General features: G+C 40.8%; 1 protein-coding gene across 6 annotated transcripts; it reads right to left on the bottom strand.

Moving 5' to 3' along the window:
• Positions 1–2,634: 2,634 nt before the first annotated feature.
• Positions 2,635–168,962, bottom strand: ALCAM (activated leukocyte cell adhesion molecule). 6 transcript variants are annotated; one of them, XM_074972991.1, is made up of 17 exons: positions 168,690–168,962; positions 52,862–52,962; positions 49,797–50,016; positions 40,944–41,008; positions 40,392–40,479; positions 39,667–39,849; positions 29,415–29,542; positions 26,849–26,978; positions 20,068–20,180; positions 18,178–18,313; positions 17,955–18,085; positions 16,609–16,741; positions 15,610–15,648; positions 15,186–15,303; positions 13,006–13,137; positions 7,645–7,755; positions 2,635–4,823 (listed from the first exon to the last, which is right to left on the bottom strand). In XM_074972991.1, exons 1-16 carry the CDS (start codon positions 168,775–168,777, stop codon positions 7,668–7,670), a joined length of 1,893 nt encoding a protein of 630 aa, XP_074829092.1. In that variant the 5' UTR covers positions 168,778–168,962; the 3' UTR covers positions 2,635–4,823; positions 7,645–7,667. The 6 variants fall into 6 exon arrangements, with proteins under 6 accessions (XP_074829092.1, XP_074829136.1, XP_074829129.1 ...); XM_074973035.1 differs by lacking the exon at positions 168,690–168,962 and adding an exon at positions 167,993–168,011; XM_074973028.1 differs by lacking the exon at positions 168,690–168,962 and adding an exon at positions 58,238–58,260.
• Between the last annotated feature and the right edge of the window lie 119,396 nt (positions 168,963–288,358).

A 288,358-nucleotide genomic window follows, 5' to 3' on the forward strand; every position in this document is an offset into this window, starting at 1 on the left:
CTTTTTAGTTAATAAACTTGTTTTACTGTTTTATCTCATCCAGTGTGTTCAAGTTGAATTGTCCAGGTAACCCTATTTGGGATAGCAAGTTTTGTGCATAGTATTCCCTTAAAGGAATAACAGACTCAATAGATCTGTGCTGTCCAGGAGAGGGCTGGGCAGTACAGGACATAGTTTCTGGTGGGAAATCTGGGAGTGTATTGGGGTCACCCTGTGGTAATTTTTAAGGCTAGTAAGAGCCAAGGTGCTGGCTGGCTGGCTGCAGCACACACAGACATAGCTGGGAGTGACTTGCTTCTGTAGCCTCCAGCATGTAAGGCAACACAAAGGGCATCCCCAGGTCACAAGGCAGAGGTGACACAGCTACTCAAAGGTCTGGATTGTACCCTGGTATGTCACACTAAGTGGGTTGTGTGCTGGGACTTTTCTTTCGTTCAGGCTGTGAAGCATCCTGCATCTTCTTTGCAGTGCTCTGCACCCTTCTGTATATCCCTTTTCTGGGTAGTAAATCACCAGTGGAACTGTATCTTCTTTTCCTACCTGTCCCCTGCCTCCTAACAAGCTCCTGAGTACTGCTTTGCAGGAAACCTGGGCAGTACTGTCCTGTGATCTGCACTGAGTATACACCAGCGGAATGAGCTTCCTCTCTCTCTACTCCCCATATCGCAGTGGGTGGACTGCATGTCTGTGGCTATAATCTAGGGGATGGCTACTCTAAGTCAGCACAGTTCCACACTGGTGCTGTGTTGATTTACACCAGCTGAGGATCTGGGTCTTAATCTTTTGCTGTTATAAAAGAGCATGGGAGTCCTCAAGGCTACGCAACAGAATAATAAAAGCACATATTTAGACTGAAAAGGTGAGTTTATATTCTGCTTTTAGCTGCCCGTCATGTACCTTAGCAAGCTGGAACAAGTTATGCATCAGCAGCCTTTACATCCGTGTGCAAGGGTGTGTCTGGCTTTCTTGTAACATCGCAGTTTCCTGGATCTGCAAATCAGCTGAAGTCCCAGGTTTGATGTTGATGGTTTGCACCAAACTCCGAAAACCATTCTGTGACACTGGCTGAAACAAGGTATTCCATGTGTATCACTGATAACCTCAGCTAGAATAATTATAGACATGCAACCTCTTAAATGTTAGCTAATAGGAAGTTATCTGGCTGCATGTGGTGATGTTACACTTAAATCTCTTACATACTTGTATCAGCCAGGAACTGGGGATATTAAGTGGATTTGTGACACTTCCTGGAGGAATTTTGGGCTAAGACGAATGAATGAATGACACTCATTCATATAATTTCTTATCTATACTGCACACATTATAATGATTTTAATATTTCATAATGTTAAATTAACAATCACAATATCGTTTTAAACACTAATTGCCACTACAAACACACTATATTCATTTTATGTAATTGTTGCAAAACGCAGTAGAAGAGACATTTCCTGTCCAAGAAGACACAACACTATACTGGGTAAGTAAAGGGTAATATTGGGGCTGTGCTTTTGTCACTGTAGTATGTCAAGATACAGCACAACAAATGGGGAATAGATAGTTTTATTTGTATTTCCTACATGTGCATGTATTGGTTACCTGGGCCGCTGCTGTTTCAACTGAAAATTTATTCCTTATCTAATAGCAGCCTTGGTTGCTATAGAGAGTAGCTCTGTGTTGTGTCTGATAGATAAATGACTAGGAAGCTCACGTTGGATTATAAAGCCCAAACAAAGCCTGGGGGTTAGGACAGATACACAGAGGGTGAAATGAATACCCAGAGATGGGCACAAGCAAGCATTACACCATAGATATACTACACCCTTAGAGCCTTAAAAAAAAAAAAAACAAACCAAAGGGCAGAATCTAGTATAATTTTCTACTAAGGGTTTTTTTGTGTGTGAAATCCCCCCCTGTTCAAAAGGGCAGGTTTTTAACCACCACTCTGTAAATTTCTGCCTCGATCTTTTATTCGTGGTGATTGCAGAGTTGGTCCTACTGAACAATATGGCACTGTATTGTGATTCAGTTGAACTGGAGAACATAAGATTGATTTAGGAGCTCTGGGTTCATTTTGTGGTAAACCACTATTTCCTGTATGACCTTGGGCACAGAGTTTAATCTCTTGCTCTGCCTCAATTCCCCATCGTTGAAATGGGGATAACAGTTCCTTTCTCCCTCCCTTTCTCTGTTTTATCTTGAAATTCAGCACATAAGCAGGTGATCATTACCCACAGTATGAATCCAACAACTGAGATCAAATGAATTCATTTGGAGTGGTCCATCTGTGACTTTGGCCCATAACTGCAGTTCTTTCTGGAGGCCAAACCTGATTTCCTCACCCTGCCAAATGTAAACCATACATAGACTGGTAAGGTGCCCAGATGTCTCAATGATGGGTACTAAATACATGCACCCATGTTCTGCATAATGTGATAAGATTTGATTCTTGAGTCCTGATCTGCAATGTATGGCAGATCCCAGCACCTGTGTGGAACCCCACTGATTTCAGAGATTACACATGCATGTAACTTTACTATTAAGAACTCACAGGATCAGGGTTGTTCCTTTGAACTGAAATGTCAGACAGGCAGGTGAATTCATACTTCAGTTTTATTATCTTCTAGGCATGGATTGAAACATCTTTTTTTTTTTTTTTTTTTTTTGCACTGGTGGTTCCTGGAACATGCCTGAAGTGAAGGCTGAACAGGGAAAAATCTGTCTCCTGGGGCTGAAGAGTAAAACTGGATGGGAGATGCAGCAGAATTTCAAAAGGTGTGAGGTTTTTATTCCTTTTTCACAATTGTGGATGTAGAAATTGAGTGATTACTTCTTGTTTTTTTTGAAGACATTGGTAAATATTTTTGACCCATTCCCTCTACTTATCAGTCTTGAAGGTTTCTTCTCAAAATATAGAGAATTACAATAAACTTCTGTCATTTATCACATACTTAAAGCCATTACAACTTTTTTTTCCTAGTCACTCCCACTGCATTTCAGTTAGTAGTGGTGTTCAAAGCAAAATAAAAAAAAATGGTATATAAAGTACCTTTTTTGTGTGTTCACGTTTTATTTTGGAAAACAGGTGTTTAAAAATTTTAGAATTTTTTTAACAAAATTCTAAAAAAAAAAAAAAGAAAAAAAATCACAGTATTTACAGAGATAACAATGGCTTAGCCATGCAAAACAAACAACTTTGGTTTTTCCCCCCAACCCTTTTACTTTGGTTTAAATGTTGACCAAGATTTTTTTTTCCCCCTTTGCTAAATAAAACATTAACAAATCAAAGTTTGGAGGCAAATAACAGGATTTTCCCCTTAATATTTTATACAGCAGAGAGTTTATAGGACATTTTATGTATTTAATCCATGCCAATGCACTACAGGAAGCTTTTATTAAGACATCAGTCACTACCGCCCAGACATTTAACATTTTACAAATTTACAAGTAACAGTGTTTTTTCTAAATAATGTAGAAGTGGCAAAATGTTTCCTAATTTCCATTTCTTTAACTAATTTTTTTTGCCTACCAGTCTATAAAAACTTACTTCCCCCTGGATCATAGATTTAAAAATGGAAACCTGATGTTCTGCTTACTCTATGTACTTGTTTTCCTCCCATGATCAGAATTGTCTAATACATTCTCTCAGAAACTACACTTCTGTTCAAGAGTAAAAACTCAGAAGTGCCATCTACCCAAAAAATGTTTCCTTTTACATAATCATTCTAAAAATTTCCTCAAGCATAAAACACGTTTATAAAGTTAAACTTAAGATACATAGACATTTCATTGTTACAATTATATGCACTGTTTGATAAATTATGTACCAGGTAAAAACACTAAAATTATCTCAAGGTGCATTCAATATCTGTAGCGGAGTTAACAAAAACACACAAAAAATATATATATATATATTCTATTTTTGTGGAAAAATGCAGCTTTGATATGACCACTGTTTTAAAAAAAAAATCCAATTCTGAGTGTTATCTTGTTGAAACGAAGAAAAGGTACAGTACTTTAAGGCAGTGGATAACCAAAAGGACTTCAAACCAATTCAAAATTACAGTGTCACTCTCTTATCCACCATGAGATGGTGAGGACACTCAATAACTTTTTTCCAAACTGCTTTCAACAATACATTTGTGATTCACTCACAGAGAAAAGGTTTAGCAGCAGCAATCTGTACACAGGCTAACAAGAATTTTGTGGTGAAGTCTGTGCTAGACTCTCAGGCTTATTCTTGGAAACTGTCTATGCCCTTTTCTGGTCAGTTAGGTGGCTGTTTTTACTTTCATGAACCCTTTAGTGAACTTTCGTTATTCCTGGCTCCATCTCGCTCTACTGTGATTTCAATAATAGAAAAAGGAGCTTGCTCTATCCCCATAACACAACCTTACGTTTGAGATCTCTGCTCTACAAAAGCAGGGGTTTTACGGATAGCAATCAGAATTAGAAATGTACCTGCTCAAAGGGTGTCCTAAAAACAAACTGAAATAAAAACATTACACCATACATCAGATTAACAGCAACTCCCAGAACAAAGCTTTACAGTGTATAAAAATAGCTACGTAAAAAATTTACATAAAGGCAAACAAAAAGAAATCTTCAGTGCAGACAGTTACAAAAACAAACAGAACACAACATGGTGACCTATTATCTTGGCTGATGCCAAATTAGTTTTTTTTTTAAACTTGAGATAATTGCATCTAAAATCCTTTGAAAACTTGGTAGAATGATCTGTTCAATACTTGAACCATGAATAACTGTCACTTCTTTGTATATGTTTTGAATACAATCCACGTTCATGCTTCTATACGTATTCTCTGAAAATGTGAAAAACAGTCAGTTAAACTAGGTAACTGGCAAAATTATCATAATTAGACAGGAGTTTTAATAGCCTTTATTTAACTGCTAAATAAATGTCACCAGAAAATATTACAAACAAGTTATAAATTACATCACAAAAAGATATGTCCATTGCTGATGAATCAAATTCATTCTCCAAATCATGAATGTAATGATAAGCTCATGTTTATATAACACATCAGATTTGAAGGCACCCAAAACAATACACATATACTACCCAGGGCTAATTTCATTCATCACTAACATAGTCACCTCTGTGGATGTGGCAGCTACTACAATGTCCAACACCATTACACAAAACATTAGGGCAGGAAGTGAACCATGTCTTTCCCATGTGAAATTGCAGTGGAAATTTTAGGGATTCAAATTTCACCCTTTTACATAAGAATAACCATAATGGGTCAAATGGCCCATCTAGCCCACAATCCTATCTTCCAACAGTGGTCAATGTCAGGTGGTTCAGAGGGAATGAACAGAACAGGCAAACATTGAATGATCCACCCCTTGTCATCCACTCCCAGTTTCTGGCAAACAGAAGCTAGGGACACTGGGAGCATTTTCCCAGAAATTTGTAAATTAAGTTTAGGGACTAATTTTTTGACATTTTTACAAGGAATATGAAGAAACTTCCTTCTTGGACAAAATGAATTCAATTGTGCAAAATTCATTTCACCGGAGCCCTCTCCTCTCTCTTCCCACAAAGTCTAGGCCTGATGAACTTCTAACACTAGGGGTATGTCTACACTGCAATCAGGAGGTATGACTGATCTAGCTAGATGGAAGCTAGCTCAAGATCCTGAGCGGGGTTGTACTGGGGGAGGCCACCTGTACCACCGCTGTGGCTCCAGCCTGAGCTTGATTTGATCTAGCTCGGGTAGGCCTGCAGGAGCTGCAACCGTACCTTCTGACTGCAGTGTTAGACATTCTCTAAAGCTGAGGGAAACAGGACCACTCCACCACCTCTGAAGGCCCTAAATCCCTTACACTCAGGGAGAGAGCAGATTTTTTCAAGGAAGTTCCAGGGGGGGTTGGATGTGAAGGTGCTTGCCATTTGCAGGTGAAGGCAGGAGAGACCAGTAACTGGAAGTGGGAAGGAGAGAGTGACTGCTTGTAGTTTTCTCCCATCGCTCAACCTCCTGGTGTTGGACATTCCTTTCCTCCCACCAGTGTACTCTAGGACTGCAGAATTTCAAGGGTATTCACAATTAAAAGAGCAGAGCAAGAGTCTTCCACCACCCCCTCACCCCCAAAGTTGAAAGCAACCTCCCACCCCACATACTCCCTACCTGACTGATGAACTCTGGCACAGCAAACTCTATGGAGGACTTTTGCAACATAAACTTTAATTACAATATCAATGATTAGAACACTATTGCACAATAAATAGGGACATTCCTGTCCGTAGTAGTAGTAGAGGTTTATATGGACTGTCTGATCGCCCTTCCTTGGTGTCTCTCAGATCTTTGAATCGTTTGAGTATTTGTGGCAAGAAAAGTTGTCTGGTGGTTTATGCTAAATTTAGAGGCAAGACTGTATGAATAACTGAAACATTCAGACCCAGACTTTTTCAAGATCTTAGATTTTTCCCTTAAAGTACCCTTCTATCCCCATCTTACTGAAACAAGAAACCTGTTGTAATAAATTTACAATCTCTACACCAAATTTTCAAGTGACCAATGATTTTGTCCCCCTCCATTTTTGGCTTTGCAACTTGACACTTCAAAGAGGGCTGACAAAGGATAGGTGCACAGCACTTTCTGAACCTGGGCCTTTCTAAAGTTTCTCAAATTGAAGGCTCAAAAGTGGAGACACAAATTTAAAAAAACTAATTTAGAAACTGAGTAAATTTGATAATTTGATATGAAAGCTTATCTTTTGACTGTTTACTTCCATAATTTAAAGAACATTGGAAACTGATTTCTACCCCCTTTACCCTGGCCTTCCACAATATGTGTGTGCTAAATGACATCACTGTTCAGAAAGACGGTGTAAGACCCAGCCTGTGACATTAAAAGAAGACAGAGGCAGCAGTGGTGGCTGCATCTGACCACTGGATGATGCTGTTGGTTTGTTGTACCACCACTGTATTCATTGCTGTTTGGATTCTGTGGGTCCTCCTGCAGCTTCTGTTTTATAAAGAAGAGGGGAAATCTCCACTTCTCTTGCACAGTCATGGCACAATGACTACCTCCAGCATGAGGCTAGTAATAGTATGTGGTTTTACTGTAAGAACTTATCTCATCTCTTGAACGTACATTGTTTTGAGCTCACCAAAAACTTTAATTTTTACCTATAGTGAATAAAACTAAACGTTCTCCTTTGAGTATATATCATATAATTATTATTTGTAACTAAATTTCCCTGAGTGCATGAGCTCAAATGCATGCGATCATTTATTTCTGAATGTCAGAATCCTTTTGCATTTCTTTTAATGTGTGTACACTTGCTCTATTAAAAATCCATAGTTGCCATGGGTCTTGCTCCCCCAAAATCACAAGAATACAAATAATTCCTATTGTCTTTAGTAAGAGTATTTATAGTCTGAAAGGGGAGAACAAGGCGTCATAATTTCCCATAGTTCTCAACTCTGAAGTCCTAGGTTGACTAAAGATAAATATTGGATCATCTTACTCCAGTAGCACAGGCTCTCTAGCTCTTGAACTGAAAGAGAACCTCCCTTTGCCGTACAGGATATAGGATACACAGGTAAACGGTTCTGATTCTATTTTCCAAAGGGTGGACACCCTGGTACTACGTTTTTCAGTTCACACTGCTTACCTGGAATGACTGACATTTGTCTTTTAAGCTTCAGATTTGTGATTGTTTTCTTCTAGCTTTTTATTTTCCTCTGTATTGCCAAGGTCTTTGTCTACGTGTTTTGATGGTGTCCTACAAGAAAAAAATTATCAGTGTCTCATTTGCATGTCTGTAGCATTTTGTTCATATTACTATATAGTGTGTCTCTCTCTCTCTCCCTCCCTGCAAAGAAAAAAATTCTTAAGAGTTCAATTACCAACACTAGAAACATTTGCATAGGACTATGAATATACCAATAAGCATTGCAGTAGGACTACATATGCATACAGTGGTAACAATGGAACTTATACATTGCAAAAGAGCCCAGGAGAATTCTGTTTACTGAGGCTAAGCTGGCTGTGCACATGTATATTTTTTTTTTTTTTTTGGACAATTCCCTAGGTTTTCTGCATGTTTCATTAAGGGTTTTGTCCACAGGCACTTTAAATGCCGAAGTGTGGCTAAGACATCTTTATCAACACAACAATCTTTGTGTGTGTCCACATTAAAATAGTTTTTGGAGCTTGTGCTGAGCAGAAGTCGATCGCTTCTTAGATTGAAAACCATTTTGGGTACCACCTAGATTCTACTTGTTTCAGTGCCCAAAGCATTTTTTCTGGATCTCTGACCATTTTTGGATAGAGAAGAGACTGTAAATGATGTTGGGGAGAGTAGGGGGAGAGAAAGAGGTATAACTCATTTAAAATAGCAGGTCTGCTTTAATGTAAGTAGTGAAGATGAATTAGAGAGTTAAGTGCTTAGTTTAGTTTAGCAGAATAACCCCACAAGCCATACATTTAATGTGAGAAACCTCACCATCAGCCAAGGTGAAAGATTGCTGCAATAGTGTGATAACATTTTAAAAGCCGTGAGACATTAAATCTCATGTCAAAGCAGCTTATCATATACACTTTCTCTGTGATGATTTGTTTCCTTGATAGAAGTATCTGTTGTGACAGATTTATGCATATACTTACCACAGCTTCAGGGTAAAGGACTGAAGTGACATTGACTCGCAAAATACAATGATGGCACAAGTTAGCAGAACACTATGACATGGCACATGGGTGCTAGTCAGCATATAGCCCTCTAAAACCAATGGTTTTATTTTTGCTAGTGGGGTGTGCCTGTGCAAAGACATTAGCTTCATCTAGCAGCGTAGGCGAACACTGCCAACAGCTGTAGTTTAAGTGACCTCAAAGTATAAAGGGCTATGGTTTAGTCAAGTCCTGATCCAAATGAGTCAGGGGGAAACATTTCCCAGGGGCTTACAACTGTATCCCAAATCTCAGACATGGCTGAAGTGCTACTACTGGAAGTGCCAATTCCCCAGCACGGAAAGTGGGCAGCAGACCTGATGCATCAGGTCAAGCAAGAGTGACAAAGGATGATGGACTTGAGGTCTAAATAGATGATTGGACATTTGAAATTGCAATAGCTGCCTCTCTGTTTTAAGGTAGAATATTACATTGGCTAGTATATTTTTAATGCTTGAAGTTACTTCAGCCTTTTTACCACTTTCTTTCAACTATGTTGTTTAATGGTATTGCTATTGTGGTCTCTCTCTCTGCATGAATCGTTGTGTTAGTTCTAAGATCCAAGTCTCTGATCACTAGTTATGCTGAAACTGAACAGTTAACCAAGGTGATTAGCATCTGGATCTGAGCGTTCCCACAATAAAGCCCTACCCGTGTTACTGGGTCCTCACTGTTTCGGCACAAGCCTGTGTATATCTCAGGGCATATCCCATTGTTCTTTTTTCTCAGATGCTTTAGGGTTCTTTGCTGATCAAGTATGGAAGAACTTGTCAATCCTTGGGGGGGCACGGGAGGAAGAGCATTAGAAGAATATTGGAGGACTATCAGTACTTGAGTGATTTTGTCTGTCCTCCAAACCCAGATCAGAGGGTTTTCTTTGTGGATGATACTGATAGGTAGAAATTAAGGCTAAAATTTAAGATCCTGGGTTAACTATGCAGCACAGATGTACCTGTAGACAACTGTCATTTAAACGGTGGGATTATATCACAAAGTAACTTGTTACACCCATTGTAAGTCTCTGCTGGGAAGTTATTTTCATTCTCTCTTTGAATATCTCAAAGCCAGAGAAGACTGATCCGCACAGAGGAAAATGAGAGAGTGAACGAAACCAAACAAGAAGAAAAATCAATACTGACAGTGGTTGAATTTCTCATGTGATCCTAAAATTTTTTCGCAAATCTCTCTAAGCCACAGTAAGAGAAAAAAACCAATTTGCTCTCTTTAGATGGATCACATGGATTTTGCTTGTCATCTGAACAACTCCTCATGAGCAGGTCTCCTTTCTAAACATTGGGTTACAAAAATAGAGAGATTGAGAGTAGGGATGAGGGACAAAGAATTTGGAGTCTCGTGGGAGAAGAATGTGCTGAGCAGATAATTATAGGCGATAACCCCTGAGGGCCTTTTCAGTGATGAGACCAGGCTTTCTCAAAAGGGGTACCAACAAATGCAGAGAAGGACAAGTTGACAGGGGATGATAGTCACGTTCCCTGGCAGAAAGAGTAGTTTTCCTGACAGAGAGAGGCCTATTTTTTCATTGGATATTAAAATTTGAACAATTCAAGAGCTGTATTTCAAATGTGACATGTTAGACTTGAGAGAACGAACCACAGCAATGGAGAGAGAGAGATGCAGAATTACTATAAAACCCCAAAGCTGCTGTCCCTACTTTGGCTCTCCTGTGAGTTGCTACTTAAGGTTGAAGGGCTTTGTATCTGACATTATCTGCTTAGGTTAAAGTTGTTCTATTGTAAAAATCATAGAAGTTGCTGTAATGGTCCAACTGGTGTTAAGTTTTATTTTTAAACAAAATTATTCTGTGTTATATGTAAGGATTGAATATCACATACCTCTTCCTCAACCCTTCAGGCCTTCTAATTTGGGTGACTATGCCACCTGTACTAGTGGCCAGATTTTCAGAGGGGCTGAGTACCCATCCCCTTCACAGAAGTTAAAATATGGCCCACATCAATGCAATGAGAACTGCACGTGCTCAGCCTCTCTGAGAACCAGGCCACTTAGTTAGATGCTTACACATGGATTTAGAACACTTAAATTTGAAGACTTAACTATGTTGTTGTCATGTTGGTTCCAGGATATGGTAGTCCACAGAGGTCTGTGGTGCTTGAAAGCTTCTCTTTCACCAACAGAGGTTGGTCCAATAAAAGATATTACCTCACCCACTTTGTCAAGACTTAACTATGACAATGTTGGCAGAGGCTGACTTCTCAGTGGTCTCACTACAATATTTGCTGAACACTAGGGATTTTAGTATAAAATTTCCATCGGTAGCCCTAAAGCAGGCAATGCTTGTGTAACTGCCAGCATTTTTAACACTGTTTAAATGACCTTGTTAAAACACAGGAGCCTTGTTGCACGGAGACTCCCAGCAGTATGAGGAGGGTTGGACCTGCAGCCCTAGGAAACTTCTGCATGCTAAGCCCGCTAGCCTAGACACAGCATGATTTTATAACCGGTTCATGACACAGGGTACATCTACATGGCAAAAACCAACAACCCAGCAGCAGCCTGCCTGAGTCCAGGTCAACTGACTTAGGCTCATGCTTTGGCCCTGAAATTCATAGTGTAGCTGTTCCAGGTCAGCCTGGCCTCTGAAACCTGGAACAGCTACACTGCTATTTTCAGTCCTGTAGCACAAGGTAGAATCAGTTGACCCAGAATCTGAGACTCACTACCACAGGTTTTATTTTTACCCAGTGTAGTTGACATGAAACATAATTTATAATCTAGTCAATACTGTTAGTCACCATGGTAGCTAACTGCTTTGCCTTGGCTAGCTTCCTTGGAGAACACAAAATTGTCATTTTTGCAGTGTAGACTGAACCCCTTATAGTATGTATGTAGAAGACTCGCTAGTCCTCTAAAGCGGAGTTTCTGGGTCTCCATTACCCTAAGTGCCGCTGTCTCCCCCCTCTGGAGCAGTAGGGGACATAGATACGCACACTTTCCCAGAATTAATTCAGAACAACAACAGTTGGGCAGCATGGATGCACAAATAGAGATGGCACATTAATATATTGTGAAAAAACAACTGTGACTACTTGTCTGAACCAAACTTGTAACCAAGTCAAGAGTGTCAGAAATTGGTTATAAAAATACTGTTTTATAGATGGTGTGTCTGCCTCCTGTACTTCTCTCTTTCTCCACTCAGAATGTATGGATCCCTATATCCTCTTAATAAAGTTTAATTCCTCATTTGACATTTCAAGCTTTCCCTTCAGAAGTCCTGCCTTCAAGAAAATGATTACCATAGGGGTTCCTGACTCAAAGGCTCTCTAAAAGGTAGGTAAAATGGTGCTAAAGGGTTTACAGGTTCACTTGTTTTTTGCTGGGGGAAGATCGCTTTCAAACATTTTTTTAATTTCCAGATCACTGTGGAATAAGTAGTATCAATTAGTGAAAAAATGATTTTCCAGTGTTATTCTCTGAATTAGACTATACTCATTAAATATAGAGCACAACCAGCTCACTCCCAGTTTGTCTCCCCCATTTACAATAATGTGACCTTTGTAGTTGTAAGTATATGAGACACTGCACTTGTGAGGGTTCTGTAACACACTGTGCAACTTTTGGTCTTAACATACTAACCATCTACAAAATAGCAAAAAAGTAAAATTTATTATTCAATGACAAATTTCAGTCTGGGAAGAGGTTAGCAATTAGCTCAGAATGACTGAGGATGCTGACTGGTTCCAACAATTCTGTGTGCATCTGATCATAGTAAAAACTGCTGCAGTTTAATGTTCAGCCAAATTTCAGGTTTTTTTCTTCATTTTAAGTCTGCAATAAATCAGTGGAAACTCGTTCATAACATTACCTGGAATTTGTGTATTCCCAATCCCAGATAATGAAAGTAGGACAAAAGATTTAATTAATTTATTTAGAAATGCAAATTCTCCATCGGGATTTCTGTTTCAGAGTGAAGGGAAACAAAGGCTCTACGTGGATTTCTTTTCTAAATGATATATGTATATAAAAACCATTCCCTAGAGAGTTAAAAATATATGAGATGAAGACAAGAATATTTAGACTTTGCCTAGCTGAGGGCTGCACTGGCAATTTACTCAGATTGCTAATTAATTTGCATTGAACTGGTGCAGAGGACATGGCAATAATCAGCTTTTGTATTAAGTGAAGCTGAGGTGATGAATAGCTACAGAAGCGAGTTACTGTGAATACACTCCAAGGCTGTGAGTACAATTCCTACTATCCTGTATCACAAGACAATAGAAAATTCTACAAACCACAACATACATTAATGAAAAAAAAACATTTTTCTTGCCTCACGAGGGTTTGAAAGTTCTGTGCTGCTGCCTTCTCAGACTTTCCATTGACGTCACTTTGGGGGCAGAGATTAGGTGAATAACTGTTCGAGGGTGGGTTCAAAAAGTGACTAACTGTTCGAGGGAGTGGCCTGTGTGGAAACGGAGGGTTGTGATTGGACACACACAGTGTCAATAAGTATTGCAATGGTGTTTTTGAGAGGACAGCATTTGAGATTTATGGGCTGTAATTTGTGCTGAAATCCTCTGTTTCATACATACTGATGCTCTGCTTGTTCTTTGGAAGTACTGCATGCAGAAAACAGGGAAACTGATTCCCAAGGGAGAGGAGACCAGGTTAATATAAATGTATACTGAAAGTGGGTGCTTCTCAGCAATATGATTTACTTAAACTAATGACTGGTTTCAGAGTAGCAGCCGTGTTATTCACAAAAAGAAAAGGAGTACTAGTGGCACCTTAGACTAACCAATTTATTTGAGCATAAGCTTTCGTGAGCTGCAGCTCACATAAATTGGTTAGTCTCTAAGGTGCCACTAGTACTCCTTTTCTTTTTAAGAAACTAGAGACTGTCAGACTGATTATGATTTAAACATAACTGTTTTAAAAAAATATTTGGTCCCCAATGAGCCTATCTACTCACTGCTAATTTAATTTTCTACTTTATGATATTCCCATTTCTCCTATGCCTTTGTTTTCTAAACTTGACCATTTTAGAAATTAAACATGAAACAAAAGTTTAACACCATAAAGCATAGAAACACATCACAAAGGACACACCACATTCTAAGAATCATCACATTTCCGCCCCACAAATGAGTCATTACCTCATGCTTTGGACTCCCCATTGAGAGAGAGAAGAAAAATTCTGGACATTTTGTTTAGTAATAACTGAAGGTGGTGGGGAAGTTTAATTTTTTTTTAATTTCCTGCAGCTTTATCAATAGCACATGCTTAATATTTCTGTGCTCAATCATATGTTTATAAAGCTTCCTTATTCAGGAAATTCCAAAAATCCCCTGCACAGTTATGTCTGTGGTATTGTACGGAAGTAAAATCTAAAGACTTCATAATGCCAGAAATAGATGAGGGAAGCCCTTGTAAGTATGGCCACTGAATGAGAAACAATTCTTCATATCAAAACTCAGAATATGTATATTGCAAATCAATGTGCAAAGTTTTAGGGAAATACAAGTAAACTTTAATACTGCATGTGTCTGTCTGTCTATATATATATGTACACAACATACATAACTGCCTTCACTTTCAGAACACTTTATAAATGATCTTGGTGCTGTGTAGGCCAGATCCTCAGCTGCTGTAAATCAGATAGCTTCTCTGAGAAGGCATGGGGGTAGGATAAGTCTGCACTTTCACACCTGACAGGGCCACAGTATGTATGGGGAAAAGAGTTTAAGACTACACTCAGCAGAACCAGCTGCAAGCTAGATATGGTTAGGGGACCTGATAACCATGAGGATGAGGGGGAAGATATTTCAAAGACTTCTTTCAGAGACTGTCCAGTGTATTCCAGATAGCTGTATTTCTGTACTAATGAAACTAACTGAAAATGAGCAGAGCTAATAGGCACAACATACATTCTACCGTCTGGATCTAGATTTTTAGTCAGCCCTGGCAATGTCTAGTTTTCAAGCAATACAGCTTCCTTCATTAGTATCTCAAACCACTATATGAACAATTTAATTGAGCTTCACATACTCCTGTGAAGTTGGCATCTGTTTACCCTTCTATAAAATTCAGGTAATTAGAGAGAGTGAGCTGGCCAACTTCTCCTACACTAAGAACTTACCTGACCATCCATGAGGTTGCACAGATGTGACAGCCCATCATTTGACTCAGAAATTGAAATACCACTTCCCACTTAAGTCAAATAGGAAAAGCATCACTAACTTAAATGGAAACACAATCTGGCACTAAGTGACCTGACTAAGGCCACACAGCTGAATCAGGGCAGATGTAAGGAGTCCTAGCTCCCAGGCCTGTGCTCTAACCCCTAGATGATACATTGCCTCCATTTTAATTTCAGATGCAAGATAAGTTTTATAAATGAGGATAACTTCTCGCCCCTAGATTTTCAGAATGCTGTAGGGAGCTAAACAGATAGGTACACATTATTTTAATTTTAAAAAGTTAAGAGCAAGTTTCTATATTAAGTCTTACTTTGATTTCTTCATATATACCCAGTAGATGATACCAGCAACTAGAGCTGCTAGCAGAAGACCAACCACAATTCCTACTATTAGCTTTGCCTGGTCATTAACCTTTTCTCTGTTGTCACCTAAAACAAAGAAGAAAAGTTGTTAAGGTGTCTAACAATAATACACAGCATTAAACATTTTCTATACAAGTAATCCCCCCAGCAAGAAAGGTGGTCAAAAAGTCAAAACTATTAGAGCATTGTGATAACATGCAAAATTTCATTGCTATTAAACAAAGTTTTTAACAGGGTCTAATTCTTCCTGCCTCTGAGACTTGGCAATTTAAACTGAACTCTGAAGGCAGAGAGGACTGTGGAAATTACTCATTCAATGACACTTCATAAAGCTAGAGCAGACAGAAAGAGGGTTCTGTAGCACTTACATACCATTTCTTTCATCTGGCTCATCATATTCTGGGATACTTACTGAAATAAAAAAAACATTAAAAACAAAAACTTGATACCTGAAAGTCACCTTCACCCTGACATTATGCTGTAATATTTAACAATATAATGAGCTATTTTACAGCTAGACCCGAAATGCTCATACTTAATGCTACATCAGCCACACAACAGAATAATTAATCTTATTTTTTTAGGCAGCAATCCTTGCTTTATATCCATAATGCATCATGTAAAAGTGTTTTATTCCAAAAAAGGACAAGTTTAATCTTATGAATACTTCTGACTAAGCATTTATTGTTAGCATTCATGATAGGGTAACTTTTTACCACTTTATCATTACTGTAGTCCACTAAACCCTAGCACCTATGAATGGATTCTGTTCTGAAATCACATAAAAAGTTAATAAAAAACCACAAAACTAGAGGCTAAGAAAAGAAGGTATCTCAATAATAAAGTAATTTTATAATGTGTATGAATGAGAAGGATAGCATATAGATAGTCTGAAGTACTATCCCCAAAGCAGATGCATCATGAGCCATGGCAGCACATGGCCTATTTCCCCTTGCCAATGTGCCATAACCCTAACTTGCAGGGTTCAAGTATGGGTGTTTGAGGGGAGGTTTCTGCTAAAAGAAGGGAGTTAGTTAGCACTGCTGTGATTTTTGTGATATGCACACTGGTCCACTTTGAACTGTACTGAAATCATACAACTCATTTTCACATACCGTAGGCCACCAAACAGCCATTCGCTAGTAACAAATTTCTTTCACTACCAACCTAGGCTGGGTTGGAGGACTAAAGTCGGTTGTTAATACAGGAGATGTGGAACTTAAGGGAAAAAAAACAACCCTCTAATAGTACTGCAGCACCGATCAGCATCTCACATTATTTAGAGAGAAAAGCTGGCAAAAGGCATTTGAAACTTTAAGGAAACCACTTCTATCGCTCATTTTTGAAATGCTTCTAACGGAAGACACTTACTGGCAGAGACATTCATCGAGGTGACAGTTCTTTCTAGTTGGTTTTCAGCAATACAAGTTAATGTAACATTCTCTTCAGGAGAAATTACAATTTTACTGGAAAATCTTCCATTAACATAGTTGGTCTCCTCTGTCTGGAAAGGAAAAGAAATCAGTCGAACAAAAAATGTATACTGTAATGTCATACTAGAATTGTTCATAAGGAAAGTTCTAGAAGTAAATACCTTTTAAAAATCTTACGGTTTTGAAAAAAGGAACCATTTAAAATAATAAACTAAAACGTATAATTAAAATAATTATTTTACTTTTAAACATGAAAAGCACTTCTCATTTATACTTCCGCCACTTAACAATCGCTTTCCCTCTTTAGTGTTTGCACTCTTCAGATACGTCTCTCTCCTGTCAACCACCATTTGACCAAGCTACATATATTTATTTTAATTTTGCCTTAAACATCCCAGTCTCATAAAAACTGGTGTAGCTGTACCCTGAATTTGCTGCCATTTATCATCTTTCTTCTGCTAAGAGCACCCAAAATTAATAGTCAGTTATTTATATAGCTCCAAGACATGATCCACACCCTGAAGCTGCAAGCTAAGGGCCAAATTCTGCCCTTATATACGTCTAATGCAACCTCCTTGACTTCAGTAAGACTGTGAAGGTATAACTGAAGGTAATATTTGACCATAAGAAATTAATGCAAACTGCTCGTGCGTGCTGTCCAAACTATGCTATGCAGAGGACTATCACTGCCAATCTCCGTGCATGCATATTTGTTTTCTTTAATCCCTCAAAGTCAGTAAGGTTTTCCAGACCTCAAACACTAATACTTAGATTCATAAATACGAAGGTCAGAAGGGACCATTATGATCATCTAGTCTGACCTCCTGCACAACGCAGGCCACAGAATTTCACCCACCCACTCCTGCGAAAAACCTCTCACCTATGTCTGAGCTACTGAAGTCCTCAAATCGTGGTTTAAAGACTTCAAAGGAGCAGAGGATCCTCCAGCAAGTGACCTGTGCCCCATGCTACAGAGGAAGGCAAAAAACCTCCAGGGCCTCTTCCAATCTGCTCTGGAGGAAAATTCCTTCCTGACTCCAATATGGCGATCAGCTAAACCCTGAGCATATGGGCAAGATTCACCAGCCAGATACCACAGAAAATTCTTTCCTGGGTAACTCAGATCCCACCTCATCTAACATCCCATCACAGGCCATTAGGCCTATTTACCATGAATATTTAAAGATCAATTAATTACCAAAATCATGTTATCCCATCATACCATCTCCTCCATAAACTTATCGAGTTTAATCTTGTGCATAAATGAATGAGAAAAATACTTGCTTTATTTATGATGCTTCCAGTACCAGTAATTGTCCATTGCACAGCCGGTTTGGGGAAACCCTCCACGTGGCAGACTATTGTTTTAGATTTATTTGACTCTGTTTTCTTTGTCATTCTGATCTGAGGTTTTCCTAAAAGAATATTATATTTAAACATTATGGTAAAATAATTGTGAATTGTACAATTTACAGTATTAACAAAGCATAACTAACTGCTCCATTACCTTGCACAATAAGTGTAAGTGTCTTACTTTTCTTTAACCCTTCAACCTCCCGTAGAGTAGTTTCACAGATGTAGTTTCCAGCATCCTGGTACTGTAGACTTGAAAATGATGGATCTGTCTGCATTCTGGTATTGTCCTGATAAAGTAAGAAGTTAGTCCACATAATTTCCAATTTAGGCCCCAATCCAAATAAGCATATGCTTAAAGTTAAGTGTGTGAGTCTCTCATCAACCTCATTATAAATAAGCACTGCAATAGATTTCAGTGGAACTCCTCACATGCTTTGTGGGATCAGGGCCTTAATCATAGAAACATAAGGCTGTAAGGGTCCTCAAGAGATCATCTAGTCTATCCTCTGCACCAAGGCAAGTAAACCTAGACTATCCATGACAGGTGTCTAACCTTTTCTTAAATCTCAAAGACCAGGGATTCCACAACCTCCTCCCTCGGGAACCTATTCCAGTACTCAACTATCCTTTATAGTTACAATTTTTTTTCCTAATATTGAACCTAAATCCCCCTTGCTGCAGATTAAGCAGATTCCTATCCTCAGTGGACATGAGAACAATCACTCAGAGTCTTCTTTACAATGGCCCTTAACATACTTGAAGACTTATCAGGTCCCGCCCCCTTCATAATTTTTTCTCAAGATTCAGGTTTTCTAAACCTTTTATTTTTGTTGCTCTCCTCTGGACTCTCTCCAAATTTGTCCACATCTTTCCCAAAGCATGGTGCCCAAAACTAGATACTCCAGCCAAGGCCTCACCATAGAGCGGAACAGAGGGGACAATTACTTCCCTTATCTTAAATACAACACTCCTATTAATACACCCCAGAATGTTGCTTGCCTTTTTCACAATTGCATCATATTATTGGCTTACATTCAATTTGTGATCTAGTGCAACCCTCAGATCCTTTTCTGCAGTATTACCACCTAGCCAAATAGTTATTCCCTATTTGGTATTTGTGCATTTGATTTTTTTCTTCCTAATGTTTAACTGTCCATCCAATAACTAAAACCCAGCATTTGACAATGTAATTAGCAACAGCTGTGCCAAATATGGAAAAAAGAGGTTTCCAATTTCTAAACAGTGCTGCATGGAGAGCTCAGCAGGCTTCAGTGATCTACTTATATACAAAACAGGGACAGCATGGCAAGTATGCTTGCAAGCTTACCTATGCCACCTCCCCTTGCCCACCACGATAGGTCCCAGCTTTGAAGGAGAGGATCAGAAGATAGTTTGGTGTCTATAGTCTATTCTGTCCTTGGCCTCCCTAGTAAGATGGCCTAGTAAGATGGCCAGAGGCTGCCAGTTTTGGTAACAGTGGTGATAAATGGACACTTTCTTTCAACACAAGCCACTGACCAGTCAAATTAGGTGGTGGTCTATCTATCAGGATCAGATCTGAACACTCTCTGACAAACTTTCTCACTTACCAATGCCCTGAAACATCCCATCAACCCCCCCACCTCCCCAACATATGCTGTCCTTTTAGTATGTTTATGGGAAACATGACAAAAACATCATTTCTGAAGATTTAGGCTGTGTTTAGTGTGTCTAGAGACCTCAATATTTTCAGTGCCGAAGTGGGGCACCTTAAATGGAATGATTTTCAGGCACCGGCTAAAGTTTTTAAAAGCACTTTATTTTTCTGAAAGTGTCAAGTAGCACACCAAAAAAGTGAGGCATCCAAAATCACTAGTCACCTTTGAAAACTTATGCTAATTGGTCCAAAAATGTACAGTATTAAATGTCCACGTTAATATTTTAGTTGGTCATTGCTTATAAAAGATCAATTTTAAAAAAGATTCTTCCCAGAACACTGAGGGAGAAATCTTAACAGGTAACCAAATAAAGTGAGTAGGCATTAACAAGAATTATTACTAACCTTTATCCAAAACACAGTTGCGTTTCTACTGGAAGAGATGGTGCATGATACTGGCAGAGCTTCTCCAATCTGCTTAGTAACTTCTCCACTAGGAATAAGTGACAAATCCAAATCTATGATAAAAGGAACATTGTTAAAAGATAAATACCAGAAGAGTGAACCATTCTGAGGGTTTACAGAAAAAAGAAATCAGTGGATTTATTGCACTGCTAAAACGTAGATTTTGTTTGCTCAAAAAAGGAATCTAAATCAGTTCTTTAAGTGAGACAGATAAAAAGAATGATCCTGAAAGAACACAATGCAGAATATTTGCATATCTACTATAATTATAGTCTAACAAAGTGAAACATGACAGATCAGCTAATAAACAGACGTTTTCCCATCTTGTGCAGCTGGAAAAATGATCCAGGAGGGTTCATGAAACTGGAGATGTTGTCCAGGTAGGGGGGAGAGGTTTTTGCAAAGAGAATAGAGTGGAATGAGGAGGATTTTTGTTAGGAGTGGGGTGGAAATCTGATTAGAGGACTTGTCTTGAGGGACAGAGAAGAATTTTAGAAGCTGCTTCTAGGGATATCGGACAGAGGAGGACAAGGGAGAGAATTGTTGAAATTGGTAGAAAGGACAGGTTGATTCTCTTAAGAGGTGTGGAAGAGCTGCCCCAGTTTGGGGAGGTAGGGTGAGAGGATGGTGCAGGAAGGTTTGGCAATCTAGTGGGAGGAGTGGGTTAGGGCCTTTGTCACAGAGATAGGGAGGCAGCATATGTTCTATTAGTTGATTCTTGTTTCTAAGAATTCTTCTTAACTTAAAACACACTCATTCATCAACTACTATGTAGCTTTCCAATGCACCATTTGCCTTTTTTACTTCTTATATGATTTCAAATGCTAGGCAACTCCAGATGCTACTGTTTGTTTTTTGCATACAGAATCCTATGTTGAGAGAATAGGGAAGTCGCCCAGTTAAACATCTGCTTTCATCCCCACCTCCTAGCATCTTACTATGCAAACCAAAAAGCCTAGTCATCCTAAATATTGCATGTATGGCACTCAGTGGCTGGTGAAGCTCTGAACCACAGTAGATTATTGTGGCACATCATGGCACAGCATTTTCTGGAAAAGCATTACAACATATCCTACCACCTTAACAACAGCTGGGGAAAAAAAAAAGCCAGGCTAGACACAAGAGGCTGAACCTCAAAAGAAGGGTTTTTTAAATGTTTGTTTTCCTAGGGCCAGTCTCACTTTGTTCTTTCTAGGGCAGGACACTCACAAGACGAGAAATATTTTTGCCCAGCTCTGTAGTACTATATAATTATTCTCATGAAAATGGTGGTATTGAATTTACTGGATTTTGTTGTTGTTGTGTTAAAGGGTTTAAAATACCACTACCACATTCAGGCAACTAACGGAGTTCTAATTAAATTGTCACCTACTTTTTCTTTATCCATTTCCCTATCATTACAGGCAATCAAGAAATCTATATAAGAGATGCCCCCTTCATTATCCACTTGTTTTGCCTTCCTGATTCTAAATCCTCAGACACTACAGCAACAGTCATCTTAGACATACCTGAGACACAGCTGATGATGCAGATAGAGAATTTCTATCTGTATATTCTCAAGTACTAAAGATCTTAGAATTGCTTAAACCAGTGAATTGTGGTTCATTGCAAATTCACTCAACAGAAGAGTCAACTTTTCTGCTGCTTTCATTCACCAATTTCACTAGAAAGGGCATTATACAATAATTAAGGGATGCAGGCATCAAAGAGAGGACTGGGCCCATCTCGCAATAATAATGAATATTGTCAAATGTTAATAATATCGGTGTTATTACTAATATAGGCCTAATTTCTACTATCAGTGGTTACATGAACTCTCTCTATTGGTTCACTTGCTACTTCAGACAGCAGGCACACGTACAAAGACCTAACCAAAGAGAGTCAACTGCCTGATCAGTATCATTTAGTTTCCCTCTTCCAGAGGGCATGTCCTCAAAAGCAAAACCATCAAGATTCAGTAAGATATATCAGGAGATCATCTGTTCTCCCCACAATGACTCAGACAAAGAGCAACTGCATAGATTGCTGCTTCACCTCGGTGAGGGAGGATTAGTTCTCACTCAACTTGTTTCCTCCTATTCTCTGAGCACATGCTTAATATAGGGTAGAGAGGCTATGGAATTTTCTTCCTCAGGGTGATTCCCCTTCAATGTCTACTCAAACCTTTATTTCTTTGAAGCAGGATATTGACTCAGACTCAAGAGATCATAGATCACCACTAAGGAAGGAATCTTGTCACAGGAAGCAAGAACTCATTACATTCTTGGCCTTCATCTCAGGCAAGACTGACACTCTGACCAGAGCAGTCTTTAAACACAGACCTCCTCATGTTAGGGCCTCTCCCTTTTCAGTGAAAGAACTGAGGCCACCACCCTTCTCACATACTGCTATGAATAATTCAAAGTTGGGGGAAAACTGCAGTGAATACGAGACTTAAGATCTTACTTCTGAACTGCAAAGCCCTGAGAGGTGTTTATAGAACGGGCTGGGAGACAAGCTCACGTTTGGCAGAGGATTCTCCCTCCGAAATCATTGTGGGCATCGGGGTAAACAATTTCTCTGCATACACCAGTTTTCCTTATGTACCATGACACTTACTTTTCATCTGTTGGCACAGATGTTACTGAGCAGGGCAGTATGAAAAAGGTTTGCATACACTTGCCTCTCTAGAGGGGAAAAAAATTACTAAAATACTCTACTTTTACACTGACTTGCTTCGGGTTTCTCTTTTCTGCCTTTAAAACTTCCTTCATTAATTTGTCATTAAAAACAAACTCCACAGTAGGTGCCATATTTAATACACACCAACTTTTAATTTAGTGTAACCTGGAAGACTTGGATCAATAGCAGTACTGGCTTTGCATAGGAAGTAGCATGGTAAAGATGTGAGTATTACATCCCACGTGTCATTACACCACCATACAGCACCTGAGGATGTAAGAGCCATTTAACTAATGTGGGAAATACTAGAGAGATGTTCCACCATCACAACAGAATGGGAGACTTCAAGTCAGAAAACTAGGAAGTGCAAGACTGGATTTGAACTCTGTGTTGTAATCAGGAGGGTTAAGTGCAGTACGTCATGTAATTCTGGCATCCTGAATATTTTAACTCTCCAATGTGAACTCCTTCTGGTCTACTGGGAGTTGAAGGTTGTCATATATCATTTGAAAGATAATTTCCCTTAGATTTTTAATAATGTTTGACTTGGCATCTCTTACAAAAAACTAATGATCTTCTTGCAGTCTAGAAGCCTAAAATTGATTATAGATTTCCTAGAATCATGTTGGTTTACAAGGATAAATTCTATTAGCAGAACTCCTTGATTTCTAAAGTTTCATTTAGCTTGAGCACACATTCCTCAGCAGAAAAGAGAATCCTTTAAGTCTGACATAAGAGGCTGGACAGAGGTAAGCAACCCCAGCAGGAGCGCAGGGATACATTGTGTTCCAAGTGGGAACAGTGTCTCCTGGAACTCCACAGAGCAGTGAGGACACCTGACTAGCCTGTGACAGGGTACAACATGCACTCTCCGCTGCCCCATTAAGCTGTGTTGGTCACTTGATGGGGACCATGGATCCACAAATGTCCCACCTTCCCTTGAGAAGGCAAATACCATTGTTGGTGCTAACTTCATGCAGTCCTTGTGGTCAGTGGGTGAGGAGGCTTCTTCTGGTGTTGTCCCCCACTTCCTGGCACACTTACTGTATGGACATAATATACCCCTAAATTTGGTGCATAACCAAAATTAAGGTGTTTTAATGTCAATATTCAGCTCTATATGGCTCTCACAATGTACCTTCCACTTAATGTTTTTGTGTTTTCCATAGAGCATCATGATTTCCTGCAAAGTGGTAATGTAATGTATTTTAGTGTCAGCAAGAAGTTTTCCAAAACCCAACACCTGTAAGAGACCAATACAGTCAAATTGCCAATAAAAAGTCTGTTTGGCACCCACTATTATGAATGAAATATAGATCTATTTAAAAAAACCCAAATAATCTGGTATATATCAATTCATGGATGGAAACAAAGTATTTTCTACTAATTGTTCCTTAATATTATAACGTCAAAAGTGAGTAAATAAATCCTTAACCTCAGCGGTAAGACTACTTAAGTATACCATAATTGAATCACTGAAAGGAATGCACACCCCTGCAATGACAGGAGAAGCAAAAAAAAGGGGGGGGGGGGAGTATAGTCAAATGGACAGGTTGAAGAATTTGAACCACACAAGCATTCTTTAAAAAACAAAACCTAACCCCCCCCCCACACACACACTGGCCCAAATAAGCTTACAGAAAGAAGCAAACTATGGTAGGTTAAAAAGTGAGATGGAAGTCAGGAGTGCACAGATAGAATCTGAAGATCAAATAGGTAAAGACATGAAAACATACAAGTATATTGGAAGCAGAAAGCAATGGTAGAAGCAGTAGCTCTGCTGAACTATCAAAGTAAAGCGAGCAATTATAGAGGAGAAAGCTGTGGAAGAGAAGCTACATGAATTCTCACCACAACACATGTTGTGGAGATTTCTACCTTAGGCCAATAATCTTTAAATCATAAAAGTGAAGCAACGTTAGAGATTGAGGTGTCAAAAGAATAGATACAGGAACAAACTGATTACATTAAATTAAAGAGGAACAACAGGACCTGATGCTATACATCCAAGAATTCTGCAGGAAGTGGCTCTTGACAACTATATGCACTCATTAACATCAGCTACTATATTGAAACTCAAAGGCAGTAAATGTTGCCCCTATCTTTAAAGATGATGCTCGGGTGATTCTGGGAGTTAGACAAGCAAGCCTCACTAAGTACCAGGAAATTGGATGAAATAATATCTGAACAGCAGCATTATAAAACACCAAGATGAACATTTAATGATAGTAACAAACCAAAATCAGCATGACTTCTCCCATCCATTAGAATTCTTTCAGCCTGTAAACAAAATAGCGGATAAAAAGAACTGGCTGATAAAAATTATTTGGATTTTTTTTAAAAAGCCTTTGGAAAAAAATCTCTCTTGTAAAAGACTATTGAGGAAATTAAGTAGTCACAGAATGAGAAATAATGTCATGAATCAGGAACTCACTAAAAGTCACAAAACAAACTGGTAGTTTTCACCATGGTAAAAGGCTGACAGTGGGTTATTCTAACACCAGCACTGATGTATGTTTAAATAATCTGGAAAAGGGTATGAATAGAGACATGGAAAAAACTGCTGGTGACAAGAAATTTTACAGGTTAGATGACCCTTTAATATTTTAGAACTTCCGAGGGACCTTGCAAAGCTCAGTGAATGGACAGCATAATGGCAGATGCTGGAAGTCCTCCTTAAATGTATGATAATGTTCATTAGAAGAATAATCTGAATTACTCATACAGATAAGTAATTTCTAAATTAACTGTAATCTCTCTGGAAAAAGAGCTAGGCATCCCTGGAGGTAATTAATGAAAACCTTTGCCCACTACGCATTAGCACTAAAAAGAAAAAAAGGCAAAACATATTAAGATACATAAATAATAGGATGGAGAAGAATAATGAAATTGTGGTGATGCCATTATATAAATGGATATTATACCATCTCCTGGAATACGGTGTTCAATTCCAGTTACATTATCTAAAAGAAGATGGAGCAGAAATGGAAGGGATGCAAAGTGTGTGTGTGGGGGGGGGGGGGGGTGGGGGAGGGGAGGAAGAGCACAGGGATACTTTAGCATGGAGACAGTTTAGAGAAAAGACAAATAAGAGTGGTATGGCAATGGTATATAAAATAATAAATGTTGTAAAGAATGCAAACTAGGTGCTCCTCTTTACCCTTACACATAATAAAAGAACAAGTGGATAGTAAATGAAATTGAAAAGCAACACATTTAAAACTAATAAATACTTAAAAAAAAAAAGCCTACTTTGCCGGTAGAATTTATTGCCACAAGAATTTGAGGTCAAGAGTTTACAGGATTCAAAAAAATGGTTACACTTTTTTTTTTTTTTTTTTTAATAGATAATGACAAAATCCACAGGGATATAAACTCTCCTATGCTTTAGGTAATAAGCCAAACACTAAATGACTGCTTTAAGGAGAAATGTCCACTATGGATATAGTTAATCCTTTATTGTCCATCTACAAGGTTCCTAGCACATTCCTCTCAAGTAAGTGGTACTTGCCCTTGTCTGAGATAGGATATTGGACTAGTATGATCTAGAATGGAAATTCCTGTGAATTGTGGTTTTGATTGACATAATAATGGACCACATGATGCTTCTGTAAATTTAAATAGATTTGGAGACAGTGCCTTCATACAATAATTTTTGTATTAAGATACATAAGTCATTACGGACAGCAAACATATTTCTGACAAGTTGCAGAGTGTCAGCACAGTTTGCAGGTCTGTTTTAATCCATTGAATTACAGTGGTATTAAAAGGTATCAAGTTAATAAAAATGCACTTAGGAAAAAAATAAGACAAAGGATCAAATAGTGTTTGCAATTATTCCATGCTCAGTTCTGCTGTAGGTGACAGAGTTCAATAAAAGATATTACTTCACCCATCTTGTTTCTTTCTAATATCTGGGGACTGACATGGTTACAACCACACTGCATACAGTTCTAATGCAGTCATTAGAACTAATCACATGAGTAAAGCAAGGAGGGATTAGCCCAGAGTTTGTAAGATGTTTGAATTGTTTCTGGAAATGAAAAATACAATGACTTACAGTGAACGGTGATGGTGGTTGAGTCCTCCATGCTTCTGTCAATCAGAGAGCATTTGTATTCTCCTGTTGCATTTCGTCTCACATCCGTCATTACATAAGTATCTGAGCTTCTTATACCTTCGGGTTCTCCCTGTGGGTGGAAGTATTACACTTATGGGTTATAGAGAGTTGCTAAAAACAGGAGAGTCACATGTTCTTTGAATAATATTTTATAAAGCAACTTTCATCCTGAAGTGCTTCACAATCTACATACATTCAGCACCAGTGAAATCCAACTACGTCAGAGTACAGTACAGATTTAATTTTGTTGCATGACTGCAGGCATTGCACAGTTGCAAAGTCACTAACAAAAAAGTTTTACTTTAAACATTCAACTTAAATGATGATTTTCAGAAATGTTAGAAAAATGCAAAATCTGAGACATTTAACAGCAAGATTGGAAGGGAAGATTACATTGAGACAGAACAAAATGTATAATAATCATAACATTGCAAAGAGAAACTATGATGGGGGAACAATGTCTTATCCGAAATGCTACAAGTTTCAGGAAACATTAACTACTGAAGTGTATCACAAACATTGTTAGATCCATAACACAGACCGCCTAAGCAAACAGCACTAATTTTAGCTCCCCTCAAACGAGAGAAGGCTGTAGATGTAATTAGGAGGCTGAAGTCCATGTCAGGTGGGGCCCTTAGCTCACCCATGTTCATCACAGAACAGGTGGAGTTCTGGTACACTTATGGCTCTTCCCCCCATCCCGGACCCCCTGCTACAATTGCTGCTTAGAGTGGCTTAAAAGGGGGTTGACTGGGCCATCAGTTCCACTCTCACTCAGCTTCACCTGCAGCTTGAGGTAGAGGAGTGGCTTCAGACCCTGCCTCCCCTCACAGTTCTGAAGCAATGCAAGCTGCAAAAGGAGAGGAGTACAAAGTAGCTGCGGGTTATTAAGCAAAGCAACTGGTGGTCTGGAGCTATTTGGAAGCACACAGTCTTCCTGTCCTGAAGGTAAATTGGTTCTCATGGTGTAGTGGGAGAAGAAAACACAGGAAAAGTGCAAGAAACAAAGAAAGGAGGAAACAAAGGTCAGCCTACAGATAATCACATTTCTGTCTGAAAATATTTCACCTATTATTGCAAGATTACTATAACTAATATATACTATAATATAAATGTTAACTTCATTTTTAATTTTTACTTTCTGCATTTGACAGCAGGTTGTTTATGATTTGTTCCACTGTTTCCCTTGTATTGTCAGTCAACCCTTGTTTGTGTTGTTATTTCACACAGCACAGAGTAAAGATCAAATAAATACAGGAAGATGTGACTGTGAAACCACGAAAAATGGCAGGTGTAATACCTGAAATTACTTTAAACTCATGTGAAAAGAATGTTTGGCCCTTTAACACGTAGTTAATTTTCATATTCTTTATAAATCTTGTTCCCCAATTTAAAAAAAACTCTATTAATAAATTGTCTCTCTATTTTTCACCATATAATTCTAATGTTCTTCTGAAGGCTGTCACTACAGGAATTAATTACTCAATATACTTTACAGAGAAAGGTCTAAATCTTAGATAGGATTTTGCCACCTTAACTGCTACATTTATTTGATTTTTCTCATGGGATTACTCTGTTCGTATTTGAGTAAATTAAACTGTTTTCCTCTGGTCCTTTTTCACCATTGCATTTCTATGACCACCACTGCATCATATATTTCTTGTAAAAAGATTGTTAATCTGTGAAGAGGGTAAAAAAAATCTTCACTAAATTTTGACAGATTCTCTGCAGGCTCCAGACTGGTATCCTCTCAGCAAATTTCCTGAGCTTGCCAAGATCAGCTTTTCACTTGGTTAATAGCATCAGATGCCTTCATTTGTTATATAAGCATTTATGAATTCCTTCCAGAGATAAACTAGTGTTGAACAGCAGCACCCACAGCCATATGCATTTTACGCATGGTGCCTACCATTGGCAGGGCTGGAATAAGGTATAGGCAACCTATGCAGATGCCTAGGGCATCATTTGTTGAGGGGAGGGGCAACCTGAGTTCTGGCTGGACTGATTTGGGTACTGGTGCAGGAGCCATCCCAACAGCATGGGCCAGGAGGAGCACCCTGTACTGATTCAAGTTTGGCTGCGGCATGCTCCTCCCCCATCACAACACAGGGGACATGGGCAGCGAGATGGATCTGCACAGCTTCTCCTGGCCATGTGCCATGGGTCCAGCTCCTGAATCCGGGCTCCCCACGAGGGCGAACCCAGCCTCGCTCCACTTCCAGCATCTCATGTCTCCTCTGCTCTGCTCACAGGACTTGCTCAGCAGCAGCTCATGACCTGCTAGAAGTATGGGGAGCTCCATGAGTGCCTGCAAGGGGGAGCTGACTAGGAGAGGGGCAGAGGGGAGGGACACGAGGGGGTTTTGCCTAGTGTAAAATAAAGTATGTTTTGGTGTCATGGTAAGGTAAAGTTAGACTGGTTCAGTGTGGGTGCCTCTGGTGTCAAATAATAGGAAGAAATAGTACAGACTATTATAGCTAAGTAACAACAGTAAGGTAATACTTACTGGAATATAAAACAGAAACTCCTGTGGAGGGGGGTTACCATTTCCTGAGCACTTTAGAGTGATGTTATCACCTTCTTTGATGGTATTTCTTTGTGACAGCACTTTAATTGTCACCTTCTCTGTAGGATCTGTGAAAATAATGGACACAAGTTAATAGTTTTTGTCAAGTACCAAGATAACTATGCATACAAGGTAAATGTCCAAAGTATACACAATTTTCTCCAGAAGCAGGTGAGGGTAATTGCATTTTTTTTTTTTTAAATAGAAGGAATGAAGTTTACAGGTACTCGTCCATACTGAGTACTAATCCTATTAGAATGAACTACACAGAAACCCTGTATAAAAATCAAGTTTTCCTTAGCAAAATGCCTATAACTGAAACAGGAGTGACCATAATTATTTCATGTAAAAAAAAGACCAGAAGGAACAATTTCACAGTATGATTTCATTACGAGAGACTTAACAGCACTATATGCAGCTTGCTGTTTGAAGGGACTACAGCAGCCACAAACATAACTAAAGCTATCAGCCCCCTGCACCAATTAGATAATAGTATCTTGTATTAAATAAAAAGAAATATTAGCTAAGCAACTATAGCAAGGTTCCTCTATATGCTGATCAGTGTAGTAGGTTGCAGAAAGAAGAATTTGGTAAACTTAAGACTCAACACAGTCAACAAAGCTGTAAATGTAATATTTCTGTCATGTTGAATAGGGTTGAGCGATAACATATTGTACTGTGGTAATTTTTAAAAATCTTATCTTTACTTTTTAAGAGTATTCTCTAATATAGGTTACTCCTCCTATGAAGAATATTAAATATAATTTTCAAAAGTGGAGTAAAATGGGACAGATTAATGAAAGAAAATAATGGATAGATAACTTTTTGTATTAATTTAAATAATATTTTGTATTCTAATCATGTGCCGCTCTTGCATTAGGATAGGCGGACCTCCACTGCCTTCATTAGGACTCCCTAGGGTCCATGCTGGTGGATCTCTGTTCAGCACTGGGAGTGTTGCACCTACCTTTTAGTTGACAAAAATGGTTAAGTTTGTTCTAAATGACAAATCGCACGGTAGAATTGTTAGTTATTTAAAATTTTATATATATATGAACAATCATTTGACAATGCTATTTATTCAGCAAAGGGGAAAACTGAATGGATCAGGAAGTACAAGGGTCGTGGGCTCTGACACAAGTGAGGGTGAAAGACTATATGTGATTGCTGCACTAGACAGTCCACCACACTGAGGGGAAGTCTCAAGACTTTTGTGGGGCTGTTCTCTTACTCGAATGCCAGGTTAAAAAAAAAAGGGAGGGGGGGAAGAGCCTGGGATAAACACTTCTGAGGCCTTGTCTGTAAGAGAAAATTAAACAAACTAGTTTAGAAATTGATTTAGATAAATGGGAGCAATTCCTTTGCAAGATCCCTCTTTAATTTAGGGGTACCTTGTATTGATTTAGCTAGTTATGCTGGCAGCAGACAAAAAGATTACTGCTAAGTCAAAATAAGTCCACAGAAGGGGATTGCACCAGTTTAACTAAATCTATTTCACTAACTGATTTAGTTAAATCATTGTGTAGACAAAGCTTAAGATAACATGCAAAGGTGATGTGTAGGTAAATGCTCCCCTCCTTAACAGTAAGGGTAGTTACCCAGCTTACCAAGGGGGCTGTATTGGATTCTCAGTCACTAATAATTTTTAAACCAAGAGTGTATGTTTTTACACAAGGAATGCTTTAGTTTAAATAGGAATTAATTCAGGCAAGTCCTATGTTATACAGGAGGTCAGACTAGATCAGTGGTTCTCAACCTATTCACCACTGTGGGCCGCATATGCGGCTTTCTTGGTGTTGTGTGGGCTACATCCATACAATATATGTGTTACCTATATGGCCTTGAGGATGCCATATGGGCCACAGCTGTGTGATGATTGTGCTGCAAGCGGACCGCAGACTGAGAACCAATGGATTAGATAATTGCCAGTGGACCCTTCTAAATTATGAATCCTTGGCCCTAACTTGCTGGCCACACATTATCCCTCTCACTAGGTCAGGATCCCCTTCTCCCGGTCATCCTTACCTTGTGCAAGTAACACTCTGCACCTGCATTTGGAAGGTCCAACGTCTGGAAATGGATACTGATAGCCAAACATTTCACACGGCCATTCAGTAACCTATCCTGATCATTCTATCACAAAACCACCCCCCCCACCCAACCTTGACACACTTTTTTGGTAGCTTTAGAAGAGGCCGAGTGAACAGACGCGGAGTCTGAACCACCCTGTCAAACCTAGAGATACAGTTCTTCCATAACAAGTCTGATGGATGCTGGTGAGGCAGTGTAGGAAAGTCTGTATGTCCAACTGGTGAGTCTTCCGTGACTCTCCACTTCTGAGTTCAAGTCAACGTCTATGAAGCCCTAAACTATTTAGTCATCTGAGCGATCACATCTCTACCACTGTTCTTTTGCAGGAGTTATCATTTAAGTCATTCTTCCTCTTGTTTTCTGGAACTTGCTCCCTACAGCACACTGGACACCAAATGTAAAGAACTTCAGAGTTCTGCATTAAATTTATCCATATGGTCAGGGCTTTGAAAGATTTTGGGTCTGATTTTAATGGAGGAGTTTTTGTTGGTGGTGGGTTTTTTGACAAAATTGGGTGTATTTTTGTTATGGAGTTGAGTTGGGAGTGGGATTCTTTTTCTGGCATATAGCTTCTGGCAGCAGGAAGAATGAATCGGATGTCTGGTACATGAGGTAACCACTCTATCACAGCATCAAGTGGAGATGTTGAGCACATCCATCCCACATCAAGATGGTAAAGAGGGCAGTCCATAGCCAGATGGCATGCTGCTTGTTCTTGAGGTCTACAGAGATGGGATGGTGAGATCAAGAAACCCCAACAGTAAAGATATAAGTTAAACTGCCCATGATCACAACGTATCTTGTTGTAACAAAGAAGAATCTTTCGTTTCATCTGGTTGTTCTAAGTATGCAAGAACTCCTCTAAAGAAATAAGTAGATACAGATCTGAGTTGTCTATCTGCCAAGATATCCAAAATAAAGTCCCGAACTGCCTGCTGCCCCAATTCCTTAGAAATGTAATTTCTGATGTATTGTCCGAGAGGCTCAACTATTTCGGAAAAGGGGCGTCTTGACTTCAGCCAGCATTCTTGGTGCAGCTTTGAGATGAAATTGTGAAGTAAGCTGTCCTGGTGGTTGGCTGCATGGCTCATTGCTGGGGGAGCAATGCCAGCCAGGACCAGAAAATTGGAGCCTCAAGTTGTCCAGGCTGCACCAGTGATGATATGAAGGGCAGAGCAGATCACTGAGTCCAACTTGCTGCAGTGACTACTAGAGCCCCATGCTGCTGCATGGTATTCAGCAGGTGCAATAATTAGGGCATCGGTAGATATCCAGCAGGTTACAGCACTAGAGGCCAATGATAAGCCTGCGGAGGAGTGGATTTTTGCATGTCTTCTCCCTGTGTTGTTGGAAGGACACAGCAGTCAAGCTTTATCACCAAATAAATAGGGTACAATTAAAAAACAACTGGCTGATTATTCAGGAGGCCCCTGCAGCTGTTGATGAGTGGGATTCATCACTGATTTTAAACTGAACAGCTGGTATTGTGTTATTTTCTGATTAGGTGTCTTTTAGAAATTTAAGGAATGATAGAGCTTGGTGATACAGCTGAATGCAAATGACTAGGTAAATAAATAGATTTCCATTTCTTGGAGCTGTAATCTGTCTTTTTTTTAACCTGCACTAAATTCAGCTAAAGAAATAATTAATAAGAAGGAGATAGAAACTAATTAAGATTACTGACACATTTGAAAAATACTTGTATCTCACCATCAACAACTTCACCTAACAGCAGTGGAGAAATCTGTTCAAAGCAGTTCTGGACACCTATTCCAATGAGATTATAAGGCTCTCAGTTTAGAGATGCATTTGTAAAGAACAAGGGACTGATGTTAAATGACTAAAGGTATTTTCAGAGGGAAACTAGTAATGCTTCATTTTGAGGGTGACGGAGCTTCATGCCACGTACTCCTCTTCACTAATCAAGGGTATGCCCAATTCCCACTGTTAGTTAATGAGCAGTGCAACTGAATGTCTCTAGAGGAAGCTAGAGATGGGTGCATGAAGTTACCTTAATTAAATTGTCTGCGGAGAGAACAGGATAGAATATGCTTGCTAGCCATGCTCTTAATCTTCAGTGTAGAGTACCCATGATTTCTTCAGTGCAGATGATGTTGCCGTTGGGAACAGCACTCTTCTTCACATTGGGCCATGACTGCAACAGGCTGGGGTACATACATTCCAGAAGTCTGGGCAAACCAGATCCACAGTGAGTAGGCTGGCCTGGGGTCTATAAGTGGTCATGGCGATGGGGACAGCATAACTGCTTAACTGGCAGTAGCTATGGAGCAATTTGAAGAGACAGGAGATTCATGCAAAATAGCTCACTACCAGACTTCCTTTCAATCAGAGCCCACTGTATCCTGGATCCTCCAGTGAGCCTGTGGAGGCAGTGAGAATTACTGCTATCTTGGGGTTGCAGCAATTCCTGTGTCTTGTAGGAGAGTGGGGCGAGAGAGAATGAGATTAGACGTCTGCTCTTTAGAGACCAAAAATTAAAGCAAACTGAATTTTATAGGTATGGAGTGGGTGCTTGTGGACATGGGATCTCTTAATGACTTCCAAGAGTAATGGCTGATATTCCCAATGACCTTCTTCCTTGTCATTTTCTCTGGCTGTTTTGGAAGAGTCAGTCTGTGGAACAGAGCTCTGAATCTCTTACTCAGGTGAGAATCAGGAATAACTCCATTAAAATGCATTGATGCATCGTGAATGGAAGGCAAGAATTGGGTCCCCTTTCTAAATCTCTCCACAGACTTTGTCCCAGAAGGGACTAGAAGCTAGGCAGCCATGTAAGCCATAGATGGTTGCCTCAGTCTGGGGCTTTCCCCTTCTCTGGATAATGGGTCATTGTCCCTGACAATGTCTCTGCCCCTTTGCTAACAGAATGTTAGGAATAATTTAGGAAAGGAATAGATAAAAAGACAGAAAATATCATAATGCCTCTATATAAATCCATGGTACCCCCACATCTTGAATACTGCATGCAGATCTGGTCACCCCATCTCAAAAAAGATATACTGGAATTGGAAACAGTACAGAAAAAGGCAACAGAAATTATTAGGGGTATGAAACAGCTTCCATATGAGGAGAGATTAATAGGACTGGGACTTTTCAGCTTAGAAAAAAGAGTGGATATGATAGAGATATATAAAATCTTGACTGGTGTGGAGAAAGTGAACAAGGAAGTGTTATTCACTCCTTCTCATAACACAAGAACTAGGGGGTCACCCAATGAAATTAACAGGCAGCAAGGAAGTATTTCTTCACATAATGCACAGTCAACCTGTGGAACTCTTTGCCAGAGAATGTTGTGAAGGCCAAGACCATAACAGGATTGAAAAAAGAACAAGGTAAGTTCATGGAGGATAGGTCCATCAATGGCTATTAGCATGTCCCTAGCCTCTGGTTGCCAGAAGCTGGGAGTGAACGACAGGGTATGGATCACTCAATAATTACCTGTTCTGTTCATTCCCTCTGAAGCATCTGGCATTGACCACTATTGGAAGACAGGATGCTGGACTAGATGGACCATTTCTCAGACCCAGTATGGCTGTTCTTATGACTGCAGAGAGCAGCTGTGCATTGCTGCTGCTCTAGGTTTCACATGGTGGAAGTTCTTGTGGCCAGGACTGGGCCCTCAGCGCATGGACAATGATTTGATGCTGGGAGGTGCTGAGCTTCAGCAACATTAAGAGCTTTTAGCATCTTGAATTTTTGGGCCCTAAAGTTGGTACAGAGTTTTAAGTTGCTATGTATATTTCACAAATTTAGAAAGATCTTAATGTGTTTCAGAAATGCCAGCTGCACAAGGCTGCTTTACCCAGTCTGAAATGGGAATCCTTATTTGTTGTAGGCCAACCAACTGAACTTAATCTGTTTTGTATTTCATCTTTTCTTTGTTGTAACATCCTCACTAGATGGATTTGAAGGAAAATTTAAGATTTTTATTTTTTCTAGTAGCAGCAAACAGTATCAATATCATACTAAATTACACAGCACCTGAAGAATTCTAGTCAATTTTTCTCTTTTTTTTTTTTGGTATTCATTTTACTGGTTTCAGTGATCACTCTCTCTCAGCGGCAGTCATTGTAACTCACGAAAATAATACAAATGCATTACTTCACATAAACTTATGTAGTTGAAGCCACATAAAAACAGACAGATGCCTGGACAGAAGAAGCATTCCCAAACCAGAAGGGTTTTATTTAGGACTTGAGCTTTCATTTAAGGTATACAGGAAAAGACAGTTTTGTCTGTAAATTTTCTTCAGTGTTCTTTTCTCCTCAATTCTCTACTAAGACCTGGTACCTTCTATGCTCATTGAGCAGTTTCTCTCTTCACTTCTTTGACATGGCCTGCCATGCGCTCGACAGTTGCTAACATCTTCCTCACTACTTCCTGGTCTATTGCCTGCTTTCTTTGCTCAATGAGGGTTCTATTGTACCGTAAGATGCAAGTAAATTTTGTATTTCGATGAGTTGGATATTATCATAGAATATCAGGGTTGGAAGGGACCTCAGGAGGTCATCTAGTCTAACCCCCTGCTCAAAGCAGGGCCAATCCCCAATTAAATCATCCCAGCCAGGGCTTTGTCAAGCCTGACCTTAAAAACTTCCAAGGAAGGAGATTCTACCACCTCCCTAGGTAACACATTCCAGTGTTTCACCACCCTCTTGGTGAAAAAGTTTCTCCCAATATCCAACCTAAACCTCCCCCACTGCAACTTGAGACCATTACTCCTTGTCCTGTCCTCTTCTACCACTGACAATAGTCTAGAACCATCCTCTCTGGAACCACCTCTCAGGTAGTTGAAAGTAGCTATCAAATCCCCCCTCATTCTTCTCTTCCGCAGACTAAACAATCCCAGTTCCCTCAGCCTCTCCTCATAAGTCATGTGTTCCAGACCCCTAATCATTTTTGTTGCCCTTCGCTGGACTCTCTCCAATTTATCCACATCCTTCTTGTAGTGTGGGGCCCAAAACTGGACACAGTACTCCAGATGAGGCCTCACCAATGTCGAATAGAGGCGAACGATCACGTCCCTCGATCTGCTCGCTATGCCCCTACTTATACATCCCAAAATGCCATTGGCCTTCTTGGCAACAAGGGCACACTGCTGACTCATATCCAGCTTCTCATCCACTGTAACCCCTAGGTCCTTTTCCGCAGAACTGCTGCCTAGCCATTCGGTCCCTAGTCTGTAGCGGTGCATGGGATTCTTTCGTCCTAAGTGCAGGACCCTGCACTTATCCTTATTGAACCTCATCAGATTTCTTTTGGCCCAATCCTCCAATTTGTCTAGGTCCCTCTGTATCCTATCCCTGCCCTCCAGCGTATCTACCACTCCTCCCAGTTTAGTATCATCCGCAAATTTGCTGAGGGTGCAATCCACACCATCCTCCAGATCATTTATGAAGATATTGAACAAAACCGGCCCCAGGACCGACCCCTGGGGCACTCCACTTGACACCGGCTGCCAACTAGACATGGAGCCATTAATCACTACCCGTTGAGCCCGACAATCTAGCCAACTTTCTACCCACCTTATAGTCCATTCATCCAGCCCATACTTCTTTAACTTGCTGACAAGAATACTGTGGGAGACCGTGTCAAAAGCTTTGCTAAAGTCAAGAAACAATACATCCACTGCTTTCCCTTCATCCACAGAATCAGTAATCTCATCATAGAAGGCGATTAGATTAGTCAGACATGACCTTCCCTTGGTGAATCCATGCTGACTGTTCCTGATCACTTTCCTCTCATGTAAGTGCTTCAGGATTGATTCTTTGAGGACCTGCTCCATGATTTTTCCGGGGACTGAGGTGAGGCTGACTGGCCTGTAGTTCCCAGGATCCTCCTTCTTCCCTTTTTTAAAGATTGGCACTACATTAGCCTTTTTCCAGTCATCCAGGACTTCCCCCGTTCGCCACGAGTTTTCAAAGATAATGGCCAGTGGCTCTGCAATCAGAACCGCCAATTCCTTTAGCACTCTCGGATGCAACTCGTCCGGCCCCATGGACTTGTGCACGTCCAGCTTTTCTAAATAGTCCCTAACCACCTCTTTCTCCACTGACGGCTGGCCATCTACTCCCCATGCTGTGACGCCCAGCGCAGCAGTCTGGGAGCTGACCTTGTTCGTGAAGACAGAGGCAAAAAAAGCATTGAGTACATTAGCTTTTTCCACATCCTCTGTCACTAGGTTGCCTCCCTCATTCAGTAAGGGGCCCACACTTTCCTTGGCTTTCTTCTTGTTGCCAACATACCTGAAGAAACCCTTCTTGTTACTCTTGACATCTCTTGCTAGCTGCAGCTCCAGGTGCGATTTGGCCCTCCTGATTTCATTCCTACATGCCCGAGCAATATTTTTATACTCATCCCTGGTCATATGTCCAACCTTCCACTTCTTGTAAGCTTCTTTTTTATGTTTTATGTTTCACCGTTAAGCCAAGCTGGTCGCCTGCCATATTTACTATTCTTTCGACTCATCGGGATGGTTTGTCCCTGTAACCTCAACAGGGATTCCTTGAAATACAGCCAGCTCTCCTGGACTCCTTTCCCCTTCATGTTAGTCCCCCAGGGGATCCTACCCATCTGCTCCCTGAAGGAGTCGAAGTCTGCTTTCCTGAAGTCCAGGGTCCGTATCCTGCTGCTTACTTTTCTTCCCTGCGTCAGGATCCTGAACTCGACCAACTCATGGTCACTGCCCCCCAGATTCCCATCCACTTTTGCTTCCCCCACTAATTCTTCCCGGTTTGTGAGCAGCAGGTCAAGAAAAGCTCCTCCCCTAGTTGGCTCCTCTAGCACTTGCACCAGGAAATTGTCCCCTACGCTTTCCAAAAACTTCCTGGATTGTCTATGCACCGCTGTATTGCTCTCCCAGCAGATATCAGGAAAATTAAAGTCACCCATGAGAACCAGGGCGTGCGATCTAGTAGCTTCTGCGAGTTGCCGGAAGAAAGCCTCATCCACCTCATCCCCCTGGTCCGGTGGTCTATAGCAGACTCCCACCACTACATCACTTTTGTTGCTCACACTTCTAAACTTAATCCAGAGACACTCAGGTTTTTCTGCAGTTTCGTACCGGAGCTCTGAGCAGTCATACTGCTCCCTTACATACAGTGCTACTCCCCCACCTTTTCTGCCCTGCCTGTCCTTCCTGAACAGTTTATAACCATCCATGATAGTACTCCAGTCATGTGAGTTATCCCACCAAGTCTCTGTTATTCCAATCACGTCATAATTCCTTGACATCACCAGGACCTCCAGTTCTCCCTGCTTGTTTCCAAGGCTTTGTGCATTCGTATATAAGCACTTGAGATAACCTGCTGATCGCCCCTCATTCTCAGTATGAGGCAGGAGCCCTCCCCTCACAGACGTTCCTGTTATTATTATTAGCTACATAACTTCTCCTTTATAAAAAAAGCATTAAAAATTCATTTGAAGTGTAAAACTCAATTCAGCATTAACTACAGAGCTGATTGGGCACTGTTGTATTAGAAAAGCAATGACATTGTACTGCTTGTTTAGATACATGATGTTTTTGTGCTCAAGAAGTACTCTAAACATTTGGGTACCTTAGTATACCAATCTTGAGGTGAGCTAGTCTATATTTACTGCATATTTCACTGGGCAGAGAGAGATGAGAAGACTATCTTTAATTCTCACACAATATTTTTGAACTCTAGTCAGCTACTATGAAAACTTCTAATTCAGCTTATTTAGTAGTAGTTTGTTATGAGGACTTGAAATTCCCATTTCATCATAAGATTCTTTTAGCTGCTACTCTTTTCCTCCTGAAACAGTAATCTTAATATTCAGAAATCTAATGTCACTGAAAAAAGAAAATAAAACTCGTAATCCTGAAATGGATACAGTGTATGCTTGACTTAAATCTTTTCACTGCAAATCAACTTTGAAAAAGTATTAATCCTATTATCAAAAAGAGCATCATTCTTCTGATTTATCTCACAGTTTTAGTAAGGGGTTTTGCTATCAATGGAAGTCTGTGACCCTGCAATTTTGCTGGTAGACTGATTTTTTTCCCCAGAAAGATCATATTTATGAACATAGTTCTGTGACACAGTTTTTAACAACTTACAGTGAACATCAAAGACCATTGGTTCAGATGATATTTTTTCCTGTCCAGATGGTCCGTAATATGTCATGCTACAGGCAAACTGGGCATTTGCATCTTTCTTTGTCGGCATGTACTGGAGAGAAGATGTCGTGGTGAAGAGTCCAGTTGATTGGTCCACGACCTTTTGTAAGCTCATGACAACAACTGAAAAGGAGACATTGTTTCAGTGTCATTCTTAGTATATACAACCTTTCCTAATTTTGGTTTTTTTTCTTATTTTGTATGTTAATGATTTTTATGCACCTATTGCTCAGCATCTAAGCAGAAGACATGAATTTTAAAGCAAGCAATACAATAAACAAAATTCACCCCAGACTGCATCCTCTGGTTCTGACACTTTGGCTCACAAAGAAAAAACACCCCAACAATGATTCCCGGTCAAATAATACTGTCCTAAAATCCCATAAGCATTTTAAAAAAAGACAAAAACAAACCAAACACTTTCTAACTAATTTTCTAGTTACTTTAAAAAAAATCCTTAACTCAGAAAGATACATCTAACATTTTGGCAATAATGAGACAATATTTAAACCCACAATTTTAAACCTCAATCCTGCAAACCTTCCCCCACGTGCACAGCTTGTGTCATGGAATAACCCTTTTAAATAGGATTACTCATATGAGTAAAGTTACTGACATGTGCAGGTTGTTATAGGATCGGTTCATTGTTCATTACTGAAACATACCTCCTTCAACGGGCTGCAAAATATTTCCATTTTTGTACCATGTAATGTTGCCATCTGGATAACTCTCTCTTGCAATACATTCCCCAAGCTGCAGAACACACAAAAATTATCAAACATTTTGTCCTCTGACATTTTGATAGAATTACTCCTTCATTTATGCTTATGGGGTTACTCTTGGTTACATGATTAGTTAAAGTCTCAGGAAAGTACAAACAATCCAAAACTTTTTGATTTTTTTTGAAGGATAAATGACAAAAATGATGCTTGGGTATTTCTTAGGGGCAGAATACAGCTGGACCCATTCTTCTGGATATGGGGAGGGCTAGTTGTAACTTTCTAGCATGTTGCTGTTATTCCTGATTCAGCTGAAAACTGGTTTTTCAAGAAATGGTTTCAGAAATTCTATAGTCTCAGACTAGGTCCTGAGCAATCCTCCCCATATCCCACTATTGCTAGCTCAGAAAACACACACAGAATATTCCATCTTGCTGACGGCACAGCTCCAAACTCACCTCCAGGTACATGCGTTTAAATTAAGAAAAATGCTCTCACCATTTTAAACTTTTCCGCTTCTAGGAAGTTTGCTGGATGTATAATTTCTGGTTGAGATGGTTGTTCTATAAACAAAAAATATGTATAAGAGAAAGGAGAGCAGGAATTTCAATTTGTTGTATAAAGGACTAACATTCTCCAACAACAAAGACAGAACATTCAGCAACATTGCATCAGCAACTACATTAGAACTATTTGGTGAGCTGCAGAGTTATCATGCTTTTCATTTGAAACCTTGTCTTTTGGGGGTTTACACCCTCCTTGGCTGTTAAAAAAATTGCTCCTAACAAAATATTGACAAATGGACTTTGGAGGGGGAAAAAAAAATCTCACGAGATTTAACAGGAGAGATAATCATGTTACTGGTTTCACTTTATACATGTCATTTTACATGATAATATACAACTAGTGTAAATTTATGCTACACATATTGACATGCTATATTTTGGCCAGGAATGCTACAACCTAGATTGAGAGAGAGCCTACTGATGAACATGATACATTTCCAGAAGAAGGAAACAGTGGTATAGAAAACAGAGTGGCACAAAAGAAGTTTTAACACAATATTAGTTTAGCTTTAATATTTCAAACTGAGAAACTCAACTTAATCTCACTTCTCATTTTCCCCCCATACTATTGTTACACTTAAGTAACACCTGGGATTAGTATAACAGAAGCAAAAGTAGTATCTGAAATTACTTTATTTTTCAAAACTCACTAGATTTTGAATCGATTGCATCTCTTTAAAAGCAAACTTTCTATTCAGTAGCAATATACATCATCCTATTTATGGTAGCTGCACCCTTCCCTGTTAGAGTTGAGGCTCCATCAGCGTTTCCATTATAAAACACGATTTTCTAGAGACTACATAACTAGTATGTTAAAATTCATTCTGGCCTAAAGCCTGGAATGCAAATTTTTATCTCCAAGAGACTGTTTTCCTATAAGTTTGAAGGAAACAGTCTGTATATTTACACAGTCAAAGAAAGTCTCTGCACTCCAGCTGTGCTTCTAAATAAGCAGACATTTATATACACATATACAAACTGAAACTTTCTCCAAATTTTCACATTTCAGTTTACAGAAACTTTTTCAAATCAAACCTATCAAACAATGCTAGTAATGCTAGGGAGCAGAAGGAGACTCCGCTGGTTGGAAGGCATGAGATGCACTGTCCTGAGATGGGGGGTTCCACGACCACCACTCCCAAGAGAAGGAGGCGGGTGGTGGTGGTCGGGGACTCTCTCCTCCGGGGGACTGAGTCATCTATCTGCCGCCCTGACCGGGAAAACCGAGAAGTCTGCTGCTTGCCAGGGGCTAAGATTCGCGATGTGACGGAGAGACTGCCGAGACTCATCAAGCCCTCGGATCGCTACCCCTTCCTGCTTCTCCACGTGGGCACCAATGATACTGCCAAGAATGGCCTTGAGCGGATCACTGTGGACTACGTGGCTCTGGGAAGAAGGATAAAGGAGTTTGAGGTGCAAGTGGTGTTCTCGTCCATCCTCCCCGTGGAAGGAAAAGGCCTGGGTAGGGACGGTCGAATCGTGGAAGTCAACGAATGGCTACGCAGGTGGTGTCGGAGAGAAGGCTTTGGATTCTTTGACCATGGGATGGTGTTCCATGAAGGAGGAGTGCTGGGCAGAGACGGGCTCCATCTTACGAAGAGAGGGAAGAGCATCTTAGCGAGCAGGCTGGCTAACCTAGTAAGGAGGGCTTTAAACTAGGTTCACCAGGGGAAGGAGACCAAAGCCCTGAGGTAAGTGGGAAAACGGGATACCGGGAGGAAGCACAGGCAGGAACGTCTGTGAGGGGAGGGCTCCTGCCTCATACTGAGAATGAGGGGCGATCAGCAGGTTATCTCAAGTGCTTATATACGAATGCACAAAGCCTTGGAAACAAGCAGGGAGAACTGGAGGTCCTGGTGATGTCAGGGAATTATGACGTGATTGGAATAACAGAGACTTGGTGGGATAACTCACATGACTGGAGTACTGTCATGGATGGTTATAAACTGTTCAGGAAGGACAGGCAGGGCAGAAAAGGTGGGGGAGTAGCACTGTATGTAAGGGAGCAGTATGACTGCTCAGAGCTCCGGTACGAAACTGCAGAAAAACCTGAGTGTCTCTGGATTAAGTTTAGAAGTGTGAGCAACAAAAGTGATGTAGTGGTGGGAGTCTGCTATAGACCACCGGACCAGGGGGATGAGGGGGATGAGGCTTTCTTCCGGCAACTCGCAGAAGCTACTAGATCGCACGCCCTGGTTCTCATGGGTGACTTTAATTTTCCTGATATCTGCTGGGAGAGCAATACAGCGGTGCATAGACAATCCAGGAAGTTTTTGGAAAGCGTAGGGGACAATTTCCTGGTGCAAGTGCTAGAGGAGCCAACTAGGGGGGGAGCTTTTCTTGACCTGCTGCTCACAAACAGGGAAGAATTAGTGGGGGAAGCAAAAGTGGATGGGAATCTGGGAGGCAGTGACCATGAGATGGTCAAGTTCAGGATCCTGACACAGGGAAGAAAGGTAAGCAGCAGGATACGGACCCTGGACTTCAGGAAAGAAGACTTCGACTCCCTCAGGGAGCAGATGGGTAGGATCCCCTGGGGGACTAACATGAAGGGGAAAGGAGTCCAGAAGAGCTGGCTGTATTTCAAGGAATCCCTGTTGAGGTTACAGGGACAAACCATCCCGATGAGTCGAAAGAATAGTAAATATGGCAGGCGACCAGCTTGGCTTAACGGTGAAACATAAAACATAAAAAAGAAGCTTACAAGAAGTGGAAGGTTGGACATATGACCAGGGATGAGTATAAAAATATTGCTCGGGCATGTAGGAATGAAATCAGGAGGGCCAAATCGCACCTGGAGCTGCAGCTAGCAAGAGATGTCAAGAGTAACAAGAAGGGTTTCTTCAGGTATGTTGGCAACAAGAAGAAAGCCAAGGAAAGTGTGGGCCCCTTACTGAATGAGGGAGGCAACCTAGTGACAGAGGATGTGGAAAAAGCTAATGTGCTCAATGCTTTTTTTGCCTCTGTCTTCACTAACAAGGACAGCTCCCAGACTGCTGCGCTGGGCATCGCAACATGGGGAGTAGATGGTCAGCCCTCTGTGGAGAAAGAGGTGGTTAGGGACTATTTAGAAAAGCTGGACGTGCACAAGTCCATGGGGCCGGACGAGTTGTATCCGAGAGTGCTAAAGGAATTGGCGGATGTGATTGCAGAGCCATTGGCCATTATCTTTGAAAACTCGTGGCGAACGGGGGAAGTCCCAGATTACTGGAAAAGGCTAATGTAGTGCCAATCTTTAAAAAAGGGAAGAAGGAGGATCCTGGGAACTACAGGCCAGTCAGCCTCACCTCAGTCCCCGGAAAAATCATGGAGCAGGTCCTCAAGGAATCAATCCTGAAGCACTTACACGAGAGGAAAGTGATCAGGAACAGGCAGCATGGATTCACCAAGGGAAGGTCATGCCTGACTAATCCAATTGCCTTCTATGATGAGATTACTGATTCTGTGGATGAAGGGAAAGCAGTGGATGTATTGTTTCTTGACTTTAGCAAAGCTTTTGACACGGTCTCCCACAGTATTCTTGTCAGCAAGTTAAAGAAGTATGGGCTGGATGAATGGACTATAAGGTGGGTAGAAAGTTGGCTAGATTGTCGGGCTCAACGGGTAGCGATCAATGGCTCCATGTCTAGTTGGCAGCCGGTGTCAAGTGGAGTGCCCCAGGGGTCGGTCCTGGGGCCGGTTTTGTTCAATATCTTCATAAATGATCTGGAGGATGGTGTGGATTGCACCCTCAGCAAATTTGCGGATGATACTAAACTGGGAGGAGTAGTAGATATGCTGGAGGGCAGAGATAGGATACAGAGGGACCTAGACAAATCGGAGGATTGGGCCAAAAGAAATCTGATGTGGTTCAGTAAGGATAAGTGCAGAGTCCTGCACTTAGGACGGAAGAACCCAATGCATAGCTACAGACTAGGGACCAAATGGCTAGGCAGCAGTTCTGTGGAAAAGGACCTAGGGGTTACAGTGGACGAGAAGCTGGATATGAGTCAACAGTGTGCCCTTGTTGCCAAGAAGGCCAATGGCATTTTGGGATGTATAAGTAGGGGCATAGCGAGCAGATCGAGGGACGTGATCGTTCGCCTCTATTCGACATTGGTGAGGCCTCATCTGGAGTACTGTGTCCAGTTTTGGGCCCCACACTACAAGAAGGATGTGGATAAATTGGAGAGAGTCCAGCGAAGGGCAACAAAAATGATTAGGGGTCTGGAACACATGACTTATGAGGAGAGGCTGAGGGAACTGGGATTGTTTAGTCTGCGGAAGAGAAGAATGAGGGGGGATTTGATAGCTGCTTTCAACTACCTGAGAGGTGGTTCCAGAGAGGATGGTTCTAGACTATTCTCAGTGGTAGAAGAGGACAGGACAAGGAGTAATGGTCTCAAGTTGCAGTGGGGGAGGTTTAGGTTGGATATTAGGAAAAACTTTTTCACTAGGAGGGTGGTGAAACACTGGAATGCGTTACCTAGGGAGGTGGTAGAATCTCCTTCCTTGGAAGTTTTTAAGGTCAGGCTTGACAAAGCCTTGGCTGGGATGATTTGATTGGGGATTGGTCCTGCTTTGAGCAGGGGGTTGGACTAGATGACCTCCTGAGGTCCCTTCCAACCCTGATATTCTATGATTCTATGATCTGGAAAGTTACCAAGTGCCCTGCTATCCTGTTCCAAGTTCTCTTCACACAATTTAAAAATATAAAATAAAGAAAAAACAGAATAAAAAGTTTATTCATTTACACTTATGCCTACTACAGCAGTAGCTAAGTTTGCACAAGTTTCCATTCTAAGTCTCTTTCTTCATATATTGAGAGACAATTTCCTGCATTTTAGAAGATTTGTCCAAGCAGACGATCAAAAAGAAAAAAAAGCAATAAAGTAAACTATTTATTTGGAATTCTCAAACAACTTGCCAGTGGCAAATAAAATACCAAAGCCATGCACCAAAAACCCTGGGCTCAGAAAGCCTCATGTTGTTCTCAAGCAGAAAAACAGAACAGAAGAAACTGTATTTTAGAAGCATAAACACTGTTTGTGTGTTGTTTTAAAACAAACAGATTAACCCATTTTCCAAACACACTTGCAGGGACAATAAGTTTTCATGCCCATCACCTGAACCACAATCAGCTCTCCTAAACTGCCCTCATCCCATGCAAACAGGTCCCATCAACAAAAAAGCCTGTTTTTATATCATTTTGCCAGCCATCTGATAAACTGAACAAATTTGAAGTTTGCTGTGTCTTTTTGTTTTTCCTTTCTTTCTATGTTTTTTCCCCCCATGACTGCACTTGGTTGTTCTTTAAGGAAGGCTATCCACCCTTTATTGAGCTCTCCCCTCTCTGAGTTCAGTAAGAGACAATGAACCATCTATCCTGCTCCCTTTGGGGTTACCTGGGGGTATTCACTACCTGGAATGGGAGCAGTGAGCCAGAGCAAGTGCTCTGTCCACCCACATGTGAGGAGGTGGGAGGCAGCGAAAGGAGGTGCTGCTGAGCAGATGCAGTGGAGAAGGCACAGAAGAGCTGCTTAGAGCTCTCCCTGCCCACTCAGGGTACAGCTACACCACAGTTAAAAACCTACAGCTGACCCATGCCAGCTGACTTGGGCTCAGACTAAAGGGCTGTTTAATTGCAGTGCAGACGTTGAGGCTCGGGCTGGAGCCTGGGTTCTAGGATCTTGTGAGGTGGGAGGATCCCAGAACTCAGGCTACAGCCTGAGCTGGAATGTCCACACTGCAATTAAACAGCCTCACAGCATGAGTGTGCCGGCACAGACCAGTTGCAGATGTCTAATTGCAGTGTAGACCGCGTTTAATTTGTGCCAGGGCTGAGTCCCGGCACCCCTAGGGTTAGCAGTTCATAGCCCCGGCACCTTTAGGCCTGACGCATCAGTTAAGTAAAAAAATTGCTTGAGTCCCAGCACCTCTCTCATTGCAAATTAAGCACTGACTGCACACAGAGGCTGTGGCAGATGAGGAGGAATAGCAACAGGCTTGAACCTGTGCAAACAGATTAATTTACTGTGCTTACACTTATTGGGTGCCAGACATCGAGAAGATCATCTGCTGAAGCAGAAGGAAATTTTAAGCTCAAGAGTTTAATAGCATCAGAGCATAGGTTGGTGGGGCTTGTAACTTCAGCAAACTGCTTATCTCTGGCTGCAGGGGCTTAGAATAGCAACTTTACAGCTCTGTAAGCACATTAACTCGGCTTGCTAGCTGTAGAGTCCAAATCGCTGTGCAAGGAGATAGGAGCTAATGTATGTGGAGCCAGTATGCTCTGGAAATTTTGGCTATCTACATCCTGATGAAGATGCTGAAAAGATCCACCAGGAAAGCTGGCAGAGGTTGTTACTTGAACAATCCAATGAGGGCTATTAGCAGGTGTTATCTGAGCAATGAGCCAATACACCTTGTTAGCTGCACCAGCTGATTAACTCAGGACTAAGGATGTAACAAGCTCCCCAGAAACTGAACTTCAGTCAAGCCTCAAGGGACAGATCTGAGTTTCAGATAACCAAGAATTTTGGTTACTTGGCATTCATACAGCTGCGGTTCAGCCGTTTGAAGAATTTAGAAACTTTACTGGCTGAACCTGTGCAACTTGCCAACAAATCTTAATTTTTCCTTAATATAAGCCAACCAGGGAAATTAAATGCTAAAACGTGTTAACAGAACTTTAAAATTGTAAAATCACTCAAAAAAAAAGTCTGAAGTAAAGGTTTTTCTGGAAATGTTAACTCAGCAACATTACCCATTCAGCATTTTCTATTCTTATTTTCCTTGCTAAATGTAAGCTTAATTAATTAATGCCATAAAACAGGGGAGGGCAAACTACAGCCTGTGGGTCGAATCCGTCCCATCAGGGCTTTCAATCCAGCCTGTGGGATTGCCAGCCCTGTGATGCAGCAGGGCTAAGGCCCCATGCTGCTCTCAGAAGCGGCTGGCACCACATCCTTGCGGCTCCAGCGGGGGGGGGGGTGGGCGTGGGGGATGGGGGAAAGAGGGTTCCATGCATGGGGAACCGTGGCCAATGGGAGCTTCAGGGGTGGTACCCGCAGGCGAGGACAGCACGCAGCAGAGCCGCCCGCCCCCCCAGGAGCCACTGCTGGACATGGTGGCCACTTCCAGGAGTGGCGTGGGGCCAGGAGCGGCGTGGGGCCAGGAGCAGGGAGGCTGCTTTAGCTCTGCTGTGTGCCACTGCCACCCCAGAGCCGCTCGAGGTAAGCGGCACCGGGCCAGAGGCCGCACCCTGCACCCCTACCCCCTGCCCTGAGCCCCAACCCCCTGCTGCACCCTGCACCCCAACCCTCTGCCCTGAGCCCCTTCTTGCACACCGCACCCCCTCCCACACCCTGCAGTTCCTCCTGCACCGCAACCCCCTGCCCCAGCCCTGCAATTTCCCCACCCAGATGTGGCCCTTGGGCCAAGAAGTTTGACCACCCCTGCCACAAAAGGTATAGGATGTGGCACATGGCTGAACTAACATCATGTAGTCCTTAGAAATAGAACTATATACAGTAATTCAACCACTTGGTATTCAAACACTTGGTAACCACTCTATAATACAGTCTTATCTACATATTTACTTCATGATAAATAACCAGGATAACTCTTTATCACTTCATTTCAAGCACTCTGCACACATATCCCTGCTGTCCTTGCAATCAAACAACAAAATAAAACAATGGAAGTGAATTACTGTTAACTCCCAATCTCCCTTCAAACTGACTGGGACACTGACACCATTGTGCTATGAGATACCAGGACAACAACATTGAAGAATCCCTCACACCCTTCTTCCTGCTTGAGTCATAAGATCATTATTAAATTTGGTGGATTATGTATTTTCTTTGAGCCAAAAAGTAATTTTTGATAACTTTTCAACTTTTCCTGACAACAGAGTTACTCTGTGTAAACTTTATTTAAACGTGCATCTTGAGTGCACAAAGGCAAGGAAGCAAAAGAAGATTTTGAGGTAGGGTATGGAGGAGAAACCCACTGTTTTCTGTGAGTCTATTCACAGTAGGAAATGCTAAGGACAAGATTTTCAGTAGTGATTAGTCATGCTGACTGTCAATTTTTACGTGTTTTATGTCAGAAATCCTAAAGGGGCCTTAATTTCAAAAATTACCAAGCAACTTGGCTGTGAAAATCCTGGACTCTGAAAACTTTAGCAACCCAGAATCACTAGTTACTTTTGAAAATCTTAGACAGATGTGTTCAATAGTAAGGTTTATGGCGTCAAGCCTTAAATCATAATGCTAATACACCTTTGTTGCTGACATTTCAAGAGAGGAGAAAAATATGACTTTTAGCTAATATCCTGTTTTTAAGCCTTTATTTTAAGTTTCGTTATCTGCATGCGCCAGGCTCTTTAGAACATTTAAATACATTTCTTTAAACTCATATACTACCATCAAACATTTCCAACATATCACTTAACACTTCCCCCACTCCCAGAAAAGTTCACTAACAGAGTAAGTGAAAATTTTCCCATTAGTCTTTTTTTACATTTTTCATTTTAGGGGCAAAATGATGTAGTTTATGCATACAATTGATTCATTAACAAGCCCTGAAATTCCTCTTTTTCAGAGCTGACATACTAAGACAACAGAGAATCCTGTTACATGAATGCTACGACAGATTAGGATTTTTTATTGCAGAAAACTGGCTAATGTTAGTCATTGATTCTGCTTAACATTTTTTTTTTAACACTCTTTTTGCTTTCATCTTTCAACAGCAATTCCCTAATTGGAGATCCATATTAGTAGCTATGTTAGCTGTTACTTACTGAACACCTTGACTACTGTAGGCTCTTCATACACATTGTCCACGGTCACTAGCATACACACAAATCTTTTTTCATCACTGATCCTTGCATTTTTGATGGATAAGGTATAATTTTCTGAGAGACTCAATCTGCCTTTGTATTCGGGTACGTCGTCATATTGTACACCTTTTTTTGTTGTTGACCTGAAGGCAATAAAGACTGGAGAGGTGTCTGCCATTTCCTAAAATGAAGTAAAATAAAAATAAATAAATAAATACATACACACACACATACATACATACATACATACATAAATAAATAAATGCTTCATCTTCCATAAACACAAAGACTTATTTAGAAGTGCTCCAAGATCTGCAATGGGTGCCTGCTATCCAGCCAATATGTAGTTTAAAATGATGCGAACAGACATAATTCGGAGGATTACGATGTTTGTTTTGATTGGGGGGGGGGGAAGAAGAGGATGGGGTGTTCTCCAGTTGCTGTGCAAGCAATTGATCCAGTGCTACAGAAGTACAAAGAGTGATGATAAGATCTGTCATTTGAAGGGCAGTCTGTTGTGCTACGTAGCATACTGGGTGCTGGACTGGCTGCTCTGGAATGGATTACCATGCTATGGGGTACAATACTGACATGGAATGAGGAAGGACCTTCTCTGACAAAGGCTGGTGGCTGTGGAATTAGCTGCATTTCCGCATACCAGAGGTATATGAAATATCAGAGGCATCCAAAGTTAGACTCAGGATTTCAGTTTCTTTTTTAGTCTCTTGTTTTTTTACGTATTTTGTATTGTTCGTCAGGGATGTTCAAATATAGTTCCCAACCTGGGATTTAATCAGGCAAAAATGGCCATTTTATTCTAAATTAGTTTTTAGTTTCTTTTTGTTAAAGCATCCAGAGGTCTCTAAGCATGGGAATATACCTACAATAAAAGATTATTTATGTGTTTCAGAATAACCTGCAAAATAGTTTCTAGACATCCTCCTCACTTTAATCAGTATGCAGTTGCTATCAAAAAATGGAAAATATCAAAGGAAAACTTTATATGGAGCTGCCATAGAGAAAGTTAATATTCATAAGAGGCAGAATTGCAAACTGTGTTTTGCAAGATTTGTTTTCCCCTCCCCTCCTTTACATAAAAGCAAAGGGAAAGACTATTCTTCATGTTATGTTCCAGGAAACTGAGATCTCCTTAAATCAAAGCACTAAGAATTGGTAGCATAGTGCTTGTGAGCTTTGTTGTTCCTGTCCGCAATGCATGAATATTCAGAGATCACAAATATTCTGCCCTAGCATGCACCAAAGTCAATGTAAAATCTCCAGTAGATTCTCTGGAGACAGACTCCTCTCTGAGTGTTTCGAAGTCTATACCAGGGACTTGGAAGGACCACCCCGAGAATATTATAGTAGAAACTGAAATCTCCTCTCAGTCTATAAAATAAGTCGTCTATGGCATGACCAGAAATTGACAAGGCTGTTCTTGCTTCCAAAGAAAGGAAATGTCTTACAAAAGATGAAAAACAAACAGAAAATCATTGGCATGCGAGGAGGCCAGGGAACAGGGGGTTACATGGAATATATTTTGGCTGTACTTAGCACGTTAAAAATCTTAGCTGGTTATGGTTGTACAAATTATTATACACAACGTATGTCACCTCCCCCTGGACCCTTGGTGGTGGCTGTTTAGGAAAGGTGTGACAGATCTACAGCAATCAGCAACTTCTAAATTTTTTCTGCACTGTTGATTAGTAACTATCCCTGGTGCAATGGGGTTGGGTGTTGGGGGAAGAGAGCCGGATTTCTCTCTCTCAAAATAGTTTTGCAAGTTCACCAAGTGCAGCAACTGCCTTTCTAGAAAAAGGCGCAGAAGGAAGGAAGGAGTTTTCAACAAAATTCTGGCAATCTTTTGTAGGCTTATTTGAAGTGTTTTAACCCTCTCCTCTAAGCAAACATGCTCCACAGGACTCTTCAATTTACATCCCAAAATGCAGAGGTGGGTTTGAAAATTCTGGAGCTCTTGAGATCCCTCGCTTCTTCCTGCAAGAATTGTTAACCTCACGGAAATGATGGGATCTTGTACGGAAGATGCAATTTCACAATATTGCAGTTCACTCCAAGTCCTTTTAAATATTAAAGTGGTAGATTTGTCGCACAAGAATGGCCCATTTGGCCACCACCAAAAGGAGAGAGAATTAGATTAATGAGGAGCAGGCAAAACTTGGAAGTAGAAATTGCCTGCCAGAGCAAGAGATCTGGGAACTACGTCAGCCCTCCACTCCTCAAAACAGGTAACGTTTTGGGGAGTGAGGGGACAGCTGTGGAAATGGAGATCATAAATCAGGGGAGATGCTTAAACAGGCTTTTCAGAAATATGGAAAATGTTAATTTTGACTTCAGTTAGAGAGAGGTGAAAGGGGATAATGCTTATCATAACTGGTTTGCCCATCCATATTCATTAATTACTGCATACGGTTCCACTGCTGCTATGTACTCTTGTGCTGTTTATTTTTTTAAGTTTACAGTGGTGTATGAACTACAAAGTGACATTTACTAGTAATACTGAAGTTCACTGTGTATTCTGCAGTGTTTCCAATACAAATCCATGGAGTGACTCAAGGCAGCATTTGTTTTTTTCTGCTGTGCCTCTGGCACATTTTTTGCACGCCATTAGCTGCACAGGGAAACAGAACCCGGGTCTCCAGTAAGGCTCACTTTGCCTTCTGCAGCATGCAAAAATACAGTGAAGCATGAAACAGCATGGAGTGGTTGTCAACTTGGGGATCCTTTTCATGAGGATAAAACACTTCCTGCTTTAAGAAGATGCAAATGTGTAAAGATGGGTTTTTATAACCAATAAGAGTTAGGCAATCTGGCATGTTTTTAATGTGGCTTGACAGAATGCCCTAATTAATAATTATTTCTCTTGCACATTTGAAACTAATTCTACCTACCTTCAACTGTACTTGACAGTAGAACAGTGGAATTATGTACATTTGAATCTGCACTTTTATTCACCAAAAAATCTACTTATACTGGCAATAATTAAGTTCAAGATAAGCCATACTCACATATTTCCATTTTCCAAACATCAGATCATTAGGTACTTCCTGAGGACAAGGCATAACAATGGTATCTCCATATACTGCATTTACTGTGTACAATCCAAGGCCTATGAGAGAGGAAGGAATGGTAAGTGTTTTATTGGAATTCTAAGGTGCCAGTTACTATTTGGTTTAAGGTTAAAAGAGTATCTTACTGCATTGTGCTATTTTCTAGCATAGGGATTCATCCTTGAATGTTTTAAACAAAATAGGATTCAGTACATTAAGTATGTTTACTCAGATTTCCTACTGCAGTTAATGGAAGCCATGTGAGAACAGAACTTCATCCTTTCAGCAAGAAGACGATATAAAAAAGGCTATGGACACTGGCTGCTACCTTGTATCAAGCCTTGCTGACTTAAAACTGAACAAACATGTTTATCTTTCCCATCTGAAAATTCAGCCAGTTCTGTCTGCAGGGCATATGTTGCAACACAATATCAAAATAAGCACAGCTTAGAATCAAACTAAACGTAATTCCTTTGGTATTAAGCAGTACAGTTGTAGCCACATGCAACCTAGGATATTACTTGTTCTTCACTACTTATGTTAAGCAATCTGTTCCACCTTGCATTTTGCTGTGACATTTTCCCAGGCCTGAAGAAGAGCTCTGTCTGGTCTCTGACACCAACATAAGTTGGTCCAATAAAAAATATTACCACACCCGCCTTGGCTCTCTAACAGATGGTTTAGACATAAAGTAACTCAAGCACAATAGTGCTAGTGCATGGGAATTTCTAAGTGAAATTGACCAGTGTAGTTTCATTGTCTAAAATAAGTGAAATGCAAAAAGAGATCCACATAGCACAAATGAAGAAAAACTAAAACTGAAATAATTTTAGAAGTGTAACAACCTAAAATGTGAAGAGCAGCACTGTTGTTACTAATACAGTTTTGCTTTGCTACTATTTTTATAAATCATTTTTACGAAAAACGATACAAGCCTTCGTCACCCCCACGCATGGAAAAACTCACAGTACAGAAGTCTAGGGGGAAAACGATCTTAGCAAGTTTTTCCTCAATATTCTTCTCAGATTGTTCCCCTGCACTGAATGAGGATCGGGTTTGCCCACTGTGACAGGCATGGCAATTTTGTGAACCTTACAGAATTAATTTAAACCTTAGTGAATTAAGTTTAAACTCCAGGCCTACACTACACACTTACTTTGGTATTTCTATGTCGCTCAGGGATGTGGATTTTTTGTTTACTGACTGTAAGCCCCGTGTAGACAGCATTATGTCAGTGGGAGGGCTTCTCTCACCAACATAGCTACTGCGCTCAGGCAGGTGGCGTTATTAAGCCGACGGAAGAGCTCTCTCCCTGAGAGAGAGAGAGAGACACAGAGACAGACTTTCCAGCTTACACAGAGCTCTTCTTCTGGTCTGGGAAGGGTATGCAGGAGATCACTGCTAAATACAAGGTGGAACAGATTGTTTAGCATAAATAGTTAACACATATTTCAAGGGACCATTCAAGGTAACACCATTCCAGTCACAGGGAGGAAAGGAGGGAGAAAGCAGCTGGGGCAGGGTTGTTATAGATTGTTGTAATAATCTGGACGGGTAATAATATTACTTCACCTACCCTAGAAATCTCTAGGAGGAGGGGTATGAAAGTTCACCTACTCCAGTTATGCAAGAACTAACCTTTTGAAGCTTTGCCCTGAGGGGGTCTGCTGATCACCTGTTATAAGAGGACAGATCTAACCCTCCCAAAAAATGTATATAGAAGGAACTCTCAGATTCATGACTGTTCTTGTTCTGAGCAAAACGAGTTATGAAATTGTAGCCTCAGGAAAACCCCTGGGTGGGTTTGATAAACTGTTTACTGGCCATAGTCCTTGTTTGCAGCAGGGAGTGTAGTTTTTTTTTTTATTGTTTAATTAGTTTTTCCCATAAGACTTTTACTTAAGAATAAATGTGATCAGTTAGAAAGAGCAGTTTGTGACTTAACTGTGGCAATTTCACTATTTAATGTCTCTGAGGAGAATACTAAAGCAGGCCTGCTTAGGTGAATTCCCCAGGAAGGGAATACACATTATAGGTAGGGAGCTGTGCAGCTGGAAAATATTTTGGTCAAGATGGAGGGAGACTACGACAACTGGGGAGGAGGAAGCCTGAGCGCGGTTACCCTTGCTGGACCTCAGAGGGGGTAATAGAGGTGCAGCTGCCCTGAAATGTGACATCCACCACACCTATGGATTTGGGGCTTCTGCCAGAGATCACAGCCATTGGAGCGTGGTCCTGTGCCTGCACACAGGCCTGGGGGACCCCTTGCTTCCCTTCTCCAATGTCAAGCCAGCATAGCTTCACAATACAGACTTCCCCCAACTTGCTGCTGAACCAGGAACCTTATTTAAGGAGCAAGAGAGAGCTGATGGTATATCCGGGGCTGTACAAGGAGGTCATAAGCCACCAGCTGCATTAATTTTTCAGTATATTTATCATGCCTCGCCAAGGCCAGATGATGCTCATGGTGTACTTGTCCCTTGACTTACCCTCTCCCGAATTACAGCTGTCTGGGCCAAAGGAGTACTCTCCAGGGGTCTGGAATGGTACTTGGAATTGGCGGACACTCCGCGTGCCATGTGTACATCTTGCTTAGGGATGTGCCCTCACCTCAGGAAGGTGGATAGTTAGATAAAATAAAATATATATATTCTCAAAGGGTCAAATACTGAAGTTCTTACTTAGTGTTTACTCAGGCAGACACTGACTGTTTTTATGAGGATTTTGCCTGAGTTTATTACTCCTACTGTTGCTAGTACTGAACATTTATTGTGGTAACTCCTAAAAGCCAGAGTCAGACTGAATCCCGGTTGTGACAGGGGCTTCTCACAGATGTGGCTGAGCTCTCCTTTAGGACACTCACCGGACTGCTCTGAGGGGACCCAAATGGTCAATATCCCAAATGCTTTAGCTTGCTGGGGCTGGGCAGAGTTTAGGCACTGTTCCTGGCTTTGGGCCTCTAGGCGCACACTTCAGGTTCACGCCTCATGTCTGACACCCCTCTTGGCAGCAGGGACATCCTCGATCCAATTGCCTCAGCCCTGAAACAAAATGTCTCTCCCAAGGCTCCTCAGCAGCACTTGCACATTTCACCAGAAACCCACCAGAAGTGTGCGCCTTCTGGTTTATAGTGAAAGCCAACAGACACAGACAAACTTTGCACAGGATTTTAGATACAATATTCTCTTTACTTATCGCACACATATGCATAGATCTAGATAAATCAACGCACACAGTGATATATGTTTTCCCTGCCTCTGTTTCCTCACCACTCTGAAAAGTTCTTCATGCACAGGCCAGAATACTCTGTGCAGTCCAATATCCCATCCTCTCCCCACTGTTCACCTGCAGTCTCATCCAGGACATGGAATCTCTGCTCTCTTCTTAACCTCTCTCTGTAAAATGATTGCTGAGGGATCCTCCCTTTTATAACTTGTAGCCCTCTTATCAGGTAATTCCCTTAACAGCCTCATCAGGTGATCAAAATCCCCTACTTGGTGACCAGTTACTGAGTTACCAGCCCACCTGGGATGACTGGTTCTTCTGCGCAAGGCTGAACCTATTGTCTAGGGGGTTCCATTTCAATGGGACAGCATTTACGTTAATGACCCTTTATTGTTATCCCTATGCTGCCCCCCCTTGGAATTTCTGTCCAAGATGGAGGTAAAATGGAGAAAGCAAACAACTCATTCAAAATGGAGTCTGCAATCTGACAAAGTGCACCCCTCACTATCCAACAGAATTTAAAAGCTATACATATATTCCCCAGCTCATCACAGTGCTATACAAAAATACTGTATGTGAAAATCCCTTCTCCAAAATGCTTACAATGTAAATGACAACAGGTAGAATAGAATAGGACTGAGAGCCGGGGGGGGGGGGGAGGGGGGAGGGGGGAGGGGTAGGAAAGAAAAAAGTTTAAGATAAATATAATAGGCTGTTATATTTTTTCGCATCCTAAGAGTTCTAGCTTAACAATATTCCTTTTTAAACAAGCTGTTGCTAATCATCTGTTTCTGTTATATAGTCACATACTCAATTTAAATACATTGGTCATATTTTAAAATAAAAACAGTCATCTTAGAGCGTGTTGTAATCTGCTATACAGTTTGATTACATTAAAGTGCTATTTTTTAAATTGAGAGACAGCATTTGATCCACTAGATGGTGCTAAAGAAATGTAAACTTAAAAGTTACAAAAAATATCAAACTCTGTTAATTTACAAACATGAAGACCAATATTTCATGCATTCAGAAATACTATTGGAAATAATAATCAAAAGTAGAAAGGGGGAACCTAAATTCCCTTTATCCTGCTCGAAAGAATTGGTTTGGGGTGGTGGAAGGATAGTGTACTTTTAATTTTATATTTACAATTCTAATCTTAGTTTCTGTTAAACAGCAAGAAAACTCCTCTTTAAGTTCTTTTCCTCATGAATAGAAAGGAACAAAAGAGCCTTGCTCTTATGTAAATAAGAAGCAAACTATATGGTATATAAACTAGTTCAAGCTCAAGTCAAACAGGCCTTTTAAATTATTAGACATGACAGCATTTTACACCAGATAGAAAAGAAGGAGATTTGCCTGTTCTGCTCATGTACACTTAGTGCCATCATGGGAAAAAAAAATCCCTTTGGGACCCGCATTGTTGTTCCTTTTTTGTTCACTCTCAGACAATTATATCAACTTCTTTAAGTTGCTACGGTAACAAGCATATACTACCAAAACACTCAACAAGCAGCTTCAGGGGTGTGACTGAAAATGGTTATGGAGACTATTTAGGTTTACAAAATTCAGAGTGTGTGATCAATGAGTGGTCTGCTAAAATGAAAGTTTGGACAATTTTGCCTGAAATCAGAAGCCACATACCAGTTTCCCTTGAGATGGCTAAAATAAGATCGTTTGAAGACTAAGGCAATCTCTTGTACAGCAAATTCAGACTAAACTCAAATTATCCAGTTTTGTAGACAATTGTGCATAACAAAAATACATTTGTGTTTAAACACAGAGAAACTGCAATTACACAAAATATAAGAGGACCTTCTGCAAAATTCTCAAACGCCTCCCCCACCCCCAAAAAAAATTGCAGCAAGGAATCCAGGATGCATAAAAGAAGTCTACAATGCAAACCAGCAAAATCACTACAAACACTCATAACAGGAATTAAAGAAATCCCTACAAAACTATTTTAGAAAACTACATATGAAAAAGACATTTTGAAGTTTCTCTTCTGTGTTATTGGATATACTTGTAAGATGCATGGGGGACCAAAAAAACCCCAAACCCTAATAAATATAATCAAATGACACTTTGCAGTATAAAAATCACCCTTACCATTTCTCCAGGGAACTTTCCAGTTTACTTAAGGAGGGAAAAAAAAAAATCTATCCAAATATGTAGCAAATTGCTCCACAGCCTGGAATGGTATGGGGCATGTCCAAGGCCCTGCCACCGGTTCAGCCTCGGGGCGGGGCGGGGGGGGGGAGGAAGCAAGAGCAAGCAGGAAGTACGATTGTAAGGAGCCTTTTTACAGCCACATAAGGCACTTCTTAAACAGCCCTCTGCAGTCATGCAAGGACTCTAAATGATAACTGGAACATGTTCTTTAAGTGAGGACTTATATAGTGGAACTAACATTTAAAAATAATGCAACTGGCATATTCTGATCTCATTTGTTGGTGCAACTCCACTGAACTCATGGAGTTATACCTGTACTGTATAACGAAGATCTAAATCTAGCTTAAAGTGCTTACTTAGCCTACTTTGACTGAATCATTACAAATAGGTTTAAGCAAACCTAGTTGTCTCCTAGGTCAGTTTTTTTCCTCTATGATATCGCAGTGAAGTCACCATGCTTTGGCTGGGACAATACAGTCAGGCTAGTTTGTGTCAGGCTAGTCAGCCTCTCTACACGGGCCTCAATAAGGGAGAAAAAGAGTAGCCTCAGGAAGCATTGTCAGAGGGGTGTCTCAAAGCACAATCTCTTCCCTTCTTCCTGCTTCATAAATAAAGATAACAATCGGCTGCCAACTTAACAAGTTATAACACCTTCTGTATCAGCTCGGCTGCACCTGCTAGCATGTGGGAATGGCAGAGCTTCTATTCCCTGTCTCTCACCAACTACCTGCTCTAGTGAAAAGCAAGTGGCAACGTGGCACCCATTTATTTCTCTGTGATAGGGGCTGGGAGGTTATTACTCCCCTAGTTCCTTGCGTGGACACTAGCTCTTGCATAGCTGTCAAATATAAAGGGAAAGGTAAACACCTTGAAAATCCCTCCTGGCCAGAGGGAACACCTGGTCAAAAGGGACCCTGGCGGCTCCGGTCGGCGGTGCTGCGGATCTAAGGCAGGCTAGTCCCTAGCTGTCCTGGCACTGCACTGCGCCCAGGAAACACAAGTCTGGCTCCTAGGCAGGGGACATGGGACTCCGCATGCTGCCCTCACCCTGAGTGCCGGCTCCACACTCCCATTGGCTGGGAGCTGTGGGGGAGGTGCCTGTGGGCAAGAAGAGCACACGGAGCCTCCTGCTCCCCCAGACCTGCTAGCTGCTTCTGGGTGCACGCAGTGTGGTGCCAGGACAGGCAGGCTACAGCTCAGAGCCCGCACCCCCCTTCTCCAAGCCTGAGCCCCCGCCAAACCTGGATGCCCCTCTGGCACCCCAAACCCCACATTCCCTGCCCCACCCCAGAGCCAGCACCCCATCCCACAACCAGCAGCCCCCTCCCGCACTCTGAATCCCTCGGCCTCACCTCCAGCCTGGAGCCCCCTCCTGTCCCCTAAACCCCTCATTCCCAGCCCAGAGTCCCCACCCCCTCCCACACCCCAAGCCTCTGCCAAGTGAAAGTGATGAGGGTGGGAGAGAGTCAGCCACCAAGGGAGGGGGAATGTAGTGAGCAGGGCTTGGGGCCTTGGGGAAGGGGTGGGGCTAGGGAGTTTGGTTTTGTGCAATTAGAAAGCTGGCAATCCTAACTGAAGCAATGGAAACTTTTGGCAGTGACAGCCTGCCTTAACAATACAAAGTTTAGAGATACATGCTACTACTCAGATTTGCTCTCAGAGATTTTTTTTTTTTTTTAAATACCGTGGTACTAAAATGAACAAGAAAACCCCATGTTCTGAGCCTGAAATAAAGAGAGCACAAGTAACTGGGGGTGCAAAAAAAGGAGGCCATTGCTGAAAATCTGCTCCCTTTGAGTTGTTTTTTTATTTTGTGTACACAAAGAAAACTGTTTTGTGTTTTCATGCATAATTTCTGGTTGGTGAGGTTTTGTTCCTGGGAATTTCGGTGCTGCTACTGCTGTTAATTTTCTATAACCTAAAGAATTAAGTCTCATTAATACAGAGCAGCAGGGTGGTTGTGTTTTTATTTTTTTATTTTTTGCATGACGTACTTTGTCCCTGCTACTCAGCAGAGGTAAATTAATCAGCATCTCCACATCCGAAGCATCCAGAACAAATAGCAGTTCAATATATTTTATACACACACACGCTCACACACACAGCATTTGGTTCCAAAATTTCTAACAGGTCTAAGAATCCCCATCTCTGCACAAGTTTTGACTGCATTTTGGGCAGTCCAGATTAATTTGTGTGTATGTGTAGTGGCAATGGTACAGGGGGAGAGGGGAAGGAGATGCTTGCTTACTGTAAATATTTTATTAAGCAGTTCAGTCTCAGCTGTGAAATAGCAACAGGTATCTTTTCATCTTTTTTTCCCCTTGCTGAGCCCTAGGGAGACTGCAGGCACATATGTAGGGACAAGTATGTAGGGAAAAAATTAGAAAGACCCAGGGGCAAAATGAGATTAAGCTAGCTAGAGAGACATAAAGGGTAACAACATTCTACAAATATATTAGAAGCAAGAGGAAGACCAAGGATAGGGTAGAAAATGAAAGGGGGAAAAACAATAACGGAAAATGTGGAAATGGCAGAAGTGCTAAATGACTTTGTTTCACTTTTCACCAAAATGTTTAGTAGCTATTGGACATCTAGCATAGTGAATGCCAGTGAAAATAAGTTAGGATCAGAGGCTAAACTGGGAAAGAACAAGTTAAAAATTACTTAGACTTAAATGTCTTCAAGTCACCAGGGCCTGATGAAATACATCCTAGAATACTCAAGGAGCTGACTGAGGAGATATTTTGGAGCCATTAGCAATTATCTCTGAAAAGTCATGAAGATGGGAGAGATTCCAGAGGACTGGAAAGGGCAATTATAGTGCCCATCTATATAAAGGGAAATTAGGACAACCCAGGGAATTACAGACCAGTCATCTTAACTTCAATACCTAGAAAGATAATGGAGCAGATAATTAAGCAATTTGCAAACACCTAGAAGATAACAAGGTGATAAGTGACAATCAGTATGGATTTGTCAAGAACAAATCAAGTCAAACCAACCTAATAACTTTCTTTGACAGGGTGACAAGCCTTGTGGATGGGAGGGGGGGGGGGGAAGTGGTAGGTGTGGTATACCTTGACTTTTGTAAAGCTTTTGATACTGTCTCAAAATGACCTTCTCAAACAAACTAGGGAAATACAACCTAGACGGAGCTACTATAAGGTAGGTGCAGAACTGGCTGGAAAGCCAGTCCCAGAGAGTAATCATCAGTGGTTCACAGTCAAGCTGGAAGGGCATAATGAGTGGGGGCCTGCAGGGATCAATTCTGAGTTTGGTTCCGTTCAATATCTTCATCAGTGATTTGGATAATGGCATACAGAGTACACTTAGAGTTTGCAGACAATACCAAGCTGGGAGGGGTTGCAAGTGCTTTGGAGGATAGGATTAAAATTAAAAATGATCTGGACAAACTGCATAAATGGTCGGAAGTAAATAGGATGAAATTCGATAAGGACAAATGCAAAGTACTCCACTTAGGAAGCAACAATCAGCTGCACACCCAGAAAATGGGAAATGACTGCCTAGGAAGGATACTGCAGAAAGGGATCTGGGAGTCATAGTGAACCACAAGCTAAATAGTGAACAGTTGCAAAAAAAGCAAACATCATTCTGGAATGTATTAGCAGGAGTTTTGTAAGCAAGACATGAGAAGTAATTCTTCCACTCTACTCCACTCCACTGGAGTATTGTGTCTAGTTCTGGGTGCCACATTTCAGGAAAGATGTGGACAAACTGGAGAAAGTCTGGAGAACAACAAAAATGATTAAAGATCTGGAAAACATGACCTATGAGGGAAGACTGAAAAAATTGGGTTTGTTTTGTCTAGAAAAGACAGAGGGGACATGATAACAGTTTTCAAGTACATAAAAGACAGTTACAAGGAGGAGGGAGGAAAATTGTTCTCCTTAACCTCTGAGGATAGGACAAGAAGCAATGGGCTTAAATTGAGCAAGGGCAGTTTAGTTTGGGCATTAGGAAAAACTTCCTGTCAGGGTGGTTAAGCACTGGAATAAATTGCCTAGGGAGGTTGTGGAATCTCCATCACTGGATATTTTTCAGAGCAGGTTAGACAAACACCCGTCAGGGATGGTCTTAGTCCTGCCATGAGTGCAGGGGGCTGAACTAAATGACCTCTCAAGGTCCCTTCCAGTCCTACAATTCTATGTATATACACACACATCCTCCTACACCTTCATTTGGTGCTCACTCTAGAAAATGTGAGTGTTTTAATAATGACAATAGCTACCTCCTGCTAAGATTGTGAACTCACTTTTTTGTATTAATAGTGTATTTTTAGGGCAAAGCAGCATGAGTGACAGCTGAGTCGGGATTTCCTGATATAATACAAAAGGCGTTGGCACAAATGTAAAAGCTTTCAGCCTATAATGCAGAGGCCACTAAACTTAAGGGACTGGAGTCTTTTGGGGGTCACATATTAGGGATTGAGATGTCTGAGGATGATCGGCTTTCTGGTAGCGTTACTACTGAAATGTGCTTATTTAACTGCAAACTATATTCTGAAGATACTTGAAGGGAAAAATCAGTCAGATAGAGAGAGGTGGATTCTTATCTGCAAAATCTCTCTATTATGACTTAATTACTTGACTTTCAATAAGGATGAAACACAGTACAATGTGTGTCAGAGGTCCTCACACATTTATCTAGCTCCCAATCTAAAGCTAATTGAAATCAATGGAAAGTCTCCCGTGTACTTCAGAGGGCTTTAAATCAGGCCCTGGTAGATCACCCTCATTTCCAAACCACACGCTTTGGGGACCCAAGCGTCAGCTTATGCTCCTTTATGCTCCTGGGTCTGCAGGCAGAGATGTGCACCCCCTGGACTCCCTACCTTACCCCCCCAGGTCAATCAGCAAGTCTGCCATAGCTACCCATCCCACCCTGCCAAAAGCAAGCATCTCCTCATTTGAGCCACAACAAGCTACTTTCCAAGCTTTTGGCTCTCAGACACTGTCTTATCTTCAGTGTTTGCTTTCCATAGGGTTGTTCCATTCTCTGCTTGCATTGATCTTAACCAATTCAAACAGCCAATCATCAGGCAAATCAAGGGCAATCTGATGTTTTGATGTTAATCTTCTGGCATGATACAGAAAATCCTAGATAGTTTTAAGTGTCCAAGGGACAGGCTACTATCTGCATAAAAAAAAGAAGTGGGGGGGAGCTCGCAATCAAAATCCATTGACAATCTTATTTTCAATACAGTGGGCATACCTAACTCCTCCTATAAAGAGTGTTTACCTGGTTAAAAAAAATCAAAGTTAGGAAGTGACAAAATTAAGGCTGAAAACACATCCTTAACTATTATCCTTTCTGTACATGCATTATAGTTAAAGGCCAAATTCTGCTCTTAGGGTATTTCTAAACAGAAAAGAAAAACCAGTGGCTGGCCTGTGCCAGCTGAATCAGGCTTGCAGGGCTGTTTCATTGCTGTGTAGTCTTCTAATCTTGGGCTGCAACCGGAGCCTGGGGACCCTCCAACCACGCAGGGTCCTAGAGCCTGAGCTTCTTCTCGAGCCCGGAAGTTTACACAGCAATGGAACAGCTCTGAAACCCGAGCCCCTTAAGGCCAAGTCAGCTGGCAAGTGCCAGCTGCGGGTTTTTCTTTGCTGTGTAGACATACCCTTTGTTACTCTGCATTTAAACAGAATGCAAAATTTAACCCACAGATTGTACTTAAAGGATCACAAGCTATTCCTCAATGCAATATGCTGACATATGTTTAATGTACTGTATAGACCTTTACGCATTTACAACAAAAAACAAACCTTAGTATGGCCTAATTCTGTACCACCCGGATAATCTAGTGTTCCGTGTTCATGTTCATTTACACTCAGAGGTTCTTAGTTTTAATCAAAAGCATTTTTTAAAAAGACTATTTTTAATATTTATGAAGATGGGATTCTATTAATATTTTGCATTCTATTTCACAGTTAAAATAATTTGCATATCTTCCTTATCTACTTAATATCAACTGACCTTTCAGTACAGTACTGTTTTTTTTTTTAAAAAAGTTAGACATCAAAATAGAAAAAAAATGTGGGAATATTTTAAAACTTGAAAGGTTAAACACTTACATCCATACTTAGGAATATGAAAGTGCCAGAAAACGACTTTCTGGACAAGTGATTTGATAGAGATAGGAGATAGAGATAGAGAGGCTATATCAAATAATTTATAGCTATACCTTGTTTAAAAAGAAAGAAAAACAGTAAATCTATAATTTGGTGATTAACTAGGGACTGATTGTTAAACGATATCTGGGTCATTGTGAATCTATGCAATCATGCACATTTTTTCCTGTTCAACTTAACAGACAAACCAAAAAGAAATGAACTTTGAAGTTGAGGCTGACACGCTGTACTTATCTTGTCCTGCTGTGCCAACACAGATGAATATATAGCATCATGCGCTGATCACAGACATTTGTAAGATGGTACAATAAGGCTATTTAAGGGGTGTCAACTCAACTTTTTTTTTTGCTCTTTGTCAGTTTGTCTGAAGCCAAACATTCCTTCAATTGCTTTTTTAAAAATGTTAATTTCCCTTGTGGTAATTTTTAATCGTAATTTTAAAAGGAATAAGAAAATACTCTTCGTACGTTTCTAAGAACTGATACAATGGACAATGATGATTCCTTTGGAATCTTTACTGATAATATGGTAACCTCTTTAAAAGGGCCAAAAGAACTGGTTCTATGTAGACAAAAGGGTCTTTTCATGTGGATTCCTTTGCAAGACCCAAACTCAAAATATAGGCTTGACCCTGCAAGGTACTACAGCAAATCCCTTAGGCAACTGCTTAACTTTTAAGCATGTAGGTAGTCTCTGTACTTGAAATTAAGTAGGTCCGTAAGTACTTAGCTCGAGTAGGAACATAGTACTCAGCACCTTCCAGGATCATGCCCCAAGTGAGTGTACTCTTTTCTAAACATTCAATAAAAATATGTAATGCAAAAAAGTTAGTTGAAAACAACAGGGCCAAAGAGAATGTGTTAAAACTCAGTAAGGGAAGAAGGCAAAGCTGTTATCTCACAAAGCAATAAGCACGAACAAATCATCAGACTTTCTTCTAAATAGAAAAAATGAACCAAACACATTAACAGCTCTGAGTATGGAAACAAGTAGAATGGTATTATTATGAAAAAGGAAGTGCTAACCAATACATTGCCGTAAAGATACTATACATGGCAGGTCCTGACCCTACAATGAAGCTGGCATCCTTTGCTATGCACCACAGAGTTATTCATACAATGAGGATGTTGTATTGGGAAATAAAAAACCAGCCCAGCATAACTTGTGTAGAAAAATGATGGGGGGGAGGGCAAATGTAAAAAACAAAGGAAATTCACTCTCCAGGACTCTCAACTACTGCTGTCTTGCTAAAGATTGGCAAAAACACATGGAAATTCCATTGTTACTATTATCTATTTACCACCACTGGAATCCCCTGTCCCACACAGCTTAGAAAATCCCCTCTTCTGTGAAATTTAGGAGCTGTGCAGTTCCTCCCATCTTCCAACTATACAATGTGGGCAGCAGTTTCCCCAATCCCTTTGGACCTTACAAAGTCCATGGGGATGGAGCCAAAAGCTCGTGTGGCACTCTTCATTCAGCTCCTGTGCACTTTACACAAGGTGTACCTCAGGCCCAGCCTAACCCCTTTATAGGTTATGAAGAAGGGCAGGACTGAGTCAAGGCCTCCACAGCTAGTGCACATGTCCACTAGGAATTTAATTCTATAGCTAAGCTATCCATGCAGACACATGCAGCACAGCCATCCCTAGCTGTACACTTTGGCCTAGATCCTACAAATAACTTTGCTCACCTACCTATATCCAAAGGGGAGTTCAGTGTGAGTACTTTTGGGTAAAGACACTCCTGTGCATAAATGTCTTCAGAATTGGGACCTTTATGAGTTTAGGGAGAGAATTCATACAAAACCTATTGCACATAGGCAACACAATTTCAATGTCTCATAACCTGATAAAATCAAAATTATGTTTTTTATGAGAGAACTCAAATTAAACTTCTCAGTGAGGGCTACCTCTAAGTTCAAAATTTTCAAATTTCAAAATTCTACTACTAGCCCGTTCAGCATCAAAGTCGTTAAAAGTTAGTTGCAAGAAAGCTTTCATAACAGCATCCTTCACACCCCCACACTCACAGTTTGTTCTTAAAACAGCTGAACCATTTTTGTGTGAGTCTTAGAAAAATTCCCTGTCCTGGAAAATTTCTGCACAAAAGATGAAAGTTTTTGAAAGTTAAGAGGCACTGAAAACAGATGGTTTAGAGTGGAAACCATTATTCAAAATTAACAGCCATGGATTCTTCAGCTATAATTCCATATACATGAAAAAATATATTTCTTCCATGTTAATATAGTCTTCAAATTTAGATTAAATGCTAAGAAAGTAACTCTGAGAACATATGAACAGCAAAATAGTCTTTCGGACTCTAAACTCAGTTTGAACTTTTCTAAAACTGTGAAGTTATTTCCAGACAATTATGTTTAAAGACTCATTTCAAAAGTTTTAATTGTGTGAAGTCCCAAAATGGTTATGTCCCTTGAAATTTTTGATAGAGTGCCAAAGAAGTGGAGTTTTCTTTTTTAAAATTTTGCATAGTATTACCCCTGAAGAATTCACATTTCCTCCATCAACTGAATGTAATAGTTCATTTGGAGTGCAGCAAATTCTGTGCTTTGAATCAAATCAAACTTTCAAGTTACAAAGAAGCTGCTTTGTGTGTTAGCTTCTGCACACTAAATGAGTAGCAAATACTGTCTTAACTCAGGAGTAAATTTTCCAGATGCAATGTGCTAATGCAAAAAGAAGAATTAATACCAACATAGGGTGGGGGGGAGGGAGAGTTTCTATCCCTTTTTCGTAGGGTACACCAACACAGCAGCGGGGAGCAAGCCTCCCAGCCTAGGCAGACAGACTCACACTAGCTGGGCTCAAGCTAGCATGCTAAAAATAGCAATGTGGGCATTCCGGTTTGGGTGGCAGCTCAGGTGCTCAAGCCCACCTGGGCCCCTTCGTTTGAGCTCAGGTGGCTAGCCCACATCTCTGCCACAGCCACCACATCCACACTGCTATTTTTTGCGTGTTAGCTCAAGCCCTGCTAGTGAGTCCATCTACCCAGGCTGGGAAGCTCACTCCCAGCTGCAGTTGCAGACATACCTTGAAGGCCCAACTAAAAAAAGAAAGGAAAATGCCAAGATCGGTAGTCCTGAAAACAGATCAGCAACGGATTTGTTTGTAGTTATGAGTGCATATTGGTCATTTAATCCACTCCATGTTGACCAGGAATGACAGTGAAACCTACAAAAGCACAGGTGCTGGAACTAGGGGTGCCGGGCGTGTTGCCGCACCCTCCGACTTGAAGTGGTTTCCATTAAATACAGGGTTTCCAGTTTGCTTCAGTGGCTCCCAGCACCCCCACTATATAAATGGTTCCAGCGCCCCTGTACAAAAGAGAAACCAGAAGGCAGTCATTGTGGCTATATCTACACTACGAACTAGGGGCGTGATTCCCAGCTCGTACACACACACACACACTTGCGCAAGCTGGATGACAGCTAGCGCAAGTGACGCCACAGCCACTTCTGTGCTACTGCAAGTATGTGTATGTGGGCAGGGAATCACAACAGTCGCTCGTAGTGTGGTGGTAGTTTGTGAAAGACTTGTGCTTTTGTGTCACATGGGCAGTGAGTTAACAACTTTCAAAGAAAAAAAAAACTAAGGGCCACAAGAAGTAAAAATGTTATTCTTAATGGGTTTTTTTCCAAAGAACATTGACATCAACGGACAGACTCTCCCATGGATTTCAATGAACTTTGGATCAGATCCTACAAACAGGAAACCTAGTTTATACCCAGACTCTAAAAACCAAGCTCCTGTTCTAGGTTTGGTGGGGACTGGTTACCCAGCTTCAAATTTCTGTATGGCAGCTTTTGTTTTGGAGTTAGCTTTCCTCCTCATCAGTGGGATATTTACATCTGAGGAGACAGAAGAAAGTTTTGCATTGGAATTTGATGGCGCCCCTTTAAGGAAAATTTTAATTACATTTGCATTTTATACAAAGTCTCCTGGCACTGTCATACAATCACACACAAAAAACAAAAACATTGCTACACAGTCTTGTTGCTGTTTGAGCATGTAGATTTGTCTTCATGGAATGAAGTTGAAATTTTAAATTTGAAAGCTCTTCAGGATAGGAACCTTCTTATCTTACGTGTTTTGCAAAGCCCCATATATTTATAGCATTATAGGTAGCAAAGTTTAGTGTAATTCCAAATTATCTGAACTAGTTTACTAAATCAAGGTCTTGAATTCCTGGAAGTCCTGCAAAAACAATGTTCCCAGAAGAACTGGGTGGAACCATTTGAAGTGATAGCATTGGAAATTCATGGTCAGTATCATAAAAAGTACTGCATATCTTATAAGAGGTGTGAAATGGAAAAGTTCTCTTTCCCACAATTGACTTTTGAAGATCATTATCAGTAAATGTTTTCCCATCATCCATTTCTTACTTATCTACTATAATGTTTCAGAGGAAAGACCAAATTTTTGTTTTTGTTAATGGTATACATTGATGAGTAATTTTTCAGAAGCCTTTTCCAAAGAGTGTGTCTATTACTGTTGAAACTATCACAAATATCAAAGATAGTAAAGCTCTGTTGGGTCTACTACTCTATCTGCCAAAGTACATATCCTTTGTCAGATGGTTGACGGAAGTAACTGTGCTTTACTTAAAAAAAAAAGAAAATAAACTGTACAGATATTGTATGATTTTACACGTGTTCCATTTGTAAAATAAGTGAATTTAAATGATCAAGCAAAAGTGATACAAGCAACAATGGAAAAAGAAAAGGTGTACTTATGGTACCTTAGAGACTAACCAATTTATTTGATGAAGTGAGCTATAGCTCACGAAAGCTTATGCTCAAATAAATTGGTTAGTCTCTAAGGTGCCACAAGTACTCCTTTTCTTTTTTGCGAATACAGACTAACACGGCTGTTACTCTGAAACCAAGCAATAAGGGAAGTCTCCTGCCATGTGGGAAGCAATGGGGAAATGGTGGACAAAGAAAGAGAGACTACTGAGACAATACTGCAACAGAGTTTCAGCTTCAAAATGTATCTAATCAGGCAAAATGAAAATTCGCTTTCAAGTCTAGTGTGAAGAATTCTGAGGACTAACCTTTTAGAGTTATGCTTCTGACCACTGTAACATCACTCTTTTGCTTTTACAGGGAAGCTGTAAAATCTATTTTTTCCATACACTAACAAACTGTTCCAATTACATTTTCATCTCCTTTTCTGCCTCCACGCACTCAGGCATCAGAGTGTGGTTGCTATTTCTGCTTTCTCCTCTTGGCTAAGATGACTCTGCAGTTCACCTCCCAGAATATATTTTATTTTTTAAGTGACTCAAAATCACTCCCAGAATGTACTTTATTGTTTAAAATGACAAACTATGAGTAACCAATATTTTAATGTTTTCAAAGGACTGAAGATTTTTTTATCAAGTTAAATAAAACTTTGTATCTCAGAAGTAGTAATTGAAAATCCCTGTAGATTCTTCACTAGATTAGTTTTTGAAAAAATATTCTGTATTACAATAAATAAGAAAAACAATCCTGTATTTGCTTTTTCATAATTTGATACTGAGATGATGGATCAATAGACCCACAATAGCATTTATGCATAAATGCTATGTAAATAGCATATGTTTTTCATATTGGACTTGTGAAATTTTATTTTGAAGCGATACGGCTAATTACCCTGTCATCATAGATTTGAAGTTAATATAGAGTTGGCCAGTTTCCAAGAAAATCTAATCTCTTGAAAGAGGTGGAGACCAGACTTCTTGACAGTTTTTCCACTTTCTGCACATGTACAGAGAGAAGCTTCAGAGATGTGGATGAACCATGATCTTGCTAATGTAGGGATGAGAGGACAGATGGCAGGAGTAGGTCAGGTTTGCTCAGTGCCAGCTGGACTTCTCTTCAGATCAGGCCATTGAATGCAGCTGGGAGAGAAAGATGTCACAGTTTTCCCCAAAGTGAACATCCCTGTTTTTCTCAGGGATGACGGAAGGCTGCAGGTTTCTTTTCTCCCAACTCTTGAGTTTTTGTCTTTACTTCACTCCTTGCTGCACTCAACTGTCAAGTCTTCAGAGCAGGTGTCCTGATTTTTGCTGCCCGTGGGGACCAAAACATTCAGAAGTGGAGCATAGGAGGAGGATTCAAGAGCGTTATGAGACAAGTCTTTCCACCCCCTAACCCTTAGAGAATGTATTACTCTTAAAGTAAAAACTCCAACCATCAAAAGAATGAGTGGAAAAAAAAAATCTTTGTTTCTTTCTTTAGTATGTACTGAAACATTTTCAGCACGTTATTAAAAGCTTTGTTTAGTTGATGATTAAAATAGACTTATGAAAATTAAATGTTGCTCCGTGAAATGCGCCATTTTGTTCCATGCAAAATAGCATAGCCTCATCATAAGTCCTAATAATTTATAATGCAGTACTGCTTAGGGGCCTCACTCATACTGGGGCCCTATTATGCTAAGCATTTCACAAAAAACCCCATACTAAATGAGAGTCCCTGCCTCAAAGAGCTGTAAGTGAAACAGGGAAACGTCCCCTTTCATATATGACAGTTCACACACATTTGTAACATATATAACATGTTGTCTATGTATAGGACATAGGTCCCTTCCATATGGGTCCTTTTGGATTTTGTTGATTTCTGGAGGTTTTGTGAAGGTCGTGGGGGGTGGGGGATGAGAGGTCAAAATACCACTCTGACCTAAAACATACTCTTCTCCTGGGAGCTATGCCATAATCTAGAGAATGCACATCCTGTTGGCTCCTAGGTTCCCCTCTTTCATTAAAACATACGAAAGAAAAATATACTAATTCAAAAGGGCTACAGCTTTTGAGATTGGCATCATTGTGTCTTCCAGGAAAGCAGTAAGGATAGTTGTGGGGGCTAGAATACATATGGAGCCAGCAATTTCTATGGATCCTGGATCCCTAAATCCACATATTCCCAGTCAAATACATGGAGGGGCTCCTTCTTCATGTTCTCCCAGCCAACAACAGAAACATAGCTATGTCCTATTTTCCCCCACTCTCTCTGCTTCTTCCATACACTACAACTGATGTGGAAGAAAAGCATGGGAATTGGATAGGTAAAAAAAGGTTAATATTTATATTCACTGACCTACGCGTAAGACATCTCAAATTCTTTCAATAAAGAGTGGCATATAGTAAAGGTTTCATAATCCCTTAACAAAAAAGCATTTTGAGTTTCAGTGACTGAGTGACCTATACCTTCAAAAGTGTAGATGCACAAATACTCTAGAAAGGTTAAAACATAAGTAATTGGCACCTCAAATGAGAAGAGAAGGAAAAGAGAAAAGAAGAGTATATTTTTATAATTCCTTTCCTGTAGTTTTATATCAACTGAAAATAAAATATATCAGAAAATAAGGGCAAAGGATTATTTTGCCAAACATCTGAAATCACAGAACATTCTTGTTAATGAACAAGCACCACAGTGGAGGCGAGTGAATTGTAGAAAACAAGATTAAAAAACAAAACAAAACCCAAAACGCCCAAAGAGGTGACAAAAGTCAATTTGTAAAGTCATACGCTGTTATAGTCTCTAATCAGAGAAGTCTCAACATAAGAATGGCCATATTGGGTCAGACCAATGGTCCATCTAGCCCAGCATCCTGTCTGGTAGCAGCTAGTGCCATATGCTTAAGAGGAAATGAACAGAACAGGGCAATTTGTTGAGTGATCCATCCTCTGCCATTCAATCCCAGCTTCTGGCAGTCAGAAGTTTAGGGACATCCAAAACATGGGGTTGTATCCCAGCCCATCTTGGCTAATAGCCATAGATGGAATCTATCCTCCATGAACTTATCTAATTCTTCTTTAAACCCAGTTATACTTTTGGCCTTCACAACAACATCCCCTAGCAATGAGTTCCACAGGTTGACTGTGCACTGTGTGAAGCGACACTTCCTTATGTTTGTTTTACACCTGCTGCCTATTAATTTCATTGGGTGACCCTCATTGTACTATGTGAAGGGGTAAATAACACTTCATTATACACCTTCCCTACACCATTCATGATTTCATAGATCTCTATCATATCTCCCCTTAGTCATCTCTTGTCTAAGCTGAACAGTCCCAGTCTTTTCAATCGCTCCTCATATGGAAGCTGTTTTATACTCCTAGTCACTTTTGTTGCCCTTCTATGTACTTTTTCCAGTTTTTATATATATTTTTGAGATGGTGTAACCAGAATTGCACACACTATTCAAGATGTGGGCATAGCATGGATTTATATAGTGGCATTATGATATTTTTTGTCTTATTACCTATCCTTTTCCTAATATTCTGCTAGCTTTTTTGATTGCTGCTGCACATTGAGCAGATGTTTTCAGACAACCATCCACGATGTCTCCAACATCTCTTTCTTGAGTGGTAACAGCTAACTTAAACCCCATCATTTTGTATGTATAGTTGGGGTTATGTTTTCCAATGTTTTCCATTACTTTGCACTTATCACCATTGAATTTTATCTACCATTTTGTTGACCAATCACCCAGCTTCATGAGATCCCTTTGTAACTCACTGTAGTAAGCTTTGGACTTAACTATCTTGAGTAATTTTGTATCAACTGTAAACTTTGCCACCTCACTGTTTGCCCCTTTTTCCAGATCATTTATGAATATGTTAAACAGCATTGTCCTAGTACAGATCCTTGGGGGACCTTGCTATTTTCCTCTCCCACTGTGAAAACTGACCATTAATTCCCATCCTTTGTTCCGTGTCTTTTAACCAGTTATTGATCCATAAGAGGACCTTCCTTCTTATCTCATGACTGAGTCCTTTGTTTAATAGCCTTTAGTGAGGGACTTCATCAAAGACTTTCTGAAAATCCAAGTACACTCTAAATCAACTGGATCGTCCTTGTCGACACCTAAAAGAATTTTAATAGATTGATGAGGTATGATTTCCCTTTACAAAAGCCGTGTGGTCTCTTCCCCAACATATTGTGCTTATATGTGTGTCTGTTAATTCTGTTCATTACTATAGTTTCAACCAATTTACCTGGATTTAAATTAGGCTAACTGGCCTGTAATTGCCAGAATCGCCTCTGGAGACTTCTCTCTAAAAAAAGATATCAATGTTATATTAGCTTCCCTGCAGTCATATGGTACAGATGAAACACCTGAAGTATTTTTCAACAACATTTTTAACATTTTATCACTCACTAAGCTGTGACATGATCAACGTTTTCTATGATTGACTGACTTGTTACCCCCATCAAAACACACAAATTTCTTCCATTAACCACCAATGCAGCCTTGAACCACTGAAAATTAAATGCGTGTCAAGATACAGAAGGTGTGCGATAATAAATGCCCTGTGAAAACAATATCCCCCAAGATAAAGACGAATCTGTCAAAGCTAAATAAAAATGCTCACTAAATTACAAGACAACTGGCCAGGTGAAAAGGATGTCACTTAACGGATGGTGATACCATTAACTTTTAGCATTTTAATCATTTCATTTAGCATTTTAAATATAATATTCAGCTCCATTCTAATCTGGCAGTGCACCTCCATTAGGCCTAATCTTACCAGGAGTTTCACACAGCTGGAACTCCACATCCATGTACAGTTTACTGTGAGATCAGAGCCTTAGTAGTTATAGAACTGAATCAGCTATAACTCTGTAGCTTATACCACTTCTCAATCTGACTCCTTTCCATCCTGTCAAACGTTGTTTAGGGCATAATCAAGGCTCCGTCATCCCTGTCTATCCCCTGAGGTGATCTCTGTATGTCCTTTATGTTAAGTCACTTAATGAATATTAATACTGTTCTGTTGTCCACCATGTCCCATTTTTTCTTAGCACTTCCCGCTCTCACCTTGATCCTAGGCCTTTCTTTTTCCAGCTCTTCTATTGTCTCTCCTTAAGTCCTCCCCAGCTCTCAGCCTTTTGGCTGTCTAGGATCCTTTTCCTCATCTTCCTCTTCTGGATGACTAGCACTGCTTTTCAATAGGATTATTTTATACCATGCTCATCAGACCTCAGCTACTTCAAATCAACTGACAGACCTGCAAGTTCCCAGAGATCTGTGAATCAGGTAGGACTTTTTTCCTTCTCCATGCAACGCCACCAAAAACAAAGATGCTGCAGGCCAAATTCGGCCCTCAGTAGAGTTCCACAGTTGTAAGTAATTGTCCTTAGCCAAAACAAATTGTCCTAGGAGGTATGCTCCCTTTGTGTGGCAGACATGAGTACAATATGCAGAAAGGACAGATAGTGCCATTTTTACATAGGCTCTTTTCAGAGAAGAACTTTGGAACCTAAAGTTTCAAAAGGGTTATTTTAATATACCATAAATGAAAAAGTCATCTTTGGTCAACAACCATCAAAAATACCACCTATGGGTAGTATATCTTCTATTCTTGACAAGTGTGCTACTTCCATTAACACTCCAATGAGATTTAATCACCTAAAAGCAAAAGAACACACTCATTCCTATCTACCCTGTCAGCAAAGTGAACAAAAAACTGCTAGGTAAGAGCAAAGTGTCCTGTCAAGTACATTTCTATCATACATTCCATTTGTTCTATTTATTTCTCACATACACTCCAGTCACACTTATTTCAACTCCCATCCTTAAAAAGGCCCTTAAAACCATAGAAAAAAATAGGAAACTTGCATCTGCTAAATAAGCAATGTGCAAAGAATATAGTCTTCCAGAAATAAATGCAATTGACTCAGTTAAAGTGAAAAACATGAAATACAGAATAAATTCAAAAAAGCCTTATAAAAAAATCAAAACACTAAACAGAATGCAGGAAGTGTAGATTGATCTTTCTATCATTCTAAGCAGGCTGAATCAGCTCTATATGCTTTAAATGGAAAATGTCTATCCTCTCTGTGTCCAAGCAAATGGAAATTTCACTTTTCTATGTCATGGGGTGGTTCTGCTAGCAATGGGGGCCCTGCTGATGCTGGCAGGCTTTTGGTTGTTATGACTGTTTTCCAACTACACTTTTTACCGATAAAGGGATATGACACAAAGATGTAGATTATATTAATATAGTCCAATCGGAATAATCAACAGTTCTTTGCTACCTGGAGACAAACCTCATCATTATACTGAGAATATAACACCACAGGTAAAGAGAACGCAAAAAAAAGCTCACTGAAAGTATAATGATGTGAGTCAGGCTGGAATCCGTATGCTTTATGTTAAATAAATGACAGACTGCTCCTTTGAGGGCCTCTTTAGATTTAAGGGGCCCTCACAGACAACGTTTTTCAAATTTCACAGATGCCTGGAGCTGGCCTGGTATTGGCAACCGTCTCCAACTGAATGATGATGAACTGAAACAGATGTGTTCCATCAGCGACGGGAGAAAAACACAATTTCACCTTTTATTGCTGAAATTTGCCTTTCTTTTTCAGATCTGAACTAACAAGATGAACAGAGAGGTGTGCTGTGGTTCAGGGCAACTGTATCCGCATTTCCACTCAGTGGTTCCGCCGGGGTACCCACTGTCAATTTCCAGCCTCCCAGCTGCTGCTCTTCTGGGTGGAGACCCGCATCTCGCTCTCATCTGGCCAGGGTATGTCCAGCCCGAACAGCTCCCTGCCTCAACTGTGTTATTCCCAGCAAAGGCAGACTGTCTAAACAGACCTGCTTGCTTTCTCTTCCGAGACTGATAACAGAGCGATTGCCACTGATCTAAGTTACCACCCAGTTCTTTCTAAGCAAACCTGTTTTTATCTTAAGATAAAAGCACTACAAACATGAAACACGAAAAACAATAAAAAGAACCTACATGCATGCTAATGAGCTTACCAGGCATGTCCCCAACCTTGGGGTTTCTTTGTGATTACAAGTTGCCAGAGCTTCTCTCAGAACCACCACAGTCTCAAGGCCTCAGTAGACCAAGACCTTTCAGTCACCCCCCTGAGGACTGGGGTTCTCCAGGGACCAGGGATCCTGTCTGTTTGCTGAATCAGGAAGAAAGCCCTGAGTCAGGTTAAAACCCAGGCTTTTATCCAAAAGCCTTTTCTTTTATCTATTGGTATCTGGAGAATCCAGTTTGAACTAGTATATGCATATCGCCCCAGGAAGATGGCTTCAAAGGCTGATAATGGTTGAAGTACATTAGCATCTCCCTGCCCTACTAGAGAAGGTACATAAAAAGCCACAACATTTACAATTGCATCTTTAATACAAGGTACCCCAAATGTATTAACCCTAATTCAATAATTTAATTTTATTTTAATATTTTAGTTTAATTTTATTCAATCAAGTTAATCTTAATTCCATATGGGTTTGTTCAGGATATTGTCAGTCTGTCAGCAGGTGCCAACAGCATATAACTATAGTACTATGATAAAATGGGTTAGGTAAATTATAAGAAGGCACACTTTTGATTGGCTGCTGACCTTTCCTGTGTGTGTGAATTCTTTATTATAAAAAAAAAGTTCATAGCAATGAAAAAGGCAAACAAACAATACCAATTATCAGCATAGCAGGAAAAAATAACCAAAGTTATAGATTATAGCTTCTTATTCATGGTTACTAATGTACTATTTATAGTCTGTAATTAAAACTAATTTTATATGCAATTATACTGCCAGTATCACATCGATAACTAGTATTTTCAAAGTAGATTATAACGGAGATACATCAGTATGAAAAAATTTGATTAAGCTGTTCTAAAAGCAGTACTATAAGTTATGGGATGGAGTACAGTGATACATAAAGGCATAACAGATAATTAAAAAAAATCCAATCCTGCAAATGTTTATGCACATGCTTAAACTTTCAGCCTGAGTGGTCACATTAACTTCAAGACGGGGGCATCAGTTTTACTAGCATATGCCATCACACCTTGAAATGGCATGCTTCACAATCTATTATTACTCTTATTTGTATGGCTGTAGCCCCTAGGGACTCCAGCCATAGTTCAGGACCCCATTGCATGCCTGGATTCTGTGGATAACTGGAGGGGGCAATTCTCCAGAGTTGTCATTCTGGTACCTTTCAGAAGCACTAAACCAGTATTTTTTTTTACAAAAGTACAAAATACTAGCTTTTAATCTATTTTCAAATATCAATAACACATTCAAGAATATGAATTATGCTGTAACAGCACTACAGGCCATGAGTCTTGAGGACATACATAGTTGTACTGCAATACACACCACTACCAATTTCTTATATTACTTAAGGTGATATGCACAAAATTTAATTTACTTGAGAAGCGATACACACGAGGATCTCATTAATCTGCCCCTTATAACTTACTACTACACTGCTGTCTCTCCCATCAATATCTCAGCTAAGATTTCATAGTAGAGCAGTTCTCATATATTACTAATATTTCAGTACTCTTGCTTTGTGGGACCCACATGTTGGCCTCCCTAAAACACCAAGGCTAAGGTATTATTCATATGGACTTTGACCATATTTGAACAGATCTGGAAATTCTGTATATTTTTATGCCTTGATACTGACAAGCCTTTTTACAGTAATTCAGTGGGAAACCAATGCCATGCAGCCAAGATAAAAATGACTTTCCAAAGTTATACTCCTCAGTTGTCATTTTAAGAGACCAGGATCCTTGTAAAAATTTCAGTACCAGATTGCTTGAAAGAAAAGAATAGAGGGATGGCATAAGGGGCACACGTGCTATTGAATCACGTATATATTCCACTTCTGGGGGAATTCTGCGCCACTGCGCATGCGCAGAGTTCATGTCCCCCGCAGATGTCTTTGCTTCCCCGCACAAAAATGACTTTCTGACAGGGAAGCAAAGGGACACTGCAAGATCAGTCACACACCACTCCTTAGCTGCGCAGGTACAGTGTTTCAGGCACACAGAGCATCCAGCAGAGAGGTAAATCACCACAGGGCTGGGGACACCCCAGCCAGTGGCTCCTACCCTGAGCCAGGATCAGCTGTTAGTTCTGGCGGGGCTGGAGGCAGGAGAGGACTGACTTCCTCTTCCCCTGCAAGGAGTGGCTGTGTCAGACCCACCCCAGAGACCTCCCCCAGCTGTAGGAAGCTCACCATCCTCCCCTGCTTCCTGCCCCCCTCACTCCTCAGCTGCAGGGGACAGGTCACTGTACAGGGAGCTGCTCCCCCATCCACCCAAACCCTGTGCATCTGGACCTGCCATATCCAGACACCCCGCCAAGCCTGATCCTCACTCAGAAGCCCCCTAGCCCGCCATACCCAAACCTCATCTCACTGAACCTCAACCCCTGCCCCCTTGCCTCCAGAACCCCATGCCTGCACCCAGATCACCCCCTCACTGAGATCCCTACACTCAAACCCCCACCCTGACAAGCCTGAGCCCCCCACATCCAGACCCCCATGCCACTGATCCCCAACTAACTGCACTCAGACCCCCACCCCACCATGTCCCACTCCCCCAGAACCCAGACTCCCCTGCTGAGACCCCCACACCCAGACCCCTTTGTTGAGCCCCAAGCACTTTCACCTGGAAGCCCCTGCAGAGCCCCATTGCCCCTGTACCTGGAACCTCCCCAACGAGCCTCTGTGCATCCAGATCCCCCAACACCTACACACACCCCACTGAGCTGCCTGCACCCAGACTGTCCCACACAGAATCCTCTCACCCCACACTGAGCCCCTCCACACTTGGATCCTGCCAGGTTGAGCCTGCCTGCCCTACACCCCTTGCGCCTGGGGCAGGGGGCAGGGCCCCGGGGTGTTTCAGGGGCAGACCCACGCCTTATGCTGTGCCAGGGTCAGGCACAGCCTCACCGAGTTCATGTCCCGGGGCTGGGGAAGCTGCAGGGTGATCTCCCACCTTCGTACAGCCAGTGGCCTGTGCTCCCCACTTCCATGCTGGAGCCTCTGCATTTATTTATTGACAAAAAAACTTGCAGAATTTTAAAATATTGTGCACAGAATTTTTAATTTTTTGGTGAAGAATGCACTCGGGAGTAATATTCCCAAACCTAAATATCATTTGGTACAAGACATCTACTTTTTGGTCTGCCTTTAATTGGGCCTCCTTTTTTAACCAATAATTTGGCTGACTCTTGTTATTTACAGCTGCAATTTAGGCCTTTTAGATATCTAAGTAGTTACAGGTTCAGTCAGGTACATAAATGTCATTGGTCTAAACTGCACCCATAAATATTTGCAGGCACTAAAAGGGAGGCCAGGTTTTGGAAATCTAGCCCCTTAAGTACCAATCTAGAAAATGTCCTGAGAAGCATCTGTGCTATGACAAGCACCCATGTTGCAGAGGTTCTTCGGTTATGCTTCACTGTTGGGTCACTAATTTGTAGGTAGAACATAAGAATGGCTATACTGGGTCAGACCAAAGGTCCATCCAGCCCAGTATCCTGTCTACCGACAGTGGCCAATGCTAGGTGCCCTAACAGGTAATGATCAAGTGATCTCTCTCCTGCCATCCATCTCCACCCTCTGACAGACAGAGGCTGGGGACACCATTCCTTACCCATCCTGGCTAATAGCCATTAATGGACTTAACCTCCATGAATTTATCCAGTTCTCTTTTAAACCCTGTTATAGTCCTAGCCTTCACAACCTCCTCAGGCAAGGAGTTCCACAGGTTGACTGTGCGCTGAGTGAAGAACTTTTTCCTTTTATTTGTTTTAAACCTGCTGCCCATTAATTTCATTTGGTGGCCCCTAGTTCTTATATTATGGGAACAAGTAAATAACTTTTCCTTATTCACTTTCTCCACACCACTCATGATTTTATATACCTTTATTATATCCCCCCTTAGTCTCCTCTTTTCCAAGGTATTAAAACGTATTTCATTCTCATGACTAAAATGTAATCAAGGCCCAACTAAATAATTCCCTAGCCTTGATCTCTTCAGGAGAACACCATATGGCTCACATGAATCCCTCAGCAAGAGATTTCCAGAATTTCAGGACTAATTTGATTTGGGGATTAATGTTTAGAAAAATTAAATTCCCATACATACTTTAAAATTGTATTCTGCCTAACAAATATTTTTCTAGTTATGAACACAAGTCAGGCTTTACATTTATTTAATGCGGATTTACAAATCTGTAAAATAAGCCCTTAAAGCTCTCAGAACTGATATTAGTATTACTTTGAAATAGGCACCTTTGCACATTATTTACTTGGATTGCAGCAGTCTTTGGAGGCCCCAGCTGAGATCATTGAGCCCACCATACGAGGTATTGTACAGAGTAAGAAGCAGTCCTTGTCTTGAAGAGTTTACAATGCACACAGGTAAGACAGGCAAAGGGTGGGAGAAGCAGTATTACTACTTCCATCTTACTGATGAGGACACTGATGCACAGTTTAAGTGACTTGCCTGATGTCAGACAGTCTATGACAAAATGGGGAATAGGGACTCAGGAGAGCAGAGTTCAAGCCCATCTCCACAAAGACCATATTTCCTCTCTAAAAACACATGACAGTCCTACCAGAGATAAAAACCAACAATTAAGCCTCTTCTGTGGAAAGCAAGCTGTGCATATTCCCATGAAATATGGCAAATACTCTATAGTTATTGAATTTCAATAGGGGATGAAATAATTTCATAACCTCTATAAGGCAGAGAGATATAAGATCTCTGACTGAAATTGCAATTTAGCTGTACTGTACTACAGAGGTGGTTTCTCTCTCGATGGCTAGCTGTATACCTAGTCAGGGACAATGTTTCTTAAAAACCTGGTGTGAGCAGAGGGGCTTTTTATTTATTTATTTTTTTTTTTAAAAACCTTACTGCGTCTCTATTTCCAGTAATTTCAACTGCAAAATACATTCTTCCACAGATAATGAGAATCTGGTGCACCACACCTCTCATATTGTGGAGGTAGGGCTAGAGAGCAATATCTGCACCTGGTAATGAAAAGGTCACAAAGCAGATATTACATTAATATTGGCTCGAAACTTCTGACAGTCTCCAAAGCTCATGCAAAACCCTAGAAAAATGTACCCAGGCTCCTCAGATCAATATAGGGTGACCAGATGTCCTGATAAAATTGGGACTGTCCTGATTTTTAGTTCTTTGTCCTGCGTCCCGACCAATGGATGGTCGGGACGCCATTTGTCCCGATATTTCGGCTTTGGGGTTTGTTTTTGGGGTTTTTTTTTTTTTTTGGTTTTGTTCTGCATGCTTTGGCAACTCGGCTTCAGCTGCTTTTTTTTTTTTTGGTGCTTCCCCCATGTGTCCCGATATTTTGTCCGTTTCATCTGGTCATCCTAGATCAATATGCCAAAATATCAAAGATTCATCACACAGCAGGAAGGCACTGAAAAGCAGCAGTAAAAGTACCTGGCAACTGAAATTGCACACTATTTAAGGGCTGAATTGGAAGAGTGGTTTGCTAACCATGCTGAGGCGCTAAATTGGAAAACTAGTCTGCTAACCACATAGTTCAACACCAGGTATGCAGGAGTCTCACATAATTACAGTGTACCAGCCCAAATGTTACAGACAGAGTGTACTTTTTCAAAATAATATATTTTATGCCATGGTACACATCTCTAACATCTTTTAAAAAAAAATCTGTGAAATTCTAGAGGAAAGATGGAACCACGAGCAACAAGCAGCATGGATTTAAGAAGAACAAACCATGCCAGAGGAGCTTGATTGATTTTTCAAAAGGATATTTTAAAATCAGTGGGTGAAGGGAATTTAGTAATTGTAATGAATTTGATATTCAGAACACTCATAATTTTTAAAAAGGAATTCAAATTGACCAGTAGATGACCAATGTTACAATGTCTCAAACTGACAAAGACATCACACAGAGAGTAGTGATAAATAGTACTGTAGTAACTTCATCGACAATCAGAATTTATTGAACTTCATCTATTGGTTTCTAGATGACCACTCCAGACCTACATTTCTATGGCTCTGTGTTGTGTGGAGATGTCTAGGGCCTGAGCTTTGGATCATGTCCCTTCTGTTCACTCCTTCTGGGCACCTGGCATTGGCCACTGTCAGAAGACAGGACAGTGGGCTAGATGGACCTTTGGTCTGACCCAGTAAGGCCATTCTTACGTTCTTATGAACAGCAAATTCCATTTTGTACCCTGGAACTTGCAATGTGGTACAGCATCCACATCACAAAATGAAGACAAATTAGCAGGAATTCAGGGAGAGACTCAAAATCATTAAGGAGTTGCTTAGTAGTATATATTACACACATATTCCATGAACTAATGAACATTATTACTGAGCCCCACCACTGTAGATAGACTCTTTTGTTCCATTTTGCTTACTCTTCTCTGACCTAGGGGAATGGTCAGAGATCAAAGCTGTCAGCATACCAGAGAATATCCCTTTTGTTCCTATTATACCAAATTTAAGTACCTGTACAGAATCATGCAAAGCTTTTCTGCTCTGAGGCTGCCCAAGTGAAAGAGATACAGGTGCATACAATTTGAAGTTTCTTGTTTAATTCTTACTGCATATACAAGTGAACATTTTGCTGGCCCATATTAAGTAAATATTCTTGGAAAATGTATTTCAAGAAAGAGTTACTGCTTGATTCCATCAGGATATTTTAAAGCGTGATTCTGCTAAAAATGCCTGTAAAAATAATAACACATTACTCACCAATCCTGCTCCCACTATGCATTTGGAGTCATAGCTGCTCACTTTAGTGACAATATTTTTAATCTTATTTCTTTACTTCTGTTAGCTCTGTAGAGCTATGAGAGAGAGAGAGTCGGATTCAAGAATCTGGCTCACACAAAAAAGAATTTTTAACAGTATTTGATTTGCTGGGCCAAAATCTGCCTTCTTTTATACATTTGAAATCTCTGAGCTGGAGAATCTTTCACTGATGATAATCATGGAGTAGAAAGAATCCAGCTTGATTCTCAGATCCCAGGCTAAGTTTGCAATACTAATAGTTTACAAGTAAAAAGGGAGGGGTTTTGTTAACAGAGCAAATTTGATCTGCAAGTCAAATGGTAAATAATCAGTTACCTGCACAAGACAAGTGTAATCTTTCTATTAAATAATTTTAAAAAGAGATGAAGAGAAAAACATTAAAAAAAAATCAATCTGAAAGCGTACAACTAATAAAATAGCAAAAGCATAAAAACATGTAGAAGAACCAATCGAGGCAGTGATACACAAGGAGGATATAATAAAAGCATTATGCTTCTGGCCTACAGCTTACATTTGTTAAATAGCAGCATGGTTTATGCATTAAGACTTAATTCCATCAATTCTGACAGAACTTCCGTTTGCTTGGCTTTGTATACTTGCTTGGAAGATAATTTCCTGGGGGCCAACTACTTAACAATCCACTCACTAGCAAAATTCTAGGCAATTAAAGATATCTACTCCCATCTCTAAAGAACTAATAAAAGATGGTTGCAATATTTATGCTTCCAGTAATGCTGAACTGGTAAGCTGGACATGGTAGAATAATGCAACAGAAAAGCTTTGCAACCCTGTGTACAGGTTCATGTGTTTTGTATAATAGGAATGCTCACTCTCTGAAATAATGAAAATCTTGATCTCAGACAATGCTCTAGGTAAGAGCAAAAAGGAAGCAATATAGAATATAACAGGGGTCGGCAACCTTTCAGAAGTAGTGTGCCAAGTCTTCATTTATTCACTCTAATTTAAAGTTTTGCGTGCAAGTAATACATTTTAACATTTTTAGAAGGTCTCTCTCTATGTCTATATTATATAACTAAACTATTGTTGTATGTAAAGTAAACAAGATTTTTAAAATGTTTAAGAAGCTTCATTTAAAATTAAATTAAAATGCAAATCTGATCAGTTTAGTGCAGTGGTTCTTAACGTGGGGTGCAGGCACCCTGCAGGGTGCGAGACGTGAGATTTTTTTAGAAGGTAAATCACCAAAAACACAAGCACAGGCACATAAGTACAACTACTTTGTTTCATCAAATCTATGTATTTATTAACTTTACATTTTTTTTTTTTAACAATTACTGTAATGTACAAAGTTTTTAAGTTTTCAAGTTTTTAAGCTAATTGTAGTGTAATTTTTGATCGGGCTGCAGAGCCCTGGGCTGGCTGCTGGTACCCCAGGCCAGCACAAGAGCTGAGCAGGGCCGGAGGCCCGGACCCCGGCTGGCAGGGGACGGGTGGCTGGAACTCCAGACCAGCAGCGAGGTGAGTGGGGCCGGCAGCTGGTATCCCAGGCCGGCAGCAGGCTGAGCAGGGCCGATGGCCGGGACCCCGGCTGGCCAGGGGCCAGCAGCTGGAACCCCAGACTGGCAGCAGCTCACCTGCTGCTGGTCTGGGGTTACACCGGCTCCTGTCAGCAGCTGGAACCCCAGACTGGCAGCAGCTCACCTGCTCCCGGTCTGGGGTTCCACCTGCTTCTGTCAGCCGGGGTCCCGGCCACCAGCCCCGCTCAGCCCGCTGCTGGCTGGGGGTTCTGTTCATTCAGGCCGGCAGTGGGCTGAGCGGGGCCAGCCGCTGGGACCCTGGCTGGCAAGGGGCCGGCGGCCAGAACCCCAGACCGGCAGCAGGCTGGGCGGCTCAGCCTGCTGCCGGTCTGGGATTCCGTCCGCCGGCTCCTGCCAGCTGGGGTTCCAGCTGCCAGCCCTGCTCAGCCTGCTGCCGGCCGAGGGTTCTATTCACCCAGGCTGGCAGCGGGCTGAGCGGGGCCGGCGGCTGGGACCCCTGGCTGGCAGCAGCGTGCCAGTAAAAATCCGCTTGCATGCTGCCTTTGGCACACATGCTGCAGGCGGCCAATCCCTGGTGTATAAGCACTTTCGAAAATCCCACCCGTCATTAGGAATCTTCACTTATTGTACTTTCAGAGGGAGATAATATTTACTATTACTGCCTGGTTCTCACGGTATTCCTCCACAACTTCTATAGAATACACTGATCCTTTTACAAAAAGAAAGCAAGCAAGCAAGGGGGAAAAAAAAAGTGTCCACTCCCTTGACAGATGTGTTTGCATACATCCTGTATGAATCTTAGTAAAGTATGTACAGATCTCCCAGCCAGAGAGATAGCAGAAGAATTATATAGTCTTAAACATCTCAAATGTACTTAATGTATTTGTTCATTGTAAAAACTACTGAGCTCTGAATCTGCAGACTATAATTTATCTGTTTCAAGCAAGCAGGGCCTTCTAGTAGCCAATATGAAAATGGGAAAGTCAAAAGATAAATAGCAGCAATTTAGTGAAGTAACAGCTATTCCAGACGTATTTTTGGCACACCTTACTCTTGGCACTTAGGTTAACTGAATGGATCATGTCAGACATGTGAAGACTATTGTATTAGGAGTTCTAAATAATATTTTCTGTTATCGATCATGGACAATTGTGCCATAAATTGTAACCTACCACAATGAGAACACATACCTAAGAATTCTGATTAAATAAAAAGCATATACTTTTACATTAATTAACCAAATATTACTTTGTGGATTATAATAAAGATGACATGCATATTTATATTAAACTATTGCTTAAACCAGCTTTCGTCAGTGAAGACGCCCCATCAATACAACAATATTCTTTTTGTCCCCATTATATTTCTTTTCTTTATATTTTATTCTGTCAAGGATCCCTGCCCGCTTGAAAAAGTGAGAGAAGAGGAATGAAGAGTTAAGATGGCAGAAGCCTTTCAATTCGGTCTCATATCCAAAGCAGCAGCATACCCAAAGCATTTAAATATGTTAACATTAAGTTCCTCTAGTTTTAATGAAACATTTTTGTTTTCTACCCAATAATCCTTTTGTAGTTTTACTGACTAACATGTTACAGAGGGTTCGACTGCCTGAGATTATTGAAGAGCAACAGTGCTTCCCGCTTTCCTCCCAAAAAAGAATCTGTAAATATTCCGCTGTCAAATCCAGTGTCCTGACCAAACTGCAGCTCAAAATTACATTTTTTCCCCTCACCAAGGTTTCTGCTTTAGGTTTCACTGAATGTAGAATTCTTTTCTTAACCTAATCCTGTAGTGAGGATACGTGAATATCTTAGACAGCTCCCATATTCCACTTCACCAGTGGTTGTATTTCACAGGTGGGCCGAACGATCCCTCTTTATACCTTGTTTCATGGGTAAAAAGCTTTGGGATTTTTCCAGTTGAAAGGACCTAGATAAAAGTAAGATATTATTATAACAATCATGCTTACTATATTTTGAGTGGAAACTGTTTTGCATCTTCAGCTACCTGTTTTCATACATTAACATTCGGTCTGAAATTTCCCATTATTTATTTTTGCCAAAAAGGTAAATCTTTTTGTTGCAAAAAGATTAAGCATTCAGTCATTTTAGAACCGAGAAGGTAAATTCTCTCCCGCCCCACATCTTGAAACAAATTCTAACCACTTCTTTTAATGGATAACTTTAAAAACAGCTGAACATTAAAATTTAAATCTGCTACACAAATGGCCTTAATGAGCCATTCATTCTTCATTAAGTTTGAATAAATTGCTTTTAAAATAAAAGTTAAAAAACATTAATGAGTGAAAATTCAAAATTGAGCATGCCCATTAGAAAATGATGCTAAGCGGTTTGCTGATGATTTAGAAATGGTGGTATTACACAGGCTATTCAAATATGCTCCTTCCTACTTGTTTACAGGAATTTACAAGCCCAGCTGCTGAAACAGGAAGGAACTGCAAGCTTGAAAGACTTAACAGTTATCAAGTAAAGGGTGGTGGATCTTGTAAGTGAAGTCACTTAGCTCCAAACTAAAAAACTTACAGCACTATTGTCTCCCCTTGAGCCCCTTAGTCACAGAAAAAGGAATTTACAAGCAGCACTGGTGATTAGCTCTGGATTTTTGTTACCCCTCACCCCACCCCCCCTTTTTTTAAAAAAAAAAAAAAAAAGACAAAACAGTTGGATTGGGCTCTTTGTTCCAAGAGCTCAAGTTTGACCATTTAAAATTCTGATTTATCCAGAACTCTGGTTCTTCATCCAGTACATACAACTACACTTGCTCAATGCCTACATTTTTGCAGTACTAGTTCTCTAGGCACGTATGTTTCCGCCTCTGAGCATGTGAACTGCAGCCCCATGCCAGGCAACTGGATGCCTAGGCCCCAGAATGATGCACAAACCAGGAAAAATAGGAGTTCCTCCACCTAATTGACCAGCAGGGTTGCTCTGGTAAGCTTCTTGCTAAAATGGCATCAGTGCCTAACTCCTGAGAAACCCCAGCAGAGGCAGGTGCCTCCCTGCAGCCTGGATTTAGCCACTTATCTTGGAGACAGGAATGGGGTTTAGCACACACCCCTTGGTTTGGCATCTCCTACTGGCTAATTTAGGCGAAGAGCCACCTAAAGAGCTGGCTTTTGTCAATCTCATTTATCTCTCCTCATTCATTGTATCGGGAATGTAGGTGCCCAACTCTGGCTTTGTGAATCCCAGTGATTTTCTAGGCACCTGAAAGTTAGGTGTGGCAATGCTCAGTGTCACAATGCCTAAGTTCTGTTGTGAACCTAGCCCCTTGATGGGAAGGAAATGTATAAGTATGCAGTAGTTATAAAATTACTTAAAAAGACAAATAGTGCTGTTATGTTCTGTCTAATTTTAAACTCTGCGATGCAGACAGCTGCAGTTGCATATTCAAAATCAAACTATTGACTAGCAAAGTTCATTCTATTCTAATGCTCAGTTTACTGCAAAAAAGATTTGCTCTTAATTAGTAATAAAATGCAGTTAACATTTTTAGTTTGATTGAAAGCTGCAATATAAAGGATAGTGAAAATATTAATAGTATTAAATCATTTAATGTGAGTAGTCCCATTGAAACCAACATGCAAAAAGAACCACACAAGTGTTTTAGAATAATTTAGTTACTGTGATTTGCAAGGAGAGAAACATTTCAGGCAGTTTTTTGCAACTACAAAATGACTATAGCATATTTACATGACATACTACATAGCTGATCACTTTTAGTTTAATTTCTTATTTTTTAAACTGCATGTTTTATATGAAAGGTTACAGGTAACTACACAGCTACAATTTTAGATGTAGTATTTGCATACATGGATAATTCCATAAGTACTCATCTGGTGAAGACAATGTTAGGCGTATGTACTGTGCCTTTAAGAGCAGAGCATAGGTTAGAGGGAACTGGATTGGGGGAAGTTTAGTGGCAGATTCACGAAAGACATACAAGCGTGGAGCTCATGGCTCACTTTTAGCTTTTGTAACTGTTTTAGTTCTAATAAAGCCTTACTTCTAAGAATCCAGACTGTTTCTCCTTTGTATGAATTCACAAGACAACAAGCATTTTCCTTTAAAACCTATGTACTATATCTACATAGTGTATGTTACCTGCATATATTTCTATGAAAGAACAGCTTAAAAATATTAAGCAATTTAACAGAAACTGAATAAATGTAGATCTTGAAGTATTTTTTTAAACCGAACCAAAAGCACCAATACCCAGCTACACTGAAAACAGTATTTGTAAAACTTAAGTGAGATTAAAAAAGACCTTTCTGTAAGACTCCATGCTATTTTATTGCCAATAATTATGTTTTCCTTTGAGATGTATATACACATTTCAGTTTTGCTCCCTATTGTTTTTGCCCTATAAAGCCCTAAGCCACTTGGAACTTGCCCTGCATGTAAGCTCTCCCATGCTGTATATCAAGGGCTCCCAACAGTAATGGAATCAGGTTTTGAGCAGTGGCAGAGCTTGGGGGGGGGGGGAGGGGGGAGAGTGCAATGGGTCATTGGTGGTGTCACCTCAGTAAGTACTTATTGCCTTGAAAAGGCACCACACATGTGCCTAACGGCCACAGAGGGGTGGGGTAGGAGGGATTTTGCCTGCCCTCCTGTTCTCTCCATCACTGGCACCCAGAGCTTTGGATGTGCACCCTTTGTTTTGGAGTTTGTATTAGCCTGAAATCTTAAACAAAGTGCCCTGGTAATACCTACAAGCTTCATCTATAAAAGGCTATGCAACTACAACTTCTTAGACCAATGTCCAAGACTAGAGCCTTATGCATTCTCCATAACCAACAGATTCTCATACTCCACTTACACATCCACTCAAATCTCTCCCCTGGCCTTTTTCTAAACAGAAAACCTGGAAGAGGAGATAAACTTTGCAGTGGTACTTGAAGGTAGTCATCAGATCTAGGAGTAGGCTGAACAATACAGGAAGTGACTTCAAAAGTTCAGGACCTCTACTGAAAAATTCCTACCTCCAAGTCCTTCACTATTAGACTATTGTACAGCTAAGCTGAGTGCCTGGCTGATCTGAATTGCCATTGCAGTAATGTACAAGGAAAGAGATGGTCTCCAATCTATTTAACCCAACTCATATAGATATTGTAAAATAATCTTTAAACACCTTCAGCTGTTGATGTAAAATTTAGTGATTTCTGAAGAAAAATATAAACTTCTGCTGCTAATACCCCATCGAAATCTTTTAAAACAAAAAGGATCTTCATTTAATTTATGGAGAAATACCAAAAACTGAATAAATGGAGAAATGTTTGAGGAAAAAATACTTTTTATAAGTCAACTACTACATACGTTAGTTGAAATATTAAATTATAATCTGCCAAGAAATGGTGACCTCTATCTTCATCACTATCAACAAAACAAATGGCTACAATTTGCTGTTCCATTGTGAAAGCAGAGAGCACATAACCTTTTTCAGTTCTGGAAAATTAAAACACTTCTTTCTTTCAGCCAATATTTTTCATAAAATAGAAAAAAAGCTTAAATCTGCAGGTTTACATTTGTCACTGAAAGCACAGCTACTTAGTAAATTAAACCCATTATACATTACATTATATATGCATGGTGCAAGTCTCCTAGGTATTAACCTCATGTTCTAAGGACAATTTAATCTGACTGGACAACCTGTCACGGAACTAAGAAAAGCAAATTCTCATAAAGTTTCCTATGTAACATATTGATCAGTTCTTCTAATGACCGTCTGGTATTCCATATACAAAGTGTTTTTTTGTGAATATTAGCAGTCCTGTTTGTGACTGATTACACTTTCAGCTCAAAATTATGCGAGGGCAAACAGCAGCCAGCTTCCAAGTGTAAAAAAATACACCTAATCTACTTGATTGTATAAGGACTCCAGCATTTTTTATCCATTACAATAAATGAGAGAACACTTGCAAATGATCTTACAACTCAATTAAATGAAAGCAGTACAAACACATACTGCATTTCAAACACTGTCAGTACCCTAGCTGCTGCTGTTTTTAGAACTAATATTACAGTAGTATGAAGAGACTCCAACCAAGATCATAGCTCCACTGTGCTAGCCACTATATCAAAACACACTATATCAAGTCCCTGCCCCAAGGAACTTACAAGGTAAACAGACAAACACAAAGGGTGGAGTAAAATATGTTCCCATTTTTATAGCCAAGGAACTGAAGCACAGCAAGAATGAATGTCTTTCTCAAGCTTACTCAGTAATTATATGGACCTGAAGAAGAATTCAGTGTACCCTGAAAGCTTGTCTTTCTCACCAACAGAAGTTGGTCCAACAAAAGATATTACCTTCCCCACTTTGATTCTACAATAATTCTGTGGCAGAATCAGAAACTGAACCCAGATCTACAGTCCCATAAGACCATCTTTCATCTCTAGGATCTAGGTCCACAGATGTGTTTTTCTGAATCATTTGTAACAATCATTTTATTTATTTAGCTTCTGCCCAATTAAAAATGTGCTTGAGTCTCCGTAATACAGAGCAAAAGTAAATACAACTTAAAATACCCTCTACGAAATTCAAGTGATGGGGTCCAAAGGGAAAAAAACTTATTGAAAATGAAGGTAAAAGGTCATGATCACTGTATAAGCAGGGAGTGGAATTTGGTTGTTTTTAAGCGAGGAGGGACAAAATGAGAGGGATTTCTGAGGGTAGGAAGGAACACATGGGAGGGACCACTACAGCAAATATACAATTATTCCTGCCTTCAGATGCAATGGTGGAAATCCCAAATACCAACTGGTGTGCAAGTGCAGGTGGCACATGTAGCTCAAAGGACAGGCCTCATATCCAAGGCCAACATGGTTAAAGGGTTTATAAAATCTGTAGTTCAAATATATGTCAACCTGACTTTTTAGGAAATCAGTGTAAAGAATGCATGAGAGGCATAAGAAGATTGTGTCTCCTCCTTTCCACATTCTCTCCCCTCCGAGTCCTTTTTGTTCCATGCCGCTCATTCTCTTCTCCCAGGCTGTACCCTTGCATGGAACAGCATCCTGAAATTCACCATTCCCTGTTAAAGTATCTCTTAGAAACTCACTTCTATCACATCAACTACAAGTAGCATATTTTAAAAAAAAAAAAAAAATACTGATTTAACAGAACTATTAAGATGGATACATGTGTTGAGATGCCACATTCTTATTACACTTTGTCTTTCCTCTGACATTCTCACCACTTATTCCAGCATACCATGTCTGAATTTAGATTTTCAAGCTCTTCAAGGTAGGAACCTTGGTTTATGTCAGGAGCTTTGCCTAATTTTGGGCACTCAAAAATTACTCTGTATAATTAAATGGTATGTCAAACAAGTGTGCCATCATGCTGCCACATCCTGAAAAACTTTTATTCTATGCTTTACAAACAAAGAATTGCAATAAAAGGGCCTTTTGGTCTCAAGGCTGTAAGTTGTTATTGTATGGTATTCATGGGACAAAGGTGAAACCATCACAGCACATGCAAAAAGAAAGAAAAACAAACACTTTCATGATACCTCCAACTCCACCCATGAGAGTTTCTATGAAAAGGTCATGGTTACAAGGGATGACAAGATCTTTTACAAGCTTAAGTGATAAGGACATGAAAGCAAGAAAAATACAGATGAACTCTAAAGTAGAGCCACATCTGTCTTCCCACAGCTGAGGGAAAGACCCTGTCTAATGCACACAGCTGGCAACATCAAATAAAGTATTGTTCCAGATAAGGGACTGAACTTCTAGGGTTCACAAGGCAAGAGATGACAAGGCTAATGACACACCGTTGTATATTGGTGACACTCCGTTTAGAAGTGAACACACCAAAAGGCCTTTAGACTCAATAAGTTCTGATGATTGACAAGGACATTAGAGAGACAAGTTTGTCTCTCTCACCAACAGAAGCTGGTCCAAAAACAGTTATTACCTCACCTGCCTTGTCTCTCTAATACCCTGGGACCGACAAAGCTATAACTACTCGGCATCTGACAAGGACATTCATCTCCATAATGGAACCTACCCCAGATATCACTGTTTAAGCATTCAGTCACCTAAAAGCAGGAGGTTTGAGACATGAAGATGGGACAGACATCTGCATGTTCATAGGTATTCAAAGGGAAGGAGACCAATACCATTTTTTTCCAATGGAGTTCATGCAATGGGTAGTTTCCCATCTGTGCCAAGAAACAGCAGTACCCCTTTACAGGGGGAAAGCCTCCTTAGAAAGGTGTCTTCGACTGAACTGTGGAAGAGGGAATACTCAAGCTATTCTTTATATCCAGTGACAGCATATTTCCTAGATCAGGGAGCTCTCCCCTGAGAACACACTGTCTGCAACCCCAGAGAGCTTTAACAAAGGAACCAGCAGCCACAGTGTGTCTGCAAATCAGACATTCTGTGGAATTGGGGATAGATTGGTTCTAACTCATTAAGGAGTTTGTGTCCTAGTTCTTATCTTTAAGATCAATCCAGAATCAGACAGGGAGTCAGCGTAAAGTGAACACATCATCACAGAGGCTTACATCAACTAGCCCTGCTTAGCCGACAGGCTTCAGCGTGTTGAGTCAGGTATCACTTTCGCGGTCAGCACGTTTCAATAATCTAGCCCGATAGCAGCATGAGTAGTGAGTACCCTGACTAGCTCCACACCGGAGCAGGGAAGCGGGTGGCAATCCCCTTGGCGAGCTGAAGTTGAAAGATGACATTCTGGCCATTATTGCTATTAGGCTGTCCAGAGGCAGCAATACAGCTAACAGGACCTAGCATTGTGCACTATCTTGACAATCTAGGAACTGATGCCCCCAACAGACCGTGAGAACATAGCTCGTACTAGTTCATCAACATGGTTTCCTTTTCCCACCATTTTCTGTCCTGTCTTACCCAGATGGAATTTGAGCCAATTTTCCAAGACATTAGGTATCCGAGAAACAGCACTGTCTGTGCTTACCAAGACTGTGTGCCGCATGTTAATGGGCACTGCAGCCCATAGAGTCACATGATTTCTCCAAGAGGTTCACCAAATTTTGAATATGGATTAGCAATAGGCGTGAGCCCTGGGGGACTCCACAAGTGAGCGCTTGTTGGGAGAAGCAGCAGCTTTCCATCATGACCATCTGGTATATATCGGAGAGGAATGAGCAAAGCAATTTTTGTGTAACTTAAGGTCTCATGTTAGCAGCACCTCATGGATGACTGTGTCAGAGGTTGTTGTAAGATCTATCATCATTAGCATGGATGCCAAGCCTCTGGAATGCATCCATCAGTGCAAAAAGATCAGCCATAAGTAGATTATCTATCAGAGCAACCTGTGTCATCTCTGTTTTACATCCAGGCATGTTGACTCATCCAAAGTATCTATGGTGTTATGAAGGTCAGGTGCAACTAGAGCTGACTCACCTACCTCTTCAATCAGGAAAGCTCAGAAACAGGTTAATGGTTAGTAAGGCTGGTAGCAGTCAGTGATTATTTTTAAAAAATAGTATATATTTTTTAAAAGATAGAAACATTATAAAAGCAGTTATCCGTGATTATCGTTAGAAATGCTTCATCACAATTTAAAAAAAAGAAAACTCTCAATCAAATGTCTCATGGAAAAAGTTTATGAAAGTATTAATCCAATTATCATCGTCTCATTTTCAAAAGATCTTGTCAGAACAGTCTCTGGCCTAACTTTTCAAAAGGTGACTAGTGATTTTGAGCTCCTCCAGTTTTGGATGGCTGAACTGAGATACGTTAGAGTGCTGACTTCCAGAAAGTGTTTAGTACCCCTCCCACCCTCTGAAAATTAGACCCATTTAAAGGTGTGCCAGATAGGGCATCCAAAAATTGAGACATCCCTATCACCAGTCACTTGTGACAATTTAGGCTTTTACATTTCACGTGCTCATAAAAATTAATTGGCAAAGGAAAGTAGAATTTTGCAAAACTACTCTAAACCATTTAATCCCACGGCAGCTCTTGCCTCTAAGTATACAGCAGTGGATTTACACACAGTGAAGAAGAAGAAGAAGAATGGCACCTGCTTGTATATTTGTCACAATTCAGAAAAGTTACATGTTTTCCAAGTGTATTTTTAAGCCATGATTTTGTTACAATTAACTTTTTATATAGTCACTGAGGACTTCTCATAGTGGAAAGGTTTCTCAATCTATAACACCAGCCTTTTAAGTCAAACATTTTAAACAAGGTATTCTTGTAAGTTATTTACAAAGTGGCTTAATCTTAGTTGTGGCAAGGTGAAGCTTTCTGCAGCTTGCTTAGAAGATTTTCTATCTTTAGGATTGTGATCTTAGCAAGAAAACAGAGAGAGCAGCAGAGTACGGGGCACTTTAGTGCACCTGTGCAACACAATGCACTGTAAATTAAGCACCTTCTCAATATTTGCAAGACTAATTCTTTTGCTATAGGTGCTACAGGACAATTGTTAATTTCAACAGTCTCTCACTTTTCCTTATTTCCTGCATTAAATTAACTGGTCAATTGCATAGAATTTTAAAACTATTTTCTCTCTTTTCCCTTATTGTTAATGGAGGCTCTAACAGACTGCATCACCAAAATCTGCCCCCTTTCAACAGAATGAGAAAATACTTTTAACACAAGTTTGGGCTCTGAATGGAAAACTTCAGAAGAGTCGTTTTAGACATTAGGAGAAATACATGAGACTTATAAGCCTCATCCATTTGAGTCCCAAGTCTCTGTTTTACATCGGTACTCATTTAAATCGAAGGACATAGAAGGAACACCATATAAACTTCTTTGTCCTGTAAACTACTCTGGCAGTGCTATCTAGCAACTGACACTGCTAAGGTCTGAGGAATGTCATGTAAACCTTAAAGGAGCAAATATGTATATTTATATATCCTACTACTCTGCTGTACTTGTTTTCTGTTGTCTACCTGTCTGCAGCATCATAATATTCCCAGTGCTCCTTTGATCTACAACTTGTTACCTTCTGGCCTCAGACAACAGTAATGCACCCTCAAAAAGCTAGTTCCTGTCAATTACAGAAGCAGCATTCAAGGTCTTCCTATGTGTACCCATAGAAGCATGCAAAATAAAATGCTTGGGAACTTTGTGGAAAAATAGGAGATCCAGATTCAGAGGCACTGAGAGATAGGAAAATTCTTTTATGAGAAAGTTATTATGAACAATAGGAATAAGAAGAGGCATGGACAATTGCTCCAAGTTGCTTCCTAAAATGAGCATTTTCTTTTAGAAATGGCTGATTTATAGCTAAATAAATTATGCTTATCCTCCTTGTTAGAGATTAAACCTAAGAAACACCTTTAAATAGCGTTCTCTGAAACACCAAATATACTGATACAAGTTGAAAATTTAGAGTAAAACAAAATTTACTAGCCTTTTTTATTGCTTAAAAATCTAGTTATTTCAAGACTTGTGTTAAAAATAGTCCCTCTGCCTTGTAGATTTACAATCTCATTTTCCCATTGGTTCAAACCCCACACTAAGATTTTGCCTATTACTTGAAGAGTAGCTGTTAATGGCATTTAGGGTATATCTATACTGCAATTGGAGGAGTGGCTGCAGCGCAGATAGGTTAAAGATTGCACTGGTACGGCTAACGAGCATGGCTAAAAATAGCTGGGAAGACAACAGCAAAGGTTTCAGTGTGAGCTGTACAAGTCTGTCCGGGACCCTCGTATATATTCGTGTTGCAAGTCTGCACCAGGGTCCATGCTCTCACATCTTCACTATTTTTAGCCATAATAGCTAGATTAAAGCTAGCCTGGGTATGTCTACGCAAGCCGCAATCATCCCTCCAATTGCAGTGTAGACATACCCTAAGAAGCAAGGAAGTGCTGTCCTATTTTAGAAGCACTGCAAGTTAGTGGAATAGATTCTGTATTACGGCTTTTTGCACCTGAGCGAAGGCCACAATAAAGCCCATTAAAATCACAGGAAGACTCCAATAGGTTTTGGACGAGGCCCCAATCTAAGTTTTAATTAAGGGTTTGCCAGTCTCCCATTGTTCACGTAGAAGTTACCCTTTTTGAAAATGGTTAGAATTTCCTTTTAAACTTGTAAACCTTTTTCCCTGAAGCACCAAAATAAACTGCTTGTCCTTAATTTCTGGGAAAGATTAAAATATGTTTTACCTTTTTCTAAAGGGCCAGTGTATACAGTGCACTGTTGTGTTCTAAGTATTGGTAATAAGGAAGGCAGAATATACATTTGATTAATTGAAGAGCAAAAGAACTTTTCAGCTGAATCCTGGGACACTAAAAAGGAAGACCTCAGGAAGAACCCCCCCCTCCCAAATATGAAAAGATCTGAAACTAACTCTCTGAAAATGAATAACTACAAGAAAGACACCTGGAAAAAGAGGAATCTCAACAAACCAAGAGTGGGAAGCTCAAAAAGGTGGTTCCATTAAAGAACTCAGCACCAGATTAAGACTCCAGGAAGGAAAGACTTTCTGAATGTCAGTCTTATTAAAAGAGGAACACTTTTCAAAAATTGTGATTTAAAAAGTGTTAATTTTTTTTCCCCCCTGAACTCTGCCCCCGACTGCTGACATAGCTGCTATTTGCACTAGAGTCAACTCTAGAGATTTATCAAGTCCATTTAGAAGGAATCTAGGATCACCAGCCACTTGTTAGGAGGAATTGTGCCAATGGGTACCAGAGACATGTAAACTGGTCATGTTCACATCATGTGAGCAATAGCTATGGGATCACTTCGTCTGCTGAGTTTGTGATTAACCACTCTGAAGCTAATGCTGGGGCATAAGCAGCTGAAGGATGAGGCCTTGTAGTCAGAGGAGTGGAACTCCAAAAATCTCTATGTACCTTAAAAAGAAAACTGTCCCCAATTCATTTGGCGTAGTGTTCCAAGAGCAGATAGAGATAAAGAAACCACAAAGATGATTCTGAAAACAAAGTTCTTAATTAAAATAGACGACATTTCTTACCCTAATGCTTGCAATGGTGACCATCTTGCTAAAAAGTGGCATCTCACCATGTTTGCCAGATCAATGAAAGTTCTAGAGTTTTAAAAAGAGTAAATCACAAATGAGAAGAATTGTACTGATTAAATAAAATGTTTAAATAGAACCATCAGTGAGACAGGAATGACATGTGTTACTTGGTGATGTCAGGCTCTTAAATATCACTGGAATGAGGGGAAATGTCATCAGTGGCAAGAAAAGACCGCTGTGTGAGATGAAGCAGCAGCAGCAATTACATAAGCTAAGTTAGACTGCTATAATTTCCTCATATGTAGTACATATGGCAGGATGTCAGATATTGACACACAGTGCAGACCCCATGAGAAGTGTTTCACATTATGAGAAGAATTTTTAGAATGCTGTGCTGAGCAAAATGGATTCTAGATTCTTTTGACTGTATTAAGTCAATATTTAGATTTCAAGCCTCATTCTGGAGAAAGAATGACTATTTGCATAAAAAGGAACTTGAGAACTTCCTCCAACAGTAGGCTTCTTTAACACACTCCAGTCTGGTTAGGTGTTGATACCATAACATTTGTTTTTGTGAATTCTGGTGCTTTCGGATTTGTTTTTGGGCAGTGATGGTGGTGGTTTTTTGTTTTAGACAGACCCTTTTTTTTTTCTTTTAACATGTAGATTTTGTTTCATTTATGTAATGACATTAATAGATCTGTTTCCCCATTCAACTGCACAAGTAACTTTTGCACGTACTAACATTTGGAGTGAATGGAAGTTGAGACTTAAAATGAAGCTGGATAAATGGTATCTAGTTATTCTACCTATACATTAACTCTGCCATTTAAACCATTCACTTTTCACTGAACATACACCTTCACTTTTTAAAATAACATATTCCATAATATTTGAAGAGCTTCACTGTGGGAGTGTCACAGAGTTAGTTTATCAATTAGAAAATTTGCTATGAAAATAGACAGCCACCAAACGAAAACATAAGATACTTACAGTACAGCCATTTTCCATCCCAGTGTAATGGGAATGTTCCCTTTCCTCACCCTACAGCCAACTTTTCACTACAGTTACCCCCATGACTCCTCTACTCAGAAACCCATACAAAAACAAAAAAACCCAAAATTCCCTGCCAGAGCAACAGGTCACTTTTCCTATTGTAAACTAATGACATATGTTCTAGGAAGCCAAACATATTCTATTCATGCAGGACTCCATTTGCCACAGTAGACAACGTAACAAATCTACATTATGGACTAAAAATTCTTTTGCATTTATAAAGCTATTTTTGATTTAAAGGAGTGTAAAAAGAGCATCTTAATCCTACTTTGTATGGACTTCTTTAAAAGCACAAACAGATTTTGTGTATTTATTCATTCATAAGAGATCACAAATACACAGATTCAGAACAGTCATTTTTTTATAGCTGAGTTATGAAAATGAGCTCTTGAAAGTAGAGTTTTCAAGTGAAAATGCTGATATAAACTTGCTGCAAGTGTCACCATTACCTTATAATACTGTACAACTGGAAAAAAATTCTTTGCCAGATCATTTAATAGATCAGCGTTGCTTGTACTACTTAGCACAGATAAGGTAACTGAAAAATCATCAGATATTTCACAGGCACTGAAAGGGACAGAAAAGGCTGCACATAGCCTTTGCAATGGTATAATTTGCTGTAGTGAAACCAAATCAATGCATTTTGTAAATTTAATATGAAAGATATATGTTCCGAAAACTGAAAATCATCTAAAATAAAAAAGTAAATAGAGCCAGTGAATAACAGCTTTTCCCACTAATTTAATAACTTTAACAGCACAATTTCTGCTTCAACACGACAAAAGATTCACTGAGAACATTTTTCTTTCTACGGCACTGAAGTCCTGGTGGTAATACTCAGTAAGTAAGCTTCATTGTATATTCAACCTGGAAAATGCAGAAAATAGGCAGGTTGCAGTCATTGAAGAAGACTCTATTCCCCCAGCCAGCTCCCTTCTTTCCACTTTCAAAGGAATATCCCCAGTCTTCTTCCTACCTTGCGAGGCAATGTATCTAAAAAAATATTGACTTTAGTAGTCTGAAGTACATAGCTCAATATTTCTTTGACGTTTTCACACATCCTCATTGCTTCCATTGCAGCCTGCAGACCTATTTGAGTTCAGCCATGGGTTAGGGATATTTCAAATTATTGCTGTCTTTCCTTTTCAGAGTTGTTCTAGATTCAAGCTGTTTGACCTCTTGGAAAAGCCCTCCCCATACTAGCAACTCAGTCCATTTGAAGGCTTCCAACTCCTCCTGGTGTTCTGCCAAGAATTAGTCTTCCTTCTTTACTTGACTAGGTTCTGTCAACGATAGGACCAATTTCAAAGTGGAAGTGATTGTTTCTTTACTACATCTAATGAGTCCTCCCAGCTCTTCCACACAGTGTGAATGCATTCTCTCTTCCCCTGGCAGACATGGGTCTGTGTGGAAAGTCACACTGGACTTCCATTATATCGGAGTAATATTCTCTCTCTAGTAAATAAAGGGATTACTTTATGGAATTCGTTCTTCTTTTTCAGTCCCCTCAAATGGTAGCACTCCTGTCTAATTGCCAATAAAGGATATCATAGCACACAAACATCTCTTCTCTTCCTAAAAAGCAGAACCAGTTTATCAAACAGCAGGAAATTTGGATGGAGATGCTGTCCACTACTGAACAAGATCAGCTGATATCCACTGATCTGAAGAATGTTTACAGTTACTTTATGGTCGCAAGTGTCTGTGCTGATCCATTTGGATATGTCGGCTGTCTCTGATACTTCTGAGCACAGTTTTGTTTACAGGTCGTGTAGTCCCTCAGGGGAGAAATGAACATATCTGCTCTTTTTCTTTAGAAAGGTCACAAAGGGAGATTTAGGATGATTACTCCTCTTCCCACAGGGAATTATTTGACCAACCACCATCTTCAATCATGGGGAGGATTAGTGAGGGGACATGAGTTTTGGTGTTCTCATTATCTGTGTCTCCATCATATCTGACCCTGTCAGTACAATGGAATGAACAACAAGGTCTTTGAGGATTAGGTTTCATCCACTTTGTGTGACCCAGTCCCCAGAATCAAACTCAAAATATTGGTAGGTTGGAGGAAGCAGTCAGACTTGATCAAGATGGTATCAACACACTATATTGAGGAAGTACGCTTGCTATGCACAACAGATTCAAAATCTAGGGGTCTTGTTCTCTTGTGCAGTCTTTTACACCAGTGCAGAGTGAGTGCAAACTGGCTGTAAACCACTCCCATTTTGATTTGGTAGTATTTTACGTCCATTTTGCACGTGTATAAAATGTCTATGCAAGGTGAAGAGCCATGGAGGATTATGCCCCGTGGGTTACACTAGATCCTAGGCTGCTGCTGGTTGTTCAGGTAGCAGCTGTGGCCACCACACACCGCGGCACCTCAAAATTAAAATATTTATTACAATAAGTTCTAGATGGGGCTGTTCATGGAAGCCATTTGGAATTTGAAGCTAGTGCAGAAAGTGTGGCCACCAGTTTATTAGACAGAGATTCACACAGATTACACCTTATACTTGTGCTCCATGACCTGTAGAGGCTAACAAATTTTGGAGTTCAAGCTATTCTATATATCCTTCAATAGTTTGGGTCCTAGTTATGAAGTGCCTTTCTCTCCGTGCAATATTTCCAGAGTTTAGACCAATGGAAGGGGGTTGAGAGCTAAGAAGGGAGGAGTTGCTACTCAGAAACTCATTTCTGTCCCTTGGCAGTCAGGGCCCAGATTGTTAACCTTCCAGCTGTGCTCAATACCAATGGATTGATAGGTCGATAGATACAATGAGGATTCGGGGCAGCTGTGGGGGAATTTTTCTTTGGTGGATTAATTGTTGTATGGCCGGTTCTACAAGGATATTGAAATTTAATAATTATACATATTTTAGATTAAGATATGTGCTACAGATTATGAAATAAATTACAACAACCTAGCACCTAAAAACTGCCCCTTCGATTATCCTCATCTGGAAAGTGCTCTGAAAAACCAGGAAAGTCTGAACACCAGTCATTCTATTCAGTCTTAAATGGCAGAGGCAAAGTTGGTATGTAACACTCTTTACTCCTTTTGGGGAAATTGTTTCCTCCTCCTATCCCCAGATCTCCTGGCTAATGACTCAATTTTACATTCTGATCTAAGCCCATTAAATATTTTTGGATGGTTCATGACAATCATTGCTGAGAGAACTAGGCATCTTTGACAGAGTAGCTAAGATCCCACCTCAAGCAAGAAAAAGATAGTGGTTCACTGGCTTACTTTCTGAACTGGTCCACATTAATTTTCTACTGTAAGGGGCCCATTTGGAGGCTGTTCTGTGAGATCTTCCCCTCTGGACGACTGCCTTGTACAAAGCTTATCCTGGACCTTTGTGGACTCTGGTTTCCGAAGAGCCTAGAGGTCAACAGGTGCTGGTGCACATGCTGATGTGTTTTAGCACACAGTGCTTTACAAATATTAAGTCATAATCCTTTGTGAAGTAGGCAAGTATTATCCTCCCTGTTTTACAGATGAGAGAAACTAAGGCAAAACACATGATATGTGCCCAACACCACAGAAGGGTGAGGAGTTGGGATTAGAATGCTTCAGTCCCCTAGACCATGTTGTTTCTCATACTACCCCTTTTGGCCAGAGGTTAACTGCAGACAAACGCCCCTTCAAAAGCACAGACTAATTTAGGGTGCTCCTAACTATCCAGTGGCCCGTGACTGTCATTTTCATGGACCTAAGTAGTCAGCTACCTGTGGCTATTAAGAGGAGACCATCAATAAACTGCAGTCTTATGCAAAATCAGTGACAAATTTTCAAACACAAAACAGCAGATTTATGTTTTCAAGGCCATGGCTGGGAGGAACACACAACAACTAGATGCTTTAAAAAAAAAAAAAAAAAAAAAAAAAGGCAGAGATTCTCCTTTAGCTATCTCGGTCTCCCAAAAATCAAAAAGGAACACGACCATGGGCTCCACCTGATCCAGGAGCTAGCTCTAGGCAGAGATTCATCTTTGATTTGTTGCATCCTGCTTTGTAACTAAGGGGAAATGACATATGATCAGTATTAGTTTCCCCATACCAAGAAAGCAAATTATTCGAGCAAAAGGAAAAATTGTCTTTTCACCACTTTTCCAGTTCAAATTAATTGCAAAATGTATACCAACGTACCATGAAAATGCCAAAATTGATAGGTTTTGCATCTGTAAGGACCCCCACAGTATCTGATATATATATATTTGAATAATTTTTGTCAAAAAAAAATGTTGTTTAATTTTGAAACAGGCCTATTTACAAACACTTTTCACAACATCCATGTGAACTAGGTAGCCACAAAAGTAATACTATCCCTATTTTAGTGACTGAAAAGCCAAAACAGATCAAACAGCAAAGCAATGGTGAAGCAGAGATTAGAGCTCAAGAAATCTGGACATCCAATTCATTAGACTGAATGGACAATAGCACATTAGCCATTTAGGGCTAGGTTGGTGCTTCAGGTAAAGCTCCTACAAGCCAGAGTAGTCAAGGCTCGACACATTTCCCTCCCATTTGCTTGCAATAGGGAGTAGCGACTGCATGGGCTTCCCCTCACCTGGTGCTGAGAGACTGAGAAGCCACGTGGTAAGTGAAAGCATGTGTGTGGAGGAGGCAGGAGGTGCAGACTTTATTCTCCCATACAGGGCTGCATTAGAGCCAGTCATGATATAACCCTAACTTAGCCTTTTTTTTAAATGAAATAGGTCATTAGTTTTTGTTCTGTAAACAGGCAAAATAGCTAGACCACAATGAAGACCAATATTGTGAGACATTTCATTTAGAAGAAGAAAGGTGATTTTTGAGTAACAGCGGTACAAAAAAACAGCATTTGTAATTCATTGTAGCTGTGGAATGTGATCTGTAGAAGCAATCCCAAGGGATTAGAGGGGCTTGATTGTGTTTACTGTCAATTCTATGTCTTTGAAGGCAAGACTGGTAGAAGGCTCTCTTTACAGTACGTGTGTGTAGTTTGTCAGCAGACCCATGCTTATTTTAGCAGGTTTGGTTTCTCCAATTTATGAGGCTGACCTTGTAACTAGAACACACATATGCAGGGCAAGTGATGTACGATGAGAAAATACAGCTCCAGTTCAAAAATATGCATTCTGACTATATTGGATAACTAGTAGTAATGTGAGAGACTACCTTGTGATAATATCTTCTGTGTATGTCATTTGCCATAATATGACATATTCCTGCTCCGTAGTTCCTGTGCTCTGGCAATAGGGCAAAATGCTGTTATCATATTAACAGGTCCACTGAGTTGTACTCAGTCCTTTATTGTAACATTTCAATCACAAGTGACTGCTCATGAAAATCTCAGAAGTAACAGAAAATCTTCTAAAGTATGAACCTGGCAATTAAATTACAAAAATACTTCACAAACATTAGAAATGACTTATCAGGTTCCCTAGTCCCGAGGTTCCCAAGCTGTGATCTGTGGACCACAGCTGTCAGAAGGAAAGTTGTCCAGTCAGATGATGTTGGTTGTGCTCCTCAACTTTAGTTAGAAGAAAGAGAACTTATGGGAAGGGGAAATACAATGAAGCACAAGTAGATATTGGAAAAAAAAGTGAATCATACTGAGGACAAAACATAGGACCTGACTATCTAATGACTGAAACCAGGAGGACTACTTGGATGAATAACTGCTTGCCAGTGAGAGCAAGGGGTTTGCAATCTGATCTTTACCATTAAATACACTGAAGAATGCACATATTTACCTAATATTCCTTTTCCATGTATGCAATTGGTGGAGTTGCCACAGGGATATTTTGTGACTGTGACAGGAGGCATTCACATGAGTAAATATATTTACATTAAAATGTGTCCCATGCGCTAAAAAGCTTGATAAGCCCTGATGCAGCAATGCTCCACCTGCTAGTGATAGGATTTTATCCTACAGCATACTCAAGCGCTTTGTGTAGTCTAGTTTAAAATGTTTTAAGTGATCTAGCTTCAAATCATTCCTCCTTTAAAAATCTCAGTGCTGAGAAATGACTCCTGATAAACTGAAGAGATCTGAAATTAAGTTGTAGTGCTTTATGTTCTCATTCATAGTAAATAATTCCTTTCACCTTTTTGTGAGAGTGGACTTGTTTGTACTGAAAATTATAGATGCCAGTTATGGCACTTCGTATAGCGTGCAGTACCCTGAGGTTTGATTTCAAAAACCAGGTACTGTACAGTATATTCATTGTGACAAAAACATTCATTTAGAGCATATTACATCATTCTTCAAGAAGTCTGCAAGAGGGGTTAGAGTCAATGAAGGGAAACCTGAAGTGATCTCTGATGAATGATTGTGTTAATCATTTTGGCACCAGTATGTCTGGTGTCTAATGCTTATGACATGCAGCTTATCAAACAGCACAGTACTAAATTCCTGATATACTGTGTAAACAAAAGACATATGCAGCAATACATGCCTTTGTAGTGAATTATGGAAGTAGAAAACTAGTTAAGGCAGGGGGAAAAAAACAAGACAACTCCTCCTCACCACCCCGACACACACCACATTATAAATACATAAATAAGACAGAAGGGGGTTCCTGGTGCAATTCAGTGTCCATTCCCAACATTAGAAAGAAGATAAAAGGGTACTGTCAAGGCTGTTAGGCTTAACTATAGACCTACTGCACTATACCAGCTTTGTCTGGTGTTCAGACACAATGTACCTGTATGGACGCACATGCATTTAGGGTTGTATTCTCTTCTCAGAGCAGGGTTTTATACACATTCAATACCTGGCCTAATTATAAGAATTAAGAAAGGAAGGAGAGCAGAAAGGTAGAACGTGCAGCCAACAAACCCTATTCTCTGTATTTGTTAAGAAGTCACACCTCTGAAAAGCTAGGATTTTATGTATAGTTCATTATCACTTCCATTTTGTGAGGGGGCGGGGGAGGAGAGAGTGGTGAAAGAAGACTTTTGGGACCAAAAGAAAAAAGTTTAAGAAACTGATGTACTTTACAAGCAATAAAACAAATGGCCCCACATCGCGTGCAAGGCATCACGACCAGCAATCCTGAATTGCAGGAAACATGGTAAGAGAGAATGGCACAGCTGTAATATGCTGCCCTTCTCTCCAGAACTTGCTGAAGCACCTCTTTGCAGGTGCTTTTCAGGTTCCAGTTCTGTGGGTGGGGAGGTGGTGGACTAGGGCTCCCACCTTGTTCAGTTGCATTCTCCAACTCTCAAAATGTGAGGTACAAACCAGCATAAACGAGTATTAAACTGCATGGCTTCCTCACAACAAAGTAAAGCTCCTCTGGGGGAGTTTGGGGGCACCTACTGGAAGGGGAATCTTTGGGTGCAAAGGCTGGAGACAAGGTTTCAGATGATCTCCCGAGATATAAACATTATGAAGGATCAAGTCTCTCCTTCCAACAATAGGAGAGTTAAAGAGGAAACCGAGTACAAACTACCACCACTGACTAAGTGGGTTATTGTCATGAAGGGGAGCATGGAGCTAAGTGTTTGCAATCATTGTGTCGGGACTTGAGGGGGTTGGAGATGATGCCTTATAAATAATTTTGTACAATTTTAGCGAAACTAGAGGCATTAGTTCAAGGATTTATTTTAATTAACATGAATAAAAAAGGAATAAAATAATAATTAGGAGGGGAAACGCCCCAGAAAGGGTTGTATTAAAACAGGAAAGGACTCATGGTTAGCCAAGGCAGCAATCTGCCTGAGATAAGAGCTGCAAGCCACTCTCACAGTGATGAAAGGGAAAACCATCAAAGAAAATACCTAGTCATTGTAAGTCCCAAATACCACCTTCTCTCAGGTCACTTTCTGCTAGGATTGTCATGAGCTAGTCGTCATATTCCCCTCCCTTTCAATGCATATTCATATGAGAGAGAGAGACTGGATTCTACCTGTCCTTTGACATGTGGATAGACAGGAAAACCTCTGCCATGCCAATCTTAGCTGACAAAGAGGCTTACGCTTCTCAATAGGCTCTTTAACCTATTAGTATGATCAATAGCCTTATTCATCTCATATTTAAGGAAGCCTCTGAAGTGCACTCCTGAAATGACTCCTGACCAGTAAGTACTGAGCAGAGGAAATTTCTGGTAAATAGTGGTAACAGACTATGCCATAGCAAATTTTTGCTTTTGTCCACATTAAATATCCCTTTATACTATATTAGTAAAATAATTTAATTTTCAATTGACTTTAATGTATAACATTTTATAAATAACTGTTCAAATATTACATGTTCGCTGAATGTGAAAATATATATGACGACACTTCAAAGCCTGGAGGAATTTTAAAAAATATTCTAGAAGATTAAAATATATATTTTAACTACCATTCTGTGAATGGTCGATATAGGCTAGAGATTTGTTACACATGCAGAGTCATATATACACACCTGATTCATGTACGCAACTCCTACTAATAGAAATGGCCACTGTACACAGACACAGGGTAGTAATTAGGCACTTACTGTCTCAAGATTAGACCAAATATTAATAAAATATTTTGTTTAATATTTAAGGTTTAAGTAATATTTCAGTATTTGATATTCTGAAGCTCACTCCAGTGGTGGTAAAGGGAGGGGAGTTTAAAATATGCTATAAATCAATATTTCAACTTCTGCATCTTTCTTTTACTCAGTTAACTTAAGCAACCAAATATGTGCAATGAATAAAAATGTCATCTTTGCACCATGTGAATGAGTGTTTGAAAAATATATACTTGATTGCAGAATTTAATTACTGGTATAGGGAATTCCTCTTTTGAGTTTATAGTAGTTTTGTAAACTTTTGAATGAGCAAATATAAGGAGGAAAATGCTTTATGGTTGGTAAAATCATTCAATCATCCATGTTAGTGTTTGCAAAAAGGTACCAGATTGTTCCCTCTAGATACAAAGGTACAGCTATGGCAATGCAAACATTTCCGCTTATCCACCCCATGTGCCTCAAACCCTGACCTGGAGAGACCTAAGAGTCAGGATGATCTTCAAAGCTATTCAGCCCTTTGCTTTTATGATGAGACTTCCATTTAATGTCAATTGTTATTTAATAATGTCAGTTGTATCTCAAATAGACACCTGTCCATTAGGAATTGGACAGAGGTCACTGCTTTGTGTCAGCTTGAGTTATCTGTGTTGCAGGTTATATCCATCTTACAAGCCCAACATTTCATGCTTTCAATTCAGGATCTGGCACTTACTGTTCATTTGTGTCAGCTCTATCACTTTTTTCTCATTGTTTCTTTTCAGAGTCCCATCCCCAATCCCAAAACTATACACCACAGCAAAGCCTCACTGGGGTTTATCTCGAGTACAATAACATATAGGTTGTTTATTTAAAAAATTACATATTAGTGAGCACATGTGAACCAACATGTTCTAAAATGCTAGTATAGACCAAGCAAATTGTATATTAATGCTTTCAAGCTGAGTGAATTTAAATTGAGGGAGGAGCTTTCTCAGCAAGTACCAGTGTGTGATCCTGGTGAGTTATAAAAAAGATGAAATCTGGTGACAGTTATACAATGTGCAATTTCCCCTCCACTATTACCTTACAGGATTTTTGTGTAATAATTGATGCAAAATAATCACAACTCATTTGGAAGTTAGTCCGCTTTGAAGTCAGTAATAATTACACTTCTGATTCTTTGACCTTTTTGCAATTTTAATGGGCACTTGGGACCTTGAAAACCCCTAGAAACAAAGCCTGCATCTCCATTATCTTCCAGATATCCCCTAAACAGGGCTGAAAAGCTCCTTTAGAACAGAACGGAACACTGTACTTAAAGTGATCTTATATAGAGAATGTCTTAACAGCTGCATTTATGGTAATCACTTGAAGATGAAAGTCCTACATGCTTATCAGTCTTCAGGATCACTTTTCTGCATTAAAGAAAGGTTAAAATGATCCTTACCTTGTCAATGTTAATGGAACATGCAGCACTATACCTATCATAGTATAAAGGCTCAATTCATATCAATTTAGTCTTTGTATTGCACTAGCATTTCCCAAATCATTGTATGTGATACTGAATATGCTCCAAAATGTCCTAGGGATTGAAGGGACATATTATAAACTTAAAGATGCACAACATTTCCAGCATGCACTTGATGTGAACAGTTCCCTCTCCCCCCGGCAATATGCCTCATTAAAAACTGCCGCTAGAACTTATATCTAAACCCTATAAGGCTGATTACTTTTTTTTTTTTCTTTATTAGGCCAATCAAACTAAAGTACATTTCAACCTTCACCTAATATTGACAAAGCCTTTACATGGCATGGTTCCTGGCTTTCTTAGCAGACAGAGTTTTCAACACAACCAGTTAATTGAACAGTGCTGAAGAGTTACACTGAAGTTTACTGATTAATTTTATTTTGGAGCCATCTAATAAAGTACCTGAGACAATAAATAAATTTCTTCAAAGAAACTATAGCCTGATTAATGCAATTTATACAGTTACATTTTTAACTCTGCTTGACACACCAGGCCTCAACATTTTACATTGAGATCGTCAGGAATTTTTATCCAAAATGATTTTCTAATTTAAAATGCCCTTTTCGTAAACAAAGTTTTTCCATGAGAAAATTTCAATTTTGCCACAAAATTCAATGTTTTGTTCACAGCTCCCCAACTGTCTGCCTCCAAGGGTTCTTTCAGGCAGAAAGTGAAACTGGCAAAAGCCTTCCAGAAGGGCTACCAAGGCTGAGCTCTCTGCCTCCTTGGCTCTCAGCCTGCCTGCCCAGCTGCCTCCCTGCTCCCTATCCCCTACCCCTTAGACTCCAAGAATGGGGAGGCAGAGATCCCAGGCACTCAACCTTCCCAGCCCCACAGCTGTGGGGGAAGTGGGGGGGCCGAGCAGCCTGGCTCTTTTCCTCACTGGCAGCCAAAGCTTGGTGCAGGAAGAGGTGCGCTGTGAAACAGAGGGTTTCCTGGCACTCTTTTCCTTTAAATCCCTTTATTTAATAAGTTTCATAATTTTCACTTTTTCTCCCAGTTTGGGGAGAAAAAATTTTCCTCCAAAACTGAAATTTTTCACAGGAAGTGAGTTCCATTTTCAAGCCCATAACTGAATAAAGAAAAATAGGATCATATACAGCAAGTTTTCCTGCTTGACTATTACGGCTGCTTGTGCTCCCTAAAAATGAAACATACAATTTTTATGTTTATAAAAATTTATTTCTATATAATATACACACACCACACATGGATGTCTTAAACTGAGGCGACATAAAATAAATGCATTTATCATGCACCTTTGACCATCTTATTGTGGCCACTAGTCCACCTCTAAATATTTTACCTTACATTTCAAACAGATGCCTTTGTTTAAAAAAAAAAAAAAAACACCTAGCAATTAAAAGTATTTCTCTCTTTATACAAATATGGAATTTTCCCACATAATACCTTGACTCAAAATGGGCAAGATTCAGACCTACAACATAGGTGTCACTGTCAAGGCTTTAAAGTCTGTTATTTCATGATCCCGTAAAGGATAGAAGTGTGAGTTATATACCATTGGAAAGAAAAAGAAAGATTCCCAGCCTCCTAGGGGACCCTTGCATCTAGCTTTGGAAGGGCCCAAGATACTGGACCTTAACATCATGACAGTTTGAGAGGTTTTTATGCGTTCCCCTGATGGTGGGACTCCAAGTAACTAATCCCTCCATCTGGAGATACAAGTGCATGGATACCAAAAATAGTCCCAATAGGTTTTATGTATTCTATTCATGCCACAGGTTACAGAGTGTGCTATTTTTATTAGCCTGAATTCAGGATAGGCTCCTTTAGATGCCATGGGCCTGATTGCCTCTTCACAAGGAAAATACTTGTGGGAGGGGTTCTGGGAGAGGAAAAAAATCAGCATCGTCTCATGACGTTTGTGCTAAATCATGAGAGGAAGAACAGGAGTTTGCTGCCCAAGAGCAGCAATACCATCCCTAAAAATCGCTTTCTCAGGAGGCCAAGGCTGTTCATGTGGAAGCACTATGCCTCTGGCCTAGCTGAAATCTCCTCTGCCTCAGCTCTAATAGAGCCATGTCGCCAGGTGTTCTCCTCATTGTTGTCTGTGGGAGCTCCCAGCCTCTCCTCAAAAGGTGTTTCACCAACATAAAGAATCATGGAACAGTTAATGCGCCCATTAGGTTACATTATTATACCAGGGGCTTTCCCTGCCAGCATCTAGGAGAACAGAGGTAACAGGAGAAGGAAGAAGAGGAGGAAAGGGGTCTGCTAGAATATGTTGACACCCCATTCCACCCTCTTTCTGTCAGTCTTCCACCTTCTCATCCCTTACAGACACTACTTCATGAAGAGACAGCAGTTACTGATTGTGACTGGTGGGAAAGCTACTTTGGAATGACTGACTCCAGAGTGCAACTGTACAACTGTCTAATGGAGAAGAAAAAAATAAAACTAATGACTTTTTGAACTGCATTTTGGTTTCGCTTAATCTCTCTTGTTGGCGCTGCCCCACTTTGTATTAATAATTAAGTATTCATTGGGCCAGAGATATTGAGAAAAACTTGGTAGTCTGGTGGTTAGGGCAGTCACTTGGGAGACCCAGGTTCATAGAATCATAGACATGTATGGCTCGAAAGGATCTCAAGAGGTCATAGTTCAGCCTCTGAGCTAAAGCAGCAACAATTATCCCCAGACCATCCCGGATATGTGTTTGTTAAAACTGTTTTTTAAAAACCTACAAAGATGGGGATTCCGTAACCTCCGTTGGAAGCCTATTTCAGTGCTTAACAATCCTTAACGTTAGACAGTTTTCCCTAATATCTAACCTAAATCTCCCTTGCTGCAAAATAAGCTCATCACTTATCCTACCTACTTCCAGTGGATACAGAACAATTGATCAGTGATGTTAAGGGCTATTATAAAGAGAACTTGTGAAGACTTATCAGGTGCCCCCCTTCCCCAACTTCTTTTATCAAAAATTTTAACTTTTTCCTCATAGGTCAGGTTTTCTAAACCTCTTATCAGGAAAATGCTGCCTCTATGGAACTGTTCACACACCCTTCCCCCCACCCTCTGATACACATTTGCGAAGTGTGAGGGTCAATGCTTGGGGAACCCTTTTAAGGCTTTGATTCTGCTCTTTTTCTACATTATCTTTTTCCGCACCCATATTTTTCCAGTCTGGAATGACCTAAGGCGTTTGACAGTATATCTAGTATTATCATTCAACTGTTTCCCAAGTGGTAAACACAATGCTATGCTATCTGGTTAGCTATTGAGCCAGCCCTTGGCTTTTGGAGATCCAGGAACACACCTGCAAATTATCTCAACACTATTCTGTCATCTGTTCTCTGAAACAGTTAAGATATTACTTGAAAGTGGATGTTTTTGTTCCAATAGAATTATGTGGGATTCACTCACACAGACCCTATACCAGGGGTAGGAAACTCCCACTGGCGAGTGTAGGAGCCGAAGTGGGGGCCATGCTGCAGCTTCTGGGAGCCACATGGCGCGGCCCTGACCCTGTGCCCCAGCCAGAGCACTGGAGCGGGGCCGAGCTGCATGGTGTGGCCCCCAACCCAGCGCTCCAGCCGGAGTGGGACCAAGCCGTATGGTGCGGCTTGCAGGCTGGCTTAAAACAGCCCGCGGGCTGTAGTTTGCCCAGCCCTGCCCTATACACTGGTCTGGAGCCCAGATAAAGTCAGTTGGACTCCTGGGCTGTTTCCTTTGCAATATTGATCAGGGCCTTAAATTAGTAAATCTGATTGCAGAATACTGGACAAGTTACTTCATGTTTACCTCCTAAACCAGCACAGATTCTTTTCCCAAAGAACTACTGACAATGATAATTATCAGCATAAAATCTGTGATAAGTAGAAAGTCTTAAATTAAATCCTTGAGATCTGCATATATCCAATGAAATAGCAGCAGCATCTAGATCTGAATACATTTTATTCATAAGGAAAAAAACCTCCATTGTAGACATGGATTCAAAGTTTTATAGCAAGAATGATCATTACTCACCCTTGTTATGACAACACAGGATGATGTAGCAATTTATGAAGAAGAAAAATGGTCAGTGACTGTTTACCTTCCCCCCCTCCACTCATCCCTTCCCCGAGTGGCACTGATTGTCTGACAGAAGGGCACTGCAATAAACATTGCCTTTCTAAGGAGAAGCATGGAACTACAAAGGTTGAACCCAAAGTGTTTTGTCAGTTTTGAAAAAAAATACTATAATGGCATATCAGTTTTTCAGTCTTTTTTAATCTTCATCCTTCAGGTCAAGAATACAATTAATAGGACTAAAGGTACTTATGTTTACACAAGGCTCTAGTTTCCTCACCTACTTTATTTGGGCTAATATTTTAGAAGACAGTGAAGAAATAATTTTGTATTGTAAAGGCTAACTGACCCATCTCCATTTCAATTCAGTACATGAAGATAGACCAATCAAAATACTTACTGCTTATTTTTCATGACCACTTTTAAGAACCATATTCAAGCTGACTGTGCGCCAAAACAAGGTTTCATTGTGCCCTCAAATCATCATTGCAAATTTCCATGGTTAGGAATAATTTTTCATAAAAAAATGCTGCCAGAAGCCTCTGTTTTTCTGCTGCACCAGCCTGATTCTTTCATCCTTTGATCCATTGAGTTTGAGGTGGCAGATCTCCAGAAAGGGTTGAAGGGTGGCTAAGAGTAAGTAGATTTAGATAATCACACAAATTGCTTGAAGGACCTGAATATCACAGATTTGAATCCAATATTAATATAAATTGCAGTGGATTTAACTTCATAACCATCTACAACTGTCTAGCATAAGTGTTATAACTTCATAACTGTCTAGCAAACAGGCAACTATTTGGATACAATTGGTCAAGTCCCCATTCAAGGCATTAACAAATGAAGTAGACAAAGTGTGTCACCAAAATACCAAGGGTTGTACAGGTATTGGCAGAAATTCACACCCGATTTACTTCCTCTATACCTATCATTGCAAATTTAAAAGCCTGAGACAATGGCTCATTTCAATTTCAAAGTCCTGATGACATTCAAAACTTTCTTTTAGCCATCAATATAGTTCATGAAAATAATCTGTAAGCTGTAAGACAATGCCAGTTTTGTGCAAGAGTTAAGTTGTGTGCCACCCCTTAACCACGTATTTATAGAGATGATCCTGTCGAGTAACAAATCACAGGAACATGAATAAACTTCAAAGAATGCAACTGCTTGCTGATGTATTCATTTTCAAAAATAGGTAGAGAACTGATTTGGTGTTTAGAAATCAAAATGCAGCACAAAGCATAAACACACATGCACATGCACCATTAAGGCTGTTTAAATTTGATATTTGTCTGTCCGCAAAGTCAATGCAATTAAGAGTCCTGAATCCTTTTCAGCATAGCACTTCATTTTAAAATAGCCTTAGTGTTAAGGATGCATTTTGCTTAAACATCCATCTTGTTTGGAAATACTACATTTGATAAGCCCACACAATAATGAAATTCACAAGACTCTAGCAGCAGAATCTTGTATAAGATCTGCTCCCCAGATTGTGTTAAAAAACACACACACTTGTTTTTGAGGTTGCCATGTAGTAACTTCTAAACAGCAGAACTGAGGATGTTCGTGATGGATTTGTAATACAACCAGCTGGCAGAAGTTAAGTTATAAATGAGTTCAAGCACTGTTCTTTTAACTGATTAAAAAAAGAGCAGAAACTTCATATGAATTGTGTGATACTGCACTGTAAGCAAGCTGTCAATATCCATTTAAGCTTTCTTCTTGTATATTAGACTAGATCTGCTTATATACCTTGCTCTGAAATTTAGTTTTTTAAAAGATTCTGAACATAAAATTAGCTCCACTGTTACTACTACTGTACCATCGTTAAAGGCCACCTGTACATATATGTTTAAATGCACGAACTTTAGGATGATGTGATGAATGCCTCAGTAAGCAAGCTAAACTGTATAGGGGTAATTAGGTTGTTTAGGTGGATGAAGGAAATTCAACACAACCTTAAAACTACACTTCCCCCGCCTATTTGTTTGGTACTAGGTTCCTTAAGTTGCCTACCACTGGCTGCCATTCTGATTTGAGATCACGTTAATCTTACAGCTCCCATTAAATCTTGTTACTGTTAGGCAGGCTTTGTGCTGCAGTCAGATAAATGGCATTATTGTCCCATATAAAAATGCAAAGAAAAAAATAGCAAAGTATATTTTATAATAGACAGATCATTGAGATTGTATATTATACATTTATATTTTAGTGGCACATGGGCAGCCAACTCTCTGGAGACCACCACTGGTCCACAAGTCCACAAATTGAGAACCTCTCTATCATACAACAGCACATTTTGGGGCCTTGCTCTGCAGCCAAAGATTGTTATCCATGGCTTCTAAAACAAGAAAAAAAAAACTGATGACACTAAGTGGCTCTTTAAGCTTGCTATCTGAAGCATTCAGAAAATCACCTTACAATTTGGCTTAAAAAGCCCATGCATTTCTAAAGGTGACAAGTAAGCTGTAAAAAGTTCAAATGTATTCTTTCCTCACTTGTAATACAATAGTAAGCTAAAATGCTGCATTCTTACAAGGCAACAACATCCTCACAAATTAGCAGCTAGTACCGAGTCTCCTACTTGCTTTTAAAAAATCAGTGGGAGTCCTTCCACTGGCTACACTGGGCATTGCATTAGACACTAACAGAAAAAGAAAGAGGAGGGGACACATCTAACTGGACATATTAAGAATAAAGTGGTATTATTTTTAGCAACCACACAGAAAAGTTTTCAGGCACTTTTATATTTGTATTTTATTAAGACTAAGCTTTACTGGAACAATTTCAAAATCATTTGCAAAGAAAATTCTCTTTACTGTTGAATCATAACCAATTAATGTGTTTTAGATAATTTAGTTCCATTGGCACAAATCTGAAGAAACAAATTTGAAAGAAAAAAAAAAAATCTATTGGCTTCATTTGTAAGCTTCCCAAAGACAAAAAATAAGGAGACAAAAGATGGTTACCTACCTTTTCGTAACTGTTGTTCTTCGAAATGTGTTGCTCATGTCCATTCCATTCTAGGTGTGCGCGTGCCCATGTGCACAATTGTTGGAGATTTGTGTGTTAGCATTATCCAGAGGGTCAGCTGTCACGCCCCCGAGTGCCACGCTCATGTGTTGGTATATTGGTGCTGTCGACCACACATCCTCTCAGTTCCTTCTTGCCGGCAACTCCAACAGAGGGGTAGGAGGGCGGGTAATGGAACGTACATGAACACCACATCTCAAAGAACAACAGTTATGAAAGGTAGGTAACAGTTTTTTTTTCCTTTGGGCGCTTGCTCATATTGATTCCTTTCTAGGTGACTCACTAGGTGACTCAGAGGTGGGATCAGAATTCACAGTCTAGTGGCTTGAAGTATTGCTCTATCGAAGCCAGCATCGTCCAGGGGCAGGCCTGCTGGACAAGTGCGTAAAGGGACGTGAATGTGTGGACTGATGACCAGGTGGCCACCCTACAGATTTCCTTGACAGGCACCTGGGCTAGGAAAGCTGCCGAAGAGGCTTGTGCCCTGGTTGAGTGGGGGGGAGGGTCACAATCGCCGGAGGTGGCACCTTCACCTGATCGCAGCAGCAGCGAATGCAGGCAGTGATCCAAGAATAAATTCTTTGAGCAGACGCTGGATGACCTTTCATCCTGTCCGTCGGCCACCGCAAAGAACAATTGCGGAATGGCTCGGTCCTTTCAACGTAGAAGACTAGTAACCTCCTGACATCTAAGAAATGCAATCTAAGCTCCTCCTCCGACTTATGCGGCTTTGGAAAAAAGATGGGCAAGTATGTATCCTGGCCTGTATGAAACTGAGAGACTACCTTGGGCAGAAAAGCTGGGTGTGACCACAGTTAGACCTTGTCTTTGTAGACCGTATAGTGTGGGTCTGAGGTAAGCGCTTTAATCTCAGAGACCTGGCGGGCAGATGTTATCGCAGCTAGGAACATGACCTTTCAGGACAGGAGAGAGCAGGAATGCGACCTTTCAGGACAGGAGGAGAGAGCAGGAATCACAGAATCATAGGACTGGAAGGGACCGTGAAAGAGCATCTATTCCAGTCCACTGCACTCGTTGCAGGACTAAGTATTATCTAGACCATCCTTGACAGGTGTTTGTCTGACCTGCTTTTAAAAATCTCCAATGATGGAGAGTCCGCAACCTCCCCCTACGCAATTTATTCCAGTGCTTAACCACTCTGACAGTTAGGAAGTTTTTCCTAATGTCCAACCTAAACCTCCCTTGCTGCAATTTAAGCCCATTGCTTCTTGTCCTATCGTCACAGGTTAAGAAAAAAAAATTCTCCCTCCTCCGTGTAACAACCTATGTCATGTCCCCTCTTAGTCTTCTCTTTTCCAGACTAAACACACACACATTTTTCAATCTTTCCTCAGAGAGGTCATGTGTTTTCTAGACCTTTAATAATTTTTGCTGCTCTTCTCTGGACTTTCTCCAATTTGTCCACATCTTTCCTGACATGTGGCACCCAGAACTGGACACAATACTCCAGTTGAGGCTTAATCAGTGCAGAATGGAGTGGAAGAATTACTTCTCATGTCTTGCTTACAACACTCCTGCTAATACATCCCAGAACGATATTTGCTTTTTTTGCAACAGCATTACACTGTTGACTCATATTTAGCTCATGTAAAGCCTGTAGCTCGGGGAAGCCAGAGGCTCAAAGGGGGATCCCTGACATTGATGTGTAGGGAGTGATCGTGACTCAACCAATGACCTTGCGTGCGGAGATTGCCCAGGTGGTCTCCCACCCCACGAACTGCAGGGTGTAGCCCTAAGGTATTATGTCGAGCACCCAATGGTCTAAGGTTAGCCACAACCAGGCCGATCAGAAAGGGCATAGGCGATTGAGGAAAGAGCAGGGGAAGTAGATCCTGGGAAGTGACTGGGGTGCCGTCCTCGGGGGCATCCTCAAAATGCCTGCTTCCAGCTTCCTTGGCCTCTGGAAGAACCAGGCTGGGTGGAGGAACAGGAAGACAAAGTGTGACACTGTTTAAATCAGTTGTCTTTGTCCTTCTTCCTGAAGGAGCTGGACTGGGGACATCCCAGGGCCCTGTGAACTTCAACCGCTTTTTAGGCACCGGGGAGGGGGAACAGTGCCGGGTGGATTCTAGTGCCAGTGGTGCACTGCGTGCCGATGCTGAGATGCCGAGCATGGAATCCGATCGAGAGGGCTACAAGGTGGACGACATGCAGGCTCCATGAGGAGGGCCTTCAAGCGGATATCCTGCTCCTTCCGAGTTTGAGGGTGAACGTTTTTGCAGATCCTGCACTTGTCCTCTCTGTGGGACTCCCTCAAACACTTTAAACAGCTCTCGTCTGGGTCACTAGTGGGCATCAGCCGGCTGCACAATGAACATAGCTTAAAGCTTTGGGAACGGGGCATGCCCCACTCCGAGGCCAAGTCCCTCTAACTCCTGAACTACTATTCTAACACTTAAAGGTCTAACTACCTATCAACTAGCAACAAAGGAGACAGAACAATGGACTGTAAGAACTGCTAACGCTCTTGCGATGCAAGATAAGACACTCTGACCAACCCTCACAGGTGGTAAGAAGGAACTGAGAGGACAGCACTTAACATACCAATGCATGAAAGTGGCACTCCTGGGGGCACTACAGCCAACCCTATGGATACCGCGAAAATAAAAATCTCTGATGACTATGCGCATGGGTGCACACACACTCGAAGATGATCAATTGTTTCTAGAACTATTAACACTGGTTAATAGTGCAATGGTGTAGTTTTGTCTTCCTAGTCAAAATGTCAATTAGTAGCATCATAAAGGCTTGTTTCAATGCAAAAATAACCTGGTAATGGGAGCTATAGAAAACACCCACAATAGGGTAGATAACCTACTTTACCGAGGACAAAAATATCATTACCTTTGATTAAGCCTGTGCTTAACTCCAATTAAAGTCAATGGCACGTAAACACATGCTTTAAATGGGACTGAATCACATGCTCATGCATTCCTGCTGTCCTGAACTGTGGCCTTGCTGCTTTACTAAATGTAAATAAAATAATGTAAAAATATTTTGTATTTAAAGTCATTCCAATATTTTAACACACATTTTTATGATGGAATATAATACTAGCTGACAAAACTATCTGACTGGAGCACTGTCCTGGATGGGTAGAAACTGTTCAGGAAGGACAGGCAGAGGAGAAAAGGTGGAGGAGTTGCACTGTATGTAAGAGAGCAGTAGGATTGCTCAGAGCTCCGGTATGGAACTGGAGAAAAGCCCATTGAGAGTCTTTGGGTTAAGTTTAGAAGCGAGAGCAACAAGGGTGATGTTGTGGTAGGTGTCTGCTATAGACCACCAGACAAGGAGGATGAGGTAGATGAGGCTTTCTTTGGACAACTAAAAGAAGTTTCCAGATCACAGGCCCTGGTTCTCATGGGGGACTTCAATCACCCTGACATCTGCTGGGAGAGCAAGACAGCAATGCACAGACAATCCAGGAAGTTTTTGGAGAGTGTTGGGGACAACTTCCTGGTGCAAGTCCTGGAGGAACCAACCAGGGGCCTTGCTCCTCTTGACCTGCTACTCACAAACAGGGAAGAATTGCTTGGAGAAGTAGAAGTGGGTGGCAACCTGAGCAGCAGTGACCATGAGATGGTCAAGTTCAGGATCCTGACAAAAGGAAGAAAGGAGAGCAGCAGAATATGGACCCTGGACTTCAGAAAAGCAGACTGACTCCCTCGGGGAATGGGTGGGAAGGCTAATATGAGGGGGAAAGAAGTCCAGGAGAGCTGGCTGTATTTTAAAGACGTCTTATTGAGGGCACAGGAACAAACCATCCCGACGTGCAGAAAGAATAGCAAATATGGCAGGCGACCAGCTTGGCTTAACAGAGAAATCTTCGGTGAGCTTAAACACAAAAAGGAAATTGACAGAAAGTGGAAACTTTGACAGATGACTAGGGAGGAGTATAAAAATATTGCTCGAGCGTGCAGGGGTGTAATCAGGAAGGCCAAAGCACAATCAGAGTTGCAACTAGCAAGGGATGTGAAGGGTAACAAGAAGATATGTTAGCAACAAGAAGGTGGTCAGGGAAAGTGTGGGACCCTTACTGAATGGGGAGGCAATCAAGTGACAGATGATGTGGAAAAAAACTGAAGTACTCAATGCTTTTTTTGCCTTGGTCTTCACAAACAAGGTCAGCTCCTAGAATGCTGCACTGGGAAGCACAGTATGGGGAGGAGGTGAGCAGCCCTCAGGGGTAAAAGAAAAAGTTAAGGACTATTTAGAAAAGCTGGACATTCACAAGTCCATGGGTCTGGATCTAATGCATCCGAGGGTGCTGAGGGAGGTGGCTGATGTGATTGCAGAGCCATTGGCCATTATCTTAGAAAACACGTGGCAATCGGGGGAGGTCCCGGATGACTAGAAAAGGGCAAATATAGTGCCCATCTTTAAAAAAGGGAAGAAAGAGAATCCGGGGAACTACAGACCGGTCAGCCTCACCTCAGCCTCTGGAAAAATCATGGAGCAGGTCCTCAAGGAATCCATTTTGAAGCACTTGGAGGAGAGAAAGGTGATCAGGAACAGTTGACAGGGATTCAACAAGGACAAGTCATGCCTGACCAACCTGATTACCTTCTATGATGAGAACTGGCTCTGTGGATATGGGAAAAGCGGTGCACATGATACACCTTGACTTTAGCAAAGCTTTTGATACTGTCTCCCACAGTATTCTTGCAAGCAAGTTAAAGAAGTATGGGCTGGATGAATGGACTATAAGGTGGACAGAAAGGTGGCTAGGTCGTTGGGCTCAACAGGTAGTGATCAATGGTTCAATGTCTAGTTGAGGTATCAAGCGGAGTGCCCCAGAGGTCGGTACTGGGGCCAGTTTTGGTTCAACATCTTCATTAATGATCTGGATGATGGGATAGATTGCATCCTCAGCAAGTTCGCAGATGATTCTCAGCTGCGGGGGGAGAAGTAGATATGCTGGCGGGTAGGGATAGGGTCCAGAATGACCTAGGCAAATTGGAGGATTGGGCCAAAAGAAATATGATGAAGTTCAACAAGGACAAGTGCAGCACCCTGCACTTAGGACGGAAGAATCCCATGCACTGCTACAGGCTGGGGACCTACTGGCTAAATGGCAGTTCTGCAGAAAAGGACCTGGGGATTACAGTGGATGAGAAGCTGTATATGAGTCAGCAGTGTGCCCTTGTTGCCAAGAAGACTAATGGCATATTGGGCTGTATTAGTAGGAGCATTGCCAGCAGATCCAGGGAAGTAATTATTCCCAGCTATTTGGCTCTGGTGAGGCCACATCTGGAGTACTGCGTCCAGAAAGGATGGGGACAAATTGGAGAGAGTCCAGCAGAGGCAACAGAAATGATTAGGGGGCTGGGACACATGACTTATGAGAAGAGACTGAGGGAACTGGGCTTATTTATTCTTCAGAAGAGAAGAGTGAGAGGGGATTTGATAGCAGCCTTCAACTACCTGAAGGGGGGTTCCAAAGAGGATGGAGCTAGGCTGTTCTCAGTGGTGGCAGATGACAGAACAAGAAACAATGGTCTCAAGTTGCGGTGGGGGAGGTCTAGGTTGGATATTAGGAACAACAGGGTGGTGAAGCACTGGAATGTGTTACCTAGGGAGGAGGCGGAATCTCCATCCTTAGAGGTTTTTAAGGCCCGGCTTGACAAAGCCCTGGCTGGGATGATTTAGTTGGGGTTGTTCCTGCTTTGAGCAGGGGGTTGGACTAGATGACCTCCTGATGTCTCTTCCAATCCTAATCTTCTATGATTCTATGAAAACATTTTCATTTTTTTAATCTAGTCCTTTGCATCATGCAACCTTTACAACGAAGTTTCCCTGCTAAGAATCAAGAGACTTTTTAAACTGTAATATGGTCCATCGTAAAATAATGCCAAGTTATCATGCCATGACAAGTAATATGTATGAACTGACTTTTTTTTGTACAACAGAGTAAGAGACAGATCTTGCCAATACACACAGGAGTAACTTTACATATGGGAGCCGTCACACTGAAGCCAGTGGGATTAATCATGTAAATGAAGTTACTCACACGTGTAAGAATTTGCAGGATGCCACTGTAAACCTCTTTACAACTGAAAAGGTTAATTAATATTTGTTGGGGGAAGAAGGAGATTGTTTTTTAAACAGACAAAAGAATTCTTTTGGTTGTGTTGCTAGATTTTTAAGTATATTGTACATTTTCAGATACCCTGCAGAGCTTGAGGTTATGCTTTCCTGGATTCCAGTAAAATACATTTTGTATGGCAGCTGTACCAAATTCTGTGGTTTATACCAGTCTATATGGCAAAAGTAAAAACTCCAACTCCCTTTTACCCCACTCTGCCAAACAGAAGGCCATATAACTCCTGCTCTCCTGCTAAATTTACTGCTTCGCAAACTCATCAGTAAAGGGAATTTACCTTCCCCCGCACTGCTCCTTTTTAGTTGAGATAGATTAAGTCTGTAATATGAACCCTACTCTGTTCTTCCAATATTTCACAATAAACTTGGTCTCAATTCTCTACTTGCTCACAGTACCAAAATTTACACTAGTGTAATGTTACAGAATTAAATTTCTCCAAATTTAACACCAATTCAGAAATCATTTAAGTGGTGGTTAACTTTAAACATATACTTAAGTCACTGAAGTCAGAGAGAAAGAGCAGGATTTCACCTTTTTAGAAAAGAAACTGACTTTCTTTTTAAAAAAAAGTTTCTTTAACCTATAAAATAAAAGAAGATGCATCTTAGAATGTGGAAACTGACATCTTCCTGTCTCTTGAAAAGTTCTCACAGGACAGAACTCACTCTGCATTAGGGTACTTCATATAGAAAAAAGTTTGAACTTAGACAGCATTCAGAGCTTTGTTTTTCTCTAGCTTTATCTTTTTTTCCCATAGGCAGATGATGAGCAGAAGCTTTTTTAAAAAAACAAACAGAACAGACCTGCTATTCTTTAAATCACTCTTCCTAGTACTCTCCTTCTCCCAGTGCCAGGTTCTCTACCCAAGTCCTCCCAAGCCCCACCCACCATGCATTCACAGGAATTCACCAGCTTCTTCTCCTTTTCATCAGCCATCCATTCAGAAATTAATGCTACCCCATTCTAACCACTGGCAAGAGCTACACCTTAAGCCTCTCTCTCTCTCTCTCTACAGCCCTCTTATTACCAGTCATGGACCCCCTCCCTGATATGAAAGAAAGAAATGCCTAGGGGAGATTTGAAAGTGTGTTAGAAGTGTTATTTCTAGGGGAATTCTGCACCAAAAAATTAGAAATTCTGCACACAATAACTTAAAAATTCTGTAAAATTCTGCATATTTTATTTCTCAAAATAACACAGAATAAACATGCCAGTTTCAATTATTCTGGTAATTTATTTCAAATGGTCAGCAAGCGTGTCTGTAACAATACAGACAAAAAAAAGTTTTTTGTAAACGAATAGATTCCTTACTAGGCATATTAGTACAGAACGCTGAGTAATTCATTTAAATTACAGTACAGAACTGTATTTTCTGCACTCATCAGAAGCAGTGCAATGGCTTGGGGGTGTCAGAAGTAACGGAGGAACTGAGGGAGAGGGAAGGAACCTGGAGTGAACCTGGAGGGCTGTTGGGTGTGGGCAGAAGAAGTATGGAATAGGCTTTTTAGGGGAGGGGCAGGATTGTTAGGGAGTTGGGGAGCCTCCCGCATGCACATCCTGGCTGACCCCAAAGCTCTCCCATTCAGTCAGACACATCTGCCCCTGTCTCTGCACCCCCATACCGATGGGTCTCTGCAGCCTCCTCCAACATTGCCATGTGTCCCTGCCATGTGTCCCTGCAGCCCCCCTTCCTGGTCCCCATGTGGCCTTTCACCTCCCCTCCCATTCAGCCCCTGCCTCAATGCTATCACCCCATTAGCTCCTGAGCCCACCCACCCCATCTGTCCCTCCCACTAGCCATTTTGAACCCCCAGAAGCTCTATGTGCCCCACTCTGTCTGTCCTAACCTGGTTCTGCAGGCAGGGTGCTGTGATGAACTTCTATTCCTAGGGGAATTCTGCGCCACTGCACACACAGAGAACTCTTCCCCCCCACGGCCACCCCCCCAGAAAATACATTCTACCCTAGAAGTGCTGCAGTTCTGCCTTTTGCCCATCACAGCCTGCTGCGGCACCAGAACAGCCTGCTGCATTCATGCTGTTGGCTGTTCTATCACCAGCACTTCTTGGGCAGAATGTATTTTCTTCTGGGAAAAAAAAATTCGGTGGGACACATGAATCCTGTTTCCATTTTTGAAATTTTGATGAAATCATTAAAAATTCACACACACCCCCCCAATTTTCAATAAGCTCCAGAGTGTGGTATGTCAGACTCAGACAGGTCAGAATCACGTTGAAAACACTTAAAAAGAAAGCACAGTGACTCTCATTGCATTGTATTGCAGTGAGTGGAACATTAACAAAAGACATGAAAGTGAAGAGTCAGAGCAACTTTGTAAAAAGAAAATGAATGGTTCCGAAAGCCTCATTAGTTGAGGGTTATTATATATTCTTGTTGGTCTGAATAATTAAAAAAGATTTCACAATGACTGTCCTTCATTTGAAGGATAGCAGTGGAATCTGGTATACATAACCTTAGGAAAGGCAAAATATGAATGGCTGGCAGTTTAAAAACTATTTCCAACCACTCCCCAAAATAACAAATCTAAGAACTCTGAAGTTGTTAAACAAGACCTCTGTTATTTAGTTTGCAGACTCTGATTAGCAAATTATAGACATAGTGTAAAATATAGATAGTCTCTGTCCCATCTCTTCATGATGATGTCAGCATGTCTGAACAGCTTCCAACATACAACTGGAGGGGAGAGGAATATCAGTTTATCTAGAAAGTCAAATGCCCTTCTCCATCCTGTCTCATTTGACAAGGAATTAGGGTATCTTAGTGGTTTAAAGCTTATGGAATCAGAGATATCTAGACTCACTGGAACAGAAGGTTCAAATTCCAGTAGGGTTTCATCCTTCCATGGTAGACTAGTTGAGTTCCAAGTGAAAACTAAGGACCTGTTTGCTCAATATTGACATTGAGGATCCAAGGGTATTTTAGTTGCGGTAGATATTTAACTCCAGTGTCCTTGGACAAAATTTCTCATGTTTTGTATGGAAAGTTTGCCAAGTATAGCTGTTCTCTCCCACTTCAATAGAGAGAGTGAAGAAATTCCTAAATGAATTTTTTAAAAATGTTTTATGAATCTTGAGGATGAAAGATGCCATATAAAATGTGAGACATCATCATGGCAGCCATCCACTTTCAGATGAACATGAAAGAACTGTTGGTTCGGTTCAGATTTTTTTTTTTAAATAGAAGAATGAGGATCTGAAATGCAAGAGTTGTTAAACTACAGTTTTGTTTTTCTTTTGTTTGCAAAACAAAACTGCATATTCTGCTATTACAAATTACTATTTCACACAGTATAATTGTGAAGACTTCTTTAACAGGACTGGTTTATCCTTCGAGTATTCACTTAAGCAGGTTTTAAGAAGATTCTAAATTGGGCATAAATTAATGTGGAGAAGATTTAAGAGCTTTAGAGATGTTTCTGCTTTACGGACTTGATAATTATTGTACTTCACCTTTAGTACATTTTCATTCACTTAGTTTCTTACGAAGAACTTCAAAAATATTGAAAGACAACACACTATCAGCTGAATTGTACTTGGCAACCTCAGAAAAGAGATGCCATTGAGCACATCCATCAGAAACGCCAAAACGTTAACAAGTATAGAAGTTACAAGTAAGGTCACATATGGAACTTGACATCAACCATAACAACCAATTCATGCATTCATACTATTAAAATTAAACGTTTTAAGGTTAAGAAATAAGGTTGTTTGGGTAAAAGTCAAAGATTTTTAGTACTTTAGTATTTTTGTTAGAGGCAGTTAACTACTAAGTCTAAATGATTGAACCAAATGATACATTGACAACGTAGCTTTCTCTTAGAGCAGGGATGGGGAACCTATGGCCACAGGCCGGATCCAGCCTGCTGCTTAATTTCATCTGGCCCGCAGCAAGTCTCTATGCCGCGACCCAGAAGCCCCGAGCCTTGGCTCGCCCTGCTGCGGGCAGAAGCTAGGGTTGCCAAGCTGTTAAAGTTCGGTCAGCTCTGCACAGCTCGGAAGCAGCCAAACATGTCCCTGTGGCCCTTAGGTGCAGGGGCAATCAGGGAAACTCTGCATGCTGCCCCCACTCGCCAACGCCAGCTCTACAGCTCCCACTGGCCACACCGGCTGTCTCTGGGAGCAGCGCAGATCCAGCATTAGCCCTGCTGCGCTGCCAACTAGGAGCCGCCTGAGGTAAGTGCCACCGGGCCAGAGCTCACACCTCAAACCCCCTGCCCCAGGTTGGAACCCCCTCCCACACCCTAACTTCCTCCCAAACTCTGCACCCCCATCTGCAACCTCTTGTCCCATCCCTGAGCCCCCTCCCTCACCCAAACTCCCTACTGGAGCCCACACCCCAAACCTTCTCCTGCACCCCAACCCCCTACCCCAGCCCTGAGCCTGCTCCTGCACTCCAAGCCCCTTGGCCCCAGCCCCACCCCAGAGGCCGTACCCTCATCTCACACCCCAACCTGGAGCCCCCTCCCAAACCCTGAACCCCTCATTTCTGGCCCTACCCCAGAGCCTAGGGGAAGGCCCGAGCCTCCATGCCCCCACCCTCCTCACACGGCTGTGTGTGGCCTGCAATGGATTTTTTTTGTGGGTCAATGGCCCCGAAAGAAAAAAGGCTCCCCACCCCTGTCTTCGAACTATATGTAAAAACATCCATACCTACTGTTATTTAAACCATACACAAACCACAAAATTAACCGAAATAAAAAGCCCAAAATACACACAACCATCAGTTCAGCACGAGTTGACTCTCTTTTCACAAAATAATTTCACATACCTGCAGCTAAGCAAGCATCGTTACAGAAAGAACTATGATCTGACTAAACTAGAGATTTATTTACAGATGTAGGGCTGAAACATTTTTCTTTACTTTGGTTTCATTATTAGGCCATGTTATAATGAAATATTCCTTGTCTTTAGATAATCTTTGTAAAGATACTTTGAATCCTTCTGGCATGAGCATATTATAAATATGTAATAAAATTATAAGAAATTACCTTTACTATACTATTTATGTAAAGCTGTACATTAAGGAGCATAAGCAGTACTGTCATGTGCAAAATAAAATTTGGACTGTACCCCTATATTATAAAATGTAATCCCAAACATCATTTTTTGCTCTGTCCAGCACATAACGTTTTTATTACGATGGTAAACATAAAAGGTTCAGCAGAACACAGTTAATCTTCCAGGTTTTGCCTGCATCTTATAAAATGTGTGTTAACAGTTCTTTAGAGTGTCTGACATCACAGCCAAAGAGTAGATCAATATTAAAAACGGACACCAGCTGTTTAAATATTCTTTTTATTTACAGTGGTTTCTACCTAGTTTAATAAAACATCAGTCTCTCAGCAGAAAGTCTTCCAGAATATCACCTGCATGTGGAGCACTTTAAAAATGTTATTTTTTAAAATGTGAAGTACAGTTCCTTAATAGTTCAATAAAAATACTTTAAACATTGAACAGCAGAATTTCAGGATGTAAAGACAGTATTCTAACACACTGAAACCCGGGTTACAGTCTGACACTGGACTTCCATACTTCTAGTGTCACAAATGATATCCCTTTTCAATAAAAGCTTGTTCAAGTCAAATTGACTTAGTGATAGTAAGAGATCTACAAATGGTTAGAGCTTCGCAACAGAGAAGCTACTCCTTATTCCAAGACGGGATAACCCCGTTGGTTATGTCCACATAATGCCAGCCTCACGATATGAGGCCATCTGGTCATGCCCTGATTTTAGGAGGAGAATGACCCACTGCTCTTTCACTTCCCCATATCTCCCCCTTTCGCTCACCACACTGATCACTCTCCTTCTCCCTCCTATATTGGAAATCATCCTTCTAACAGCTGACTGTTGTTCTACACGGTATACATCAGGACAATAAAATGAAACTTTGTGAAGAAAAGAATGGAGCAATATAGAACTACTGATGGAAGGAGTGGATTAGAGGGTGAAATTAGTAGGAAAGGGAACTAATTAGATTAAACATCTATCCATATAGTTGGTTTAAAAAACCTGGTCTTTTAATCATTCGCTCTGTGAATAAACATGGTTTATTCTTAGGGGTTCTCTTTGGGTTGGGGGGTGGTGGGGAAGATGGCATTTGCATAGTCTTAGAGCATTGACTCTATGAGCATTTCTGTATAAGTTTCAATTGTTCTTCCTTTTACCATTAAATGTCTTCAAGTTGTTAATAGCTACTACTGCACATGCTGTTTTTTTCTAGGGTTTTAGATGCATTTGCTTCTGAATAGTTGATGTCAGTTTCTTTATTTCTCTCTCCATCTGCTCCGGATTTGTAAAAAAATTCAAAAATATTAAATAAAGGAATACTGATAGTTGTCAAATGCCTAGCATCAGCTGAGGTTTTTTTAAATGTATATCCCAGATGTTTAGGGCGTAATAGAAAAATCTAGCCATGTTCAAAGTTGTTTGCTTTGTAAAATAGGAGCTAAGATTATGCCAGTCAGAACTCCTTTACTGTATCCAAGGTCACAGCTAGATCCCCAAGGAAACTTCTCTGCAAGAACATACAATGACACATCTCACAAGCAGAATGAACAAGAAACTGCTGAGATATGTGAATGTTTTCTTTGAAACCTTGCTTGCCAGCTGTTATATGCCTTCCCTCATCTCCTGCTAATTCTAAAAGTAATTCAGAAGATACAACAGCGCAATGCAATCACCGTTCAGTCTGATACAGATGTCAAGGGATCAGCTCCATATCCTTTGAAAGGCTTCAAGCATATTAAACAACCTTACTGTTTTCTCTCCTTGATATTGTTCAATCTCTGGATTTTATTAAGACTCCAGGTGTTTTCAGTTACAAAGTAGAAAATGTTTTGTCCATTTCTACAAGAAAATCCATTTTATATATTCAAAATACATATTTGTTTTTTATACTATAAAACCTGGAAAGCTCCGGTTGTTGGAGGAATGTATTTCAAGCCTTTCAATTAAGGATGGCTCAGACAAAGGCCTAAATCCAATATTGTTTAAAACATCAATGTTTGAGAGATGCTGAGTTAGGGCTCAAAATATGTTTTGTTACATGACTAACGTTACACTCTTCCTCCAAGGCTGCTCAATTTAATCTTTTATGGTATATAAAGCATTTTCACACACAAAAAAAATGTTTAAAACTAGCTATAAAAAGTTCACATTTAAGATTCAAGATCCTAACACTCTGGCTCCTGACATTTTATTTCATGACTGGATTATCCCTCAATCTCCATTTTGGGTACAAAAATGGTTGAATTATTTTTTAAAAAAAAGAGGGGGCAGGGAATTCCTCTGACTTTTTAAAGTGAGCTGAGAGATTGTCAAAAAGCCCTAGAAGCTGAAACACCTCACACAACTGGAACCAGGCCAACACACACACACTGCCAGTGCAAGCTTTCCGATCCATCATGTCAATGTGCCTTTACTTGGACAAAGAGGAAGTAACTAAGTATTGTATTATGTTAAACAGATCATATCCGATCATTGTTTGGACAGCCCCAAGTTACACTGGCACAATGTGGTGGGGAGAATTAGCTTTATTTTGGATTTGTGTTTTATGATGTGATATGCACGTATACAAAAGTAAAAAGGAAAGGAGTACTTGTGGCACCTTAGAGACTAACAAATTTGAGCGTAAGCTTTCGTAAGCTACAGCTCACTGATACAGAAGTGTAATTCACTTTCTCGCCAGATAGTGGCAAAAGAGGGGGAAAATGTGCCACTGCCACATAATTTGAGACCTGAGGTTTCTGTAAACCTACTATGTAAACAGTAGTTCTGTGTAGTCAATTATTTGTCTTATTCTCTCATGCATTCCATCCCTACCATAACAACTTCAAAGTAACCACTGTAATATTTTATTACAAGTGTATACAAGAATACAAGTATCAGGACTTTAAAACACAAAATAGGTAGCCATAATCCTTTTAAAAGTTTATCTTTGCAAATGTATGAACATTGTGTCCTCTTAGTCTTCATTGGCTAGATAGAATTCTAATATTCATAGTGGTGATTGTGATCTACATCACAAACTGTACCAACAAGTTTTGGTACACTCCCTGATGACTAAAGTGTCATTTTCAGATGATTTCTCCACTCCACAGTTCCAGATATTTTTTACATCTGCAGAATTTCAAGACTTTAACTGCTTGAGTTTGTACAAAAGGGTCTAACTTTAAAGATCTAAAATAAGAGAAATCACTGCAAGACGACTTTACATAAAAAATCGAGACAATATTTTGCACAAGACTTCTAGCCAAAGCGACCTTAAAATTAGCCTCTGATGTTAAAAGAAAATTAAGTGTAAAGCAAGCGGTCACAATACAATGTTTGGGTCCAGGATTTAAAGCCAATGATGGTTATTCTGCAGGTTCTCGTGTTGCATATCAGAGTACAAGACACTATGTTTAAATCCACAGTTAAAAGCATATGAATGGAGTTACTTTATATTCAGATTTCCTAACAAAAAATGTGGAGCTATCATTTACAAATAGAATGTGAGGGAACCACTCCTACTGACAAGCTGCCCTAGCTGCCATTGACTAAATACAGACCTTTGTTCTGAAATGAAAGACACACTCTCCTGGCAGAGAACACAACACAAACACAGTGTAATAAGTCTTCAGGTATACCTGATTAAGACTTTTTGCTGGCAACACTGTAGATAGCATGAATACAAATATAAAAACAATCCTACATATGTGATTTGATATAGTGTACAGTTAAAGTCATTCAAGACAGACAGGTTCTTGGGTCCCCTAACGTCATTACCGTACCATTGCCTGGGTTTGTCCTTCCACTGTAAAGAAATGAGTACACAAACCAGACTTTATATACAAAAAACTTACAGTGATTTGCCATACTGCTTTGGTTTTTTTCCTGGCTTAGAGAAAATTAGGAGCTTTATTGCTCACTTCATTCCTCACTTCAAAGTCAAAGAGATCAGATTCTGAGGAATGAAGTGTTGCAATTACTATAATTGTTACTTTAAAAATATGGTAAGAATTCTATTTTTCCATGAGTTTTCAAACCCCGCTGGTCAACTAACCTTTCTAATCATCTGTAACAGAAGGAGCACACAAAACAAAACATGTTATTTTTTAAATGGTAAAACCTTATAAAATAAGCTAGCATGAATCTTTTACTTCTGAACAATGGCAACCTATAGTCCAGCTGTGTGTTACCTCCCAAGATAAGTTAGCACATTCACTCTTTAAATCTATTAGTGTTTTTTTCCACCTGATCATTCTGTTCCCACTAACTATGAGGGAAGTGGTGAGAACAGATGCCCATAAACAAAGGAAAGCCATTAGGCATCATTTTATAATTATAAGAGGGCTTGTCCCAGGCTGTTTGAGAATCAGCTCCTCATATTGGTACATGAGAGCACAAAATGAACAAGCTTTTTTCCAATGAAATGAAAAATAGCAGGGTGTTGCTTTTTTGGCACTCAGAAAATCAACTGACTGCTTATTTTTGTAATACTGGGTACAAAGTAGTAGATGAGCAGACAATATTTAGAAACAAAATTTATATATAAGGTCACTCTGCTCATAGGATGCTGTTTTGGAAGTTATTTTCATTGAGTTCCTTTTATATGCAATTTTTGAAATTTATTTAGGAAAATAAAAAGCCACATATTGCAGCTGATATTGTAGCTTTTAACTGATGAAGAAAGAAGTTAGGAAATCACACATCCTTCAATCCTGCCACATGACAGTTTTCGTGTGGACAAGCACCTAACCCTCACATTACCCTTGTCAAACTGTCTCCTGACAGTGATGAGAATTACCCCATCTTATGAAGTTTCACAGCTATTACATTTCCCAAAAGCTTAGCTGTGTATGACGTTCCAGGGTGCAATCCATACTAGTGAGGGGCTGTGTCACTCCAACCCAGCAAGCTTGGTGTCTCACAATGCTTTGCTGTTGCTGCTTCTAACCTGGGTTGCTCACAAACAGCCTACCAGAATGCAGGTCACACCCTGAGTGTCTGTGTACAGCTACAATCCTGGTCCAGAAGCTCTGACCTCAGCCATGTGTCAGCACACATCAGCCACACACTGGCTTCCACCAGCTTGGGTTACCAAACAAACACACTCCCAGTCCTGGATTTTCCCCAAAAATGTGTTCTGCACTGTCCAGCCCTCTCCTGGACAATCCAGATATATTAGGTCTGTTCCCCTTCTTGGGAGATCAGTATACAACAATTTGCAATTTTAAATAGAATTAGCCACTCAGTTCAAAACTAATCCAGTTGTGATTAAAGAATACATGTTTATTTAACTATAGAGCAACAGGTTTTAAAGTGAGTACAAGTACTAAGGCATTAAAATCAGAAATACATGCAAGCAAAATAAAGAGAAAATGCTTCCTAGTACTAAACTTAAGCTACACTTGGTTCAAGGTAAATTCTTATCACAGATTTTCAGTAGCTTTGCTGACCAAGTTTCAGGTCAGGATCTGCCCCCAAGGTCTAACAGCTACTTCTTTTGTCTTCTTAGGTGAAAAAGAGAAGGATGGACAGGAAGAGAACCTGGGCTGGTTTTGCCAGTCACTTTTATAGTTCAGCCACCCTTTGAAAATGCATTGTCCTGGGAGTCACTGCCCGAGAAAGTTCTTTCCAGCTGGGTACAAGGAGACAGTCTGTTAAGGAAGAGGTATTATATCGTTGTTTGCTAAAATGAAGATCCGTTTATTCCTACCCCCTTTTCTTGACAAAGAATGGCCACTTGACACGTGATGGCCCATCAGCTTTGATGACACCTGGCTAGAGTGCCCTTTGTCTTTGAGAAGCAGGTTTATACGCACTTCCCAGACTTGTCTGGTAAACATGCAACAGTCAGGATTTATAAAGTTCTAACTTATGATGTTGTTACTTACATTTCACCATGACGCTATTGACTAGCAAGTTATTAGTTTTCAAATGATATCCCACAAGGCATATTTTGTACAAGGATTATTACAATAGTGTGTTGGGTGTGAATACAGGGATGCATTCCATCATGCAGACACTGGAAAGAACATCCACCAATCTTAAAATGCAAATAAAAGTTACTCTACTTTCACTGGGGAGCAGCGGAAAAGTGGCCTAGACCTTTTCTTGTAGTCCTGGAAGATGCTGCAAGACATCGCCATGCCGTAACACATTTATTGTAGCACCATCGGACATACGCTAGTGGATCCTCACTTGATACTACCCTCCACCTCTATAATTTCCTTTCCTTGCATGTCTCAATCTCTTCTCCAGTTCCATCTTATTCTTCCTTCTCCTCCCCAGTTTACATTACATAAAACCAGTAAGTTTAACTGTTTATTACTATCCAACACAGTCTGACCTAAAATTTTCTGGTGTTTTGTTGTTGTTGTTTTTTGGTTTTGACCTGAACAATGGATCTATTTCCCCTACTTTTGAAGTGTAGTTCTGCTGTGTAAAGTGACTGAGTGTCAACATTTTTTTAAATTGTTCTTTAACCCAGGTTCTCTTCCTGTCCATCCCTCTCTTTTTCACCTAAGAAGACAAAAGAAGTAGCCATTAGACCTTGGGGGCAGATCCTGACCTGAAACTTGGTCAGCAAAGCTACTGAAAATCTGTGATAAGAATTCACCTTGAACCAAGTCTAGCTCAAGTTTGGTACTAGGAAGCATTTTCTCTTTATTTTGCTTGTATGCATTTCTGATTTTAATGCCTTAGTACTTGTACTCCATATCAATTATGCTCTGTTTAACAGGTAATTTCCCCACCCTTCTAACTAGCAGGCCTGGAAATGCAGCTCTAATTCTGAGTGCCAAGATTGGTTCCTTTAATTATTACAGACATCACCAATAATTTAGGCTGAAAGCCAAACTGTGCCCTCAGGTGTCATGTGTGCAATCTTCATGGTCTTCAATTGGTTTGCATACACATAACTGATTCAAATTCCAATTTGGTGATGATACACAAAGAAAATAAATCCAACTTAATCCCTATTAGTTGGGTTGATTCTGCAGAGGAAAGAAGGAAAAAGCAGTAAAATAAAGTTATTCTATCACTAAGGTAAGCTGATATGACTGAACACAGAAACAGGAATAAATCTGTTGAGTAGGAATGGTGCCATTTTCACTCACTTTACAAAAGACCTGCACCTTGAAATTTCTTTATTATTGTTACATATGCATATATTGGTTTATACTGACTAACCAATTTGCTCTCTCTCTCTATATTGTTGTAATGTTTTGGGAAAAAGATAAAGTAGATTTAATTTAAAAAGAAGGATGGTCTGATATCCTGAAAGGCATTACTCGTGCTATAAAGTTAAGTGCGAACTACAGGATTTGTGGCATTCACAAAAACAATAGGCCAGATTCTCAGCTCCTGTAAAGCACTGGAATTATGCCAATATTCATCAGCTAAAGTACTAGCTATTAAGTGAAGTCTTTAAAACTCAAACTTGTACAAGTGCTTATCTGTGATAAGCAAAGGATGGTAAACACTAGTTGTGTTTGTTTTGCCTTTAAGACCAACTCTAAATGAATGACAAGACAAAGCAAGGAAAATCTTATCACTCAAAAGCTAAGAGTCTTCTTCTTCACTTTCCTCATTTTCCTTATTACTAGGCAGGGTCTCTTTCATTGGTATAGTAAGGTACACACCAGTACATACTGTTAGTGTAGTTCAGCAGGATTTGGTAAAATAAAAACTGCACCACTAGAATTCTACTAAATTAAGAATTTTTTTTTTAAGAGCAGGGGTTTTTATAGTGTATTTTTAAACACATTTTTATTCTAAATCTACTTTTGTCACACACAGAAGAGCACATCTCCTCAAAAACACGTGGTTTTCTTTTTCATTAGTGTCACTAAAATTCTTCCCAAAGGAAGTTCAATTTATTTATAACCACTTGCTTATGCTGACCACAATATACTATCTAGTCTCAGATTATCAGTGGATATTTAACTGGAAAAATAAGACTCAGGTGAGACCCTTCCATTTTCTAGCCTACAACAATTTTTAAGAAATTCCCTCTGGGAGACATTTTATTTTTAATGCCTTCCACCTTATCCTCTACGACAGATTTAACAAAAATTGGTTTTTGCAGGTCACTGTTCTCTCCCTTGTCGCTAATTTTTTCCTTGCTTAAAGTGCCTGTTGGTGCTCTCTAAATTGATTAGGTCTGCCACAAAATGCTCTAGTCTAATGCTACAGATAGAACCATTAGAGACCATCAGGAGCACACTGCATGTCTTCTACCTGCCATTTCAGAACTCGGTGTTGTGGATTTGCTATCATTCTGAGCAGGTGTGGATTTATTTTAGGTTACCTTTCCATACTTTTCCCTTTCCCCCCTCCACCTCCAATCACTGTTGTGCTTAAAAAGTTTTCCTTTCAGAGACTTCCTGCAATCGACTGGCTTAGTGGTCAGATCTTTTTCTACCTCCACCATCTGCAATTAGATATTTTAGTGCCACTGCTACTTTTAGACAGTGAGGTATCTTTCTAAAATCATCATTGACAATGGCAAAATATTCACAGAGCCCAGATCTATGCTTAGATTCCACATTTAAAAAATATTTTAGCTGTGTATTTTTCTTCTAAACCTCACTAAAATGTAGATTGATGTCCTCTGTTTCTGCTTGGTTGACAATACAATGAATTACATTTATTTTTCCTACATGGATCAGTGCACATCACTGTCAGCTTCACTTTCAACCTTCACCTGTCCCTACTGTTTTTAATAGATTTTTTCCCAATGAGAATTCATCACATCATCATATTACAAAATCCAGCATTATGCAGCTTTTTTTTTTTTGCACCTAACATGTTCACATATAAGCCTACTACTTTCCGTAGCAATTTTAGAACAAAAAATAATGCACTCTAACTAGGAGAAATCTAACTCCACAATAGTGGAAATTCCAGATCTGAGAGACTGAGGATTTTAATATAAAATTCTTTTGTTCACCATGCAAACTTTAATAAAAATCTGCTGATCCTACTATTGGTTGCATAGGTGCCAATCTTTGCTCTTGATGCTGCACGCAGGTGGAAAGAAAGTGCAGTACCTTAACTGAATATCAACTTAAATGACTATCAACTTCAAAGTTTCTTCTGGTGCATTTAAGTGCTAACAGAACTAACTAAAGCACAAATGTCCAGCTTGACAAACAAATTTAATTACAAAACAGGACGGCTAGTGAAGTTTTAATTTGGACTTGTTCTTTAACTACATTCAAATGTTAAAATAATAATTTAACAAGATAAAACTAGACTAGTTGTTGCTGACATAAATTGTAGATTAAAACAGCCAATCAAAAAGGAAGGTAGGGGAGTGTCTTTGTGTGGGGGAGGTCAGGGAGGGGCAGCAGCAGGGGAAGTTGGGGGCTTTTTTTGTATTTTAAGATTGAAAATAGTCCTAATACCTTTTATGTTTTAAACAGATAAAAGCTGGCTGTCTTTAAATGTTCATTACCTAGTACAGTTGAGCCCATCAATTTCAAAGGCCCACTGCCAGCACAAAATTGAGCTGCCCTGGCAATGGCCCTTTGAAGAGAAAACGCCACCAGCAGGACAACAGACAATACGACTGTGCTCAAACAGCCCCTAGCGTGATAGCAAGCAGCTGAGCAAACATAATGGACAAGGTGAAAGATTATTATTTACCAAAACGAAGTACACACCACCTGAAAAAGTTTCTTATTCAAAATAATTTATCATCAATATTTCATTTCAAATAACCTTCCTCTCAGCACCACTCCTCTTTCTTGGATGATCCCAAGCAGGTGCTTCCACAGCTGGTGTCACTGCCACTCTTCCGCTGGTCAGCAGGAGGCACCTGCTCCTTCCGTTTCAATGGGCAGATGATATACCCGTTTGTATTTTACTTGTTCTCTGCTGGTCTGTTTGGAAGCCTAGGTGAGTGACAGACTACATATATCTTTCACAAGTCAATGTCATGTGCTGACAGTCTTGTGATGGGCTTTTATTTCTGAGGTTATTACAGGTCCTTGCTTATTAGATTTTTCAGGCCAGAAGGAGCCATTGGATCATTTAGTCTGATACCAAGAGCTGATAAATTTCACCTGGTTACCCCAGGATAGAGCACAATAATTTGTGTTTGGCTAAAGCACACCTTCCAGAAAGGCATCCCATCTTGATTTGAAGACATCAAGAAATGGAGAATGCCCCTCTTTTCTAGGTGCGTCCTAGAGGACAGAAGCCCAGAGACGACACCCCCCCCCCCACAGGGCAGAAGCCCTGAGCTGCCCCCACAGTGTGCTAGATGGAAATGGGCGGCGTGGGGCTCCACGAGTTGTTCTTTAAACTGTTAAAAAGAAAAAAGAAAAAAAAAGAGCCTCATGCGGCTCATGGGACATGGTTTGGCCACCCCTGTTCTACACTGTTCATGTGCTGACAAGGGCAAATAGAATTCACATTTTTTAACTTAGTAACAAACCTGCTGATTGTGTTGTAAAATGAATACTGCTTGAAATACGATACTCTTTTCCTCTCCATATTTTACTTACATACACACATGTACAGTATTGAATTGGATAATGAAGAAAAATATCTAAATCTCATGTCGTCTTCCCTATTTGTGAGGATTTCACAAGTCTTCACACAAATATTGTTGCTACATGTTATCTACCCAAACAACTCATTTTCCTTTTGAAGACGATCCACAACTTGCTCCCACCACCTTTTAAAAGAAAATTAAAAATAGCAGAAAGGTCTCAGATGCCCTGGTATATGTAAATTTAAAGAGAAAACAACACAAAGATGAAGTAATATACAAGAGTTCAATGCATTATATCTTCTGCTTTGGGCGTTATTTGATAAATTAAGATGCATAAGCTAACTTGTATCCTTTCAGAAATGTTATGTACAATTTACGAGATTTCTAGCTGTAACATTATTTGAAGTTTTCTTCTAATTATGCCTACCATAGCTAGTAAACATCAATAAAGAATGTGCATTAATAAAACACAGCATTTAGGGCTGAAAATCATGCCCTGCATGAGTGGCAATACAGCACTTTAAGAATTAGCATGGTAGAATTTATCAAACACAAAACTAGAACAAATTCACAGGAATGCACAAGTGCCAGCTGATAAAAGTGTGGCGATCAGTCTTGTGAAAATATACTGTCGCTGAGACGTTTATCATAAAGGTATTAGAGCAAGTGGTTTTTAACTCTCAGCACTAAAACGTAGGTGCTCAGATACAATGGGGACAGGTGCTACATAAAACCTCAGAAAGGACAAATTATAGTGCATTTCACACTTTGAAAATGGTGGTTAAACAGCTGTAGCGATATAAACCAAGGATATGGATCATGTATGTAAACAATATTTGACAAAAAGTTTCAGTAATTTGCTGGTTTAATAATTTTGGTAGAATAGTCACACACGACATGCAGCATACCATTTTATCATAAAAAGAAAAGGAGGACTTGTGGCACCTTAGAGACTAACCAATTTATTTGAGCATGAGCTTTCGTGAGCTACAGCTCACTTCATTGGATGCATACTGTGGAAATTGCAGAAGACAGTATTATATACACAGACACCATGAAACAATATCTCCTCCCACCCCACTCTCCTGCTGGTAATAGCTTAGAAAACCTGGATTTGTGCTGGAAATGGCCCAACTTGATGATCACTTTAGATAAGCTATTACCAGCAGGAGAGTGGGGTGGGAGGAGGTATTGTTTCATGGTGTCTGTGTATATAATACTGTCTTCTGCAATTTCCACAGTATGCATCCGATGAAGTGAGCTGTAGCTCACGAAAGCTCATGCTCAAATAAATTGGTTAGTCTCTAAGGTGCCACAAGTCCTCCTTTTCTTTTTGCGAATACAGACTAACACGGCTGTTACTCTGAAACCTGTCATTTTATCATAGTAATTTCATGGCAATAAAGTGTTGACAGTTAGTCCTCCACCACATTAGCTCACTGGGCTTCCCTGTTTCTTTATCACATCAGATCCTAAACAAGGTTTTTGTTTTTTTAAAAAGAAGCATTTCTAAAAGGTGAAACTTAATTCACTGTATGTCAGCATCAATGTAAAGCAGATTTTCAATGAACTGAAGATGATTCAATTAGAAATCAGAACATTTCAAAATTTAGCTCCTCAAGCCAGGGTAAAAAATGTATTTATATATGTAACACTGCAGATAGGCACTTCTTATAAATCCCATTGGGTGCCTAAGTAGGTTAGGTACTTAACTTCCATTGCAGCCAATGGACATTAAGAGCTGTACAGTTTTAATGGTATTATTTAAAGTGCCACAAACAAAAACTGCAATTTTATTTCGGTGAATATTTATGAAGAAAATTATATTAAGGAAACTTACTATTTCTATTCTATTTCTTTGAATTTTAGAAAGTTCAGGATGACTCAGATTATAAACAGATAACCTAGAACTAGAATTCTTTCTTCGTAAAATCAGAAAAATCCTTTTTGTTAAATATACACACTGAGAAGACCCCACATTTCCCATTTTACTGAGAGCAGACAGCTGTTAATTGGAAGGGGCTGATGAGTCAAAAATATCTCCCAACACTTGTTGGGACTTCTTCCCTTCGAATGTGGTGTTTTACAGGGGGCCATTTTTATAAACTTAATGGGGAATGTTTAAAAAACACAGCAACAAAATTTTACTCCTAAAAGTCAAAACATAATTTACCTAAAAATAAAAAGTGAAAGTTAGAACCAACACCTAAAATTATGCACCTTGCACCGTTTTACACAATTCACCATATACCACTTTGAGTACCCAGGCTCGTTCTGTGTAGCGGTTGCAAGAAATACTGTAGCAGTTGTGTACTCCGCAAGACAGTAAATATTCTAGGTACCCTCTAGGTGACTAGATGTGAGCATTACAGACTTTGCCATTGCTATATGTGGGATAAGGCGAGTATATTATATATTATATACTAGTTAGTGGTATTTGATGAAACTTTCAAAAGTATAAGTGACCTAGAAGTTTACAGCTCTTTTGAAAATGGAACTTAGGATCTTCTGAAAAGTTTCCTCCATTATCACTAACGTATATTAGTTAACAGCACATATTTCATTTTTGAGCTCCAATTTTTAAAAGCTTATCTAATTTTGTTATTTTAAACTGGAGAGAGCAGAGATAGTGATAAGTAAATGGATACTTTTATCTTATTCATTCAAATGGAGAGAAGACTCCTGATGACACTGATTATGATTCTTTTTCCTAAGCAATACCAATTGTAACTCAGTGCTGTAAAAGTGATAGATTACATTAACACGGCAAGGGCATATTGCCTATGCGCCATTAAAGCTTCTGAAAGTATTAGATTGTCAATATGAGGGAAAGGTCACTCACTTTATGTTGATGTTTTGTGACTAAACTCGAATAGCAGCCCATAATCAAATACTTTCCAGAGTAACATGAAATGATCCATTAGATGGCAATATTGAACAGCAAAATATATTTTTAACTGCCCACCCGATATACATATATGGAAAATTTCTTAGCTAAAATCCAATAATTACAACTGTTGTCTTCATTTTCTTCACCCCAAGTGAGAAAAGTGTGAGAGTGAAAGATTACCTCTGCTATGCACGTAAAGGTACATGCACAGTTAAAATCTGAAATACAGCTGAGGCCCTTTTGCTGGCTTCTGATGGAAAGATTCAATCTGGGATGTTTTTATGTACTTAACAGCCCATGATAAATGAGTACCAAATTTCAAGATTCCAGCTCAATGGGAAAATTGGGTCCGCCAGTCATTTGTTACAAGTGTCTGCAATATTCAGATGCAAAGAGATGATCAAGATGACAAATAACTTGAGATGCTTAAAAAGCTCTCCCAACCTAATCTATCAAATGAATTTCTGTATCCAGAAGGTTAAAGCTCCCATGAAATACTGTAACTCCAGTAGCTGCACAAGGCTTCTCCCTCATCCCCAGTCAAAAAAAAAATGAAACCCAAGAATTAGAACTCTAATAGGACTTTCTTCAAACAAAATATCCTTGAAAGAGTGTACATCTCTGGGTTTTGCTTTAGCCCAGAAATGTGTAGAATTCTTTAATCACCAATTAAAAATGTTCATATTTGCACAAATTAAACAAGACCCCATAAGTACAGCATCTAAAATGTAGAGAGTATTTTCTGCATTGCTGACATGGCATTAAGAACTATTTGAGGTCTATACTGAATGTGTTCTCATCAGATACTGGATAGCCTTCAATGGCAGTGAAAACAGGAGTTTGGTCTTACTTTGCCTTAAGTCTGCTTAGGGTCTCAGATGAGATTGTACTTGGGGCTAGTCTGTCCTGCCACTTGTGCCACCGTAGCTATACTTCTATTTTTACACCTTCCAGCTCCAATGTAGACATACCCTCAGTCAAAGAGACATTATCTTTTATCCAGTCAAGGGTCAGTTACCTCTTCACTCACCACACCACCACCACCACAAACATGAAAGACACCACAACAACTTTGGCTGAAAGTGCAGTGTCTGTGTAAAGGAAAGGACAGTAAAACCACACAGTCTCCTACTTTTCCATATCAAGGTGTAGGGTGACCTGACTGATTGGATTCCAGTAAACCAATCACTAGATAATGCCAAGCATTACTGAGTTGCTCATTTTGCCCAAAGATGACCAGTAAGCCACTGAGATCTTCCAAGAGCACAGCTTCATTCCACGGACCTGCCACTTACTTCTGACCAATTTGTTAGACGACGAATGGCTGTCCTACTTAACTACTGCGAAGAGTCCATTTATGTAAGAATCATTTTACTTTTTGTGAGCTACCCTGACATAAGCTATTAGAAAATAAGGACTAAGAGAAAGCTAGAGTGAGATTGGACCTAAAGAAACCTAAGGCGAGATCTACACTACAGACTTTACAGCGGCACAGCTGTAAGGTCCCCATGTAGCCACTCTGTGCCAATAGGAGAGAGCTCTCCTGCCGGCATAATTAAACCACCCTCACCGAGCGGTGTTCACTATTTTGCAGCTGTCCACACCAGCACTTTTGTAGGTGAAACTTATGTCAGTCAGGGTTCCCCCCCCACACACACACACACCCTTGACCAACAAAAGTGCTAGTGTAGACAAAACTTAAAAATCAAATAAGAAAAGATATGTTGCCAGATATGTCACATCCAATCTATGGTCTTGTCCATACAAGGAAGAGGTTATAGATATAACTAAGCCAGCAAACCCTCCTAGTGGTTTGTACAAGTTCCCCCAACAAAATAAACTACACCGGCAAAGGCGCTTTTTTGATGGTGTACCGGCAGCTACGCTAGGGCTTTTACCAGCACAGCTATGCCTGGTAAGGGTGTAATTTTTCCTACAGTCCTAATCGATACAGCTGTGCTGGCAAAACTTTAATGTACAAACCAGGCCTACAAGTAGAACATGGCGAGTGTGACCAGAACACTCAGGAGTGCTGAATAAAGGGTAAAATTGTGTGTTGTAACATGTTAATATCTACAATCGACCCCACCTACCAAGCACGCCTTGTCCCTTGCTGTAACTTGAGAGCTATTTCCGCACAAATTACAATGGAAATTTACACTGAAACCTTTTAAAATATATATCACTTATATTGCAGTAATGCCCCAAAAGCCCAGTCAGGATCAGGGCTGCAACATGCTAGGAAAGTTGAGGAACACAGCTAGCTGCGAGAATTAATGTGAACTGCAGGACACATTGATCATCGACACTTCGAACGCCTGTCTGAGTGTCACTTGAAGGTCAATCGTTCCCGCGGATGCAGCCCTCCTCCCGTAGTGGTGGAGGGCCATGAGCAATCCCGCCACCGCCATCTGCCGAAGGCGCAGCTGGGGTGTCACAGGCACTGGGATCAGTCTGTCACCCCCCCCTTCCTGTCCTTGGGAAGGGGAGCCCAGGGCTCTCCCCAACACCTTTGTCCCCTTAAGGTCAGACCTAATGCCCCGGAGCTTCGGGGAGCTTGTCCCTTTTGTGGAGGAGTGGTGTCACAGCAGGTGGTCCCGGGCATCCCATCCACTCATACAGTCCCTGCCCAGGGAATTCCTACCACTACTTATTTGCACCTTCTTTCTGTAATTGTTGTAGCTTTCACTGCAGTGTGGTTTAGAAAGAAACAAATGAACAAAAGTGTTAGCTTGATCATTGCTGCCAAACCACAAGCCTACTTCTCTTGTCAAGAGAGAGTGGATGTTTTCCTAGTAATCTGAAACAGTTATACTTCAGAAGCCCATCTCATAAACGCATAAAAAAATTATGAGAAATTATTGTAAGGAAAAAATGTGGACCCCAAATGGTATTGTTAAAGTAAATTCAGTAATAATTCATGTCGTCCTATGTATGAGGGCAAAGAAAGGCCAGAATTAGCTGGAAAACTCTGTACTAATGGCCAGAGTTTCTAGTGAATCATCCCAATAGGAGTGGATGAGTTTGTCTCCCCCTGTAGCAGGATTGGCCCTCCAAATGCATGGACATCATGAAAATGGGATCTCAGAGCATCCATCAGGAGATATGCTTCAATGGATTCCCCAGATACAACCAGGCTACACCTATTCCCAAAGAGGGCTGGGGTTAACATTTCATGTTGATGTCTGGATAAACTCACAGTTAGCATTAACTTATGCAAACTCCCAGCAAATCTGGAGGAGGAATAATTCCATCGAAAGTGGTTCTGGCCCATCTCTACTTTTTCCTGGCCCTGTTTTACCCTTCAAAAGCTGTGGAGCCCCAAATGCACATTCATCCTGCTCAACCCAACTTTCAAGTAAAGAACTGTGGTTTTTCCCTCTTTTCACCTTACTGCTGCAAACATAGAGGGGAAGATATAGGATTTGGGAACATCATCATATACATTACATTATTCTCTCATAATTTGTATTCTGAATAAATTGAACTGCCTACAAAATATTTTATGCCATCGATTTTGAATTAAAAATAGCTTTCATAACTGATCAGCAGCAGAAATTCATAAAGAAAAAATGAATCTAATAATATTGACTACACATTGAATCACATAAGGTTTACTAGTAATAAAACACCTAATCACTGGACATAACATAAAAATGAAGTACAGTTATTTTTGTAAGCAGTGCAAAACAAACTGGAAAGCGAAGAAAGCACTGACATTTTTCACTTCCTCTAGAGATTGCCTCTGGAACCCGAAGAGAAACTGACTTCTAATTTAAAACCCCAAGTTTCAGACATAACCCTAGAACAATATGCTTTTGCTACTTTACTGGCCTTGGACACCTCACTGTTATCGGTTATCTTATTTCATGAAGATTCTCTCAAAGCTTTATTTTTATGTACATTTTGAATTTGTTATTCAGTGTCCCCGTCATACTCTCTCAAATAGATAGATCAAGACTGTTGTGGTTATATTAATACTAAATATTTATAGAACGATTTTTATCAAAGTCATTTGAGAATAAGTAATCCAAAACTCTGTGAGGGACTCATCCCCATTTCACAGATGGGGAAACGGGGGCAAAGACATGCCTGTGGCCAGAGAGATACATTGGGTAGGAGATCAGAACTTGTGAGCTACCAGTCCTGTGCTCAATCATTGGACTAAATTCTTATGAATTATGCTGGACTAACCAAAAATTCTTACTTTTACATACTTACATGAGAGTAATGGGTGCTTTTATGAATTATTTAAGCCAGTGATTTTCAACCTTTTTCATTTGAGGACCTCTAAAAATTTTTGAATGGAGGTGCAAACCCCTTTGGAAATCTTAGGCATACAGCTGAACCTCAGAGTTATGAACACCAGCGTTACGAATTGACCAGTCAACCACATACCTCATTTGGAATGGGAAGTATGCAATCAGGCAGCAGCAGAGACCAAAAAAAAAGGGGAGGGGGCAAATACAGTATAGAACTGTGTTAAATGTAAACTATTGAAAAAATAAAGGGAAAGCTTGTTTAAAAAAGATCTGACAAGGTAAGGAAACTGTTTCAGGGCTTATTTCATTTAAATTAAGACAGCTAAAAGCATTTTTTTCTGCACAGTAAAGTTTCAAATCTGTTTTAAGTCAATGTTCAGTCGTGAACTTTTGAAAGAACAAACATAACATTTTGTTCAGAGTTATGAACAACCCTTATTCCCGAGGTGTTCGTAACTGAGGTTCTACTGCAGTCTGCAGACACCCAGCTTGAAAACCACTGATTAAGCTAATGAGCTATCCAGATTCATTTTTCTTGGTGCTAAACTTAGCTTGTCTAACACAACTTGGAGACTGTACTACATACAACAAGTGAGAATATTCAAGACTTTAATATAGGTTATTGGAAAGAGACAGAAAGTAGATCCAATATATCAAATTTGTTCCCCTGCCCCAGCTGGTTTCCCCTCTTCCACCCTACCTCTTTCCTCCCCCATTTGACATATCATGTCCTCCATTTCTTCACGCTCATGCATCCAACAGTTATCAACATAGTTACTGCTACATTTTTTCCCCACTGAGTAACAAGTTCCTTGGCCTTTCCCCCATTCCTTCCAGTTAGTCAGCAACACTTATCGGTCTTATCTTCTGTCAGAAGTTGGGGGGAAAACAGAAAATTTTGCCCTTTCCAAGAAGTATGCTCCCTTCCCTGCAAGGCCTTTTTCTCCTCTGCTAAAAACTACCCAGCTATTCAAATAACTCCCTCTCATAACACTGCTGACGTAGTAATAGTGAAAGGCAGCTATGAGCAGTGACTGCAGAGGCACTGAACAGAAGATTGGTTGAGCTGGGAGGAGAGGGAGTTTACTCCCTGTAAAGGCCAGAGGGCCTCCCACAGAATGCAAAAAATTCAAGCAGGCCACGTCATCAAGAGATTCTCTCTATCTACATGGACTCTCTGAAGGAGGGAGAGTCTCAAAAGACTCTCCCCAGGCCTCAAAGGGGCCACCAGTGGAAGTGAAGATTTTTTTTTCCCCTCCCCACACACACTAATGACTTTGCCAATGCAACAGTACAGAACAGAATTTCCCCACACGTGGTGACAACCTGAGAAGTGCCTGACCCCTGAGAGTGAATAAAAATAGTTGTCTAAATACCCTTCAGATAGTTTGGCTGAAGCTAATTTTGAATCCTGAATGAGATTCAAGCCAGACTGTTAGAAAGTAACTAACTATTTTTCATTGTTAAATTAAGATATCAAACGTACCTAGAAAAATACTTTCATTTTCACTTCTGTTACAGTCTGCTGCAGTGTGATTTAAGAATAACCACAAACTTGAAATGAATGACTAATCATTGCTGTACAGGTCAAAATACAAGCCTGCACCAGAAAATGAAGTTCTGTTTAGGAAACCAAATGAGAATGTCATTTAAGGCTTGTGAGAGAATAAGGTCAGCAAAAGAGAAGAATAATGTTAGCCAAAGTGGCTCAGGTGAATGAGAAGGGCTTTTACAAAAATATCAAGGGGTATAATAATAGGAAGTAGGCCAATTTATAAAATGGCTAAGCTTGCCCTTTAAAAATCAGTCTTTAACAAGAAAAAAGAATTATGTTTATAATCATGGAATAATGTAAAAGGTGACAATATAACTGTTGATCAAAAGCATATAATAGCAAAAAATCTTGGAAGAGATTAACACTAAATTATCAGGCCTGAATAATATTCACCCTAGGATCTTAGGGTAATGAGCTAATAAACTTTACTGAATCACTATTTATCAAAAGTCATGGTAAAAGAATTGGGAAAAAAAAGCACAAATGTAATCACTTTCTTTTTAGTGGAGATCAATATCCTGCCATACCACCATCTGGCAAGTAACGTAGTTGAATATATATAAAAAAAAATATGATACAGGATCCTGGAGAAATAAGCAGCATGGGCTTATAAAGCACAAATATGCAGACTTTTCAGAATGTAAATACAAAAATCACTGGATGATGGAATGCATTAGATGCAATACTTGGAACTTTTGCAATTTTACACAAAGTATTACTTGAAAAGTTAATCCAAAATAGAACAGATAATATGAAATGTCACATGAAACAGGGACTGGAGGACTGCAAACATACTCATTTAAGATAGCGGTCAACATGATGCATCAGGGATCAGCTTTCATCTGGTTTTATGTGGCATCTTTGTTTAAAGACCACACTAAAGAATGATACAGAAGATACTAACCTTGGCATAAGACTGCAATCATTAACAAGGACAGAAGCAATGTAAAAGAACCTAAAAATGTCAGAAGTTTCATCAAGAAATAAAGACTCAACTATAGGAAAATTATGCTAAGATACCCAAACAAAAATAAACAGATTCTATAGGAAGGAGATACTTCAAAAACAAGGCTGATAAAGACTATGAGTGACAGTGACTAGAAAATTAGATATGATCCTACAGTGTGATAGTTAGGGTAGAAAGACCTACATTTTTCTGATGCAGACACATCATCCTAGTCCATGGCGGCAACTGTCACCAGCAATGCAGAAACAAGACCTCCCACCTAGAATCACTAATGAATTCCAGGACCCCAATGAGAAAAACTGTGGTAATAGGAGGATGACTTTTTCCTCTCTTCCTTGTCAAACCTGCTATGCCTATGCGGATGTGGATGAAGGAATTTTGGGGAGGCAGGGTGAGCAGCAAGATCATGCAGCTGAAAGGGAGCTATTGTGGTGAGCAAACAAGTATTTAATTCATGAGAAATAAGCCCAGAATGAATATGATGGGTGTAACCAAAGAGCGTACTGGAAATTAAGGGCTCAATCCTGACCCCATGAAAGCCAGTTTTGACAGACTTTAACGACTCAGACTCATAGATTTTAAGGCCAGAAGGAACCATCATGATCATCTAGTTTGACCTGCACATTCCAGGCCACAGAGCCTCACCCACCCACTCCTGTAATAGATCCCTAACCTCTGGCTGAGTTACTGAAGTTCTCAAATCATGATTTAAAGACTTCAAGTTACAGAGAATCCATCATTTACACTAGTTTAAATCTGCAAAGTGACCTCTGTCCCATGCTGCAGAGGAAGGTGAAAACCCACCAGGGTCTCTGCCAATCTGATTCAGGGGAAAATTCCTTCCCAACCCCAAATATGGCGATCAGTTAGACCCTGAGCATGAGGGCAAGACCCAGACATCTGGGAAAGAACTGTCCCATCATCAGCCATTGGAGATATAAAGAGAGCAGGATAATGCCCCAATAGAGAATCCTAGAGTGCTACACTAAATCACTGCAGGTATTTACTGAGAATTATTATAGTTTATACTCTGTGGTAATAAATTGTAGGATTGGACATTTGATTAGAAAAAGTAAATTCAATTTGCCATTTGCTAACTTCTGATAATAGATGGCTATAATTGATTCATGCTATTACCATGCATCCAATTGCATTGTTATTAAAGGCTATATATGAAACAGATATTTTATCTGTTGTTGTATCTGTTTCACTGGCTACTTTCTTTTTGAATGAAAAATGGACTAAACATTGAAAGATAACCTTATTGCTATTTACTTTTTATGGTCTCTTTCCTTCACCCACTTATTCCCTAAAAGTCTCTCAATCTTTAATATCCTCACACATTTCCCCCCACCCCCAAAAAAAACCCAAAGCCCCACCTCTCTCAATTTTAACTCTCCTTTTCCCCTCTAGTTTAAAAAAAAAAAAAAAACACAACAACACAACAAGGGAAGCAGTTCCAGCCACTTTGTTCCTCCCCTCCAGTAAAGAGCATTGCCTAGACTCCTGTGCTCTGGTTTCCCTTTCCTTCCTGTGTGAAGGAATACAGCTCTGAGGCCTAATCTACAGGCCTCAGTGCTTTTGCCAGTATAGTTTATACCAGTTCCCTGAAAGAAATAAGCTACAGCAACAAAAGCACATTCTTGCCATTATAACTGTGCTTACACTAAAGCTTTCGGCAGCATAGAAATGTCATAATAAAATCACTCCAACCAACATTACTATACTGGCAAAAGTTTCTAGGATAGACCTGATCTAAGTTACTCTAACTACTTTGCAGATGCATGAAGGAGCCCTACCAGTTTTGCATATTCAGCAGAAAGAAAACAAGCTGTCTGTTTCTTTCTGGGCTTATCTACACTACAGAATTAGGTCAACTAAAGTTAGGTTGACCTACAGCCACCAAACTGTTGGTGTCTATACTGTCCTCTTTCTGCCAGTGGTGCATTTCCTCACTAGGAGTACTTACACTCACTGAAGTGGGGCCTTATGAGACTCTGACAGCCCGAGTGCAGGGTATTGACAGCTACACAGGCTCACAGCAGGTGCCCACTCTCCCTCTCTCCCCCCCTGCCCCCAGCCTCGCTGGGGCTCATAGCCAGAGCACCCAGCCCTGGGGTTGACAGAGAGAGCCAAAAATGTGAAATAGCAGCAGCCATGAAACTGACAAGAATGTCAATTTTACTGCTGGTAGGCTCCCTGCTGTGAAACTGAGCCCTGTGCCAGGCTGAGAGCTCCTGCTGTCAGTCCTGGGAATGGTGTATGTGTGTAGGGGTGTCCAGCTGTGAGTCCCTTGTGGGGCTGACAGCCAACAGACATGTAAGTAATGCAGTGTCTACACGAATACTGCATCGCCCTAATCACGTTGACCACTAAGCACTGTACCTCTCACAGAGGTGGAGTTATTAAGTTGATGTAGTGGGCAACTTACATTGGCGGGAGCACCATTGTAGTGTAGATAATGACAGTCAGGTCAACATAACGCAGATTATGTAGCGTAGACCAGTCCACTGTTATATGTATGTTATACGTGGTATAATACACACACAGAAGATCTTGTTTTACATGATCAAGATGCTACCATGGCACAGAGAAGAATGATGGCCTTGTGTTAAAGGTCAGAACTGAGTCAGAAACACACCTCACTTCTTAACAGCCACTCACCTCCTTTTTGATATAAAGCAGGTCACTTAACCTCTTTAGGTATGTCTACTGCAGCTGGGAGTGAGCCACCCAGCTCACCCTAGCACACTAAAAGTAGTGGTGTGGACATTGCAGCTCAGGCAAGCTCACTCAATCCCCATGGCTTGAGAGTCTAAGCCTCAGCCTGAGCCACAACGTCCACAATGCTATTTCTTGCACAGCAGCTTGAGCGCCATTGTCATGAGTCCTTCTACACAGGCTGGGAGCTGCAGTGTAGATACACCCTTTGGCGTCCTAGTTTTTATGGAACTAGAAAACCTGCGAACAGTATTGTTTGAGGTAACCAACCACATCCTATCAGTATTATCAAGAGTTTAACACAACATATTAGTAGTTAGAACAAGCACAAAATCAACTATTTGCTTCAAGTAAAAAAAAAAAAAGTTTAACCTAGTATGGATCTTTGCTTTCATTCTTCCATTCCAACTGAGCAAGACCTCACAAGTAAAAGGTACCACATCTAACTCTAGCCAAGTCTTGAATCTTTTCTTGGCCAAATGTAAACACCCTTTTAATGTCCAAGACCATTACACCAAGAATAGAGGGCTTTCATTGACACTTGCAACAATGCATCATTTTTAGTTAGTTCCATTTTCCCTAGTAAATTTTGCAAAGATCATGCTTCCTAACACCATTTCACTCCATCTGAGCCAAGATTTTATAGTTTTCCCCAGATAAATGTGTGATTTAAATCTCCTTTAGCTACTCATGGTGATCTCTCATTAGCTTACATTCTGTAGATTTACCCTCTCTGTGTCTGAAAAGGACTCCCAAAAAAAGGTGGAATATACATGATAGTTACTCACAGCGATCTAACAAAAAATATGCTTCACTGAAAATTACTCACCAAGAATAAATTTCAATGAAAATAAACTCCCAGGATAGGTTTTAGTGCTTAGTCTTTAGTACACAAAAGAAACACAACTACCTCACTTCAGGTGGAAAACAGGCATGCAGCACACATGAATGGGACCATAACTGTATTAATTATAACTGCAGCCACAAATGGACAAGTAAACATTTCTGGATTCAATAGCCATGCATTTAATTAAATATATCCTGATCTCAAAACTAATAAAGAAGAAGATCTATAAAGATACATCTTTCACATTAAGTCTCATTAAAACAGTTACAAGAGCAAAAATCTGTTTTAAAGGATTTCCTTGCATTTTAGTTAGCAATCAGAAAAACTGTGATAGATAATTGAAGGGTGTGGTATTTTAGTACCTACATGGTATTTTAGTTCTCACCAGAGGGATGTAAATTCCAGTGCACACTAGTGTGTCACACATTAACTGGCCCATGTGGGGCCTGGCTGGAACACACTAAAAGTTTCCTAGTGAACATTAATGTAATTCCATTTCAAACAGTACTACATGAACACACGCTAGGGGACTTTCAGTGTGTCCATCTGGCCGATTAGTGCATGGCATGCACTAGAATTTATACCCCTCTGGTGAAGACCAATGAACCATGTAGACAAACCCTTAGAAGTTTGTATAGACCCATTTTCTCTCTAAGTTACGTTCACAGCCAAAACCCTAATAAGCTCTCCCTACTCCTGGCTGACAGATTCAAAGCGTGATTGTCCCTGTATCTTGCATATTATATTGCCACATGTGCAAGTGTGAATGTAATATAAAAAATACTCTGAAGACCTCAACTGATGAAATGAACCACTGCTTGCAACATGCATTGAGAATATGTCAGAGTCAGAATGGAAACTGATGAGAATCTATGCCTGAAAATCTTTAAAGCAAGTTTCAGCCATCTGCCATCTTATTAAAGGCACCCACAAAGGGAGCAGAGGGAATAGTATAACTCATTATACAACATGCTCATGATCCCAACAGCAACCTGAATTTATTTTTATTTCCTACACAGGTCATCAGCTGCAAGACTACTTCAGCCCTCACTGATACAGCCCTCACGATCAATGGGAGAGGAGATATGCATTAAACAAATAAGTGTTAGGTGGTGATCAAATGTGAGATCCAATATCAACCATTAAATTTATAAACCAAGACACCAATTAAGCAATGTACATAAGCTCCTGGAGTAGTCCTGTTGAAGTCACATGCCTAAGTACCTGCTGGAACAGGGCCAAAAATTGTTACAAGTTAAAAATTGACACCAAAATGTAAGTACGTCATATGATTTCTCTCCTACATTTTATTTTAAAATAAACTTTTGTGTCAAATCAAGCTAATATAGCCAAAGGGGTTTGTAATGTTCATTTCTGCAGTGATCTGACAAGGTGCAAGTTAAGGAAGGAAGAAAGACTGGTTAACCCTGATAAGTGAATTACTTTTGCATTAGTGGGACAGACAATTATGTATTTACACTAATGTTTGTATTAAACTACTCCTACAAAAAAATCTATTTGAAAGTTACTATACAATCATAGGTTTATTTACCCAAGAGACTAAAAAGCTTGAAACTCATGTTGCTAATTAAGAAAAAATGAAGATGTATGTTGTTTCAGAGAAAGTTTGACGCTCGGATAAATATTTAATTACATATTTTTGTTAAAATGAGCAATTATGCTCAGCGTATTGCCTTTCCCACTGCCACCTCACCTCATACACACATGTACACTTACATAAATGAAGTAAATGAAACCATTATAGGTCTCTGGAAAAATGCATAGAATAGTATATAGGCAATTTTTAAGTTATCTGTAATGGTGACCAAGAACATGAAAGAAAGAAGTTTCTTCAGATGCATTATTTTGAGTAAATGGTTACACAAATTGAAGACCAATGATGAAAGACAATATAGTTGAAACATAGGAGAAGTACAACCTTGAGGCACCACTTCAGGAAGGTGGGTGACTTGCTGTGGCAGTCAAGAAAATTGACACATTTGATGTGGTGGACGAGAGTAAAAAAACTGAAGCTGCTGTAGTGTGGCGGTAAATAGAGCAGTGACAAAATCAGGTAGTTATTGTAACTAAGAATGGGGACACCTAGATAGATAGTGAGAGTGGTAGCCTGATTATCCAGTGAGATTGAGAATGCATGTGATCACATGGGAAGATATAAATAGTGCCCTCTATTTTATCTCTTGACTTTCAGTACTCCCTTCTCTGTTCTCCTCCAGTGCCTCTCACTGCTTCATCAGCATGTCCTTTGAAGGGTCCTTCTCATTCTCTCCCCACCTCCCCTTCTGCAGGGATTCCAGAGAGCTATGTCCTTGGTCACTTCTCTTCTCCCGCTATACCATCATTTCATGCTCAACCTTTCCCCAGAGTCCCCTCTCCTTTCTTGATCACTGTGGACAACACCACAATCCTGTCTTGTCACTCAGGCCTGTAACCTGGGAGTCATCGTCGACTCGGATCTCTCTCTAGACCCTCACGTCCAGGAGCGTCTACATCTTGCAGATCATTTCTGCATAACACCTTTAAGATGAGCCTTTCCTATGCATCCACACAGCTAAAAAACTCTTGTCAAACTCTTATGTCAACATCCTCCTTCCTAACTTGACAAATACAGTCCAGCCCACTCATGTCTCATGCCGCTGCAAAGATCATTTTCCTACTCCATTGTTTTGACCACATCACCCCTCTTCTTATATGCATCCATTGGCTTCCCTTTCTCTATTGCATCAAACATAAACTGCTTGTCTTTGCTGATTTCAAGGCCCTCCACAGCTTAACATCTCTCAGTCACCATGGAGATGTTGATTCCTGCCTTTGACTGGTTCATGATGCCAACCTTCAACATACACTTGTTAAATTTCCAAACAAACAATTATCCTCCTTCAGAGCCCTCCTTCAAAAAAAAAAAAATCACACACACACACACACACTACATAGCAGCAGCACATTATAAATAAAAAAAAGAGAGAGAGAATGGTTAGACTGCTGGTGTGCTGAGACTGCTATCTATCATGCTGACTCACCAATACTGCCACATCGTTTCTCTGAGCTCCCCCCATCTCTCTGTATTCATTTGTCTTTTACTCAGATTGCGAGCCCTTTTAGGTAAGGACTCTCTTTGTTCTGTTTGTCCTGGTCCATAACTAGGAATCCTACACACTACAGCAGGGGTGGGCCAGATCCAGCCCGCCAGCCATTTTAAACCGGCCCTCGAGCTCCCACGGGGGAGCTGGGTCTGGGGCTTGCCCTGCTCTGGCGCTCCAGCCAGGGAGCAGGGTTGGGGGCTGCTCCACGCAGCTCCCGGAAACCGCGGCATGGCCCCATTCTGGCTCCTACGCTCTCTAATGGCCTCCCTCCAATTGCCCCCTCTGGTACTCCAATGGGAGCTGCAGGGGCAGTGCCTGCAGACGGGGCAGCGTGCAGAGCTGCCTGGCTGCACCTCCACGTAGGACCTGGAGAAGGGATATGCTGCTGCTTCTGGGAGCCTCTTGAGGTAAGCACCGCCTGGGGCCTGCACCCCTGAACCTCTCCCCACACCCCAACCCTCTGCCCCAGCCCTGATCCCACTCCCGCGCTCTGAGCCCCTCAGTCCCAGCCCAGAGCATTCTCCTACACCCCAAACTCCTCATCCCCAGCCCCATGCCAAAGCCTGCACCCCTAGCTGAAGCCCTCACCCTGCCCCACCCCAGCCCAGAGCCCCCTCCTGCACCCTGAACTCATTTCTGGCCCCACCCTCTAGCCCACTCCCCCAAGCAGAGCCCTCACCCTCTCCCGCACCCCAATCCCCATTTTGTGAGCATTCATGGCCCACCATACAATTTCTATTCCCAGATGTGACCCTCGGGCCAAGAAGTTTGCCCACCCCTGCGCTACAGTAATACAAGTAAGTTGAGCACTGCATTCCCATATTTATGGAAAGGATGAACCTGTGGATTTTTGCTAGTGCTTGTAAATTTTCTTAATAATTTTGCAAGGCTCATTTAAAGAAAATTATCTGCATGTGCACCATAGACTATTTCAGGGTCTTAAATAGTTATTTCTCCTTGTGCGTGCATTTCTTTGGTTTTGTCATACCTCTAAGAGATATTTGGCCAAATTCTTACCTCAAATGCACAAGTGTAACAAAACAGGATCTCTCTACCCCCGTCTTAGGTGTTTCACAACAAAATGGATATACTAAACGCTGGGGCAAAAGCCACTTTTGTCCCTTGTGCTGACAAAGAATTACTCTGAGTGGTTATGCTACTGTAAATTGTACTTTGAGATATTTACACTTCCTTCCCTAATCTTGCCTCCTTTCCACAGTCCAATACCTCTACATAGCAGCAGCACATTTCAATATGTAGAGATTTCCCAAAGGGTGAATAGTTTGCATATTCTGAGTGAGCAGCAATGGTTTTAAGTGTCTGTCTCATTTAAATTACATGAATGTCACAGATACATGGCGTGGAGTTGGGAGAAGAGAATGCATAATCTTTAGCCAGGATTAACCAAAGCTTTCGGTCCTAAAAAGGGGTCAGTTGAGTCAGAGTAGCTGCAATTCCAAGTTTCCAGAGCACAGTAAAGTGGATGCTAGCCAACTTTGTAGACTACCTAGTTTTAGTGAAAGGTTAACGGGCCATTTTTTATTCCAGCTAGTCTACAAAGCCAACCACTGTCCACTTCAGTATGTTTTGAGCTTTGCAGAACCCAGAGGGCCCCTTAACTCCTCCAATTTTCCAAACCTCCATTTAACCAAATGTTTTGAATGTCTTCATCCCTGAAAAAAAGGTATCTTTTTTCCTTATACTTAGGTGTCTGGAAAAGTTATTCATATTTTGAACTTGCCATTGAACATAATTCACTGAAGCACCACCCAACAAGTGATACTACTGAGAAAACCTAGGAAACCACATCCAACTTTTAAACACAAAGAAAGCCATCTTTCCCTATTTTGTTTAAATATGTCTTGTCACAAAAGAAAACAGAAAAACATTCAAGACACTGGAGTGTACACAACATAGATATTTTTGTAGTTTCCAAGTTCCTCGGTTTTGCTTAATCATTTAATACCCTACATGCTACTTTTGCCTCTATTGTTTAAGATTACAAAAAAAATGGATACAGATTATGACACTGCACATTTGTTAAATTTCACTAGTTAATCAGGAATATTTCATCTTCTATCTCCTACCATAAAAGGAAATGTTGAGGATGGGGTTTAACCCACATTTTACAAGTTAAACTACAGTACATAGGTAGCTTGAAAAAAAAAAAGCCTATTTTACGATTTCTCAGTTGCCAACTCTTGCAATATTTGGTGTATTTTTCTTAACACACAAGCTCCTGAACTCAAGTAATGAGGTGAAAATTTCAGCTTTCATTTAAAAATTTTTTTAAAAAAATGTTTTGTCCTTATGATTGTGGTTGAAAATGTGATCCAAGTGTACCCTAAATACTCAAAAAATCAAATAAAAAGAACCTGAAATTCTTTTTAAGGTCTCATGATATTGGGGGACCCAACTCATTTTTAAATACTTGTGGTTGGTAAATACTGTGTTTTGAAGTTCGTTACCAAGCTCGCTGGAATAATATGGACAAGCCCTAGTGGCAGCAGCAAAGAGCACACAGACTACTCATTAGAACTCAACGCAACTAAAGTTATCTGCATTTTCAGACAGTCTGCCTCCAATGGCAACTAACAGAGACAGGTCCGTCCGATGCAGAAGCAGCACACCTAGTCCTTTGCCATTTGCACGGCCTGAAAGGTTGCAAGCATTTTTAGCGGCACTGGGGCCTGAAGAGTTCTCTGTAAGCTGTCTCTCACTCTATACCAGGAATGTTCCATTCTGTATTCTAACAAGTTTGATGAAATGAGAAGCCCGATTATTTTTTTAGTTACCTGGTACTGCAGTTTGCAATTTAGACTGTTCAAATATACTCAGTAGATGCTTATGGCTCTTGAGGATATCTCCATCCTCACCCCAGCCTCATGGTTGGGAGTTTCTGAGCTGCCAGAGGGAAAAACAAATGACCTTCCCATCCCTGCATCAGTCTTGATTCTCAAGAGTTTCCTATCTATGAACAGCCACTGATGGGAAATGGGATTGGCTCTGGGACTGGCCTCCAAATAAAAGGGCTACAAATATGCTACTCTTACTTCACAGATAGACATAGCCTTTTACTCTTCCTTCTCCCTTCAAACAACATCCAGCCGCCCGTCTTCCCCGAGCAGAGGAGAGTAAATGAACTCAGACATCTCAGAATCTGCCATGTTGCTAGGACATTGGGGAACTCATCTGGGGACCAAACTGCTGAAGGGTTAAAGTGTTTCATTGGGAATTGGAAGACATGGGTTCTAGTCCCATTTCTACAAGTGATGTGCTGTGCATCTTTGGACAAATCTTTTAACCTCCCTGTGCCTCAGTGACCCCCTCTATAAAGTAGATGATGCCTACCTCACTGAGGGTGGAGGAGGATTGGTATATGTGTGTTAAGTATTACGGAGTTTTTTCATTTTATCTGGTGTTCATCCAGAGTTTTAAGCATCTCTAAAAATTTAACATAATTAGAAAATCTGATGTTTACAAATGCAGTCGTCTTGATTATTAATTGGAAAACTTTTAAATGGACACTTGGAGACTACCACAAAAACAGAAGGCAAAACCCATGTCACAAAACATGCTCCAAATCCTCCTTCAAATGCCAGGCCTCATTCGATGAATCCCTGACATCCCTCAAGGTCTTAAGAAAAGTTGGGTTGTGTGGTATGTCCTGAAGGTTAACAAATGCAGATTCTGGTAGATCAAGGAGGGAACAGAATTCTAGAGAACAGGAACCCTCATGGAGAGCATCCTGCTCCCTTGCCTCTAACTGAAAGAGCATCCACCTTGACCATCTCTGCTATTCAAACTGGCAGCGTCTCACAGGACGAGAAGCAACCATTCAGGTGACCGCCTCAAACTATTTAGGGCTTTATAAGATAAAACAAACACCTTAAATTTCACTCAAAGCCACGAACAACCTGCATAGCAGCAGGAGTGCTGGTGTTATCTGCTCTTTTGTAATCATAGAATATCAGGGTTAGAAGGGACCTCAGGAGGTCATCTAGTCCAACCCCCTGCTCAAAGCAGGACTAATCCCCAACTAAATCATCCCAGCCAGGGCTTTGTCAAGCCTGACCTTAAAAATAATTTTTGTTGCCCTCCGCTGGACTCTCTCCAATTTTTCCACATCCTTCTTGTAGTGTGGGGCCCAAAACTGGACACAGTACTCCAGATGAGGCCTCACCAATGTCAAATAGAGGGGAATGATCACGTCCCTCGATCTGCTGGCAACGCCCCTACATATACACCCCAAAATGCCATTGGCCTTCTTGGCAACAAGGGCACACTGTTGACTCAGATCCCTTGGTCAGGGGTGTTTCTTGCCAACATAGCTATGCCACCAAAAGCCCTAGTGTAGATTCAGTCATACTGGCAAAAAGACTAGCTTATTTTGCCAAGGAAACTTTGTACAAGCTATACAGGCAATATGACTTTTTTTCAGGTATAAACTCCATCCACACTAGGAAGCTATACCAGTAAGCCTTTTAATTGTAGGTAAAGACACATGTACTGCTCAATAATCAGGTGATCACTTTCTGCACAAACTTTACCTTGTAGGTGGTCTTAATGTGCAGCCCATACAAAACATATTACAAAAGTATAGTCTCAGCAGCCAAATGTACACATCATGGTAGCAAGAATCACTTCTAACCAGATAGATTGAAAAACAAGCCTTCTGGTTACACTTAAAGCAGCCCTGAATCTAATAAAACAAGATTGTGAAGCGGTGTTGCAAATGATGGATGCTCTTCATCTACTAGGGGTGCAAATATCACCCTTGATAGCACTCCTGGATACTTCGCCCAACAAACCAACCAACCCTGCAGTCCTGACTGAATTAAGACTCTGCCAGATCACCAATTTCATGGGGAATAATTAAAAAAAATCACAGTGGGTTATTCTTTCCACTGCAACAGCCGGCTCTGATGTAATGGAAACAGGGAGCTGTGTATCATCAGCATACTTCTATGCTGCAACCCATGCTTACTAACTCTAGCAACCTCATGTACACAAACAGGAAGGGTGACAAGAGGACCCCTGCAGTACTCCATGTAACAACACCCTTTGGACAGAAGGGCAATTGCTCAGAAGTCACCTTTGGAAACTTCCAGAGAAGGATGTACGCTGCTCAAAAAAGCCCTCCAATAGTCCCAGGAGCTGTACAGCAAGAAAACTTCAGAGAATCACGAACTCCCTCCACTAGAAAGGGTGAATTGGTCAAAATGCAACATTCCATGGAGACTAGAGATGGAAAATTTCCTTCCCCAATCCTCTCTATGGCAGCACAGGACTCTCTAGGACTCACAGGACTGTTGGGGAAGAGGCAATCATGATATGGAGACCATTTTCTTTTAGAGCAGATAGATATTATTTATTAGTTTTTGAAGTTTGTTCTCCCTCTTTTAAGTGGACTAAAATTTTAAATAATCATAGGATTCAGTGCTTCTCAGCACTGAAAGGAACACAGAGGGATCTCACGAATAAAATCTATATAAACACTAACATTTTTACTTTGTTACCTAAACTTCAATCCTGCATACACAAAAGCTCCAATTAAGTCAAACCAGCTCTGCATGGGCACAGAGTCTGCCAGTGCAGAGTACTGTACACTGTCTGACTGGGGGCTAGATGTCTATAGGAAAGCAAGGACTGTCATTTCCTGTCATTCAAGGCTACCAGAGTGAGTGAAGTTAAGGTAAATCAGCTAGCAGTTATCCTAAAGAAAATAATGGCCTCTGTAACAGGGGTCATTATGAGAACTTGGTAAGTAATTCCTATTGAATCTTTAAGCCACTTGAAAGAAAAAGGAAGGGGGAAAAAAAGGCAACCTATATAACATTAGTGTGTTAGGTAACCTATATATCCATAATGGAAGAATGTATTTCTGCTAATTTAATGCTCAAATAATAAACTAGTGCATATTCTTTGCTTAGATAATGTATATTTAAACTGTAAAGAGTACCTGCAGAATAAACTTTATATTCCAGAAAATTTCTTCTATTATTTGTGCAACAAAACTACGGTTTGGAATGTGGCTAGATGGTACAAACTGGTACTGTCATGAGTCAATATTATGGTAGCTACTGTATCACCCCAGACAGTCTAAGATTAAAAACAATAGTCTGAGAACTGAACATTTCAGTCAAATAGAAAAAACCTCAGCAGTGCACACAAATTTGAGAGATTATTCTCCTTGTATGATTTGCAAGCTATCACCTGGGAGTGGCAAATGTTTTTTATTCTCTCTTCCAGCCTGCCTGTTCTTTTGTCTTCACCAACAAAGTGGGACAATGTTAGCAGGGACTGAATGAAGTCTCCAGTTTAGTAATGGGGAAGCAAGTCGCATAATACTGTATTCAGATTCATTTGAACTTTAACAGTAGATAAGCTAACTGTTTTACCTTACTACTTTTCTTCATATATGCATGCATACATGCAGTTATTCAACTTAAAAAGCTGGCATTCAGCATCAAGACTGAGGAATCCAAGGATTTAAAGTTGCTCATTTGGGATCCACCTCATGGATTCAACTGTAAAAACGCTGGCATAAATAGTCAGTGCGTTTTCTCCAATTATAAAATGACAGACTGTACGTCCACTGGTAAAGGCCATTAAGATTATCTCTGGTCTCTAAATCAATTAGAATTTACCAATAGAAAATTCTGTCTTCATTTGGAAGACCTGATATAGAGCCCAGAAGAAGAAGAAGAAAAAAAAATGCTGTTTCTGGCTACCATAAAAGTCTGTAAAAAGCTTTCTGACACGGCAAGGCATTTTGTTCACTGGAAATAATGTAAAAAAAAAAAAAAAAAAAAAAAGTCACACAGAAAGACAATCCTCGCTGCACAATCAACCAAAACCAAAACACTGGGGTGGGGGTGGTGAGCGGAGCAACCCACCACCAACCCCACAGTGCTCCTAGCCAACTGTCCAACACTTTGATCTCGATTTTGGATACTCAGATATCAGAATGAGACATCTTCTCTAAAAACAAAACAAAAATCCCAGATGCTTTTTCTAATATGAATTGTTACCTAACCATTAGTTTTTACTAGGCTGAACTGCACCACCTAGCCTTTTTCATTTCTCAACATCTCAAGCTTCATGCAGTCCTGGAGCCTTAGAATTTCACCTGCCCTGCAGGATGAATTCTAACACTGCCTTCCTGGAAAATAATAAATCACTTGTTGCCTATGGGATAGATGGAATTTTAAGGCTCCACACCCACATATTTCCAGCTTTATAATTCTAAAGTCTTGGAAGCAATGGTGCTTTACACTTTCCCATTCTTATTTAAGCATTCCAAGCACCGAAAGGAATAAGTATTTAATATGATATGGTTATATACATGAAAAAGGATTTAATTCTAGTTGTCTATAAGTTACAGAAAGTTATAATATTTTAAAAACAAATACAGTTACTTCCATTTTTGTTCAACTGAAAACAAATTAAAAAACAGCAAATTATTATTGACTAACTGGAAAAGACACTTGGCCAGCATTCACTGATTGCATGCTATTCTTAGAATGCAAACAGAGAAACATTGAGTTCACTAGTGAATTTACTCCAAGTACACAATTTAACAAGACACCCTGAATTAAAAGAAAATTTTATTAAAGAGGGGTGATCCCTAACAACTCTCCATAATTAGCCCGAAGATACTATGGTGATGAACACTATAAAAAATCTCTTACACAGAAGTTCTTCCTAGCGCCTATATCTGGATTTGCAGGGTAATTACCTGTTTCTTGTATTTAATACAACTCTCTAGTATACATATTTCCAAATTAAACAGGCAGATCTTACTAGTATGCAAAAAAAAAAGTAAAATTTTGCCTAATCACCTCTTAAACAGAACTGGGATTCTCAATAGCATAACCATTTGAATTTCCCTTTGTAATCTAAAAGAAGTAACTGCAAAATTGTTATTTAAAGTTAAAACTTTGTTTGATAAAGCAAAACAAAAGCTTATTTCTAACCTCTTCATGCCCCAACAAAAAAATCCTGTGTAATCACTCCCATGTTATCCTTCAACCACCAATACTCTTTGTACCTTACTTCTTGCAACAACCTGCACCTGGTGTTCCATTTCCATTCTAGTGTAGAGGTAACCACCGCTTCTACAATGAAATCCCTCCTTAAAACTCTTTTCATCCATAAAGTCCACTCAGGCAGATCCAATTCAGTAAAAAGGGCCACTTCCTAACCATCAAGAAAAAGAACCATTCTCTGCATCTCTCAGAGCACTGGGTTTGTTTCTCAGTTTAGACTGCACTGGTAAACTCCTTGACGTGGAGATTATCGTCTTCCTCTGTGTCTTGTACAGCACCAGGCACACTGTTGATGCCTACCAATACTGCTGGCTGTCCAAAACAGTATCCTGAAGCATGAATTTGCTCCCATAAAACTTTTCACTCTTAAAAAAAATTGTGGATGCTTAATGTAATTTCCACATGGAAACCAGAGGTCTGATGCAGAAGTACAAACATACAAATAACGCTGCTTTTAACAATAAGGTAGTGGAGCTCCCTCTATTGAATTAACTGACAAAATCTCATGTTTAAAAATCATGCTGTTGTCAGAACCACTGTATATACGTTCTATAAAACTTTCTAATCAAGATTTTCAGGTTATACCCGATTATTAGAGGTATGAGCACCCACAGCATCTGCTGAGACTAATGGAAGCAGCAGGTATTCAGAGCCATCATGCTCTCTAGAATTCCTGTGATAATTCTTTAAAGACCTGATTCAGGAAAGGTTCTGTATTCAGGAAAGTTTTCAAGTCACTGGGAGCTAAAAACATGTTTAAGTGCTTTTCATAGTAAGGGCCAAACTTAAGTAACATCCTTATTTAGCTAGCAAAAACTACAAAATTGAATTAAAACAATGCATTTTACAAACCTCATTTGTAGTTAATAAGGGTTTTCCTTGTGCAAAAATATTTACTGTATTAGTATGAACAAACTGAGAATAGTTAACATGGATATATAGATTACTTCATTTCACTAAACAGTCAAGGATTGCTGAAACAAACAAAATACATGTTTTTGCTTGTTAACATGAGAGCAGCTTACTATTCTTTTAGCTAAATCTACTGAAGACATTTCAAATACTTATAAACTATGATAAACCCCAAATCAGACCCTACAGCTCCACCAGTCTCTTCACCAATATATCACTTCCTTTACAAAAGAGGCACGTTTCTTATCAGTGAAGGAAATACCAGCTGAACAGATGTGGGGCTTGTTTAAATAAATAGATACCGATGTGCTGTTCTGGAGACTTATATGTATGATAAGAAAAGCAACTTAATCTCAGACTAGGCAGACATTCCTCAAAGAACCACCACATCAGAGTACTAGATTAACATCCAACCAAGGTAGAGTTGAGTGCAGATTAAGCCACTCAGTGAAATTAACATTCATTATTATCTGGTTGTTGGTATGTGTGCTAATAGCACGGATATATATTCAGGATAGCCAATTTACTACCATCCCTTGTCCCAGGGAAGCAACAAACTCACTTGCAAGTTTATACTATACATTTCAGAAAGATTTTACCATTAAAATACATATTTAAATACAAGTAGTGTGACAACTTAGAATATTTAAAAAGTTAAAGCCTGATTTTCAGAGGCACTAAGTGCCCAATAATTCACCTGGAGTTAATAGGAGGCACAGGTGCTTGCTCAGCTCCTTGGGGGAGGTGGGGGGGGGGGGAGGAGGAGAGAGAAGGGTACTAGTCAAATCTCTAGTAGTTCTAATCACAATCTACAGTACTTGCTATTTTTGAAAAAGCTTTCACTTGATTATGGTTACATACAAGCTTTTTTTGTTCGAGTCAAAGAGAGGTGAGGACACTTGGCAACTCACTTGTGATGCTCAGTTCTCTCACAGGATTGGGCTCATGGTTTACATATACACTACAACTTGTAAAAAATAGTCCTATCACCACAATAAATACCCCCTGTGTTAACCCTGATGATGAAGATTCTTGAGTAGGGCTGAACACAGTTTCAAAACGATATGTTTCTAGAAACAATGTTGGTACATTTCTAATCCCACTAAAGACAGGAGCTAACCATACAATAAAATGGCTGCAATATGATTTATAAAACTATAAAAGATGCAAAATACCACATACACAAAAAAGGCTATATGTTAGGGAATCCAGTCACAACATTTTAGCTTCTGACACAATTAACACTATTCAGTCTGGTAATGTTGATGGGACTTAAGTGCCGTTTAACTGTGTGCCTGGATTGCGCGCTAGTATGATTGGTGAGCAAAATTAACACTTTTTTCAGTGCTGTCTACACTACAAGAACAAGATTTATTTTAACCATGTTGGAAACTTCTGTTCTATATTGTAACCAGATCTGGCAACATGGTCAGTTCTTGCAGCATCTAACACAGGTGAGCTGCAAAAACCATTCAACCCATATTAAGACATTGTTTTTGAAAAAGTTTCATCTTCATGATAAAATAGAAAGGATATAAATCACTCTTGCCTATGTAAGGCGCAAAAGATTTAATTGTTTTTCCTTTCATGTATATCATGTTAAAGTGTTCAGAGGTTTCTCCCAAATTTTAGGATGAGAAAAGCCAATCAATACTCTTGATGCAAACCAGACAGCTTATGGTATTACTGTGGACCAAGTTTAAATGTGAGGGAAGGCTTTTGGACAAAAGGAATATGAGGTGTTAAAAAATAAAAGCTGCTATTCTTTAGGAGTTTTGGGGGGAGAGGGGGAAATGATGTACCCTTGAAATAGCTGAGATGTGTCAAGAAAATATTTATTAATATGGATACAATGGAGTTTTTCCTCCAACAGAACAAAAGCAAAGGTTGGGTCTGAAATGCCATATACACCGGAAAGAGGTACTTTGTTTTCCCCTCAATCACAAAGTTCACAGATTGCTCTGATTACATGAGTGATTTCTATTGTCATCTCCTATCCTGTCAAACAAAAACCCTCAAAAGGAGAATCCCCAAAGTTACTGCCAAACTCTTCTAAAAAGAGCCTCCCAAGAGATTTTCTAGCTTGCTCTTCTTGTCATCCCAAAGCATAAAAATAATTATGAGTTTTTAAACCAGACAAACAGTTTCCAAATGTAATGAGTGACTGCTAATTTTTGATGAGCTAGTTAGATGTGTGTATTCAGCTAAAAAAAAACAAACAAACAACACCCCCCGCCCCCCCCCACACACAGTGCATAAAACTGAAACTGAATCTCTACTCCACTGGGAGTTTGTGACTTCAGTCCTAAAATCTGAAGTTCATACTGGCCTAGTAAAAGAAAAGGGAATGACACTGCAGAAGAATAAGATCAGAAATTAATTTTGGAATAATCATATGAGCAGAAACTCATACAGTGTATCATCATCAAATACCTTTTGTTAACAGACCATAATTTCTACAGAATCCAGCCTCAAACAAACAAACCACATTATCATCTGCCAGAAAAAAAAAAGAAAAGACCGTGAAGACTGAAGTGAACTCAAAATTATTATGGAACCTGTGTCACTTTAAAAAAAAATCCCAATATTTTCATTTAAATTACAACACAAAAATGCCATTTCAGATTAGAAAACTTACTCTAACAAACATCAGGTAGACAGGACCAAGCAGAAATATTAAATAATTAGTGTTTGGTAAAGAAGGAAGCAGTCTGTCCCCTAACACAGTTTATTCCATAAAGAATAAAGTTTAAATACTGATAAGGATCAGCATTAATTTAAATATTCATGGAAGGTTTATAAACACCACATATACCGGATAGGGTTTTTTAATCTTACACATCCGCATATTTACACTAATGCATGCGCCAACTTGATTTGGGAGCTTCCAAGAGTCAGATTACTTTGATGGTGCAGTACACAATAACTGGACCGTGCAGGGTAATTTATTGTTGGGAATAGTAAAAACAATAAAGTGGTTGAGGATAACAAATAGAAATACCAAAATGCTAGCAACAATGGCAAAACAATTTTACAGCTACAAAAGCTTTTTAAAAAGTGTTCAAACTAAGTTACTGTTTTAAAAATAAACTAGAAATTAAGTAGATTTAGTATTTCAATCCTGAAAGAAGGGGAGCTAAGCTTTTTCCTACCAATTTTGATCCCATCTTCCCCCAAGCACAAACCCACATGTATCTACTTGTGTTTCAAACTGAGTTAAAGTGAACTGGGGGGGGGGGGGGGAGGGAGGGAAGAGAGGCAGAAAAGCACAGCAAACTAGAGAAGTGGATAACAACTTTAACCTGTTTAGACAGCACTTGATCATTTTCCATGCAGCATTACCAGCATCAGTATAATTCTGCAAGTACAGTATCTGCAGGTTAATTGATGCTATGAGACAACAGAAAAGGGAATAAGAATAGCATAAAATATTATTAGGGCAATTAAAAAAATTCTTGCTGATGGCATGATGTACTTTTTCTTAAAACACCAGAAAAGACCATTCTGAATCAAAAATTTTCCCAATAGGATGATATGAGGCACCTCAATGTTAGGGACAAACACCTGTCTCTGTCCCTTTCAGAGTTTTAGCCTACTCTCCAATAAAGCACAAGAGACAAGGTGAGCATCATTCTCAGTCATGCCTGGAGAGTCTCTCTTAGTCAAAGAGCAATTGGTTTCCCAGTAAGCTTTATACCATTGCTACTTAAAGACTGGCAATCATTAAATACAGTGTTTAATGACTTACTAAGGCAGAAAACTGCAATATAGTTCAACATTTTGTTTTCGAAGGATAGCTTGCTACACTCATTTAAAAACAGAACTTCTACTAAGATTATACATTGCTGCCTTTGTTTAGCTACTTGTTTCACCTTAGGAAATTAACAGTAGACAAATATGAAAATAATGCAAGAGAAATAATATTATACTGAAGTGTATTATTCTTGTTTTCCATTTCCTATATGGAGTATTAGGCGTAAATAGGTAACTGGAGAGCAAACCAAAGCGTAGAGCCTAGTCCTGAGAACACAGTGACTCCACGGCAACGCTTCCCTAACCTCTTGACTGCTGTAAATGTAAGTACACAAAAGAAAGGCTGTTTCTTAAAGCAATACAAAATGTCACCACAGGCTGACGCTCTTTCTACAAGAATAATGAGACACTCTCTACCTTTCAGGTTTCAGAGTAGCAGCCGTGTTAGTTTGTATCCACAAAAAGAAAAGGAGTACTCACGAAAGCTTATGCTCAAATAAATTTGTTAGTCCCCTAGGTGCCACAAGTACTCCTTTTCTTTTTACTCTCTACCTTGAATGCAGAACACACACTTTACAGCTTTTCCTTAGACTTCAGTTTTCGTGTTTAATATTGACAAAAGGAGAACAAACACCTCCCAGCCAAGACAGTTAAAGAGAATGTTAATGTTTCCCATGTGTTCCTACTTCCCTAATGCCTAAAAAAAAAAAAAGCTCAGAAGGGAAATTTACACACATGAAACTGATTTGTCATCTCAATCTAATCAAACACCTGTTAAACACTAACCAGGCGGAATACCCGGACTCTGAACTGACTCTAATGTGGCAATCCCTCAACCTCATTCACACAGCCAGGTCCGATCAAAGTATTTAGCTGCTATGGAAGTTTCGATCAGGACTCTGACACTGGACTATCCCCCGGGTTTCGATCACACCCTTGAAAAAGAGATGTAAAGAACAGACCGCATACAATGTATCGCCATGAATAATCGCGTCCCTTGTTTCCCTATTTCAAGCCGGCAACATTTCAAGAGAAGCCATCCAAAGGCAACAGCGGGTTACTCGCTGGTGGCATATTTGTTAATGTTGATATTACTAATCAGTGGCATCCGTTCAGAGTTGCATATTCTGCTACTAATACAACCCCTAGGAGGGGGTGCCCCTATTAGTCCGTACCGAAAATAAGGTGTCACATACACAGCGTGGGGGAAACTTGAGACGAATTTCAACGGCGGAACCACTGTCTAAGAGGAAGACTGACTTCGGTACTAGCGCGGGGGAAAAGCCGAGAGAGACCGCAGCAATCCAGCCGTTTGTGTACAAAAGGAGGAAACAGACCCAATGACACGTTGTTTTTAAGGGGCGAGCTACCGCTGTTGGAAAGTTTAAGGCTGTCGCTCAGACAGACGTGCAATGAAAACGGAAAGCGTAACTAGCTACATGCAAAACCCATGGTTTTTGTTTTGCATTCTTTCCCATCCGATTGCATTTCTCATTTTTAGGAAGACGTAATGGTCTGGACAGAATGGCACCAACCTCCTCCCCCCAAGAAACCGGCTCGTCGCAGTTTACTCTTATCTCTTTAGCCTCCCTTATAACTGCCGGTGAGGTCACCTCCTCCCACTAGCTCAGGCGCAACCAGAAAAGCAACTTTGCAGGGAAGGTGGAAGCCCACCCGGATCACCGTGTCCCTCCTCCCCCGGGAGTCTCTCAGTCCAGCTAAAGCTGGCGGAGGGCTCGCTCTGGAGGGAAGCGGTGAGTGGCACAGGCGGAAAGCAGCGGGCTGTGCGGGTTCTCACAGCACAACCAGCCAGACAATACTCCACGATGGCCCAGCGTCAGAGAAGCCCGGGGAAGTGGGACCCGCTCTTTGTCATCGCTTTCCTTCCCTGGGCACAGACACGCGCAGCTGCCACCGACAAGGGGCAGATGTAATGCTCGCAAGCAAAGAGACCCGACGTGACAAGAGCCAGGGGCACACGTACGCTGGGGGGGGGGGGAGGAGGGAAACAGCCATTTCGTAAAGAGGGGACAACACCCCCCCCCCCCAACAGACACTGAAAAAGCGCCAGTGATCGCCTCCCAAAGCAGGAGAGGGGGAGGACACACCGACACCTCCCCCACCCCCTTTCCCTACGCCAGAAGGAGGAAGCACCCCACGCCCTCCCCCAAGGAAGGGGGGGGGTGGCTGGAAAAGAGGAAGAGGCAGCGGGACAGAGACGCAGGGGGCGGCTCACCCCTCCCCCGGCTGCTCCCTAAAGTTGCGCGCGACGAGGGCAGCGCTGCACCCGGGGAGAGGCGGGCAGGTGACAGCCGCCTGCCGCCCAGCCCCAGCCCCAGCCCCAGCCCCAGCCCCAGCGCGCCCCGCTCACCTGGCCGCAGGCAGAGGGCAGCGAGCAGCAGCAGGGAGAGAAGCGGGAGGCCGGAGCAGCAGGCGGCGGCCGCCGGGGTCCCCATCATCCCGCCTGGCCGCGGGGCTCTGCTCCTCCTCCCGGGGCGGCGGCGGCGGGTTCCCCTCTCGGCTCCTGGCTTCCCCGCGCGGGCGGCTCGGTAACTTTCCAGGCAGGCGCGCGGCGGCTCTGCCAGCAGCTCAGCACCGAGCAGGTGGCTGCGTCCCTCTGGCAGCCTAGCGGCGCTCCAGGACTGAGAGCGGAGGGAGGGGGCGGGGCCAGGCCAGAAGACACGCCCCCCTCGTTTACTCCCGCCCCCTCCCACTTCTACCCCCTTCCGCTTCGCGCGCTGCCGCCTAGGCTCTGCTTCAGAGCCCGGCAGCGGCGCGTGTGGCGGCGGGGCGGGGGAGCTCGTTTAGGACCTGCGCCCGGCAGGGGCTCGTCCTGCGGGGGCTTTAGACCCTGAGCCCGAGAGGGGCGCGTGCTCCGGCGGGGGTGTAAATCTCGTAGAAGCTGAGCGGGGACGGCAGCTGTCTGTGCATGAGAATACAGATCTAAAATAGGCCCCTGCAACTGAGCACCTGCTGTCGAACTTGTGTTGGGGAACCTTACACCAAATATCTGTCTAAACGTGGACTCCCAAAGCATAGGCCCTGAAACTAATTAAAATCATAGTTTTTTGTTTGTTTGTTTTTTTGTAAAAGGAAAGAAAACGACAGGTACCTAAAACCACATTCGTGGCTACTTCACAATAGCAGTGGCAGACCTATTCCAGCTAGCCTCTTGCAAACGCTAGTAGTTACTTACAGCTTCCCTTTGTGTCAGTTTGTTTAGAAGTGAAAATTTTAATGTAAATACTTCTCAAAGTAAATAAAACAATCCCCAGATGATGAATTGCCTGTTTTGTCAACCATCTGTTTTCAAACAGTAATAGGTCAAGGTTAACCCTCTCCCCCCAAACAAAATTAAAGCAAAAAAGTATACAAAATCACTCAAAGTAATGTAGGGGTGACTCTGCAAGGGACTCCACACATTTTCATTGCAAAAGGTGGCAAAGAAAGTATTACCATCACTTCTGGTGAGTCAGCTGACCTGAATCTAAAGTAAAAAAAAAAGACTCCTGATCAAAGTTATGAAATGCAAGAAGAGTGATTTCTGCTGTCCTTTTTACTGGACTAAGCAAGCAGTGGTGCTGTTTCACAATGGGAAACATAAGCCTAAATTATTATTGCAGGACTCATGATAAACATGATCATCCTGCAGACTACATCATAGTTCAAAACAAGCCTCTTTGATTCCTTCAAAATAAAAGTTTGCATAATTCACACCATGTGCTTACTCCAGTGGGACTTTCTAATAGTGAAATATAAACCAGCAATGGTCATATATATCTTTTCATCACGAGGAAGTGATCAGCAAAAACTGAACTCTACAAAAACTCCCACAACCAATATACACAGACTCATCCAATTTATTCCATAAATGCTTTCAGTATCCACAGAACAATTTTCACAGTGACAAAATAAGGTAGACATATTTAAAATATAGTTACCACATACAGAGACTCCTTGAATTTCAAGTAGGATAAAATTGATGCCTCTTGTTTTTTTCTTTTAGGACTGTACTTTTCCCAAGAAATAAAATTAAATATTTTTAATCTTCATAATTCTGTATCTGTTGTATTGTCTTCAAATCAAACCATCTATCTCTTGTTCATATAGTGCAATCAGTTTAAAATATGTTTTATTTTGTGTTTACTGCTAATCAGAGCCCTGTGATCTTTTTTCCAAACACTTTCCCCAGTAATCTACTTGAATTGAATTGAATCCACTAAGTCCATTTTAGAAGTGCACGGAATTCAAGACAATAGATCCTACCCTGCTCTTATTGAAGTCAATGGGTATTTTCCACTGACGCCAATAGCAAGACTGGACCCCATCACTGAGGAAAATAAAAGATTCAGAAGGACCATTTTCTTGTACATTGACAGGTATTGAAAAATAGTTGATGATAAGTATATTACTGTAGAACCTAGAGGATCCAATCAGATGCTCCTTGTGCCAGGTACTGTAGAAAAAAGACAGTTCCTGCCTCTAGGGCATATATTCTTGTTAAAATCCCCTCACTTCTAATGGTTTTAGGAATGTGTCTTTCTTTGGTGATATCTCCAGCTCCATTACAGCATTAAGGGCCTGATCCTTCATCCTTTAATCATATGAGCAATAAGATTGATGCTAGTGGGACTATGTGTGAGAGAAAGAGTTGCAAGATCACGCCCTAGAATTGGTCTGAAATGCTAATAAACCCAGAAGTGGAGGCTTATAGATTCCAATCCAGGAATTCACTTAAGCATATGCCTAACTTTAAGCGCATGAGTAACCACACTGAAATCAATTTGAGTAAGTGATTTGCTGGATGAAGGCCTTATTTCTTAAACAGCTTCCTGTTAAAGCATGTGATGAATTATATACCTCAATTACATCAAATTAATGAACAATGGACATTTTTGGAGGGCATGGGGTAATCCCCTGAAACTAATCATTCCAAACTGCAGGATGCTATGATTGCTATGCTATGATGCTATTCTATGATTCTATGATTCTATGCTGAGACACCCTAGATTGTGAAAAGAATGTATAACCAGTGATTTCAGTCAAACCACAGAAACACAGGTTGAGGAACTTTACATCTTGTCCTTGAGGTATTCTGTAGCTATTTTATCCTGAAGTCTATGTAACTTGTATCATAGAATCATAGAATATCAGGGTTGGAAGGGACCTCAGGAGGTAATCTAGTCCAACCCCCTGCTCAAAGCAGGACCAATCCCCATCTAAATCATCCCAGCCAGGGCTTTGTCAAGCCTGACCTTAAAAACTTCTAAGGAAGGAGATTCCACCACCTCCCTAGGTAACGCATTCCAGTGTTTCACCACCCTCCTAGTGAAAAAGTTTTTCCTAATATCCAACCTAAACCTCCCCCACTGCAACTTGAGACCATTACTCCTCGTTCTGTCATCTGCTACCACTGAGAACAGTCTAGATCCATCCTCTTTGGAACCCCCTTTCAGGTAGTTGAAAGCAGCTATCAAATCCCCCCTCATTCTTCTCTTCCACAGACTAAACAATCCCAGTTCCCTCAGCCTCTTCTCATAAGTCATGTGTCCCAGTCCCCTAATCATTTTTGTTGCCCTCCGCTGGACGTTTTCCAATTTTTCCACATCCTTCTTGTAGCGTGGGGCCGAAAACTGGACACAGTACTCCAGATAAGGCCTCGCTAATGTCGAATAGAGGGGCACGATCCCGTCTCTTGATCTGCTGGCAATGCTCCTACTTATACATCCCAAAATGCCATTGGCCTTCTTGGCAACAACGGCACACTGTTGACTCATATCCAGCTTCTCGTCCACTGTAACCCCTAGGTCCTTTTCTGAAGAACTGCTGCCTAGCCACTCAGTCCCTAGTCTGTAGCACTGCATGGGATTCTTCCATCCTAAGTGCAGGACTCTGCACTTGTCCTTGTTGAACCTCATCAGATTTCTTTTGGCCCAATCCTCTAACTTGTCTAGGTCCTTTTGTATCCTATCCCTACCCTCCAGCGTATCTACCACTCCTCCCAGTTTAGTGTCATCTGCAAACTTGCAGACCACGCCATCCTCCAGATCATTAATGAAGATATTGAACAAAACTGGCCCGAGGACCGACCCTTGGGGCACTCCGCTTGATACCGGCTGCCAACTAGTCATGGAGCCATTGATCACTACCCGTCAAAAATACTCAAGATATGTAATCACTTATGGTTATGATTTTTATTAAGGGCCCAAAATTTAATACAGAAGCATGGTTTGTTCTGGATTTCCCTCACTATTTGGGCTTTTCTCTTCAAAGGTCATTGTGTGTTTTTAACTTTCATTTGAAAGAAGTTGTTACAGGTTTGAATAAATAGAAAATGACTCAAAGTGGGATTACTCAAGTGCTTTTATACCTTAAAAGGAACTTAAATGTGATTAAATGTTAAGATTATGCTTAGAAATATCTTTATTTGGTATGATATTCCAAATATCCTTGATTTTTGTGGTTGATAATGAATTCCTATATTGAATACAGGAGTGGCAGATAACAGACTTTTGAAAAAAATAAGTTATATACTTGGGGCATACTCCTGTTCCCATTGAAGTTAATGGAAGCAGAACTGAGTCCTTGATCTAGTGAAAAAATAGCAAACTGCATGTTTTAAAGTTCTCAAATAAAATCTGTACAGAACCAGACTAATTACTATTTTAAAATTTTTCTGTTGTGAGAAATAGTTATATATAGAACAAACAGAGAAAATTCTTTGATAGATATTTAATCTGATCAAACCATGCTTTTTTCAGTTATGTGACAAAATGGATTAATGATGTAATCCATTAATGATGAATTATGCAACATAAAATAGTTTGTTAATCTGAAATATCACTTTCAGTTTACAAGTGAATAAAACACTGACTTTTGACAAGCAAATTTCTAGTAATAATAATAGAGAATATTGTTGGGTAGAGCACCACACAACACTATTAATCCATTAAATTCTAATCAAGTCCATTGTCTATACTGTTTTTAGTGGGAATAAACTTTAGGACTCTATAATAAATGTAATGTCAGTTAAACAGTGCATGTCATTACGGTTCAGTATTCCAAAAGGTGGTGTGCAGAATATGTTTTCCATTGCTAACACTGTAAGTAGATTATAGGGCAAATATTTAATGTTCAGCACTGTAGAACATTGTTATGTTTATTTTTCACTATGCATTGAGTAATCATGTTGGATTTTACTTTTACAAGTTAAGGATTTAATTGTTTCTAGATGCCTTTTTGTACATCTACCTCAGCTACTTTATCTACCTATTATGGCAAAGGTGATAATTCAGGAGGTTCATGAAATATTATCGTAAGTACTCAGTATGAAATTCTCTGTAGCAAGGGTTAACATAAATGGGATCCATGATGGCTGGTTATAGCAGCTGCACTCACAAGGCCCTTAGGGGGGTTGTGTGGGTTAAGTACTTTCTTTTGTTTGGATAAGGACGAGGGGGCAGATTTTAAAAGGTATTGGGAGTTAGGCACCCAGGCTGTCTTGAAAATCCCACTAGGCACCTGCCTGAATCTTTAGGTGCCGTATACCTTTAAAAAATTGGCCTTAGGAGCCTGACCCACAGCACACTGTAATCAATGGAAGTCTTTCCATTCACTTCAATGGGTTTTGGATCACACCCAGGCAGAAGGGAGCCAGCTGCACTGAACACTGAGTATGTAGTCAGATTCATCTGAGATTGCTTTGCACTGAATAGCAGCTGCACAAACGGCGGAGTTAATGCCCAGGTCTGCCTGAATTAGTCCATTACATATAGGAATACAGGTTTTGTGTGACCAAGGGAGAGTGACTGTGGGTTAAAGGATATCTCAGGTGAAAAGTACTGAACTCAAGCAGGAGAGAGATGAACAGACAACTTGCTAAAAACAGAGACTGGGCCAAGTGTGAGAGAGAATGGAGCGGTTTCTTGGCAACAGGACTGACTCACTGGTGTCTTAGCTGGAGTTTCTACAAGTGCCTGCAGTTCTGGCTACCCCTGTTCAAAGTAAATGGGACACTTACATACACTTGGCAAATAATTAAATCACACTAGAAAATACCCTGAGTCTCTATTACCAATTTCTCCTCCAATGAAGAAAGTGACCTACTAAAAAGCCTCAGCAGAAGGATGATGGTATTTATACTAAACTCATCAATATGGTATCTGAGCTCCTAAAACAAATTTATTTTCTTGTCAGTCATGTCCAACACACCTTTTTTTGATGAGTTAAATGAAGGACCTATGCTTTACAACTGTCTCTTGAAAATGACATGACATTTGCATTATATTCAAAATATGCAGAATGCCTCCAGATGAGAGTAAGTTTACACAAAGCATGAGAGGGAGGAAGGAGGATACCCAAAGATAAATTGCGGATATTGACTAAAAGAGTTTGCAACTTACCTCAGAAAAGGAAGATACAAGAATACAAGTACATACTGTAACAGAAAATAACCCAATGGGGCCTGGTGTGGATAAGCATCTTAACAAAGAAGTATGAAAAAAGCAAAGGCCAAGCCTAGCAAACTCTTCTTTTAGGCTCTGCTGCGAATTTGCCTGTCTTGTTAGCCACCTGTCAATCATTTGTCAAATCTCAAATGTAATTTCCCTGAATTTCTGTAAAGCAATTGCCAAAGAGGTAAAATATAAGCAGAGTTTCTAGAGCTGGTACGTATCACTTTGTCTAAATGTCTTGTTCCATTATCTAGGGGGTATACAAGGAAGGGGGCAGCTATTTTTTTTTCATATAAAAGCCTATGTGATGCAAGAGGGCAGAGATGAAAGAAGGAATTGGCTATATATTGCTTTCCCAGATCAAAGCTTTTTGGGATACAAAGGATGAGATACCTGGCTTAGTAATATTAGTATAATGCATCCGATGAAGTGAGCTGTAGCTCACGAAAGCTTATGCTCAAATAAATTTGTTAGTCTCTAAGGTGCCACAAGTCCTCCTTTTCTTTTTGCGAATACAGACTAACACGGCTGCTACTCTGAAACCCTAAAACCATTGTGATTTTACATCTAAATAATACCATTTTTCCCCCTCAATCAATCTGACCTTGTCCTGCATTGCTAAGTGTGATTCATAACTAATGAATTACATTTGGATAGATTTTTAAATAACTCTTTCCTTTTTAAATCACTCTATTTAAACTTATTTTAAAGAACTTTTTGACAGAGGCTACTCCAGATTTTGGTCTAAAGTTTGACTTATATCTCTGATTTCTCTTCTGGTGAGGAAAAACGTGTTGGTTGTCACGCTTTAAAGGTAACAGTGTGGTACACATACCTTCAGTGATGACCACTGTAATTTTAAAAATCTCCTTCATCAACTCTAATCAGAATACTTATATAGCAACTGACCCAGGGTGACTGGCCCCTGTAATTAAAATCGGTCCAGTGCCCCTGTGCAGAGCTGGTGCTCACAGTTGGGCCATTAAGGGGGCAGGGCTGCACCTGGCCTATAAAGGCTTCAAAGGCATTTCAGGGAGGGACAGAACTGACTGAGAGAAGGCTAGGAAGCTGTAGGAGTAGTAGAATTGCTAAAGTCCTCTAGGAGGGGAGATAGTGGGAGCCTAAAATGTAAAGGGTGAGCTGAGGAACATTTTTGTTTGCATGCTTGCTTTATGTTTGGACAAAAACCTTGCCTAGAAGACAGGTTTCAGAGTAGCAGCCGTTTTAGTCTGTATTCGCAAAAAGAAAAGGCGTATTAGTGGCACCTTAGAGACTAACCAATTTGGTTAGTCTCTAAGGTGCCATTAGTACTCCTTTTCTTTTTGCCTATAAGAAATTCTGCATGTAGCAGTGGATCATTTTCAAGTCTGGGAGAAGCCCTGCCTTGTGACAGCAAACTTTTGTCTAACAGAATCCAGAGTTCCTGACTCTGTCTTCTGCTCTAATGACTTAATATGCTGCTTGATAATGTGTCTAAACTTTATTGGCAAGACAGAGGTAATGAAGAATGGGAATATTATAGACTGAGGTGGCATGGGGGGAGGTGTATATGGGGTCAGGTCCCCCCCCTAGATTTGCTGCTTGGCTTATACTGCTGAAGCCAGCAGCCCTCATTCAGCCCTCTCCCCACTATTAGCAGGCATGGTCATCTGTGATTCTAGAGTAAGCGTATGTCTGTACTATGAGGACTATGTAGGCAGAGCTAGGTCAATGTACCTATGCCACCATAACCCTCTCTTATAGCTGTAGCCTATGCTGATGGAAGGGGCTTTTCTGTCAGTGTAGGGACACTGCCTCCCCAAGCAATGGTAGCAACATCGACGGAAGCATTCTTCTGTTTGTACAGCTGTGTCTACAATGGGTATTAGGCTGGTATAGCTAAGGCACTCAGAGTGTGTAGACTAGATCTAAGTTGTATACAGGGGTTAGTATAAAATCACTGGTACTTAGTGCCCACATTATTAATTTTAGAAACTAATCGGGGGTTCATACAGAAAAAGGCATGTATTGGTGTGATTTAGACATTGCATTTAGCATTGTGAAAAGAGAAGAGACAGGGAATGAGAGAGAGGATGGATTGGGGGCGGGGGACTGTAAAGTACAGGACATGGAGAGTAAGGCTAGGGAATAGGATCTGGTTCATAGCCCACAGAAGTCAATAGAAAGACTCTCACCAAGTCCATAGAGGAAAGCAGGAGAAGCATTAAAACAAAGACTACATGAAAGGACAGGAAATGTGAATTGTGAATAAAGAGGAAACTGAATATAGAAGATAAAATTGGAAGATTAGGATTAGAAGTACAAAATGGAAACCAGGAAAATGAAGTGGAGACCAGAAGAGGGAAAGGCAGGTTGTAAAAAGGAAATAAAAATGTTCAGGGCAATATTCTGTCACCTTTTCTCATGTTGTTCCCTTGCTTTACTTAAACCAATGGGACTACTTATGGAATAAGGAATTATGCCATGTAAGGGTGGCAGAAGCCACTTGGGCCAAATCCTTGTGTGCACCGAGCTCATACTTTGGATTGCTGAGGAGAGGAATTGGTGGCTTTAAGCCTGGGACTGCTGAAGGCTGAAATGCCCTTTTGTTTAATTTAGAGCATCTTAAGGGCTGCAAAAACCAAAGATCAGGTGAAACTCTGGGTCCTGCTCTCCTTACACTTTTCATGCTAATGCACCCTATGTGGAGTGTGGCACACATACCTTAAGTGATGACCACTGTAATTGTAATAATGACCTTCATCAACTCTAATCAGAATACTTATAGCAACTGACATAGGGTGGCTGGTCCCTGTAATTAAAGTAGATCCAGTGCCCCTGTGCCAGAGCACCTATTTGGAGGAGGTGGAGCCAATTATACCTATTCTACACCACTTGAGGCTTCCCCTGTGTCAGAGGGAGTCCATGGTAGCACCGTTAGAACAGATTTCTGACCTTTGCATTGCCTGAGTGACACAAAGTAGTTGGGCCAGAGCTCCAAGATTGAGCCCTTAGTGTTTAATACCACTGGTATCTTGGCTGTACCACAGTGCAGAGTACAGCTTCTTTGAAGAGAAGAGTTTCCTATCAGTGATTGAAAGAAGGTCCTTCTTCTGATGCAGCACAGTAAGAACTAATGGACTGAGGCTTAGTCTACACGTAGAACTTAAATTGGCATAGCTACATTGGTCAGGGGTGTGAAAAAATCCACACGCCTGACAGATGTGGTTATGCTGAAAATCTCTCCAGTGTAAATGCACCTATGCTGAGAGCTATGTTGGCATAAGCTAATGTCCTCCACCGGGCCAGCCCTAGACCAAATGGCGTCCCAAGCAAGGAGCGTGTTGAGTGCCCCCCTCCATTTGTTGAACTTTTGAATAACGCTTTTTATTGCATTTGTAGCCCATTTCACAACTTTGATGCACGATTTGCATGCATGCACTATCTCTGTCATGTAAGATAAATTTGCATGCTAGGATCTGTAAATCTGTATTTATTCATACCATATATAAACAAATAAAATTCATTTCCTCTAAGCTTATAGAAACTTTTTAATATTAAGAATAACTGAAACATACTAACATCAAGAAATTGAACTGTGCACCAACATTGGGTGGACCAGTATTAAATGGTGTTACAGCAAGAGACAGCCTTCAAATGTGAGCCATAGTCCTTTAGATCAAAAGGTCGCTTTTCTCACCTTTGCTCTCATGAACGGAAGCACAGCGTCGGAGAGATCCAAAGACTGGCCAGTGTCATTTTCAAGTGATAAAATAGCAAGTGATGTCAGTCTCTCATCAGCCATCGTCGATGGAAGATGAGCCTGAGCTTCAAAAAGCTGCACTCACCACTCGCAACTGTGACTGGCAGCATGAGCTATCCACACGTTAGGAAAAGTGTCCTTAAGCTCTGCGTCATGAATGAATTGGAGAACTTGGAGTTGAGAGTGCTTCATGTGTAGCAAAATGTGATGAATGTTGTCCAATTCAACATAGAGGTCTTTATCATTGATGTCCAAACATTCCCCAGGGTGTAAGTGTCCGGTGAAGGTCCGTATAATTGTTCAAGAATGTTTTCCTGTCTGATGGCAGCTTATTAAGGTCATGCAAAAGCCCCCAGGTCTTTTCATGGTGCTTCATATGTCTGAACCTTTCTTCAATGGACACTCAAGCAGTAACAGCAAGCGAGCAAAAAAAACCTCCCTCTTGAATTTTTCTTCCGAGCTGCCCATCTCCTCATCTCTGCCCTTGTAACCAAACTATCTCTTCTCCTGATGAATATGAGTTACCTTGAAGACAGACTCAACTCCTAAGTTTTCCCCCATTTCTTTGGCAGCAGTGATAGCATCTTCAAATCCGTTGTTTCTGTGGGCCACAAAGAAATCAAGGCAGCTTCTCATCAAAGTAGTAGCGGTAGCGATGATTGAGTTTGTAATGCCTTGCTTACAACGTTTACTTGGAACAGGATATTGTGCCAAACCACAATTGAGACCAGAAATTTGAAGTCAGTGATCTGGTTTGCAAGTCTTTGCGCCTTGTATTGTATTCCAGCCTAGTTATACTTGATTGCGCCAGTTCCATCAGAGTGTTGTAAACCTCAGTCACTTGGAACCTCGCTGGTCTTATGCTGTGAATGCAGCTCTCCCAGCAAGTGTCACTTAGCAAATTCGTGGTCAGATTTGTAACATTGTCCATGAGGCTCTTCCAACTGATACTTGATGCTGAAAACGGGATGTACCTCCTTTGCAGCGCTCCAAAGAGAGATATTGAATCTAAAGAAGATGATGCTGCGTCTGACACAACCAGGTTGAGGCAATGGGAGCCACAAGGCATGAAAGAAGCTCTTAGATTCAGCACAAGAATCCTTGCCTGGACACCACTGTTTCTTCTTTTCATGTTTGTGCCATTTTCATAGCTTTGGTCACAGCAATCCTGAAGCTTTATTTTATTCTCATTCAAAACTTCCATAAACAGTTCTGTTTGGTCTTTTCCAGTAGAGTCATCCACAGACCAGAAACAAATAAAGTGTTCCTTTACTTGGATACAGCCATCCTCGTTGTCAACAAATCTTACTGTAAATGTCCTCTTTTCACTGTGACTAATGTCAGGAGTGCAGCCCATTATTATGGCATAGTACTTCGCTTTGCCAAGTTGCATCAATATGTTGTCATATTGGTCAGTCAATTTGTTTTGAATTGTTTTGTGTTTTCCTTGCCATAAAGTCAATCAATTTGTTTTGAATCGTTTTGTGCAGTAATGGTCCATAGCTTCTTTATGAACTACTTGACTTTGTCATGTTTCCCAAGGAGTTCTACCAAACTGAGGAAATTACTGTTAGGTTCAGTGAACAACTTAATGAATGACCCCGGAAAACCAAATTATTCTTTGCAAGGAAGGGTGTAATTGAGATCAGACGCTTGAGCACCTTCCTCCAATACTGGGTTTGTACATTAATAATGAGTTGGTTTTCTGCATCTATGCATTTATTGAGCTTGAGCGTTGACTCGACCTCCATCCATTTGGAATAGGCCATAAAATGGCTGGGTGACTTTTCATGTTGCTTCTGAGCATCAACTAAGTTTTGCCAGTAATTGTACCCAGAAAGCACAAGCAATGATTTGGCATTCTTGTCAAATATTTTGCAACAAAAACAGAACATTTTCTCAGTTGATTTTGAGTAAACTAGCCAATATCAATTCAGTTTCTCACCATTGTTAAGCACTCTTTCACAGTATGACTTTGAGAAGTGTCACGTTTTTGCTCACTTACTGGAAATGTCACATCCTCGACTTTGCGTGGTCCATTCAAAATTGTATGATCAATATCGGCAGAGTTTAGGATTGCTGGCCATAAAGCAGCATCTGATGTATCAATCTGTTGTGTGCAATTTTTCTCACTGCTGTTTCTGTCATCATGCAAGGCTGATTCCTCTTTATCGTTTCTCTCTCTTTCATATAAACCAGATTTTTTTTCTTTATCATTACTCTCCTTTACTCCACCATGAAAACTGGATGATTCTCTATCACTTTCCTCACATTTCCATTCCTTGTCTTCAGGTAAATCTGCTAATTCCTTAGTAATAAGACTACCATAATTTACGCTTGGCTCCTCAGTTTCTTCTACACTGTAACAGTTGCTACTGCCTACAGCCCGGTCTATGTTGCTCTGTTTCAGATATTTTTCCATCAGATTCACCTCTTGCTGTAAACTAGATTGCAACTGAGCTTTTTGCTTTCTATACTGAGCTCCTGAAGGCTTCTTCGTTGGCATCTTTTATTTTCTACAGGGGAAACAGACAGTATGAGAGAGAGAGCAAAAGTCTATGTTCCGCAGTCTTAGAAAGTCATCAAACATTACGTGTTAAGCATGGCAAAAGAAGTAACTATTTCTTTTATATTGTTGGGTAGATAGGGGTAAATATCTCCACTGTCTCATTAAATATGTCCTTTATTAGTCACTAATTACACTCTTCAAGTCTTAAAACACAAGTACACTTTCACAATTACACAATAAAAGAAGGCTCACAATATCGCAGCTGGGCTCTCACTTCACTTCACTTTGTTCTTATATGTCACTGACTGACTGGCATCACTCCACCCCTTATACCCACAAGGGCATGGCTAACAACATTCTAGGAGGTTTGAGGAAAATGTAGTTCTCAGAAAGTCTGGAAAATTCCACAAGATTCTACAAAAGTCCAGAACATGCTAGGAGGTTAGTGAAAAATGAATCCACATGCGGAATACCTGAAACACTACAAACATTCTGTTTTCCCTTTTGTCGCTAACAACAAAAACAGCACCTTGAAATCAACGCCTCCCAAGCCTGGCTCCCCAGGTGGCCACCTGCCCCTAAATCCAGCCCTGATCATCCACCTGCTGGCATAGGCTCTGTAGTGTAGACATATCCTAAGTAGTGTCATCAAAGCTAATAGGGAGCATTAAGAAAAAGGTATGGCACCAGATTTCCGCTAGTATGTAGTGCTACCAGCATAAATTTGAAACTATACATCCTAAATCAGTATGGTTGGCAATTATGATTGGAGTCACCTGAAATCCTACCATTTGTCCAGCTTAGCAGTTTCTTCCCTGCTACACTGATGGTAATAGCAGATCTTTTGATGCAGCCATTTCTTTTAACATGAGGAGATTTAATTCGTTAACCTGGAGGGAGGGGAATCAGCAGGAAAGCAATGTTGCTTTTTCAATCTAGCCTCATGCAGAACTATGTAAATGAATCCAATGACTCATGTTCCAGCATTGCAATTTCTGCCTTACAAACTTTGTTGTAGATCTGTCTACCCCTGACTCTGCTACATCAGCACTTTCAGATTAGAAAGAGCTGCTGCTATCTACGTAAAAGGAGCTGCTTCTTTCCAATGTGTCCATTATATCCAAGGTGAGAGGAGGCCTGCTAGAAGGGGCCAGCAGGACGCATGAACAGTTGGGGCATCAGATAGATAGAGGCACCTTCCTAAACAACAATCATACTCCTCATTGAAAAATGTACAAGATCTTTCATTGTTTAACTGGTTTTTTGTGCCCAGGCTGAAGTTATAACCCAAATCTAATTTCGGAATGCTTGGAAACTGAAAGGTTTCTAAGGGAAAGTATTGGAACATACCTCTTGTTTATCTGGAGTGGACCTCTCTGAAGCTACAACTAGGCCTTAATAAGAAGGATGTATTTATTAGAAACGTTGAAAATGTAGGTTTTATTATTAAATAAATGGCAACGTGCCAATAGGATTGAAGGCAAAGTGGGATACGGTTAAGGATTTTGAGAGAGCAATTATATTGTATTACAGCAGCACATTAGCTACTCTGAAACCAGTAGCACATTAGCAACCACAAAAGTGATTGCGATCCCACTGTGCAAGGCTCTGTGGGAATGTACAGTGAGAGAAACACCCTGCCTTGAAGAGTTTACAATCTAAATAGACAAGGCAGACAAAGGATGGTTGAAATAATTATCCTAATTTTACAGATGGGTAACTGAAGCAGAGAGAGATTGATGTGACTTAGGTAGAGATGGGAATTCTTGACCATAAACTGCCTTACACTGTGTTTTTACCTATGTCAAATATCATAGGGATGATACTTTATAAATAAGAATTTGCTGAATAATTCTGTGAATTAAATAAGATAAACAAAATCTTTAGGATACATCTGAAAGGATTATTTAAATCTGTGCCATTCCAGTAGTGGTAATATTTCAATATATTATTTTTAAAATGTATCTACATTAAAGAATCAGCCAATAAAATAGAATCCCAGTTCATACTGTTATGTTACAGCATTCCGGAGCTGAGATTTCAGGTGTGTTTAAAGTAAATAAAATACTGTAGGAGGAGTAAAATCAAACTTGCTGAAACTTTGATTTGCAATATTAAAAGTAGGTTTGGAGGAGATGAATTCCAGTGAAAATGGCCCTTTCGTTAAATTCAGGCAACTATCACGACTCCTGTGGAAAGTACTGGAAAGGAGATTTCACCTGCTAGATATATTGGCAGAACATGTTGACATGACCTCTTGGTTGGTGGACTAGTGACAGTCTGAGAGAGAATGTCATAGAGGATGATAATCCATGGGTGGCTCATCTTTACTAAGTAGGTAGGCAGACTGGCTTGGTAGCAGTGTCATATGTTCGCAGTGGTCAAAATGTTCATCCCAATAAAAGGAGCAGTGCTGAAGCAGCATTCATCTCACAGAGGACTGAGACTGACACAATTGATGAATACAGAGATAAAGGAATAACTGACTTCACTGCATGGTATCATCATAAGTGCTGTGATACCCAGTCCCTTCTGGTAGCACTCTGTATACCAGAGGCAAGTGCTGTAAACTCTCCAAGGCCTAGGTTCTATGGTCTGTAGCCAGCTGCAGTTAACATTCGTGACTGACATACAGATTTATCTCATTTACATCCAGCCCATATAGGGTGTATCTACACTGCACAAATCTTATGCCAGGGTGTAAAGAAAATATACTGCACACCCACCAGCAGTGTAGATAGGGAGGCACTGCTTAGGCAAGTTAAGATGCACTAGAAACTTATGATATATATCCTACAGGGATCTCTACATATCCAAGCCAGGTCTCCCTGATCTATGCTATTTTTAGTAGCATAGTGTCCTGCTTTCTTCCCACTGCAGGAGTCTTTCCCTGCCACAGAAAAGGCTCTGACAGCAAGGAAGCAGAGGGGAAAGGATCTTGCAGCAGAGAGCCACCAGAGCCTTTCCATGCTGCTTTTCTCCTGCCAGAGCCTTTCACTGACACATGTAGCTATGCACCACCGTGTGGAGATAGCCTGCCTTTTACTGTGGCGTCTAGCTATGCATATAAAGAAAAAAGAAAAGGAGTACTTGTGGCACCTTAGAGACTAACCAGTTTATTTGAGCATGAGCTTTCGTGAGCTACAGCTCACTTCATCGGATGCATAGCATATCGTGGAAACTGCAGAAGACATTACGAATACAGACTAACACGGCTGTTACTCTGAAACCTGTAGCTATGCATATAGGGCTTGTACCCTGTACGCAACCGCAGCTGTAGACAAGGCTTAAATGTGGTCATTCTCCTATCTCAGTGCCTACCAAAGAGGTGGGATCTGAATGATGGTGAACTGTCTGAAGCTCATTCCAGTTAAGACAGCGATAATGTGAATATGTTTGAAGAAGCACCTCTAGTGTGGATGGTTCATTACTCCATCATTAAGGATGCCTTACCCCTCGTCCTTCTTTGTCAAAGTGGTACACATTTCGGAGAAGCAATTTAGTGTCTTAGGTAGTACTGGTGGTTAAATATAACTTTTTAATTTGAGTCTGGTTAAAATTTATTGTTTCTTTAAGATAAGGACCTTATCACAATTATACATGTCTTTGTTACCTCCAGAGTGGATTATTGCAATACACATAAGCAAGGCTAAGTGGAAGTCACAGGTAGGGCAGAATGACACAGCTAATTTATTTGATAGTTTCTCCATCATATTCAGATATTAGCTAACTGAATAATAAGTGGTATGCATTATAATTATATTATCTAGCATGTCTCGTCAGTAGATCTCAGAGTGCCTTTCAAATGAGGTCAACATCATTATGCACATTTTACAGATGGGAAAATTGTGCTGGTTTCTCAGTACAATTAAAGTTGCTTACATTGTTCCATAATTAAGTTTGGGTTCTAGCTATGTGAAAGACTACTTCTTTCTCCAAGCAGAGCAATTGCTATTGTTGAGGTCAGCTGGACTTTGAATGTATGGGACTGTAGTGGCAAAATTTATAATGGCAGGGTGGGGGAGAGAGGAAACTTAACTTGGAACCCCCTCTCCTACTGGTTGATGGAAGAAGAACTATGAACTTCAATACAAAAATGATCAGTTATTAATAAAAACAATGATTTATTTAGAATTGATATCATCCCATTTATTGCCTTCACCTCTAATGAGTTTTAAGAGGAGCACACATTCATATATTCTTACATCTTATGCTCATGTATTTTGTTCGCTGATGTTCTTTTTTATATAAAATTACATTAAAAAAGGGCAAATCCTGCTATTAAACATCAAGCTTCAATTGGTGAGATAAAGTTTAGCATAAACTCTGCTAGGGGTTAGGTTAATTGAAATAGACTCAAATGGTATATTGAAATGTTATTGTAATTTAAGGCTTATTAACATTCCTGGAGAGCAAATGGAAACCGATTATGGTGAAACAGAGATATAGTGGGATATACTTTGAAATTAAGATTTTTAATTTTCATTAATCTGCCTATATCACAACCCTCTTTAAGGGAATTCGGTGCTCAAAGGCAAGCTGCAATTGTATACAAATAGACCCTGATTCAACAAAGCACTTAATCACACTCTTAATTTAAGAACTGTGCTTAAATCCATCCCATTCATCTTAAATTTAACATATGCTTAAATGCTCAGCTGAATCCAGGGACATTTTCTTTGAGAGTCTTCTTTAAGTAATCAAATTAAAGTTCTTCTCCTTTTACTGCATTTTATAAGGCTTACAAGATCACTTACATTTGTTCATTTATAAACGGTTTTTAGTTTATCTATAATAGGAAAACCAGGATTCACCTACCTTAAATAAACTTCCCTTTACCATTAGTAAGTGTCTGCAGTGGCCATGAAGTTATTCAGCAGGTTCCTACCTCAGATCTAGATTACATGGTTACCAAGGTGTTATATAAATAATACATAGTGGGACAAATTCTGTGGTCCTTAACCAAGCAAAACTCCCATTAAATGGGACTATTGCTCAATTAAGGATCACAACATTTGGCCCAATATTTATTTTCATAGCATTGTTGCTTTCCTATCATGTCCACTTTTGCGACATGTTTGAAATAAGGTAATACAAAGAAAGTAAAGCAAAAGTAAAGACTAAGATTCTCTAATAATGTACATCTCCGTAATTGGATAAAATCTTAAATTTCCATTCAGACTGAAACTTTATTTGAACTCTTCACTGTCTCTAAATCCATAGTTATCAAACTGCCACTTTACTGTGGGCATGGATGAGGCAACTATGTTTTTGAGATATTGCTTATATTACTGGAAGATATATGAATATTAGTACCAACATTCATATGATTTGTAGCTCCTTGCTAGTGCATGGTGAAGAAAGTGCCGAGAGTTCTCTGTTATGAGGTCTATGAATTAATATAGTCATCCATAATTTATTATTCTTTCCTATGCTTCTACTCTACATTCAGGGCATGTTTACACTACTGCACTACATCGGCACAGTTGCACTGGTTCAGCTGCACTGCTTTAGTGTGTCTGGTGAAGACACGCTATGCCGATGGGAGAATGTGTCCTGCCGACCTAGCATGGTGTGAATAGCACTTTAAGTGGATGTAACTTATGTTGCGTGGGGGGTGTTGTTTTCACACCCATGAGTGACGTAAGTGACATCTACTTAGGCAGTAGTGCAGATAAGCCCTAAGTTGATAAAAAGTTGAGAGGTGTAGAGACAAAGAGGAAGATGGAGTAACAGTGAAATTATAAGACTTGATTCATATAATTATAATCCTCTCTACACCAACTAAAAACAAATACTAGGTTCTATTGTTATTTAAATGCTATTTTGCTGTCTTGTTTTAAAAACAGACCACTCATTAGCTAAAATATAAAAATTCCAATAGCTCTATCTTACATTTCTCCTGCACCCAAAGTGGGACTCCAGTGGGAGAGAGTTCAAAAGGCTGGATACAACTGTTAGTTTAAGGCGGTTACTTTCCCATCTTTTTACCATGTGTTTACATGCATTTTTCAGGAAAAACAATCTTCAGATCCACTGCATTTGCTAGCATTTGGTTCTATATGCATCCATTAACCATTACTTTAAATACAAAAAGAAAAGGAGTACTTGTGGCACCTTAGAGACTAACCGATTTATTTGAGCATAAGCTTTCGTGAGCTACAGCTTAGCTCACGAAAGCTTATGCTCAAATAAATTGGTTAGTCTCTAAGGTGCCACAAGTACTCCTTTTCTTTTTGCGAATACAGACTAACACGGCTGTTACTCTGAAACCTACTTTAAATACAATATTCACACTTATTTAAAATCTATTAGATATGATCAGCTGTTAAAAATTGAGGCAGATATTATTGGTTTACTAAATATAATTTTTTCAGCAAAGCAGTAGCATATTTGACTTATTAATTTACATTTTCTAAAAAGCTGTTGCAGCACTTTGAAGATGTAAATCCACTCACACCCACATACAAAGTATTATTACTGTATTCTAGCTTGGGCCTGGGGAAAAGAACCTTAAAAAAACCCTAAACTGAGTTCATGTGAAGTTCATGAACTTGACTAGCAGATGATTAACTGAAGTTCACCCCACTTGGGGCTCGATCCTGTAGATATTATTCTAGGCAAACTCCAACTGAATGCAAATACCCCTCTTATTTCCCCAAATTTTGCATCTGAGGAGTGATTTTTCTGACCGAGAGAAGTTTCTTTCCTATGTCTGTCTTTTCATTCATGTTCCCAAATCAGTTTCTGAGCACCTATAAATGTAACCTAAGGGTCTAATCCTGCAAATACTTATACACATGAGTAATTTTATTCACATGCATACGTGTTTAACAGATCAGGCCTTAATTTTGTTGGTGATCAAGATTTCAATAGATTATGAAGTTTCATTAGAGTCCGCCTGTTCCAAATGAGCCTGGACATTTTTATAAATACTCATAAAATAATCATGATATGATATTTTATGAGTGGGAAATATTTTGATTGATGTGTGTTTCTTATTTATTCATTCTTTAGATTTATAAAATAACAACAAGAGGCACCTGTCTGAACAAGAGGCACCTGCCTTAGACAAACACCTAAAAATGCAATAAATGTGAGAAACAAACAGCAGCCCCATAATATGTAACACTAAAAACCAGGCAGTCCCCCAAATAAACCAAATGACTCATTTTTCTTTAAGTATTATTCCCAGCAATGTCTGGTTCAGCAACTCTTCTAACAAGATGTGTTTTGCAACATGCCCTGAAGAACAGCAGATGGGGGCTGTTTCAAGGATGGTGGTGGTGATCTCTTTTCAAAGCAGAGCCTGCCAACTGCCCACTCTCTTGTATACCAAGGGTTGTCCAGCTATAAATATAATTACCTGGGTAAATCTCAGCTGTCTCGCAGTATGCCATAGGAAGAGAGGCGGTCTCTCAGATAGGAATGCCTTACACCATTTAGGACTTTATAGATCAATGCCAACACTTTAAACTCCATCCAGAAACCCACCTGCAGTTAGGCAGATCACAGAGCACTGGCTGGATATGCTTACGGTGAAACATTTCGTTGACCAAGTGGCCTGCCACATTCTGCCCTAACTTTGGGTTCCAAATAAATTTAAGGTGTAACCCTAATTAGATGCAATCAGTGTAATCTCAAGGTGACAAAGGATCATAATAGTGATAAGCACATCAGGTCCACCCTCCAAGCCAGGTACAAATAATAAAAAGTATTTCTGTTACTGCTGACACATAATCATCCAGCAACAGCTGGGAATTATATATCATACTGATCATATATCTCCATAAAAGAAGGACAAACTGCTCCAGGACACTATGCATTGTCTTTGTTGTCATATGTTACTCTTTCCAACCTGCCAGATCTGGCAACTCCCAGGTCTGAGGATATGTCTGATGCAGAGGAGGACTTTCAGGGTTGAAACAATAATCTCTCTGAAAACATCAGTCCTCTTTAAAATGAATGAGTAAAACAAGAGGTGCTACAATAGATTATTTTTTTCAGTCTTTCTGGTTGCAGAGAAAAGCAAGACAGCAGTGCTCATCACAAACACTAAGAGAAGAAAAACTGGGTTAAGAGGGCTTTTATCTAATTAATAATTGTTTAGATTTGGAAGAACATAACAAAACCTGTGGAAAGGCAGGATGTTTCTGTAAGATAATATCTTGATATATTATTTGAAAACAGGGCTTCTAATTTATAAGACGTTACGTACTGATGTCTTTTTGACATCTTGAGATTTTTATAGATATTAAAAAAAGCATTCCTCATAGTGAAGGCCAGAAAAATAAATTGTATTAATTAGTACAAGATGATGTATGATTATATTACACCTTCACAATAGTCTGCTTCCACTTTGCAACCCAAAAAATGAACCAAACCCCACAAACCTACATGTTTTTGATCAAGATTTTAAAATGAGAATAGATACATAGTTTTTTGAATTTGAACAGAAGCCAATTCTACAGCTGTAGAGAATAATTATTATAAAGACGTTAGCCCCAATTGTTTTTGAGTTGATATTGAAACGATACTGGAACAGATATTCAACAGATGCAGTCCTAAGTGAGTGACTAGGAACATATGGTGAGACCCCAAATCTGAAAGCTATGCTAGATAGCTATCATTAAAGCATTTGTAAGTGAGGGGAAAAAACCTTTAAATCAGCATGGACTTTTAAAGGAAGACAGCAAAGAGATTATGGAATAGAGAAGATAGAGTGATACTATTTGGATTTACTGAAAATATGAGCTGCTGCATTTTGTCCTAATTGAAGGATGTTGATGGTGAACTTTGCTAGACTTTCAAATAAGACTATACAATAGTGGAGCCTTAAGATTGTTACGCTCTGACGAAAGATTCCATGTCTTTCTCACGATAGCAATATTTCCAAGAAGGCAGAATGAAGCTTCAAAAGGTGGAACTCCAAAAAAGATATATTATTAACCCAGCATGCCATGACACAGTTTCTGTCTTTTGAAAATTAATTAACTGCATTCCATTTCAGGAATGCAAATTATTCTTTGGGGGAAATAACTCACCCTTTGCCACCTTGTCTGATGGGAATTGTCAATATCTCATTTCTAGGAATATATTATTGAAATATAATCATCCATCTATTTTATTGTAAACATCACAGTGCAAAAGTTGCAAAGACTATCATATGGATCTTCGAAATGCTGTAAGGAATTATACTTTTAAAAATAAAATGATAAACGACCTTCTATATGCCTTAGTTTAAACTGATAACATTTTTATATGACTGAAACAAGTGTTTAGATCTCCAACGATAAGATACATCCCAATCAAAGACATTTCACATTGAAAAAATAATTTGGTGTCAGATGGGGAACTATTAGATATTAGGGATGACAAAAATGGCTCTATCTATCTTCTAACTGAGCAGAGGAAAAGAACAGAACACAGTAGAGAATGTTAATATGGAATGCCAGAAATGATTACAACATTCTGTGAATGCATGTAATTGAAGTGAAAGGCACATCACACCTGCCATTCAGTTGAGGGATATGCCAACAGATAGCAATGACATGGCAGAGCTTGATGGCACACCACAGCTGAAAAGCAGTCATTGTGACATGCTTTTACTTCAGAATGCTGCAGTCCCTACTGCTCTCTCTGTAACCTCTTGGTGACAGAAAACACAAGCTGAGACAGGAATTACATAACCTTTAACGTGCTTGAGATATGTGACATTTTCTGGAGGATCTTGGAGGAATCACTCAGATATCCTGTTAAGATCCTGTGTTTTTCAGCTGAAATACAAATGTACTTCAGCAAATTCTGTTTCAGTTAGGAAGAGATGATCATTACAATTTTAGGTAATAAAATGATTAAGGACCTGTTCTGTGTTTAATGGAATCAAGACAAGGCAGTTTGGGCTAAGTAAAAATGCTTAAATGCTTATAATCCATTTATTTAAAGCCCCCTTCATGTGTATCTGGGTGATGTACAATCTCAGTATCAAAATGAAGCACGCAGTATGGAATGAAAAGCAGCCAAAGAAAAGAAACTGGTGTCCCCTAAAAAGAAAAGGAGTACTTGTGGCACCTTAGAGACTAACAAATTTATTTGAGCATAAACTTTCGTGAGCTACAGCTCACTTCATCAGATGCATCTGATGAAGTGAGCTGTAGCTCACGAAAGCTTATGCTCAAAAAAATTTGTTAGTTTCTAAGGTGCCACAAGTACTCCTTTTCTTTTTGTGAATACAGACTAACACGGCTGCTACTCTGAAACCTGGTTTCCCATAGTTTGGGACAGGTCAGAGGAAATCCTGGACATGGAAGCTCCACAGTATACAGATGCCACGTCCAGAGAAGAGTCAAGTCCAGTGCACAAACTTACACATGAAACTGGATCAAGTCAGACTGGAAATTGTTGCTCTACACATTGCACTTGCTGTGATTAAAAACTGACTAGATATGGGCTAACGGCAAAAACCTGAATCGAAGCGTTTCTCAACGTTGGGCCTTTGAAATCTACATCTGGAGCTGAATTTGAGCTATGAGTGCACCTCCAGCCTTGGTGATGTGTTTCTGAAGTGCTGATTTGTATCCTTCTTCTGCATTCCATTTACAGATACATCATCAGTAGAAAGAAGGTGCTTTCCGATAGTCCTAAGACCCCAATCCTGCAAACGCTCATTAATTTTATGTACATCTGGGCCTGATCCATGGACCATTTAAGTGCATGGAAAGACTCCCATTGACTTCAGTGGGTTTTTGGGTCATGCCCAGGAGTAGTCCCACTGAAGTAATATTAAGCACTTATATAAATGTTTGAAGGATTAGGGACGAAACCTGTTAGGTGCTGTGCTCATGTAGATATTATATGAAAATTCAGAGTTAAGAGTGGAGTCAACTTTTCTCTGAAAACTCTGTATTCAGACTGGCTTAGAGAGCAACCGTCTTCTGGATGTCAGCCAATCATAAATGAAGTTATTATTTGATATTGAATAAATAAACTGTTATATTATAAATACATGAAACAATACATTTCAGCCAATCTGCTTTCAGGTGAACAGGATCTTTTTCACTTATATCTTTAATATAAGTTATTTATTTGTTAACTGTGCTATTGACCTCATTCGTATCAAGAAGATATAGCCTGGTAGCCTAGGCCTCATTCACACTGAAAAAGTTCTGACATTGTCTGTAACATTATGCTTCAAGTAAACAACATACCTTGCAATATTACTAGTTCAGGGATTGTGAAGTTCATAAATCATCCAAAGATGGTGGTAAAAAGTCTTGAATTTTCTAAAGAGAAACATTGTTTAGAAGAATAATGATTAAGTGAGATGAAAATGTTATTCTTAACAAAACAATTTACTGAACCACTTGGTAAATGGAAATGCCAGCAGGCAATTTGTTTTGTTTTGAAGAGTTTCAATATTGCTTTCCACCAGCTTGATGGGGATAAATATATATATATATATGTGTGTGAGAGAGAGTAATGTTTTATTTTGTAGTACAGAATAATTGCTTTAATTTCATAAATTTCACACTCCTATTATTATTATAACATTATAATTATATTATTAATGTTTTATTATTTTGTTTCTTTGTTTCTGTATTAATGGTTCTTGCTAATTGATTAATGGAAGTAAATAAGGTACCTGTTAGAAAAATGGTAAAAAGTAAAAATATACATGAAGAGTCTTCAGTATTAATGAGAGAAGGTCATTGTCTCCTTGGGAAAAAAAAAAAGTAACATTTTTACTACATACAGAGAAGATCAAGCAAATAGCAAAAACAAACAAAAAACTTTTTAGCACAGATTGCATTGTAGTGACTATTCTGGATTTGAGTAAAAATATCTAATGAATTTCATTAATGGTTGGGGGGACAGGACAGGGAGAGGGAATGAAGACCATACTGCATTTTCATGGAATACTTGGAGTTTCAGATGGAAAATACCAGTTATGTAGTCTGTATCACCGTTAGGGCGGGATTATTCTCTACAGTTTTTTGACTCAATTAATTTATTATAGAGAACTAATAGTAGGGTATTCTCATGCTTCTAATGTCTTCCTAGCCTGACAGATTATATACAATATGGCGGTTGGGCTCTTGAGAAACACAGCATGAATGATATATACCCCACACTTTTTAAAATATAAGAGTTCTCCATGGGACCAGGTCTTCTGTCCTCTTCCAGAAAAGTTGGTAAAAATATGTTCACTGGTAAGTCTAACTATCGTCTAGATAAGGTACTTACATGGTCTCCATTACCATAGTATCTGAGTACTTCCCTGTGTGACGGGTTGGATCACAGAAACTCCCTTGGGGTTGTACCTGATGTGCCAAGACTACCTCTGCCCTGCTTTTCCTGCCAGCTTGGGACTCCAGCACCTTGTCTTGTTGAGTCAGACACGCCCATCTGCTCCAACACAGACCCAGGGTCTGAACCACGTGCCCCAAAGTTGCAGACTTAACTGAAAGCAATTTACAGAAGTGTCCCTGTCTTTAACACTCAGGTGCCCAACTCCCAATGGGGTCCAAACCCTAAATAAATCTGTTTTACTCTGTATAAAGCTTATACAGGGTAAACTCATAAATTGTTCGCCCTCTATAACACTGATAGAGAGGTATGCACAGCTGATTGCCCCCTCCTAGGTATTAATACATACTCTGGGTTAATTAATAAGTAGAAAGTGATTTTATTAAATACGGAAAGTAGGATTTAAATGGTTCCAAGTAGTAATAGACAGAACAAAGTGAATTACCAAGCAAGATAAAATAAAACACCTAAGTCTATGTCTAATCAAACTGAATACAGATAAAACCTCACCCTTAGAGATGTTTCAATAAGTTTCTTTCACAGACTGGACACCTTCCTAGTCTGGGCACAATCCTTTCCCCTGGTACAGCCCTTGTTTCAGCTCTGATGGTAGCTAGGGGAATTCTCATGATGGCTCCCATCTTTGGTCTGTTCCACCCACTTATATATCTTTTGCATAAGGTGTGAATCCTTTGTCCCTCTGGGTTCCCACCCCTCCTTCTCAACGGAAAAACACTAGGTTAAAGATGGATTCCAGTTTAGGTGACATGATCACATGTCCTGTGAGACCACAAGCCTTTATTCATCCCAGCCTGACTCACAGGAAGGCCTGCCTGAAAACAGAGCCATCCACAGTCAATAGTCCTGGTTGATGGGAGCCATCAAGATTCCAAACTACCATTAATGACCCACACTTTGCATAATTACAATAGGCCCTCAGAGTTATATTTCATATTTCTAGTTTCAGATACAAGAGTGATACATTTATACAAATAGGATGACCACACTCAGTAGATTATAAGCTCTGTAATGATACCTTACAAGAGACCTTTTGCAAGAAGCATATTTTAGTTACATTATATTCACACTCATCAGCATACTTTCATAAAATCATATTAAGTGCAACATCACACCCTGCCTCACAGGGACTTCATTCCACTGAGGCACAGATAGGAAATCATTTGAGCAAGGCTGCACAGGAAGACTGTGGTAGAGCATAGAGCAGTCCTTGGCTGCTGGCTTAACTCCTGAACCTATCAGTCTCTTTAACAAAGAGTTATAATGAAGTCACTTCTTCAGTAGGGGTAATTGTTACCAATCAGGAAGTTTACCTAAAAGGACATGAGAAAGATGGCAGAGAAAAATGTATACTCTGGGCTAGAGAGAAAGCAAAATTGTGTGCACAGAGCCTTAACTACATCTGAAGAAGTGGGTTTTTACCCACGAAAGCTTATGCCCAAATAAATCTGTTAGTCTTTAAGGTGCCACCAGATCCTCGTTGTTTTTGTGGTACAGACTAACATGGCTACCCCTCTGATACTTAACTATTAATAACATTTCAAAAACCATTTCTATCAACTAAATAATCCTCAGATACTTTTATCACCAGAAGAATCAATAAAATTTATATTTGTCTACTCTTTGTAAATAAATATTGCAGAATACTTGGTGTCTAATAATTTAAGATTTGGTTCTCATTTACACTATGGCTCCTTATACTGGTCTTGTAGTGTAAAAGGGCCTTTAAAAGGATGTACATTATGTTTACTCCCATTTTAAGGCCACTTTACATTGCCAGAGTGGTAATGTAAATGAGAATCAGGCCCCTATGGACATCTCAAACAAAATCTATACTAGACAATGATATATCCTCAGATGTAATAATAAATTATACCATATTGGAACACATGGTGAGCACTGCCTTCTATAAGTGGAAAAAATATATTAAAAACTTCATTGCTTATTCAGAAAAGAAGACACATTTTGTTTCTAGATTAGTGGAAGCTCTGAGGGCTTGATCCAAAGCCCATGGAAGTCCTTGGAAAGACTTTCATTGACATGCATGTGCTTTGTATTAGGCCTTTTGACTATCCTTATCCATAGGCGCCGACTTTCAAAAGTGCCAGGAGTGCTTGACCCCCGGCTCTGCCCAGACCCCACCCCCACTCCACCCCTTCCCCTAAGGCCCCACCCTGCCTCTTCCTGCCCCCGCTCCACCCTTGCCCTGCCTATTCTTTCCCAGTTCCGCCCCTCTCCTGAGCATGTCACATCCTCACTCTTCCCCCGCCATCCTCCTGTACTCCGTGAAACAGCTCTTCGCAGCAGGCGGGAGGCGTGGGGACAGAGGAGGAGGCACTGATCCTTGGGGCCCGCTGGCAGGCAGGAGGCACTGGGGGGAAGGGGAGGTTCTGATGGGGGGCTGCCCCGGAGCACCTACGGAGTCGGCGCCTATGTCCTTATCCTAATCTGTGTGAACACTGAGGCCAAGATAGTGAATGCCCCAATCTTTGGGTGCCTGATTTTCAGAAAATGCAGCTCAGTTTGGTGACCAAAAAATTGAAACAAAACCTCCATAAATCCATTGTGAAAATATTGGCCGAAACTCTTGTTTACACTAGCACTTTCGGGGAAATCACCTCATTTACTGCATAATCAGGGCAGCTCCACTGGCAGTAGCAACGGTGGGAGCACTAGCATGGACAGGACACAAATATTTTACTCGGTCTATGCTAATGTTCCCACTGTTTGTATAACTGGTGGAGAAGCCCCAGGTACCATGCAATAGCTGGTGATTCCCTCAAAAATTTAGGATAGACAAGAATTTAATATACCCATTGATTAAGATAAAAGGTTACATCCACTGCACTAAAGCAAGGAACTACAGTTGTCTGAGCCATTTACTAAATATCTGTGGAGACTCCGTTACTTACAGGAGAGTTAAAGCAAGTTATGAATAATACTTACTACCTAGTAGCTCTTTACATCTTCAAAGGATTTGAAAAAAATCCATTAAATTTCACTGCACCTCTGGGAGGTGGATAGGTAAATGTTATCCTTACTTTACAGAAGGAAAGACTGGGGCAGAGAAATTAAGGGCCAGGCTGCCCCCCAGCCCCAGCCCTCCCATAGTCGAGCCGAATATTGCCTTACTCTGCAGCTGTGCCTGGTAAAATCAATAGAACTACTTGTGGAATGAGAAACTACTCAACATGAGTCCAGGTGGCAGTGGTGGATTAATGCATGGGCCCTGCCCAGGAGCCCCAGCCAATTTGGGGGCCCCCAGAAAAAAATCTCATGACGCTAGGACAGGATGATTTAGCCATTGCGCTCTCTGCTCTGCTGGCTGTGCTGGCCATGCTTGGGGCACGGTGTCTTAGATGAGCCGGTGGGGGGATCAGCCGGTGAGTGCAGCTGGAGGGAGCAGCAGCCGCTGCCACCTCTTCCTCTCCTGCTTGTTGTTTTCTTTGCTGCTGCCCAGGGCTTCTCACCACTGCCGGTGTCAAGCTCCCCCCCTGCATCCTCCCATGCCTCCCATGGGCAGCCAGGGCTAGGCCGTGAAGGAAGATGGGGAACACCACCCCCTTCTGCGTCTCTTCCAGTGCTAAGCTGCACAGGAATGCCCACTCCCAGCTGGAGTCCTACCGCCCCAAGCCCGAGATGAGCCACAAGGACATGGGGTGCAACCTGAGCATATCAGCCCCCAGGGAAATGCAACCCCCACAAGCTCACAGGAGCCAAGGTGGGGGAACTCTTTGCTATCCTGCTCAAGGAGGGAAACAGGGAAACCCACAACCCCTCTCCCCACACACAGCATGGGAGCCCCCATTGCCTCTTCCTTGCCTCCCAATATTCAATCATTTTTCTCCCCCAGGCATGACCTATTCTCTCCCCATCTCTTCCAGTTTTTTTCCTGTGTCTTTTGGTGAGGATAAAATATATGCTGAGACAAAGGCTCTGTTTGGGTTTTTATGCCTCCATCCACATTTTCAAGGCTTTTGGATGCCCCTATCCCTGGGTCTCACAATGCATTATACCCCATCCTAATATGTCATGATTTCCCCCCACCTGCACTCCTGAGACTTTTGTGTATGCCACCTCCCCATGCATGCGGTTCACAGCCTTGGGATCTTAGTGTGGACTCTTGCCATATACATTGTGATATATGGCATCATTTACCCACCTGCTCAGCTGATATGAGGCCTTCCATAGTATAGTTCTCTCACCTTAGCATTGGTTGAAAGACTAGAGTGCTATTTACCCCAGACCATACTTTTAAGATCTTTGTGTGTATTTCCCTCTAACCCAGCATGGACTGACGTGGCACTGCTTATATGGTCCACAGCTTCCAGACCCAGCTCACTCAACTATGAATTTCACAAATGAATTGTGGCCTACCCAAATTTACTTAACAAAGATGATCAGTGGAATCAACAGTTGTCATGGGCTAATGGTCATTTGTTGCTATGTGAATGTCAAAGCCAAGACTGGTTGGGGGATAAAACATAAAGAATAAACCCAGGTAGTTATAGAAGTGGAAGACATTTATCCTGTGAGATCTTCAGTTCCAGTGACTTTTTTCCCTCCATTACACTGATGATGAGGCATTGGTATAACGAAGTGATGAATATTCTCTCTCTGCAGTGTTACTGGAAAAACTATATTCTCATTGGCTTACTAATGACCAAACAGCCTGTTGTGTGCTCTGGCTAATCAGAATCTGGCCTATTCTGAAAAGTGCGATTTAATGTAAACATATAAACTAGTTTCTGATTAGCTGAAATAGTTCTAAAACTTAATAGGTAAAATGTCGACTTTCTCCTGGTTTGACATGAATTGCCTTTGGCAGAAAGCCAAAAAAATCACTTTGGCACACATCAGATTCTTGCAACATTTTTTCATAGCATATGTGATCAATTGCAAACTTTGTTTTAAACCAGTTCTCATCATCGGCTGAAACTTAAAGTTCTTAATAATAGAGTAATTTTACCACAGGTTGGGATTATTTCGTTTAATTAAGTTACTTTCTGGAATTGTGACTGTTGTCTTTCAGATATTTTTGCTTCCATAGTAGAAAAACTGGACTGTAACAAGGTCAGTGGTGGGAGGGAAGCATAAGGGTCAGGTTTAGGAAAATTGAGGGAGATGAAAGAACCACTTGTTGACCTGTGAATGACAGATTCTTGTAACACCAGTGTTGTCCAGATTAGCAGTGAAAACATTTGTGTAATATTCATTTTCTATGTGGAAAAATTGAGCAGTTAATTTAGGCATAATGTACTGGAATATGATTTGCTTTATTATTATCGCAGTGTGTAAACACTGAATGGAGTTTTTGTATGAATGCATTTTGATACATGTGTGTTTTTAATAGGTTGTGGGAGCTCCAACAAATCTTAATCCATCTCTGCCAGGTGGCACAAGCCACTGGTATTGGTTGATTTACCAGATGGCACAGAGGGAGTCAGAGTCAGGACTGGAATTCAGGCATTTCTGTTTCCCACTGAAGTATTCATTCTTGAGCTTTGAAGCAAGACTGATCAGTAACTTCCTGATCTAAATCCACCTATCTTGGAGTTGAAGGGGACAGACCTGAGAAAATAGATCTTTTTTCCTGTCAAAAATGTCATGGAGATATTCAACTGCACTCTATGATATTTCCAGAAGCATTAACAAAAATTTCTTTCATTATTTTTAGCTTGCCTTTCTGAAGATTTTACAAAAGCTCATTAGAGAGAGAATGTAATATCTATGGGCCCATCCTGCAAACACTCACTACTGGACATAATGCTTACTTCTGTGGGTGGTCCCACTTACCTCCTCTAAAGTTTTGTTCTCTCTAATTCAGACAAAGCCAACAGAATGTGCAATTCACACCAGCACTGACCAAGAATTCACTTTGTTTCTCTGACATGCACTGGCACATTTCATCCTTTATTAGCAATAACTTGGAGTTGCAGTTCTCTCTAATTATGGCAGTTAGTGGTGGCCAGTAAAGATAAGAATATCTGATATGTAATCATTATACTAGGAAAGGTTTCTTCTATGCCACAGTCTCTGATCTTTTCTTAGATATAGTCTCCATGCACACTGCCTGTTTGGACTCACCCCAAAATTCAAGAAATTGAGCAAGCTCCTAAACTAAAGCAATTTCCAGATTCAGATTTGGGGAGGGAAGGGACTGCTTATGGTACAGTGTCCCTGAAATTAGAACACTGGTGCTTCTTGGGAACCCAGGGTTTCTCACTGACAGTGCTGTAAGTAGCTTTGAGAATTTTACCCACAGCTTCTTAATAATAGGAAAAAATGTACCTCTCCAAAACATGACTACTGGGACCACAAGGATCTGTCTGAATCTCATATCTGCAGCTGCTTCTGATAGAGATGATATATTCTGCTTCAGAGAGTGATGTTCTTGTCAGTGCACAGACAACTTGTTCCAGCTTTTTGAATTTATGGAAAATTCAGAAACTCATACAAAGAAGTGAGCAGTATTGATGCTCTACTCAAGGCAATAATTGGGCTCTGCAGCTGCGTGTTCATTATATGGTATTGAAACAGTGAAACATCCTATGTGATAGACTTAAAAGCTATTTCTGGATTTTTTCCTACTGCTTTGTTAACGCCTTGACATGAATTTCTGTTGAAGTGTGGGATGAATTATCATCTTCCTCTTCTTTCCAAAGAGTCATAATTGTTGTCTCCCAGTTAGATTTGGAAGCTCTGCATGTCATGAGCACAGGAAGAACACACAATATGTGAGAGTCTTTTGGCAGTTCCATCACCAGTGACATCCAGAGTAGAACAGACATCAAAAAGAAGGTGAAGAGTATCTGTGTGAACCAAAAATATGATATCTTTTCCATATAACATGCTTTCACATCACAGTGAAGGTTTAATTTGCATGTAGACTGCTTTGCTATTAAGTTACAAGATGCTTGCATGAACATCGCTGTAGCACTTAGATATATTGCTTGTACTCTTATTATATATTTCCCCGCTGATATCTCAAAGGGTAGCATCTAATTCTTCCAAAATAACGAGACAATGTGACTGAGAGACTAATGTGAGCATACAGACACCAGACTGGCTCCATTAAGTCAATGAGAGTTCTGCCATTGATTTCAATTGGATCACAATTTCATCCCATATGCTTTGGTAGAGATCTAAAGGATAATCTCACATCCAGAAGTCCCTCATTTTATTAAGTCCCTCCTACAACTTATCCTGGTCCATTGTGGTATCTTGAGGATTAAGAACTCTCTATAAGATTACCTTTTCCCATACAAACTGACATCAGGTATCAATTTTTTGTCAGTTCTCATGATTTTATAGCTTTGGGGTTTTTTGGTGCTATTTAATGTTTTACTTGAAGATCCAGTTCCTGGAGTTGTGGTTAAGTGAGAATTTCAGTTTTTGTTTAAATAAAATGTCTAGTTCTTGTAGTTGTGGGGAAAAGCTTGAAAAGTGACCCCAATGCACCCTAAAGCTTGTAAACACAAATAAATAAAAGAGGCTAATAAAAAAGAGCCCAATAGTCATTATTTTGTTTAAATATCAAGGTTTTTAAGCCACTCTTATGATTTTTTGGTGACTCACATTTTTAAACATTTGGAGTTAGTAATATGGAGTAACATTAGGAGAGACGGAGGCAGGGTGTAGTTGTCTGAGCACAGCGCTGAGAAACAGAAATTTGGAGTCTTAATTCAGTCTTATACTTCTCCAATTTTTGGAGTTTGGGAAGTTTTCATCTCTTTCTCTGGTTTCCCTATCTGTAGAAAAGGGATAACATCACTTGCCTGCCTTACAGCAGATCTTCTGGGAAATAATTGATTTAGATGTGTAAACTGCTTTTTGAGGATTGAAAGTACTATATGAAGTTATTAATATGAACCTATCTCTACCCACCATTGTGGTTATACAAGAGCAACTGCCTCCCACCCACAAATGCCCCAAGAAACGCGAAAGTACTTTACACGACCATCATAAGCAGCTGCAACATTCAAGGGATGACGTAGTTTTTGTTCATTTTTAAATAAAATACCATTTGCTGGTTTACCCTGAAGCTGCCTCCTTTGCCTCAGAGATGATTTGATTAGATAAAAGGCATATGGCTAGATTGTACCTGGATCCGCGTGGCTGCTCCCTACCAACTCAGTTTAAGGAGCTGGCACAGTTGTGGTCCTTATACTCCACGGAATGCAAGGACTACTTAAGTCCAATGTTGACATTTATGCTAGACTTTCCAAGGGTGCCTGGAGGAGGTGAGTCATTGCCTTGTCCCCTTACACTGGCCATCAGAGCAGGAGTGCACATTGCTATTTTTAATGGTGGTGCAGCAGCTGTGCTTCCCTGTGGTTCCTAGGGGCGCTGTGTCTATCTGAAGGCCTCCGTTCACACACCACTATTCAACCAGCCCTTTGGAAATAGCAATTCCTCTTAGTAGTTCTGATTCACTGTGCTTTAGTTGGGGTTGTTACTACTTAATCATGTGGCTGCACTTCATACTCATACCTCTCTGACTTCTAACTCACATTAGCACAGGAAGAATATATTTCTGTGCCTTGTTCATCTTCCACTGTGTCCAGATATAGTGCATGGGATTAGAACCGTGTTTTCTATCACCTCAAGCAGTTTTAGTTGTGTGTGGTTTTTGTTGTTGTTGTTCTCTTTCCTTTTGCTTCAAAGCTCCACAGTTCTACTTTGCTGGACAATTCGTATTCTATGAAAAATTAAAGAAAGAAATAAGATATTGAGAAAAGGTGTGTCTTTTATACGAAGCCCATTGACTACTGTATCTCAATAGCATATTGCTATGGCTCTCTGAGAACTTTCTGGATAGGTTGAGCTGGTCAAGAATTTTCTAATGGAACATTTTCCAATCAAAAAATGATTATTTGAATAAATTGAAATGTTTTGTGGGGATTTATCAAATTCATCAAAAATTTGGACAAAAAATATTGAAATATTTAATTTTGATAAGGTTGAAGAGCTTTGTTTTGACTATATCTTTTTGAGATTTTTATTATTTTAAAGTCGAAATGAAATGCTGAGATAAGCTTAAAATTAAATATTTTGACCACAGGCACTGACTTTCTGATTTTCCTGGGGGTGCTCTGCCCAGGGTCCTGCTCCCACTCCACTCCTTTCCCCAAGAACCCATCTCCACCCTGCCTGTTCCCACCCCTCCCCAGAGTGCGCCCCTCCCTGCTCCCCCAGCCTGGGACTGCGGTTGAGCAAGATGGAAATGTGCTGGGGGAGAAAGGGGAAGGCTCTGGCTCACTTGGCCCAGGTCCCCGGCACCCGAGTCGGAGCAGGGAGCAGAAGCCGCCTCCTCCCCAACTAGGCTCTCTCAGGCAGCCACCAGACCGCCATGCTGCCGAGCAGTGTCCCAGTGGCTGGAAGGGGTGGCTCCCAGGTAGATCCCACCTCTTCCACCCCAGCCCTGCCCCTTCCACTCCCCGCCGGTGGGTGCTGAGCACCCACTATTTTTTTCCATGGGTACTCCAGCCCTGGAGCACTCACGGAGTCGGCTCCCTCTGATTTTGACCTTATCCAAACAAAATGTTTCAATAAAGTCATTTTGATAGTCTCTCAATGATTTTTTAAATTCCATTTTGTGGGAATAAAGTTTGACCTTGGTGAGAATTTCCCACATTTCGAGTAGCACAATTTAAAGTGTCCAGCCTTTGCCAGTCATAGTTTTTGTCAGACATTGCTAGGGGGATGTTCTAGATTGCAATGTTACATGACTTGAAAATGTCATGAAATTTCAGACCTATTTTCCCATTAACTGATGGTTTATATACAACTTCAGAATACTACAGAAAATGCTAGAAAAGACTGTGGTACAGTATAATATTTAATATAAACACTTTACACATTGTTTAATAATGTACTGGCTTGGGGAAAAATAGATTACCTAATACATCTTGGCCATCTTTAGTCTGATGTTCTGACATTCTATTAAATTAAAATGCAGATAATATTGTGTATATTGCAGTTTATAGTCCACTGTCCAAATTGAGAGCTCCTTTATGGAATCCCCTTATGCTGTAAACCCAAAGATCCAGATTAAGATTTATGATTTAATCTGTAGCATTTTATCTACACTTGTTGAGGGCAAAAAAAAAAACAAAAAAAACAACCCATGGGATGAAAAAAATCTCACTTACTAGCAGATTTCCCTGGGAGAAAAAATCACTCATCATTTCACTCTTGCAATATATGACTATAAAACTGATCCCAAAATCAGAGGGGATAGACACAGGAAACCTTTTAAAAACATTTTTGTATTTGCAATTATAACCTCTAAAATCTAAAGGGAAATGAATCCCAGTGAGGAACTTAATTTTTGACCTTTTCTCAAGAAGGACAATCTCTGGCTTGGTCCACACATACAGCTACGTCAGTTTAACCAATGTAAATTTTGCACTAGTTTAGTTAAATGGGTGGAACTTTGTATATGGACACTCTTACATTCGTTTAAACCTGATTGACATCAGTTTAACTCGCCTCTGTTATTTAATTGAATAATCAGATATATTTTCACCCCTTCCTTTATATATTATCTTCCATCCTGCCTACTTTGGCACTTAAAGGTTAACCTCTTGGCTAAGAAAATCCAGGGAATTCTTGAATACTTATGAACTCTAGGATGAATCATCTGATGGGGGACAATGTGACTGAGGGATGAAAATACTCATTGTGACATCTTGATTGCATCTCAGAATCCCAGGGAGTTTGAAGACAGAGATCTGTAGAATCTCACAATGATATTGACGTAGTGTTGCATTTGCTATTTTTGTTAACTAACACGCACATTTTTATCACATGTATTAGAGGTTCATCTGATCTTGACTTCCATTTTAATGAATGACCATATTGCTTTCTGGGTGATTTTAATAAGGACCTGAGAAATTTGTTTTATTCTTCTGTTATGTTAGTTTTTTTCATCTGAGATTTCTTGAAACCCATTTTTACACATAATAAACACTGTATTCCATTGACCTTTGACTGTTAACTCAGAAATATAGGGAAAAGAGAAGGATGGTATTCTCAAACTGAGTCTCTTACGTTTTTGTTATAAATATTATCTGTGTACCACATGTAGGTCTTAGTACTCAGCAGCAATTTTTACTCCCATCTGATTTAAACAGGTCCATGTTTACTATGGCACCAGTGGTGTGCTGTTGCGCTGAGCCCACACTGGGAAGGGGCCCATAGTGACTACTTGGCGGGGAGGGAGGCACTAGCTGAGGTGGGACTTGACAGTGTCTGGTCAGGTGCAGTAACTCAATCTGCCACTGCAGGGTGGGAAGAGGAGAGGAGAGAAGAGGGAGTGGCTTGGTTCCAGAGAAGAGGTAGGGATCCTGACCCTGCCGTGCCCCATTGCCTCCAGCCAGCCCCTCGCTCTGGGGAACAACCCCCCCACACTCCTTGCCCCAATACCCCTGGCCAACCCCTCGCTCCAGCAACCCGCACCCCCATGCCAATGGAGGCTCACAAATTTGTTTGGCGCTGTGCCCACAAAAGGTTAATCTGGCCCTGGATTAAATACTCACTCAGGTTGCATGTTGGGTGTCTGCGAGGTTAATGATGCAACATATATTTTTTCCAGCACAGATGAAAATGAAGATGAGATTGGAATTATACATTTTTGATGTAAGATATTAAGTGTTGATAATTTGTATAACTATGGTTTGTTTTAAAAGAAAATGGCCCGGCACCTTTTGTCTGGGAATCTAAAAATGCTTTAAACATATTAATTAATTTTATTCAAACTCTTAAAAAGTTATTATTATCTCTATCTTATACATGGAGGAATGGAACCACAAAGGAATGGAACCACAAACCCCATCACCTGTAAGGCAAGGGAAAGAAGCTAGTTAGTCATGCTCTGCACCTGGGAGGAGCGTCACTAATTGCCTCCTGGACAGAGGTAGTGGAGCTAGGCTGTAAAAGGAGCTGAGGGAGGGGCACTGATGGGTTGAGACCTAGGAGAGGGGAGCTAGTGACACTTTTCTCTCCCTAGGAAGGACCTGGAAGAAATTTGGGATTGGCTGTAGCCAGAAAGCAGACTACAGGTGTAGCATTAAGTCCTGCGGTGGGACCGTCAAGTGGAGAGGAGCCCTGAGTTAGGGTCGATGTGCACCAGGGAATGAGATAGAAGCCCATGAGAGGTGAAAGGCTAGTTTTAGTCATACTTTGACTTGCTTGAGGGAAAAACCTTGGGGGTCAGTATCCTGACAAAGGACAATTGAAGTTGAGTCTAAGAGGAGCAAAGGACCTTTGACTTAAAACTGAATCCCTGAAAGGGACTGAAAGGTGTTTGACTTGGATAGAGGGCTAAGCCACAGAAGACCAGGACTGGTCAGTGTGGTCAAGAAAGTGGCCCCCAAAGGGGTGTAAGAGGCAAATGCTGTGTCTGGGCAGGAGAGGGTGCCCTAAAGGTAAGGACACACTTTGACAGACCCTAAATTCAGGAATATAGTTAAGCACATGCTTAACTTGAATCATGTCCCATTGAAATCAAATTAAGCTATGCACATGCTGTCGCATGTCCCTGAATAGGGATGTATGGATGTGCTTTCCTAAAGTAGGGCCTAAGGGCAGGATTTTCAAGGTATTCAGACACCTAAAGATGCAGGTAGGTACCTAGTGGGATTTTCAGAACACCTAAACAGGTTAGGTTCCTAAATTGTATTCATTTCAGAGGGAGTTAAGCACCTAGGGCCTCTTGAAAATCCCAAGAGCTGTCTACTGCATCTTTAGGTATCTAAATACCTTTGGCCATATGTGCCTTACCTAAGGGTAGTGCATTGAGTCAGGAGCAGAGCCGGAAAGAGATTTTAAGTTTCCAAGTCCCCTGCTGTAAGCACGAGATAACACTGTCTCTATTCTTTCTTTTTGTAATCTTGGTCTATGGCCCAGTCCTACACATGCTTTGTTCTCATAATTAGTCCCATTAGTCCCATGGAACTGCTCACATGAGTAAAGTTATTCATATATATAAAGTTTGCAGGATCAGGCCTATTAATTACAGGCCTTCCTTTCTCTGCTTCGCTAAAGTTCTCATTTTTGGGGGTTAGCAGCAGGCAGGTGTTCTTACATTGATAACAGAACCCTTGAGAAAGAAATTACCTGACCACCCATGGGATAATCAGAGGAGGTGAAATCACAGTAAAGCTGAGCTTCAGCTTTGCATCTAGGACAAAACGAATGTATATTTTTTGCCAGACAACTGTGTTTGTCCTGAGGAAAGCCTTAGGAATGAAGCTCTGGCATTTTTCCACATGGAATGACTGCATCTATGGAAAAAGCATGAGTACTCAGCTTGCTTTCTGCCTATGTGCATTGTTTTGTGTCCCAGGTTACTGTGAACGTCTTTTTAAAATCAAAGCACTGAGGCTTCACTCATAGCTATGAGCTTTTTTAAGCATATGGGCACCGTTGAGTTCACCAAGTACTGTCCCCAGCTTTTAACACTGATCTCAGTGCATGCTGGAAATTCTCAGTCTTTTCCTTGGTTGTTTTCCAACTACTGGCTGGGAAGCTAGAGGGTATGCCCCATGGCGTTAGATACTAAAACATTTACACTCCAATGCAGTTATAATGGGGAAAACTGTCCAAGTTTTCAGTGAATTGTATAATTCTTTAAAATGCTACTACATTGTGATATTGTTTATACAAATTTATTTGTAATTGGGCATTTTTGCTTCTAATCCTCCAGCACTATCATCATTCTGTTAAAGGTGACCTGACAAAGAATGGACTTGTGACCCTTTTTTAAATATTAGAAATCCAAGTCGTATCAAATACTTTATGGATGATTAAAGACCCAATAAAACTATGACAACAAAGATAATGAGGGGAAGGGATTCTTTTTGGAGGGCGCTTTTATTTGTTTTTTCTAGCACCTATTTAACTTAAAACGTGGGAGAAAAGTTCTCTTTGCTCCTTCTGTTAACAGCTGGGGGAGCTCCCAATCCACATCTCTGTATTATCGAAGTGAGAATGTTAGTAAAAAGGGCACAAACTCATTTTTTTCTTTTTGTAGGTCACCTTTAATTTCCTACTTATATCAATGGAATCTTGAGCCCTAGCTGATGCAATGTGTCTGGACACACCTGGAATAAATATTTTAGACATCTATCAAAGAATATCTATGCTCTGTAGAGTAACCAAAGTAAAAAAATGTTAAACATGCCAAACCTAGACTGAACTCATGCCCACACAGAACCAAAGATCTGGAAGAGAAAGAAACAAATGACTCGGTGAAAACTATCCCCAAGGACAAAAGGGACCAATTCCCACAGTATACAAAAGGATAGTGGGGAAAGGGCAGAGGAAGACAAAGTGGTTAAGATTAAGCTAACCTAAATAGATGGGACTTGTGGCAAGTCCTAAAAGCAGCTGGCAAGGGACTTCAATAAATCCTGGGGGGGAAGCAGCACAACAGGTGTGTTCTTATCTGGATTCATTTGAAATGCTAAACAGCAGCCAAGGGGTTACTTTACCCTTAAGAATTTCCATTCAAGATGAACTCTGAGCAATCAGATCTGCTTGTATCATCAGGGTCTAATTCCCTTCTCTTTCTTATATGTTCTCTGCCAGTCACTTTATTTTCAATCTGTTTTGGAGACTGTTTCATGTCATGTTAATGGGTCAACCTCCTGTCTAGGTGCTATCAGTGTAAAGATATTGCCCCGAATTGTGAGCACTTGCTGCAGCGGGACTTCAGGGATATAAACAGGCTGTATTTTAGGTCTGAGTTTATGAAACATTACAGAGTGCAATTGGTTGAAAGGTGAGGCAGAGGATTTTCAGAGTCCCAGTCATGGAATCCCATTAAACAGGGATTCCAATACAGCCGTGATTCCCAGACTTGTTCCGCCGCTTGTGCAAGGAAAGCCCCTGGTGGGCCGGGCCGGTTTGTTTACCTGCCGCGTCCTCAGGTTCGGCCGATCACGGCTCCCACTGGCCGTTGTTCGCTGCTCCAGGCCAATGGGGGCTGCGGGAAGTGGCGGTCAGTACGTCCCTCGGCCCACGCCGCTTCGAGCAGCCCCCATTGACCTGGAGCAGCGAACCGCGGCCAGTGGGAGCCGCAGTCAGCCAAACCTGCGGACACGGCAGGTAAACAAACCGGCCCGGCCCGCCAGGGGCTTTCCCTGCACAAGCGGCAGAACAAGTTTGGGAACCAGTGCAATACAGCTATCTGAATACCTTTTTAAGCGCACCCATTGTCCCAGTGGGAAGTGCCGAGGACCTTTAGAATTGCTGATGTCTCAAGATTTCTCAACTTCTTTTCTGTAAGTTCTCAGTCTAACCACACATCTAAAGTGAGAGAACTATAGGATTCAATTTTTAAAGTGCATTGGTACAATTTAATAGCCAGTGTGCCGGATTATTAAATTGATAGTAAAGGAGAGTTGCAAAACCAACCTGTTGGCAATGTAAACAGTTGTAACTGTTTATTTCATATTCTCCAGTTATAAAGTATCATGCCTAAAACCTATTAGTTTATTTTATAAAATGTCCTTAATAAAAAGAGGGATTGTAATGGAATATTATATTTCAGAAATAATTACCGACACCTTAATCTTGCAAAGACTCGTTGACTCTTAGGGTCCCTTCGAAACCTATGATTCTATGTGCGCAATTTCACATAAAGTGAGTAACTGAAGTCCCTTTCTACCCTGAACTCAGTAGGACTACCCATGGCACACAAAGTTAAACATATGCACAAGTCTTCTCAGGACTGGAGACTAAAATAGGTGGTGAGGGTAGATGCTCAGGATCCCAGTGGGCAGCAGAATTGTTTGCGTGGGTGATAAGTAGATCTATCACAAATTTTAAGAATCTGGGCTCACTTGTGCTGACTTCTATGTTTGTTACACAACACAAGACCATGAGAGCTGCCTGGTGTTCATCACAACAGTTTTGCTCAGCTGTGTTGGCAGGGTCGTGGAGGGAAGATGTGCTGCAATGTTGCTGTTGGAGAATTTAGTATCAGGATGGGTAGATCAGCTGGATAGGTAGGAAGGAAGAGAAATGAATGTGAAGGCAAGAGACTCTAGGAAGAGCTTAGCGGGGAGTGGGGAAGGAAGGAAATGGATGACAGTGAATATAAATGCAGAAAGATAGTTGGCTAGATTCTCAGGCTGGTGTAAATCTGCAAAGCTTCACTGACTTCAGTGAAACTATGTCAATTTACACCACGTAAGAACCTGGCCCTGAGCATCATCCAGCTCCCACTAACATCAATGGGATTCTTTCCAGTGACTTTAGTGGGAGTTGGATCAGGATTAAACTGCTAAAGATCGCCCTCAACAACAGCGAAGATTGAGAAACGTAAAGAATATTTAGGATTGAACTTGCGCATCTCCTGAATCTGAACTCAATGAGTGGGTTTGGTCAACCTCTAAGCATGCACAAAATAGGGAACCGCACACCTACCTAAGTTTTGTAGTCCTAAATGTGGCTTTTACTTACCTAAGTGCAAGATTTTGGCCAAGTTCTTTTCTCAGTTGCATCAGTGTAAACCTGGACTAATTTTTCTGTCTTCAGTGTAGGATTCGATCCAATGCAAAATGTATGTCTGCTGCTTGGGTGCCACTTCTGAAAAGGTGACCCTTAAATTTTATTGTTAAAATATTTAATTAAACTAAAGCTATTAACAGGAAAACCATTTTTCCTGACCCTTTTTAGAAAATTGATGAGATTGAATCTTGTAAGAAATTTATGATTAGAAACAATTCTGCCTAAAATATGAACTTTGCCTGATGAGAGAATTTACATATCTTTACATCATTAAAATATACATATCTTGAAAAAAACCATATTTTTGTAGTAGTTATGGAGGGTTGCATGATGTGGATTTATTTCATTATTAAATAACATTAATAATTTATTAGGCTGGAATAAAAATACCAAGCCACTTACAATGGAAGCAGAAATTTTGGACTATGAAATATTGTCCGAGTCAGCATTAGAAACCAATTAAAAGTACAGAGGTAGGAGAATGCAAAAAAAAGTGGGGGGAAGTTAGGATGAGACTCATGTGAAAACAAATGATGAGAAGAGATGGACAAAGAACATTGATTAGAAAGTATTATTGTGTTGTTTCTTTGATCTATTGAAGATGCCCAGCCAATCTATCAGCACCTGTACTGTGTTGAAAATACAACACAGAGAACCAGAGTGAGATTGTGGCTAGCGCAGTAGACTGGGACTCAGGGGGCCTGAATTCTGTTCTTGTCTCTACCATTGATTTGGGTGAATCACTTAATCTCTCTGTGCCTCTGTTTACCCCAGACCTTAGTCTGTCAATTAGACTGTAAGTTCTTCAAAACAAGGAGTGGCTCTAACTGTGTGCCAGTACAGTGCATAACACAGTGAAGTCTAATCTTGACTTGTATTACAGTAGCACTTAGATGCCCCAGTCTTGATCTTGAGACACTTTTTCAATATTACTAATAATGCAACTGAGAATAAAAATCATGAATTTTAAAAACTTTACCGGCCAAAACTGTTTCCTGGCAGAGCCCATTATTATCATCATTAACTATTCCACAACCAGTTGCCCCAAATTGCTCAAGCTACAGCTCCCCGAGAAAGTAGATTAACTAGGACCTGATTTGCAGAGGTTCTGAACATTCCACACTCCAACTAAAGTCTAGAAGGCAATGCTCCTGAAAATCAAGTGCCCCACCTTGCAGCATGTCCTGCAGGTCAACAAAACCAGGGTTTGCTGGACAGGGAAAGGAAATGAATTCCAAAGTCAGGGCCCCACACTGAAAACCCCCAACTAGCAGCCAAGAGCCTCCACTGATTGAAAGGGCTCTGGTATCAAATGGCATTCTCTCAAGTAGCCAGATTAGAGACACTACTATGACAATATGTATGAGAGCTGGAGACCATTTATTCTATTAAAGCAAAGGAAATTAACTTAGATGCTTTACTCAGATGACAGCTCTGTGGCTGAAACCCAATGCAATGCTTTGAAAATGGCAGAGTTTGTTGTCTTATTGAAAACTCCCCAAAGCCAGACATTTAGAATTAAGGCTGAAAATCTGTCTAAAACTCTGTGTTATCTATGTGTTTGAACATCAAATACGTTGTGCAAAACAGAGTTTTTGTTTACCTTTGAATGTCCTTGCATTTTTAAAAAAATATAATAATATACTACATTTCAGTACAACCTCTTTATTAATCTGTTTTGATAAGCCATGCTAATCTCCTGTTTTATGGAGTACTTGTAACTAAATACATAGGCTTATTATCAGGACTACTTTAACATCCCAGCAGAAAACTATTAAAAACCCATTCACACATATTACCTAAAGTCACAATCGTGCAGTAAGGCAGATGTTATTGGTTGGGCCAGTGGTCAGCAAATGAATCATTGAAAAAACAGGTTGTTATTTGAAGTCACACACAGTGGTTTTTTAATAAGATCCTACTATTTATAGGTCAGGTCACAATTGTAGTAAAAAAGCTTAATCTGTTTATTCACTTTTCACTGGACAAAGCACTACTTTAATGCCACTCTGCTGAATTTGGCAGAAACACAATTACATCATTAGAGCAGAAGTGCCAAAAGCAACGTTCAGTTCTTTCAGATCCCTGGCTCTTCAATCCCTTTTATGTTAGCAGGCTATACTAATTAAATACTCTAAAACTTAACTTGCTCAGTTTAAATTATACCAGCAGTGTTAAAAGTGTGGTGATAGTAATGAGGGAACTACTGGTCTGAGCACAGGACTGGGTGCATGGAAATCATGAAGTCTAACACTGACTCCTTTATGGTCTCAGCAAGGCCCTTAACATCCCTGACTCCACTTTCCCATCTATAAAATGGGGATAGTAATACTTACCTATTTCATGACAGGGGTGTTCTGAGGCATATTTGTGGGGAAGAGGACAGCTTCCCCCATGCACCTCTATACAGGGACTGGCCAGCATTCTGTTGTGGAGTGCAGAAGGGTTCATGCTGCGCTCTCTCCAAGAGTGGGGACGGGGGAAGGGGAAGATAGTAATGCATCTTGTACATGCTACTTGGGGCTCGAGCTGCCATGTGGCCCCTCTGTCACACACGGCAGAAACTTGCCCTTAATCTTTGCAAAGTGCTTTGAAGAGGAGTAGTGCTAGGTGTTAATATTATATTTTAAAACTCATTGCTCTTCACTCTTCAGGATGACGGCACAGTTTGCTGCTAGTCTTGAGGATGTGATTAATCAAGACTGAGTGAGCGCTATTTGGTTTAGTAGATTTGTCTGTCCGTTGTCACTGTAACATCTGATGTGCAGTTACATAGCAGTGGTTGCAAGCCTAGGAGGATATACATGCAAGGTTCATCATCCCTTTGATGTATCACCTCTTCATCCACAGTCAAGGTACTGGTTTTACCTGGCCAAGCTAGGGAGTCTGAGTTGGCTTGAGGAGTAAAAGAATTATTGGTAGTATTAGAATGGCATCTGGAGGCTCCAACTTAGATCAGGGCCCAGTTGTGCAAGGCGCTCTACAAACACAGTTAAAGACTAAGAAAGGTTGGAAGGAGAAACAGAAGCACAGAGAGGTGAAGTGACTTGTCTAAGGTCACCCAGCAGATAGGTGGCAGAGTTGGGAACAAAACCCAGGCCTTTTGGTTCCCAGTTCAGTGCTCTATCCCTTAGACTGCATTGCTTGTTTAATACCTAGATATCATAACATTAGAATTAAGGGACAGATCCTCAGGGTATGTAAATTGGCATAGCTCCATTGAAGCCAATGGCATTATGTTGGTTTATTTTAGCTGAGAATCCGGACATAAGTCTATGGTAACATTAGTATTTTTACAGTCCTTTGAAGATAGAGATGCTATACAGATGCTAACACCAATATTTTCAAACTTTTCTGCCTAAAATTAGGCACCAAAATCAGTATTTAGGCCCAGAAATACGTGGCCTGATTTTGAAGAGTGACTTCAGTGGCAGTGGTGGTTGCCTACACCCTCTGAAAGTCAGATCACTTATCTAAGTGCCTAAATATGGATTCACGTACTTAACTTTGGGCACCGTAGTTTGAGAAAAATTGGCCTAAGAATTGCTGTTAGCTTTTTTGCTCTAACAGAACATTTTCATTTACTTTGGATCATCCATCCATTTCACTGATCTCCATTTTTAAGTACAAATGGCCTAGAGTTTTGGGTAAACAGCACCTGTGCTAATTCAACCCTAGTGTAAGTGATGCAGTTCATTGGACTCTCACTTGTTTACGACAATAGGCTCAATCCTATTCCCATGTAAATCAATAACCAAACTGTCATTGGCTTCAATGGGGCAGGATCAGGCCCTAATAAAGGTAACATCCTTATTGAACTATGGTAGAATAATGACCTGAGCCTAGTTTAAACTCTCCAGTTCACTGACCTGCCCACTTCTGAAGCAGGTGTATTTCTTGCACTGCTAGGGACAGTTATTTCTAGTGCCATAGAAAACACATTTTACTCTTTAACAGACGTTTTAAAATGAGCTCACAAGGTGATATACATCTTTTTTTCCAAGGAGATCTAGAGACTGTAGGAACATGTTGGATTGATATTTCATTTACATCTCGATATACTGTATAACGTATTAATGCCGCAGACACATCTGCTATTCCTAAGGGGCTGAGCAAACTTCAGAATCTTGGGCACATTCAGTACCTTGGGCTGACAGAGAAGACATGGAAATATCACAATTTAGTAAAGCAGGTGAAAGATGGATGCAGGGGAATCGAACAGGGCTTATGATGGTGCAGTGTGTTGTGCAAGGTAACATAAATCACATGGTTACATTTTGTGACTTAGTCTAAAGGGCATTAGGTGTTATTTCTATCAAGCAATATATAACGTGCTAGGAAATCATGGATGTAAAGCTCTAACTGTTAACGATTTAATTGCTTGCTAGCCAGGGAGTCTCTTTGTAGCTAATGAGGGTATGTCTATACTACAAAATTAGGTCGATTTTATAGAAGTCGATCTTTAGAAAGAGATTTTATACAGTCGATTGTGTATGTCCCCACTAAGCACATTAAGTTGGCGGAGTGCGTCCTCAGTACCATGGCTAGCATTGACTCATGGAGCAGTGCACTGTGGGTAGCTATCCCACAGTCCCTGCAGTCTCCGCTGCCCACTGGAATTCTGGGTTAAGCGCCAGATGCCTGATGGGGCAAAAACATTGTTGCGGATGGTTTTTTGGGTACATGTCGTCAGTCTCCCCTCCCTCCATCCCTCCCTGAAAGCAATGGCAGACAATGGTTTTGCGCCTTTTTTCCTGTATTGCCCGTGCAGATGCCATAGCACGGCAAGCATGGAGCCCGCTCAGCTCACCTCTGCTGTTGTGAGCATTGTAAACACCTCGTGCATTATCTTGCAGTGTGTGCAGAACCTGGCTAGTAGACACTGGCACGAGGATGATTGTGAGGAGGACATGGACACAGACATTCCTGAAAGCACGGGATGTGGCAATTGGGACATCATGGCCGCCTTGGGGCAGGTTGATACAGTGGAACGCCGATTCTGGGTCCGGCAAACAAGCATAGACTGGTGGGACCGCATAGTGTTGCAGGTATGGGATGATTCCCAGTGGCTGCGAAATTTTCGCATGCGTATGGCCACTTTCCTGGAACTTTGTGAGTTGCTTTCCCCTGCCCTGAAGCACAGGAATACCAAGATGAGAGCTGCCCTGACAGTTGAGAAGTGAGTGGTGATAGCCCTGTGGAAGCTTGCAACGCCTGACTGCTACCACTCAGTTGGGAATCAATTTGGAGTGGGCAAATCTACTGTGGGGGCTGCTGTGATCCAAGTAGCCAATACAATCACTGACCTTCTGCTATCAAGGGTAGTGACTCTGGGAAATGTGCAGGTCATAGTGGACGGCTTTGCTGCAGTTGGGTTCCCTAACTGTGGTGGGGCAATAGATGGAATGCATATTCCTATCTTGGCACCAGACCACCTTGCCAACCAGGACATAAACTGCAAGGGGTACTTTTCAATGGTGCTGCAAGCACTGGTGGATCACAAGGGACATTTCACTGACATCAATGTGGGATGGCCGGGAAAGGTGCATGATGCTCGCATCTTTAGGAACTCTGGACTGTTTGAACCGCTGCAAAAAGGGTCTTAGTTCCCAGACCAGAAAAGTAACATTGGGGATGTTGAAATGCCTATAGTTATCCTTAGGGCCCCAGCCTACCCCTTGCTCCCATGGCTCATGAAGCTGTACACAGGCATCCTGGACAGTAGTAAGGAGCAGTTCAACTATAGGCTGAGCAAGTGCAGAATGGTGGTAGAATGTGCCTTTGGATGTTTAAAAGCTCGCTGGAGCTGTTTGCTGACTAGGTTAGACCTCAGAGCAACCAATATTCCCATTGTTATTGCTGCTTGCTGTGTGCTCCATAATAGCTGTGTGAGTAAGGGGGAGACATTTATGGCAGGGTGGGAGGTTGAGGCAAATCGCCTGACAGCAAATTTTGAGCAGCCAGACACCAGGGCGATTAGAAGAGCACAGCAAGGTGCGCTGCGCATCAGAGAGGCTTTGAAAACCAGTTTCATGAGTGGCCAGGCTACTGTGTAACAGTTGTGTGTGTTTCTCCTTGCTGCAAACCCGCCCTCTTTGTTGATTTTACGTCCCTATAAGCCAGTCACCCTCCTCCCTTTGATCACAGCTGGCAAAGGAAATAAAGTCACTATTGTTTTGAAACCATGCATTCTTTCTTTATTAATTAAAAAGAAAGGTGAGATAACTGACAAGGTAGCCCAGGTGGGGTGGGGGAGGAGGGAAGAACAAGGCCACATTGCTTATTGTAGCCACACTACAAATCAAAGCTGTTTGAATGTCAGCCTTCTGTTGTTTGGGCCATCCTCTGGAGTGGAGTTGCTGGGAGCCTGGAGCCTCCCCCGCCCCGCATTCTTGGGCATCTGGGTGAGGAGGATATGGAACTTGGGGAGGAGGGCAGGTGGTTATACAGTGGATCCAGCGGCGGTCTGTGCTCTTGTTGCCTTTCTTGCAGCTCCACCAGATGCCTGAGCATGTCCGTTTGCTCCCTCATTAGCCTCAGCATTGCCTCCTGCCTCTTCTCATCACGCTCACCTAATGCTTTCCTGGTCTCTGACACTGAATGACTCCATGCCTCCAAGCTGTGCCCTATCAGTGTGGGAGGACTGCAAGAGCTTAGAAAACATGTCATCGCGAGTGTGTTTTTTTCGCCTTCTAATCTGCGATAACCTCACGGACGGAGATGATAGGGGGAGCATAGAAACATTTGCACCTCCAGGAGGGATAAAAAGGGAGATTAGAATTTAAGAAGATACATTTCTGAGAACAAAAGGGAGACTCTTTCACAGTGAATCAAGCAATTCACAGCAGACAGCACATGTGCTTTCGGTACAAGGTCGCATTTTGCCTTTTATATTGAGCGCCTGCTGGTATGGTGACACATCACACACGGCTGGGCAACAGAATTCGGTTTCCAGGCAGCCATGGTAAGCTAAAGGGTACGTGGGGTTGGCTTCTTCCGCCTTCATAATGTGGGAATGGTTTCAAACTGCAGCGCCCTCCTTTCCTATAGCAAGCAGTGCTGGTTGGTTTGCCATTTAAAAGGAGGGGCTGCGGTTTTCGGGTGGAAGTGCAGCACACCCCTGTCCCCACCCCACTGCGTGGCTATTCTCTGGGACGATCCCTTTTAGCCAAGCGCAAACAGCCCAGCATGAACGGGGTCCTTTTACTGTTCCCTTACAAAAATTTGTTTATTTCAACCAGGTGACCATGAACAATATCACTTTCCTGAGGCTACCACAGAAAGATAAAGACCAAATGTTTCTTGAATACGACGAAAACCCAGGACCATTCGCTGTCATGCTTTGTGCTGCAATGATTCCAGACTACTTGCTACTGGCTTGGTGTGGTAAAGTGTCCTATTGTGGAGGACAAAATAAGGCAGCCCTCCCCAGAAACCTTCTGCAAAAGCTTTCAGAGTATCTCCAGGAGAGGTTCATGGAGATGTCTGTGGAGGATTCCCGCTCCATCCCCAGACACGTTAACAGACTTTTCCAGTAGCTGTACTGGCTGCAAATGCATCCCAGTTCTTCAGGGGGAAAATCAAACATTAAACACAATTGCTTTTAAACCTTTTACTGTAATTACAAATGTGCACTCACCAGAGGTGCCTTCTCCTGCTTCAGGGTCTGGGAACCTGCCTTGGGAGGGTATTGGCTCCAGGGTGATGAAAAGATCCTGGCTGCTGGGGAGAACGGATTCTCCACTTGCCTGCTGCACATTCTCCTCCTTCTCTTCCTCATCCACAAAATCCTCCTCCCTGTTGCATGAGACTTCCCCCTTGCAGGTGTCCACGAACAGTGGTGGGGTAGTGGTAGGGTCCCCCACTAGAATGCCATGCAGCTGATCATAGAAGCGGCATGTCTGGGGCTCTGACCTGGAGTGACCATTTGCCTCCTTTGTCTTTTGCTAGGCTTGCCTGAGCTCCTTAACTTTCACGCAGCACTGCTGTGTGTCCCTGTTGTAGCCTCTGTCCACCGTGCCCTGTGTGATTTTGGCATATATATTAGCATTTCTTCTTTTTGATCGGAGTTGGTCTGCACAGATTCTTCTCCCCATACAGCAATCAGATCCAGTGTCTCCCTTTCGCTCCATGCTGGAGCTCGTTTGCGATTCGGGGGGACTGCATGGTCACCTATGCTGCTGAGCCCGCCACGCTGACCAAACAGGAAATGAAATTCAAAATTTCCCGGTGCTTTTCCTGTGTACCTGGCTAGTACATTGGAGTTGAAAGTGCTGTCCAGAGTGGTCACATTGGAGCACTCTGGGATAGCTCCCAGAGGCCAATACTGTTGAATTGCGTCTGCACTACCCCAGATTCGACACAGCAAGGTCGATTTTAGTGCTACTCCCCTCATTGTGGAGGAGTATAGCAGTCAATTTTAAGAGCCCTTTAGATTGACAGAATGGGATTGGTTGTGTAGACACATTGCTTATAAAATCGACCTAATGCACCTAAATTCGACCTAAACTCGTAGTGTAGACCAGGGCTAAGGTACTTATAGGGCCCCATTACTGTAGTATCTGAGCACCTCACAGACTTTAACGCACTTGTTGTCTTAACACTTGTGAGGTAGGGAAATTCTACTATTAGAACTGAAGCACAGAAAGACTTCATGCCCCAGATCACATAAGAAGTCTATGGCAGAACAGGTAACTGAACCCAGATCTGCCACATTCTGGGGGAGCGCCCTATTCACTGGGCCATCTTTTATGCTGTACCTTAGTACTCTTACCTTCCCACAAAACCACTTCCCTCCCCCCCCTCCAAAAAAAAAATTGGTTCTCAAAACCTTCAATCCTGCAGACCACCAGAAGGGAATGCATGGACCACTGTGACAGCCTATTGACCAACCACCAAACTGCTTCTGAAGGGGTTCAGAATGAGATCTCCAACACTTCATTTTCACAAGAGATCAAGATAAAACAATTTAACATAAAGCATTTCCTATAATGATGATGCACTGGGGAATTCACAAAAACTGATTGCCATCACACTCTAATTTCTATCTGTTGAGATGATGGCTGAGAGCTCACTATTGATCTAAGATATATACAACAGCAAAGACTGTAAAACAGGCTTGTAAGCAGTATTTGGATTTGTATGGTGGATGTGTGTGCAAACACTTATTTCACATTTAAGTCCAATGTTAGTACCTCCATGTATAAATACCATGAGCTGCCTTAAAGAATTCGTAAGAATGTGGTCAGGTTCTAGTTCTGTGAAAGATTTTGTTTCTCATATCATTTGTGTTTATTTGATGGACAGTAGTAGGTATGTTTCCATGCTCTGGATTTAGAGGAAGGCACATAATCATCCAGGACTGGGACTCATTCATATACTATAGCCTTATCTCAGAGATGGAGGAATTGTCAATAGAACGTGATATGTAATCCGGAGATTTCACTGTATATCTGTAAATGGAATATTTGTGTGTAGAAGGGAGGGAACGGGGGAGTATATGAGTGGTGATGGTAGGAAGTGGCCTTCTAGAAAGGAATTCTTTTGTGCCTAGAAGGATCAATTAATGTGCTCAACCCAGGTCTAATTCTGGTTCTTTGGAGTTGCACAGGTATACTTACTCTGAAGTCAGTCCTGTAAATGAAATCAAAGGAGTTTCATGGCTGCAAACAAGGACAGAATTTGGCTCACTGATTGAGTTTGATAGGAACAGAGTCAGGTCAATCCTGTTCAATTTTGAAAATATTACCCTAAATATATACAAAGGATCCTAGACCCTAAGGGATAAATTACTCCTTCTTTGAGCTGGTAGGCCTCAGAGGGGAAGAAGATACAGGGAGCCCTTTTTCTCCCAACAGTCCCATGAACTGTGGGTTTCCCAGCACTTGGCAGTGCAAGAGAGTGGGGGCTGCCTGCAGCACTAATGTGACCCAGAGGGGTCATTTCTGGCAGGGCATGTGTGAGATCAAGGTCCAGCCCCTCACCCGTGCCAACAGAGCAGTGCTGGGGGAAGTGCTTGCTACAGGTATCGTAAGATCTGTTCTGCTCAGAGTCATTCCACACCAGCGTCCCTCCTCATGTTGGTATTTGGGCAGTCTTCTGTCCCCTAATAAGGCTTAGCCTCAGACTCTCCAAGGGATCTGGGTGGCTCAGAGAACTGATAATACACTGTGGAGCGTTTCACTGTTAGGGTTGCTATCCAACTCAGGCTGGTAGTGACCCAAACTTTTATCACCTGGACAGCTGGTGGCCTATGTGAAATTAAATTAGTGGTCTCATTTTAGCTCCTGATAAATAGGTGTACCCGTTGCCACAATCACCACTACAGCTGGATGGAGGCAGACACCAAAATACTCTCTCAGACGTAAAGGTACTCCATGCAGGTTAGAATTGGGGAACATTGGCAGAGCAGCATAGGAAAGCTTGCACTACCATTGCCCATGCTGCATCAGTTTTATCTAGGGATGAGGACTTCATTCTCCAGGGCTGTCAGTCTGGCGCATTTTAAAAGTAGTAAATTCACACACAAAAATGAAAAAGAACTAAGAATTTTCACTGGAACCCATTTTTTGAAAGGCAGTTTTTCTTTTTCTTTGTGCAATGTTTTAAATGATCTCTAATAAGGTGTATCAATGTGAACTGTAGAGTGTATGGGACAGTAGTTAATTGTACATGGCTTTTCAGATATACTGTGTGTTACAATTTTGATAAAGAAAAGTGAGTAGCAAGGGAATAGTAGGTGAAATTAGGCTCTAGTGAATACAGGCAACAATGTGGCATTTAATATCCTAAACTGTAAAGGACTTGAGTCAGCTCACTTTAAAAAAAAAAAAAAGACAGGAAGGGAATAATTTTCACTTTTCATTTAAATTAGAGATAAGGTTGGTCAATTAGTTTATTGGCACTCATGTAACTTTTAATTATGCTAGACAGAGAGAAGGTGTCATCTCTCTCAATAAGAAAAGGAGTACTTGTGGCACCTTAGAGACTAACCAATTTATTTGAGCATAAGCTTTCGTGAGCTACAGCTCACTTCATCGGATGCATAAAAGTGGAAAATGCAGTGAGGATGTTTTTATACACACAGACCATGAAAAAATGGGTGTTTATTACTTCAAAAGGTTTTCTCCCCCCACCCCACTCTCCAGCAGGGAGAGAAAACCTGGATTTGTGCTGGAAATGGCCCACCTTGATTATCATACACATTGTAAGGAGAGTGATCACTTTAGATAAGCTATTACCAGCAGGAGAGTGGGGTGGGGGGAGAAAACCTTTAGAAGTGATAAACACCCATTTTTTCATGGTCTGTGTGTATAAAAACATCCTCACTGCATTTTCCACTTTTATGCACCTGATGAAGTGAGCTGTAGCTCACGAAAGCTTATGCTCAAATAAATTGGTTAGTCTCTAAGGTGCCACAAGTACTCCCTTTCTTTTGCGAATACAGACTAACATGGCTGCTACTCTGAAATCTCTCTCAATACAACTCCCTGGGGAGTGTTGTCCAGTAACAGATTCAAAACATCTTTAAATCTTAGGCTCTGGAGACTGATTTTGCTCCATGACCATTTATAATCCAATTAAAATGAAATAAATAAATAATCCCCCTAAGCCCCTTTAAATTGTCAACATGAGCAAAACAAAAGCACATTAAAGTTTACAGTGCTCTTTAATGAAGGGGAGGCAGAGAAGTAAATGTCAGAATTAGCTTGTTTTGGCAAATATGAGTTCTTGGATTTTTAGGGGGTTGTATTTTATTTATTTATTTCAGATAAACAGTTTCAATAGCACCCAACCTGTTTCTTTAATCAGCTCTCTGTTATTACCTTCCTGCTTCCTTGGCAAAGCAAAAATAATGAAATGAAAAGCTTTCCCATATTTATAACAGTTCATCACAAGCAGCAGGGCATGAAGCCACTGGGAAGGAATTACAACTCATTACACCTTGGAATAAAGCCATCTTCCCTGAAAAAGCTCCAACTGATAGAGTGCAGCATCCTGCCTACTTACCAACGCGAACCACCATGAGCAATCTCCCCTGCTGCTCAATTATTCATTGGCTCTCTGTTGTATCCAGAGTCAAATGAAAGATTTCTGCCTTATACTCAAAGTCTTACAAGGGACTAGTTTTTCATTCTTAGGCAATGTCTACACTACAGACCTTAAAGCGGCACAGCTAAACCACTGTAGCTTCACCACTGTAAGATGTCCTCTGTAGCCGCTCTATGCTGGTGGGAGAGAGCTCTCCCGTCAGCATAATTAACCCCCCCCAATGAGCAGTGGTAGCCATGTTGGCAGGACAGTAACCCCGCCGACATGGCGCTGTCCATACCAGCGCTTCTGTCTGTGAAACTTTTGTCCGTCAAGGGGGGGTGTTTTTTTCCTTACACCTGACCGACAAAAATTTTACAGACAAAAGTGCTAGGGTACACATAGCCCAAGTTGTATCAGGGACCCATTGTAGTAGGCACTGTACAAATGCATAGTATAAGGACAGCCTTCCTGCTCCAGATGGTTCACAATCTAAACGAAGACAAGATTGACAAAGAGTGGGAGGTGGAACAGAGGCACAGAGAGATGATGTGACTTGCCAAAAGTCACCCAGCAGGCCAGTAGCAGAGCCAGTAATAGGACACACATCTCCTGAATCCCATATCAGTGGCCTGTTGAATAGACCATGCTGTCTGGACAAAGCTACTTGAGACCACCTGTTGCTTCATAAACATAGCCTCCCTTACCAGCTACATTCTACAGGAACAATGGAACCATTTACCACCAGAGTGAGTCTTCAAAGAGCAGGAGACAGAATTGTCTCAGAAGCTGTACCTAGACTGTGGAACTCATTTCAGCAAGGGATTACGATGATAACCTCAGACATGCTCAGAACAAAACCCATTCCTTTGACTTAGCCTTCCCACAGTCCATATGATTTTTTTAAAAAAATCCATCGAACCTGGAGGGGGGAGAGAGATGGACTAAAACAATCTTGCCCTTTTACTTAAAAATCAGAAAGTGCCCAGATACCACAGCATTGGAGGGCCTAGAGATACCTATGCAAAGAGGAATAAAACTTTAGTTCATGTGGTTGGTCACACTTGGGATCAAATATTTAACACTGTCACTCCTAAAATATGGAGTTGGTTTCTCTTGAACATTTATCTCACCCCATTCTTCCCCATTTAAAAATGAAAACTGAAAACCTCTTCATTGTCCCTGTACAGATGTCTCTCACCCTTTTGGTTTGGGGTTTATATGTTTTTGACACTTATATGTTCAACAGGTGTGCAGCAGACCTAGTCTGGGCATGCATCCCCCCGCATGTAAACACGGAGGACCAGATCCTTACCTGATGTAAATAGGCATAGTTCCATTGACATTAATAGAACTATGCTGATTTACAGTAGCTGAGACTCTGGCCCGACAAGTTTTACAGGAGCCTGCAAGCATATGAACAAGGGTGCCCTTATATGCACCCTTGTATGAAAATTTCATCCTAATTATTATTTCTCATTATTTTTTTTAAATTTTAATTATCTGCACAGCAGCCCAGGTGCCTTGGCTGACTAGTGCTCTAAAAATAAAATGACTAGATTATTTATATTGTTATTAACAATAAACATGTAGGCCTTCAGACTTGGTTTACGTGAATGCAACTTAAATGTAATAGATCTGCCAAATGGTTTAGATTAAAGGATTATAAACAGGAAATGAAAGGATTCATTAAAGGATTACATACACGAGCTGAAAATTGCCCAAAGGATTCAAGCAACTAGTTGCTACAGGGCAAGGACCCAATACTGCTAATGCTTCTGTATCCACGTAACTTTATGCACACTGAGTAATCAATGGGAAATCAGTTGTGCTGTTCATATGTGTACAGTTACTCTGATACATAAGTGTGTGCAGGTCTCTGGACCAAAATTTCTGTGAAAAAACCTGAAACCAGTAAAGACTCAGGGCCTGATCCTGCAGAATGACATGCATGAGGCTGCTTGCATGAATGTTTATAGTATACATATGTAAATAAGGACTACTCATGTGAGTAGGAGTTGCATAATAGGACCCTCAGTTTGCAAAGCATTGGGGTAATCCTTAGCCCAGTGTGAGATGAGCCTGAGCCAGTTTAATATGGTTTAGAGTGCAAACCATGGAAAACTTTATGGGTTAGCTTGGAGATTTTGGCTAAGTTTGGCATCAGAGTAAAATTCCAGGGCCTGCCAGCCACTGTAAAATGAACCCACCAAGTTTAGTACAGTTTTCAGCAAGAGTGCATTTCTTCAGGCAGGAGCTGAGAAAGATTGTGTAGTTTTGTCAGGAACAATTATAGCTTATCTGTTAGTCAGTATATAAGTGCAGCCGGGTACTGAGAATCCTTTTAGAGCTCGATTATGATAAGCAGCCTCTCGGTAGCCATGAAAAGGCCACTCACAGTGGCAGTCCCTATGTTCCCTGCACTCTTGGGAGCACAACTCTGAACAGAAGACAAGGAGCAGTTGGTCTCCATTTTCACTGGCCCATGGAGCATGGCTGGTGCACCAGGGAAAGTGATCAGCTTCAGTCTGTTAAACACAGTGGACTGCTGACTCCCATGTCCAATAAGCAGCCACAACAAACTGTGCAGCTTGACACTGCTCCCTACCACAGTTTTTACCTTAAAAGTTACAATCAAGCTCTTAGTAGATATAACTGTGACAAAGTATTTAAATATATGCATAAATGAAAAACACAGGCATGATTCTCCATTGCTCTACACATTGTGTTGTCTTCTCCACCTACTTTGCAATGGTGTAAATGATTACATACAAGGCCTGTTTCTCTTTTACACTAAGGCCCCTTTATACTCCTAGGATGCTGTATCTGAGAATCAGGCCCAAGGTGTTCAGGACAATGGAGAACCTGCTCCAAAGTACTGTACCGTTTCAGACATGCACACAGTAAACATGTATCATAATTCACTGACTTTTACAAAGATTACTTTGTTTCTGTGTGGTGCTTTCTATTTTACAGGTAAAGATCTGACCCAAGGAGAGAGCTAACAAGCTATTACTTTAAAATGCTACTACCATCTCTTCAGTTTAGTTACCGTAAAATATACTACCTGCACGTTTATATGGTTAACTCAATAGGATTAGAACATTTACAAATAAATTGGGTAAAAAATGCCACATAGAAATTACCATTGAAAGAAACATACTATACTTCTGTTCTAATGCAGCTAATAAAGCTCACAAGCTGGGAGTTCGGGGGCGGTGGTGATGGTGGGGAAGCATTAAAGAGCATCCCTGTAGACTAAAGAAGAGCTTTTATTCTTGTCAGTCACTAACTGATGTTTTACAACATATATTTATATATTTGAAACCTTGCTATAGCCCCTAATATGTTTTGTGAAGCACTTGCCATGTTCTGAAGGAAGATCTACATTTTTGGTTTAAGATCCGACTCCTCTGAGTATTAGAAGGAGAAGGGAGGATTTGTTTTTATTTCTTCTTTTTCTGAAGACATAGACTTCTGATAACTTGGTAACCATCCCATTACATTCCTCATTTGACTTCCTAATTTATTTTCATAGTATTTTACACCTTTTTTTCTCACCAAATTAGTAATGTTTCACATTCGTCTTCCTGCCTCCCGTCAGTAATAGTGATCTGCATTCCATTCTAGATAGTGAGCAGGTTGAGAGGTACATTTTAAGAGGATTTTGTACAATCAATTTATATATTAAACAAACAAACAAAAACAATTAAAGGGAAGGTGGAACAATTTCCTGTTTTCCTTTAACTACATGTAGGAACGCAGATGTATGTATCCATTTTATTTATTACCTTTTGCATATTTCAGCAGAATTTCCTATTTGTTTCCTATTTCCTCCCTGTTACTGGGATAGGAAAACAACAACAACAACAAAGCAATAGGTGCAACCTATACATAGTAGATTTGAGACCAATCATTAATGCCTAAACATCCCACCACTAGAAAGACAACAGTACATAAATAATTGTGATCCTTATCTGTATCTATATTGGAAACCTTTATACGTTTTAATGTGTTTTTCCAACTCATAGACCCATTGCAGCAGTGAGCATGTCGGAATATTTTCTGGACTGTGATCAATAGTAAACTAAGATGGAATGTTTTGATGGCAAGATTGTTTAATCAGGAAAAGAGAGGGTCATGTGACTTCTTTTTAAGCCTCCATCCAGAGCTGAGTGAATGTTGTTATTGTTGTTTGTGGTTGATAATCATTTACGTTTTTGTCTGGCTGTAGCACCCATGTGTCCCAGTCAGGGTGGGAGTTTATGCTAGGCTGTACAACACACAGAAAGACACAGGCCCTGTTCCAAATTGCTGAAGCTTGAGGAACTATAGTCAGATAGCAGGAACATTTTGTCAACTCTAAAGTGAAGTTTGATGCAAATATTTTCACACCCTTTCCTACTCATTCTTCTCTGAACTGTCATACCAACAAATTTTGTTCATGGCCTTGTGTTTGTCTTGGAGTGGACCACTGAAAGCACATCACCCCTCTCCTACAATACTTCCAGTGGCTCCCAGTCCACTTCTGTTAATCATGTCAAGGCCTTGGTTGCAATCTGTAACACTATCAATCGGTCAAAACCCAGCTACTTCAGTGAGTTCAGACATTTTTCTTGCTGACAATGGCTAGGTCTTCCAATCAGGAAAGAGAAAGAGTAGCATGTGACTTAGGTGACCACTTCCACAGCTCATATAGCAAATTCTGAATATTAAATATCGAAATCAAAACTTACAGCAAACAATTTCTTAGCAGTCCTTATGCCGAAATATGTTTGGGCTAAACAGCCTGTAAGGTTCCTTCCCCACTCTGAACTCTAGGGTACAGATGTGGGAACCTGCATAAAAGACCCCCTAAGCTTATTCTTACCAGCTTAGGTTAAAAACTTCCCCAAGGTACAAACTTTGCCTTGTCCTTGAACTGTATCCTGCCACCACCAAGTGTTTTAAACAAAGAACAGGGAAAGAGCCCACTTGGAGACTTCTTCCCCCCAAAATATCCCCCGAAGCCCTACACCCCTTTCCCGGGGAAGACTTGATAAGAATCCTCACCATTTGGTACAGGTGAACACAGACCCAAACCCTTGGATCTTAAGAACAATGAAAAATCAATCAGGTTCTTAAAAGAAGAATTTTAATTAAAGAAAAGGTAACAGAATCACCTCTGTAAAATCAGGATGGTAAATACCTTACAGGGTAATCAGATTCAAAACATAAAGAATCCCTCTAGGCAAAACCTTAAGTTACAAAAAGACACAAAAACAGGAATATATATTCCCTCCAGCACAGCTTATTTTACCAGCCATTAAACAAAAGAAAATCTAACGCATTTTCTAGTTAGACTTATTAACTTAACAGGAGTTGGGAGGCTTGCATTTCTGATCTGTTCCCGGCAAAAGCATCACACAGACAGACAGAACCCTTTGTCCCCCCCTCCAGATCTGAAAGTACCTTGTCCCCTCATTGGTCATTTTGGGTGAGGTGCCAGCAAGGTTACCTTAGCTTCTTAACCTTTACAGGTGAAAGGGTTTTGCTTCTGGCCAGGAGGGATTTTATAGCACTGTATACAGAAAGGTGGTTACCCTTCCCTTTATATTTATGACAGAGCCATTGAACAATTTCATATAACAAACAGATCATCAAAATTGTCAGCAGCTAGTGGACAACACACCTGCAGAAAAAATGTCATAAATAATTTGATTAAATACTCTGTGTTGCTACAAGCTCTACATCAATCAATGAAGTTTTGTGGTTTGACGGATAGTCTTGGTAATCTTTAATATGCGCTCAGAGCCAGCTCATCATTTTTGCAAGGTGCACCTATGCAGTCCAGCAAGGCATACATCAAAGGCTGCTTCCACACTGGTGGTTGTCATTTTCCAGTACAATGCTATATAGGTATGTCATGAAACTAATGAACTGAATTTTCATCAGTTAAACCCCTATCCTTTCCCAGCATCTATTCTCTATTTGTGGAGCCTCCTGATTTTCTTCACAGTATTTCCCTTAGGGACCTCTCTTCTGTTGTGAATAAAGATCCTCGAGAAAGTTTGGGAGATCACCCATCTTCTGAGAGACCAAGCAAGTTTTTTCTTTGACATAGTGGTCTGCATTGCACAAACTTAGGCACCATAAGTCCCAAGGCCTCTTCAAACCCATGGCACTTACAGGTAAGTTTGAGGTGCTGCCTCCTAACATAGTATGTCTTTTGAAGCATTCCAAAGCCAAAGACACTGTGAATCATCTGGGAGCCTGTAAACATGCAGTGTTTATGATGGGATGTGTTGTATCATCATTGGTGTCCTTTTACAGAGCTGTAGCTCATGCCTCAGGATGCACAAGGGGTTAAAGAACAGAAAGTTTTATGCCAGTGGTACTATTAAAAAAACAAACAAATGGCCTACTATATTTATAGGGAAAATATTTTATTATGCATTACATGACCCAAATGCATATCCTGCCCATACAGAGAAGAACTGCCATGATTCCATTGTGTAGGTGTGGACATAAGTCAGGACCTCTCTGCGATGCTTCCTTTGGGTGCCAAGAACTGTGAGTCACCTTGTTACCCCTCTGCTGCCAACTAGAGGAAGAATTGCTTGTGCTTAACTGACAGGTTTCAGAGTAACAGCCGTGTTAGTCTGTATTCGCAAAAAGAAAAGGAGTACTTGTGGCACCTTAGAGACTGACCAATTTATTTGAGCATAAGCTTTCGTGAGCTACAGCGCATTTCATCGGATCCGATGATGTGAGCTGTAGCTCATGGAAGCTTATGCTCAAATAAATTGGTTAGTCTCTAAGGTGCCACAAGTACTCCTTTTCTTTTTGTGCTTAACTGGCTGTCAGCTCCCTGACACCACCAGTCCACTAGCCAACCAATCTCATCAGGACTATGCGAGCTCTCATTTTGCTTTGCAGGTTAACAGTAGGTGCACCCCAAGCCCTTCTGAAATATTTCCTGGTGATATCCAGTCCCTGTCACTGACAACTGACAGAGATACTAGGTTTTCTATCCCCAGCGTGACAGTGTACACACCAGTTTGTTTGATTGCATGGAGGATCAGTTCCTGTATAACATCACAGCACTGAGATATACAGCAGCGCCTCAGAGTTACGAAGACCTCGGGAAAGGAGATTGTTTGTAACGCTGAAATGTTCGTAACTCTGAACAAATGTTATGGTGGTTCTTTTAAAAGTTTACAACTGAACAGTGACTTCATACAGCTTTGAAACTTTGCTATGCAGAACTAAAAATGCTGCTTTTAACCATCTTACTTTAAATGAAACAAGCACAGAAACAGTTTCCTTACCTTGTCATATCTTTTTTAAACTTGCCCCCCTTTTTTTCCCCACTAGTTTACATTTAACACCGTACTGTACTATACCGTATTTGTCTTTTTTTTTTTGTCTCTGCTGCCTGATTGCATACTTTGGGTTCCAAATGAGGTGGGTGCTTGACCAGTCGGTTCTTAACTCTGGTGTTCATCAAAGATTAAGATTTCAGAGATAGTGAATAAGGATAATGGAAACAGAAAGATTACACACAAAACAAAATACATACATGCATGCTAGAGGCTAACCATCTGTCTAAAGCAGTCTATTCTCACCCAAGGCCTTCTTGCAGCATTTCCAACCAAGGTTGGCTGGGATCCTTTTATGATGAATTTAATGGCACATCCTGATTACTTCCTCGGCTACAGGAACAAGAGGTTCCTTTTTCCTTCTCCCCCAAATCCATTATTTGTCCCCAAAGTCAGGGTGACTCCCCAGGTTTATTCCCTGATGTGGTGATTTCATATTGACTTCACATCCTCATGTTGACTGTGTGTGCAAATGGAGCTTCAATTAGGGTCCCTTACAATGCTCAATTTACATGAGAAAAGAGGCAGACGGGAATGTACATCCTTTGTCTGGCAGACACCTGCTGTTTGTGAACCATGCCTTGATTTAGACTTTTTTAGGAACATATACACGGAACTTCTTACTCTGGTATTTGTACATACATTTCACCATAATATTAGTGACCAGTCTGGCCCTGGCTTTTATTGAAGACCTCACATGACATTCTCTATGGATAAATACTATGAAAGTAGTGTGCTAGGTGAGGTGAGTTTGTCAGGCCTGTCAAAAGTTACTGTTACAGAACAATGAACCCTCTGCCAGTTGGCATGGAGGAATCCTCAGGGTCACACCCCTACAAGATGTCTGTTCTCTTTGCATGCCATGGAACCCAATCTGAAAGGGTTTCCAGCACTGCTGACAAAGCAGTCCTTTGGACATTGTGGTATATTGAAAGGCATTAAATTTACAAGCTGTCACTTTAAGTGGTAAGGGGTTTCCTAGTTCTGCTTACAGGCTAGGGAGCTCTGCAGGGAAGTGTATAGTTTAGGTCTCATACAGTCAGTCTGCAAAGAGCCAGCCTAGACCAAGTTGGGGTGAGTTGTGCCTCTTTGCCTTATGGAGCAGCCTGCTTTGTTTTTCTTTGTTTTAGGTTCTTGTGTGTTAGGGTTCTGGATTCTAAGAAATAAAGTAGTGTTATTTTGCAGCCTCCCAGAAGGAGCATTATATGTTTTTATATCACTTCTCTGTATGTATTCAATGAACATAACAGACATGTGAGGGGTAAGAGAAGGGGCTGGAAAACCTGACACTAAATGGTACCTTTTGTCTCATTCCACACAGAAATGTCGCACAAGAGCCATGGAGGCTGCTCAGCCCCTTAGATTGGAGTAACAGCTGCTGAATGGCTCTGTGGCTACTCCACAGATGATGAGTCCTTCCCACTTGCCCTCATGGCGCTCCTCCATGCCCAGCTGGTTCCTGAGGCTATGGGCAGGATTTGGACCTAAGAGCACCAAAGGTCTTTGTGCAGTGTGCATACTTCAGGAGAAGCAATGTGTGTCCTTGATGCCTGTTTATCTTGCAGTAATACTTTTGGATACACATAAATATCTGCAAGAAGTATTTATGGGATGTAGAAAGCTCTGCCCGTGGCTTTCATGCTCACTCATCCTTAACCCCGCTAGAATTAAGAGATATACATAATAAATGATTCATTATGAGCGATTATCTCTGGAGGTTTTTTTCTAATCTTATCAAAGCGTAGTCTATGTCAATCATATGCTAAATCCCAAATGGAATTACTTCTTATAATCAACCCCTCTTAAGTTGTGTATCTCATTCCTACCACATAGTTTTAAAAGAGGATCTCTGATTCTCAGTGCTTCCATTTCAAATTAAAGGTGGAAAATTATATATATTTATATATATATATATCCGTCTTCAGCACTTCTAGCTATCAAGAGAATAACTACTTGAGTATTAGGCTTTTTAATAAACTTTCATCAAGAGAAGATCAATCACCTCTGAAAAAAGATAGCTGGATCCCAGTGGTTGTATTAGAGAGGTAAACATTAGAGTAAACATTAGAGAGGTGACATGTATTAAATGAGATGTCTGATCATGTGGCAGAATGGCCGTGGTGTTAATATACATGTCCCATTGAAACAGTGGCTTGTGGCAAAGCAAGTCAAAGAATTAATATTGGAAGATAAAATAATATATATTTTTAATGTATAGGGTACTACATGTTTAATGGCCTTTAACAAAATATAACTAAAAACCTGTCTTATGAAAGAGAAAAGGCATCCAATAAATATCCGTGCTTTTGCAGATATGGTCTGAAATGACCTATTATGAATTCATAACATACATGTAGCCACTCTACCATTCAAAACTCAAAGAAAATTAGACAAAAAGGGTATTCTAAAGAAACATTAGGAGGTAACTGTTCGGCATGAATTGTGCGGCTTCCATTAAGGTTAATGGGTGTTTCAAGGCAAATTCCCTGCATTGAAAATGTATCCTTAATCGTCTCACATAAATCTTCCCAAAAGCAAGGAAACTTAAATTTCAAGCAGAAATGTACTAAATATCCTCCAGTCCCTAAAAACAACTGGGCATAATCTTAGTTTTCTTAATCTGCTCAATTTTACCTTTATAACTAAAGCTTGAGTTTTCATGCTTTTCCTGTGACTTAAGAAATATGCACAGCTTTTGACATGTTGGGATTTTTGTGTCAATGGATAGCTGAGCAAATGGACTGGTGCATATTGTGAAGAATTTGGGCGCTATCATTATTCATTTTTATGGATATTGTGGGAACCTCCATTTGTTTGATTAAAAGTGGGTAATGTCATAAGGAAGCCTTAGGGTTAACTCAGTCCTATAAGGTTCTGTAGAACTATAGGCTGATGGACAATGGGTGTAATTAGCCCCAGTCTCTGATACTTGACACACAATACAGGTGTCATTTCCTTTGCAAGTTCAACCCCCTTTATGTTCTGATCAGCAGGCTGGCTGATGGCTCCACACTGGAACTGCCAAGTGAATAAAAGGCAGCCAACCTGAGCAGGTCTCTGATGGGGGGGATCGGACTGTCGGATAGGCAGCAGACGCAGAAGTGCAACTTGTTTTGCCCAGCCCTAAAGCTTGAAGGGCTAGGGGAACACCTGGGTTAAGCAGAACTTACTTAAACTGTCAAGGAAAGCCTAAGTTTAGCTAAGACAATATGCATTTAGGCTTTTGTTGTTTTCAACCCTCTTCTCTCTGCTTGTTATGTTCCTATGGATAAGTAAATTGAACACTGTTTAGAACAAGCTGCTTTCTGTCACTGCTTTTACCAGTTGGTCGCAGCTCCCTGGGAAGATTCCATATCAGGGGCCAAATCCAGCTGCACCAGCTGAAGGTAAATATGGTTGGTAAATAGGGAAGCTATAAGCTAGCGGTACAGTCAGTAGTGGGGTGAACACTGAGATTCCACCCGGAGAACACCTATAGGTGTAGGCCTGTCCCTTGGAAGAACTACCCACAGAAAGTCTGAGGGAGAGACATCACAGCTGCAAAACTATACAAATAGTAATGAGTGTAACACAATTCCCTCTAAGAGATGTAAAGTTAGGTCCTGTGAAAACAATGGGAAAACTCCTATTGACTTCAATGGTGTAAGATTAATCTGATAGAGATGTTTGAAAGGCCAAAGGACATTTTATAGATCCACTGGGGGTTTAGCCCTTTTGAAAACCTAGCCATTTTTAAGGCACTTAGGAGACCAACGTTAGGCACTCGTTTTTTAGAAACTTAGCCTTACAGTTTCAGCGAACATCAGGATTTATTGTCCTTTAAGATTCTGTCTCTGTCTGACTAATAAAATTCCATTCTCATTAGGGTATAAATCAATATATTTATTGTACCCAGTTTAGAGGAGAGTAAACTGATTTGCTCAAGGTCACACAGGAAAATCAGTAACACAGCCAGAAACCACAAACCCAGAGCCCTGACTCTGAGACCCATAAGAACTCCTGAAGCTCAGCACTTTTGAGAACAAGGCTACTTAATTAGATGCCTCAATATGGTCTGAGCAGCCTAAATTTAAGTGCTCATTTTTTAAAATCTTAGCCTGTCAACATATGATTGTTACATATGTTCTGACCGTCTACAATAGAAATATATGGAAAAGTCTCCATTCGAGCCATGGATTAGAAAATGGGACAGTTTTTCCATTTCAACTAACATTTTAATGGGAAGATGAAGTTAGAGGGAATGATTTTTATTCACCTCTGATGAGTCATTAAGGAATTAGGGATTTGCATATGCTCTTTGACTGACTTTTCAAAAGGTGAATAATAGTGTACACACAAAGAGCCATTATCCTCCTTTCTCCAGCAGGGAGCATAGCTAGTGCAGTAGCAGAGGTGATCAGGAAGGATGGAAAGCCCCTTTGGATGTCTACAGAAGAGATACCACCTGCAAACCTTAGGTACTGTGCAGTTTTTGCCTTATACTTTTGGTCTGATCCATAGCCCCTTAAATCAATAGAAATTCTCCCATTGATTTTAGTGGGCTTTGGATCAGGCCCTTTAAGAGCATAGCAAGAAAATGCCATGCAAATTATAGGGGGCATACACAGCATTCCATTTCCAACAGTTCCTAACCAAATCAAGATAAATTTTCTTTGGAACATGCAAAGGCTCTTCTCCTCAATGAGAGCTTGTGCCAAATGTCAGCATTATACCCTCAGCGGCTTTGGTGGAACTGGTGAAAAAACATGGCAAGAATATTTTTTTACAATGGGGAAAATTTGTTCCCTCACCACATCCCACTCCAGTGAAAAATGGTTGAAGTATTTTTGTCTATACTTTCCAAAAGAATCATCTGTGGGTGGTGACCAAACTTGGAAAATTCCAGCCCAAAACACACTCGTTTCAGAAAGTTATGAGTGAATCAAAACAGTGTCAGAATGAAAATGTCTATGTGACCTTAATTTTCAGTATAGCAATTGCTGTTCCACCTAGTATAATATCTCATTTTTCAGTAGTTCATTTAAAGCCTTTAAAACTTGGCATGGGGCACCTTAAATAATTAAACCACTGCAGTGGTTGTGACTTTGACCTATATTTTAAAAATCCAATTTGTTTTACAGTGCACAGGTACGCCCATGATCAATGAGATATACACTATACAATCTATTCTCCCCTCAATGCACAGAGGATGTTCATACCTGCAGCAAGAACAAACTAGAACTCTGCATCTCATTAGCAGATATGGTTGGGAGCCAAAATACCGAGTAATTCAAATGTGGCTAATGTATCTGATGATGTGGCCACATGCATATTGGTTATCAGAACCCAATACCAGCAAGAGAAAAAAGAGAAGTTGGAATTCCTTTTTAAACGTGCTAACACACCTGCATCTAGTATGTGTGATGGGTGGAGCTCCTCTACGGATTGACGATTACAAGTGCAGCGTCAGTTTAATATCTGATATGTCCTTTGTTTGCAGACTTCACACTGTTCTTGCAGAAGGATGGAATCCTTGAACCTTTCCCTCCATCTGTTCCACCCTCTAACTCCATGCAGGCAAAGAGAGCACACAAGGGAATGGGAGGCACAGAAAGCTGTTACAACTAACTGGTTTCAGAGTAGCAGCCGTGTTAGTCTGTATTCGAAAAAAGAAAAGGAGTACTAATGGCACCTTAGAGACTAACCAATTTATTTGAGCATAAGCTTTCATGAGCTACATGAATCCGATGAAGTGAGCTGTAGCTCACGAAAGCTTACGCTCAAATAAATTGGCTAGTCTCTAAGGTGCCACTAGTACTTCTTTTCTTTCTGTTACAACTAAGTTCTTAGGTCCCAATCCTGCAAACACTTAGGCATGTGCTTAACTTCATGCACCCCTGAAGTGACCATGCACATCCTTACAGGTAGCATATGCATGAGTGTTTTCAGGATCGGGGCCACAATTTGGTAAGTGGCACAGTTATCCCAAAAGATTAGAAGCCAATATTTCAAGGTGCCCTGAAGCATTTTTTCATAATAGCAGCATGTAACTGATAGCACTGGGTATTGGAGCAAGTGAAAGATTGGACATTTGCTAAACTGAATAAAATAAAAACCAAGGTCCTGATGATTTGCACTCATTAAGGACCAGATTGTGTAGGGAAGGAGAGGGTGCATACAAGGATTTGTTTTCATGCTGGATCATATATAATCAAAATGATTAGATGTTTTGTAGTTTATTTTGCAGAATTTCCATCTGTGAATTTTTTTTTAAATTTCAATTGCTCTCTCTCTCTCTCTAAAAAATTGAAATTTCAAAAAAATTTGCAGAATGGAAATTCTGAAGAGAATTAAATTCGAAAACATCTAATCATTTCATTTGGATAATGTTGAAACATCAGAATACAAAATATCATATATAAAAATGTAATATAATACACATATATAAAATTTAAAATTATATACATTAAAATTAAACAAAGTGGTAACACTGAAACAAACATTTCAACCTTATCATAATGAAATGTTTCAGCATTATTGAAACAAAAGGAATAAGTACAAATGACCACCCCCCACTTTTAACGGGGGTGGGGGTGGGGGAAGGAGATTTGGCTGGCTGGCCAAATGAAGGGAACTGTTCTTTATGGCGGGGGGGGGGGGGGGACGAAAACTGCTGCAAAAGGGTCAACGTAGTTGCTGACTCATCCCCTGGGAATGAAGGGTTTAAAAGGGGCAGCCCTGTGCCTAAAGCACCCCTTTTACACAGAGCATATTTTTCCTGTGCCCACGAGCCCTCTACTTATAATCTGCACATGAATTACCGCTCTGCTTTGCTTATTGTATGTATTTTAACATTTTCTGTCTTTTTGTAAAATGATTGCATTAACAGACTGCACTCCCATCTCCTGCACCATGAGTGCCAATATTGTTAATGTATTTCACAGTCATATTCAGCATGACTGTCAGAATGGTGGGACCTAGCAACACACTTCATTTAGTTCCACATATTAAAGTGATAGTATTTTTAAACCAATAAAGTGAGCCTCTAATGGTCAAATACTACAAAACAGTGTGTGTAATTGTTTATTTGAACATTGCAGAGTGAGCATTGGTTCACTCTGAATGGCTGTCTGGTTGCCTGCCTGTCCTGCCATGCAAGTCCTGTCTCCTAGACCTCACTCCTCCAGCTTACCCTTTCCTTCCTGTTCTGCTCAGTGAGAGAGAGCTGCTCAGAGCAGACCTGGTTCTCTTATAATTTCCTGTCCCCTCTGCCATCTGACTAGGCCTGGCAGAATCTGATTTTTTAAAATATAATTTCAGTGGATAATATTGTTTTTAAAGCAGTTTTTATTTTTGTATCAGTTTAAATGTTCACACTTGCAGGAAATTATGAGATGTGCGGGGGTCAGACAATAATTATTTAATGACAGTAGACACTGAGATTTAAAAAGTTAAAGCTTTATAACTTAAAACACAAATTGTCAACATCACATGTCAAAATATACAAAGTAAATAGCCTTAAATCAAACTCTAATAAGTTCTCAAGCAGTATTTTTCTTACTTTGCCTATCTGTAAATGTCTATTGTAAATGAAAATATTTTTTTTGTCCGTTTGCATGTGTACAGTGAAATCAACATTTCCCGACGTTTACTGACATAAATCTGATCCTTCCAAGCCTACATATGACCCTTCTGATTAGCCTCAAAATCCTCCCCCTCGGCAGGTGGTTTGTTGCTTGGTTACCACCCACCTGGAGTCTAGACTTGAAAAATTGTTTTACTTCAACACTTTTACTCTACAAACTTTGGTTGATGCAAGTTACATCGGCATACAGCCATGAGATTTGTATATTGCTTGTACATATGTATACTTGGCTGCTTTCATCTGTGTTGTATGTACTTACCAGGAGTGCTTGTGTCAGTGAAAAGTGTGCTGCACCATGGGTAGTGATCCCAATGTCCTGTGTGCCTTTGTCCTGTGTGCAATGGCTTTTTGCTATATATTGTGGGATAAAAATGACTAGCTGTGACCTAATGCATCCCTGTATTCACAGTCTTCACACTACTGTCATAAACTTTGTACAAAATATGCCTTGTGAGGTATCATTTGAAAACTAGAATATCATATCAAGAATATCAAGAATATCATGATGAAATGAGTGTAGTAACATTATATGTAAAGTTATGAATATAAGATGAACTTATGACTGACATGTTATCCAGACAAATCTGGGGGGCTGGATAAATCTATTTCTCAAAAACAAAGGACAAGCTGATGCCTCTAGACAGGTGTCATCAAACCTGATAGGCCATCACCAATCAAGAGGCCATTTTTTGGCAAGGAAGGGGGACAGGAAAAAACAGATCTGCATCTTAGCAAACAGCAGCACGAAACCTCTTTTACCACCAAACTCCTTGTGTCCGTCCTCTCAAGAGGAATGAATTTTACCTAAGGGTAACTCTTAGGAAAATGCATTTCAACTATAAAACAATATATGAACTATATATGAACTATAAAAGTGAGGGGCAAAACACCCCAAGATGTTTCTCCCTATCCATCTATCACTCTTTCACTTAAGAAGAGAAAAGAAACCAGCCCATTTGACTTTAGAAGAGATCCTGACCTGAATATTTGTCAGCTCTGTTGCTAGGAGCATAGGGTAAGAATTTCACCTTGAACCAAAAGTCTAATTTGTTAAGCTTTAGTCCTAGGAAGCATTTTATCTTTATTTCTCTTGTAACCTTTTCTAACCTTAATGCCTTATACTTGTACTCACTTAAAACCTCTCTCCTTTTAGTTACGTGAACTTGGTGTATTCTTTAATCAAAGCAAATCCAGTGTTGTGAACTGTGTAGGTAACTCCATTTTGTGTAGCAAACTGTTGTCTATTGATCCCCTGAGAGGGGCAAAGGATCTAATAAATCTGGAATGTCCAGGAAAGGGCTGGACAGTGCAAAACACAGGTTTTGGGGAAAAATCAGGGACGGGGAGTGTTTTGGGGTCATCCCAAAAATGGTAACCAAGGCTGATGGAAGCCAGAGTGTGACTGACATGTGGCTGGCAGGCTGCAGCTATACAGACACTCAGGGTCTGATCTGCATACTTCTGGCTGTTTGTAAGCAGCCCAGGTGGGAGCTACAGTAGCAAAGCATTGTGAGGCACCCAAGGTTGCAGGGCAGGGGTAATGCAGCCCCTCACCAGTGTGAAACGTCATAGTAGCTTAGGGATCTCTGAGAGCTAGGGGTCATGTTCCAAGCGTACAACTTTCTCATTCCATAATACCTTCCATATCCCACACTTTTTGCATTTTTGTTTTAATCCCACAAACCTGTATAGCACTTTTCAGTGTCAGCCATCTCTGACAGAAGCATGGAGCCTGCAGAGCTTGGAACTATTCTCATGAACTTTGCAAATACACGATGCATAATTATCCGGTATTTGCAGACCCACAGGAAGTACCGCAACAACAGACACATGAGGATTTCTTTGAGGGCAGTTTGCTGAGGGACACAGTGAAAAACAATTCAGTGTTGCTGGTGGCATTCAAGGAACAGCTGCAGGCAGTGGAGTGCCACACCCCAGGAATGAGCACTGAGTGGTGGGATCGCATCGCAACGCAGGTTTGGGACGATGAGCAGTGGCTGCAGGACTTTTGGATGTGAAAGGCCACCTTCCTGGATCCGTGTGTGTTGAGCTTTCCTTAACATTCCAGTGCATGGACCACAGAATGAGAGCTACATGCACAGTGTAGAGGTGAATGGTAGTCACACTCTAGAAGCTTGCATTGCTGGATTGTTATCAGCTGGTGGGAAATCATTTTGGAGTTGGAAAATCCACAATGGGGGCTATTGTCATGCAAGTGTGCAGGGCATTAATCATTGCCTGGTATGCAGGACTGTGACTTTTGGTAAAGTGCAGGACATTGCTGCAAATCCGTTAGGGGGTTTCTGAAATGTAGTGAGGCGATAGATGACACACACACATCCACCCCTGTTGTGGCACCAACCCACCATACCACAGAGTACATCAACAGAAAGGACTTCTTTTCTATATTTTGGAAAGCACTGGTGGATTACTGGAGATTCTGCATGATGCTCGCATCTTTAAGAACACAGGACAGTTCAGCAACTGAAAATAGGGACATTCTTTCCCAACTGGCAGATTGCCACTGGTGATCTCAAAATGCCAGCAGTGATTCTGGGGGACCAAGCCTATACCTTGCTCTCCCAGGTCATAAAGCCATCCTCTGTCCACCTCAAAGCACCAAGGAAAAATTCACCTCAGCAGGTGCAGAATGACTTTTGAATGTGCTTTTGGTGGATGGACAAGATGCTCATGGAGTTTACTCACTAGGTTGGAGCTCAGTGAGAAAAATATCTCCATGGTTATAGCTGCTTGTTGTGTCCTGCATATAATATCTGTGAGGAAGAAGGAAAAGCTGATGTGTGGGACAAGGGTGGAGATGGAGCAGCTGTCTGCTGACTTTGAATAGCCAGACACGGGCCGCTCCGAGAGCCCAGTGTGGAACTGTGCAGTTGAGGGAGGCTTTGAAAGAGCACTTTAATGGCCAGACAGAGTAATGTTCTGTGCTGGAGTGTCCTCTGAGCCTGGAGCTTTGGGTGATGCTAGGAATTGTGTAAGCTTGCTGTACATTTATAAATATGGCTGTTTTCTTTAAGCTCTGAATTCTGTGCTGCTTGGTGTACATTTACAAGCACTGTGTGGTTTGACTACTACTGTGCATTCTGCAATATGCGATGTGAACAAATAAAGATCATTTTATTTTTCAAAAATAGAAATTTGAATTGCAAAGACAGTGCAGGGAAAAAAAGTGAAAAAACCCACAGGCTTATATTATACAGACTTTTAACATAAATTAACAGAGTGGGACTTTAAAAGTGGAAAGGGAGCAAACATTTCTGTCCATTTCAGAGTACAAATGTGGCTACAGCTATAGCAACCAGGGCTCTCGTAGATCAATGTATGTGAAACTGTGGTTTTCCTTCTTCTCCCGCTGTGTGGAGTGGTAGGGGTAAAGAGGTGGCCAGTGGTACCATATTATATGTTGGGCAACTCCATGGACTCTGCCAACGATGGCAAAGAGCAGGGAGTTTGGGATTTTTGAATCTCTAGGTTAACCAGGGTCTGCAGCATTTGGGTTTGCTGCCTGAGAACACCCATTATGTCCTGGTGCATCTCCCTCTCCTTGTCCTGCTGGGACTTACTTCTGTCTGCCCTTTCCTTCTCCATACTGTGAGTCATATTGACCCTCCATATCCTTTGTTCAGAGTCCAATGCAGCACTGGCTTGCAGGATCTCATTGAACAAGTCCTCCCCGGTCCTCTTCTTTCTCCTCATCAGTGTGAGGCGTTCTGTGGGTGTGGAGGCAGCACCCTTCAAGGCCGCCATGCCAGAAACGATGACAAAACCAGGCAGATGTCACTGGATTTAGTCACAAAGTTTCGAAACGCCCTTCCCTTATTTCCATAAACACTTTGAATAAGAAACACTTATTGACACGTCAGCTTTGAAGAGCTTTGGCACAGCGCGGCTCTCCAGCCCCGGCCATGATGAGCATGACCCACTGGAATGGACAGGGAGGAGGGGGAAAGGGTTTTCTGTTGCATGAAGCAATAGCATTTCCCCCTATGCCATTGGAACAAGCAAGGGCAATGGTGGTGAATACTGGCACTATTTTCTACAGGCAGTGGCGGTTGTAGCTGATATCTTATTCCTGAAGGTCACAGAGTCACAGAGAACACAACTGCGAGGAGTGTCCTGTAGCCACTCTGACTCATTCTAGGTGGGGTGGGTGTGCCAATGCAAATGAGATCAGCCCCTGAAGTTCTTTTCCACAGCTTGCCACACCTCCCCACCAGATGTCCGGGTGGAGCTCATCCTGACTCTGCTTACACCTCCATGAAAGTTTCATCCAGATCTCTCAGGAGAATAAAAGGGACGTCCCTATTCACCTAAATAAAGTGTTCCACATGCCCCCCACAGCTAACCCAACAGGGGAATGAAAAGCAGATGCCAACTCTACCGCTGCTTGTTGTACCTCTGCCTCTTCTCGTGCAAGTAAAACAATGCAAAGTCTATTTCTGTGGCTTGTTAACTTGGGGATGGGCTGAGGGCCTTCTTTCAATATAAAGATGGTAAGGAAAAATGCATGCACACACTTCTCGGAGATCCCTTCCCCTTCATCAGGCTCATCCGTGCTTGGCTGATGGGACAGACTAAACTATGGTGGAGTCTGGACAGATCTTGGCTCATGGCATGGCTGGAGCCCCGCAGGAAGTGTCCCCTCCCTCTCCTCTTCCGCTTTACTGTTCAAAGCAGGGGGCTCTGCTCTGTCTTGAGCTCCTCTGAGGTATCCATGATGGTCTGCGGGGTGCTGGTGGGGTCTCCGCCACGTATGGCATGCGGCTCCTTGTAACGTGGCAGGTCTGTGGTAAAGCACCAGATCTATTGTTGGCCTCCCTAGACTTGTGGCATGCCTGGCAGAGTTCCTTTGCTTTCATAATGCACTGCCATTGATCCCTGTCATGTTCCTTTGCCTGCATCCCCCATGCGCTCTGTTTATAGATGCCCACGTTTCTTTGGCTGGTCAGAGCTGTGCTTGCACAGCCTCTTCTCCCCACAGTCCCAGGAGATCCAATACCTCCTGCCTACTCCAGGCAGGAGTGCGTCCGGTGCATGGAGATGGCATGGTTGGTTGGGCAGTTGCACATGACAAGGCTGAGCAGCTAGGTGTGCTCACCCAGATGGGCAATCAGGTAAAGGCATTTCAAAAAACACACTCAGAGTTTTAAAGGGGGATTGCTTCCAGTACCTGTGACCCCTGGGCAATGGAGTTCACAACGGTGACCAGAGCAGTCACTGTCACAGGGCATCGGGTATTGTGGGACAGCTGCTGGAGGACTGTTGGGGTTGACACAGGTCACACTTGTGTCTACACTCACACTGGGCGGACCTCAGTAGGTTGACCATGGCTCCATGCCAGTCAGAGACGAGGTTTTACTTGTCTCTGTAACAGGGCACTTATATTGACCAGAGACAAATTTGCATGTAGACACATGTACAAATAGGTCAATGCAAGTTGACCTACAGTGACCTAACTTTGTAATGTAGACCAGGCCTTAGGTTGCAGCTGTCTCATTGTTCTTCTAAGAAATGATTTATTCAGTTATTAATAGTCCTTAACTGTCCCATCAGAGGCAGACAGCCAGGTACCAGTCCCCAACTCCGTAATACAAGAAGTATAATGCAAAACTGCAGCAAAAGACAAACATACAGCAAGTTCATCATAGCAGGCAGAATTCATAAGTTGCATGAAGGCAGATCCCTCAAATTGTCACAACATAATTTATTTGTTGAATAATTAGGAATAGATTCAAAATCTGTCCATGAATGATTCACAAAGAGTTAAAACACGCCAAGTTTGCAAGAAGTATATCATGTGCAAGAAATAATTCAACCTCCTGTACAGTTGAGATGACTATGCTTGGCTGAGCCATATCCTCAGATGGCATAAATCAGTGTGACTCCAGTGATGAGCCATCTCTTTCGTCCTGGTGCGCAGCCCCAGATGTAGGTGGACTGCAATGGAGTGACTCTGATTTACACCAGTTGAGGATCTGGCCTGTTACATTTAACTAAGTGATTCACCACTTCTTTTTAAAGAGCAATATGCAATCTAACAGGTTTACTGCTCTACAGAGTTTAGAGCTACACCGAATACACAAATTCCATCCATTTCCTATAATCATAGATATTTTTTACCTGGGTCTTGTTTCTTAAAGTTTTAGGAGCTGATGCCACTATGCGTGTGTGGTCCATGCTGCAAGGAGAAGGTTAGCTATTCATGTGAATAGGCAGGCATAACAGCCATAATGGACTTAAGTCTCATCATAACTTTTACAAACTACACCATGATGTTTTATCAGTAATGCTTTTGTTAGGTGAACAATGATGACCACACTATCACATTGCACTTATGTATTTGCTGTGATTTTATTTGATAATAGAGGATGGGTGGAATTTTCAAAAGCACTCAGCACTGACGTTACTCTGCACCCATTGAAGTCAATGGTAGAACTCCCATTGACTTAAAATGAGAGCTGAGACCCTGAGGATTTTTGAAAACCCCCACCACTATATCACTTAGGTAGGAGGAGAAGAGGGATGGGCCAATCCAAAGTAATAAAGAAAAGGGTTGAGAGACTGCTTAGACAGTTCTTGTGGACACAACCAATATGCTGCAAACCCAGGATGAAACATGGATACTGTCTAGCCTAACATCTTCTGAACTTTTCTGATGCGTTTCCAACATATGGTGTAACATCTGTTCCTTAGTCTTAATGGACAGTATGCACCTTATAAAGGGAAACTCAACAGCGTAGAAAGCTAATTAATGTGAAGCGTGGTGTGTGGATTTGTTAGTCCAATGGCATGTGTCTGATTCACATGGTCATCCTGGTTGCAAGGTTTTTTAGCTCCATTGCTGTGTACCTGGAAATTGAACATTTGTTTAATACTAACAGCAACAAAAATTTCCGCCAGCAGCTACAGAGACAAATGGACAGTTTACACTGAAACATCAAGGTTTGAGAGAAGCCATTTCCTCCCTTTTGCTGGGTTATTCTGATCTTGGTATCATTTGTGTTTAAAGGAAAGAAACCTAGATTTCTCAACAAGCATTAGAACAAAATGCATTACCAATCCACAGTGAAAGGGAAACATGAGTCTGGCTGGGCTGCTGCTGCTGATTTTAATAAAGTGTGTATTTTCATGACAGATCAACAGAGCATAATTTGTACAATGCATCACACAAGTACATATATAATGCTAAGTGCAGTCCCTCTAGATAGACTTTCCTGCTTAGAAAACCTTTACAGAAGGTCCACTTTTCAATAGCTTCTAGTTGCTTATACTGTATTTCCCAATCCTTTAGCATATAAAGAACAAGAGTGAATTTTTCAGCAGAGAGGATCTCAGTACCAGTTGCTTTTCCCCCAGAGGCCTATTTCTCCCCAGGATACAAATAATTCTTATTTAAACAAACAGGAGTTACTTATCCCTCTGAAGGGAAAAATCAGGCCTTGTATTAATTAGGGAAAGTTAGGTGGTCTCCAAAAGCCATCAGATCTTGAAGGACTTCTTAACCATGCTGTGGTAACAGCCACCATGAATTGGCATGGTTGTTGTTAACAAATTTCTAGTATGTTTTCCTTGAGCATTATGCAGAGAAGTTACTCTTAACAGCTGGTTGAAAAACGGGTTACCATTACAGTGAAAATTTCCCACACAAATTTCATCCCTTTTTGTTGTTACTGAAATTTCAACAAAAAATACGTTCCAATTTAGAATTTTGAGGATCTTTAACCAAACCTATAGCTGGTGGTGGTTTTGTGCCCTGTTGAGGTGGGTTCAGTCTGATTACCTATGGCTATCAGAAAGTGAGAAGTGTTAAAAGATTTGTGCTAGCGTCACTGGGGCAAAGGACTTCTTGTCATTTTGTGAACTCATTGCAGGGGGGAAATGAGGGGAACAACCACAGCAAAATAACTGTGCTCACTATGTCGACTCTGCGGTCTTAAATACCAAGAATATGCCCAAAGTATCAGACAGTGCAATAGAGCTGTGCCAAACTGTCTGACAATAATTTGACTAGTCAGCAAGCTATAGTATGTTCTGCTCCGTTTGTCAAATTTGTGAAGTGAGGGCACTTTTCCGCATTCCCTCTGCCTCTATCCATTATCATAAATTTGGATTGCATGTCAATTATCCGAATTTATTACTATCCGCCTTTCAATTCTAAATGTATGTGATTTGTAATTTAAGACTTTTATATTGTACATTTATTATCACTTCTCCGTTTTAACCAGCACTGAGATAACCACTACTTTCCACTCTTCAAATGTCTTCTCTTTTCAAGGTCAGCAGTTTCGCAACATAGCTGGAAATGAAGTGGGACGTATGGTTCTGTTTAATCAAATTTCATGCTCTGTTGCCTCCTTCTTATGGCCTCTCTGCTAATGGATCAAGTTTTCAATTAAAGTCCTCCATCTTTGTTTTAATTCTTTGTTAAGGTTTTTATTCCATTACATGGTTTCATGATATCTAAGTTGCTACAAGTGCAAACTGTCTCTGCCTATTCTGTCCACTGTCTAGTTATGACGATGTGGCTGTGTAGCACACCACTCCCCTCCCCCGTCCTCCTCGTTAAAGCCCTCAGTAGACTAGTTTCATCTATTGGATTTAGGCTTAAATTCTAAAAATCTGATCTATCAGTCAAGGAGGAATTCGTTTACCTCATGAGATATCATAAATAAAAATCTCTCTGTGTTTCAGCACTGTTCAGTCATCTTGTCCAACAAAAAGTTAAGCTAATTACAGTTTCTAAAGAAATGTTAAAAACGACTGTCATTAAGAAATGGGGGCATGTCAAGTGTGCACCCAATGCACTGCTTCTTTGAGAGGTTTTCCTAACAAGCTGTAACAATGGTTACGAGACACGTTTTATCATGTTTGTATGGATCTAGGTAAGTATTCATACAGCAAATATGTGTCAATGAATAATGCTGATTATTCACTTCTCTACTGTATAACTTCATGTTTCATTCCCAGAGTGTCAGTATATCAAGTTTGCTTTGAAATCCATGAACATGTTAGTTTATTAAAATCAAATAGTTATTAAAATCAATATTTTTGAAAGGACCTAAGAGGCTGGGTTGACAGAATCAATGTAAATATATTGTATACAGGGTGCCTTTGCTGGTGTAATTCTTAATTTTAAAGGGTGGAAATGTCACTTTGATGCTGATACTTTCAACTCAACGGAAAATACAGACCAGATAATTCCTTGAAAATATTGCGATGAATGTCAGGCAGCCTTAAAGGTTTACTGTTTAGAGCCTTTGCAATATGAAAATTCTCACTTTATGCTAATCTTCAAATAAACCATGAAAGCCCATAAAATACTTTCCATTTCCCTGCTTGAGATGCAAAAGCAGGTTTACTTTCTAACCTCAGTTATCTGAATGTTAAAACAGAACTGATGCATTGATCAGAATGATTGCAGTACAGTACAATTCCACCGTGGTTCTGCTTATGCATTTTGGTATGCTGCTAAAGTATAAAGTTCCTGCAGCTTTTAACAATTCTATATTTATATATCTAAGAATATGCTACAAGTTGCTGATTTCAAATGATCTCTTTTATATTTTCATAACGTTTTATATTTGTCCACCATAGCCAATCGCTCATTTAGAAGAATGCTGACATAACAGAGGACATAGATCTGGGAGTCAGGGCACACTGGGTGAAAACATGGCCTCATTGAAATGCGTGGCAGCTTTGTTTGTATATTGTACCCAGCTCTGACACTGAGTTTCTATGTGACTTTGTACAAGTCACTTAAGCTCATATGTTCAAGAGTGTCCATTTATTTTTGGGTGTCCAATCTGAGGTATCTACGGCCTCATTTTCTGAGTTGCTGAGCACCCACAATTGGATTTGAAATTTATGGTGCAATAAGACTGGCTTCCTCAGCAGCCTGCAGAATTATCAGTCACACCAAAATTAGATTTTAGCCCTTGGTTCTGGCCTGAATTTATTATCGAAATGACCACAAACTTTACAAAAAGAAAAGAAAATTTCCAGTTGGGATTTCCTACACAACCACAATGCCAGGAGCTCACCACCCTTTCTTTCTTTTTCTTTTTCTTGTTCTTTTTCTTTCTTTTTCTACTGCAAGAAACTCCCCCTTCCTGCAACTTCAGGACTTGTCTACTCTACAAAGTTTTGTCGGCAAAAGTTATGCTGCTTTAATTAAAGCGCTTTAATTAAAACTGCTGTTGCATGTCCACACTAGCTCCTTGTGTTGGCATCCACACTCTTGCAGCTCTTGCACTGACACAGAGAGCAGTGCCCTGTGGGTAGCTATCCCACGGTGCAACTAGCCGCAGGGTGCTTTGGGAAGGGTTTTCAATGCCTCATGGGGCAGGTGCAGCGTCACATGATGCAGGTTTCTCAATCCCAATGTTCCAAGGGCACCCTAGTAGATTGTCAGCCCCTTTTCAACTGAAGTGTTTGGGGGGGGGGGGGGAGGAGAGTGGTGTATTTGGATCGGGGGAGACAGCAGATTGACCAAGCTATCCTGAGGCAAGGGGATGGGGACGCCACCCCCTGACGTCAGCCCCCGGCTCTGCTCAGCACAGCAGTCTCTCCTGGACAGGGCCGGTGCTTGGGGCGGCAATGAGAATGGGGCGGCCGTCCGTGTCCCACGGCGGCAATTCGGCAGCAGCTCTGCCACTCTTCCCGCCGTGGCAGCTTTTGTGCGGCACCTCTGCTGCTCTTCTGGGGGTGGCTGCAATTTGGCGGCGACTGCTTGGGGTGGCGAAATTGGTAGAGCTGCCCCTGCTCCCCGAGCAGCCGGCTCTGCCTGCCTGCCCATGGTTCTATGATTCCCTCTGAGTTCTCCCACAGCCTCCTCAGCTGCCTGGAGCAGCTCTGTGAACAATCTGTGCTGAGGAATGTCAAAGCAGCGCAGCAGTCCCATTTCCCCCCTCCCCGTCCCCCACACCCGCTCCCTGCAGCAGCAGTCTGCCTGCAGCTGTGTTCCTAGTGCAGGGCAGCGCAGGAGCATTCCACCTTAATGATTGGCTCTTTGTTCCCCATGCTCAGCTGTCAGATACTTCCTGGAGCCTTGAAAGGGGAGGGGCGCATGTCTGCCAGGCAGCAGAGATGAAAATAGTGAGCAGAGCAGAGTTTTGCCAGCAAAAGTAGCTTTGTAGCGTGTACACCTCCCCTGTTTTGTCGGCAACAGGCAGCTTTTGCCAACAAAACTTTGTAGTGTGGACAAGGCGTCACTCTGCAGTCCCCCACCCACCTTGCTGGCTTTTGTAATCACATACTCCTTTTCCAGATGAGTCTGATAATTGACCAGGGTGGCTGGACCGGGGCCTCTGGCCCTTAAAGGGGCCCTGTTCCAAATGGGAATTACATGTACTCAAACGTCGGAAAAGCAGGCTTTAGCTGACACTAAGGTTTTGTCTACACTGGCAAGTAAACAACAAAACTTTTGTCATTCAGAGGTGTTAAAAAACACACACATACCCTCGAAAGACAAATGTTTTGTCAAGGAAAAGCGCAGGTGTGAACAGTGCTCCTGCCAACAAAGCTACCGCCGCTCATTTTAGCGTGTTGCTAAAAGCTGTGTAGACATAGCCTGTAGTGTAGACATAGCCTGAGTTGGGCACCCAAAATTGGTGGATGCTTTTGATGCTATTGGCCTTCAATTCTCTGTGCCTAAGTTTTCCCTTCTGGGGGTGATGATATTTACTCTCCTTTGTAAATTACTTTGAGATCTTTTGATGCAAAGAACTATATAAGTGGTAGGTATCATTTTGAACCAGTGTCTCGCTATGAAGATATCTATTTCGTTCCTTAGTTCAGCAAAGACGCTATGGGGTAAATGTTTAAATGGGTGCATAGACAGGGCACAAGCTGTTGTTTATCTAAGTGTGACCAGTAGTGATAATAATTAATAAAAAGCATACGGTGTAGGTTTGAAACATAACGCTAGTGCAGTGGAAGAACTCTTGGATATGCGGGTGCAGTTTTTAAAATAAATATTCTTCCTCTTTTTCTAAAGGTATGCTTTGGTATATATAATTGCATGAGTGGCCAAGTCAAGAACAGCAAAAAAGCATATGCTGTAGTTAGTATGTTTGAGATTTAAATAAAATAGCTGCATAAGTATATAATTTTTTTAAAAAGGTACAGCAAACTCTGATATTCTTCTCATGAGCATTCCCACCGCCTGCCAAAACAAAACAAAACAAAACAAAACACCCTTTTGGTACAGTGGTTGATTATCTCCAAAAATCCTTTTTGTTTTTAAAATTTATGATGTGTTCTGTCTTGTCACAGTGAGCCATAACATGTAATAAATTTAAAACCAATGTTGCCTGCAAATGCATGCTATCGATTTAAATGACACTTCTTTGTTTTAAAGGGACCGCAGCTCAGCAAATGGAGAAGGGTTTGAGAATTTGCTTGTTAACAAGTAAGTGGCAGATCATTAAAAGCTGGACTGGTGCCTTGCAATCCAGCCTGAATAAGGGGCACTGTGTCGCTGCACTTTCCCAGGGGCAAGACAGCAGCCAGACTGATCTGAGAGTCACAGTCTGGACCCTGCTTTCCATTCACTCCCTGCCCACCTGCCTGGGCACAGCAATAGCAGCTGAGCAGCAGTGCAAGGTGTAACATGTAGGGAGCTCAAGCAGGGCACACAAGTGAGCAGAAAAGTTGCTTCTTCTATTTTGGTCCTTCTGTCTTAGAAACTTTGTGCCATTTTCTTCCCTTGAACTTTTTGCCAAACTCCCATTGACATCAGTGACAGTTCTATTCCAGAATCTTACCTTTTTGTCTTCATTCCGAACTCTGCCACACTTCTATATTCTCTATAATCTAAATTCTTCTAGACTCAGCATTCTGCTGGGTGTTGGCTTTAATGCTGGGAAATGTCTAATTGTGTACCCCCCCTTCCAAGATTAGTAGCGTAAGCTCATCCCAGCATCAACAGATTTTTATCACCCAATCAACTCATTGATCAACGGTGGAGATAAATTCATTCATCCAGCAGTTCATGCATCAGTTTCTTTAGAGTCACTTTTCCAGAAAGTTTTTAATAAGCAGCTCAATTCACTATGGGCCAGATTGTACCTCCAGGGTAACGAGCCTTGTACAGAGCTGCACTGTCCCCCACAGGGAGCTGAGGAAAGCACAATCCCTCTCCATGCTGCCTACTTCATGGTGAGGAGTATGCAAGTTTTACATCCTCCAGGGCAATTCCTCCTGCTCCCCTTTCCACATCCAGTCAGCTCAGGTCTGGGGCTCCCCTTCCCCTTTTGGGTGATTCATGATGCCACAAGTACACAGAGGGACAGTTCATATACTCTGAAAGGGGAGAATCTCATTCCTTCCCTCCCCTGCCATACCCCATACACTCACACTGGGCCAATGACACTCTGGCCTTTAGCTGAATTTCACACCCTTTTGTGAAAGGATTATTGATATACAGCCATTGCCTTTTTTTCTTTCCCTTATCCTCTTTGTCTTAAGTTTTGGGATGAACATAAAGTAATAGCTTTTATTTCTCATTGGGGAATCTCTATCTTTATGTCAAGAGTAAACCTTCCCTGCAGGTGAACTGGGGACAAGCCAGTATTTAATGCTTCTGGCCTAGAAGTGGAGCTCTGTCTCCCCTATGGAAGTTTTATAGGAGTTAATCAATTAACTTAGTACCTGTGAGGGGAACTAGCTGATTTAAATCCCACCCACGTCATGGAAGGCTGCTGCCTCAGATGCTGGAAGGGCCATGGGACTAGAATTTAATTAAATACAGGGACAAAAAAAAGAACAAATAGGGATAGGGTGAAAGTCAAAGGGTGAAAGTGAGGGAAGCAGAAGGCGACACTGAGCAGAGAAACCTGGACAGTGCCCACTGCTCCCAGAAGGAGTGTGAGTATCAGGAGATGACACCTAAGGGAACTCTGCTCAGATGTGTGCACAGTGAATGGAGCAGGTAAATTTACCCACAGTTGCAGAGCACTGCCTCTACCCTCCCACGCTCAGCTTCCTCTTTCTGGATTGATGGGTGGCCATCTTGGCCAGTGCCGGGAAGAATTTCACAAGGAGGTCTCATTACTTTTGTGGGGGTTGTGCGCACGGATGTGGAGTACATAGAGGAACAGATGCAGGGAGAAGTGAAGTCAGAACCTCAACAAGAGGTTTTGGAGGAGGCAAAAGAGGGGCTGCCACCTGGCACACTGGTGAAGGGAACCAGCCTGTCTGAAATTCTGGAAGGGTGGGCAGAGCACACAGAACAAAAGACCCATTCACTCAAATAGGGGAGGAGCTACAGAGCAAGGAAGCAACCAAACATAGAGGACAACAAATGTTAAAAGGGGAATGGCAGCGGGTGGGGGTGGGGTCAAAGATGGAAAACAAGACGACACTGAGCAGAGAACCATGGACCATCACCCACTGCTCCCCAGAGGAATCCAAGGGGTCAGTCGATGCAGCCCAGGGTAACTCTGCCCATAATCATGAAACGATCATGGAAACCAGCCTATTTGAATCCTGGGGGAGGTGGATCTAAGGTCACCCGAAAATAGAGGCCCATCTTCTCAACTGAGAGTTGGAGTCACTGAGACCAGAATGCAACTGAGTCCTTGGAACAAATAATGAAAAAAAATACCCAACTGGGATGGAGGAGAGGGAAGGGAACAGGTTAAAAACAAGGGAACTGGATGGGAACACCAAGTGGACACTACTCACTACTCCATGAAGGAGTCCAAGGAGTCAGTGGATGCCTCCTAGAGGAACTATGAACCAGATTGACAGACCTGAAAACGGAAGTTCTCTATCTACAGAACAGGTACAATGACAGTACAAGCCTCTCAATACAGCTCTACCAGTGTGCTTCACTTCTTACCCATCTATAAGGACAGTTCATTTTGCACACATTGTGCCAGATCCTCAGTGTGGGTTCTGGGATTCTGTCCCCTGCCATTGTAAGAGTGACAATGCCATTTGTGACGCGGTTTTGTTGTAATGTGTACAACAATACTTTATTAACTTGTCTTGAACCACTACAGGCCATGAAACTGATTCTTCATTTGGGACTGATCCTGTAATCCTGACTCCAACAAAACTCATTTCAAAATTGCACCCAATGTCCTCCATTTGAGACTGAGCCTGTAGTCCCTATTGCAGCAAAACTTCCATTGTGTTCAACAGAATTTAGGATTATAGGCCTTGATTTAAGACTCTTCCAACCTACACCAGATTCTAACCAATGAACTAAAACCGAGCGGCTCAGAATCTCATTATCAATCCACTGAACCATGTAGTTTACGGCCTAATTTTCTGAAAGCTGCTGTCTGAAGCAGCCCAATGGTTTGCTTTTTCTTCAGCCAGTCAGCTGATATGTGCTAAACTTGTGGCTGCTGTAGTAAAAGATATAGAATTGTTTTTCTTAAATATAGGTTTTATTGAGTTTAATTACTTTATTTTAAAAACCATACCGCAGTTAATGCTCCAAAAAGATCCATATTCATGTCCAAACTAAATACATGTTAAAAATAAAATAGATACTGCTATTTTCACATAAAGCTTAGTGAATCTGTGGTGAATTTTAGGTAGTTTCAATTGGAATATCAGATAAAGAAAAACACATTCTCTGTTCCTGTAATAAAGGGGAATGCTGATTATGTCAGGGGAATAACGACACAACACACCTATTCTGGTTTTATTTTCTCTTCACAAGTGTAAATCAAGAGTAACCTCCATTGATGTCAATGGAATAACAGACTAGTTTAAAGTCAGTATGAGATCAGAAGCAGATTCACCATTTCCCCATGTTTTTGTATATTAACCTTCCCCATTAAGATATGTCAGATGAAGGCTCAAGCCAAGATGTTGTGCTGCTCCTTTATATAGAGAGCTTACCTCCCATCAGTGATCGATTTTAGAACCAGGTGCAACCACAAAAGACTTGGATGCCTGGGATACACATTTTTAAACATACAGAGAAATCTTCAGGTGCACTGGAGGAATACTCGGCAGGTTAGTGGAGCGGAAGGCAAAATTTACTTTTTCTCACCTTTGCATCGCCTTTCCCCCCCGTAATCCTGGTCCCTAGAGCAAGTTGGAGTAGTCTGAGGGCTGCTTTATTTTGTGCTGGTTGCAGTAATGGTCCCCAAGGGGATGTAGGGTTGGTCTCAGATCTATTTATCAGGGAATCAGGGGCAGGTGGCATAGAGCTATCTACACTGGCTTATGGCAGCTGGGCATTCTCCCATGCCACAGGAATTGCCATCCAGCTGTGTAAGCCCCCTTTCATTTAAAAGAGTATGAAGTAGGGCTGAGGATCAGGCCCATAAATGGGCTAGGAATAAAACATCTTTATTCCCTTTAACAGAATTACGTAAGATCAAAGTTCATCCATTTGTATATGATATTATTCCTACCCTGGGGTTGTAACACGGAGTACCTGAGACTTGCAGCTGCCAAGTTTGGAGGTGAGTGAAATTTATTGTACAACCCCCCGCTTTTTTTTGGCAAAAAATGCAGTTTTGGGCTGACCGAAATATTTCACAAGTTTGGTTCAAATTCACTGAATTGTTTCCGTTTAAAAAAAAATCAGGAAAAAAGTTCTGAAAATATCAAAAGACTTTCTTTTGACACTTTAAAAAAGGAATGCTTTGACTTTTCAATTCAAAATGCATTTTCAATTTGAATTTTACTGAAGTTTTATTAAAAATGGAAAGTTAACCCCCTCCACCCAAACAAAACAAAACAAAAACCCAACAAAATACAACAATAAAATGTTTAATTTTGGGTCATACAAAATGGTTTTTTGCAATTTGCAAAAAGCACTTTTTTGCTTCCCAGTTATGTTTTTTAAGGTTTTTTTTTGTTTCAGGTTGATCCAAACTGAATTTATTTTTTATTTAATTCAGACTCCGAACCAAAATCAATTATTTGCATAGTTCTGTGTTCTTGTCTGCAGAAGAAAGTCTCCAGTAGTGTTTAGCTAAGGCTGTTTTTCGATGCAGGTATCAATGTGGAGGTGTCTTATTATTTCTTACCAGCCATAGATGCAGCTAGAGCCTAATTGGACTGCAGCTATACTAGGGAACTGATCAATTGTGAGTGACAGATCCCTCCAAATTAGTGTTGAAAACTATTTAATTTCTAATTAGACTTTTATAAGAATATACACTTGTCATGGAGGATGTTAGCTAAAGGCTTTCATGGTGGACCTAATGAGTATGGAGAAATTTGCTGCTGTAAAAAGAAGGTATCCATACTAAGCTTCTTGTCTGCAGACACATTAATATATTTTTCCAGCAAGAACAAATGCAGACTTCTGTATCTTGCCTGCCTGCAACAATAACGTGGTGTAAAGTTACCATCTAATTAAGCTCTAGACTTCCCAGAATGGAGAAATTCAGACCTTTTTAGGTGCTTTCTTTTCCAACCCTGATTCGGTTTTGGAAGAGCCAGTTCTTAGGTCCTGCTGGACCAGCATAAAGGTATAGAACATGCCAGTTTAGCAAGTGTTGCACCTGGAGTTATCCATTCAATGTAGATTATTTAACAATACGCTAGGGTCTCAAGGGGAGTCATGTTGCGGTTCAGTAGGTTTGGCAAGGGTGGCAGTTCTGAGCAGAGCTCCAGACTCCCTGTTTCAGCTTAGTCCTGGGAAAGATTGGCTAGAACAGATGTTTGAACAGCGGCATTGGATTTACCCTCTATTACCTTATTCACTCGATAATTAATGATTACTAACTTAACTCTTGAAAAGGAATTTTTATTTCCTGAATCTGGTTTTGCTTACAGGACAAAAAGCCTATGAACGCTGTTGTATGATGTATTGATTTTATGTTTCTCAGCCTGCAAATTGGAACTGAACAGTTTGTTCCTTAAATCTTGCATTTTTCAAAGATTCTCTTTCAGCAAACATTCGCCAGTCAGGAAGTCTTTGACTGCAGAACAGTCCCTTTGCTGCATTTCTCTCTTGGTCACTGTTCCACTTCCCACAGGACCACAGGGATCTCTGTGAGGAATTGTAGATTTGAGTGGAACCATGATCAACAGGATAGGATCAGAAGTTATCTCTATGCTTTTCCCTTCTCAACATTGCCAGTACCTTCTGTAATACCTGGAAAACAGGAACAAGTCCAGTGACCGAGGGGATGTTCACAGGATAAAGTATCCCTGCTCTGTGCAGACTTATATAGGAAGCTCATGACAAATTTCTGACTGGTTCTACTGTATGCATGGCTTCATGTTTTCTGCGATTCTGCAATTGCTGCAGAATTGGCTTTAGAATCAACAACTGTTGCAAAATTTAGCTTCAGAATCTAAGCTTCCATTGACATGACTACAGAAACTGCTGCTCTTAAAGCTGTCAGTTTGTAGACTCAGGAGGATAATACTACATTGGGTTACACAAGGGTCAGAGACTGAGTAACCATCGGGGCTGGAAACGTGTTTCAAATAAGAAGCTTAGATTCTGAAGCTAAATTTTGCAACAGTTGTTGATTCTAAAGCCAATTCTGCAGCAATTGCTGCATGTAAAGCTCAACATTATTAACTCTTTCACTCCCACTATTCTTAGCAGATGTATCCAGCTAGTGTAATTCTCCATTGTTGTTAGATCCAGTGACTGACCTTGAGAGGTTGAAAGAAGGACAGCAGGTTGCTACCAATGGCTGCTGGGGCAGAGGATAGGAAATTAAGCCTGTTTAATAATATAAAAGACACCTCTGCCTCTGCTCATAAGAGGAGGAGATGCAATAACTCAACAGCTTGCACTGGGCATGAAAAGGCCCATGCCACCTCCCATATTTTCCTGGGTACCAAGAACTTCAGCCCAAACCTTTCAGCTTTCCCCAAATGGCTTCTACGATGGCATTCTCTGTGACCACCCAAAATTCTGCAACACTGTGACAACTGAAAATGGAAGGGGGGCATGGAATATGTCGCCAACCATAAATGTTTTGAGAATTGTAGTCTATATAACATCAAAATAAACAAGAGAAGGAATGCTCTACTTAGTGCTTAGTTAAACTCTCTTTAAAAATGTACTGAAAGATGCCATAGGATTCAGCATTGCAATCACTGAGTTGTGTCATGGAATTTATGTCCAGTGTGCTACAGGATGCATGAGGTCTGACTGTATTTTCTGCTGTAACATAACTTGTAGATTTTTAAGGCCAGATTGGGCATCATCTTGGCTTCTCCAACTCTGATGAGAGAGGGTCCATGGTACTGTTTTCTGGCTGATCCCCAACATGAGTGTATTCTGTTAGCTATAATCTGATGAAAGCCTCCAAGAAGCTCTAATCTGTTTATGTTTGGTGCTGCCGATGACAAGACACATAAGGCCATTCACTCTTTTATAAGTGAAGGAAGAAACTAATTTTGATGTTTCCATCTCTAGACTTTCTGGAGTAGGCAAATACAGGAAGGGGTGTAATTTTAAGTCCATTAGGAACATGAGAACTTAAGAACGGCCATATTGGGCCAGACCAAAGGTTCATCTAGCCCAGTATCCTGTCTTCTGATAGTGGCCAATACCAGGTTCCCCACAGGGAATGAACAGAACATGTAATGATCAGGTGATCCATCCCCCACCCCCCATTCCCAGCTTCTGGAAAACAGAAGCTACGGACACCATCCCTGCCCATCCTGGCTAATAGCCATTAATGGAGCTATCCTCCATGAACTTTTCTAGTTCTTTTTTGAACCCTGTTATAGTCTTGGCCTTCACAACATCTTCTGGATAAGAGTTCTAAGACTGACTGTGCATTGTGTGAAAAAATACTTCCTTTTGTTTGTTTTAAACCTGTTGCCTGTTAATTTCATTTGGTAACCCCTAGTTCTTATGCTATGAGATGGAGTAAATAACACTTCCTTATTTACCTTTTTCACACCAGTCAAGATTTTACAGACCTCAATCATATCCCTCCTTAGTTGTCTCTTTGCAAAGCTGAAAAGTCCCATTCTTATTAATCTCTCCTCATAAGGAAGCTGTTCCATACCCCAAATCATTTTTGTTGCCCTTTTCTGAACTTTTTCCAATTCCAATATATCTTTTTTGAGATGGGGCAACCACATCTGCACGCAGTATTCAAGTGGGCGTACCATGGATTTATATAGAGGCAATATGATATTTTCTATCTTATTATCTATCCCTTTCTTAATGATGCCCAACATTCTGTTCGCTTTTTGACTGCCGCTGCACATTGTGTAGATGTTTTCAGAGAACTATCCACAATGACTCCAAGATCTCTTTCTTGAGTGGTAACAGCTAATTTAGACCCCATCATTTTAAATGTATAGTTGGAATTATGTTTTCCAGTGTGCATTACTTTGCATTTATCAACATTGAATTTCATTTGCCATTTTGTTGCTCAGTCACCCAGTTTTATGAGATTCTTTTGTAGCTCTTCTCAGTCTGCCTGGGACTTAACTATCTTGAGTAGTTTTGTATCACCTGCAAATGTTGCCACCTCACTGTTTATCCCTTTTACCAGTTCATTTATGAGTATGTTGAATAGGACTGGTCCCAGTACAGACCCCTGGGTGACACCACTATTTTCCTCTCTCCATTCTGAAAATTGACCATTTATTCCTACCGTTTATTTCCTATCTTTTAACCAGTTACCGATCCATGAGAGGACCTTCTCTCTTATCCTGTGACAGCTTACTTTGCATAAGAACCTTTGGTGAGGGACCTTGTCAAAGGCTTTCTGAAAATCTAAGTACACTATGTCCACTGGATCCTCCTTGTCCACATGTTTGTTGAGCCCCTCAAAGAATTCTAATAGATTGGTGGGGCATGATTTCCCTTTGCAAAAACCATGTTGACTCTTCCCCGACAAATTATGTTAATCTATATGTCTGAAAATTTTGTTCTTTACTATAGTTTCAACCAGTTTTTCTGGCTTACCAGCCGGGATCACCTCTGGAGCCCTCTTTAAAAAATGCCTTCATATTAGCTATCCTCCAGTCATTTGGTACAGAAGCTGATTTAAATGATAGGTTACAGACTACAGTTAATAGTTCTGAAATTTCACGTCTGAGTTTCTTCAGAGGTCCCAACTTCATCATATGGGTAGCAGCCAAGTGAGCTGAGACATGAACATACTCGCTTTTTAGATGGATTCTGTTTCTTTGTATTCATTAAATATTTCTGGATGCCCCTATAATTGAGAGTAGTTATATGAAAAATAGGAAGAAGAGCTATCGGAGACCACAGCTTCCTTGCTAAATGCTTCTGGGTGATGGAAGAAATAGATATCATGACCTGACATACTTTTGTTTATGGATTCCCTTTTAAACTAGGGACTATTTAGGTTTACTATTTATTATTTACATAGCACCAACAGCTTGCTATGCATTTATAGAGTGGTATGACGACAAAGTCCCTGTCTTGCGGTCGAGACAGATGACATAAATAGACAATGTACCAATACAGAAGGGGAGATGAGAAGCGTCAAAAGCATTATGACTGCAGTTGAATTGAACATGTATTTTAGTGGGCTCATATTTTTGTTTAGATTTTTTTCTTTGTTTTAAGAGTTGAGTCATTTACAGTAAATTCCTAAATGTCCAAACTGGAAGAAAGGGTTAAAATAGACTTTTTTTTTTTTTTTTTTTTGCTTACCAGAAACCTGAAGGCTTTTAGCCAGTCCATTCTGTCTGAACTATGTAGTCTTCAGAGATCATCTGACTCTACTGAAATCAAAATGTTGTCTAAGTAAATACAGTAATTTTTACTCCTGAAGACCTTAGAGATGAATTTGATCTCTTCACCACTGTAAATACCTTACAGGCAATGTGCAAGGCTATTATATTGCCTCTTCCACTGAGGCAATGCTCCTTTTGAAGAGAATGTGAAGAATATATATTTTACTGCGTGTTATTTATTTTGTGATTTGGATGAATGGGAACGCTGAGCACACCTTTGCTTGGGTCTATTCTTGCTGGGAAATGCCTTTGTAATCAGTGACTCACTTTCATTGACTGCAATGGGAGCAAAACAAGCCCAAGAAGCAGCAGCTGGGACTCTTGAAGGTCAAGTAGACAAATGATTATTGGAGAAACAGGAGAGAATAAGGATGGGCTGATGCAAGCTATAGAGGCAGGGCGAGGAGAGTATCCTATATGGGAGGTTGCATCAGCCTGGAGCAGCTCCTCCATGCTATCTGCATTTATGGGCATGAAGGGAAAAAGTTAGGAAGCTCTGCTGATAGAGAATGGGCTTCAAGCCCTTTGGCCCAAAGGTCTGAGGGAACCTTATGCCCTCCAAAAGGGAAAGGAAAATACTCAAAGCAGGAACAATAATCTGGCTTCATATTGCAGTTCATGCAGATATTTTCAGACTCTGAAAATACTCTCGAGCATTTTATAACCAGCTAGAATGTCCTTGTAAAGAACTGATACAGCCATGCATCAGGTTAGTGTATCTATCTATATATGATATCGACACAATAGCAACTGTGGGCATGAAACCAGACAATCACTACGCTGTTGAATGAACTCACACAGAAAAAGACAAAAACACCAGATCACCTGTGCACTTTTCACAAAGTGATGACTCTATATCTGACCAAACAGCATGGGCGGCGGGTATCATAGGCCAGGGGAGGCTAAGCCTCCCCTAACCCAAGCCATGGCCTGGCCCATGCTGCATCCCAAGGCCCCACCCTTGCTCCCCCTCTTCTCCAAGGGCAGCAGGAGCTCAGCTTGGACCAGCGGCTGGAGCTCAGGGTTCAGGGCAGCCTGGAGCAGCTCAAGCCAGCAGGCAGCTCAGGCCAGTCAGTGCCCAGGGGTGGCTTGGGCTGACCCAAGGGTTGGGCCAATGATTGCAGCCAGCTGGCAGCCCAAAGATCAGGCTACTACATGGGATCAGGCTGGTACATAGGGCAGACTGTCCAATGGTCCGGGACTGGGGCAGTTTGGCTGTCACTACTCCGGCTGCAGTGTGGGGTGGGGGGTCGGGGATCTGGCAGGCAAGGGGGTGTGTGGAAGGGGCAGGGTAAGGGCAGGGCCTCAGGTGGAAGGGGTGGGGCCAGGGGATAGCCTCCCTGAGGGGGAGGGAGTTTCACATGCCGCCCATGCCAATCAATCCTCATCCTCAAAGGAAATCTGCACCACAGCTTCAGAAGATGAGCCAGGGTCCTCATATTTGTAACTTTGTTAGACTCTAAAAATAGAGACACTGGATGTATGGCTTATTACAACAATTTGTAATCCCCGGCAGTGCCGCCTCCAGTTGCTTTCCCCCCCATTTCTCCCCTATGACTGGAAGGGTGTTAATGGGCCACTTTACCTTGAATGGTCCCTTGAAATATATGTTAACTAAGTATGATAAATAATCTGTTCAAACCTTTCAATTAGCACGTAACACTTTTTGTGTTTGGGCTTGTACACGCTACCACTTACGTTGGAATAATTTATGCCGCTCGGGGTGCGAATAAGTTACACAGATCTAAGTGCCAAGGTGGACAGCGCTCTGTCGACGGAAGAGCTTCTCCTGCTGACATAGCTACCGCCTGTCCCGTCGGCATAAAGCTTCTTCACCAGGTGTGCTACGGCAGCACAGCTTCATCAGTGCAGCGGTAGCACTTCTCTTGTAGACTAGTCTTTAGTTTCTCAGACCTGAAGGAGCGTGCCAGGTAAGCTCGAAAGCTTGTCTCTCTCACCAACAAAAGTTGGTCCAATAAAAGATATTACCTCACCCCCCTTGTCTCTCACAGATACACACACACACATGCACATGTTAGCAGGCATTCTTTCGTTGTGCTATAAATGGCCAAACAAATATATCATTATTATTGGTGTTATTTTTATTGTTTTTTATTTTAGGTCATTATTGGATGACCATGAATTTTTCAAAGGAAATAACTGGCACTAGAAATTAAATGATCTAACAATTTATAGTAATGAGTACTACATTTGTAAATACTGTACTTTTTATAGTCTGGCATTTGGGACTATCTACATCAGTGGTTCCCAAACTTGTTCCACCGCTTGTTCAGGAAAAGCCCCCGGTGGGCCGGGCCGGTTTGTTTACCTGCCGAGTCCGCAGGTTCGGCCGATCGCGGCTCCCACTGGCCGCGGTTCGCTGCTCCAGGCCAATGGGAGCTGCTGGAAGCGGCGCGGGCCGAGGGACATACTGACTGTCACTTCTCACAGCTCCCATTGGCCTGGAACAGCGAACCACGGCCACTCGGAGCCACGATCGGCCAAACCTGAAGACACGGCAGGTAAACAAACTGGCCTGGCCCACCGGGGGCTTTCCCTGCACAAGTGGTGGAACAAGTTTGGGAACCACTGATCTACATGTTTTATAGGAAAATAAATAACCATCTGTGATTTCAAAATGAAACAATTTATTGGGGGCGGGGGAAATGAAAGCTGTTTCACAAGGGAGATCCTGTACCAACTTGCTATAATTTTAGCAAGAAGAAATCTGTTGAAAGTGTGCACTGTATGCATAACAGGCACTTCAATATGAATACTGATTTTTTTTAAATTTGATTTTGAGTCAAATTTGAGTCTATAGAGCTAATGGGAAATTAGTGAAAGTTTTGCAAAATTGCAGGGCTTTTTAAAATTCCTTTTGTCAGCCAATTAGAAAGATCTTTAATTTTTTTATAAAGTTTATCCCTTGCTTCAGTTTTTAAAACATAGTGCTGGATGTACTTTCACATAGCTCACTTCTGAAATGCACAATCTGACATATTGTTATAAAGTATGGGCCAGATTGGGATTGATTTTTTTCATGTTGAATAGTACCCATCATGAGTTTTTCCTACTGAAGTTAACAGAACTACTTGTCGAACAAGGTACCGCCACTGAATATGAGTGAAGGTATCAAAATTAGAGCTAGGTGAATAACAGATCTTTTGGTTCAGTGACAGTTTTGAAAAATTGGAGGGAAAAATCATCTTGGATTTAATCAAAATAATTTTTAAATTTTTTGGGGGGGGAATTGAAAAGTTGAAAAAAATGGTGTCAACAAAACATTCTGTTTTGATTTTGAACAATAATTTTAATTAACATTATTTTAATTTTTAAAATAAAATTAAAGGAAATTTCAATACAAAAAGTTATTTCAAACTGAAAATGGTTTTGTTTAGAAAATTGCAAAATAAAATATTTTGATTTTTTTTCAGGTTTTTTTACCTCAATAATTTCGCCAATGAAATCTGAATTTAGAAAATGTTGCAGTGTCGCCAAATCTGCCCCCCCTCGCCATTTGCTGCTTGGCTTGTACTGAGCATGCTCACATGGACTGAGCATGCTCAGTAACACTGCCAAAGCCAGCTGCCCTCATTCTGCCCCCCCACTATCGGCAGGCATGGGTTGGCTCTGATTCTACCAGTATTCCCCATTTTGTGTTGAGGGAAATTGACTCAAACTGTAGCATATTTCAGAATGGAAGAAATGGGTTCAGTGAGATCCCTGTAGATATATATAATATTTGGCTGGATTTGGAAGAATTCCTATTAGCTTTAGTTAGGACCAGATTGTGAGGCCCCTATCTGAATCGGCGAGGGTTAATGTGCATGAATAGGCAGTGGGATGCCTTGTTGAGTAACTGCTCATGAAAGGGATCAAGAAGTTTTACCTTAATTATGGGCTATATCATACAATTGAATTTTAAGCAGAATTTCTCATTGACTTCAGTGAAGAGTTCTGCTTAAAGATTGATGGCATGATATACAGCTATTGAATCAATGCAACTCCTTCTACACGATATGGTTACAAATATAGTGGGCTACAAATAGGTTATTCTGATTAGTCCTGGGGCTGCAAAGTCCCACCTGTTTTGGTGAAGATATCTCGCCCTGCAGGGTGAGCTCCACACTGACAGTTTGATTCGCTGAGCTGCTAAGGTCAGCTCGTGCTGTGTAAAAAGTGGCTTTAAAAACTGGCCATAGGTTCATAGCAGTAAATTCCTTGCCTGTTGTTGGATTCTCTGCTCGTGTATGGCTGGTCCAGTGTGAGGAGGAGGAAGGCGCAGGGTAGGGCTGGGGTGGGGGGAGCCCCAAGGTGGTGAGGCTGACCTCCACTGGTACTCCAGTCATGAAAGTTAGAGTGATCCCCTGCTGTTTTAAATTTTGCCGGGGCTGAGCTGCTGAGGACCAGGGAGCTACAACCAATTCCCTGTAACTGCTGTTCTCCCCTATGTCTGAGCTGCATTTGGATGTAGTGGAGAACTGAGGCCTGAGTTCCTGAAAAAGACAAACTTCCTAGCAGGACATGAGGAATATTCAAGCTCCAGAACTGTGTATGTGGATATCACAATAATATTTCTGCCACAAGGCCCTGTAGTTGGGTAATATATGCCCCAGGTAAAAGCGGAGCTGTAAATGCCAGCATAGATCTCTCTCGCTCTCTCTGAAGGGTAATAATTCAGAAGCAGGAAACTGGGAATCATCTTTTTCTGCTCTAGTAATTTTCCCATCTGCACTGACCACATTCAGAAAGGTGTTCTGGATGAGATCCACATTTGGAGCCAGGTTAGAACTGATGGCACTTCAAGCAATATTAGATTATAGCGCTCCAGATGGGAGAATATTTTAGCAAGGATTCTCAAACACCATGTGAGTTTTAGGATTTCGGTTCACTGGAGAAAAACTGCAGACAAAAGCATGTTGTTTCCTTGTCACACTGGTACACAGAGGCCTCATTAACAACTGACAAGTGGATGAGAGAATCCACTATCTTATAACCCTGCCTCTGTGTGGTTTAATTGTAGGTGTTTTGCCAGTGCCAGTGGGCAGGAGCTATTCTCTATTTAAGAGGAGACTAATATAATGACATTGTGGGGGAGACTGACAAATCCACTGCTTAGTGCCCTTGTGAATGTCCTCCCCACTTTGGAATTTCTTGTAGGTGGTTAGTTCCCATATTCCTGAGTGTTATATCACTATTTGAAACACTAGGCCTAACAGAAGCTGGAGGATGCAGTTTAGTGATGATGTTTTTATGATTCTAGGCTGCGAAGAGAGAGAGAGAGAGAGAGAGTGCAACATTTGCTGTCCGTATATCTTACAAGCTGTTGAGTGGAAAGGCAGCAATGGAAATTCTGAAGGGAACAGTGTACCTACGCTATGCTGGAGGTAAAGTGATGCCGCAGCAGCCTCTGACAGAAGTGAAATAGTCCCTTCCCTTAAGTTATACTAGAGCCTTTGACTCACTCCAGATGTCCAGAGGACAAGGGAATTATTGAAGCTGCATATCACAAGGCAAGAGACAATGGGCTAAATTCACTTACTTAAATCCAGAGTAATTCCATTGTCTCCAACATAGAATTATTGCATATTTTTATCGGTGTAACTAATAGCAGTTTAGCCCCTGGCTGATTCTGTGTGTAGTGTTTTGTGATACTCAGTGTGATTATTTTCTTCGTATTTAGAAGCGGCATTCCTTATGTTTCTTTTCCCCTTCCCTCAAAAACATGGCCAGGAAGCCAAGAGGAACGAATATAAAAGTGATTTTTAGTGGTTTACATTAGTGATCCATACAGATCTATCACAGACCCATCCAGAAACTCTTGCCAGGACCCTGAAATGCACTTCCTAGATGAGTGGCTTCTTGAAGCTAAATCAATTTGTGGTCACATTGCAACATAAGGATGAATTCCTACAAACCCTTACTTATTTAAGCTGTCCCACTGAAGCCAAAGTTAAGAAGGAGAATAAAACTGAAATGACAACATTCCTTTCCAGTACAAAGTATCCTCAAAAGTTAATGGGTTAAGGCATCATGAGGATGTACTTTTCCCTACACGTTTTCCATCTTCTGTATCAAATATGAAATGAAGAGAATTAAGTTAATACCTGCTAATGCCTGTAAGCAAAAATAAGTCCTGAAAACCTCGTCCTGCCTGTGCCGCTGACTCATTCGGCAGTTCATGGCGGAGAGAGAGAAGATATCCCAGCAAGCTTAGTAATTTTGAGAGACTTGTAAACAATCCCTTAACGAATAGTGGTTTATATAGATGAATAATTTACAAAGTACTCACCTGAAGCCTTTACTTGGGTACACTGCATATTTTATTGTTTCATTTTTAATTTACAGTGAAGTGTACTTGTAATTAGTCCTTATCACCATCATTATTCCTAGTTCAGCATAATGGAATGTAAGCAAAAAAATAATGCACCAAAATACATAGTACTGGACAAATGACAAAATGCATGTAGGAATAGTTGCGGTGAAGTCAGCAATCCGTTTCCAGAATTGCTTGTTCCATGAATTCAGCAAAGCACTTAAGAATTTCTGCTTAACTTAAAGTATCTGCTTAAGTCCATCCCTATTCTGCAAAGTGCTTAAACATGTGCTTAACTTTAAGCATGTGGTTAAGTTTCATCAAAGTAATTGATTAAGGCTAAGCACATGGGACTTGATCCAATGCTCATTGAACTGAACACTGAAGTGGAAGAAGACTGATTTCAATCAGCTGTTGATCAGGTCGACGCCTAAATGCTTTGGTGAACTGGAAACATCCTTTATTCTACAATGAGGGCTAAGATGTACCATTTAGACACTGCCCATAGTAATGGGTGGTGTGCAGCTATACAACAGGGGAGCACTGGCTGGCATTCTTCATTCTGTCCATCCATACAAAGACAGTAGAACCCTGTGAAGGAGATACCAGAAGGTTACCTGCAGACATCCTCACAGATGGTTGCTTGCACAATTTCCCCAAAATAGTTCACTTGTGGATGGCAGCGTTTGTCTCCCTGCAGAATGGGCATGGTACCACCCCAAAATCCCACTGATATCTGGGATTCACAGGAGGGTCAATGCTCTCTGCTGCTTTTCACGGCTCCTTGAGAGCACAACTCCTTTGAAGCCATGCTCCTGGAGCTCTTCCCAGATGCTGTCGCCCTGGGATCATCCCTTGAATGGGGGTTCTCCAGTGCAGAGAGAACTGCAGAGGAGTTGTGGTCCCTTGGAATGCAAAAGCATGTCAGAAATCTTGAGGCATTTGAAAAATATTGTGCAATTAAATTTGGGGGTTTTAAGATTGATTCCTTCACTGGTAAATAATTTACATGCAAGCTTACGAAGATTTGATTTCAATCCTTAAGAGCCAGATCCAGACCCTAGAATCATAGGATATCAGAGTTGGAAGGGACCTCAGGAGGTCATCTAGTCCAACCCCCTGCTCAAAGCAGGACCAATCCCCAATTTTTGCCCCAGATCCCTAAATGGCCCCCTCAAGGATTGAACTCACAACCCTGGGTTTAGCAGGCCAATGCTCAAACCACTGAGCTATCCCTCCCCCTAATTGAGGAATTTTGCCATTGACTTCAGTGCAAGCAAGATTTGGTCTTAACTTCTGGTCACTATCTCTTCATCCTGGAAACTGAACAGGAGTAATTCCCATTGGTAATAAACATGGAGAGTGGGTGGGCCAAGAGAGGGGCGAGCATGTCTGGAGGCCTGCATCATCTCACTACTGGCTCAGGGTGGAAAGCTAACACAGCCCCACAGTAGATTATCCTTCTGTTATCCCACTCTCTCTGTACTGGGGGAAGGGGTTCTCTTTAAAGAGAGATGCCACTGGCTGTGGTAGCCTTTTCAGCATGGATGCACTGGAGCCTTGTTGTCAGGAGTAAGGGGGACTGCAAGAGACTCAGAGGTGTGGAGCCTCTGCATGAATGGTTTCCCACTGGTGTGAGTACAAAGAGTTAAACCTCAGCAGTCCATTTAAAGTGACCACACATCCTGCAGGAGCCTGTGGAGTGCGCCATTACCTGGTGACTCTCTCAGAACTTCTCACACACACACAGGCAAGTACCAGGCACAGAGACTGAGAGAGAGAGAGCACACAGCTGAGCTAGATTACAGCAGTATCAGCACTGGGTTTATACATGTTTTCTCATTTCTGTGAAATAGGTTATCCTAAAGCTTCAGGAATCACTGAAATGCTACAATCCCCTGAGAACCCCACCCACTGATGGAAAGAAAGGAGAGAAAATTCAATGGTGAAAACTTCACAGTAATATACTCTTCCTTATGCCTGTGCAATTTTTCGTCATTGCCCGACAAACATGCTGTTGGAAAGCTCAAGCAGAGATTATTCAGTGCTGAGTTCAATCAAATATAGTAGTCTTGACCCAGGAAATTCATTCAGCTGTTTATAATGGAAAGCTGTGAATCCATGGCACTTTCGCATTAGCAGAGAGGTTTTGTCTTCTGTCTCGCAATTCGTACTCTTTCATTGCTCAGGCCTGAATAGCAATGTAGACAAATGGTTATTGTCATAGCACTTTATATGCTCAGCACAGTGATGGCTTTGGGAAATTAATACAGAGGAAACAACCTGATGAAGCAGCCGTAACAATATCTTTATTTGCGATCTGCTGTATTCCAAAATGTTTTTCATGAAATAATTAGAATCCTGCACATCTATAGCAAAATGCGAAAGAGATTCTCTTTATCTTTTTGCCTTGAATTTCTTGTTTACTGTATAGTTTTAGCTATTTTACAGCCTTGAAACATTTTAAAGTATTGGAAAGTGCTCTGTGCTTTAACAAGCAGAAGTTAATGTATTCTCAGTTTAGAGAAGTAAAAACCATCACAGACTTCTAGAGTTTCTAATTTCCCACCTTGTTTTCACTTCTGAAAAAAAAATATGCAGATGAAAATTAAGCAAGTGGGGCAGAGAAAAAAATAGGTTCCTGAAATGTTTTGAGGGAGATGGAAATTGTCAGCCTTTTGTGAGATGTCCGCCCAGACTGAATTTTGGCATTAGTTATCCAAATTATCTCCTGCTTTTATCTCACGTAAAAAATACTGCCAAGCTGTTAACTAATGTTCTAATATGTTTTGTGGGTGCAGTATCAGATGCTTAATTTGGTCAATATTTATTTAGGTATTCATATGAACTTCCTGATGGGCACTGGTGAGTCATTAATTACAGTGTATAATTATCACTGATATTAACATTTTTTGTGCATCAGCGATCCACCTGAAAAAAATTAAATTCACATAAATTTCCAGGGGAATTTAACACTTGTTCTGTATTTTCTCTTCAGTATTAGCTGTCACAGCACTTCACATATATAACAAAGCTTGAGTTAATATTGAAAGACAAGAGAAGTACCCAATCCTGCAGTTCTTCCTCAGGCAAAACTCCGATTACATTCCAGTCTTGAGTAAGGATGACGTGATTGGGTTCTACATTTCTAAAATACCGGTATCTGAAATTTGCTAATTTCATGCCCTTCTGTTTGATTTGCAACAGGGAAATCCAGTGCATACAGTACACCTTTTGTGTTTTTGTTATAAAAACCTACAAGTTCTCTTAGAGACAAACTAATTTTATGTGAGATCATTGCTTTTTGCTTTATAAAATAAAATAGATAGCATTGGATTCCGCAATTGAAATTCTCTTTTTGTTAGGAAGTTTATTTTTAATGTTTGTAAGTGAGATGCAAATTTTGTATTTCACTTTAGAAATTCAAAACACAAAATGTTTCATCAAGCTTCAGAATAAAATGTTTGTTCCTTCTAGGTGTTTTGGAAATAGCTTTCTTGACTAACCCTCTCATTTTGCATATGTGTGTAAATAATGCAATATGCATATATATATATATAATGTATAATGCATTATTCACACTCATTCATTTTGTGTCTCTGTATATATATCTATAGATACAGTATAATAGAAAACTAAATGAAGGAACTACGTTAATGCAATGTTGGCTTCACAGTTACACACTCAGAAGTTAGAAAATTCCAGTTAAAACTGAACATGTAATTATAAATGTGCTCCGATGCATTACTATACTCCCTTTAATTAAATGATTACATACTATTTCTCAAGTAATACAACATCATGCACCTTTATCTATGTTCCTAGAGCATGAGTAATGTAGAGGTAGAAGTCTCTAAAGTCTCTCCCAGGGCATGATCCCACATACACTGAAGTCCATGGCAAAGCTCCTATAATGCAAGATCAGGGTCTCAGTTCCCTGAAGCAGCCAGATACCTACAATAGTGCAAATTAATAATTATATTTAAGACAGCCAAATTCTCAAGCTTTCCTTACTTTGTTTCACAGGTAAAATAGCATCTACATCAATATTTTTTGCAATAAGTATCCTTTTTTTAGAATTAAAATTGAATAAGACAATTTTCAAGGAAGATTATAAAAAAACATATAATTAACCTGGGCTGAACAAGTAATTTCTTTGTTTTGATCCTACAAAGACTGAGGCATTTATTGAACTTTATGCACTGTGAGTAGTCCTGTTGGCTGGCGCTGGTCAAAAATTTTCCATTGACACTATTTTGGGGGTTTGGGGACTAAAGATTTTTCACTAAAAGTTATCGCTTTCTGAGGAAAATTTTGATTTTTTGACTGAAAAACCAAATGCCCCAGAATTGAAATATTTCAATTAGGATTTTGCACCGCAGAGCCTCATGGTTTCTTTTCATGTTCCCATTTTCCTCTATGGGCTGGACATTCTAGCCAGACTACATCTCGAATGATTCATCATAGCCACCTGTGTTTCACCAGGAGGTGAGACCATGGGGCATCATGAGTGATGAAGTCCCACCACCAAGTCTGACCTACAGAGGAGAATGGGAACATGAGGCACCTGACCAACAACTCCCATTTTTTAAAAATTGTCATTGAAATTTTCCACGGGAGGGGGGGAGCCCATTTTCCAACCATCTCTGCTACTTCAATGGGATTACTCAGAATTCCGATGATTACCTACCCACTTAAATCTTTGAAGGATTGAAACAACAGATAGTAAGAGTCACATCCTGGCCACCTCTTCCTCTTACATATTCCTGAGATAAGAGGGGGCCAAAGGGAACAGAGGTGGCACCACTGTCTGCTGCAAAGAACTAGGAGCAAAAATCTATTCTCAGTGACATATATTTAGATCAGGATTTCAGGGATTCAACCAGTGTTTAATTTGTAATGAAATAGGTGCTGGGGCTCAAGCAATTAGCTGCCAGGGCTCAAGCAATTTTTTCGCTTTCATAACTGATGCAGCAAGCCCAGAAGTGCTGGGGCAAGCCTAGAGGTGCCAGGGCTCAGCCCTGGCAAGCCCTGGCATGAATTAAGCATGGGGTTCAGTGTAATTTCAATTAATTTGAGGGAAAGGAACAGCCAGACACAGAAGGAAAGAGAGAGAGAGTTTCAAATTGCAAAATGAAGATCTGGTTTACAAAGATTCCAATGTTTGACACTGTCTAGATCCATGGTTATGGTTTGGGCCATTAGGAAAAAAGTCATTTGAAAATGTGGGTCTAGACTCTAATTTGGATTCCTAACACCCAGGTAGGATCCAGATGTTTTGCTTCAGGCCGACCACTGACAGGGAATAAAAAAGGAGTGAACCAAGAGAGTGTGTGAGAGAGAGCAAGAGAGAGCAGGAAGAAGAAACAAGTAAAAACTAGACAAAGCCAAACTATGATAATTTAATATTTAAATTAGGTTAGTACTTAGAGGCCACAATCTGGATCAAGGCCTCATTATGCTAGGCTATGTATATACTGTACCTAATAATAGAGATAGTGAACTTTGCAAACTAGTTCTGTTAGTTCTATACAAAGTTGGCTGCTGAAATATCATGGTACCAATCCTGCAACATTTAGGCACATGCTTAACTTTACAGCCATGTGTAGTTCCATAGCAGTCCAAATTAAAAGGAATAGTTACATGAGTAAAATTAAGCATGTGCGTAAGAATCTAGACCCACATTTTCAAATGGCGTTTTTCCTAATGGCCCAAACCACAATCATGGATCTAGACAGTGTCAAACATTGGAATATTTGTAAACCAGATCTTAATTTTGCAATCCGGGCTAAACTGGTGCCTCTCAAGATGTGATAAGTCAACGGGAGAGCCCTCTCCTGTCAACTTAATTAAAAAACCTCGAAGAGAGGTGGAAGATATGTCAATGGGAAAGCGTCTCCCATTGACATAGCAGAGTGCAGACGCCGCTTTAAGTCAATGGAAGTTATGTTGACTTAAGTTACATAACTTACATAACTTAACCAGCATAACTTAGATCGACTTACAGCATTAGTGTAGACGAGGCCTAAGTGTTTGCAGAAAGGGGGCCTATATAAGAAAATGTACACACTACAGATTATGTATACACCCTGTATAGACACACAAAATACGTGGCGTGAAATCCTGGTCCCAGTGAAGTCCATGGCCAAACTCTCATTGACTTCAGTGGGGCCAGGATTTCACCCATAGAGAACATATTAATTGTATAATGGGTGATGGAAAATACCACAGCACCTGTTTGTCACAAGATATACTAATTTGTCATTTTTGGGGGGGGAGGGTGTTTTAAAGACATCGGAAATCTGGAAGAAGAACAGCAAAGAATTTGTTCTGTTTGACCCACTGTGAAAGAGCAGAGTGAGCGAGGAAGTAACCTGCAGGAGGCTTGAAGCCTGGAGCAGGTTTGCTAAATGAACTAACCAGAGATATGTGGCACAGGGAGGGACCCTCAAGCATTTGGTTCCTTATAAGATAGCTGAATAATTTGTTTGAGGGGGATTACTTTCGGGGGTCTACAAGGGAGTCTGAGCAGAACAGCTGTAAGCCAAACCCCAGGATGGGTCTCTCTCTAAGAACTCATTAAAAATGACTCTACGAAGGAACCTGGGATCTGAGGGTCTCTATGAAGGAACCTGGGCTCTGCCTTAGGACAGATTTTTGGGACTTTGAGTTTTACTTTTGAGTCATTTGTCTGAATAAACTCACACCCCAAGAAGTGTGGTGATTGGAAGAGCAAGGGTGTGGAGTCTCTGTAAAAGGGCCTGTCAGAGGAAGAATAAAGGGCAAGGCAGAGGCACCCTCGGCATGCGGGGGTGCAGGAACAGCCAACTCATGTACACACACACACACACACGTACACACACACATGGAACTTTGTTCTCTTACTTTTATAAACAATAAGATTATAACATTTCTTTTGCCTTTATTGCCAGCCTTCTCATAAACAATGTACGAGGCCTGTTAGTTGAGCAGATAAATTCTTTGTGGGTTATTTCAGAATGTGAGCTGACAATGAGTTAAAGTCTATTAAACCTTAAAGTTGTCATTAAAGGAATATGAAGTTAAGGGAGTTGTCAAGGTTCCCTCACCACTCTGAACTCTAGGGTACAGACGTGGGGACCCACATGAAAGACCCCCCTTAGCTTATTTCTACCATCTTAGGTTAAAAAATCCCCAAGGCACAAATTCTCCCTTGTACCTTGGATTAGGTAATGCTGCCACCACCAAGTAATTTAGACAAACTCAGGGAAGGACCATTTGGAGTTCCTACTCCTCCCTAATATCCCCCCAAATGCCCACACCCCCTTTCCTGGGGAGGCTTGAGAATAAACAAGATGAGCACAAACCAACCTTCGGTTTTTTTAGGACACTAAAAAAACCCCAATCAGATTCTAAAAGAAACAGAACGTTATCAGAAAGAAAAAAGGTAAAAGAAGCACCTCTGTAAAATTAGAAAGGAAGATAATCGTACAGGGCAATCAGATTCAAAAACACAGAGGGTTTCCCTCTGGGCCAAACTTTAAAGTTACAAAAAGAAAACCAGGAATACACCTTCCTCTCAGCACAGAGAAAATCACAAGCCAAAACAAAAATAAGCTAACACATTCCCTTGCTAGTACTTACTAATTCTAATGGAGTTGGATTGCTTGCTTGCTTCCTTGATCTGTGTCCGGCAAGTACACAGAACAGACAGACCAAAACCTTCCCCTCACCCCCGAGATTTGAAAGTATCTTGTCCCCTTATTGGTCCTTTTGGTCAGGTGACAGCCAGGTTACCTGAGCTTCTTAACTCTTTACAGGTAAAAGTATTTTGTGCCTCTGGCCAGGAGAGATTTTATAGTACTGTATACAGGAAGGTGTTACACTTCCCTTTATATTTATGACAGGAGTTGTTACAGTTAAGGCATGCCAATGTCTTTTAATGGACTGAGCATAAGACTATTAGGAAATTCTGAATTCTAATCCCGGCTCTTCCACCAATTCCCTTCCTGGACTTGTATTAATCACTTAGGTCTGGATGCAGCAATGTAGTTAAGGTTGTGCCTAACTTAAAGCTCATGACATCAATGGAAGCACTCAGGTGCTTAAAGTTACATGTGTTAGATGCTTTACTGAATTGGAGACATCATAACAATCTGTCTCTGCCTTGGTTTTCTCATCTGTAAAACTGGAATAATACTTAGCTGCCTCATAGTTGTTGTGATTAGAAGATGAATAGGACTGCATAATTGCTAAGTACTTCAGGCACACACAGTATTTTAATAGTGACAGTCATGCCAGTCCATTAAAGTGGCATAGGAAATTTAGGGCATAGCATGTACATGCTTCACTTCAATCAAGACTGTGTTTCTTCCTTGCATATTTTCCCCTACCCCATTTTCCTTTCCATGAGAGGACTCTTCTGGCCAGAAGAAAACCTTTATGTTCTCCATCTACATTTCCTCCTCCTCTCCTATCTAATCCAGCCACAGACATCCTTTAAAAGCAACGATGGGCCAGAACCACAAAGTCCAGATCCAGATCTAATCTTTCTCAAAGTTCAGGATTATTTGGTTATGGAGTTTTGATTTGAGATCCTTGCTAATTATAGATAACATGGTCTCTATTTTTAAGAGACTTGAATACCATTGTCAATATACACTTATATTTAAGTTGCAGCTAAACTGAAACTCATTTCATAAGTTTCGATCAAAAACATTTTAAAAATGCCTCAGTGGGCACACGAGTGAAATTTTTGATCTTTTCTGAGAATGGTTCCTGCCTGGCTACCCACTTTCACATGTTGCGTGCCTCTTCTACATATTGGCCAGGTCGCCAACTGTTTAATATTGGTGCAGCTGCATTGAAGCTGATTTGACAGAATCTGTCTGTATTCCTGTAGTGGAGTGTCACCCTGCTCTGGCCCTGAAGGGGTTAAAACAGCCCTGGGCGAGGGCTGCCCTGGGGAGCCAATAGTAAAAGCAGCCCTGGAGAGGGCTGTGGCTGCGGGAAGAGGAGTGAGAACAGCTAGGGGAAGCTGAAAATGTAGGTGACCACAGGTGTGGCTGGCTTAATTAGGGCCCAGCTGGCCCTTATAAAAGGGCTGTGGGCCAGAAGCTGTAGGAGTCTCTCTCCAGTACTGGAGGAAGCTCAGCTCAGCTCAGCTCAGCTCAGCTCAGCTCAGCTCAGCTCAGCTCAGCTCAGCTCAGCTCAGCTCAGCTCAGCTCAGCTCCAGCCTGGTAAACCCCCAGGCTGTAGGCCTTGGTGAAGACCAAAAGGTACTGGGGCTGCAGAGGGGCAACCTGAGGATGGGCAAAGGCAGCAGGTCCTAACCTCCTTGCCATTGATGAGTGGCCTTTACAGACTGTAGTCTGCCCCAGTGAGTGGGGGCCAGATGATGACTGGCAGTAGCCACTGAGGCAAGGTGGGTTTAGAGGGCTGGGGGTTCCCCTGGGAGGGGAGACCCAGAGTGTGGGGGCACTGCCAGAGGGCAGAACCCCAGGGTAAAGGGCACTGGGGTCTGGGAGGGACATGGGGCCAGCGGCAGGGCGCTCTGTAGGCTGGAGAGCTAATTCCCAGGACCGGTGAGGCGTCGCCTCGCTACAGTTCTCTAGGAGGGATTGTACCTTAGGATACACAACTTCCACTGAAGGGAGTGCAGCTTGAGTTGGCACTGCATGACACGTGCTCAGTTGATGTGACTTGACACCACCCCTAAATGGCTAAATACCTCAACTCTGACCCTTACTGAGGTCAGTCTGACTGACTTGTTGACCAATACTACAGAATGTTGTAGGAAGACAAGGAAATCTGTGTTTTAATTACTTTTTCTTTTAGAGCAGAACACAAAGAAAAACAATGTTTCATCAGATACTTCTTTCTAGCTCCAGGAAAGGATGTGAAAGGAGCCACGACAACAACAAAAAAGAACCCTCTGAATAAATAATATAAATAACTTATGAGATAAATAGCCATCATTGCTGTAAAACTGAATCAATAATATATTTTGATGTGAATTCAAAATGATGTAATCTTTTAATTTCTTGCAATTATCCCTTCTTTTCTTTAAAGATGATGATATCCACTGAAGTCTGCCATAAAGTTGCTAATGTGTCTGTCTGGCTCATGGTAAATTCTCTGTCAAGCCTGGATAAGTGTAAAAGTGTTAAGTGTAACATTATTCAAAAAATTTAACATACCAGAAAAGCTAAACTCATCCATATGATGAAAATCCTTCTTATTACATCTCTTGTCATATTCAGAGTATCCTCCTAAAGTGCAGCTACTTAGCTACCCATCAATGACCATGCACCGGAGATGAATTTGATATTCATCCCCTATTGTTGCAAATTATTTTAATTACTTGTGCAGAGGGTAATTGACACAATCAGCAGAAGGTTAGTGGATCATCTGACAGCATTTATTTTGCAATTTATTCATTCTGAAGTGTGTACATTTAATATGTTTTGTGAATACTGTACATATATGAGAAGGGTAAATTTGAGTATTTGCCTGAAGACCTTGTGACCTCGAGGTTCATGAATTAATACATTCTTTCTGGCAACCAAAGCTAAGCTGAATGTTAATGCAACATTTCAAGTGATGCCATCTGATGTCTTTCGTGAATACAAGATGTTTGTGTTATAGCGTAATACGTATTCGGGTAATGAGAGAGTATAACGTGCTCAATAAATATTGAAGTTCTTGGCCTCCCACTGAGCATTTGATATTGAAGCGTACCAAGTTATAGACTTTGAAATTGATGCCACTTTTCTTTCTGAGTTGAATTTGCATCTTTGCTGCAGCAATGTCACTTTTCATCTCTAATTCCTGTGAGGCTGATTCAATACAGGAAAAATAAAGAGAGAGAGAGAGACACACACACACACACACACACATATGAGAGTTCTGCATGAACTGCAGGTAAGGCTTTTATTTTTCTAGGGGAAAAATCAAAACTTTCCCAAAAAAACCCCCCATAAAGCTTAAAAACTCATGCAGTTTATTTCTGCTTCCCTCTTGTCCTTGCTCACCTGGGCCCAGATTCTCATTAAGTAAATGAGTTATTCCCAATATATCTCACTATAAATGGGATCAGAATCTGGGCTGATTGGTCCTAAAGTATTTAAGGGTATGTCTACACTGCAATTAAAAATCCATGGCTGGCCCAGGCCATCTGACTCTGGCTTGTGAGGCTCGGGCTAAGGGGCTGTTTATTTGCGGTGTAGAAGTTTTGTGCTCAGACTGGAGCCCGGGCTCAGCATAGTTCTATTGACTTGAAGATCTACTGAAAAAACAAATCAAAACGAAGGCAGAGAGAGAGAGACCCATCATTAAGTATGGCCACTCCAAAGTATATGGCCAGATCCTCAACTTGTATAAATTGGCATAGCTCCATTGAAGTTAACAGAACTACATCAGTCACCAGCTGAGGATCTAGTCCTCTGGGTCACTGGTGTCAGAGATGTAAAATGAAATGCCAATCAGTGAAGTTTTTAAGGGCATGGCTATTCTAATTCTAGTCTGTTTTCTTTGAGTGACATACATTTTAAAAATTAATGTCAGTTGAGTTTCTTGAGATGAGATCAGCCAAAACATATAATGTCATATTAGAGATTTTTGCAGTCAATGTCCATTCAGGTTACCTGCAGGTCTCTCTCCCACCACTCCAGATATTTAGTTTTTCTCTCTAAATATATATTATATTTTTCTGGGATTTATATACCGGGGTGGCCATACTGCGGCTCATGAGCAATATGCAGCTCTTTTACTGTTAAAATGTGGCTCGCAGAGACCCCTATATCCCCCACATTCTCCACTTACCTGACTGGGGAGGTCAGGGGGGGAATCTTGGGATCTTTGCCTTGCACTGGAGTGGTGGGGAGGGGCTTCTGCCCAGTAGGGAGCGGCAGTCTCATAGCTTCTGCCTAATGGAGGGGGGGCGGTCTCAGGCCTTCAGTCCTGTAGGGCGCACCTGCTGGAGCTTGGGGCTTCAGCAGGAGTGGGACTGAAGCCCCAAGCTCCATCTGGTGCCTCCCATGGGGCTGAAGCCCTGAGCCCTAGCAAGTGCACCCTAGTTCTCAAACTTCTGAAGATTATCGTAGGCAGCTCAGAGGGTCAGTAAGTTTGGCCACCCCTGTTATATACTTTAGACATGAAACCTTTGAATCTTAGAATCACAGCACTGGAAGGGACCTCGAGAAGTCATCTAGTCTAGTCCCCTGCACTCAAGGCATTATCTAGACCATCCCTGGCAGGTGTTTGTCTAACCTGCTCTTAAAAATCTCCAATGATGGAGATTCCACAACCTCCCTATACGCAATTTATTCCAGTGCTTAACCACTCTGACAGTTGGGAAGGTTTTCATAATGTCCAACCTAAACCTCCCTTGCTGTAATTTAAGCCCATTGCTTCTTGTCCTATCCTCACAGGTTAAGAACAACAATTTTTCTCCCTCCTCTTTGTAACAACTTTTTAGGTACCTGAAAACTGTTATCATGTCCCCTCTAAGTCTTCTCTTTTCCAGACCAAACAAACCCAATTTTTTTCAGTCTTCCCTCATAGGTCATGTTTTCTAGCTCTTTAATCATTTTTGTTGCTCTTCTCTTGACTTTCTCCAATTCGTCCACATCTTTCCTGAAGTGTGGTGGCCAGAACCGGACACAACACTCCAGCTGAGGCCTAATCAGTGCAGAGTAGAGCGGAAGAATTACTTCTCGTGTCTTGCTTAGAACACTCCTGCGAATGCATCCCAGAATGATGTTCACTTTTTTTTGCAACAGTGTTACACTATTGACTCATATTTCACTTGTGATCTACTATGACCCCCAGATTTTTTTCCGCAGTACTCCTTCCTAGGCTGTCATTTCCCATTTTGTGTGTGTGCAACTGATTGTTCCTTCCTAAGTGGAGTACTTTGCATTTGTCCTTATTGAATTTCATCCTATTTACTTCAGACCATTTCTCCTGTTTGTCCAGATCATTTTGAATTTTAATCCTATCCTCCAAAGCACTTGCAACCCCTCCCAGCTTGATATTGTCTGCAAACTTCATAAGTATACTCTCTATGCCATTATCTAAATCACTGATGAAGATATTGAACAGAACCAGACCCAGAACTGATCCCTGTGGGACCCTACTTGTTATGCCCTTCCAGCATGACTGTGAACCACTGATAACTACTCTCTGGGAATGATTTTCTAACCAGTTTTGCATCCACCTTGTAGTAGCTCCATCTACAGTTGTATTTCCCTAGTTTGTTTATGAGACGGTCATGTGAGACAGTATCAAAAGCTTTACTGAAGTCAAGATATACCACGTCAACTGCTTCCACCCATCCACAAGGCTTGTTACCCTGTCAAAGAAAGCTATCAGGTTGGTTTGACATGATTTGTTCTTGACAAATCCATGCTGGCTGTTACTTATCACCTTATTTTCTTCTAGATGTTTGCGAAGTGATTACTTTATTATTTGATCCATTATCTTTCCAGGTACAGAAATTAAGCTGACTGGTCTGTAATTCCCCAGATTGGCACTATTTTTGCCCTTTTCCAGTCTTCTGGAATCTCTCCCGTCTTCCATGATATTTCAAAGATAATCGCTAATGGCTCAGATATCTCCTCAGTCAGCTCCTTGAGTATTCTAGGATGCATTTCATTAGGCCCTGGTGACTTGAAGACATCTAACTTGTCTAGATAATTTTTAACTTGTTTGTTCCTATTTTAACCCGTGATCCTACCTCATTTAACTGGCATTCACTATGTTAGATGTCCAATTACCACCAACCTCTGTTTGCTAGCACAGGAGCTAGCAAACAGAGCTGTAAACAGGGGAGTTTGAGTGGGAGTTTGAAAGGGGAGTTTGTCTTGTGGGATTTGGTTTTGCTGTGGGTGGTGGTGTTTTGGTGTGGTTTGTGTTTCCCAGATTAACAGGATTTAGGTGGGAAGGCTATGACAGATACAGAGGTGGCAGTGGGAGCGACCCATGTAGCAGAAGACACAATGAAGATGACTGGATGTGGAAGCTGTGGTATGTACATGATCCTGGAGGGGGCACCTGGTAAGAGTTTTTTGTCTGCATGAAGTGCCGTCTGATAGAGTTGATGGAGGAAAAGATCCGAGGTTTGGAGATGCAGGTGGAAAGTCTGGTAGAGTTTAGGAAGGGGTTTGAGCAGATTATGGAGCAAAGACATGAGGTATCTGAAGGGAAAAGCTCAGACTTGCAGATGGAAGCAGGACTGGGGAATTCTGAGGGGAGACTGGGTGAGGAAAGTGGTGAGTGGAAGCATGTGACTAAAAGAACTAGGCAGAGGAAAAGACGGGCTAGTGAAGGAGAAATAGAGCTTAGGAACAGGTTTGCAGAGTTGGAAAATGAAGAAGGGGCTCAGCAGGTAGTCACTGAAGGTGGAAGGGCAAGGAAGAAGAGAAGAGCGGCTAGTCCTATAGGAAAAGGGGAAGAGTTAATGGAGATTACACCAAATATGAGCCCCAGGAGGATACAGGATGGGTTAAAAAGGATTACAAGGGAGAATGGGAATGGAAAGAACTTGCAGCCAGAGGGAACAGGGGATAGACTGAAGAATAGCACTGTCACTAGGAAAAGGCAGGTCTATGTGATTGGGGACTCTTTACTGAGAAGAATAGATAGGCCTGTAACCAGAGCTGATCCAGAAAATAGGAGGGTGTGCTGTCTTCCAGGTGCTAAGATACGGGATGTAGACCTGAGGTTGAAAAGGATTCTAAAGGGAGCGGGAAAGAATCCCCTAATTATCCTTCATGTGGGAACAAATGATACGGCTAGATTCTCGCTGGAAAGTATTAAGGGAGACTATGTTAGGCTGGGGAGGACGCTTAAGGAAATTGAGGCTCAGGTGATCTTTAGTGGGATTCTGCCTGTTCCTAGAGAAGGGCAACAAAGGTGTGACAAGATTATGACTATCAATAGATGGCTTAGGCAGTGGTGCTATAAGGAGGGCTTTGGGATGTATGGCCACTGGGAGGAGTTCATGGATAGAGGACAGTTCTCTCGGGATGGACTTCATCTGAGTAGGGAAGGAAATAGACTTCTAGGATGGAGGCTGGCACAACTGATTGAGAGCTTTAAACTAGGAATTTGGGGGAGATGGTTGGGAGATGTCCAGGTAATCTCCACGCCAGAATTTAGCATTGAGTGGAAAGAAAATGAAGTAAGAGTGGATACAGCCGTAGGTAGGAGGAAGGGCAGTGTAGATACAAGTCTAATAGGTTATACTGGTAGTAAAATAACCGTGCCTAATAGGGTACAGAATGTGAGTGAGGCCAAACAGCAAAAATTAAGATGTTTGTACACTAATGCGAGGAGCCTAGGTAACAAAATGGAGGAACTAGAGTTACTGGTGCAGGAAGTGAAACCAGATATTATAGGTATAACAGAAACCTGGTGGAATAGTAGTCATGACTGGGCTACAGGTATTGAAGGGTATGTGCTGTTTAGGAAAGACTGAAATAAAGGTAAAGGTGGTGGAGTAGCATTGTATATCGATGATGAGATAGAATGTAAAGAAATAAGAAGCGATGAAATGGATATGACTGAGTCTGTCTGGGCAAAAATTAAATTGGGGAAGAAAACTATTAGAGCCTCCCCTGGGATAGTGCTTGGGGTGTGCTATAGACCACCGGGATCTAATTTGGATATGGATAGAGCCCTTTTTAATGTTTTTAATAAAGTAAATACTAATGGAAACTGTGTGATCATGGGAGACTTTAACTTTCCAGATATAGACTGGAGGACGAGTGCTAGTAATAATAATAGGGCTCAGATTTTCCTAGATGCGATAGCTGATGGATTCCTTCAGCAAGTAGTTGCTGAACCGACTAGAGGGGATGCCATTTTAGATTTGGTCTTGGTGAGTAATGAGGACCTCATAGAAGAAATGGTTGTAGGGGATAATCTTGGCTCAAGTGATCATGAGCTAATTCAGTTCAAACTGAAAGGAAGGATTAATAAAAATAAATCTGCAGCTAGGGTTTTTGATTTTAAAAGGGCTGACTTTCAAAAATTAAGAAAATTAGTTAGGGAAGTGGATTGGACTGAAGAATTTATGGATCTAAAGGTAGAGGAGGCCTGGGATTATTTTAAATCAAAGCTGCAGAAGCTATCGGAAGCCTGCATCCCAAGAAAGGGGAAAAAATTCATAGGCAGGAGTTGTAGACCAAGCTGGATGAGCAAGCATCTTAGAGAGGTAATTAAGAAAAAGCAGAAAGCATATAGGGAGTGGAAGAAGGGAGGGATCAGCAAGGAAAGCTACCTTATTGAGGTCAGAACATGTAGGGATAAAGTGAGACAGGCTAAAAGTCAAGTAGAGTTGGACCTTGCAAAGGGAATTAAAACCAATAGTAAAAGGTTCTATAATCATATAAATAGGAAGAAAACAAAGAAAGAAGAAGTGGGACCGCTAAAAACTGAGGATGGAGTGGAGGTCAAGGATAATCTAGGCATGGCCCAATAATTAAACAAATACTTTGCCTCAGTCTTTAATAAGACTAAAGTGGATCTTAATGGTAGCATGACAAATGGGAATGAGGATATGGAGGTAGGCATTACCATATTTGAGGTAGAAGCGAAACTCAAACAGCTTAATGGGACTAAATCGGGGGGCCCAGATAATCTTCATCCAAGAATATTAAAAGAATTGGCACAAGAAATTGCAAGCCCATTAGCAAGAATTTTTAATGAATCTGTAAACTCAGGGGTTGTACCGTATGATTGGAGAATTGCTAACATAGTTCCTATTTTTAAGAAAGGGAAAAAAAGTGATCCGAGTAATTATAGGCCTGTTAGTTTGACATCTGTAGTATGCAAGGTCTTGGAAAAAAATTTGAAGGAGAAGGTAGTTAAGGACATTGAAGTCAATGGTAAATGGGACAAAATACAACATGGTTTTACAAAAGGTAGATCGTGCCAAACCAACCTGATCTCCTTCTTTGAGAAAGTAACAGATTTTTTAGACAAAGGAAACGCAGTGGATCTAATTTACCTAGATTTTAGTAAGGCGTTTGATACCGTGCCACATGGGGAATTATTAGTTAAATTGGATAAGATGGGCATCAATAGGAAAATTGAAAGGTGGATAGGGAATTGGTTAAAGGGGAGACTACAATGGGTCCTACGAAAGGTGAACTGTCAAGCTGGAGAGAGGTTACCAGTGGAGTTCCTCAAGGATCAGTTTTGGGACCAATCTTATTTAATCTTTTTATTACTGATCTGGGCACAAAAAGTGGGAGTGTGCTAATAAAGTTTGCGGATGATACAAAGCTGGGAGGTATTGCTAATTTAGAGAAGGACAGGGATACCCTACAGGAGGATCTGGATGACCTTGTAAACTGGAGTAATAGGAATAGGATGAAATTTAATAGTGAGAAGTGTAAGGTCATGCATTTAGGGATTAATAACAAGAATTTTAGTTATAAGCTAGGGATGCATCAATTAGAAGTAACGGAGGAGGAAAAGGACCTTGGAGTATTGGTTGATCATAGGATGACTATGAGCTGCCAATGTGATATGGCTGTGAAAAAAGCTAATGTGGTCTTGGGATGCATCAGGAGAGGTATTTCCAGTAGGGAAAAGGAGGTTTTAGTACCGTTATACAAGGCACTGGTGAGACCTCACCTGGAATACTGTGTGCAGTTCTGGTCTCCCATGTTTAAGAAGGATGAATTCAAACTGGAACAGGTACAGAGAAGGGCTACTAGGATGATCCGAGGAATGGAAAACTTGTCTTATGAAAGGAGACTCAGGGAGCTTGGCTTGTTTAGCCTAACTAAAAGAAGGTTGAGGGGAGATATGATTGCTCTCTACAAATGTTGTACCAATAAATTAAAAACCAGCAGGATCTTATTAAAGGGAAAAAGGCAAAATACCACATTTATTGTGAATACAGAAAGAATCATAGTAAGCAGTTAATTACAGCTATAACATTCCATTCAATCTCATATTTATTCACACAGTCATTCATTCATACACACACACACACACACACAGGTTCTGCAAAGTTGTTATCATAGTTACCAGCCTTAGAGTTGCTCATGCCAAGCCACTGGCCAGGTGGCCTGGACATGAGGAGGGAGCAGGGCCTTGTCAGATGCTCATCTGATGCTCCCGGAAGTTGGTTTGCAGAATCAGACCCCAAAGTTCTCACTTTTTTAGAGTCTATTTTTATAGGAATTTCTTCCTATGCCAGTCTATGGGAATTGCTTCATCATGCTGTTGCTGAATCAATCAGCAGATAGCACATTCCTGACGGCTCCGTGCTGCTAGATGTTATCTTGTTCTTTGGTTCTCCCATTCTTGAGGCTGTTGGGTGGATTCCAGTCTGCCCTCCGGGGTCCTCTGGTTATTTCCACTTGACGCCTTCTTCAGCCGATGGACACTGGATTCTTAGGCTGGCACCTCCCTGATCATTCAGTTGTTATCCACACCAAGCATCCGTCCACATACATCCTCTATCTCTATTTTAATCACAATTGTTAATACAACAAAAGGGCGGGGAGTCTCTGGGTGCTGTTTCTGTTGTTAGAGTATTGCTTTGAGTCTCTGTGAATTGCTTTGAGAACAGATTCTGTCTTAGAATGTCCTAACGCAATTAGCAGCTTGCAAGTTTCACAGATAGAGGGAGAGAAACAGCACCAAAACCCAAGAGACCTCTTAATTAGTAATACCCTGGAATTTAAACTATGGGGAATCAAACTCATTTGTGATTTTAATACAGAACTTCTTTAATATGATCCAACATAATCCCCCTTTTGACACTAAGATTTATAATCGTCAGTGTCACTTTCTATGTAGCCTATTCAAGAGAAGGTACTGTGAGGCAATTTGAGTTTGTGATTCCAATTCATGCCACATACACGATCCTAGTGATGTATCTTTACTACAAGGTTCTGGGGCAACAGGCAAGGTGAGGCACACCCACTTTTGAGGAGTCCATTCGGTACAACCTCTAGTGTCCAATAGCTTCCCTCCCTCCCCAGCCCACTGGCTCAAGGTCCAGGGTAGCCAGAAGGATCCCATGTGTAATATGGGGAGTGGGCTAACCTTCAATACCTTTGCCTCCAGGGACTGTTGGTGTGCAATTTTGACAACAATTTCTCCCATTAACAAGTCTGGTTTCACAATACTGGAAACATATTGCATCCATTCATATTGATAAGTGTCAAACAATGATCTCTTTCTTTTTTAACAAATGCATCAAACCCTTAATATTTCCCAATATGACCCAGAACATTTGTGTTCCAAAGTAGCTAGTGCAAGTATCTGCATTTCAGTGCATCCCATAGCTATGGCTGTGTAGTTTCCTATTTCTAATTTTTTTTTTTTCTTATGCATAAGCCATGTGGTAGTATTAAGCCATTGCCAAAGATTCCATCTGGCTTTTAGGTTACCCAGACCAATTTGGACCAAGTCTACATTGGCATGTACTTGTTTTTGTGTCAGGCTGTCCTGTAGCTGGGTCAGAGAGCTTAATTTATTTTTAAGTACCTGCAGGTCTTTAGTATTTTTTTTTTTTTTAAACACACAACAGTGCTAGCAACAAGACAAAACATAGAACACAAAACACAATTTCTATTGTGACAGTAGATTCATGGTATTGGGTTGCTTTTCAGCTGGCATCAGCTTTTCCTGATTTTCTGAAAGACAAAAAGAACATGTTTCTACCCCTTTTTGGGGTGGCAGATTATTGCTTAAAATATTTCTTTTACAAATACCCTTGCTGATTGCAGGCAAAACAGAGGAATTGCCCCCGTATTTTCCTGTTTTTGTTCTATAGGCAGGCCAGGTTTCAATGGCTTTTATCTTTTAAGGGTTATGGGGAAATTATCCCACTGTTTAGTCATTAAATCCCTGAGTTTTCCTTCTTATACAGAAGACCAAGTTTATAATGTTTTTCCTGCTGTGTTAAGCTTTAAGTTTTATTTACAGGTAATAACTGAGAAGCATCATTACCATACGACCTTAAAGGGTTTTTCCAAAAATCATACACACTATATGTTGTTACAGGGATACTTATTATCATTAAATTTATTAAAATTATCTTGTTATCCCATGTCTTTTATTTAGACAATTTGTTTGCTGACCAGGTGTGTCCTTTATCTGCAGCTCCTTTGTGCTGCTAGTTCTTTCCTTCCTTTATCATTTAGGTAATTTGCATTTTCACAGACACTTCCTGCTTTTGGATTTAAAGCCATCAGCAGCTCAGAGACTCTATCTTAAAAGGGACACAATCAACTTTCACCAGAGTTTTGATTACTTTTAACTTCTGCTTCCAAAACACACAGCAATCTGAAAAAGAAAACCCAACCTATTGTGGCTCCCTTTGGAGCCCTAATAGCATTTTAATTAAGTAGCATGGTACGTTTGCATTTCTTTTGCCCCTTCTACAATATACCCTGCGCATGTTCTGGGGCAAATGCACATTCCTTCCATAGTTTAACTTCTATAACATTATCCATATCAATTTTTACATAAGGTGTAACTATTTCTTTTTTTTTTGCTTACAGAGTTTTCATGTACCTTTATCAAAGTGACAGTCTGATTACTCAGAGCCATTTTAAGACTCAGTGTTTCTAACATTGCTTCTTTTTGTTTTGTGCACCTCACCCCTGCTGTTGCTTCAGAGGGCCACTGTCTTTTTTAAATTTCGTATTTATTTATTTTTTTTTACTACAGCTCTCATCTGCTATTTTGTTACAAAATCAAACAAACAAACAAAAACCAACCAACCAAACAAAAATAATCCAATTTTTTTCCTATTCTCCAGATTTTGACTGCCCTGCTGCAGCCACAACTTAAAAACATTTTAAATTTTGTAAAGCATTGAGTTACCTTTTAAGGGTTAAATGCCAAATCCCAAAGCCAAACAGCACTAATTACCTGTGTCTAGCAAAAAGGTCTGTCAGTTTTGCAACTTTGAATTAAAGAGTCAAATGGATTTTTAGTGGCATTATTTAAAACAAAAACAAAACCAACTGGTCCTTAGAACTTTACATATTTACACACACACAGATAGATACATACACATTTTCTTTTCTTTAACATCCCTTCCACGTTGCTCTGTTTTTTTACATCTTACATTCCCTTTATACATTTGAGGCAGTTAAGTTCCAATAGAACCCCCTTATGTTCTTTTAGCAAATTTGACTAAATTGTCCCGTCAAATGATTTTAATCAGTTTCTTTTGCCTGGCTAATTTACAGACATTCCTTTGGAAAAGGGCCCATTTTTCCCTCAGAATGGCTGCAAAGAAACCAAGAATGCTCTTTCTCTAACACTTTTTTTTTTCTTTTTAACATTTTCACAAAGTTTAGCTGCTTAATTCCCTCCAGCCTCTGCAGAGTTAACTTTTTTTTTTTTACTCTTTCTCTTTGTAATTATGCCTGGGGGTGCCATACATAGGACCTTCTCCCCCTTTACCTGCCTCCCTCCAGCCTCTGCAGAGTTAACTTTTTCACTCTTTTTGTATTCCTGGAGTGCCTCTTTCACTATTTTCAGCTGGCTTTGGGTATTTGTAGCCAGCACCTTCCAATTGTCTGCTCCCTTTTCCGTTTGTGCCTTTTCCTCTTTACATGAAGACAAGCGGAGGGAAGAATCCTTACATGCCTCCCACAACAACCAAATTGCTGCTGCATCTCTTTTGGCAGCACTAGAAGGTTTGTATATGAGGATATACTGAGCCAATCTATCCTCTAGGTCCGAAATAGTGCAGAGATCAGCTAGGGCTTGTTTAGTCCAAGGACTGTGCCCAAATTTTTGAAGGTTTTGTTTAAAAGGTGTAATTTCTTTAACAAAAGGTGAGGTTGGAGTTCCTTCTGACTCCATTCCTCCCTCTGGTACTGGCTTACCCTGTTTTCTTTTAAACATCTTAACATGGATATTTCAATCTCTTTGTCACTGCTGGTATTACTTAGCAAGTGACACAGCCTAGATTCTGAAATCATAGCTTAATCTATGCGTTTTTCCCCTGCTACCTTCCCGGAGGCCAGCAGGTCCCCTGCTACCTTCCCGGAGGCCAGCAGGTCCCCTGCTACCTTCCCGGAGGCCAGCAGGTCCCCTGCTACCTTCCCGGAGGCCAGCAGGTCCCCTGCTACCTTCCCGGAGGCCAGCAGGTCTGGTTAACCTAATAGAAATGCCTAGCTCACTAGAGCTGGCGGTGTGCACACCAATATTTACAATAACTGAGGTTTTTTACCAATATTCCCCCTTTCGCAATTCTCCACCAAAATGTTGTACCAATAAATTAAAAACCAGCAGGATCTTATTAAAGGGAAAAAGGCAAAATACCACATTTATTGTGAATACAGAAAGAATCATAGTAAGCAGTTAATTACAGCTATAACATTCCATTCAATCTCATATTTATTCACACAGTCATTCATTCATACACACACACACACACACACACACACAGGTTCTGCAAAGTTGTTATCATAGTTACCAGCCTTAGAGTTGCTCATGCCAAGCCACTGGCCAGGTGGCCTGGACATGAGGAGGGAGCAGGGCCTTGTCAGATGCTCATCTGATGCTCCTGGAAGTTGGTTTGCAGAATCAGACCCCAAAGTTCTCACTTTTTTAGAGTCTATTTTTATAGGAATTTCTTCCTATGCCAGTCTATGGGAATTGCTTCATCATGCTGTTGCTGAATCAATCAGCAGATAGCACATTCCTGACGGCTCCGTGCTGCTAGATGTTATCTTGTTCTTTGGTTCTCCCATTCTTGAGGCTGTTGGGTGGATTCCAGTCTGCCCTCCGGGGTCCTCTGGTTATTTCCACTTGACGCCTTCTTCAGCCGATGGACACTGGATTCTTAGGCTGGCACCTCCCTGATCATTCAGTTGTTATCCACACCAAGCATCCGTCCACATACATCCTCTATCTCTATTTTAATCACAATTGTTAATACAACAAAAGGGCGGGGAGTCTCTGGGTGCTGTTTCTGTTGTTAGAGTATTGCTTTGAGTCTCTGTGAATTGCTTTGAGAACAGATTCTGTCTTAGAATGTCCTAACGCAATTAGCAGCTTGCAAGTTTCACAGATAGAGGGAGAGAAACAGCACCAAAACCCAAGAGACCTCTTAATTAGTAATACCCTGGAATTTAAACTATGGGGAATCAAACTCATTTGTGATTTTAATACAGAACTTCTTTAATATGATCCAACATAATTATATCAGAGGTATAAATACCAGAGAGGGAGAGGAATTATTTAAACTCGGTACCAATGTGGACACAAGAACAAATGGATATAAACTGGCCACTAGGAAATGTAGAATAGAAATTAGACGAAGGTTTCTAACCATCAGAGGAGTGAAGTTTTGGAATAGCCTTCCGAGGGAAGCAGTGGAGGCAGAAGATCTATCTTGCTTTAAGATTAAACTCGATAAGTTTATGGAGGAGATGGTATGATGGGATAACATGGTTTTGGTAATTAAATATTCATGGTAAATAGGCCCAATGGCCTG

Source organism: Natator depressus, chromosome 1 (genome assembly GCF_965152275.1).
Source record: "Natator depressus isolate rNatDep1 chromosome 1, rNatDep2.hap1, whole genome shotgun sequence".
Classification (NCBI taxonomy): Eukaryota; Metazoa; Chordata; order Testudines; family Cheloniidae; genus Natator; species Natator depressus.

Bases quoted from the DNA above. Each gene is read 5' to 3' on its own strand.
- ALCAM (XM_074972991.1), bottom strand. From the start codon at position 168,777: ATGATGGGGACCCCGGCGGCCGCCGCCTGCTGCTCCGGCCTCCCGCTT. The intron at 26,979-29,414 runs GTAAGTATTACC...TTCCACCCACAG, and splicing joins AGTTTCTGTTTTATATTCCA to GGAGAACCCGAAGGTATAAG. The intron at 16,742-17,954 runs GCAAGTATTTTT...TTTCCTTTCCAG, and splicing joins CTGGAAGCATCATAAATAAA to ACAGAGGAGACCAACTATGT.